The 280,087-nt window shown below is 53.1% G+C and overlaps 8 protein-coding genes, 1 long non-coding RNA gene, 1 other non-coding gene and 2 pseudogenes across 64 annotated transcripts; 9 read left to right on the forward strand and 3 right to left on the reverse strand.

Annotated features, from left to right (window-relative positions):
• Positions 1 to 334: 334 nt before the first annotated feature.
• Positions 335 to 48,208, forward strand: Sun1 (Sad1 and UNC84 domain containing 1). Of its 44 annotated transcripts, none has more exons than XM_076561376.1 (23): positions 458 to 596; positions 16,086 to 16,182; positions 22,778 to 22,969; positions 24,527 to 24,711; positions 25,931 to 25,957; positions 26,061 to 26,240; positions 29,002 to 29,199; positions 30,098 to 30,184; positions 30,478 to 30,588; positions 32,356 to 32,454; positions 32,818 to 32,911; positions 33,480 to 33,538; positions 33,658 to 33,803; positions 34,246 to 34,485; positions 35,516 to 35,602; positions 36,962 to 37,005; positions 37,882 to 37,993; positions 39,927 to 40,181; positions 40,641 to 40,725; positions 44,207 to 44,322; positions 45,620 to 45,787; positions 46,360 to 46,452; positions 46,738 to 48,208. In XM_076561376.1, the coding sequence occupies exons 2-23, from the start codon at positions 16,106 to 16,108 to the stop codon at positions 46,849 to 46,851; spliced, it is 2,769 nt and encodes a 922-aa protein (XP_076417491.1). In that variant the 5' UTR covers positions 458 to 596; positions 16,086 to 16,105; the 3' UTR covers positions 46,852 to 48,208. The 44 variants fall into 44 exon arrangements, with proteins under 44 accessions (XP_076417474.1, XP_076417491.1, XP_076417501.1 ...); XM_076561355.1 differs by having other exon boundaries at positions 477 to 596; positions 37,885 to 37,993; XM_006991113.4 differs by having other exon boundaries at positions 477 to 596; positions 30,119 to 30,184.
• LOC121825545 (U6 spliceosomal RNA) lies at positions 25,172 to 25,278 on the forward strand. The gene has a single exon (XR_006067872.1). It is a non-coding gene; the product is annotated as a U6 spliceosomal RNA (small nuclear RNA).
• Positions 48,209 to 50,282: 2,074 nt separating the features above from the next.
• Get4 (guided entry of tail-anchored proteins factor 4) lies at positions 50,283 to 71,735 on the forward strand. 3 transcript variants are annotated; one of them, XR_013047880.1, is made up of 10 exons: positions 50,283 to 50,665; positions 60,995 to 61,073; positions 61,392 to 61,473; positions 62,122 to 62,271; positions 64,353 to 64,491; positions 65,493 to 65,633; positions 65,711 to 65,786; positions 65,921 to 65,993; positions 67,894 to 68,553; positions 68,632 to 71,735. XR_013047880.1 is itself a non-coding variant. In XM_016009358.3 (9 exons), exons 1-9 carry the CDS (start codon positions 50,508 to 50,510, stop codon positions 67,980 to 67,982), a joined length of 987 nt encoding a protein of 328 aa, XP_015864844.1. In that variant the 5' UTR covers positions 50,283 to 50,507; the 3' UTR covers positions 67,983 to 71,735. The 3 variants fall into 3 exon arrangements, 2 of the variants coding, with proteins under 2 accessions (XP_015864844.1, XP_015864845.1); XM_016009358.3 differs by having other exon boundaries at positions 67,894 to 71,735; XM_016009359.3 differs by having other exon boundaries at positions 50,421 to 50,665; positions 61,395 to 61,473; positions 67,894 to 71,735.
• Positions 71,189 to 122,718, reverse strand: Adap1 (ArfGAP with dual PH domains 1). Its single transcript, XM_076561394.1, has 11 exons — positions 122,581 to 122,718; positions 106,486 to 106,616; positions 100,452 to 100,543; positions 90,711 to 90,793; positions 79,461 to 79,573; positions 78,180 to 78,326; positions 73,889 to 73,972; positions 73,568 to 73,630; positions 72,898 to 72,969; positions 72,513 to 72,741; positions 71,189 to 72,343 (listed from the first exon to the last, which is right to left on the reverse strand). The coding sequence occupies exons 1-11, from the start codon at positions 122,660 to 122,662 to the stop codon at positions 72,315 to 72,317; spliced, it is 1,125 nt and encodes a 374-aa protein (XP_076417509.1). The 5' UTR covers positions 122,663 to 122,718; the 3' UTR covers positions 71,189 to 72,314.
• A 10,383-nt stretch (positions 122,719 to 133,101) lies between these two features.
• Positions 133,102 to 133,200, forward strand: LOC121825559 (U6 spliceosomal RNA; annotated as a pseudogene).
• A 5,202-nt stretch (positions 133,201 to 138,402) lies between these two features.
• Cox19 (cytochrome c oxidase assembly factor COX19) lies at positions 138,403 to 147,067 on the reverse strand. 4 transcript variants are annotated; one of them, XR_013047863.1, is made up of 4 exons: positions 146,908 to 147,067; positions 144,092 to 144,203; positions 143,114 to 143,332; positions 138,403 to 138,935 (listed from the first exon to the last, which is right to left on the reverse strand). XR_013047863.1 is itself a non-coding variant. In XM_006991110.4 (3 exons), exons 1-3 carry the CDS (start codon positions 146,987 to 146,989, stop codon positions 138,851 to 138,853), a joined length of 279 nt encoding a protein of 92 aa, XP_006991172.1. In that variant the 5' UTR covers positions 146,990 to 147,060; the 3' UTR covers positions 138,403 to 138,850. The 4 variants fall into 4 exon arrangements, 2 of the variants coding, with proteins under 2 accessions (XP_006991172.1, XP_076417426.1); XR_013047864.1 differs by lacking the exon at positions 143,114 to 143,332 and having other exon boundaries at positions 146,898 to 147,026; XM_006991110.4 differs by lacking the exon at positions 143,114 to 143,332 and having other exon boundaries at positions 146,908 to 147,060.
• Positions 147,068 to 155,453: 8,386 nt separating this feature from the next.
• On the forward strand, positions 155,454 to 162,844 carry Cyp2w1 (cytochrome P450 family 2 subfamily W member 1). The gene is made up of 9 exons (XM_006991109.4): positions 155,454 to 155,636; positions 156,643 to 156,805; positions 157,040 to 157,189; positions 157,264 to 157,421; positions 159,073 to 159,246; positions 159,591 to 159,729; positions 159,819 to 160,003; positions 160,173 to 160,314; positions 160,427 to 162,844. Exons 1-9 carry the CDS (start codon positions 155,454 to 155,456, stop codon positions 160,612 to 160,614), a joined length of 1,482 nt encoding a protein of 493 aa, XP_006991171.3. The 3' UTR covers positions 160,615 to 162,844.
• Positions 162,845 to 163,212: 368 nt separating this feature from the next.
• On the reverse strand, positions 163,213 to 272,295 carry Chlsn (cholesin). 4 transcript variants are annotated; one of them, XM_016009368.3, is made up of 5 exons: positions 272,148 to 272,295; positions 266,964 to 267,096; positions 169,338 to 169,528; positions 165,743 to 165,824; positions 163,213 to 164,535 (listed from the first exon to the last, which is right to left on the reverse strand). In XM_016009368.3, the coding sequence occupies exons 2-5, from the start codon at positions 267,093 to 267,095 to the stop codon at positions 164,350 to 164,352; spliced, it is 591 nt and encodes a 196-aa protein (XP_015864854.2). In that variant the 5' UTR covers position 267,096; positions 272,148 to 272,295; the 3' UTR covers positions 163,213 to 164,349. The 4 variants fall into 4 exon arrangements, with proteins under 4 accessions (XP_015864854.2, XP_076416719.1, XP_042124256.1 ...); XM_076560604.1 differs by lacking the exons at positions 266,964 to 267,096; positions 272,148 to 272,295 and adding an exon at positions 216,409 to 216,815; XM_042268322.2 differs by lacking the exons at positions 266,964 to 267,096; positions 272,148 to 272,295 and adding an exon at positions 178,451 to 178,657.
• On the forward strand, positions 182,072 to 185,039 carry LOC143270484 (uncharacterized). Its single transcript, XR_013047659.1, has 3 exons — positions 182,072 to 182,211; positions 183,107 to 183,593; positions 184,890 to 185,039. It is a non-coding gene; the product is annotated as an uncharacterized LOC143270484 (long non-coding RNA).
• Positions 188,573 to 203,586, forward strand: Gpr146 (G protein-coupled receptor 146). 4 transcript variants are annotated; one of them, XM_076560601.1, is made up of 2 exons: positions 188,573 to 188,703; positions 199,754 to 203,586. In XM_076560601.1, the coding sequence occupies exon 2, from the start codon at positions 199,779 to 199,781 to the stop codon at positions 200,778 to 200,780; it is 1,002 nt and encodes a 333-aa protein (XP_076416716.1). In that variant the 5' UTR covers positions 188,573 to 188,703; positions 199,754 to 199,778; the 3' UTR covers positions 200,781 to 203,586. The 4 variants fall into 4 exon arrangements, with proteins under 4 accessions (XP_076416716.1, XP_076416717.1, XP_006991170.1 ...); XM_076560602.1 differs by having other exon boundaries at positions 188,587 to 188,703; positions 199,751 to 203,586; XM_006991108.4 differs by lacking the exon at positions 188,573 to 188,703 and adding an exon at positions 195,740 to 197,770 and having other exon boundaries at positions 199,751 to 203,586.
• LOC102904896 (uncharacterized) lies at positions 217,004 to 226,573 on the forward strand (annotated as a pseudogene).
• Positions 234,708 to 239,510, forward strand: Gper1 (G protein-coupled estrogen receptor 1). Its single transcript, XM_006991105.4, has 3 exons — positions 234,708 to 234,965; positions 235,281 to 235,486; positions 237,122 to 239,510. Exon 3 carries the CDS (start codon positions 237,366 to 237,368, stop codon positions 238,491 to 238,493), a length of 1,128 nt encoding a protein of 375 aa, XP_006991167.1. The 5' UTR covers positions 234,708 to 234,965; positions 235,281 to 235,486; positions 237,122 to 237,365; the 3' UTR covers positions 238,494 to 239,510.
• Positions 272,296 to 280,087: the final 7,792 nt, after the last annotated feature.

The raw sequence follows: 280,087 nt of genomic DNA on the forward strand, positions 1-280,087 counted from the left end.
GGCAGGCTGATCTACGTAGCGAGTTTCAGGCCAGGCAAGGTTACCGAGTGAAATCTTATCTATAAACAAAACAAATGCAATGAACACTATTTGCAAAACTGTGCAAGTGAGGACACGGCCCCGGCAGGCGGACTCCCCAAGGGCAGGGCGTCGGGGGCTTCCTCCAAACACTGCACCTAGGCAGCAGAGGGGAGGAGGTGCCCGGGAGTCCACCGCATCTTCATCAGGAGTCGGGTCTTCTGGGTCCACTGAAGCGCTGCCTGGAACTCAGCGCGGACGCCTCCGCGGAGAATCCGGATCCTAACGCTACTCAGGAGGCTTCTCCTCTCCCTAGGCGCGGCCCCTCCGGTCCCGGCGCGCCCGCCCCGCCCACTGACGCCATACGTCCCGCCCTTTCCCCGCCCCTTGCGGGCCGCGGCGGGGCAGTCGCCTTCCGATTGGTTTGGAACTTCAGCAGACGCGCCTGGGATTGACGGACGCTTGCGTCACTCTCCTCCCCGATCCCGGCGCGGCGCGCGATTGGCTGTGGCTGTGGAGAGTCTTCGGTGCCCGGCCTGGGCGGCGCGGACGAGGCCTGAGGCGGCGGCGCGAGGCAGGTGAGCTGCGGCGAGCGGGCTGGGCAAGAGCGGGAGTGGCGGGGGTACGGGGGGCCACCGTGGTAACGCTGCGGGCACTGGGGGACTGTCTTAGGGCCGGCGGGATGGAGGTGGCAGGGACGGCTCGAAGTGGGAACCGTCAACCGGCCACGACGCGCGCGACGCCTTGCGCGCTGCCAGGCCGCGCGCCCGGGCGCCCCAGAGTCTGATGTCCCGGGTGCCTTGGCACTCTGGTCCCACCTTGCCCCGGACCCCTGGCGTGTTGGGTTCCGGGGTCTTCTGCTACCCGTCGCGGCGCGCAGGCGCAAGCGCCATCCCGGGGGCGCGCCCTCTCGGGGCGCAGGTGCTGCAGGTGCGGGGAGGGGCGTGGGGCCGAGCAGCGAGTACCTGGCCTGGGCACCCTACACCTGCTGGTTACCCGGAGCCAGTTGCCTTTGCCCCCGGCCCGGCGCGCAGCCTTTCGGGGACCCGTGGGCATCAATCAGCTAGGGCAACTTTGCTGCTCCCCGCTCGGTGGTGTGAAGTGCAGTCCTTCGACGCGCGCTTCGCGCCTCCGGGACAGATTCCTAATTAGATAACTGTGTGGCATTTTAACTTGACTGACTGTTGCACGTTTTAGATCTCTCCAGAACTCTTCTCCCTTCTGAGCTCCAGCCTCGTGTTCTTTTTCTTTCTTTTCGTCTCTCTCCTTTTATTGATTTTTTTCTTTTTCTTTTCCTTTCTTTCTTTCTTTTTTTTTTTTACGAGACAGGTTCTCACTGTGTAGTTCTGTGAAAGATCCGCCTGCATCTGCTTCCTGGGTGCTGGGGTTAAAGGCGTGCGCCACTGAACTGGGCATTGTCTGTCTGTCTATCTATCAATCAGCCAGTCATTTATCTATCTATGGATCGGGCCTCAGGTAGCCCAGGCTGACCTAGAACTTGCTATATAGTAGAAAATGACCTTGAGCTCCTACCCCTGCCCACACCTCCCTAGTGCTAGCATTAGATGAGCACAACCGCACTGGTCAATGGTGCTAGGGATGGGGCTGGAACCCAGGGCTTCCATGAGCATAGTTACAGACCTTCTGGCTCATCTATGCCTCCTGTTTTTTCCTTGGTCAGGCGCGGAGCCTGGGTCACTTTTTTTTTTTTTAAATCGAGACAGGGTTTCTCTTTGTAACAGTTCTGGCTGTCCTGGAACTTGCTTTGTAGACCAGGCTGGCCTCGCAGAGATCCACCTGCCTCTGCCTCCCCAATGCTGGGATTACAGGCATGTGCCACAACTGCCTGGTTGGGTTACTTCTTACAGTGTGCAGGTTATGGTGCTCTGCCCAGGCTGTGGGTGACATGCTTGAACCCTTGCTCCAATCACGTGAGGGTCTGAGAGGACTCTTCTGTGTTACCTTTTAGTCTTGTTTGTTTGTTTGTTTTTGTTTGGGCCAGGTCTTTTGTAGCACAGGCAGACCCAGGGTTGAAATCCAGATCCTTGTGCTATGTGTGTGTTGTGAAAATTTCCATTTTAAACTGTATACAGTGTTATGCAACCATCACCATTATCTTCTAGTTCCAGCTTTTCATCACCCTAAGGGAAACCCAGTGCCCACCAAGCAGCCCCTCCCATCTTCCTCCTCCCTGTCCGTTAGCTGCAGCTCTGCTTGCAGCCTGTCGATTTGCCTGTTCTGGATGTCTTATTTAAGGCTCGTCCGTGCTGTGCCCCTATTCTATTACTGTCTGTGGCTGACTACTTTTCTTAACTGTATGGACCTATTAAGTCTTTAAAAAACATTTTATTTGCCTGTGTGTGTTTGCTGAGGTCAAGAGGACAACTTGCTGGAGTCAGTTGTCTTCTTCACCTGTGTAAGTCCTGAGGGACTGAATTTGAGTCAAGTGTGGTCGCAGACAGGTCTGCCCCCTGAGCCATCTCGAAGGCTCTGTTACATCTTGTTTATCCACATCATTGGACATTTGGATTGTTTCCACCTGTTGGGTTATTTAACCAGTGTTGCTGGGATCATGGGAACAAGTTTGTACTTGAACACGTTTCCAAATGTGTGCATGTATGCATCCCAAGGTTGATGCTGCTGGGTGACTATCTCAATCATATTCTACCTCTGTTTTTTGTTTGTTTTCTTCAAGACAGGGTCTCACTATGTAGCTCTGGCTGTCCTGCTTCTGTAGACTAGGCTGGCCTCAGATGCAAAGATTTGCCCGTCTCTGCCTCCCAAGTTCTGGGATTAAAGGCGTTGCAGCATCGTGCCCCACCCACTACCTTATTTTTTGAAACAGTGCTTCTCACTGGGACCCGAGGCTCACCAATTTGGAATAGACTGACTGGTCAACAAGCTCCAGAGATCCTCCTGTCTTTGCCTCCCCGATGCTAGGGTTACAGTTGCAGGCTGCTATGCCCAGTTTTGTTCTGTGGGTCCTGGGGTCAGACTCAGGTCTTCATGCTTGTGTTTCCAACTCTTTACTGGCTGGGCCATGACTCCAGCCCCTGAGCACCTGTTTTTAATTCTTAGAATATAGATCTCAGAGTAGAATTGTTGGATCACATGGTAATTCTATGTTTAACTTTGTGGGGAGCATCCAGACTGTTTTTCCGCAATGGCTGCATGTTTCACACTCCCACCCACAACGTGGGAGAGGCCCACTTTCTCCACATCTTTGCTAATACTTGTTTTCCTTCCGTCCCTCCGCCCACCCACTTACCCCTCATTCAGTGGCTGTGAAGTATATCTTTGGCTTTGGTCTGCATTTCCCAGATGACACAAGTGATGTGTGTGGATTGTTGCTTAAGGTCTTCACTGCCTCTATTTCTCTGTAGACCAGGCTGGCCTGGAATTCACGTCCACCAGCCTCTACTTCCCAAGTGCTGGGATTAAGATGTTGGTCCACCATGCCTAGCCTTTCTCTGTCTTTTAATTAGGTTGTCTTGTTGAGTTGTTGAAGTTGTTTATGCATTCTGGACATGTATGACTTGCAATAGCACCCACCTCTGTCTCTGTCTCTCTTGGAGACAGGATCTGATTATAAATCTCATTCTGGTTTCAAACTCATAGTCCTCCTGCCTCAGCCTCCTGTTTTGCTGGTGTTTGCTACCATGATTTGCTTCACCTTTTCCCCCTCCCCCAATTTTGTTTGTGTGTGATATGTATGAGCATGCGTGTGTATGTGGAAGTCAGAGAACTTTGTGGAGTGAGTTCTCTTCTTCCAACTTAGGTGGGTCTTGGGGATTGAACTCTGGGCTTCAGGCTCATGCTGTAAGTGCTTTAGCCACTGAATCCTCTTGCCAGCCATGGCCATCTTCTCCCCCGTTCCTCAAACAGAGTTTCTCTGTGTAGCATTGGCTGCTCTGGAACTAGCTCTGTAGACCAGGCCGTCCTCAAACTCACAGAGATCCATCTGTCTCTACCTCCTAAGTGCTAGGATTAAAGGTGTGGGCCACCACCAACTGGCCATGGCCATCGCCATCCTTTTGATAAAGTGTTTTTGTTGTTTGGAAATACGGTCTCACTGGCTGGCCTAGAACTCACTCATATGTAGACCGGGCTGCCTCAAACTTAAGAGATCCACCTGCCCCTGCCTCTTGAGTATTTTTAATGCTCAAATTGATAAAGTCCAGTTTATCTGCTTTTTTCTTAGAGGGGCATATTTCTTTAGGTCACAAAGACTTGTCTGTATGTGTTCTTTTGAAAGTTTTGATAGTTTTGTGGTTGTATTTAGGTCTTTGATTTCTTATGAGTTTATTGTGGGTTATGATGTTTGAGGGTCTGACTTCATTCTTCCCATGGAAGTTCAACTGTTCTAGCACCATTTGCTAAAGGGAATTGCTTCCCTTGTCAGTTGGCCTCAGATGTAAGGTTTACCTTTGACCCTGTATGCCATTCTGTTGGAGTACGTTTGCCCATACGCCAGTAACACATTGGCTTGCAGTGGATTTTGAAATTGTGATTCCTGAGCTCTGTTCCTTTTTCCAGACTTATTTGCTCTCTGGAAACTTCTGCAGTTCAGTGTAAATGAGGGATGGCGGGACTGGAGAGATGGCTCAGTGCTTGAAAGCAGTGGCTGCTCTTCCAAGGGACCAGGGTTCAATTCCCAGCACCCACATGGCAGTTCACAATTGTCGGTAACTCCAATTCTAGGGGATCTGATACCCTTACACAGACATCCATACAGGCAAAACACTAATCACTGCTCATAAAATAAAAATAAATTATTTTAAAAAATGAGGGATGTTTTCTCCAGGTTTGCAGAAAGGGCCTTTTGGGGTATTGACAAGGGCCACAGTGCATTTGTGCAGCATTGCTTTTCAGGATAGTGAGTCTTTCTGTTCTTCGTGGGCCTTTTTACATTTCCTTGTAGCTTTTAGTACCCAGGTTCTGCCCTTGGGTAGTTAAATTGATACCCAAGGCTTTGCTCGTTTTTTTTTTTTTTTTTTTTTTTTTTTTTTTTTTTTTTTTTTTTTTTTTTTCCCCCTCTGATGCTGTTGTGGAATTCTCAGTTCCGTTTGACCTTGCTCATTGCTAGCATGTGGAAGTACAGCTGGCCTTGTGTGGCTGTGTACCCTGCAGCTTTGCTGGATTCACCAGCCATCATTCTCGGTTGTGCTTTAGGATGTTCTGCATATGAAATCTAGTCGGCTGAGAGGAAAGGTTGCCTTACTGTTACTGCCTTTCCGGTCCGCACACCTTTCCCTCACTTTCCTTGAGTAATTGCTCTGGCTGGAACTTCAGGACAGTGTCAGATAACACTGCTGCCTGTCCTCTTCTCTCTTGATCTTAGGGAGCACTCTGTCTTTTCACCTGTGGGTGTGATGTTGACTGTGGGCTTTTCATGGATGCCTGTTTGGAGTGTTGAAAAACTGTTTGGACAGCCTTTAGTCCAGACTGACCTGGCTATGTGACTGAGGACAACCCTTAACTTCTGCTCTTCCTGTCTCTACCTCCCGAGTGCACCACCTCACCTTGTTTATGCAGTGCTGGGAATGGAACCCAGAGCTCTGGGCATGAGAAGTATGCATTGTACTAGCTAAGCCACACCCACACACTTTTAAATTTATTTACTTGTTTTTGTTTTGTTTTTTGAGACAGGGTTCCCCTGTGTAACAAACAGCCCTAGCTGTCCTAGAACTTGTTTGTAGACTAGGCTGACCTCGAACTCACAGGGATCCACCTGGTTCTGTCTCCCCAGTGCTGGGATTAAAAGTTGTGTGCCACCACCACCCTGCTATTTTTATTTTCTTAATTTTGCAAGGTGAGGTCTGCTTTGTAGCTCAGACTTGGAGTCCTACTTTCCAAGAGCTGGGAATACAGACGTGAGCCACCATACCTAGCTTATTGAGTGTTGTGTTCTGCATGCAGGGTGTGGGGATTCTCCAGTGCACTTCTGTACCCACTGCCATGGTCATGTGGTTTTGCTTGAGGGCATCTCCAACAGACTTCTAGCCTAGCTACCTCCAGGCTCTTCCTTTTCCTGACACCTTCACTTCCAGGTGTTAAATGGTTGCCATTCCTTCTTGAGTCTTTGGGGTTCTTCGATGAAATCTGGGTGCCTTCTGGCATTCTTCGTTGCAAAAGCTCTCCGGGCCTTTTCTGGCTCAAGTTGGCTCTCATTCATCTGGGTTCCAAAAGTTCCTTTCCGTTTGGCTCTTCCTCTCTGTTCCATGCATACTTGCCTTTCCATGGAATCTGACATCTGTGTTCAACACTATTTATTCTGTGTGTAGGTGTAGTGCCATAGCACCCATTTGGAGAGTAGAGGACAGCTCGCCCGAGTCCGTTCTCTCCTTGCACCCGGTTCCTGGGATCCAACTCAGGTCAGTAGGCTTTGTGGCAAGTGCCTTTGCCTACTGAACCATCTTGCTGGCCCTGTGCTCATCTGTCACAGGGACAAGCTGGCTGGAGCTTACTGAGTGACCTATTTTCAGAGAACCTGGGTATTTAATGGCGTGTGCTTCACCCTTCTGGGTTTGTGAGTCTCTAGTACTCTCCTAGATACTCTGCTCCTTTTGGGGTCACATCCCATAAACCAGGCCAGTCTGCATTTTCTCCCAGTAAACAACGGTGCATTTTTAGAAGTCAGCCTCAGGACTCTTGCCCTACCTTAAAGGTCTCAAGTGAGGCAAGATAGTCCCAGGGACTGGCAGGATGCCTCCCAGGGCATTTATCCCTCAGGCTGCTGCTCCTGAGTGCCTGGAGAAGGGAGTGCCCTGTTGCTCTGGTGAATGCTCAAGGGGCTGGTCCTGTTGTACACTAGCTGGAGGGTTGCCATGCACCTTCTTGATTGAAAACATGCTCTTGTTTTCTCCTCCCTACTCCCCAAATTTGGAACTCACTGCCATTCTGGACCGCCTCCTCCACTAGATTTTCCGATGACGAATCTGAGATGCTAGCTCTGCATCTGAAACTAGTCCCTTCATGGGTGACAGAGGAGCGGCTCTCACTGTAGTGCTCGGCTCTGATGGACGCTGCTCATCAAGCAACATGGTCTGTGCTGGTCAGGCAGGTGCTCCCCGTTCTTTTGGAGGTGTGGGTCATAGATTGGAGACAAGATCTCTGTGACAGATGCCTTTGACCTTTGCAGAATTAAGCTGCAGGTCACAGACAAGTGGTGTGAAAGGGCTGGACCAGTGGTTCCCCCAGCAGGGGAAGGGTTCCCTCAGGGCCGGTGAGGTTCAGAGTGCCTCTGCCTGCCTGCCTGCCCTGCTGCTGCTGCTTTCTGCTTTGTTGGTTTTTCAGGACTGGGTGTTGAACCCAGGTCCTTACACATGCGTGGTTAGTGCTGTCACTGAGCTCCGTGCCTGGTTGTAGTCCTTTTTTTTTTTTTTTTTAAAATACATTTTGAGATAGGGTCTTGCTAAGTTGCTCAGGCTGGCTGAGTTTCATGTAGTACAGGCAGGCTTTGAACTTGAGATCTTCCTGTCTCAGCCTTTCAAGTAGCTGGGATTACAGACCTGTCCCACCACACACTGTTATGTAGTACTGATGTTTTTTAATTAATTAATTTGTTTGTTTGTTTATTTATTTATTTATTTTTGAGACAGGGTCTCCCTTTATAATCCTGGCTGGGCTAGAACTCTCTGTGTAGACCAAACTGACCTGGAACTCAGAGATCCTCCTGCCTTCTGGGGGATGGGATTATAGGTGTGCACCACCATACCTGGCTCTCATTTTTTTTTTAAGTAGCGTCTGATTTTGTAGCCCAGGCAGGCCTCTAATTCTCTATGCTCCTACCTCAGCCATCCCAATGCTTAGTTACAAGCATGCCCTACCAAATCTGGTCTAAAATGCATGTGTGTGCGTGCGTGCGTGCGTGCGTGTGTGTGTGTGTGTGTGTGTGTGTGTGTGTGTGTGTGTGTGTGTTTTTATTAATTAATACTGATTTTTTTCAATAGGTATGGCAGAATTATTTGTTTTTGAGCCTAGAAGGATCTTGCTATGTAGTCTTGTGGGCTTGGAACTCACAATCCTCCTGAATCAGTCTCTGTAGTAGTAGGTTAGGCTTAGCAGAAATTTGATTTTACAGAAGTTACTCTGGGATATTCTCAGCTCTAGAGCCCTTCCCTAGCCTGTCAAATGCCCTGGGTTTCATCTTTTGCACTGCAAAAAAGAAACCAAGAAACACATTTTTCCAAGTGTTTTTCTTGACAGTGGACATAGTCATGGAACCTGCTGGGTAGCACCGGGCTGCTGTGCAGGGCCAAGTTCTGGGTGATGGCGAGTCAGTGAGGTGGAGATGGGACACGTGGGTATAGGAGGCGTGTGCTGGGTCCGTGGGGTTGTGCTTCCCTGGTTCTTCAGGAAGGTCTTGTAGGGGCGGATGGAGTGAAGTGGGGGAGCACCCACTATTAGTCAGGGTGTGATGGGGTTTCAGAGTACCGCTGAGGGATGAGGTCTATGACAGATGGTGCTTCCTGGGAAGCCGGAGGAGGGCCTGGCCTCCTGTACTCCCCACAGCCTTGGATTGTAGTGGGATGGACTCCCAGACCTGAGTCTCTGGGGTTTGACCTCAGATGGTGTGGAAAGGGATTTTAAGACATGCCGTGGTCCTTGTGATTTTTGGCCAAAGCTACAGTGTGGCTTGTATGGGTGTACTTTATTGACAGTGCCAGGAGGTGCCAACCTCAACTACAGCATCCTCCACCGTCCCAGATACGGAAAGAGGTACTGCCACCAGTTTTTCTTTCTTTTCTTTTTCTTTTTTTCTTATTGTTGTTGGTTTTTTTTGTTTTTGAGATAGGGTTTCTCTGTGTAGTTTTGGTGCCTGTCCTGGATCTTGCTCTGTAGTCCAGGCTAGCCTCGAACTCACAGAGATCTGCCTGCATCTGCCTCCCGAGTGCTGGGATTAAAGGCGTGCGCCACTACCGCCTGGCAAAATTTTATTTATTTTTATTTCATGTACATTGGTGTACATTTGCCTGCATGTAAGTCTGTGTGATCCTCCAGAACTGGAGTTACAGACAATTGTGAGCTGCCACATGGGTGCTGGGAATTGAACCAGGGTCCTCTGGAAGAGCAGTGCTCTTAACCACTGAGCCATCTCTCCAGCACTGCCATCAGTTTTTAAGTTTGCCTGTTAGAGTGTCTCTGAGACCAAGTGCTCTGTTATTTTTCACGTAGGGTTTCATCACTGTGGGTGCAAATCAAATCTCTTGTGTGGCCTCAGGCCCAACCCAGGCAGCTGTCCTCAGCTGTGACCCCCAGCAGGGACTAGAGGAAAGACTGTGCTTGTTTTATTTGAGAGCTGCAGTTCTGTTCTGTGTTTTAGGTTTGTGTTGTTTGCATGAAGCTACATTTAATTTTTTCCTGAGAATTTCCTGCTGTGTTTTCTGTTTTGTTGTAAAATAAGTATAGGCACTCTAGGTGGCAAAGATTCGGGTGATAGGATGGAAGGACTGAGACTCGCTTTGGACCAAAGCATTCAGACAAGAATTTTGTATTTTCATCCTCGGTGTATGTGGGTCTCGTAAGGGGAGTGGTGTGGAGCGAGAATCAGTGTGGCTGAAGGATCCTGCAGTGATATGCCTGCTTACGAAACCCCTTCCAGGGCTGGTGGCATGGCTCAGGGGTAGAGCATTTGCCTGGCATGTGAAGGCCCTGGGTTCTACCCTTGGCATTAGAAAAGAAACACAAACAGTAAGCACATCCTTAGACTGGCACCAGAACTTGCATTGGACCGTTTCCTTCTCTGGCCTGTGTTCTCCTGGGCATCTGAAGCACAGGACAAAGGCAGGCCTGGCCTGGATGGCTTGGAAGGCAGAGATTCTCCTGTGTCGGCTTTGTCTGGAGCCTGCACTCAGCACCAAGTTGACTTCCAGCAAATCCTTTTAGAGGCCAGGACACTTGTGAGGAGCGTGGTGCCATGTCCGTGGTGACACGGGTTCGGTTAGCCCAAAAGGCTGGAGGAGTGACGGGACCTCTGGTAGCCAACAGGCACTTTTCAGGGTTTTCTGGTGCTGTGGGAAACGGTTGCATTTCTTCACTTAGGGTTTTGCTGCCCTTCAGTCCAGAGGTGCAGGTCACGTCCCATCCGTCTGTCCCACAGACTGAGGCCCCGCAGAGCGGACTCTTCAGGGGTAGCCAGGAGGCAGACTGGTCAGCAATGAGGGGGCCTTGGTGATAGAGCAGTGTGGATGTGCTGAGCCTGTCCTCGGACACCAGGAGGAGCAGCAGATGACATTTGGCCTGTAGGTGGTGGCATGAGCTTGTGAGGGTCCAGGTGTGGCCGAGCCATCCATGCTGATCAGTGGACTTTTGTCTTTTGTTCAGGGCAGGGTTGAGTTAATCTTTCATCTCTGGGATTGCTGGCCTAGGAGGAAGCAAATCTTCTTTAAGAATTTATTTTTAAACTTTCCCATTCATTTGTTGTTTCTTTCTGTGTGTATGAGAGAGACAGACAGAAGGGAGCCCCTCATTTGGTGGTGTGATGTGTGGAGGTCAGAGGTGACTTGTGGAGGAGTCACTTCTCAGGTCTTTCCTTCTACCGTGTGGGGCCCAGGGTTTGAACTCAGCTTATTAGGCTTGGCTCCAAGTGCTTTGACCTGCTGAGCCATCTTACCAGCCCATTATCTCTCTCTCTCTCTCTCTCTCTCTCTCTCTCTCTCTCTCTCTCTCTCTCTCTCTCAATCACTCACAAGCTGTGAGCTTGAACCATTCTCTTTTTTAACTTAAACATAGCTTATATTCCAACAAAGTAATTGCAGCTAACATTGCAGTGTGTGTCTATCAGGCTCTGTCTTATGTGTGGAGTCCATTCTGTCCTCTCTGTTTTGGTTTTATGACATCATCCTACTCTATCTATATAGCCCAGGCTGGCCTTGAATTCACAATCTTCTGCCTCAGCGTCCTGCTGAAGAGCATTGAGTGTGCAGGTCTGTGCCAAAGAGTAAATTTAAAAAAAATTTTTTTTTGTGCGTGTGTGCATTAGTGTGTATGACTGTGTGAGGGTGTTGGGTCCCCGGAACCGGAGTTACAGACAGTTGTGAGCTGCCATGTGGGTACTGAGAATTGAACCCAGGTCCTCAGAAAGAGCAACCAATGCTCTTAACCACTGAGCCATCTCTCCAGCCCGAGTAAAATAAAATTTAATGGTAACTGTTGTCCTGTAATGTAGATCTGCAGTGAGCTTGAGAAGGAGTGGGCTGTTCTCCTGTCTGCAAATTTTGTGCAGCACCTCCAGAGCCTTTACGAATTTGGCCTCTTGTTCTTTGGAGAATATATGTGTGTGCATGCTCATGTATGTGAAGCTGGGTGTGCAGTCATGTTTTCTGGGGTGATTGCCTGGATCATCGATAGACGACATAACTGGGGAGTTTGGGCCCAGGGCAGGTGGTCAGTGTCCTCACTCAGCAGTATTGGTAAACAGGGAGAATGATGATTTGCACACAGCTTTGTTTGGTAGGCTTTCTCTGGGGAATGTGATCCCAGGGCTTTCTGGATTCAAGAGGCATCAGGTTTGCGGGGGAGCAGGAGGAGGGATGAGAGGGGGATCTGTGATCTGTGGTTGGTATGTAAAATGAATAAAAAAATTTCTTAAAAAAAGCATCAGGTTTAATGGGGGAGAGGAGGTGTCAGGGTCTGTCAAGCCTGATGTTACGGTTACTGCTTCCTCCTTGTCCTGCCCCAGACTTGGCTGCCTAGACTCAGCTTGTGTTCACACTAGTCTTCTGTGTGGCATCCATCACCTTTGCATCTCAGTTCATCAAACACCTTTTTCAGAGCCCGCCATCCCCAGTTGCGGTCTCCTGCTCCCTTCTGTGGACCTTCCAGCCTTGGATGGGAAGCTGCCATGTGGCCCCTGGTTGTCTTTGTTCTTGCAGATTTGTGCTGAGAGCAAGTTAGGTCTCCTTAGATGGTGGCATGGGGTGTTCCACTGGCTGGGAACTGAGATGAGCTGCGCAGTGGCCAGGGTGTGCAGTGGATGTGTGGGCTACTCCGTCCTGGAGCTTTCATCTGGCTTCATGGGTGAGAGCATGCTGAGGTATTTCTCCAGATGGAAATGCATATGTAGTCCCTTCCATGTCCCTGCTCCCCAGCTTTGGGAACCAAGTCTTGGCTGTGTGAGATTTTGTTGTCCCACATAAGTGGTGTGAGTGGAATGACAGGGTGAGTCTCCCTCTACTATTACCCCCAGTGATCCCTGTCTCCTATCCTCTTTAGAGCTTGCAAGCATTAGCCATTGGATTTTGACATTGCTTTGCATGTCCTGGGGGTTGAGCCAGGCCACAAATGCCTCATCCACCAGGGTGTTCAGACTGCCATTGTAGAGAACTTGGTGGCTTTGGGCTCAGGCTTGACCCTGCCAAATAATGCATTTGCCAGAAGACTGGACAGTGGAAAGTCCCTTTCGAGAATGAAGGTGGGAAGTTTGATTTGGATGTTAATAACGAGATGACAAGAAGTAGTTGAACACCTGTCCTGAAGAATGGAAATAGGAGTGGTTACTGATGCTGTCACTCGGCCCAGAATGTTCCGGTCACCTGGTCAGAATCCATTATTACATTCTACCAGGGTGGGGCCCTGTTGTTGGTGGGGGGCTGGGAGGCAGTGTGCTCAAGGCCCCGGAGCCAGCCAGGAGGTTGGAGCCATTGAAGCGTCGTCAAGTTCTGTGCCTTGACATTCTCCTTTGGGTCTGTTCAAGTGCTCTAAACTTACAGCGAGGGGGATGGAGCAGCTGAGCAGGTATCAGGCATTATTGGGTTCAGCAGTTAGTGTTGTCTGCAGAAGGTTGTTCACATGTCCCCTCCCCTGCCCGGACTGTGGCTGGCAGGCTCAGGTGTGCTGTGAGGTTCTTAGATCTGCTGGGTGTGGTAGCAAGTGCCTGCTGTCCTAGCTGCTCGGGAAGCTGAGACAGGAAGATTGCTTGAGCCATGAGTTGGAGGACAGCCTGGAAGACACCATGAGATTTCTTTTCTACAGAGAGGGAGAGAGGAAGGGAGGGAGGGAGGGAGGGAGGGAAAGAGAGAGAGAGAGAGAGAGAGATGGAGAGAGAGAGAGAGAGAGAATGAATATCAGTGTTGTAGTAGCACACAGTCTCAGTCTCATATTCCAGGCTGGCCTAGAACTCCTGATCCGCCTGCCTGTGTCTCCCAGATGTTGGGGTGATAGGCATGTGTCACCTTAGAGATACCATACAGATATGGTAGCCTTTATGAGTGTCTTATTTTTAAAGGAATATTTGGGCTATTTTAAGGAAAATAGTGTTAGGACTGGAGTGGTGGCTCAGTGGGTAAGAACACTTCCTGCTCTTGCAGAGGACCCAGGTTCACTTACCAGCACCACAGCCATCGGTGACCATAGTTCCAGGGGATACAACACCCTCTTCTGGCTTCTGTGAGGACCAATCATGCACAGGGTTCGAATACATATATGCAGGCAAAGCACTCATACTCATAAAAAAAGTAAATCTTTAAACAGGAAAGAAAGTGTGATGAAAGTGCTTTAACATGGCTTATAACTGTCATTCATATATAATTTTTTTGTTCAGGATATTACTATTTTCCATTTTATTTTCTTCTCTTTTATTTATTTGGTTTTAACTCTATTTTATGAGACAGAATTGTGCTTTGTAGCCCAGCAGGCTTCAAAATGGCAGTGTTCCTCTTGTCTCCACCTCCTGAGCTCTGGAGTTACAGACTTGAACCATCATACCTGGCTTTCTTAGTTCTGGTTGGTTGGTTGGTTTTGCTTGGTTTTGTGTCCCTCTTAAAAAAACAAACAGGCTGGAAAGATGGCTCAGGTTAAGAGCATTAGCTGTTCTTCCAGAGGACTAGAGTTCAATTCCCAGCACCCACACGGCAGCTCACAACTGTCTGTAACTCCAGTTCCAGGGGACACAACACCCATGGTAAAACACTAATGGAAAATTTAGAACATACTAAACAAACAAAAAAAAACACAACACTTTAGGTTTGTTTTGTTTTGTTTTTCTGAGATAGGGTTTCTCTGTGTAGCTCTGATTGTCCTGGACCTTGCTCTGTAGACCAGGCTGGCCTTGAACTCAGAGATCTGCCTGCCTCTGCTTCCTGAGTGCTGGGATTAAAGGTGAGCACCACCACTGCCTAGACAGGGTTTTACCTGTAGATCAGGCTGGCCTGGAATTCACAGCACTCCTCCTGCCTCAGAGGTCAGAGGGCCAGGGTTGCAGGTATCAGCCACTGCTGCGGTTCCCTAGATTTTTCTTTTCTTTCTCTCCCCCCCCCCCCCAGGGCTGAGGACTGAACCCAGGACCTTGCACTTGCTAGGCAAGGCTCTACTACTGAGCTAAATACCATTGAGCTGAATCCTCAGCCCCTCCCTAATAATCAATGGGTTACGATTCCCATTACTATGAGGAGTTGTTTCATTTTGTTTTATTTTTCTGGGTGGAGCCTGGGACCTTGCGAATGGTCGGTTTGCAGTCTCAAGCACAGTCCCACTGAGCTGCCTCCCACCTTTATGAGGACTTCGAGTACATTCCATTAAATGTGTATGTGCTTGCCCACATGTACCTTTTAGCCAGAGGAAGACTTGAGTCATTGTAAAGAAGAGAAGATGAGAACCTGAGAAACAATGAGCTCACCACAGTTTTATGTTTGCCTAAGGGAGGGAAGGTATAAAAGTCTCCAACTTCTGCTTATCCCTCCTGTTCTTCACGGCGGGGCTTTCTTGTTTGGTTCTGGGGTGCTCGTGCGAACCTCAGCTTTGCAGCAAAGGATGGCAGTGCTGCTCTCTGCCTGTGGGATCAAAAATTAGTCATTTTTTTCTCAATGCTAGTCCTTACTCCAGAAGACTGAGGGCATACCACACCTTCAAGAAATGGAAAGTCACAGGCCCCCATATGGTGGCACACACCTTTAACCCCAGCACTCAGGAAGCAGAGGCAGGGGTATCTTTGTGAGTCTGAGGGCAATCTGGTCTATACAGTGACTTCCAGAACTACATAAGAGAGATCTCAAAAATTAAAATAAAATAAAAAACGTTTTAGCCAGGTGTGGTGGCTTATACTATTAATCCTAGCACTTGGGAGGCAGAGGCAGCAGATCTTTGTGAGTTCAAGGCCAGCCTGGTCTACGAAGTGAGTTCCAGGACAGCCAGGGCTCTGTTACACAGAGAAACCTTGTCTCGGTGAACAAACAAAATAAAAAAAAAAAAAGAAGGAGGAAATGGAAAGCCGTATTTCAACATATCCCCCCCCCCCCCCCCCAGGCAGGGTTTCAGTGTATAACAATCCTGGCTGGCCTGGAACTTGCTTTGTAGCCCAGGCTGGCCTGAACTCCCAGAGATCCACCTGCCTCTGCCTCCCAAGTGCTGGGATTAAAGGCGTGTGCCACCACCGCCCAGCCGTATTTCAACATTTCAGAAAAGGGCTCTGGAGTCACTGTCAGGTTTTCTTGGAAAGTGCCTGGTTTATGTCACTATAAGCTGGCCCAAGATTTCTCTTGCTAGTTTTTATTCTAGTGACGTTCTCACTTGTAGACTATGCTGGCTTCAAACTCAAGGTAATTCTTCTGCTTCAGCCTCCTCCCTAGTGTTAGGATTATTACCATGCCTCGCCCGCTTGTTATCTTTTGGTTTTGGTTGTGTGTGCATATGTGTGTGTGTGTGGGGGGGGTGTTCTATAGTGTGTGCGCGCGTGTGCAGGTGCAGAAGTGTGGAGGTCAGAGGATAGCCACAAGTGTTGTTCCCTGTTTTCCACCTTGTTTGAGACAGTGGTTGTGTCCGCCAGGCTGGCTGCCTTGCACCCTTCTGGGAATTCTCCTATCTTCCCCCGTCTCACCATCAGAACACTGGGGTTACAGATGCACGTCTGTGTCTGGCGTTATGCGGGTTCTGGAATCCAACCCTGGTGGGTATGCTTGTGTGGCCAGAGTTTCGTTTTTATGTGCACATTTGGAGCTGACACGTGACAGAAGCTTTGCCTTGGGACTGAGAAAAACTGTCATGTGTTACAATCAGAGTGGCGCTGCCAGTCCTGTCTCTGGACTTCTGCTAACCCTTTAATACCTAGTCCTCTTCTGTTCCCTCTGCAGCATGGTCTGAGGTGGTGAACATGGACTTTTCTCGGCTACATACATACACTCCCCCCCAGTGTGTGCCGGAGAACACCGGCTACACCTACGCACTCAGGTGAGTGAGTGAGTGCCCGTCGGGGTGCAGCACCACAAGGCCTCAGAGCACACAGTGTGTGTTGATGTGACAGTCGCACAGCGGTGAGCCCTCCACAACCAAGTGGGCATGGGGGCTGTGAGTGGCTCCTAGAGCTGTGGGCTTCTGAGTCACCTCTTGCAGTGAGTGACTCAGGTGTTAGTCACTTAGAGTGACTCACCGTTTCAGGCTCCACCCTGTGGCCATGATTGAGAGCAAGCCTGTGAGTGTGACCAGCGGTTTGTCAATAGTTTGGGCATCCCCTGAGAGACCCTGGTCTAGGGGCTGCCTTTGGAAGGCCAGATTCCAGGAGCGTGCTCCAGACAGCGTGTTCTTGTTCTTTGGGTCCTTTGAGCCTCAGTAACCGCTTGCTGCTCTGTTCCTTCCCAGTTTGCCAAATGGAAAGGGTGATTGCAGAGGGCCTCACTAAGCTGTGGTGTGTGCCGAGGAGAGTCAGCTGTACTACTGGGTTAGGGCATGACTGGCAGGTAGGAGGCATATGGGAGGTATGTGTCGAGTCAGTGTCCAGTGGCTTCTTCACCTAGAAGGGTGACTCCACAAGAAAACCTAAAGGAAATCAGGAAATAGCTAAAGAAAATACTGTGTGTGTGTGTGTGTGTGTGTGTGTGTGTGTGTGTGTGTGTGTGTGTGTATACACATGTTTGCATATGTGTGGGCATAGTTGTGTGCAGGTGTGTGTGTGTGGAGGCCAGAGGTAAACAGTGGGTGTCTTCTTTGTCATAGTTGTGTGCAGTTATGTATGTGGAGGCCAGAGGTAGACAGTGGATATCTTCCTTGTCATAGTTGTGTGCAGGTGTATGTGTGGAGGCCAGAGGTAGACAGTGGGTATCTTCCTTGTCATAGTTGTGTGCAGGTGTGTGTGTGGAGGCCAGAGGTAGACAGTGGGTATCTTCCTTGTCATAGTTGTGTGCAGGTGTATGTGTGGAGGCCAGAGGTAGACAGTGGGTATCTTCCTTGTCATAGTTGTGTGCAGGTGTATGTGTGGAGGCCAGAGGTAGACAGTGGGTATCTTCCTTGTCATAGTTGTGTGCAGGTGTGTGTGTATGGAGGCCAGAGGTAGACAATGGGTATCTTCCTTGTCATAGTTGTGTGTAGGTGTGTGTGTGTGTGTGTGTGGAGGCCAGAGGTAGACAGTGGATATCTTCCTTGTCATAGTTGTGTGTAGGTGTGTGTGTGTGTGTGTGTGGAGGCCAGAGGTAGACAGTGGATATCTTCCTTGTCATAGTTGTGTGCAGGTGTGTGTGTGTGTGTGTGTGGAGGCCAGAGGTAGACAGTGGATATCTTCCTTGTCATAGTTGTGTGCAGGTGTGTGTGTGTGTGGAGGCCAGAGGTAGACAGTGGATATCTTCCTTGTCATAGTTGTGTGCAGGTGTGTGTGTGTGTGGAGGCCAGAGGTAGACAGTGGGTATCTTCCTTGTCATAGTTGTGTGCAGGTGTGTGTGTGTGTGGAGGCCAGAGGTAGACAATGGGTATCTTCCTTGTCATAGTTGTGTGCAGGTGTATGTGTGGAGGCCAGAGGTAGACAGTGGGTATCTTCCTTGTCATAGTTGTGTGCAGGTGTGTGTGTGTGTATGGAGGCCAGAGGTAGACAGTGGGTATCTTCCTTGTTTGCTCTTACCTTTTACATTGATGCAGGCAGTCCACCAGTTTGCTTAGTCTAGTAGCCTCTGTCCCTGGGATCTCCGCCTCCTGAGCACTGGGATTATAGACAAGTTTCCATGCCTTTCTCACGCTGCCTTGGCAAGCACTTTTCTTCGGAATCATCTCCCCGGCCTCAAGAAGATGCTTTTGGACAGCAGTGGTCAGCTGTGATGTGTGACGACTCTGCTTTCCATTTGCATCCTCAGTCCAGTTGCCACTGGCAAGGGATACTTGCTGGGCTCAGTTTGTTTTGAGACAGTTGTCCCCATGTAGCCCAGGCTAGCCTCAAACTCACTATGATGTTTTGGCCTGGAGCCTGTAGTATGTCAGAAGTAAATGAGTGGCCAGCTCAGGTGACTTCCCTGAGCCTGTCTGGGAACATAGAAACAGTTATTACAGTTATTCTTAGTGACTTATTTTTAGCCTTTATGACCTATTTTAAGTACAGTGTTACTCCACGTGTCCAGGGAAGCCTGTGCTTGGCTGCGGTGAAGTTTGCAGCCTTTGTTCAGTTAGGCTTGTGGGGCCTGTGGACAGGAGGCATGGAGGAATGGTGGCAAGGTGGTGTCGTGTTAGTGTGTAGACGGGGTCCAACAGGATTTTAATCCACGGAGCTGTGCTTAAAGTTTACAGGGCTGACTAGGCTAGACCTGTCCTGGAATACAGAGGTGGGTGAGTGGTCAGTGAGAGCTGTTAGTGGTATTCCTAGCTTTAGCTGGTTCATGGGTAGACAGGATTGACAAGTCATGAGAGTCATGTGACGGGGCCTGAGCCAGTTACCAATGGGTAAGTAACTGGACCCCAAAAGTAAGTGAGATTGCCATAGGCCATGGACAGCGGTGGCCCAGAGAGGAGAGCAGAGCGGGATTGGAACTGCAGAGCTGGATTGACGGAGATGAAGGGAAGACCCAGTGGGTGACAGCCTAGGCACAGCCGTGGCACAGGGAGCATTGGGTACAGTTCCAGGCTTCTGGTCCCAGCTTCTCTGAAAACTTGTCATGGTCCTCAGCCAGATGCTCAGTGTGGCAAGAGGCAGAGCAGCTGCACCCTGCTGTCCTCCGGTAGCACCTGCTAACCCATTCCAGTGACTGGCTGTGACTGACTGTCACAGTGACTGACTGTCTAGACACTCATGGGTTTAAGTAACATGTCTTTCTCCCTCTTGGAAAATGCATGCACTGTGAGAATTTGGAGGGAATGGAGAAGTTAGTGTGCTGCCACCAGCTCCGTCCTGCGGCGACACTGGCTCCCTCATGCCTAGTTTTGGTGGGATGTAGTGACACAGGCCTTTAGCCTCAGCACCCAAGAGGCAGAGACAGATAGACCTCTGTTTGAGGCCAGCCTGGTCTACATAGAGAATTAAAAAAAGAAAAAGTTTCCCAGATCCGTCTCCTTTTGTTGATAGTGAGCTTTCATGTCAACCCAAACAGGATCCTCACCCTGTGTTTCAATAGCTTCTCTCTTTCTTGAGTCTACCCATATTTCCTGTGATGTGGTGTTAGGTCTACACGTTTGAGCACTTATTGTTTGTATGTGTACATTACACATATCTAGGTTTCTGTATTTGTGTGCTCACATGTGTATGTGTGTGTTCAGGCCAGATATCAACCTCAGGTGTCTCTACCTTGTTTTTTGAGACAGGATCTGAACCTGGGGCTCACTGGTTCAGCGAGGCTGGCAGGGATCTGCCTATTGTCTCCTCAGTGCTGGGGTTACCATCACAGGTGACCCACACTTGTTTGTGTGTGGCAGGGCGTGCTAGGGATTGAACTCAAGTCCTTTCACTTGTATTTCAAGCACTTTACTGGTTTCTCTGGAGCTACTGTTTGTGTTTTCTCAGAGAGGATCTCACTAGCCTGGCACTGAAGTTGAGTTACGCATCACCATACTGGCTTTCTTCACTGGCATGGCTCCATGCCCAGTGCTGTGATGGAGTCTTGTGTCATAGTCTACAGAGACTTGAGGCTCCTCCTGGAGGTTTGAAATGGCTTGTGTTGTCCCTTGACCCACCTGTTGTGAGCCCAGTCAGCTGCTCACAAGGGTCATGGCAGCTGTTGATGGCCTTTGCCTCCCTCAGAGAGGAAGCCTCTCCCAGAAGTCCTGAGGCTTGGAGCTGTTTGCTCTGCAGGCTTCCTCCTCTGGCAGGAGGGAGGCTGCCTACAGGATGAGAGGTGGCTGGAGTGAACCAGCCTCAGTGTGCCTGGGAGCCAGGAGTCTGCAGCAGGCCAAGTGCAGTGGAAAGCCGAGCGAGCATGGTGAGACTAGACATTGTCAGTGAGTCACCTGCTTAAAGCCAGGGCCCTCGGGGGGTAGCTGGTCTGGTGGAGCAGCGTGATAGGGCCAAGTGTGCTTGTTGTTGTTCATCGGGCCTGCTGAGAGTCTGGATGCTGTGGTCAGACCTAGGAGAGAATCTAAGGTGTGGAGAGTGGAATAAGTGACTAAGAAGGAAAGGTCCCTGGAGGTTGGGAGGGACTCAGTACAGGGCAGAGGACATGGCTGCAGGATCCTCCAGGAAGGAAGGGTGTGTGTCAGGCTTCCTTCTTTGAGGAGCCGTGTATGTGTGTGTGTGTGTGTGTGTGTGTGTGTGTGTGTGTGTGTGTGTGTGTGTGTGTGTGTGCTCACGCGCACGCGCTTACACACAACTGCCATTCAGGAGAGCAGAGGCAGTGGGTTAGAGACTTACCTGGGCTACAAAGTGAATTCTAGGGTTTGTGGAGATGGCTTTAGTTGGTTAATTCATGTGTTATCACCAAGCCCAGTGAACGAACTACTATCCCTGAACCCAAATGGTAGGAAGAAAGAACTGTCCCTCATAAATTGTCCTCTGACCTGCACATGCAAACCATGTGTGCGTGAAATGTTCATCACATAACCTGAGGCGTCATTTCGTATCCAGACCATAGTAAGCAGTGTGAGTGGGGCAGTTTCTGTTTCTTTTAGCCTGCAGGGGTAGGCCTCACTTCTGACTAGGTAGTTTTGGCCCTTTGCAGACAGAGTGGCAGCAGACAGCCACAGGGTCAGATGCACCCTGAGCTGTGAGGATCCCTTACCCAGCAGCTAGAGTCTTGAGGGTGTTTGTGGGTGGAAGGATGGGAAGCAGAGATGGTACAGAGTTCTGTGGTATCTTAGTTCTGTTGCTATGAAGAGACACCATGACCAAAGCAACTCTTATAAGCAAAAGCATTTCATTGGGGCTTTTTAAAATTTCAGAGGTTACCGGGCAGTGGTGGCGCACACCTTTAATCAATCCCAGCACTCGGGAGGCAGAGGCAGGCAGATCTCTGTGAGTTCGAGGCCAGCTTGGTCTACAGAGTGAGATCCAGGACAGGCACAAAGCTACACAGAGAAATCCTGTCTCAAAAAACCAAAACCATTTCAGAGATTGAGTCCATTTTCATCGTGTCAGGAGTAAGGCAGCACACATGTAGACACGGCTCTGGAGAAGTAGCTGAGAGTTCTTCATCCTGATCTGAAGGCGGTGGGCAGAAGCACCCAGGCCTGGTGTGGGCTTTGAAACTGCAAAGCCCATCCCCAGTGACACACTTCCTCCAACAAGGCCACATCTACTCCAACAAAGCTACACCTCCTAATCCTTCTCAAATAGTTCCACTCCCTGGTGACTAACAATTCCAATATATGAGCCTATAGAGACCATTCTTTTTATTTTGTTTTGTTTTGTTGTTTTTTGAGACAGGGTTTCACTCTGTAGCCCTGGCTGTCCTTGAACTCACAGAGATCCTCTTGCCTCTGCCTCCTGAGTGCTGGGATTAAAGGCTGCCCTGCTTTGGAGCCCATTCTTATTCAAACCACCACAGTGCTGGGCCATATCTGTAAATCAATTCTGATGTGCAATGTAATCTTTGAAAACTAAAGCCATAATTGTATGCAGTACCCTGTCAGACGGAAGCTATCTAATTTTAGGGTTCACTGAAATTGGCCTGGCAGGTTTTCTCATTGAGCACCCTGCTGCCAGCTCTTATCTCATCATGACTTGGCCTTTTTGCTGCTGCACCCTATCTCAAGCATCTTTGATGTCCTAAAGGCCTTGCCTGCTGAAGCCACTTGTACTGCCTTCCGAGTGGTCTGACCAGTGCCACTCCGAGGCCGGCTTGGTGTCCGCCCTATGTGATCTTACTTCACCCATACCCTGGAGGCCACAGAGCCCTGTATTAGCAGGGCACGAAGCTGGAAAGCTACTAACTAGCTCCTCCTGGCCGCTGGGGTTGCCTTAGAGCATTCTCCCCAGGGTATCTGTCATTTGCCCTGTCTGCTTTGTGTCTCCTTTCACCAGCTGGCATCACTCTCTTTGCCTCTTCTCCCAGGGTGCCTCCTGCTCCCCTGTTGTCACCCTTACCATGTGCAGCTTCTTTTCCAGGGTGACTGGGTTACTTGTGTCTTGATGAAGAGGGGTGCTGCTAATGGGGTGAGCATAGCCTTATCCTCGGGGTACCTGAGAGGGGAACCAGCTAGCTTCTGGCCTGAACAAACTGGGTACCACACACAATATCCATTGCACTGATTGACAGTTGTGAAGGAGGCATTGGAAGTGACGGTCTTTGCCATGGTCAGAAAGGTTTTCTGTTCATCTAGCTTCAGTGTATGAAATGTGTGTTCTGGGGCTTTCCATTTTCTTCTCAAGAGCATATTGCTGATCTCACTTCCAGTCCCTGTGGTGTCACTGTCTTAGTGGCCCCATCAGGATTCCAGGAGTCGTGGCCTGCCCTCAACGACTGTTCTCGCACCAAGTTCCAGGCCTGCGCTCCTGGGGTCTGCAGGTGAAGGGGTTGGCAAAAGCCCGTGCACGGCTGCTTGATTGACTGACGCCTGCCCTTGCAGTGCAATGAAGTTATCACACAGGAGCGTTATGGCTCCTGGCCTGGCAACCATTGCTTCCTCCAGCCTTGTCTCTCTCCAGTTCTAGTTATTCTTCGGATGCTCTGGATTTTGAGACTGAGCACAGGTTGGAACCTGTATTTGATTCTCCAAGGATGTCCCGCCGCAGCTTGCGCCTGGTCACAACAGCAGCGTATAGCAGTGGGGACAGCCAGGCTGTTGACTTGCACGTCAGCACCAGCAGGGCCACCCCCTCCAAGGAGAAAGAAACCAGGTGAGCACTATGTGGCTTGTCTTCACAGCTGTCAGACCAAGCTCTTTCCCTGGAATTGTGTGTGCACCCATACGTTGACATGCAGATCTGCCCTGTGAGCTGACTGAAACTGTTCTGGAGTGCTCAAAGTATCTGTTGTCTACCTATAGAGTGGAGCTGGTATGCTAACGTGCATGAGATGGTAATGCGGATGAACTTCTCATGGTCACAGGCATAAGCTTTCTCCTCCTGGGATGAGCTGAGCTTCAGTGGCCTGCCAGATGTGGAGGGTCGGCAGCTGCAGTGCCGCTGATCAGTCACAGCTGACTCAGGCCTGTCTGGACTTGTGTGAGCTGTGTACCTGTGTGCATACACTTGGAATGCCTAGTAGGCTTTGTCTCTCTACCCTCTATGCTCTGTCTTCAGTGTAGCCAACAGCCAAAGTTCCCCCCATGTGTGCCTTTCTGAATAGACACTGAATAGAGAAAGTGATACCTCAAAGTCCTGGCTGTCCCGGAACTCGCTTTGTAGACCAGGATGGCCTCAAACTCATAGAGATCCACCTGCCCCTTGAGTGTTGGGATTAAAGGTGTATACCACCATGCCTGGCAGAAGTGATACTGTTTAGTTTATTTTGCTCATATAAAAATTGCACTACCCACAAGGAGGCACGAGATTGCTGGCACATTGTTCACACTCCATGGGGCCCAGTGGTAGGGTACCTTGCCCTGAGACCTGCAGGCTGTTGCATAAAATGTCAAAATGTCAGACTATTCAGTTGTGGCAGCTGACTCCCAAACACAGTTTTCTGTAGGGCCACCCAGAAGTGCTGAGGTGCCCAGAAGCTTTAGTCCCCCAGACAAGAGAGCAGACTGTGTGCCTTTCACCACACCAGCTTCCTAGGGGCGGCAGTTTGGTGCTTTTGCCTACGTGTACCCACTCACATCACTTTATGCAAGATGCTTACAGGACATTTGGATTTTTGTTGTGTTTGTTTAGAGACAAAGACTTGCTGTAACTGGGCCTGGCTGGAACTCACAGAGATCTGCCTGCCTCTGTCTCCTGATTGCTGAGATTAAAGGCGTGTGCCATCACATCCAGCTGTCATTTGGTTTCAGGCTCCTTGTGTTGTGTGCTAAGAGTACAGGCAGAAGTTCCTTCAAATTAACCAGTGCCTCTTGCTGTGCTTGGCACCTCTGTGCTAGATGGAGAAGCAGTAAGGCTGCTGGTGTGTGTGCTCTTACCTATTCAGAAAAGGGAGTGGCATGGTTAGATATATAAGCTGTAGCATTCGTTAGAGCTTTTAAGTAACTTTTATTTTCAAGTTATTTCAAGTGTGAGCCAATAGTCTGAAATTATTTTGTGTTTACAGTTTTAGAACAAGTTCTTGGACTCCAGCTAAAAAAATTCCTTTTTTTTTTAGATTAATGGGTGTTTAGATTATAGCAGACAAGGCATAGAAAATGACTTGTTTTAAAATGCTGTGTGTGCTCTCTGGCACAAATTTTGTGTTGGTAAAATCTAGTGATTGTATATTTTCTAAGGACAGTCTAAAAACCATTTCTTACTTCTTTGTAGGACAGTCAAACAGCGCAGAAGCGCAAGCAAGCCAGCTTTTAGTATCAACCACCTGTCAGGGAAGGGAGTGTCCTCCAGCGCCAGCCATGACAGCTCTTGCAGCCTGCGGAATGCCGCGGTGCTTCGGCATCCTGTGCTAGATGAGTCTCTGATTCGCGAGCAGACCAAAGTGGACCACTTCTGGGGTTAGTAACCACAGACTCAACATCCTCGTCCCCGGCATGGCAGTGTCTGCAGTTGGTCTGGGAGGGGGCAGAGGCTGGCCTACAAATGATTTGCCACCAGTGAGGTTAGGCTCTTTGCAGGCCCCTGGGGGTATGTGGATGCTGCCTTCATCTGCTTCCCCAGTGGCTTAGGTGAGGTGTGATTATTAATTGCTCACTGCAACAGGACTGATGAAATGAACAGGCAGTGACCCGTTAGCCACTTTGAACATGGGTGTCAGATTCCTGGTATGTTCTAGAAAACTCAGAAGCAACTAGACAGTAAAGATATTTCTGAGTCATTGGAAAATGCTTGTTACAAGCTGGGCATGGCTGTGTATTCCTATAATCCAAACACCCAGAATGTGGAGGCAGGAGAATCAGGAGCTGAAGCCAATCCTAAACTACATAAGGAAGACCCCTTCTAAAACAAAGGACTTGCGTGCTCGCTTCGGCAGCACATATACTAAAATTGGAACGATACAGAGAAGATTAGCATGGCCCCTGCGCAAGGATGACACACAAATTCGTGAAGCATTCCATATTTTTAAGAGAAGCTGAAGACCAAGAAGCAGCAGCGCAAGGAGAGATTGTACCCGCTGCGCAAGTACGCGGTCAAGGCCTGATGGAAAGCAATAAAGCGCAAGACGGCTAAAAAAAACACAAAGGACTTGCTGTGAAGCAGTCAGTGCTGGAAGGCAAGAGACCGTGCCCCGACTCAGAGACAGGGCCATCTGCACCCTTAAGGTGACCTGTGCCATGTCACCAAGGCTGAGCACACTGACACAGCTCCTGCTGAGAGCCACAGAGCTGCCTGCTGAGTTCAGCGTATGTTCTGGCTGCTCTGCTGAGGGAGTTAGAAGAGCCAGCTTAGTTCTAGACGTCCTGAGCTCTTGGCGTGGGATGCTTCTGCTTTGCTCAGCCATGCAGCAATCTCAGGCCCAGGGCCATAGATGCTGTAAGTTAAAAGCCTAGAAGTTCCACATAGCTGTCTAGTTCTTCCCTTTTGTCTGTCCTTGTGGGCCAGAATATTCTGGAATGCAGGGCTCTTCCCATGCCACCGCCTTTGGGTGACAAGAGGTTCGAGGAATCTTAGAAACAGACCCCAGCAATGCCACAGCGTAGCACTGGCCTGTCACCCGGCATAGTTGTGGTGGCATTGGTTGTATTTCATAGTGTAATTTGTGTGTATGTGTTTCAGGTCTTGACGATGATGGCGACCTTAAAGGTAATTACTTTGGTACTTTGTATATTTTTCAAACCAGAAACCATGGCTGGGTAATCTGCAGATAGTGATCAATAGTTTTTATTTGCCTTTTGAAAAACCTCAGGTGGAAATAAAGCTGCCACTCAGGGAAACGGTGAACTGGCAGCCGAGGTGACAGCCAGCAATGGATACACCTGCCGTGACTGCAGGATGCTCTCAGCGCGCACTGATGCACTCACGGCCCAGTCTGCTACCCATGGGACCACCTCGAGGGTTTACTCCAGAGACAGAACTCTAAAACAGCGTAAGTCTCCTGCCTCCTAAAAGGGTCTGCCCAGCTCTTTCTCTTCTTATAAATCTGACTCTGGGGCAGGGATGTGGCTCATGGTAGAGTGTTTGCCAGCACGCGCCTTGGGTTCCATCCCCAGCACAGGCCCTGGTGCCTTGCACTGTTTCCCTTACAGAGATGAACTCAGAATTATTCTTGCAGAGCTAAATAGACCTGAATTAGCTCTGTCCTACTTGTCCCTTCCCAGCCTGTGGTTCTGTGGTTAGTATTTTTATACCTGGAAGTAGTTCAGATTTGGTAAATTTGGACTTGACGTGAGCAAAAGAAAGTTCCTACTGCTGTGGCTTCCCGTTTGGGTGCTTCTCTGTGTCACTCCAGTGCAGCCCAGGTGCCTGGGTGGCTGGAGCATCAGTTGATGCTGCTGAGAGGGGGTCTCTGGTGTGATGGTGTAAGACAGGCGGCTCTGGGAGGGTAACTTGAGCCTGGCATCTTGGCGGTTGGCATCATTGGACATGACATAGATGGTGCCAGCATCCTGACCTTCTTACCTGATGTAGCGGTCATCACAAGTAGCTGAGCAGGCAGGCTGTTTTGGACTGCCCATACTTCCTCCTGGGCCACATTGAGAGTGACCACAGACCCTTCTGGCATGATGCTGGGCCTTCCCCACCATGAGTGCCAGGAAGGCCAGAGCAGCACTGAGAATTCAGTTCTTATGGCTTATGTCCAGTTTCTTCTGTTTGCACAGTCCTTTTCGTATGTCCAGGGCTTCGTCTGCTGTGGTATTGTCAGCACTTTAACTTGACTGTCACACAGTAAGAATCCTGGAGAGGGAAGGGAGAGGTGGCTGGATCAAGCGACACTGCCTTTCCTCCTCATGTCTGTGAGTGTGAGGGCCACAGTGGGCTTGGTGCCTCCCTCTGGCCTTCACTACAGAGCTCACTGAGCCAGGGCTCATCCCAGTGCTCCCAACCAACAGCTTCCTCTGCACAGCTGAGCTCCTGATACCTGCTGCAGGGCAGGGCTGGGGCCGTACAGCCCCCCCCCCCCCTTACCACACTGCCCCGGAGTTTTGCTGCACTGTGCCAGTCAGCACCGGGTGGTGCTGGAGTGAGCTTCTTAGTTCAGCCCTCCAGCAGCTTCTGCTTAACAAGCCAATACTTGTAACAGAAAGACGACTGCCAGCTGTCTGCAGGTGAAGTGTACCACCCAGCAGTTCAACAAGGCATGCAGCTGTGCCTGGGTGTCTGTGCTTAGCCATAGCCCAGGCTGTGCAGCTTTAGGAGCTTGTATGCTAACTGAGGCTATTTGATGCCTGTGCTGTGTGGTGTTTCAGTGTAAATATATCCTTCCAGCTGCCTTTGATGAAGGCTGCCCTGCCTTGCTATCCCCTGCAACAGATAGGAGTTCCTTGCCTTCTTTTACTCTGGTCCTGGGGATTGAGCCCAAGGCCTCACATGCCAAGCACATGCTCTGCCACCTGCCTCCAGCCTTGGAACCCTCCTACTCTTGCCAACTCAACGTTTTTCTTTTGCTCACATCTTGCCAGCATGATGAGTGTTTATCCAGGAACCTGACATGCATGCCTCTAGCTAACCCTCTACAGTTCTCTAGCCTGTGAAGGGCGTGTGCACAGGTGGTTGTGGAGCCCTTGACTTTGGGGCTGACTGCTCAGGTCTGTGATTTTGCAGTACAACATTCCACTGGAAAATAGCCCCTCACTATCCTCTTGGAAAAAAATTAAGATTAATAGTAAGATTTATTATTATTTTGTGTGTATGGGTGTATTATGTGTATGGATGTTTTGCCTGCATGTATGTGTGTGCACCCTGTGTTGTGCAGTGCCCTGCAGAGGTCAAAGGAGGTTGAATCCCCTGACACTGGAATTAAGGATGGCCGGCCGTGAGCTGCCGTATGGGTGCTGGGAACTGTTCTGGATCCTCAGGAAGGGCTCCTCCCGCCAACCTGTCTCTCCAGCCCTCTTCTGAAAATGTTAAAGCTCTAGTATTTTCTTTTTTTTTTTTTTTTTTTTGGTTTTTCGAGACAGGGTTTCTCTGTGTAGCTTTGCGCCTTTCCTGGAGCTCACTTGGTAGCCCAGGCTGGCCTCGAACTCACAGAGATCCGCCTGGCTCTGCCTCCCGAGTGCTGGGATTAAAGGCGTGCGCCACCAACGCCCGGCTAGTATTTTCTTTTGAAATCCTGCGACCCAGACTTCACTGATTCATGCTGGTCTCCTACTCAAGCTCTGAACATGTTAGGCATTTCTGGGCTTGGGAGTAAATGGAAGAAGTGCTTTGTGGGCTATGGGTCTACAGCACCCCACAGATGTCTGTGGAATGGACAACACCAATGTACCCACTTTACTCCATACTCCATAAAGAAATTTTTTCAAGAACACGAAAATATGGCTTATAGTTCTTCCCTCCACATGCTAGGCTCACAGAAAAGTTCTTTCGGAGCCCAGCCATGGTGGGAGCCAGGGAGCTTTTAGTGTGTGCCTCCATGGCTCTGCATCCTCACAGGGGGAGACCTGCAGTGCTCACCCACTGTGCCAGAGCCTGAGACCTCACTTATGGAGGGGCCCCACTGTGCATCTTCTACAGCTCTGACCAGCTCACTGGTGGATGCTCTTCTCAGGTGGTCTCTTCCCAGGTGTCCAGTTTAAAAATGCTTTGCAACTTGACTTTAAAAAAAAATAATAACAGGTTGGCCAATTGGTTCATTGGGTGAACAATCCTGTGGGAAGAAATGACGTGTGTTCATGGTTTTCCACTAGGCGGTGCATCCTTTTACCTGGATAGGACTCTGTGGCTGGCCAAGTACACCTCCTCATCCTTTGCATCATTCGTAGTTCAACTTTTTCAAGTGGTTTTAATGAAGCTCAGTTTTGAATCAGAAACTTACAAATTGAAAGGCTATGAATCCAGAGCTTATGAATCACAAAGCTATGAGACAAAGAGCCATGGGTCAGAAGGTATTTAAATATTTTTTCTTCTTTCTCCACCGAATCATGCTTTCAAGGTGGAGGAAGCCCTGCTTCTTCTGAGGCTCTTCACTGTGTCTCCTGCGGTCTCCATGCTGCTCTCTCATGGCTGCTTTCTGGGGTTTTCTTCCTGTGGGAGCTTGTCAAGTGTTGAAGTGTGCAGTTTGGCGCCCTGAAAATCGGTCAGGATTTAGGTTTTAGAAGTTTATTATTATTGTGTGTGTAGGTACTCATGGAGATCAGAGAATAACTTTGTGAAGTTGTTTTTCTCCTTCAGACTCAAGTGCCAAGTGCTTTACCTGCTGAGCCATCTCACTGGCCCAAATTCAGTATTTTCAAAGTCAAAATATTCTTAAAGTCAAAAGTTCAGTTTTTTGAAAAGTGGGAGTTGGGGCTGGAGGGCTGTCTCAGCAGTTAAGAGCGCTTGTCACTCCTCTGGAGAACCCGAGTTGGGTTCCCAGCACCACACTGGAGGCTTGTACCCTCTTGTAACTCCAGTACCAGAGGAGTTTGGTAAACTCTTTGGTTTCTGGGTGTACTTGCATGAGTGTATATATTACCACCACCACCACCCCACATACACACACATGTAGTTAAAAATCAATTCAAATAAAAAGTTTATGAACTCAACTATTGACTTTTGCTTAGTAAGCAAACCAGTTCATTTGCATGCTGTTTAGAATCACACTTCCGAAACTTTGTAGGCAAGCCAGCCTTCTCCTGTCATTACTGATGCACATTAACAGTCTGAAGCTTTCCGATCTTCCTGTTGCCCATGCAACCTATGTGGTGGGAGCCATCAGCATCTCTGACACTCGTGGGGCCTGGTCTCTGGTCACACTGACTTTATAGGGCATCTGGTACTCAAGCTGGCTGTGACCTTTCTCAGCCCCCTCTACATGTGTTGCAGCCCATCTCGGTCACTGTGGGAGGATGACTGCCGGAGAGCTTTCCAGAGTGGACGGGGAGTCCCTGTGTGAGTACGGCTTCCTCTTTCAAGGTGGTGCTGGTCTTGGAGGGCCCCAGCCCCACTGTGGTACTGGGGCTTCAGCCCTACAGAGCGAACAGCCCACCACAGCTTACTGCCTTACTGGCCAGCGTGGCTAGTCTGCCTGCCAGCAACCCTCAGTACTGGAAACGAGTCATCTCCAGACCATGCCTGCTGTGATTTGGGGCCATAGTTTCCTAGGTTCTTGAACATTCTGTGCAGTGTTCTAATTGAGGTTTGCGTATTAACCTGTCACTCCACTCCTTGTCACCACACCACAGGTGATGACTGTAAGGGGAAGAAGTACCTTGAGACACACACAGCCACCCACTTGCAACTGCCCCAGCCACACAGGGTGGCAGGGGCCATGGGGCGCCTCTGCACCTACACAGGTTATGCCTTGTACCTTGTTCTGTGTGTTTGTTCTTGTCGAAAGTGCTGCTGTGTTTGTTTGGTTGGTTTGTGATGCCAGTGTCACAAAGCACGATAGAAAGTGACAGGAGAACCAGCTGGGTGTGTTGGTGCACTCTAGGAGCTGAGGCAGGAGGACTGCACTTAAGGCCAGCCTGGGCTATACGGTGAGAGCCTGCTCAGTAGCAGTAGTGAACTCTTGGAATGCTTTGTTTGTGAATTTAGCCTTGGCTCGTTGGCACTTGTGTTGGCACGAGCTCTTGCAGCTACTGCCCAGGCCCAGGCAGCAGCACCTGTAGAGGGTGTGTGCTTTCCAGGCATGCCTCTAACTTTCCAGGTACCTTTTGGGGACACCTCTAGGTCCCCTGATTTTTGATTTTGTTTGTTTTTTAAGCTGAGCTTCAGAAATAGCTGTCTCAGCTGGAGACAGAGGCAAGAGAATCCTACCACAAGTTTGTGGTCAGCCTGCTATACATAGTGAGTTCCAAGCCAGCCAGAGCGATATAGTGAAATCCTATCTCAAAAGATCCTCCCCACAAACAATTGTCTCGTAGATAAAATAAGCACAAAGCAGTATGCCATTTAAAAAGATCTTTGGGCTAGAGAGATGGCTCCGTAGTTAAGACCCTGGCTGCTGCTCTTTCAGAGGACTGATTCCCAGCATCTATGTTGTGGCTCACAACTGTCTAGTTCAGGGGATCCAACACTATTGTGGTCTTCACAGGTACCAGGCACACATGTGCATAGTTAAACATGTAGGCAAAACTGTTATACGCATAAGAGAAACATGTATTTTTAATCGTCTTCAGCCACACTCTCTTGTTATATGCTGTGTTGAAATAACTTAATGGCTATGGGTTTAACGTGTAGATATTATGTTAATGTAAGGGTAAGAGCCAGCAATCACTCTTGAAAAAATGAAGCAAAGTTGATTTAAAAAAAAAAAAAGTGTGGTTGGTAACATGCTCAGGAGGCTGAGATAGGATGATCGCTTGAGGCCAGCCTGGCAACATGAAAAGACCTTGTCTCAAAAAATGGGAGCCAGCAAGAGGGAGGGGTAGGCTTTCTGCTCTATGTAAGGAAAGGTTGGGTGCCCGTTCATTTTGGTGCTTGTCCAGTGATGCTGTAGAACTTCAGTCACCTTAAAAGACTACCTTCCCACTGTGAATTCTGCAGGCACCACCCACCTACATTTATGAGAACCTTCTAGACCCTCTGATAGGGTGTGGTGAAAAGATACCTGCCTCTCTGTTAAGAATCTGCTGATGCGCTGAGTGTGGTGGCACACACTTTAATCCCAGCACTTGGGAAATTGTGATGTAGACGCAAGTAGATCCCTTGTGAATTTGAGGCTAGCCTGGTCTACATAATGAGTTCCCTGACAGCCAGGACTACATAATGAGACCCTATCTCAACACCAGCCCCAGTACCCCAACACCAAACCAAACCACGGTTAGCCAGATATGATGGCTCATGCACTTGGGAGGCTAGAAGTTTGTCATCTTTGCCTGTATGTTGAGTTCAAAGCCAGGCTGGGATACAGGTGACCTTGTTTCAAAACAAAGAATGTATGTAAGGGAGTCTAAGTGAGGACAGCAAGGTTTTCTCAAGAAAACTTGAGTATCCTCCTGGGACACAGGAGGGAGTTTGGGCAGAGTATACTGACAGCCTTGCTCTCTGTACTGTCAGTCTGTGCTGGCCCTGCAGTCTGTCTCACAGTGCCCTCTGCCCTGTCTTCTCTGCCACAGGTGACCTCTTGGTTCGAGCACTACACAGGACCAGAGCTGCTGGGTGGTCTGTGGCTGAGGCCATGTGGTCGATGCTCTGGCTGGCTGTCACTGCTCCAGGTGGTTATGTGACTCTGTGTTAGTGCTCTCATAAAGTTTGGGGCAGCCATAGGCAGTGTACCAGGTTGGAGCTTCGTGTTAGGTTCCCAGTGTGACATACTTGTCTCTGCTTCAGGTGCATGGCTTCTTAGTTTATCATGTGTTGGGTGTGTGGGCCTTACGTCTCGTGATCCACTGAGCTGCATGGACTGGGGCTTCCCTTCGTTTCATCCTGTGTGTTGCTCACTGTTCTCCTGCCCTGCTGACGAGCGTTACAGGGCCTTTGTCCCTCCAGCAAACATGTCTGTGTCTTCCCAGAAGCATCCATGTAGGAGCAACTTCGAAAGCATGTTTCCTCAGAACACTTGCTCTCTTCTCTCATAGGGAAGGCAGCCTCTGGAATCTTCTGGTGGCTAGGGAGTGGATGGTACCAATTTGTTACTTTGATTTCTTGGCTGAATGTGTTTCTTCTTACCAGGTAAGAAACTGTCAGTGTGAAGATCTCATGTCAGTATTGGGGCTCCTGTGTCAAGGTCAGCATGCCTTGTCAGCATGTCTGCATGGGGTGGTGAATAGCTGTTCTTTACCCGTTGTGGGCAGCTCTGTAAAGGCCCAGCTTACATTTGCACTGTCTGCATCAATACATTTTTACGTATTTTACAACGGACCTTCATATTTTTATTTTTCAAATTAACAGAGGTGGAGAAGGCTGCTACCATTGTTAAGCACACTGGATGTATGTAAAGTGTCCGGCTGGAGGGCCCAGTCGGATCCTATGCCTGTGCCCCAGTGCAGTTCTATGGGCACCAGCTCACCACAGTGGGTGCTAGCCCCAGAACAGGGCCTCAGGCCTCTGGGTCTTTCTTGTGGTACCAGATAGCACCTCTCAGATTGCTAGCAAGCTGTGTATGAAGGGCCTCCTGTGGGTGTGGCCAAGCCTTGTAGATAAAACTTTAGCAGGGTGTTTAGTGCGTACACAAGGAGGGGCAGAATGGCATATTCCACCTCTGTCTTTTCAAAGTTAACGGTTTCCTTTCTATTCTTAGGTGCCTTCGAAATATTTGCAAGGTTTTTGTCTTGCTCCTTCCACTCCTACTTTTACTAGGTAAGATGTGGCATGGTGACCCTCAGAGACCAGCACTTGCCCATGCTGAAAGTGTGGGAACAGTATCTGAATATGTTGGGGCACCTGTACATGTGCACACAGCTATCTTCTTTCCTCAGGTGCTGGTCTCTCCCTATGGGGTCAGGGCAACTTCCTCTCACTCCTACCAGTGCTGAACTGGACGGCCATGCAGCCAGCACAGAGGGTGGGCGAGCCCGAGAGTGTGCACAGACCTGACCCTCTTCCCCCCAGCCCACCTCTGAAGGTAACCAGCAAGAAAGGTCCTGGTGGTACCATAAGCATGTGCTCTTTAGAGCTTTTCATGCTACTTGTGAATAGGTAGTCTTGGACCCTGCCTTAGGGGGGGAAATATTTTTGAGACAGGCTTTTACTTTGTAGACTAGACTGGCCTAGAACTCACAGAGATCTACCTGTCTCTGCCTCCAAAGTATTGGGATTAAAGGCATGCACCATGCATGGTCCTAAAATTGTAAAAAACGCAAACAAAATAACACCACAAGTTTTATAGCTTTTCAGATGTTCTAACTAGTTCAAATAGTGCAGAATTATGTATTCCATTACTCAGTCAGGAGTAGGAATGAATAGCAGTTCTTACTTTGCACGACATGAGAGTAGAAAGAGAGACTTACAGCCCAGTGCTGGAATGTCCCTTCGGTTTTGACTTTAGTCTCCTGGTTTCATCTCAGGTTGATTATGAGGCTTCCCCGCGGCCTCAAGAGAGTGACATGGGACAGAAAGTAGCCTCTTTGAGTGTGCAGTGCCACAACCACGAAGGGAGACTGGCAGAGCTGACGATCCTGCTTCAGAAGCTCCAGATGCGGGTGGACCAGGTGGACGATGGCAGGGAAGGGCTGTCCCTGTGGGTCAAGGATGTAGTTGGACAGCACCTGCAGGAGATGGGCACCACAGAACCACTCGGTGCTAAGGTAAAGCCCAGAAACTCCTTCAGGAGCCAGTGTGCGCATTGCTCCCAGCCTGTGTGGCGACTCTTACCGGTGCACTTCTGGCCACTGGGATAAAACACCTCATGGCACAAATGAGGCAGAGAAGGGACCAGCACAAGATCTGCCCTTTGGGCACATCCCTGGTGCCATACTACCTCCAGCATAGCCCTTCAAACATTATTGCTACCACCGCCCAGTGGTATCAGCAGGTGACAAGTCTGTCTGTGGCCTGCTCTGTGGGTAGGCTGGAGCCCTCCTGATCCAGTGATCGGGTGATCTCAGTGATTGGGTCCACCAGGCTGAGGACCAAGCCTTCAACACAAGCCTTTTGAGGTGACACTTCCTATCTATAGTATAACAGAAATAAAAAGGTGTTTTTTTTTTTTAACTTTTGGTGTGGTGCTGGAGATGAAATTAATTAATCCTGGGCCTTGTGCATGCTAGGCAAGTGTTTACACTTAGCCCATGAAAAGAAGTCTCACTTGATGCTTTTGTTGAATGTGGCCTCACTAAGCCCAGAAAGGTTGGGCTAGGGCTCAAAATCTTCCTGCCTCAGCCTCCTGAAGACTGGGGTAACAGCCCTGCACCACCATGCTGGCCCTGGTCACCTTCTGAATAAGTAACCTAATCACATGATGAGACTTTATTGTGAATAGTGCTTCTGGATGGTGCCAGTGAGTATGGACATACCATGTATCTTGTGTGGGTGAGAAATGATGGAGGGGAATGAATGTGTCCTGGGTCTTTATCCATAGGGTTTTATTTTAGAACTGTGAAGATCACAGCGAATCTGTGAGTAGATATGAGTAGGTTTACTTCTTATGTAGAGCCCACAAAACAAAGCGTAAGATTGCGCTTGGGGTTGAGACCTCCAGCCTGAGCTAGATGGGGCTGACACCTGTAAAGATGCCACGCTACCCTGTACCTGCAGTGAGAACTGCTGGCTGTCCTAACGGCGTGTGTGTGTGCTACTAAACTCTCTTAGCTGTTCGTTCTGCACTTTGGTTCTCAGACTGACTTCATGACTTTTCACCGTGACCATGAAGTACGTCTCTCCAACTTGGAAGATATTCTTAGAAAACTGACAGAGAAATCTGAGGTATGTTTTCTTCGGTTGTGTGGTTGGTTCGCTGGTTTGCTGGGTGCACGGGTGTGGGAGGGAGTGCATGCACCGAGGTGAAGGAGGCATCAGGGATGCTGCCCTTACTCTGCCTTTTTCCTTTGAGACAGGCCTTTCACTGAGCCTTCTTTCTCTACCCCTCATAGCACATGGGTTACTGACTGTACAGCCACACTCAGCTTTTTACAGAATGCTGGGGTTTTGAATTCAGGTCCTTATGCTTGCACAGCAAATGCTTTTACTCATTGAACCCACTCCCCGGCCCTAAGATGTTTGTTCTTTATAACTGGAGTGCCTCTCCCCCCCACGCCCTCCAAAAAAGCAAACTCTGCATGTATGCATGCCTTGGGGTTGGGGTGGGTATGGTGCACTTGTGTCTGGCTGTGGGGATGGAACCCAAGGCCTTATACTTGCTAGGCAAGAGCAAATGCATGCCACAGTACATGTGGAAGTCAGAGGACACAGCTTATCGGAGTCATTTCTCACCTTTCACTCTGTGTGTCCTGGCATTGAACTCAGATCATCACACTTGGCACAAGTGCCTTCTCCCACTGAGCACTTTCACTGTCCCCCAGACCAGTTTTTAATAAAGGTCAAGTGGTAGTCAATGTTCTCCAAAGCTGTGGCCAGGGGCTACGTTGTTTCAAGGTATTGCTTTTGATCTATACAACTGGAAGAGCTGTGTCTTGTGGTTTTATTTTCTGGGCATTTCAGCTCTGTTGCTTAACTGCTTGACCAATGAGCCTGACAGAACAGAAGTGGCTGTGTGCTGGCTTCAAAATCCAGTCACATCCTGCTCATGAATCCCTATGAGCCCCTGGTATAACTCAGCCTCCACCAAAAAGCATGCACAGAGCATGCTTTGCACAAAATCACTGTGGGTGGGAGAGTCTCACTTGTGTGCTGGTAAACTGGGTCTTGATGTGGGTCTGCAGTGTAGACCATGTGACTCTTGGGGACAGGGCTTAGCATTCTTAGGGCACAGCATGGCAGTTGCTTGTGTGCTCACTGAACTGAACTAAAGCATTATTTTACTGAGTGGGGTGGGGTAAGCAGAATAGTCCTTGGGCTCTTGGGACCAGCTCCTACTTTCTGATTGTTGGTGTCAGGAGAGTTCAGCTGAGCAGGAAGAGGGGTCTCAACCTGTCAGGAGACCCAGAATGCACCTGACCTGAGTCAGGAGGAAGCCCAGCCATACTTACCTTGATGCCTTTGCCCAGGCATTCAGAAGCTGAGTTTTCTGAATTGACTCATCCTTCAGTATGTGAAGTTTTAAGTTACTGAGACATGATTTATAAACTCAAGGCATAACTGTTTACAAAGTCTCCTGTTTCCTAGGCTATCCAGAAGGAGCTGGAAGAAAGCAAGCTGAGAGCAGGCAGGTAGGTGACCTCAGGAGCTCTGAGTTTTTCTCGCATGGTTCTTTGTTAGTATGGAACATGGTGACCAACTATTTACTGACTGCTAAGATTCAAATTGTCACTTGCTACCTAAAATTACCAGCTTTTGGGTATCCTATCGGGACAATGCAAGGGACAGAAGGCCCTGAGGAACTTGGGACTGTCTTTCTCCAGGCAGTATATAGCTAGGCCCCTGCTTGGCCATGAGGAGCCACCCATGTCCTTGGGGGACTCCCTCTTTGGTGCCCAGCAGCCATGCATCTTGTGGCTGCCAAGCTTTCTGCACCTGAAGCTGCTGGTCCTTGTGTGTGCTCCCACTTCCTGCTAGCTTTCCCCTTGTCCCCAGCACTGCATCTTCTTTGCACACTCTGAGTTTGTCTGTACTAACCTTTGTCGTTCCTGCGCTGGGTATGGCTGGGTAGCAGCTTTTGCCGGCTAATGGGCCCTCTGCATGTGGGGTGGGGTGGGAGGGAGTGTGGTGCACATTGCTCTTCCCAGGCCTGGTTTCAGTGAATACTGACTTGGCATGTGAATGTATAGATCCAGAACGTATATCTGGAGATCCCTCTTTCAGCTGGGCCTATTAGCATTCCTTGCAAAGCTGTGGTCATGGGTAGCTCATAGCCAATCCCCAAGGCCAGTCACTAATCATACCCTGACTTATCTTCAGTTCCACTGTCTGTCCCATGAGCATGGAACTGCAGATTCAGCCTCAGGGCTGGGGATAGACGTCAGCTTCATTTCTGGTCTTATTTGTAATTTTGAGGACATAGACGTGCTGCTTTATTTAGGGTTGAGGCCTCCCCTGAGTGCATCTGGGCCCTGACCCCTGTCCCCTCCCTGGTTGATGGCTTCCAGCAGGGCTGAAGAGCAGCCCCTCCTAGACCGTGTGCAGCACCTAGAACTGGAACTGAACCTGCTGAAGTCACAGCTGTCGGACTGGCAGCATCTGAGGACCAGCTGTGAGCAGGTAAGTGCCTGTGTTAGGAGACTTCTACCCGAAGGAAGCTCTCACCCGACTCTGTCAAGATGTTTCTCTGTGGCTGCAAGTACAGACAGATACAGGGACATGAACAGAGACCAGAAGAAGCCATCAGGTGTCACTTTCCCATCATTTTAAGCCCATTCCCTCGGAGACAGGGTCTCAATTCTTGAGGCTGGATCTAGTGTCTTGGCGTAACTGGAAACCAGCCAGCTCTAGAAGTCCTATTCCGTCTGCTTCCCTCAGAGCTGAGATTACAGGCATTTGTGGGAATGTGGCTTGTCATGTGATGAGATCTGTGTTCCAGTCCTCATGAAGAGCTCTTCACCACTGAGCTGTCTCTCCAGCCCCACCTTTAAAAGAATTGCATTTTAAATATTTCACTTATTGTGCATGTGACTGTGCAGGCATATGTATGTCATAAGGATGTAAGAATGTGCTAGGCCATGGTGGCACATGCCTTTAATCCCAGCACGCAGGAAGCAGAGGCAGGTGGATCTCGGAGTTCGAGGAACCCTGTCTTGGGGGAAAACAAAAAAGCAAAAAAAAAATGTAAGGATGTGGAGATGAGAAGACAACTTGGAAAAGTCGGTTCTCCTTCTACCATGTGGGTCCTCAGGATCAGACTCAGGAGGTCAGGTCTAGAGGCAGGCATCTTTACCTACTGAGCTAGCGCTCTCGCGCGCTCTCTCTCTCTCTCTCTCTCTCTCTCTCTCTCTCTCTCTCTCTCTCTCTCTCTCTCTCTCTCTCATTATATTTTAAGAGTTTGTCTATTTTTGTGGTGCTGGGCATGAACCCAGAGTCCAACACAGGCTGTGCAAATGCTCTGACCAAGCTTCATCCCATCCATACTTGGAGGTTGTAAATATTTTCAAGTCAGTCCCATTCCCAACAGCATAGCACAGTCACACCCGAGCTCAGTGCATGACTCTTCCTGGTCACACAGTACAATTGACACCTTGGGAATTAGAGAGTGGTGTGCATGTGTGTGCGCGCATGCACACGTCTGTCTCCCAGTGTCCATAGTAGGCCCCAACTATGCTTGGCCACTTGCCCGTCTGTGTCACAATATGTCACAGATGTTGCATGGCCCACCTCCTTGGGTATTCTGAGAATGCAGACATCTTGTTGTCAGGAGTCCTCATGAGCCACATTCAGACCATAGATTAGAAAATTGAGTTGTGACATGTCTGATAAATTGAGTATAAAGAACTCCCAGAGCAGGTAGGAGGAGAGATGGGTGGAGACAGCAAAGTGCATGGGCAGGAAGCTCTCCTGTTTGCTGGTTAAAATGCACAACCCCTCACTGCATGACCTGGGCGCTGGCTAGTGGGCTGGCAGGCCTGCAGGCTTTGCTTAGTTACAGATGCACTCTGGGGTATTGTCTTGTGGAAATGAGCAGAGATGGGCAGGCATCAGGGAGTCCTGGGTGACTGAGGAAAGAAGAGTGCATGGTGGGGACGGAGAACAGGGTTACGTATGGAGCCTGCCAGCTTTGTGGTAGGTGGATGTCTTGCCTGTGCTTTGCCCCTTGATTGTTTCCATGGGAACCAAAAGAAGTGTGTATATAGTATGTCTATAGTATGACCCAGGCAGCCTCCTCTCTGGCTACACCTCAGGCTGTTTATAAGGAGCGGTGAGGACACGGGGAGGTGGGGGGGGATATGCCTCAGTTGTGGAGCTGTGTGGAGTAGACTCCCCGGGGGTCAGAAAACCCGCATCCCCTTTCTGTAGTTCACCGTGTAAATGGCCTTCAAGCAGCACTCGAGGCCCCTCCGGTGGCTTGGGAAGAGTCCTCACATTTAGTGTGAAGGGGCAGTTGTGCCGCAGTCGTTGCCTGTCCTGCAGAGATGTACTTCTGGGGGCTGTGTTGGAGCAGTGTGCTGTAGTGCTGCACACTTACCCATTCTTTCCTCTCCAGGCCGATGCCCGCATCCAGGAGACTGTGAAACTCATGTTCTCTGAGGATCAGCACGACAGCTCCCTCGAGTGGCTGTTGCAGAAGCTTTCTTCTCGGTTCGTGAGCAAGGATGAGGTGCAGCTGCTTTTGCAGGACCTTGAGCTGAAAGTGCTGCAGAATATCACACACCACATCACAGTGACGGGACAGCCGCCGACATCTGAGGTCATCATGTCTGCCATGAACGAGGCAGGGATTTCAGGAATCACGGAAGCGGTGAGTAAACAGGTTCAGCCTCCACCATAGACCCGTGGTTACGGGGGTGTCAGTGTTCTGAGATGATGCGCTGCTGATGTTGTAACTTGGAAGCACTCCTTAGCTTTGCACTCACTGAATCCTTTTGTCCCAAGGGCTCCCATATGCCAGTTTGTGGTTACACAGCTTCCAGCTGTACTCAGCTTCCCTTAGTTGCCACGCCCCAGCCCTGAAGTCCAACCTTCCCTCCCATCCCCACCCCCACCCCCCACTGATGGTGACAGTGCCCCGGACGCCCTGGCTCTAATACTTGCTATGAGCTGTCGTGCCCTAGTGATGAGGATCTGGCCCCATCCCACCCACTTACTGTCCATGGCTGAAGTGTAGCATGCTTGTGTTCACTAAGCATAGGCATATGAGGTCCCTGGCCTTTGCTTGCATCATTAACCCTCCTCATTCTTCCTTCTTCCGGGCTACCAGCAAGTGCACATCATTGTGAACAATGCTCTGAAGCTGTACTCCCAAGACAAGACTGGGATGGTGGACTTTGCTCTGGAGTCTGGAGGTGAGTAATCAACAGAAGAGTCTATTATGAGTATGAAAGATCAGGCCCGGAATTCGGGTGGGCCTACAGGACATTGTCACACTTTTTTTCTCCCAAGATAGAGTTTCTCAGTGTAGCCCTGGCTGTCCTGGAACTCGCCACCACCACAGGCTACTTGACACACTTTTTTATTTTGTTTATTTTTATTTTTTGACACAGGGTTTCTCCGTGTAGTTTTGGTGTCTGTCCTGGACCTTGCTTTGTAGACCAGGCTGGCCTTGAACTCACAGAGATCTGTCTAGCTCTGCCTTCTGAATGCTGGGATTAAAGGCGTGCTCCACCTCCACCCGGCCTTGACACAATTTTAATATGACAATAGAGTATTACTCTGGATGAGGCCCAAATGCTCATTCTTTCTGGGAAGTTGCCCATTGGGGTATGTGTAAGCTCCATGTTTATGGAGCAAGCCCAGGCCTAGCCCCAAGTGTTAGGACTAAGGATTGATTGCTGTGGCTGAATGCATAGCAGGACAGGAGCTGCCTTGCTTCCACAAAGCATGGTCTGTCGTGGTAGGGAAGTACCACCACAGGGCCCTCACATGTGCAGTGGGTTTGAGATTGTACACCTGGATGAGGCCTGTGAGCCCTTTCTGGAAAGGGGAGAGTGTGGACACCACTGGGAGATGTGGGGCAGCCCAGGAGGTTCCGCTACACCAGCCATGCAGAAGTGACTTTCTGAACTTGTAGAAATTAGGAATTGCAGGTGACATGCAGACTGACACACCTCCTAAAGAATGAGCAGTTTTTAAACTCCCAGAGGAGTGTGGTGGGCCTAGTCCAGTGGAGACACTGTGTCCCACCTTGAGCAGCCTGTGATATGGATGGTCATGAGCTTGGCTGCCATCACTGCTGGGCCATCACATCATCTGAATCTCAGTGTGGCGTGAGCCTACTATTTAGTATGGGAATAGCCAGTTTCTTAGGGCTGGATGGAGCTAGCAGGGTTGCCCATGCTTCTCAAGGAGCCCCTGGTCTAAATGACTTCCCCCCCCCCAAAAAAAAGAACCAAACAAAAACCTGATTTTAGTTTTATACTGTGAAATGAAGTGACATCAGAAATTACATTTAGAGCAGAGGCATTGAATGACATTTTAGCCATGCTGTTTGGGTTGGCAGCTGCCACTTGTTCTGGGATCGTGTTGGAGCTTGTGGATTTGTGTCACCAGCTTTGTTGCCCCAACAGCTGTTCTTAGACTAGAGGAGGATGTTTAAGAAGCTGGCCAGTGTCCAGGAGCTTAGGTCTTTATCTGCAGCATCAAAGCCATGTTATCTGCCTGTTTCAGTATCCCCTGCCCCCTCTGTGCATGTCAGAGACGGTCCTGAAGCTTGACTGTAAGAGATGGATTGCATCTGCTCTGAGGGCTGGGACCTGCTCTGTGTCTCTGTGAGACTTAATTCCCCCCCCCTCATTTTTATGTCTTATATATACTTTATGAGTGTTTTGCCTGTATATATGTCTGTGTGTAACACATTACCTAGTGACTGGAGAGCAGAAGAGGGCATCCAGAATTACAAATGAGCCACTTTGTGGGTGCTGGGAACAGAACCCGGGTCCTCTACGAGAGCAACAAGTATATTTTAACTACTGAGCCATTTCTCCAGCACTGACTGCCTTCTCAGTTCTTATTTCTTGTTAGCATTAACATCCTGTCTGCCTGCTCCCCTGAAGGGGCAGAATGTTCGTCCCCTAACTAGTCACTCCTGCTCCCACTGCTTTTTGGCTAGTGGGCATTTGTTACAGCATTTCCTCCTGTGGACCAGTTAGGTGGCCTCTGGAAGGTACCTGCCCCTGGCACCAGTGCTGTGGGACTCTGGACCCTTACTTAGGAAAAGATGAACAAAGCTTTGAGAGCCACCATCCCTAGTAGTCCACCCTCAGCCCTGTTGTGAAGGGATAAAGTGAACTGACGTCAGAGACACCTGCCGGATAAAAAGTTGAGTGCTCCGTGTAGTGGATAGCTCGGCTTAGCTGCCGAGCTAAGACAAAGGAAAGAGGATGCTGGGTGTTTGTGCTGTGACGTTGTGCTGAGCTGTGTGTTTTGGGTTTTGGAGACAGGGTTTCGCTGTGTAGTTTTGGTGCCTGTCCTGGATCATCTCGCTCCGTAGACCAGGCTGGCCTCGAACTCACAGAGATCTGCCTGGCTCTGCCTCCTGAGCACCACTGGTGCCTGTGTGCTGAGTTTTTGATGTATGTTCAGCCTGATCCTAAGTACATGTGCTAGCCCCAGAGGCATAGAGATGATGGTGATGGTGGTGATGATGATGATGATGATGGTGGTGTGTGTGTGTGTGTGTGTGTGTGTGTGTGTGTGTGTGTGTGTGTATTACTCTAGAATTTTACGGGTATGAGTAGTTTTCCCTGCATACATGTCTTTCTACAGTGTCTAGTGGTCCACGGAGGTCAGAAGAGAGCAGTTGGGTCCCCTGGAACTGGAGTTACAGATAGTTGTGAGGTGCTGGGAAGTGTACCCAAGTCAGCAAGTATTCTTAAGCACAAAGCCATCTACTCATTTTTGTGTTTTTATGTGTCAGCTAAAAAATAAATGCAGGGACTGGGAAGATGGCTTAGTGGTAAAGTGAGGACCAGGATTTGGATCTGAAAACCCACATAAATTCTGGATAAGCATAGCAGCCCTATAATTTCATTGGTTGGAAGGCAGAGACAGGTTGCCCAGAGCAAGTGAGACTAACCAAAATCTGTGAATTCTGGGTTCAATTGAAAGATTCTGCCCCGATGAATAAGGTGATAGATGACCGAAGACAGCCATTGTCAACCTTTGGCTTCTCACCCTTACCTGCACTCACAGATGAAAAGAGAGAAAAAAAAGAATCCAGTTTTTAACCAAAAGTACAGGGCTGACCTTAGAGTTCAAGGTTCTTTTTGCAAGTAAAGCAGATGCTGTTAAAAGTACTTTGGTGGGGGAGTGCTGGGGGCTGGAGGATGGCTCATGGGTAAAAGCATTGGCTGCTCTTCCAGAGGACCTGGGTTTGATTCCCAGCACCCATATGGTGGCTCACAACCATCTGTAACTCCAATTCCAGAGGATCCAAAGCCCTTTTTTTTTTTTTTTTTTTTTTTTTTTGCCTCTGTGGGCATCAGGCACGCATGTGGTGCACAGACATACATGCAAGCAAAACATCCATACACATAAAATAAATTTTAAAATAAAAGGCAAAAAAAAAAACTGTTGGGGGCTGGAAAGACGGCTCAGCAGTTAAGAGCACTAGCTGCTCTTCCAGAGGACCCAGGTTCAATTCCTAGCACCCACATGGCAGCTCACAACTGTCTGTAACTCCAGTTCCAAGGGATCTTGTACCCTCACACAGACATACATGCACATGGAAGTAAATAAATCTTAAAAAAAAAAAAAAGTGCTACTGGCCTCTAGTTCTGACTTCCCAGCTGTTGCCATAAGGTGTAACCCAGTGTCCCTGTGTTCTAGGTGGCAGCATCCTGAGCACTCGGTGCTCCGAGACCTATGAGACCAAGACGGCACTGCTGAGTCTGTTTGGGATCCCGCTGTGGTACTTCTCGCAGTCACCTCGTGTGGTGATCCAGGTGAGCTGCTGTCCCCAGGCCTGGGGCATCGCCCTGTCTACACTGCTGCTTCCCGGAGCTTGCCTCACAGGGAAAGGAAAAACCTGAGTGGTCTGCACTCACCCACTTCAGCGTGCTGCCTTGTGCTCACATTTTGAAGCAATTTTCAGTACTTCTCTGTGAAGCCCCCAATAAGTCTCTCTCTGACCTGTGTACACAGGCCCAGCCTTTGCAAATTCAGGAAGTGGAATGTTGTCAGCAGACCTGAGACAAAGGTCCCCCGGTGTAGGAGCCCACCCTGCTTTCAGAGAATCTTCTAGCTCAGCCTGGACTCCAGCTTCCTGTTAATTACAGATGACCTTGAATTCCTGATCCTAGGAATCTCCCTATCTGTAGCTTGGTGTCCACAGTCACCTGTGGCCCAAAAGTTAAATGGGAAATGCCGGAAAATCCCCAAATTCAGGGAAGTGTGTCATAATGTATGGCAATGGAAGAATATTATACCAAGGTTTGAAACTGGGGAAAACTAAGACATCTGTCACCTTGACATGAGTCTGGCAAGTAGTGTTGACAAGTGACTGTGTGTGGCCTGGTAATCATCATCACTGCAGGCTGGTCTGAAATGCTCCCTGCCCTAGGCTTTGAGGCTTGATGGCAGACACTGGGCTTTGTGTGTCCCATTCACCTGGACATAGGCAATGTTGTAATTTTTTAGTTTTTTCAAAAACTGGGAAGATAGGATTTTCATCTTTTCATTTGTGCCTGTGGAGAATTAGAAGGCATCATAGGTGTGCCTGGCAGACAGCATGGTCTAGAGAGGCCTCTGTACTATCCACTCCACTCTGCTGTCCTTTCAGCTTTTTTGGAAGACTGGTTGTATAGGCACAGGGGTACGCAGTTGGGCATCTCAGCCATCAACCCCCTCTGCTTTTCCTGGAACCTGTGCCCCAGTCCTGTGATCCAGACTTGATTCTGGTGACAAGCCCTGTCCTGAGCCACCTGGGGCTTAGGTGGTTCAATACCAAAGGCTGCCTTGGATAGACAATGCCCAGGTCTTAGCTGTTTGCCAAGATGCTGGACAGGGCCACCCGCTCTCAGGACCACCTGCATTTTTGGTGGCGGCCAAGGCTTCAGGGAGAGGAACAGCTCAAGGCTTCTGTCTGCACAGCTTTGGTTTCCTTGGCTGTGAGACCCAGGGTCAGACAGAGTGACCTGCACACACAGAGGCTTCTGGTTTGCTCATGGTGTTTGTGAAATCACTTCATTCTTATAGTGGTTAAACTTGTCCCAGCCTGACTTGTACTATTTTCTTTCCTAGCCCGACATCTACCCAGGGAATTGCTGGGCATTCAAAGGCTCTCAGGGGTATCTGGTGGTGCGGTTGTCCATGAGGATCTATCCAACCACGTTCACCATGGAGCACATTCCAAAGACGCTGTCACCCGCTGGTAACATCTCCAGTGCCCCCAGAGACTTCGCAGTCTATGTGAGTGACTACTGGCATCCTGGAGGCAGCCTTCTCCTCTCCACCCTTAGAGACGTTTCATTTATCCAGAGGCATAATTTTGTAGTTAACGTCTGCTCATTGCCTGTGAAGCCCTTTCCCATTACAAAGTCCTTTATATTTTCTCTGATATAGAACCCATCATTTTAAGCATATCTAAATGACTCTTGCCCACCCCACAACAACCATCCATCTCCACAACTTCCCACACTTCCAGCTTTGCTCTAGCTTCCCTGCTGCTCTCATCCTGCTTACATCCCTTACTTGGGGCACCCAGAATCTGCACAGTTCTCATGAGGGGATCTGTGCTTTTGGGGTTCTGAGCATGATCATGGCCATCTCAAGCTGGCCCTCTGTGTGGCTGTGTGCATGTTTCCCTAATGGGAGTAACCACAGCTGTCCTTGGATGGTTGTGGGTTATAGGAAGCCAGTGAGTGTACCCCTCCAGGAGGGCCTCAGCAGGCCTCTCAGGGGAGGAGGCCTGTCACTCAGGACAGCAGGGCTAGAGTAGTGTGACTCTTGTTATCTCTGCTATAACACATTGGTCATTTCAGGGACTGGAAACAGAGTATCAGGAAGAGGGGCAGCCTCTGGGACGGTTTACCTATGACCAGGAAGGAGACTCACTCCAGATGTTCCACACACTGGTAAGCACAAGGATCCTGCCTCCCTCGTTCATGTCTTTGTGGGGCCTGGCATATGGAGAGGGTGGTGAGGATTACCCATGGCCTAGCTCTGTGCCTCAGTAAAAGGTCAGACACAGCAGCCGGCCTGTGCTGTCAACACTTGTGCCCTGAATCCCACCTACTTGCTAGGCGTATCTGGGGTATGGTTGCATCTTATTACATATCCCACAGGGGCAAGGGATTGGTCGGGGGTGGTGGGTGGGGGTCTAAGTGCTGATACAAAGTAACTTATTCCCTCAACCTCAGGAAAGGCCTGACCAAGCCTTCCAGATAGTAGAGCTCCGGGTCCTATCCAACTGGGGCCACCCTGAGTACACCTGCCTCTACCGCTTCCGAGTCCATGGAGAACCTGTCCAGTAGAGCACTCCGGCCTTGTTTGTACATGTCTGTATATACCAAGACGCCATAACACTGGAACCCTTTGGGGAAGAGAGCACATGAGCATAGGAACCTGTCACCCTTCAATAAATATGTGATGGACGTGAGGACATGTTGAGTCCTGAGGCTGTGCGTGTGTGCTCAGGGCCCAAAAGCCTGGTGGGCTCTGTGGATTCATTTGAATGTATGATTCTTAGACACTCCCTTTAATTTGGGGAATTTGCTTCAGTGGATAAAGTCAGAAAGCAGAGAAACTGGCAGGTTCCAGGCTGCCGACATGTGGAGGCCGAAAGCTTTGCACTGGCTGTCCTCTGGATGTCAGGAAGGCAGAAGTCCCATCTGCTAGACCCACACATTTCTTTCAGGGAAAACTGTTACTCCATCGTCATCTGACCCCTTCCGGGTTCCCTGGTGGGGAGAGGCTAGGTATGTCCTGGGCTGTCTGCTCTTAGCTGGGACCTACCATTCCCCAGAGGAGTGGATCAGGCTTTTGCTGAGGGCGTGACCCAAAAGGGCAGTGGGGTACATGCACTATGAATGGCACTCTCGGGTCTCAGCTGGGCTACTCCTGGTGGGATTCATTCACAGTACGGACAAGAACCTCTTGAGATGTCAACCTCGGGTGCCCTCAAGCTGTGTTAGGCTCTGCTGAAGGGGGAACACTAAAATGCCACCCTATCAGGTGGTGCTGATGACTCACTCTTGGTCTTTCCCACAGCAGCACTTTCTGCTGCTCTGGGGTTTGCCTCTGCACCATTATTGGCCCTTCTCACCTGACTCAAGTTTGGTTATAATTAATATTTAATATTAGACTATTTTGTGAGCAGACTTTATAACTGATACTTCATCTGGACACTTGAAGTGTTCAGATGTTTTACATAAAGAATTGTTAAGTTTCATTGGTTAGGCAGCCTTGGCAGAACATAAGCTCACTTGCTGGGGCTCCAAGTTGGGATTTAGTGCACATTGCAGGCAATCCTTGAGAAAGTAGCCCAAAGCAGCATATCCCACTCCATAGGGTTAGAGCTACTGTGTGGACGGGTTGGGTGATGTGCACACATTTTGCATACTGCAGGTTACACGCAGAAGCAGAATTTCCTATATGAAACTAAATTTGGGGCTTGGGGTGGAAATATTTTGAATATTTATTTTTAAAGATGCAAGATAGGACTTTGTGCAATGTATTTTTGTAAATGCTTTTCAGAACACTTGTCTTTGGTAGTGCTTACACTACCACCAAATTAAGATGCTATCGAGATGTTTAAATAAAAGAGTTATAATTTTTAAAAGTGCATGTGCTATTTCAAGTGAGTAATAAAAGTGTGTATTTCTTTTCTCAGCTTGTCTTGTCTCTGCCCATGTGGGTGGGGAGGGATTGTGTGCTCTGGAGTTCCTGCTAAGTCCTGCAGGCACTCCCACTCTCTTCCAAAGCCTCCATTCCTCTTCCTGCTTAGAGACAGTCCAGCCTAAAAGGGCGTGGGCACAAGGCCCTGGGCCTCATCTTCCAGAGCACCATGCCACCACAGCCTGCCAAATACATTTTGGAGCATTCGTCATCTGGTTTCCACCACGTGTACAGAAGTGTCACACTGATTGAAGGATCTTCAGTTCATAGGCATTGCTGTTGTTAGTTTTGTCTTTTTTCTTTTCTTTTGTTTTTTAAGGTAGGGTTTCTCTGTGTAGTCCTGGAACTCACTCTATAGACCAGACTGGCCTCAAAGTCAGAGATCCACCTGCCTCTGCCTCCTGAGTGCTGAGATTAAAGATGTACACCACCACTAGCCTGGCTGGGTTTTTTCTCTTATAGAGGACTCCTTTTATTTACCAGGGCTTTGCTCTCCTGACTTGGGTACCTGCTGTCAATTGGGATCTAAAAATATTAGAGAATTTCAGCCAGGAGTGGTGGTGGACTCCCAGCACTCAGGAGGCAGAGGGATGTGGATCACTGTGAGTTCCAAGTCCAGCCTGGTCTACATAGCAAGTTCCAGGCCAGGCAGCCAGAGCAACATAATAGTTGTTATGTTGTTATATTGTCCCTGTCTGGGGAACAATTCCAGAAAGAATTTATGACAAATGGTACCACTCCATCCCGTCCAGACAAGTCATCCCCTGGTAGCACACTCATGCTGCATGCATCACTTGTCCCTTTGTCACCTAGAAGGTGGATCATCAGGTAGACTGACCTGGCATTGGACTGCTGTGCCCAAGTGGCCCGTATGTGGTAATGCCCACTAAGCATAAATCTGTTATCACAGAAGAGTGAGCATGGATAATCAGAGATCAGGTACTCGAACTTATAATCTTACCATGCTTCCAGCATGCACAAGGGTGTGTGCATAAAATGCCAGTCTAACTGGACTGGGGTGCAGGCATAGTTCCCATGAGAGTAGGGAAGTTGAGGCAGGAGTTCAAGGGCCAACTTAAGTAACTTAGACCATATCTCAAAGTAAAATGAAGGCTGAGTGTGTGGCTCAGTTACTAAGCAAGAATGGAGGCCCTGAATTTGATCCCCAGCACTCAAGACCATATTTTTAAGGTTCTGTGTAGAATTCTGTAAGCGGAGTCTTACAGGATGCTGCCAGATGGTAACTCTGATCTTGTCCTGCATCCCCGCCCCCAAATCATGGCCAGGCATCCTGCTTCAGCCACAGCTGGGTCTGGATCTCCATCACATGTTCTAGCCTGAGCATAATGCCCAGTCCCTGATGCCACTCAAGATGACTGCACTCCCGGGCAGGTGTAAGGCACGTCAAACGTCCTAAAATGTGTCCACGTGCTTAGGGCAATTTCAGGGGCACGCGAATAGCAGCCACCTCATTGGGGCGTCCTCTGGTCCACTTTACTTGCGCGGCCCACGTGGCTGGTAACATTGTGCAGTAACTGCAACCCCCCAACACCCACACACAACCAGCGTGTAGCCTCGCCCGCATGTACAACACACACAAACACACACACACACACCAGTGTGTAGCCCCGCCCGCATGTACAACACACACACACACACCCCAGCGTGTAACCTCGCCCGCATGTACAACACACACACACACACACACACACACACAACCAGCGTGTAGCGTCGCCCGCGTGTACAACACACACATCAGCGTGTAGCCCCGCCCGCATGTACAACACACACACACACCTCAGCGTATTGCCCCGCCCGCTCTCGCTGGTAACATTGTACAGTAACCATTGTACAGTAACCGCAACACCCCAACACACACACACACACCAGCGTGTAGCCCCGCCCTCTTGTACAACACACACACAACCAGCGTGTAGCACCGCCCGCATGTACAACACACACCCCGGCGTGTAGCCCCGCCCGCTCTCGCGTGACTACTAGCACGTTCCTTCCGGGACACATGGCAGCTCGCGGACCCCACCCCCTCCTCTTATTCCCCTCCCATGCTCGCAGGGTCCTTTGCACCCGCCGGGGGCGTAGCTCGCGAGGCTCCGGCGGATCCCGCCAGCCTCCGTGGCTCCGCCCGGATCACGTGCTGGCCCGCGGCGCGCCCGCCCTCGCGAGGCTCCTCTCGGCCACCGTAGAGGGCGTGCGGGTGGCCTCAGGGACGGAAGCCGGGAGGTGCCGCCGACCGCGCCTGCGACAGCGTCAGCTCTGCGCGGAGCGCCGGCCCATGGCGGCGGCGGCGGCGGCGATGGCAGAGCAGGAGGGCGCCCGCAACGGCGCCCGCAACCGCGGTGGCGTCCAGCGCGTGGAGGGCAAGCTGCGTGCCAGCGTCGAGAAGGGCGACTACTACGAGGCGCACCAGATGTACCGGACCCTCTTCTTCAGGTGGGCGCGGGCGGTGGCTTGGCGCCGAGGCCCCGCCTCCGCTGCTGCTCATTGGCCGTGCTGCGGCGCCCCGCATTCTCATTGGCTCGCACGGCTGCCCGTCGTGGGTCGGAGCGGGGGCGGCGGGCTTGGACTACTCGGCAGGGCCTCCTCTTCCCTGCCTGGCTTCCCCCTCCTCCTCCTCCTCCTCCTCTCTCGGCCTCACCTCTCTGGGTTCCTGCCTTCCTCGCTGCGCGGCCCTCTTCCGGTCTTTCCCCTTCCCAGGCATCCTGCCCCAGCCAACTTCTGCGGCCTCCCCTTCCCCGGGCCTCTCTGCTCTCTCCTAGGCCTCCTCCTTCCTTCCAGGCCTCGCTTCCCGCCATTCCTAGCCCACCCTCTTCCTCGTCTGGCCTCCCGTTCCCTGGAGCCTCCCGCTGGTCGTCAGCTCCTGTTCTCAGAGTAGTTTCTCCTGGTCCTCCTCTCAGTGGCCGGTGACCGGAGTGGCACCGCCGGCTTAAGTGTGTTCAGGGGCACACGATGGGCCTGCCCGTGGCCGTCGGCAGCCTTGGTTCCAGGTTCCTGCCTGTGAGCATCTGCCTGCCATCTGATAATCCCCTCTTCGGCCTTCATTCCTCACTGCAGGAGAGCGGCATTCCGGCTCCATGTCCGGGGTGTGGGGTTAGCCTCTGCGCCCCTCAGACCGACTTTTTGTTTTAGTCGCCTTTGTTTGCTTTAGGGCAGTTTTCGGTCTGCAGTAAAATGAGTGGAAAGTGGTTGTATTGTGTCTGCATAGAGGTACAATGCCGGTAACACCTTTTCAGCCATCCATCACTGTCAACGAAGGGTCCCTGTGCACTGTGGGACGCCTCCCACAATCACCCCCTCCAGCTTGCTCCTGGCGTGGTGCGTCCTACGGACTGGGTGAAGCTGCCGTGACAGTGGGTGACACCTTACACAGTGGCCTCACTGCCTTGAAGCCCTGTACATTAGTGCTCACCCTTGTTTACATTTGAGGACAATTTCCACTTCCTCCCCACGTGCCCAGAGTGAGCCTGACAAATAGCCAGGAGGACATAGTAGGAAAGGACATGTGGCCAAGGCCACATGTGGGAGCTGCCAAGCCATCAGAGACCAGCCCTGCAGGATTTTCCCTCCATGACACTGCTCTGTCCAGGGCCTTGGCAGGTGTGGGGTGAGCCCTGGCATCCTTGCTTCCAAAGACTTCCCATTTGCTTTATCTGTGGAGTGGCCTGGATTAGGAGCAGGGGGTTAGTCACTGACTAGCAGCTTAACGAAGACATTAGTCCTCACTACTCGAATTTCACGTTACCTAAAGGGCAGCCTTGTTGGGGAGTTTTCTGTGTACTAAACCAGACACGAGAAATGCAAACCAGTCTGGCTACATCTGGTTCCGGCACATTGTCCTGAGTGTCTTTAACAAAAAACAAACTAATTATATTGGGAAGGCACTTGCTTTATTTTTTAGTTAAAAATCTGTAACCGGTCATGGTGCCCATGCTTTTAGTCACAACACTGATAGGCAGAGGTAGATGAGTCTCTCTCGAGTTCTAGGCCAGCCTGGCCTGCAAAGTGAGTTCGAGAGCAGCCAAGGCCGTTATACAGAGAAACCCTGTCTCAAACAACAACAACGAAGTTATTAAGTTCTACATGTACAAGTGACAAGTGATTGATAAGTAACTGGTTTTAGTTTTTAATATTTTTGTGATACTGGGATGGAACCCAGGATACCTCACAAGCGAGGCAAGGACTCTACCTTTGAGATACACTACAGCCCTTTTTTAAACTTAGAATTTTGAGTGAGTATGCCTTCAACTCTGTAGCCCAGGCAGGCCTAGAATTCTTGATCCTCCATGCTCAGCTTCCTAAGTGTCTCGGACGACAGGCCTATGTCATCAAGCCAACTGAATGGTTAGTTTTTCCTATGTTGATGGTTCACGGGCAGGGGCAGCCATCTGGCCCAAGCAGTTGTTGAATGAACAAACAAAGGAAAAAACACAGCTTTGGATTGCAAGGGTTCCTCATGTAGCAGGCCAATCACTGTCTATACTTCTGCAACAATGGGGGGACACCCTGGTGTCTTACCTTTTTTTTTTTGTTTGGTTTTGGTTTTTGGTTTTTCAGGACAGGCTTTCTCTGTGTAGCCCTGGCTCTCCAGGAACTCGCACGTACATCAGGATTTCCTCGAACTCAGAACTCTGCTTCCAAAGTTCTAGGTGGGATTAAGGGCATGTACTATGAACCTAGAGAGATGGCTCAGTGGTTTAGAGTGCTGGCTGTTCTTCCAGAGGACCTGGGTTTGATTCTCAGCACCACGTGAGTGCTCACAAGTGTCTGTAACTCCAGTTACAGGGGATCCAACTCCCTCACACAGACATACATGTAGGCAAGACATCAATGTACATAAAATAAACAGGTAAATTTTTTAAGGGTGTATGCCACCACCACCAGTACCATTTTTTGATTCATCAACAAAAGTGGATCTCCCAGAATAAACATGTTCTTGTTTTGAACCAACCCTTCTGTGACTGAGGACATTCAATTAATTTAGTCTTATGTGACCAGAAGAGTTCCCTTGGTCAAGGTGAACTAGGGATGATGACGGACAAGTTCTGCCTCTTCATTGTTTGAGGTCACATGTTATCAGCATACAGGGAACCCGCCAACAGTGTGCTCCAGGGACACAGCATTCTACTGTGGCCCAGTACTTGTTACCGAGCTTAATGGACTTCAGCTTCCCTGAACTACTTGAGAATGAGGGAAACTGAGTCACCACTGCTGCCCTGGGGACTCGGGTTCCTGTGGAGTTCCACATAGGCTAAGGGTCATTCCGTGGGGTAGGACTACTAGAGATATCATAATGCTCAAAGGCACTGGTTTTTAAATCTGTGTGTCGTTGCATACACGTTAACATCAGGACAACTTTCAGGAGTCTATTCTCCCCTTGAGGGTCCTGGGGATTGAACTCAGCTAATCCTGCTGAGCTGAGTCATCTCACCTGGTTTTTCAGCTTCTTTGAATAAGTGGTGTTTACATATTTAAAGTGAGTATTTATACTACACAGAGAAACCCTGTCTCAAAAAAATAAAAACAAAGTGAGTATTTGCATAAATCTTTTACTTTGGAAGATGGTGATGCTGAAGATGTTCATGGTCATGACCCCCCCCCCCCCCATTCCCTCTCTTAAGCTAGTATTCCCAGGCAACTTGTCTGTTATTCAGCACAGTTCTTTTTACTTGGTTTTGGGTTCTGTACAGTGGTCAAGGGGCTCTCCATCTATGTGGCTTTCTAGTTCACTCAACAAAGTGTTCTGAGTCTGATCCACATTTATAGCATGTTATGTCCAATGAATGTGTCACAACCCATTATAACCTCACCACTCATATCCCGTGTGGGAGAGGAGGAGCTAGGTAGTCCACAGAGATTGGGCCTTGGTGACCTGAGAGCCCCCTGACATAACTAACCATGGTCCTGTTGTGGCAGACCACCTTGTCTTGTCTCTTGAGATGTCTCCCCGGAGGACGGATGAGTTTTGCAGGCCTGGTTGTTGGTATCTCAGCAAGTTAGGAGCTGTTTGGCTTTCCTGCGACAGCACCACCATGCTGTCCTCCAGGGCCCCGGTGTTGGTTGCTTTGTGTGGGTGAGGAGCCTTTCTAGTTTCAGCCTACCCAGTCCTCCACTACTTTTCACTTCTGTCCTACAAAGTGGTAGTGTGACACTGTTCCTGGGGAGACCTGAACGTCACAGACAGGAAATCACAGACAGTACAGATACCACCAAAGTCCAACTTGGGGAGCCAGCATTGGGTTACTTTCATGAATATGGGTGAGGGTTACTTACAGGAGCAGAAATGATTCAAAGACCGCTGCATCACCAAAGTCCACCCCAGCGTGGGTGACGGTTGACAAAAGGAGACCTGGAGTGCAGTGCACAGCCTGTAGCCAGCTCAACAGGTTGGAGAATTCCCTTTCCAGGTCAGTTGGTCTGAACCTGTTGCTTTCAAGCCGCTGGGCTTGTCCATGAGTTTCTGCACTCCTTGCAGCTTTAACGCTTGGGCCTAGTGAAGCTGGTGGAGCTCGGTCTTCCTGAAGCTATGGAGTTGTTTTGTTCCTGAGTTGGAAAAGCTCCCGGCAGGTTGGAAAGTTTCACCTCCCTTGGATCATCCCAGTGTGTCCCCTGCTTTTGACGTCCTGTGTGTTAAAAGAAACCCTACAGTGTGTGTTAAGCACACCATAGCCTTCTGAGGCCACTAAGTTATGGTTAAAGTGTCCATTGTCCTTGGATCCGTGTGCTGGATGAGCATGTTAGACCAGCGCCTCCCTCCCCCCTTGTGATGTATGCATGTGCATTTGTGTGCTTGTATATCTGGAGGCCAGAGGTTGACCTTGGGTTACCTCATCAGTTGCTTTCAACCGTTTTTTGGGTTTTTGGGTTTTTTGGAGGCAGATTCTGTCATAGAACCTAGCGCTCACTACTGCCGCTGGGCTGACAGGCCAGCAACCCCAGCACTGGGGTCAAGTACACAGAGCCACACCAGGTTTTTGTTTTGTTTTCCTTGTTTTGTCTTTTGCCTTTTTTTTTTTTTTTTAAATAAATGTATTTATTTTGTGGATGGGTATTTTGTCTGCATGAATGTCTGTGTGCCATGTGTGTGCTGGGTGCCTACAGAGACCAGAAGAGGGCACCAGACCTGGAGTTACAGGTGGCTGTAAGCTGACATTTGGTGCTGGTGATCGAACCCAGGTCCTCTGGAAGATCAACTTCCAAGCCATTTTTCCAGCCCCCATATACAGGTGTTATGTGGGGGCTGGAGATGTGAACTCAGGTCAGCACACTTGCTTAGCATGCAGTTAGCCACTGAACCATTTCCCTAGCCTGTGGACCATCTTCTGTCCAGCTCTGATTTTCTCTCTTTAGCCAACACTACATGAATCCTGTAGTCCAGGCTAGTCTCAAATTCTGTATGTAACCAAAGATGATCTTCTGCTCTTCCTGCCTCTGCCCCTCAGTGTCACGATACAGGTATGTACAGCCATACCCAGTTTTCGCAGTGCTGGAGATGGAACCTGGGCCTCCGTGTATGCCAAGCAAGTGTTCCACTGAGCTCTGCCCTCAGACCCCTGCCACCACCACCAAGTGCTGGGATGGCAGGTGTGACTCATGGGCCCCAGCCAGTGAGAGCAGAATCAGCTGGAGTCCTGGCGCAGCCCTTCCTTTGCGGGTTAGAGGAGACAGTGCTGCTGTGAGTCTCCTTGGAGCCTGTGGGATCCGGCCCCTGCCGTGCAAAGCTACCTCTGTGTAGACGGTGGTTTTCAGGGTGCATGGAGCTGAGTGCCAAGGAAGACTGACTACGCTCAGCTGTCCCATGGCCTTGGGACACCCAGCCTGCGTAGTCTCCCAGTGGGGAACACCCACCACCACCCCCCTGCTCCAGGAGTTTTGTGATGAGAATTTTTCTTTTTTCACTGTTGGAACTTTAATCTTTCAAACTTTCACTGACCTGGCAACAGGTGATTTCAGTAAGGCAGGACATGGTCAGTGGGAGGTTCAGATCTTAGGAATTTGGTGTGTCACTGACGGAATACTTTGGTTTCTATGAGTGTTTTTCTTGCTAAGCCTCAGATAGAAGGGCTTGGGAGTCTGGTGTCCTGCACAAGCCACCCAAACCAGTGACTGTCATTAAGAACTGTACCTGTGGTCTCTGTTCATGCAGATAGCAACATGAGGTTGCTTGCCTATGAGTACAGCATTTGCTTTTCTAGAATGCTCTTCTGCAGTACCAGAATTATGTGACCTTCCCTGGGAGGATGTGAATAAACATCTCTTCACCCAGTAGGGCATCAACAGACCAAAGTTAACAGTTTTATCAAGTCTAGCTTAGTGAATCAGTGAGTTTGTTGGGGTTACTTACAGGAGCGTCGTGAGACCCAATAGCACCCCAGTATGGGCGATGACTGTATCCCTGGATTTCCAGCATGGTCTGCAGGCAGCCTAGCTAGTGGAGGCATCTTCTTTATCTGGCAGTTGTTCCTGTTTCTTTCACCTTGTGGGGAGAGCCCATGTGCATCTTTTAAGTTATAGAAACTTCTTGGGACTTGTGATTTTTTTTTTTTTAACTTCTTTTTGTTTGTTTGTTTTTGTTTTTTTTTGTTGTTTGTTTCTTGATTTTCGAGACAGGGTTTCTCTGTGTAACTTTGCGCCTGTCCTGGATCTCATTCTGTAGTCCAGGCTGGCCTCAAACTCACAGAGATCCGCCTGCCTCTGCCTCCCGAGTGCTGCGATTAAAGGCGTGCGCCACCGCCACCGCCACCACCACCACCACCACCGTTTTTCTACTTCTTGAGGTTTGTTCATTCACTTCCTGAGTTTGAAGTGTGCATCTCCCTCCCCCAGGGAATGTTTCAGTTTAGGAAGTAGCTGTAGGGCATGCTACTCTCTACCTCTTTCGGAGTCCTTCTCATCCCTCTTCAGCAGTGCTTGCCGAGGTTCGGGTGACTGTCCTTCATTTGTGGTTGCACGCTGTGCCACAACATTCCATCTGAGTCTCAGCTTGAGCTGGTCTAAGGCTCTACACTACATCTCCCATTGGAAAAGAGAGACTTCCTTCCCTGACCAGTTGAGGGGCTGGCAGCAGTAATCTGTGAGGGAAATAGAAATGTCTCATTTAACAGGCACAATGTAGCCATTTAACAAAGCTGGTAGTCCTCCAGCAGGGTCTGTGACCTTGTTGGCTCTATGACCTTGTTGGCCGTGGACTTTTGCCCGGGCTTACAGTAGCAGGTACGAGTTGCTAAAGGCTGTGACCCAAGCGGAAAGAGGTTGGTGCTCCTGAACAGTTGTGTACTGTTGCACCCAGGGTACATCTTCCCTGCTGCTGGTACTGCAGCCCTCCCGCCCACCCCCACACAGTCCATAGCCTCTCAGGACAGTCGGGAACAGCTGCCCCCACCAGCCTCCGTGCCTGTGGCACTACAAAAGCCTGTGAGTGCGAGAGAACTTTGAGTTGAGTTCTAGCCTCATTCCTCCATGTCCTGCAGCCAAAGCATGTGGTGTCTTTAACAGTCGGGACTTACCATCTGGTTCTAGCGCGTAGCCTTTATGGTTTGTGGGACTCCCTGGCCACCAGCTTAACAGAGATAGATAGTTCACACCTGGCAGTGCAGTTCTCATAACCTTACTGCTTCTGAGAGTGCCTTTCCCGTTCGGGCAGGCTGGCTGTCTCTGTTTAATCTCCTAATTTCTCTATTTCCTGTTCTAGGTGTTTTTACACATCTGTAAGATACTTAAAGGGTCAACGTTCTGTAGTAAACCTTTTTAGAGAGAATGGGCAGATTCTCTGGAGGTGCACAATTACCCATTCCAAATAAGTGTCCATGGTCTTGAGCAGCTAAGAGGACCCTAAAAAAGAGTTGGTAGCAAGCCTGGACCAGCAGGAAAGACCTCGTGGCTTCTGTCAGTTGTTCTGGCACCAGAGAAATGTTGGAGACAATAGGCCAGTGCCATGGTTGGGGGACAGCACCCCATCTGGCCCTCCAGAAGCCACAGGCATTTTCCATGAACCACCTGACGTCGTCCTGGGCTGCTGCCGCCCCAGGACTGCTGTGCGTCTCTGTTCCTGGTGTTCTGTTGGGCAGGTTTACGCTGCTTGCCCTGGCTCAGGCCCAGGAGAGACAGGAACTCCTGGCTTACCTCTGGACCTCTGGTTCTGACAGGCACCCTAACCCTCACCCTACCAGACCACACTGCTGAAAGAGGCCCCAGTCTGAGCAGTCTTTATCCCAGTATGCTTCGCGCTGGAGCAGTAACTGCCCGCTCTGTTGTTACCTGCACTGTTGTAGCATTGATGTCTGCGGACTATGGCTCAGGTTTTAAAGCCTCAAAGGCTCACTACAAGCACTTGACTCTGCTAATATTTTTGTTTTTGTTGTATTTTCCCAGCGATACCGATTCAACACAGATCTTGCCACATTTGCCTTTGAGTGGCCTGGGCACACCCTTTGGTCTTCTTCACTCTTCTTTTTTTCCTTGTGATTGCTTTGCCATTTTCTGAACCTTGTTTACATGTCAGTCTTTCAGATCTGGAGAGCTTCTCCTACCTCATGAAGATCACGTCTCACCATTGGGCTAGAAAAGCCCACCCCAGTCCATGATGCCTGCTCCATCAGCCTCTCTCTTGACTCTTTGTCTGACTTAGTGAAGTGAGCACCAGACAGTAATTCTCTCATGTACAGTAATGCCTGTCTCTCCTCTGCTCTCTGCCAGTCCCTGAAAGTCACGGAGACCTCAGCCAGCAATAACCTAGTGTCCTTTGAGCTTTATGAGCCACTGTACCAGGGCTGATTCCCCTCCTGTCACCTAAGGTTGTGTCACCTAATTCTTGTCTCAAGGGGTGGTGGATGTCACATCCCTAGTTTCTTTGCTTGCACTACACTCAGATTGATCCCGTCAGTCGCTGTGTTCTACAGCCTCAGGGAGTGGTGGCTGTGACAGGCTCTTTGACTATGTTTAAGTCTTTCCTCATCAAGCTCAGTTCAGATGCTAAGTGCTCCGTTGTAGTTTCTTGGCCCGTTTGCTTGTTGAATCATGTACTTTTTCCTTTTGAAGGTTGGACCTATGGGGTCTCTTCTGTGATTTTGACCATGTTCTCTTCCTCCCCAATCTTAATTTCTTCCCGTGGATTTCCAAGTTTTTGGGTCTCACTCTCATCCTCACTTTTCTCTACTTTTCCTGCCAATTACTAGGGGATAATATAGTGGGAAGCATCCTGTGTCTTTTCCTACAACAAAGGCTATGCACCTGATACTGTAGCTTGTTTCCTTATGTGCTACATTCAAGGATTGTGGTAAATTCTCTAGTCCATCAGTGGTTTGGGTAACATCCCCATGATATCCCATATCAAGTACAAGAAGATGGCCACCTAATGATTCTGCCTAGGAATGCTCCACTTTCAGATAGCTTGGCCTTGGTTGCATGTCTTATCACCCATGGCCTGGAGTATGCACTCACCACTCCAACAAGGAGGTGCTCCATTCCATCCCACACGAGGAAAGGAAAACATAATGGGACTGCCTCATAGATATTCCATCCTCACACAGATCACCACCCATGCTGGGCCATGCAACCACTCTTCCTCAACTCATTGGTTCTTATTTGGGTACCAGTTGTATTGTGGGACTCTTCCTGCAGAGACATGAACAAATATCTATTCACTCCAGATAGGTCACTGCCAGCAGACCAAAGAAATGATTGAACCCACATCCCACTTACTGGGCCTTTGAGCTTAGAAGGCTAACAGGGCAATGGATGACTCAAAGGCAGCTGCATCATTGGAATTCCCTGCACAGCTTCTTGCTTGTGGGTGGGTCCATTCTCCCCACCAGTTGTTACTGTTTGTATAACCATGGTGAGAGGCTATGTGAGATTTGTAAGTTTCAGGGGCTGCCTAAGCCTTGTATGTTTACTTCTCCAGGGCTAAGGAGCTCCCTCCAGGGGGAATTATTACACTTTGGAAGAAATATCTACACAACAGTCAAGTTATCTGCTTGGCTGGTGATGGGACCCCAGAGTGCATGGTGGTGCTATGGGGCCACTGCCTTCTAATGGTGCTGACAAGGCTCAAGGGTGGTCAGTGACAGGAGACTTCCGTCTTGCAATGTTGGCTTTCATATGCTGCCTTTACTGTCAGTGCAGCCGCAAGGTGTTTGGGGACCTGTGCCCTACTGAGGATATCGGGGTGGCCCTGGTTGTGGAATACCCTGTAACTGGTTGGATACAGCCCTAAGAGGAGCCATCCGTTCTGGTGATGTCCCATCATACCCCCAGGCTTGATTTGAGTGTTGCCTGCATTAGTAATGCTTTTGTATAGTCATCTTAAACTCCAGCTTTGCCCATGGGACCTCGGCCGTGTTCTTGGGTGATGGTGGAGCACTCGTCACACCTGCTGAGTATAAGGGTTAAGGCATCCACTGTTGAGCAGGTGGTGTGGAGGGTGGTGATGGAAGTTGGGCCTAGGCAGAGTTGCTGCAGTTGCTGTTGTCGTCATCCCCAGGGATCTATCCCCAGTTGTCCCCACATGCAGACCAGTCCTTCTGTTTGGGGTAGACAGTGCCCATCTCCCCTGCCCCATCATGGAAGTTCCATCTTAGTCTGCTCTGGCTTCTCCTTGGGTTACTTGTTGGGCCTAAGTTTAATAAGTTACCTCGGCATTTGTAGCCACCCCAGGCATGGCTAGCCAGCACATAGAAAGCAAGCACCCCTTGTAGGCATCTGCATGGCGCATGGCTGGGCTTCCCACTCACTCATGGTTGGATTTCCCTTCTTCCCTATCTGCAGATACATGTCCCAAAGCAAGCATGCAGAGGCCCGGGAGCTCATGTACTCAGGAGCGTTGCTGTTCTTCAGTCATGGCCAGGTAAGCACTGCCGAGATGAGGAAAGGCCGGAGGGGCGGGGCGGGGTGGGGTGCATTGAACTATCCTGGGTCTGGCCACCAATGACAGAGGGTCTTAGTCTCCAAGGAGACTGGGGAGTCTTTGTGGTTGGAGCTCCGGCTGGCTTCTGTAAGGTTGCCACTTGCCAGCGACCCGGCTGCATTGCTCATTGGCAGTGTCCTAGCTATGTGTCCTCAGGCTGCCGTCTGCAGAGCCCACAGCCACCCGCTTTACCTCGGCCCTTCCGAAGGCCTGGGGGCCTGTTGTTAACCGCGCTTTTGTATGTTGGTTGTTCTACAGCAGAACAGTGCGGCTGACCTGTCCATGCTGGTCCTCGAATCCTTGGAGAAGGCAGAGGTGGACGTAGCTGATGAGTTGTTGGGTGAGGACTCCACATGCATGGTGTACTGTGCAGTAGCCTGTCAACATGGGCTTCTGGAACTGATCTCCTCCACAGTCCCTTCACCACCTCCAATCCCACTTGGTGGGGGACAGGGGTGGGTCTCTGACTCCAGGACTGATTTTTGTCATGGGATGGTCACACTTGCCATGCCCTGGGCACACACTACAGACCTCTTGGCAGCAACTAATCCCACCGAGCCAGCATGTGGCTGCTAGAGCCCTTTCTGCAAACTGCTCTGTGGCCTCCCCTGCTCTTACAGAGGAGGAAGCTGCTCTCATCTGGAGCCTTCCTGCTGGTCCTTGCTCCCACAAAACTGCCTCTCAGCATGGCCCACTCACATCAACATAGTCAGAAGGGCAGTGGGCAAGCCAGCCCGGGGAGGCCCCAGACCTGGGCAGTGCATGCGGGACACCCAGCAGCACTCGACTGACCGGCTTCTGGGCATTCTGTTGAAGTTGTATAATGGGAGGGTAGTTGGGGAGAGCTGAGACAGGGTCTGACTCTTACAGCCCAGGCTGGTCTGACACATACAGTACTTCTCCAGCCTCTTCACAGAGTGCTGGGCTTTTGTTGACCTGTGACACCTAATATGTGCCTTTGGTAAGGGTCTGATTGTGTCATTTGCAGAAAATCTGGCTAAAGTGTTCAGCTTGATGGATCCAAACTCTCCTGAGCGAGTAGCTTTTGTGTCCAGAGCCCTGAAGTGGTCCAGTGGAGGGTCTGGGAAACTGGGCCATCCTCGGCTCCACCAGTTGCTGGCCCTAACGCTGTGGAAAGGTAGGCATGGGATCTCTTCTAGCCAGCAGCCGAATCCTCTGTGTACCTGCGTGCTGAGAAGTTGGAGAGGCCATGGGGAAGAACATCAGCCTGTCTTTCAACTAGCTAAGTCCAGTGTTTCTGCTTTGGTAGTAGACTGACCCAGATGGAGCCTCCACAGCTCATAAGGGACCCCTGGGGAGTGGTGCTGTGTCCTTTCCAGTTTCTGTCCTGATTCTCCCACTGGTCGCATGCTCCTCTTCCAACAACCTCTCACTCTCCTCCTTCCTCAGTAAACCTCCACACTCCATCCCTTTGGCGGCTCCCTGCCCTGTAGTTCTCTTAATATTTATCTCAGTTTTGGGGTGAGCATCTCTTAGATATTTGGTCATGGGGTGGATTGCAGGTGTGCCTGGTCTTGGCTCTTGAGTTGGCTTGGGCACAAGACACATGCTTGTTGAATGTCTGCTGGGCCCTGAACAGTTCCTACCCCAGTGGCATTTCTGGGGAAGCTGGTGTGGAGCTGTACCCTGTGAGGGTGGCATTCTTGCTACAGCTCTCCTAATGGGTGGGCTGGGCCTAATGGAGCTTGGGTGAGACGAGGTGATGCCTAGAAGTGCACAGTGACCTGTGGCACACACCTTCCTTTGTGCTTTGAGAATTCTAAAGGTCTGAGCCAGAGGTAATGTCATTCAAAGTTGAGTATAGACTAGTTCTGTGAGCAAGACCTGCTACCACGCCCCCTGTAGCCATGACAATCACAGGATGAACTTGATCAAGTTCTTTGAGTCCAGCAGGTGTCCACCCAGAGGTGCACCTGCCCCCCATAGCAAATGTGCTGAGGCAGACTTCCATACATCCTGGGGGCTTATGGGGTTCCTCTTCCCTCCCTCCTGGGCACTCGGCACTCCACCTTCACTGCAGAGCTACAGGGAGAACTATCAGGAGCTTCACGGAAACTCAGAGGAAACCCCTAACCCCCAGAGCTCAGGAGTGTCGTTCCTCCGTATGCTACTGTGTGCCTCAGAGCTCTGCCTTCCTCTTGAGGGCTGTTCCATCCTCCAGCTGAGAGCAAGCTGCCTGTCACTGGAAATGTCCAGTCTGCATTTGTGATGGTGCTGCCAGCAGGGACTTTTAGATCCACTCAGCAGCAGTGTCTGAGACAGGTTATAGTGGCTGTGTCCTCGGGGACGGGTGAGGTACTGAGCCTAGGCCACATCCATTCTAGCTACCGTGACTACCTGGAGAAGGGGGTTTCCAAGTACTTGCTCCAAGATTAAGTAGCCCAGGGTTGGGTACCATTCACTTCCCAGAGTGCCCTGTCCCACTCGGTGAGACAGAAGCAGGCTGTGAATGAGGGTCTGTCCTAATTACTTTACATGTGCACGTGCGCTCGCTCTCGCTCTCGCTCTCTCTGTTTCTCTCTCTCTCTCTCTCTCTCTCTCTCTCTCTCTCTCTCTCTCTCTCTCTCTCTCTCTCTCTCTGACACCCCAAAGCCCTGGGCAGAAAAGCTCTTTGTGTGGGGGTCAGGGGCTGGGGACCTGAGTTGTTGGTATTGGGGGGCACCTTTCCTCCTCCTGCTGTCAGGGCTCCAGGAAGAGAAGGAATCCCAGGTTCCTACTTGATCTTACTCAGGATTCCCAGCATGCTCTCCTGTTAGGCTTTGGGCTAAAATGCTAGGCAGGTTTCTGCCTTTAAACATAACAGGCACTGATGATCTTCACTGTGTGCAAAGGAGCTTCCTCAGCCAGGACCTTCTGGGTGGTTAGAAGAGCAGAAGAAGTAACTTGCTGTGGACTCAACTCACACGCACACAAGGGTTGGGAAGACACAGCAGTTTCACACATGTAGAACAGGGAGAAGGGGGCTGGGTGACCGTGCCCACTGAGCTGTTTGGTGTTGGTTCTCTGGGCACAAGGAGGCTGGTGACAGGCAGGTGTGAGCAGCCGTGCAGACAGACAGCTCGCTCCAGGGTTCCTGTCCTAGCACAGGCAGCAGGTGTGCCCAGGTGTGCAAATGGGTTGGAGCAGGGGAGGAAGCGTGGGTGGCTCTGTGCCCTCCATGCTCACACATGCCCAGCTGCAGATTCTTTCCCTTCACAGAGCAAAACTACTGTGAGTCTCGGTATCATTTCCTGCACTCCACTGACGGCGAGGGCTGCGCCAACATGCTGGTTGAGTACTCCACTGCCCGAGGCTTCAGAAGTGAGGTGGACATGTTCGTGGCCCAGGCTGTGCTGCAGTAAGTGCTCCTGAGGACTTTGTGGGGCCTTTGTGCAGCTCCCAGCCTGGAGTGGAGACAGCCCTGAGCAGACCGCCTTGTCCTTAGACTGCTCCATGCTTGAGGGAGAGCCTCGGGCTCAAGGCTGTCTTTTCAGCTCACACGGTGTCTGCTGCTGCACTCTGCGGCCTGCCCTGCGGCTGTGTTTGCCCATCCTCGCTGGAGGAGCGAGGCGCAGCTCCGCTGGTGGACGGTTCGTCCTCACCTGCCTGAATCAGGAGGGCACCGCCCCTGGGTTTGTTTTGATTTTAAATGACATTTTTATTATTTACCTAGTATATGCAGAGAGCGGAGGTGCAGGGCACACGCGCTGTGGTGGGCGTGTGTAAAGATGAGAGTACAACTTGTTGGAGTCCTCTCCCTCCGCCATATTGGCCTTAAGGTTGAGTGCATCCTCGGGCTTGATGGCCAGCGCCTTACCTTTTGGCCCCCCTTCCTAGGGGACAGTGCTCTCCTGTGGTCATCCACGAAAATGCCTTGCTGTGTGGATGGTGGCAGGAGGGTCTTCTGTGGGGACTCAGCACTTTATCTCCCTTTGGGGCAAGTTCTCACTGTAAAGCCCAGGCTGACCTCAGACCTGGACCAGTTGTCCTGCTTCAGCCTTCCGGGTGCTGGGACTGCAGGCATATGCCACCACAGCCAGCTGTGATGTTTGCACGGGATTGTGTAACGTCTCCAGCCCGCCAGCCTGGCTCTGGGCGTGGACTGCAGCTGTTGTCCCCCACTGAAGTACTGCAGACTGCTAGGGTGACGTCCTGGGCAGAGGCCAAGCCTGCCTAAAGCGCAGCCCAGACGGCACCAGGGTCAGTTTCCTGCTCAGCCCCCTGCACCATGTGCTCCTATGACAGATGCAGGCAGGGGTGGAGAAAGCAGAGGCCATGGCTGAGGAGTGCGTGCCCGCCTCGCCCCCATCTCCTAGCTCTGCCTATGGGATTTCACTCATTGGATCTTCTCACGTGCAGGTTTCTCTGTTTGAAAAACAAGAACAGTGCCCTGGTGGTCTTTACAACGTACACACAGAAGCACCCGTCCATCGAGGATGGGCCACCCTTCGTTCAACCCCTGCTCAATTTCATCTGGTTTCTGCTGCTGGCTGTGGACGGGTGAGTGAGCTGGGTGCTGGGTGTGTGTCTGTGGGGTCACGGGTCTCACTGGGAGTCATCCTTGGTTCTTACTGCAGCGGCAAGCTGGCTGTGTTCACAGTGCTGTGCGAGCAGTATCAGCCGTCCCTGCGGAGGGACCCCATGTACAACGAGGTGAGGCTCTTGCCCTTGGCTGAGGCTCCCCACCTGGGCCGCAGCCTAGAGGAGGGAGCAGAGCGGGCAGCCCCAGCTGGGCCCTGTGGCTGGACACTGTTCACCTGCTGACCCCACTGCCCTGCTTCTTGCAGTACCTCGACAGGATTGGACAGCTCTTCTTCGGTGTGCCGCCAAAGCAGACATCCTCCTATGGAGGCTTGCTAGGTGAGCCATGTGGTCTGGTCCGGGACAGGTGGCTCCCCTCGGTCCTTTCTGCCATGAGTCCAGGCTGTCTGCATGGACACAGGTTTCTAACCTGCTGTCGAAGTCTGTGACTCTACAGCTCAGGTTGTCCACTGGGCACCACTTGATGGATCTGAACTCCAGATATGAGCAACCCCACCAAGGCAGGGCCAGTGCAGTGCAGTCCTCTGTGCATTTGAAGTGTCCGATTTTCTTTCCTTCTTCTGGTGCTAGAGACTCAGGGAGGTCCTTGAACACACTAGACAAGTTTTTACCACTGACCTGCATCCCCTCCCCAGCCCTTCTAAGTTCATGTTTTATTTTATTTTCTTAAAGATTTATTTATTTATTATGGATACAGTATTCTGTCTGCATATATGCTTGCAGGCCAGAAGAGGGCACCAGATCTCATTATAGAAGGTTGTGAGCCACCATATGGTTGCTGGGAACTGAACTCAGGACCTCTGGAAGAACAGTCGGTGCTCTTAACCTCTGAGCCATCTCTCTAGCCCCTAAGTACATGTTTTAAGTAGTAAATCCCCCTTCAGTGTTCAGAATTCTGTCTCCTGCTGGCAGGGACTCTGCAGGCACCGTGCATGGCGTGAGCTATACTGTGCCATTACCTGCTGGAGTGTGGCCTCCGTGCCTGTGCTGTGAAGACACACTCTGTGTTGTGGAAGGGGGTACAGCTGGGTTCACGAGGCTTTCTAGGCGCTGGCTATGCCTTAGTGACTTGGTGTAGACTATGACAGTGTTTCTCTAGTTTATTGTTGTTGATGGTTTGTTTTTTGAAACAGGGTCTCATTATATAGTTCTGGCTGGCCTGGAATTTGCTATGTAGATCAGGCTGGCCTTGAACTCAGAGATCTTATAGCCTTAGCCTCCTGGGTGCCTAGCTATTGTTGGTGTTGGTTTGTTTGTAACAAGGTCACTACTACCTGTAACTTGTGTTAGCTTCAAACTCAATTTGATCCTCCTGCCTCAGCCTCTTAAGTGCTAAGAGCATGGTCTGAGCCTACATACCTAGTTTCTCTTAAGATGTTTGTCTCTCGAGCCTGTGGCCTGTGGAGTGTATGAGCTGTCTCCAGCAGTCTCCAGCAGAGCACTGCTTTCTCCTGTCTGAGCAGCCAGCTCTCAGGGATTGGCACTGCGGAAGCTTGGGCACATATCCCAGTGTGGAGTAGTGGCAGTCCAGGGTCGTTAGGATGTATGCTTGCTTGTCCCACAGAGTTTTAGAGCCAGCAGTTTCCCTTTGCCCCAGAAATGCTACCAGGGTCCCCAAGGGGGCCACAGGGAAGTGCAGGCAGAGGAGCATCTGCTTCCTCACAGCCAGGCATCCTGGCAGAACACTCCCTGTCTCTGCCACTCTCAGGGACAGAGGACTCCTCAGGGTTGGCAGATACATGGTCAGTGTAAGTCCTGTGCGTTTGAGATGTGCACACAGGAAGTGGCTGTGAGTGGCTCAGATGTGACCTTGAGGCTCTGGTCCGCATGCTGTGCATATTTCTCTGGTAGCCGTGGGCCTTGGGCTGCTTCCTGAAGACTAGATTCCCCGGCTGGTGGAGGCTTGGGGTCTGTCCTGCCCTGTCACTAGTCATCAGGGACATTGCTAGTGTGGCTTCCAAGAGCTGTAGCCAGCCGGGCCTCTGGACTCTGTTTTTCCTGCAAAGCATGGCGACCTGGGCATCAAACTCCTCTAGGAAGGTGGGGCTTTCGGAGCAGCACTGTCTCTGGGCATTGACGACATGTGGCTGGGTGTGTCTTCGTCTAGGCAACCCACTTGAACATGGTGACCTGGGCAGTGGGCTCCCTGGGGAGGTCGGGCTTCCAGGGTAGCATTGCCTCTGTGCATTAACCATCCCTGGCCGGTATCTCCCTCTAGGGAACCTGCTGAGCAGCCTCATGGGCTCCTCAGAGCAGGAGGAGGGGGAAGAGAGCCAGGATGACAGCAGCCCCATCGAGCTGGACTGAAGCTGCCTGGCCAGCGTGGAGATGCCCATGGCCGGCACCGCTGGGACGGATTCAGTGCCAGGCTGGGCACAAGGCCCCTTACCAGTGGGCTCCTGCTCTGCGGCTGGTGGTGCCACATGTGCAGAGTCTGTCCCTATTTATGTATGGTGGCTGAGGGCTGTGTGGCCAGGACCAAGAGCAAGGCCCGGCTCCTGCTGGCCAACCGTGTTCCTTCAGATCACCCACAATAAAGCGCAGGCCTTGCTGCAGCACCCCGCTGCCGTCCTTGTCTCTGGTTCCTTGGGGAGGGCTGCAGGTTGACAGGCAGCCTGGCGGCAGCGACTGGTATCCCTTCTCCTGTGTCCAGTGCAGCCATGGCCTGCCAGAGGAGTGATGACCACTGCTGTAAGCCAGGCAGGATCCTGAGTCCTGCGGATAAGATTGGGTTCCTTGTTTGTTTGAATTTTGTTTGGACACAGAGTCTTTTTGCAATCATGGTGAGCTTCCCAGGGACAGAGCACATGTGCTGTGGTGGCCAGGTTCCTCGGAGGTCACAAGCAGCTGGCCAGAGCAATGTCCTGTGGTCTGTAGGGCTGTGGCCCTGCTGTAGTCTGTGGGCTTGTCCGTTCAGGCTGCGGCCCTGCTGTAGCCTGTGGGCTTGTCCGTTCAGGCTGTGGCCCTGCTGTAGCCTGTGGGCTTGTCCGTTCAGGCTGCAGCCCTGCTGGTCCCACGAGCCCCACACTGCTGCTCCGGAAATGTTTTTAAAGGGTGCCGTAGATTTTCATGTCCTTCATGTTGCAGTATTTATTTTTACTGGGTGAGGGATTTTTTCAACCTAATGTTTTAGGACTTAACCAAATAACCAGTCCAGAAATGAGCAACCCCATCCATTACTACAGATAATATCCACGCTACCAGTCTGATTATAAAGGGAGACACTTTATTTTTTCACAATTAAAATAGAGTTGTAGATTAATACACCTCTATCTTGCATGGGAAGGAGGGAAATATGCGTTATTTACTGTAAAAAAAAAATGGAATTTAAAGGAAGGCTTGTGTCACCTGTTGACTATAAATAAATCCTTTCTACTGGGCTTTGCAGTAGTCCTTTCTGGGTGAGCTCTGGGCCGGGCACGGGGCTGGCTTTGGACTGGGCATTCAGCCTCCACCTATGGGTGCAGAGGCCTTGGGCAGGGTGGGAGCGGCTGTGTCCAGGCCGGACCTGCAAAGTTCGGGAGGAAGCACATGCTGTGCTGTCTGTACCACTGCCCTGGGCATCCAGGCTGCTGTGGCCACCAGAGCGGCCAGGGTCAGGGTCAGCAGGGTCCAAATTCACTGGCTGGGATTTAGAAATGACACCACCTCCACCGTGATGTGTCTCTCGGCCTCAGGGAGCAAGAGGGGTAATTGGTGCATGGAGGGCTCAGTGCGGGGGTGACAGACATGGGGGGGGGGGCAGAAAGGTGGGATATAGTTGGGCATAGGCCCGGGAGGGAAGCCATAGCCTGCTGGGCACAGGCCAGAGCTGCTTCCGTTCAGCTGTGGCACTTGCTTCAGGATCATGAATTGGAGTCCATGTCATTGGTGAATTTTGGAACAGAACAGAATTCACATTTTGTGTGTGTGTAAGGTTGGCTAGGATTAACCCTAGCTGAGTACAGAGGAAAGCGGAACCGTGAGACATGCATGAGACCCTCCCCACACAGTGCCTCTCACACACGCACATGGTGCTCCTCTCACCCCCTTACACACAGTTCTCTTCACCTCTTACACACACAGTGCTCCCCATACACACACCCCAGTGCCCCTTACACAGTGCTCCTCCCCCACACACCAGTGCCCCTTATACACTCACGCCCCACGGTGCTCCTCCCACACACACCAGTGCCCCTTATACACTCACGCCCCACGGTGCTCCTCCCCCACACACCAGTGCCCCTTATACACTCACGCCCCACGGTGCTCCTCCCACACACACCAGTGCTCCTTACACACTCACGCCCCACGGTGCTCCTCCCACACAGACCAGTGCTCCTTACACACTCACGCCCCACTGTGCTCCTCCCACACACACCAGTGCCCCTTATACACTCACGCCCCATGGTGCTCCTCCCACACACACCAGTGCCCCTTATACACTCACGCCCCACGGTGCTCCTCCCACACACACCAGTGCCCCTTGCCCACACATACAGTGCTCCTCACACCCCAAAGTATCTGCAACACACAGTGTCCCTTCTCCGTGCACCCATTCCTCAGGATTTCATGGCACAGTTCACTGTGCCAGATGCACGCCCGTCGCTGTCAGCAGGTGAGGCCTCCTCCTCTTAGCCCTCCCTCGCACAGACCGGGTCCTGGCTCTGCTCTCACCCCTTGCTGAAGGTGCCCAAGGACACAGCCCTGCTCTTGAGTTGCCCGTCTCCCATCTAGTGAACTTGGACGAATGCCGAGGTGCTCAGTGTTGCCAGTGTACACTCGTGTCTACATGCAGAAGTCTCTGGAACAGGCCCACCAGTGAGGTGACACTGGCGAACCTGTTGGTTCTGGAGGGGGGAAGGGAGGGGACCCTGGAATGTCATCACTAGCCCAGCGGCTATGGGGACCCTGACTAGCTTCCTGCCTCCCCAGGGCCTTAGCCGTGGGAGAAGGGCTTGGGTCATAGCTGGGTGGCAGAGTGCCTGCCTAATAGGTTCAGGAGCCCCAGGCTCCTAGTCCGGTGCCACGTGCAAACACAGTTTCAGTGGGAGCACAGGCGAGGGCTGAGGACGGCCAGCTGGAAACGGGTACACACCTGGCCTAAGCACTCCAGACTTGACCAAGGCTGAGCAGGAGCTGGGTGTCCAGGCACTTGCCAGGGGTGTGCGCCCTAGGCTCTGTCACAGGCCATAAAGGCTAGGAGGTGTGGGCAGCAGTGGCCTAGGAGGGATCTCAGTGCATAGGCTGTGGTAGGGGAGCCCAAGGGCCCTGCTGGGGTTGGACCTTCCTGGGGTTGCAGCACACACGCGCACACACACACACACACACACACACACACACACACACACACACACACTCTGCATAGTGGCTGGGAAGTAACAGGACACAGATTGCAGTCAGGCCATCTCTGTCTCAGGCCTGCCAAGGAAGTGACATGGTTCTCTCATGTCCCTTACTGCCCAACGGGAGGCTGCCAGGGCCAGGGGGTTGCCAGCCCTCTCACCCCACTTTAGCCACCAATACACAGAAGGGACCACGCCAGAGCCACACTTTATTCCAGGGGACACGACACAGGGCAGCAGCAGCCCCACTAAGGACCCCTCCCCCAGCTCCCTGGGGCGCAGCTTTGACGAGGACCAGATCGCTCACAGATGTATCCCCCTCTAATGCTCCCCAGCTGTCCAGCGGCCAGGACCTGCCCTTTGGGGGCCCCATAGAAGGGAGCCCGGCTGATGGGGTGGCCAGAGGGCAGCGAGGGCAATAAATACAGGTGGTTTTAACTACTGGCCTGCCAGCAGCGATCAGGGCTGGGGGCAGCCGCTCCTGCCCGTGGCCACCTCTTGGGGTGGGTCGTCATTCGAGGGCCGGGGCACAGGTTACAGAGCGGGGACAGCACCGAACTGGGCACTGACGCCCAAAGCAGATGGGGACCTCCCTGGCTCCCAAGGAAGCCGCTGCTGGGCTCCATGCACAGCACCCTGCAGGCTCCCTCCGGGCTGCTCCAGCCAGCTGGCCAAGGGCACTGGGCGCTCCGAGCAGGTGGGCCCCGGGCCTGTGCACACAGTTCTCTTGGGGGGGGGGACTACTCCCAGGCAAAACACCCCCAGTGCCCTAGCTGGGTCAGTCGTAGGGGAAGGAGAGCTGACCCCTGACCTTTGATCCCTGACTGACACACAGCAGTGCTCAATAAATACTTGTTGAGGTGGGGGAGGGAAGGGGAGGCATGCGGCATGTCCCAGAGTGAGTCCCCAGCAGCCAGGCCAGCCCGCTGCCACAGCTGTCCACGGCTGTCCACAGCAGCCCAGCACCAAGTCCTGCCCTGAGGCCAAGATCCCCGCAGGCCAGGAGAGTTAGTAGGGGCCTGCTCAAGTAGGGAGGCGGGGCTTCCAGCAGCAGGAAGGGGGTGGGTCAGCTGGGCGTGGCTAGGAGCAGCATGGCAGGGCCAGGGGCAGGTGAGGCCCAGAGTCAAGTCTGCCTTCAACTTGACTGAGGTTCGGAAGAAATGCCTGTCCAACGGGCTTGCCTGAGCCCCACCTGGCCATGCCTGGGCTGCACCAAGGAGCAGGGTGTGGGCCAGGAGGCTGGGCTCCCCCACTGTCCAGTGCCGCCTGTCCAGCCGCGTGAATGCAGAATCCTGGGGCCTCCGGACTCTCTTCCTTAGGGTTTATGCTTGAAGTGGGCTTCCACTAGAAACAGGAATGGTCCAGCCTTGGGAGCTGCCCGTTCGTTCAGCCTCCCCCCACAGCCCGCAGCCTCCCCTCCACAGCCCGCCTGGGGCTCAGGGTGCAGACGCTGAGCCCCACTTCACCCATGACCCTCCCCGACACCCTCCTACCCCGCACCTACACCCCTCACCTGCGTACTCCTGAGGCAGCATGGGCCTGTCCACCACCTTCTGGAAGGCTGCGATCCACTCCCGCTGGTCTGCCTCCGTCTCACAGGTGAACAGGAATTTGCGGTCGGGGGTGACAATGGTGATGCCGTGGGGCCAGTGGTGGCCCTGGGTAGATGGTGGGAGCCCCTCCAGCACTGTGTAACCACTTTCCTTACTGCCAATGAAGACTTCCCCTCGGGCAAAGGCATCCTGCGGGTGAGGAGAGGCTGGGGCGTGACGAGGGAACCCCTCCTCCCAGGCTGTCCTCCCTGCTTCCTCTCCAGACCCAGCCAGGTGAGGCCCTAGAATCTAGAACCCTGAGGAACCCCAGTCCCATCGTCTCGCCAGTCACCAGACCCTCCTTACCAGGGGGTCTTTGAAGTACATGAGTCTCCGGTCATCCATGGTAAACCAGCGCTTCCTGAAGCCTTCTGTCTGCTGTGGGTGGGTAGGGGAGGGTGGGGAGCAGTCAGCAGGCCCAAGGTGTACCTCTACCCCAGCCGACCACCCCTCAACACCCAGAGGGCGGGGCCTCACGGGACACCACTGGCCAGCCAGTGCATGAGGGGCCCTGGTCATGCCCGAGACCCAGCTTGGGGTCCGGATCTTGAATGTACTCCACCTACATGTTTGCAGAGCAGATGTGACAGTCCTTACTGAGGCTGACCTAAGCCCGAATCCCTGCAACCAAGTCACTAGTCTGGATCCTGGGTCCTCATCCCAGCACCAGAACACAGACAAGGGGACCCAAGGACCACCCCGAAGCTCAAGGCCACAGGACAGCGTGGCCAGCCCCAGGATGCTTGGGACGTACCTGGAAAAGGACTAATAACTCTACCTGTGCCCAATGAGTCCAGTGACCCAACACACACACACACACACACACACACACACACACACACACACACACACACACACACAGTGACCCCCGAACCCCTCAGCCAGCCACCCAGCCTGACCCCAAGCAACCTCCAGACAGACAGAAGCAAGATGGCTGACCTTGAACAGGCCTAGTAGACTGCTGCCTGGCACTTACCTTAGGCCCTGTCTTCTCCATGTAGCCTTCCTTCAGGTAGTTCCTAGAGAGCTTGGGCACCAGCTGGGGCAGAAGAGATGGTGGTGAGGCCCACCCTGTGCCATCCCCTAGACTGTGCACCCGGCATGGCATGGCCCCCTGCAGCTGGGTGCCAACCCCAGAACGAAGAACTGCAGTCGACCCTGGTACCTCTCTAGGGGCCTCCCACCCCCAACCCCCCACCCCCCCACCCCCCCCAACCCCCCGTCAGTCCTGTGACCCAACCCAATGGCTACCTCCCCACTCCCTCACCCAGCAGGTGGCTCTGGGGCAGTCACTCACATCTGCATCGCTGGCTCCGGGAAAAGCCACCTGCAGGTAGTGGAAGCGGGCTGCTCGCAGGGCGTTGAACCAGTCCACGATCTCCTGAGGGCCGAAGCTGTGGTGAGTGGCGACTCCCGAGCCTCTGTCTCCTCCACAGACCCCTCAGCTGGGCTGGTACTCTGAGCAGCCTCACTGAAGGATGGGACGAACCCCCATTGCCTACCCCTCATTGCGCCAAGATGGGGCCGTCTGGTGGACCAGGATCAGGGAAGAGGCTGAGGCAGGGGACTGAGTGGGGTTGACATCTGAGCTCTACACGTCACAGGTCCCTCTCTGCACCCAGCTCTTACTGCCCCCTCCCGCATTCCTGCACACATCTGGGGTCTCCCAGGCCTGCCGGGGTCACAGTGGCCTGGAGCTGTGACCATGTCCCTATCTTGCTGCCGTACCACGGGGACCCCCAACCCCACCTGCCTTACTCAGAACCTGTCCATTTCTGTCTTCCCAGACAGCCTGACCCCAGCCTGTGTCCCCACACCTCTTCCTCGGCCCTTTGGGCTTCTCCTCGGCAGCTCAAGACACTCACAGCCAATTCTCACAGCCCTACCCACACGTCCCCACCCACAACTGGCCCTACCCACTTCCTCATTTGGTCCCACCCCCCGACCTGCGAAAGAGCTTGACTGACCTTCTCCTCCACACTAATCTCTTCCCCCCTATCTTGCCGTTCTGTGCTGCCCACCCCATGCTGAGGGAGAGACCCAAAGCCTCCTGTTGCTGATCACCCTCACCCTCCTCGGCCACTGCTCACACTTGATCCAGCATCGGCCCTTCCAAACCCTCAGCTCTCAGGAAGCAGCTTGCTCCCTCTACAGGTGACCGGGACACCACAAATTCAGCCTGTCCTTCGCTCCCACCAGGCCCCAGGCACCTTCTCCTTCCTGGTTCAAGCTGCGTTCAGGGCTGGGGAGGTGGTGGGGTCAGTAAAATGGGTGCTTGGCAAGCGTGAGAATCTGAGTTTCAGCTCCAGCACATCCATCCCGAAGCCTGGCGTGGGGACATGTGCCGGTAATGCCAGCACCGGGGCAGGGGAGGCAGGAGATCTCCTGGGGCTTGATGGCCAGCCAGCCTAGTTTAACCAGTTAAATCCAGGCCAATGGGAGACCTTGTGTCAACAAACAGGCAGGGCTAGGCCGATGGCTGAGCGGGTAAGGTGCATTTAGAACTGAATGTGAATGCCCAGAACCCACATAAAGCCAGACACAGTAGAACCCAGTGCCTGCAATTCCAGTGCGAAATGGGAGGAGAAGACAGGAGAATCCCTGGAAGTCCTCAGGCCAGCTAGTCCCACATGCGCAGTGATGGGCAATGAGACCCTGTCTCAAATGAGGTGCAAGATGAGGACTAATACCCAAGGGTGTCCTCTGACCTCCACGTGCACCAAGTGGCACACGTGTGCCTGCACTCACATACACTGTACACGTACATGTATACACACACACACACACACACACACACACACACACACACACACACGATTTTAAAAACTGAGACCTGACACTCCCCACAGCACCCTAGAACTTGCACCTAGGTGGGAGCTCACTCCCTCCTGCCCCGGGGCCTTTGTACTCTCTGTTCTTTGGAAGACTATCTTCCCCATCACGCGCTCCCCAGTTATCACAGTTGGGGTTCTAGCCACCCCCCCATGTCTGTACCCTGCCCTGATGCTCGCAGGCTCAGCCCAGCAGATGCCACGGCTGTCCCTGGAAAGCGGAAGGGATGCTGGGGTCCCCACTGTGGTGTCTCAGTGGCAGAAAGCCCCCGCATGTCCCCCCAAGAAGCATGAAGGTGGAGGCCTGGAGTAAAATAACTCGTCTCACACCGAGTCAGGTCTCAGGTCTTAATGGAACCAGCTAACACCACTTGACGGTTTGTTTTGTTTTTTTTTTTTTTTTCATTTCTTTTCTGAGACAGGGCCTCACTGTGTATCCCTGACAGGCTTGGAACTCACTATGTAGACTAGGCTAGCCTCAAACTCAAGAGATCCACTTGTCTCTACCTCCTGTGTGCCGGAGTCAAAGCCAAGTGCCACTATGTCTAGCCTACGCTTGAGAGATTTCTATTAAAGGCCTAAATCCACCAGACACAGAGAACAGCCATAGGCTGGAAGCTCGCCAGCAGATGAGCTGGCGTGAGTGGGCAGGCGCCCCAAGATAGCTACACCCCAGCTGCCCAGGGAGAGCTGAAATGGGCTGATGTATGGGGCCCACCGAGGAGCCCATCTAGGGCCTGCAGGTGGCTTCCCTATAATCCCAGAGACAGGGTCCCCAGAACAAGCTGGCTGTTAGACTAGTTGAATCAGTGAGTTCTGGGTTCAACTGAGAGAGCCTTCCTCAACGAATTAGGTGGAGAGTGATTGAGGAAGACTGCTAGCATGAAGCTTGTGCTGCCACATAAATGGATGCAGGTGCTCCTGCACACTTTGTTGTTACCTTCCAGACACGGTCTCTCTGTGTAGCCCTGGCTGTCCTCGAACTCGCTCTCTAGACCAGGCTGTCCTCGAACTCACAGAGATCCGCCTGGCTCTGCCTCCCGAGTGCTGGGACTAAAGGCGTGCGCCACCACCGCCCTGCTGTACCTGCACTCTTATGTACCCACACACATGAGAAAAACATACACATGCCACAAAGACATTTTAAAAAAGGAATAAAGAAAGGAACGTGAATGCAGATAAATGAGTGAGAGAAGTCTCAGCACCAAAAGCCAAAAGGCAGGGCTTCCAGAAAGAGAATGGGAAGAGAGAAAGGGAAGAAATCTTTAAAGAAAAACCCACCAGGCAAATGGATGGAACTAGAAAGTATCACCCTGAGTGAGGTAACCCAAACCCAGAAGGACAGACATGGTATGTACTCACTCATAGGTGGACACTAGATATAAAGCAAAGAACAATCAGACTGCAACCCACAGAACCAGGGAGACTACATAGCAGGGGGACCCTAGGGTGACTGTGGCTTATAGTAAGTTTTGGTTTTACTCAATCACTGGGCAAACTATAGTGAAACATTTCACTTTTAGGATAAGAATTTATACTGCATCAAGCTGATAATAGAAAAATAAATGAATGAATGAATGAATGAATGAATAAATAAATAAATAAATAAATAAATAAATAAATAAATAAATATGAAAAAAAAAAACCCACCAGCCTTGTGGACATGGACTGAACGAGAAAACAGAGGCTCAGTGCTGGGAACATCCTAACTGAATTCTCTTTCTAGCCAAAGTGCAGTGAGCAAAAGGTAAACTTCCAGAGAGAGGCTCTCAGACCACTCGCCTCCTAGACACAGCGTCTGAGAAAGCCACCGCAGTGTGCTCCAGCCAAAACGGTATAAAGCAGCCCAGACTGGACCAAGACAGGGAAGGAGGAGGTGAGGCCCCCAAGCAGTCCACCCATGTCCCTTGATGTCCAGACAGCCCTGGAGCTTGGGTGGACACAGGCCACTACAGGCAGACGTGGCTGTTTGTCACAGGTAAATGAGACGGTGATCTAGATGGAGGCGCTCGGACTACACCAGTGTGTTTAGGTAGTCACAGGACACAGACCTTGGACATGGCAGGAGTAAAAACCTCACAGGGATGACGGCACAAGGGAGCAAGAGTAGGGGAGACCGCTGGGGGGTGGTGGTGGTGGTGGTGGTGGTGGTGGTGGTGGTGGTGGTGGTGGTGGTGGTGGTGGTGGTGGTGGTGGTGCACACGCCTTTAATCCCAGCACTCGGGAGGCAGAGCCAGGCGGATCTCTGTGAGTTCGAGGCCAGCCTGGTCTGCAAAGTGAGTTCCAGGAAAGGCGCAAAGCTACACAGAGAAACCCTGTCTCGAAAAACCAAACCAAACAAACAAAACAAAACAAAAGAGTAGGGGAGACCTTTACTGTCCCAGAGGTCACCAAATCAGACAGCATGTTTAGAGACATGGTAACTTCCTGAGGGATTGGTGCAAACTCCAAACTTCAGCTTCTTAGTCTTGAGGAGACACTCAACTCTGCAGACACACACACACACACACACACACACACACACACACACACACACACGCTTTGATAAAGCACACATCAAGAGCTCTAGCCACAAGATGCAGGGCCCCTCTGCCTGGCAGTCCCGCCGTAGATAACGGTTTGCCTGTGGTATCCTTTTTTTTTTTTTTTTTTTTGGCTGCAGCATGGAGGGCAAGGCTGGATTAGTGCCCCACCCCCAGGGGGTGCACTGCCCCACCTCCCCCACCACCACCACCCCCGCCACCTAGTGGCGCCTACCTTGCCATCTTCATGGTAGATAAAGATGTTGCGAGTGCTGTTGTCCTTCAGGTAGGTGACCTGCAGGCCGTGGGGGTGGCCGATCTTGCCCGGCTGGAAGGTAGCGTTCAGGTGCTCAATCTTCATGACAGCCTTGGGCTCCTTGGCCTGTGAAGGAAGGCTGGTGGGAACCCCAGACAACAGCCACTGTCTAAACAAGAGAGACTGGCAGTACCCATGCTGTGCTGTGCAGCCTTAGGCAAGTTCCTTAGCCTTTCTGACCCCCCAGATTCCTAGCCTGTGAATGGGACATCCATGTCGACTTCCTTGGGAGATGGGGGACTAAATGACATCTGTGGGGGACACTTGGAATCTGGGTAACCCTCCCCCTAGTCTGTGACCCTTCTTGTTCTCCGTCCTACCCTGACCCAATTCTTGCTTGCCTGTGCATCTGGAGCTTGTGATCTGGGACTGTTCACCAAGACCCCAGGGTCCTGGTGCTTGTTTACTGTTCCCAGACTAGTTCGTCCAGGTCAGGTGCAGGCAAGGAGGCTCTTTCTGTGGTCCTGCCTGGCTCCATGGAGTTGTGTGACTAACCCCATCCCTCCCTAGCCCTCGGCCAGACCTTAAGTCGGGGCACTTTTCCAGGTATGTGTGCTGGTGTCCTCCACCCCCAAAGGTGGCCCCTTCTTGGTGCCAAGGGTCCCAGAGAAAGGGCCACTATGTACTTGACTGTGTGCCCCCAGGGAGGGTGCTAAATCTCTCTGAGCCAGTCAGTACCTGACAGACAAGGCAGGTGAGGAGGCTGCCATCTTGGATAACAGCACCACCTCTCAGGCTGCCACACCTCACCTTCCATCCCTCTATCTAGCCAGCCCCACGGCAAGGCTGCAGCCATCCACCTGGGCCCCTCCCTGCAACGGTGACCTAGAGCAAGAACTTCACCGCGGGGCAGGTACCCCTCGCAGCTGACCCAAGGCACTATCACTGACTGTTTCTGGAAGCATCCACTAGGGGGAGCCTCTGGCTTCCCAGAACCGTTCTCAGCAGGCCCACACCAGGCCTGGCTCCTGGAGGCTCCAGGAGGGGACAGGGGTCATTCCTGGACTGGGATTGGGGGGTTAGTGTGTGGGTGCATACACATATGGCATTTCCCCAGGGGGAGCCATCATGAGGGGTGTCCCCTGGGAAGACTGATGGAAGGCAGCCACGCCCCTGAAGAGCTAATATACGGCCCTGCAGACCCAGGGGAGGCCAGGACCCCACGTGGGAAGGTCACCCTTTGCTCCATGCCAGGCTCACGTCGTTTTTGTTGAAGTATTTCAGGGCACCCTCTCGTTCCGTCAGCACGAACTTCCGGCTTAAGAACTGTCCGTTGTCCCGGCCACGCTTCCAGAGAAGGCCCTCACGGTATCCTGGGGAAGAGAGGAAGAGTTAAGGAGCCTCCACCTAGACGACTCTGTCCCTGTCCTAGGGACCCTCCTCTGTGAGGTGGACACAGATGAGGCTGCCTGTCTGCCCTGCCAATGGCCTGAGACCCACTGCCCAGAGACACCCTGACGTTCCAGCTAGACCACAGGCTCTGGGGCCCAGGCCACCTTTGCCCACTCAGACCCTCCCATCTGGACAAGCCACCTAAGAAGCAGGTCTTAGGGACAAAGTTGGGAACATTGGGTTTGAGATGGCCCAGGGCTTCCAGGCGGGTCTAATGCCACAGAAAGAAAGAGGTACTGGGGCATGAGAAGGGACAGAAACGGACTGAGTCACCGGCCCCATGAAGCCAGGAGTCCGAAGGACCCTCCCCGAGCTCTAGTTTCACAAATGCTGGGGTTGGCTCGCTCTGGGGACCCTGGTACGGTTCTGCCCCAGGGCAATTAGAAGCTGCTTCACTGTTGGCAAAAACAGGCACCCTCAGAAGATCCGGCCTTCCTGGTGCCCTCAGTTCCCTCCATGCGGCCCAGCTTGTCTGTGCAGGCCGGTCCCATCCATCTACAAGGAGATGACATCATGGGCTCGCTGTCCTGCCTCTCCCCACCCCACCCCCCACTTCATGGGACCCTCCAGGTGCTGGGTTGGCATTCGCTGGTGAGCTGCTGGGGGATGCCGGCATTGCTTGAAACTTCTGGCTGTTGCGAGCCTCCCTGCAGGTGGACACGCAGCCGGTGGCCATGTCCCCCGGGTGGGCAGAGTCCAGGGCCATGAGCTGTGCTGTTCCCCTCTTTGCTGGGTGTCAGAGTGGCTTTCTCTGGCAAAGAAGGTCCCGGAAAACCTTGTCCGTCAGCAGTGTGCTTGAGGGTGGGTGTGCATGCAGCTCCTGTAACACCACCTCCAGCCAGCCAGACCCTGACTGCCAGCCTAGCTCCGTCTTGGCCATCCGACGCCCTCCCCCAGCGTCTCCTCCTCTGCCTGCAGCCGGCAGGGCAGCCCTGTCCCTGTCACCAAGCACAAGAGGCTATTTTCTGTGCTCCCAGAGACATGTGGCCATAAAAAGGCAGCAGCCTGGCGTCAGGGAAGGGGCAGCTGGCGCCCGGGGGACTGTCAGTCTCAGGGCGTGCCAGAAGGGGCCTGCTCCCTCCCCCAGCTTCTGGGGAGACGGGGCCTCTCTGAAGCCGTGGAGTGGCCGATGTGCCTTGCACCTCTTCCTTGTGTTAGCTTCAGCAGGCAGGAAGAGTACAGGGAAGAGTCTTTCTGTGCTTGGATACCGGGCCGCCAACACTTGCCATTAGGCCAGGCAGGACCCACTGAGAATGTTTGTTGACTGACTCCTTGAATACCTAGCCTAGATGGATAAGAAGTCAGCTTGGCCTTCCTTCATCTTTAGGGCCCAGATTCTCTAGGCTTGAATAGCTGAGCATGTACTTCAGAAGTGGGGTGTCGAGGGGTGATAAGACTGGATGCAGCAGCTCCCCACCCCCACTACCTCCAGAACCTTCCAGCCATGTTTTATAGCTAGTACCCAGGAGCCAGCAGGAACAAGCCTCTAGCCTGCTGTTCCCATCGTTGCCAGCAGGTGGCAGGAGCACATAGGGAGGCACCGTTTCCCGGTGCTGGGCTAGACTGATCCCGGCTGACCCTTTGAGGCTCCCACAGAGCATCAGGCTTAGTGCCCCGAAGCAGTGGGTCCTGCGGGCCAGGTCCATGTCCAAAGGATATCCTGTGGGCCCGGCCAGCTTTTCCAACAAGCTGCCACCATGCCTATATTTCAGGCCCCACGATGGCAATCAATACAAGGGATGTTTTCTGAATGATGCTAACAGCATCCCTGGCCTGGCCCTGCAAGAGTCCAGACCTTTCTCAGAGCTCTGCTTCCTTCTTGGTACCATGGGAATCTGACCAGCTAAGGGCTGAAAGGTGGTGAATCTTTGCCCAGCCCCACCGGCCTGGCTGGATGGCCCCTACCCACCCCACCCAGCGTCCTTGATCAGCAGCCCAGCCAGGCTACCCTTCTGGGCACACTTGAGACCGGGTAGGACCAAGAGTGACCACTCTCCCTGAAAGAACAAGCTGACCCTGAGGCCGAGGCTGGGAAGTTCAGTCAGCGTTGATTAGACACCTATGGTTTGCAGGGCTGGGACAAACTACAGAGTGGAGGGACGAGAGCCATATTCCACAGGGACTGTTTCTGAGGAAGGCGCAGGACACATACACACAGAGGGGCTCAGTATCACACTGAGGAAGTCACCATTACAGATTGACCTCCCTCGGGGCGACAACCCAAGACTGTGGGATCTTCTGCAGGGCCGTGGCCACACAGGGCATGGCCAGTCGGCAATCAGGCTGGAGGTTTCTTTGCATTTTTGAGTTGCGGAGAGTGGCGGGGGGGGGGGGGGGGGGGGAGTGGCGGGAGAGTGTCTTACTATGTAGCCCAAGCTAGCCTTGAACTCATAATCCTCCTGCCTCGGCCTCTGGAGTGCTGGGGTGACAAGTGTGTACCACGTGTACCACACCTTACCTGGGGACTTCACTCTTTTGTGGTTTTGTGTTTTGTTTTTCAAGACAGGGTTTCTCTATGTAACAGCCCTGGCTGTCCTGGACCTTGCCCTGTAGACCCAGCTGGCCTTGAACTAAGAGATCCGCCTGCCTCTGCCTCCCAAGTGCTGGGATTAAAGGCGTGCGCCACCGCTGTCCAGTTTGGGGGCTTCACTCTTGATCCTCACAAACCGGAAAGAACCCGGTGTCTCTCAGTCTTGTGGGACATTTAAACAACCGTGGTATCCTGCATGCCAAGTAGATGGCCTTGCCACCCACAGGATGGGCAGTGAGGCAGAGGGGAGAGAGGCCGGGCCCTGGGGCGCATGGCACCGCGCATCTCTGCTCAGTACTCGGGAGAGCTGCGCTGCGGGGGCGGGGGAGGGCACCGTGCATCTTCTGCACGCTCAGAGTTTCATAACCTGCAAGCTCCAAGAAGTGCGCGTCAAACAATATGCAAAGCGCATGTAAATTGTGTGGTATATATGTAAACTGTGCGTTTGTTTTTAATTCAGGGCAATGAGCACGTGGGCTTGCCGTGAGTGGGACAGGAAGCTGGCTAAGGTGTGAGCCCGGTGGATGTTCCATCCTCGGGACTGCTGTGGGGCCCTCCTGAGTGGGAGAGGCATCACATCATCTGGCCTCTCCCACTGGGGTATTACCAATGCAAGGTTGGGCACAGAGCTAGGTGCCTCAGAGGCTACCAGAGAAACTGAGGCTCCGTGCGTGACCTTACCCCAGACTGGGTCAACCCTACTCTGGCTCCTGTAAGAGAGGCCAAGGGTATGCAGGCTTCTGGGTAGGCAGGTTCGGATTCTGAACTGCCAGCCTGCTGCCCCTCACAGGGACACTCCAACTCCAAGGGGGACAGAGGGGCCCCGTGGATGGCAGGGGCTGAGATCACGGCTCGTGAGCCTCCTGAGCTTCATTCATGTACCTGCGGCGCCTCCTTGGCATGTTGGCCCCCCACTCTGCCTGCGCCCTGGGAGCCTTGTTTCCCATTTTAGGAACCTGGGGACCTGGCAGCAGGTGACCACCATCCCACTCACCCCTCAATGCTACTTCCTGTCTTGGCTCCCATTCTCCCCCGCTGTGTCTCCTGGGGAAGCCTTTCCTCACTGACTGGCCACACCAGGAAGGCTTCCACAGCCCTCTGCGCTGGTCCAGTTGGGCTTCCTGACCTGAGGTGGGGGTCAGGCAGGGTCCTCCTTCAGGACAAAGTGACACCTCTCAGGGACTGGCTTCTTTAGGGCTCCACGTCATGTGTCCCCAGGATGCAACGCTCTGGCTTGAAGATGCCCTTGGTGTTCCGGTCGCTCACAGGAACATTCAATGTGAGTGTCACATTCCTTCCTGGGGTTGCTTCTTTGTCCGCTCAAGAGCCAACAGAGCACAGCCTTGTGGGGAGGGGCGCTGTGCAGCCAGGTCCAGCCCGCGACTCTAGGCACTGGGGTTCTGAGCTATGCCCCATCTTGTACGTAAGTAATCGGTCCCCCGGAGATACCGTTCACAGAGTCGCACAACAGCCAACAGGAAGCCCCGAAACAGGACCTCACCAGCTGGTCGCATAGACAGGGTGGCAGGGGCCCCTCGCTGCCACCCATCTCTGGGCCTCAGTCCTCTCATCTTCCAAAGGGTCAGGACTGAGGTGAAGCTAAGGGAGACAAGATGGTCCCCGCGGTCCAGCAAGGCCACCAGACCGGCCCACTGAACTCGGAGTGGCTGAGACATGGGACCCTGGTACTTACTTGTGGGCAGGCTGGCTGACCTTGCCAGTGGCCCCTCCTGTGGAGCCCATCGCATGGACAGATCCAAACATTGAGGCCTACACATGGGACAAGCCTACACTCACACAGAAGACACACGCCGTGATTTAACGACTCCCCTGGATGCCACCGTGCTGAGCACACTGCCTTTACGGCACAAGGAGCAACTGAGGCCAGGTGGAGCTCCGCCACCAAGAGAGCCTCACCCCTCTCCCTCCCTGACGGCACAGTGACATTAGGACAAAGGTCAGGAAGGCAGCAGTATTGGGATGTCCCTGCCTGGCACAACCAGGCATCCCGTGGAGGGGAAGGGGTTAACTCCTGGAGGGACCCAGGCAGGAAGCCCTGTCTGTTGGAGGGAGGTGGTGGCCTGGCCCTGGACAACACAGGCCATTGTCTGTGCATGCCCTGTCGCCCACCCGGTCCTGTGAAAGGCGGCCATTGAGGTTTGGCAGGAGCCAGGGCGGCTGTCACCCAGCCACCTACAGGGCAGTGCTGGGGAGGGACAGGGTGGACTCAGGTGTGAGGGCACACCCACAACCCTGACATCTCCAAGTTTCAGAGCAAAGTTCAGGCACTCCAGACAACTGTGACCTTGGCTGAGGGATGTCCCACAGAGAAGAATGTGGCAGGGCCCTCTGGTCACATGACTCCTCCTGCCGAGGGACAAGCATACCTGTAACCCAGGTCCGGCCCTCAAAGCCTTCGACCCCAGATAGATCACAAGGTCCAGGCCACCCACACAGAGGCCTGCCTCCACCTGCTGCTTCCTGCCCCACACAGCTAGCCTGGGTATTGGAGAGGATGGCCAGGACATGGGGGTCTTGACCCAGCGGCCTCTGTCTCTGGCAGGACAGGAAATGCAATGGGGGCTGTAAGGGAGCCACTGGCCCCCGCCTGGTCTGCAGCTCCAGAGTTGCCCCCCCACTTCCTCTGGCCCTAGCTGACCCTGCCTGAGGACCCAGTTCTAGGGGAGCATGTACTCAAGCCCCCATGTCTGTCCTACTCAGCCTGCTGCCCCTGTTGGGAGAGGACAGCTAGTTATCCAGATGGCTCCACGGACCCAAGAATGTCACCCTGGAACAGATGTTTGGGCCCATTCTACAGGGCTCCTGTGTCAGGCCAGAATGAGAGCCAGGCGGTATCGGTGGACACCTCAGTGGCCGAGACTCTGCCGTCCAGCATCTCCCGGCCTCCACAACAGTGCTCTTCTGTGAAACTTCGTTGGACGTAATGAAATTTGTAAAAATAGTGTGGGCTCCGCTGTGGATGAGCACCGCACTCTGTGACAGAAGCCTGGCACAGAAGGTCACTCATGGAGTCCAAGCTGGTGAACAGCAGGGGAAGAGAGGAGCAGACGGCGGTGGCTGCGGGCATAAAGAGACTGCAGAGCGTGGTCGCTAAGCAGGGGCAGGGTCTCGGTCCTGGGGTGGAGCGTCTGGAACAGACCTGGTGTTGTGAAAGATGAGGGTGCTGGGTGGGGGCTGGTCTGTGACAAGGGTGTTTCCCCACACAGAGACATCACACAGATGACCCCCCGGCCTCCTGCTCCCATGTCCCTCAACCTGGAGGTGGGTGTATCAGATGTTCCTAACGATGTCCCTGTGGCCCCTTGGGCATTGTGGAGGAAACTGTGGTCAGTATCCTTGCTTGGTGTCAGTCTTGACACACAGCTCAGCAGAGTCCTTGGTCTCCAGTCTGAATGTCACCACTGTCCCCCATCTCTCTCAGCCCCAGCACACGAACTCTTGAGTTACCTCAGCTAGCTGGGCAGCCCTGAGGAAAAACAGACACCATCTCCTCCTCTACAGCTCTTGCTGAGCTATGGAGGCAGAGGCCCTGAGCAGGTGACATGGGACCCCTGTCCTTGGCTGGCTGCCTCGTCCTTTGGCCCTGATGCCTCTCAGTTCCCAGTGGCCATCCAGGCCTCCTGGTCCATGCATGCTCACAGGCATCTAGGAGGTAGCCTCTTGGAATCCACACTTCCGGTTCAGTCTGTGCAGGCTTGGGGCCACTCCTCTGAAGAGTCCCAGGCCTCACCTCTTTTGGGGCCCCACATTTCCCCTTTCTCCATCTGAGGGGACTTCTGCATTTCCCAAGGATGGGCAAGTAGGGAGTGTCCTCGCCCTGAGTGAGAAAGTGCTGTGTGGTAAGAGGAGGGGGCAGAAGTGCTGGGGCCTGGTATCAGAGGGGGGGATAACGCTTGCCTAGAATCCCCAGTGAGGAACTGGGAGTGTGACTCAGTGGTAGAGCCCCTGCCTAGAATCCCCTAGTGAGGGGCTGGGGTGTGGCTCAGTGGCAGAGCACCTGGAATCCCCCAGTGAGGGGCTGGGGTGTGGCTCAGTGGTAGAGCACCTGCCTAGAATCCCCCAGTGAAGGGCTGGGGCGTGGCTCAGTGGCAGAGCCCCTGCCTAGAATCCCCCAGTGAGGGGTGGGGTGTGGCTCAGTGGTAGAGCACCTGCCTAGAATCCCCCAGTGAGGAGCTGGGGTGTGGCTCAGTGGTAGAGCCCCTGCCTAGACTCCCCCAGTGAGGAGCTGGGGTGTGGCTCAGTGGTAGAGCCCCTGCCTAGAATCCCCCAGTGAGGGGCTGGGGTGTGGCTCAGTGGTAGAGCACCTGCCTAGAATCCCCCAGTGAGGGGCTGGGGTGTGGCTCAGTGGCAGAGCACCTTAATTTTTAACATGTATTTCGTGTGTGTACATGATGAGGGAAGTATGTGGAAGTTAGGGGACAGCTTGTGGGAGTGGGTTCTCCCCTTCCGTCATGTGGGCCCAGGAATCAAATGAGGGTCTCTAGGCTTGGTGGCATGTATCATTATCCACTGAGCCATTGTTCCAACCCTGCTACCTTATTTGTTCATTTATTTTGAGAAATGGTTTTACTGTTTACAGTTCTGTGTACTGTGTACTGTGCACAGTTCTGTCTGGCCCAGAACTCACTCTCTAGACCAGGCTGGCCTTGGACTCACAAAGATCCACCTGCCTCTGCCTCCTAAGTGTTGGGATTATGGGCGTGTGTCATTGACTCCAATTTACTTTTTGATGTGGCCTCTCATTAGCCTAAAGTAGTCTAAGCTGGCTGAACAGCAAGATCCAGAAATCCTCCTGTCTCTGCTATCCTAGTGCTGGGATTATAAAAGCTTGCTTTAGAATTGCATGTGTGTGTGTGTGTGTGTGTGTGTGTGTGTGTGTGTGTGTGTGTGTGTGTGTGTACACTACATGCATACAGGTGCCTGTAGAGTCCAGAAGACAGTGTTGGAGCCCCTGGAACTGGAGTTACAGGCAGTTGCCAGCCACTGAATACAGGTGCTGGGGACTGAACTCCAGTCCTCTGGAAGAGCAACAAGTGCTGTTAAACACTAAACGCAGCCTAATTTTGTTTTTTTTTGAGACAGGGTTTCTCTGTGTAGCCCTGGCTGTCCTGGAACTCGCTCTGTAGACCAGACTGGTCTCTAACTCAGAGATCCGCCCGGCCTCTGCCTCCTGAGTGCTGGGATTAAAGGCGTGCGCCACCACTGCCTGGCTGGGCCTACTTTTTTTTTAATGTGAGTTCTGGGGACCGGACATGTCCTCATGCTTGCAAGGAAAATGACGGCTGAGCCATCTCTCCCCACCCCATCCTTGCTTTTCTTATGAGACAGTCTCACCATAGCCCAGGCTAGCCTTGAACTTAGGATCCTCCTCCTCCTCTGTCCTTCCGAGTGCTTCTCTGCCACTCCCAGTGCTAACAGGACTCTGAGTGGACCTTGGTCCGGGAAAACCCTGGGTACCATGGTGTCACCATCTCCTGAGCCCTACGTATGACCTGGAGATTCCCAGGCCCTCACTGACCTAAGTACTTGGCACTGAGACCCAAACACTGGCAGGAAGCTGGCCAGTCCTCCAGCCTGCCTTGGTTCTGTGGCCTGCATGCACTCCATCTAGACTCCAGATCTCGATTCTGCCAGGACCAGCCCAGGTCCAGAGGCAGGCATGTGACTTAGACACCCCGCCCCCCAAATCATGACAGTCAAACGCATCATGAGATTAGGGATGGATGGCGCACACCTCTAATCCCAGCATTCAGGAGGCAGAAGCAGGCAGGAGACCTGAGTTTCAGGCCAGCCAAGGCTACATAGTGAGATGCTGTCTCAAAAAAAAAAAATAGCTAAGGTGTATGTGGTGAAGAGGACGCATGTGGGCCGGGGCTCTGAGTCTCCCTGGCCCTTGTTCCCTTTCACAGACGGTGCAGTGTTCCTAGGTGATGAAGGCTTTAGCATTTGGGGCAGACAGCCACTGAATCACAGCCATGTGGACCGAGCACTGAGTGGGTTGGGAGTGGGGCAGGAGAAGGGATCCAGGTCGGCACTCTGTGCTGAGGGTGGGGAAGCCTCCCTCTTGGACTCACTGCTAGGAGGCCAGGGTCCAGTCCTAGGGCAAGGGAAGGGCCTTTGGGTGGACCAGTATGGAGAGGGGAAGGGGAATGCTCCCACCTAGTCCTACTCACAACTGACTTGCTCCAGGGACACAAGAGGACAGAACCAAACAGAGCCTTGGAGAGGTGGCTGAGCAGCATTGTGACAGGTGTGAGGATGGTCTGAGCCAGTAGGCAATGGGGCCCACCTGTGAGGTGCAGGCAATGGGGCCCACCTGTGTGGTGCAAGCAATGGGACCCACCTGTGGGGACCACCTGTGCAATGCAGGTAATGGGACCACCTGTGCGGTGCAGACAATGGGGCCCATCTGTGGGATGCAGGCAATGGGGACCACCTGTGCAATGCAGGCAATGGGGCCCACCTGTGGGATGCAGGCAATGGGGCCCACCTGTGGGATGCAGGCAATGGGGCCCACCTGAGGGATGCAGGCAATGGGGCCACCTGTGTGATGCAGGCAATGGGGCCCACCTGTGGGATGCAGGCAATGGGGCCACCTGTGTGATGCAGGTAATGGGGCCACCTGTGCGGTACAGGCAATGGGGCCACCTGTGGATGCAGGCAATGGGACCACCTGTGGGGACCCACCTGTGCGGTGCAGACAATGGAGCCCAACTGTGCGATGCAGGCAATAAAGCCTCTCTGCCTTCCTTCCAACAGTGCTAGGCATCATTCCTTTCTACTGGGGTTCAATTCTCCAATACCATCATGATGTGGGTGCAGTATTGTGGGATCAACACCTTTATCTAGTTCTAGAACATTCTGCTCACCCCAAAGGGAAGCTTGTGTCACAGACTTGTCAAACCTCTCATGCTTGCAGCATGACAGTGTCCCACCACTCTCCATGACTGACACTGCTCTACCTGGATGGGGGCTCTAACAGTTCTCCCCTCATAGATGACAGCCATCAGGGCACCTCTGCCTCGTGGCTGCACAGGGGTTCCAATGTGGACATCCATGCTTGGGCATCTGCTTGCTGTCCCCAGTTCATTCCTCCGTGGTGGACACTGAGAGTGAGGGAACTGTTGACACACAGCAGGTTGTTGCTCAACTGTTTTGGGACACCTTTCCTGGACACTGGGTGGACACAGTTTCCACAAACATGCTTACATCATCCTTATATCCAATTTCCCTGTGATGGCTGTTCTTGGCTGTCAACTTGACTACACCTGGAATTAACCAAATCCCAAGATGCTTAGTATACCAGAGAGGGGCTTTTCTTGATTGGATCATTCAAGGTCAGACGATCCACCCTAAATCCAGATCTTTGAGGTGGGAAGACCCACCTTAAACCTGGGCCACACTTTCTGCTGGCAGCCCATCTAAAGGCCATGGAAGCAGCAGCTTGTTCTCTTGGCCTGCTTTCTGCCCTCGCTCTCTCATGCAAGTCCATCCTTCACTGGCATGAGAACCTACTTCTTTGGGATTCTGGTGTGCACTGAAGACCAGCTGAGACGTCCAACCTCATGGACTGAACAACTATTGGAATCTTGAACCTTCCATTGGTAGGCAGTCATTGTTGGACTAGCTGGACCACGCCAGCAAGCAACTCTAATAAATACCCTTTATACAGAAAGATTCATTCTATCAATTCTGCTTCTCTAGAGAACCCTGAATAATATAGTCCCCATAACAAGTTTGAGGCCCCACATGCCAACCAGGCTCCTCACCCACCGTGGGGCCATACCGGGGCACTGGAAGTTGCCAAATGAAGGGTTCTTCTCAGCCAGCCCCCCCACTGTGGTCCACAGAAAACAAAGTGGCTATGCTGGGCCTATGCCAGAGCAGAGCTGCAGGAGCAGCCCACCTCTGAAATTTAGGGCCCAGTCAGGCAGAAAAGTCCAGAAGAAGGACCTGGGAGGTAAGCTTCAGAAAGTCCTCCTGTGTAGAGGGATGGGGTCTACTTCAGACTTGTAGAGCTGTCAGGAGATCATGGCCCAGGCTGCAAGCCCAATGCCCGCCACATATCAAATATACAAGCATCAAGATGCCCAGCCAGCTCAGGCTGGGGGTCCCACGGAGGCATGCAAGAGCCCAAATGACGCATATTTAATAAAGAAGAGAGAGTACTGTTCAGTAGCCCATCAACCGAGTGATGGTCAGACTGAACTCCAGAACTCTCAGATGACCCTGGCCTTCATAACATGATCCCCTTAGTCCCTCTCCACAAAGCCCCAGAACCCATGGGAACCAACAGCACCAGGCAGGCCCAGGGCAAGGCAGTGGCCACTGATTTGGCGGTCTCCTCTGCCAGTGTGGGTGCTGGCCCACAACAGTCCTTTTCGGCTCCCCACATAAGACTGTACCCCTCCTGAGGCTCCCGAAGGGGAGAGGATGGTCTAAGGCCCGGGACCTCCACGGGTTGGAACACTGAGCCAGTTAGAGACATTGGGAAGAGCACATCTCACCTGCAGAATATGGTTCCTGCTTCTCCACATGAAGGAATTCTTGCCTCTCATACTTGGCACGGATCCACTGCTCACGTAGGAGTCTACAAAAAGAGAGGGGACTCAGATGACCTCCCGGACCCCAAGTGCTCTGCAGAGAGCCACCATGATCCTGGCTAACTCTGATAACCAGCTTTCAGGAGCCAGCTTTCAGAGGTCAGCATGGGTGGCTGCCCTTCTTAGATTTAACTATTCACATGGGAAGATCTCCATTCTACCCTCTCAGGGGTCCCTGCCATCCTTCTGGCCCCTCTGGTTCCCTAGATCCTGACTCATGACCATCCAGACAGTCAAGCTGGCAGGTTGGGAGCCTGCGCTCTGTCCACCTGAAACACCCCACAGCTCCTCACTTGGTTCTGCAGCTGACCCTGTATGATGGTTAGTTTTTAATCGCCACCACAACACACCTAGAACTACCTGAGAAAAGAGTCTTCCTTCAGGGATTGTCTAGATCGGGTTGGCCCGTGAGTGTGTTTGTGAGGGACTGTCTTAATGGTTAATTGATGCTCGAAGACCTAGCCTACTTTGGGTGACACCATTCCCTAGGTAGGTGGTTCTCCGCTGTGTAAGAGAGGAGCAATCAAGCTAGAGTAGGTAAGCATTCACTTCTATCACATGATGTGACGAGCTGCATCGAGCTCTCGAAATTGTGACTTCTGTGCATTGGTGTAACCTGGAACTGTAAGCCAGATGTCGTAGTTAGGGTTGCTCTTGCTGTAGTGAAACACCATGACCAGAAGCAACTTGGGGAGGAAAGGGTTGATTTGGCTTATGCTTCCACATTACTGTTCATCATCAGAAGCAGGTAGGGCAGGAACTCAAGCAGGGCAGGAACCTGGAGCCAGGAGCTGATGCAGAGGCCATGGAGAGGAGCTGCTTACTGGCTTGCTCCTCATGGCTCCCTCAGCCTGCTTTCTTATAGAACCCAGAACCATGACCTCAGGGGTGGCCTCATTTACAATGTGCTGGGCGGTCCCCCATCAACCGCTAAGATCAGACTTGCCAACAGCCCGCTCTGGTGGAGGTATTTTCTCAATTGAGGTTCCCTCCTCTGGGATGGCTCTAGCTTGCGTCAAGTTGACATAAAAAAAAAAACCTAGCTGGCAGACCAAACAAACCCCTTTCTCCCATACGCCGTTTTCTGTCCGGGTATTTTTATCACAGCAACAGAAATGAAACTGGGCTGCCATGTGACCTCGCTGTGGTCTGGGCCGCATCTCCGCCTTCCCAAACTTTAGCTCCTGTGTGAGACTTCCCACTGACGAGCTCCGCTGGACATTCCCTCCCTGAGGTCTCAAGTGCGGTGACACTGACATAATCCCTTCTTGCCCCGGTTCTCACAGTATCACTTCTATTATCTGGTTTTGTGAATGTGAGTTTCCAAGCTCGTGACAGCACCATCCTGGCCTTCCCGGGTGGATGGACGGCTTAGCCCCAGTGCCATTCACTAGCCTTGCTAGCCAGGCCTGGCGTCAACCAAGGGCGGGAGCTCTCAGAAACACAGAGGCGGGGCCGGGGCGATGGCTCAGAGGGTAGAGCACTTGCCCTTCAAGCATGCACTCTGGCCCCAGAACCCACATTCAAATTAAGCCAGGGGCATGCTTGTAACCCCAGCACACGGAGGTCGATGACGGGGATGCCTGTGGCTCCCTGCCCAGTCAACCTAGAGAAACTCTTGATTCCAGGCCAGCAAGAGACCCCGTATCAAGAAATGAATCAGACAGCGCCTGAGGAATGACAACCAGGGATGTCCTCTGGCTTCGATATGCCCGCGCGCGCGCGCACATACACACACACACACACACACACACACACACACACACACACACACACACGCTCGCTCGCTCGCTCGCATGCACGCGCACACACACACACTCACAAACTCTCAGATATACATCTCCTGACTAGTAGACGGCACTGAGGTCTTAGGGGAAGCTGAGCCAGAGACATGACTCCATCACCAGGGCCATGACGGCCCTTGTCTGCCCCTGAAGCACTGATGAACAGGACAGCCCCTTGGAAAAAAACTGCCATCACTGGTAACCCACAAGCTGGGTGTGGCCCAGGTGGAGAGTGGGCCTGTGGCTGGGGGTGCGGGCCGTTCTGTTGGGAGCTTCTGAGTTCACCAGGGCCAGGTGGTGAGCCTCGCGAGCACTAAGTGGGAGGCTCAGAGCTGAGGGGACCTGGGTCTTTCGGCTGTCACTGCACCTTGGACTGGGTTTCTGAGTGGGACAAAGGTCCTGTGGCCACTATAACAAAGTACCCCAAACCAAGGCGTTGACATCAGACATGGAGTTACAAGCTTTGGAGTTTGCTCTGCTGGGTTTTGGACTTGCTTTGGGCCATTATTTTCCCAGTATGTCTCTACCCCTCTCTTTTGGAGAAGTAATGTATATTCTGTGCCATCGGATGTTGGAAGTGTGTACTTTGCTTTGGATTTCATAGGGGGTTACAGTTAAGAGATTGCTTGGAGTCTCTGAGGAGATGTTGAACTTTGAACTTCAAATGTTGTTGAGACTGTGAAAGGCTATGGGGACTTTTGGAGCTGGACTAAATACGTTCTGCATTATGATGTGGCCACCTGGGGGTGAGGGAATGGAAGTGTGGCGGTTTGAACGAGAACGGCCCCCATGTGTTTGAATGGCTGATCCCCAGTGAGTGGAACTGCTTGGGGATCAAGATGTGAGTTCTGGGTTGCTGTTCAGGTATCTTCACTCCATCCCAAAACTCTAACCTCCTGGAGCTGCAGACCCAATTAAGGTCTTGTAAGTTGCCTTGGCCACGCTGTTCTGTCGCAGCAATAGCAAAATAACTAGCCGGTGGTGGTGGTGGTGGTGGTGGTGGTGGTGGCGGCGGCGGCGGCGGTGGCGCACACCTTTAATCCCAGCCCTAGACAGGCAGAGGCAGGTGGATTTCTGTGAGTTCCATGACAACAGCCTGGTCTACAAAGTGAGTTCCAGGACAGCTAGGGCTACACAGAGAAACTCTGTCTCAAAAAACAAAAACAAAAACAAAAACAAAAAAAAGAAGAAAGAAAGAAAGAAAGAAAGAAAGAAAGAAAGAAAGAAAGAAAGAAAGAAAGAAAGAAAGAAAGAAAGAAAGAAAGAAAGCCTGGCGGTGGTGGCGCACGCCTTTAATCCCAGCACTCGGGAGGCAGAGCCAGGCGGATCTCTGTGAGTTCGAGGCCAGCCTGGGCTACCAAGTGAGTCCCAGGAAAGGCGCAAAGCTACACAGAGAAACCCTGTCTCGAAAAAACCAAAAAAAAAAAAAAAAAAAAAAAAAAAAAAAAAAAAAAAAAGAAAGAAAGAGAGAAAGAAAGAAAGAGAGAGGGAAGGAGGGAGGGGGGAGAGAGGGAGGGAGGGAGGGAGGGAGGGAGGGAGGGAGGGAGGATGGAAGGAAGGAAAGAAGGAAGGAAGGAAGGAAGGAAGGAGGAAGGAAAAGCAACAAATCCAGCCTCCCTGGACGCAGCTCCATGAAGGAACAAGGCCCTAGTTCCCCCCAGGGCTGCTCTGCTCAGAGCCCTAGGGCATGTTTCCTCATGGCCCCTCCCAGAGGTTCCCAGCTGCTTTAGCAATGCTTGGAGACTCACATCCTAGGACAGATCCAGCCCAGGCCCTGAGCTTGCCCCATGAATGTGGTGACAATTATGACTTGGCATCTCTTTGAGCCTCTGTTACCCTATTGTTTGCCCCGCTCCAGACTCTAACCCTCCTTGAACGGGGTTGTATTGTCAAAACCACAACCAGGAAGCAGAGCACACACTAGGAACAGCACTTGTCTAGAAACTTCCTCCAGAGTACCTGCCTAGAATCTCTTAGGGAGGAGCTGGGGTGTGACTCAGTGGTAGAGCCCCTGCCTAGAATCCCCCAGTGAGGGGCTGGGGAGTGACTCAGTGGTAGAGCACCTGCCTAGAATCCCCCAGTGAGGGGCTGGGGTGTGGCTCAGTGGTAGAGCACCTGCCTAGAATCCCCCAGTGAGGGGCTGGGGTGTGGCTCAGTGGCAGAGCCCCTGCCTAGAATCCCCCAGTGAGGGGCTGGGGTGTGGCTCAGTGGCAGAGCCCCTGCCTAGAATCCCCCAGTGAGGGGCTGGGGTGTGGCTCAGGGGTAGAGCACCTGTCTAGAATCCCCAAGTGAGGAGCTGGGGTGTGGCTCAGTAATGAGTGCTTGCCTAAGATCTACCAGTAAGTAGCAGATGGTGCGGCTGGGTGTGTCTACGTAACATGTATGAGGCTCTGTGTTTCATTATTAATAACGCAGACAGACAGACAGACAGACACACACACACACACACACACACACACACACACACACACACACACATCTGCACAGTAACCTCATTACCCAGATGCTCTGCTTTTTGTTTTGTTTTGTTTTTCGAGACAGGGTTTCTCTGTGTAGTTTTGGTGCCTGTCCTGGATCTCGATCTGTAGCCCAGGCTGGCCTCGAACTCACAGAGATCCGCCTGCCTCTGCCTCCCGAGTGCTGGGATTAAAGGCGTGCACCACCGCCGCCCGGCCTTGCTTATTTTTTTTTTTAACAACCTGCCTAGGTAGCTCCCCATTTTCCTTCTTTCTTCTGGGAACACAGCAAGGGCATGCTAAGCTCATAGCCTCCTCTCTACCCATCCCAGGCTGGCCAATTTGCATGATTTCCGTGGCTGCTGTGGCTGAATTACCACCAAGCCCCAGGTCTCATGCTACAGTCCCGACCCCCCAGGACCACTGAAGCAACCTCACTTGGAGATAAATTTCCAAAAATCCATCAAGTCCAAGCGAGGCCACCCTATGGCCTTGGCCCCACTGCATCATGGCTCAGACACCCACAGAGGGGCCACTACGGGGGAGCTCAGAAGTACGAGCCGCACAGCGCCACCTACAGGAAGACCCGAACCTCACGTTTGTGGCTGAAGGAGCTGGGAGAGCAAATTCTTTTTAATTTTCGAAGTGCTCAGGATTGAACCCTGCTCCTCACATTTCCTAGGCAAGTGCTCAGCCACAGCAGCATCCCTGGGTTCCTGCTACTCCCGTTTCCATGGTTCCAGTTTGGATGCTTGAGGAAGCTGCACCAGAGCACTGTCTGGATGGTGGGGGGCACTACTGGGGAACCCTAGGATTTCACCACCGGGTTTCCCCAGCATGTGGCTCCACCTCAGCCCACACGGAAAGTGGGGTGTAGTTTCACACTAAAGTGGTAGAGGACGGGAATGCGCCTGCGGACACTGAGATCAGAACTCAAGAGCACGGGGAGAAGTCACAGCCAGCTTGTCTCCAGGGACAAGACGTCTTATGGGACCTTCTAACCAAGCTCCTGGCTCAGAGCCTCTGAAAAGAAGGCAGGAGGAATCGCCCTGGGCACACATGCACCTTGGACCTAGCTCATCAGGGACACAGTTGGGAAACACAGACTAGCCTCCCCAGGCCTTCCCCAGGCTAGCCCAGGCTAGCCCAGGCTAGCCCAGGAAAGGGTCCTTCCTTTGAAACTCCCATCCGCAGACCACACAGCCTGAGACCTGCACATCCCTAGCAATGCCAGATGCAGCTTTTGACTCCAAAGCCACCAAAGTCTACAGTGGACGGGGAGGAGGCAGACCAAGGCTGCGGCTGGGACGCTCTGACTGCACAGAGCTCCTCTGACAGGTTTACTGCTAAAGCTCAGTACTAAATTCTTGTGCCAGACCACGCCAGCACACAGCACTGCCTCAAACAATCACCCAGCACTCTGCAGTTTACCCGGGCATCTCCATTCCAGGTTTCCATCCCTCGGTGTCACATCCCAGTCACACACTGTCCTCAACAGCAATCTGTGGTCAAACGTCCCCAACTCGATCACTGCAGTTTACACAGTCTCCCCCAGCTCATGATGACCCTCAAATCCACAGACTTACACACAGCTGCCCATCACAGCGTACAGCTCACGCAATTACACATCTCACACTTCACAGAGGTTCGTGCATGGCCTCTTGTCACAGCACCCGCAATTTGTACATGGACTCGTGCATCACCTCGGGTAAGTAGTATCAAGGCCCAAGAGACCCAGTCAGCGGGAAGGGCCTGGTGACCAGCAGCATGTAAAACACTTGCTGGGGGTCCTTCTTATGCCAGTGGGGACCATTTCAGCGCGGGCCAGGAAGTGCCGGCAGCAGAAATGCAGATGAGCCTGACCACAGAGCAGTTGGTGACAAAAGCCATGGCCCAGACTAGCTGGCTACTGCGAATCTGGCAGGTCAGGGGCAGGGGCAGATCCCTACAGGTGAGGGCTGGGTCCCCCCCCAGCACCCCCCCACCGTGTAGGGGTGAATGCGTGGGGGAGTAGGGTAACAGGGCCTCAGACCCAGCAGGGCTCTGCCTTCCCTCCACAAGACCTGTGAGACACAAAACAGACCAGTGTGGGCCAAACTGCCGAGGACGGGTCCACTGATGGTGCATCCGGGGCGCAACCAGGGTCCCCTGCCACCGGACACCCCCAGCTTCCCTCCCCGTAATAGACCCAAACTGGACCCGGGGCATGCCGCCAAGTGGCCCTCCCTCCTCCCCTCCCTCCTCCTTTCTGCCTGCTCCTCTCCCTCCTCCCCTTCTCACCCTCTTCTTTCTCTTTCTTTTTCTCCCAGCACTCCAGCCTCTCCCTCTTCCCTCTCCTCCCTCTCCTCCTCACACTCCTGCCTCCTCCTCCTTCCTTCCTCCCTCCTCTCCCCTCCTGACTTACAGTCCTCCCTCCCCTCCTCCCCTTCTGCTCCCTCTCTTTCCCTTCCTCCCCGATTTCCCCCTCCTACACTTCTGCCTCTTCTGTCTCTCTCCTTCCCTTCCTCTCTCTACTTCTCTCCCCCTCCTCCCTCCCCTCCCTGCTTCTTCCTCTTCTCTCTCTTCCTCTCCGGCCTCTCTCTCCTCTCCCCCTCCTCACACCCCTGACGTTCCTGCTCTTCCTTTCTCCCTTTCCTTCCCCCTCCTCCCTCCCCTCCTCCTCACCTTCCTCCCTCACTTCTTCCTTCTAAGTCACCTGTTCCCCAGAACATCCTAGCCTCTCCTCTGCAATCAGGAGCCCAGGCCTGAGACCGCCCCCCCCCACTACTCCCATTCAGCTTCTCCCCTTCTCTCGCCCTCACCTCCTGTCCCCTGCAGATTCAGGGCGATCCCCTCCCCTCTCACCGTCCAGGGTCAGATCCTGCAAAACCTAACAGAAAGTCTGATGATGGGGTACAGCCATAGTCCCCACCAGGGGCTCCAGGGGCAGATGTGGGGGGGGGGGCAACAGGCTGCTGCACCCCTAAGTCAGGGCTGCAGAGGTGACCCTAGGAACCTCACTGGGGAGCAGCAACCTCTATCCCATGCCTGGTGTTTGGAGGCTTCTCTGCTGGCCTGGGCTGGGCAGGTCACACACACACACACACACACACACACACACACACACACACACACACCGGGACCTTGGGTTTACAAAGTGAGTCAATCCAAGAAAAAACGCTGAGCAAACACGAACCTGGGCGGGGCCCAGGTGCACCAGAACTTAACCACAGCAGGCCTGGGAGTGAGGGGAAGAGTCAGGGTGCAGGGGGGAGTGGGGAGGGGTCGCTGAGCAGGCCTGGGAGTGAGGGGAAGAGGCAGGGTGCAGGGGTAGAGTGGGGAGGGGTCGCTGAGCAGGCCTGGGAGTGAGGGGGAGAGGCAGGGTGCAGGGGGAGAGTGGGGAGGGGTCGCTGAGCAGGCCTGGGAGTGAGGGAGAGAGGCAGAGTGCAGGGGGGAGTGGGGAGGGGTCACTGAGCAGGCCTGGGAGTGAGAGGAAGAGGCAGGGTGCAGGGGTAGAGTTGGGAGGGGTCGCTGAGCAGGCCTGGGAGTGAGGGGAAGAGGCAGGGTGCAGGGGTAGAGTTGGGAGGGATCGCTGAGCAGGCCTGGGAGTGAGGGGAAGAGGCAGGGTGCAGGGGGAGTGGGGAGGGGTCGCTGAGCAGGCTTGGGAGTGAGGGGGAGAGGCAGGGTGCAGGGGTAGAGTGGAGAGGGGTCGCTGAGCAGGCCTGGGAGTGAGGGGGAGAGGCAGGGTGCAGGGGGAGCATGGTGAGGGGTCGCTGCACGCAGGAGCGGGCTCAGGTTTCCAAGAAAGGGAAAGTTCCTCCTGGAAAGTTCCAGAAGGGTGAGCAACTTGCACAGCCACGCAGCTGCCTGAGGCTGGCCTCTCTCTGACCCACGTCAGGGCGGCCTCTGCCTGCCCGCAAAGTGGGGATTTCCAGTGTGGATCCCGGCCCCTGTGTCCTCCGGGAGTTCTCTCAACCCCTCTGAGACCCAGAGCCTCTTGTCAGGGGCTACACGAGGTGGAGTGAAGGCCCCGAGTGCACAAGTTGGGTCTCCATGGCAGCACGCCTGTCGTCAGAGCAGGGGGCGTGACTGATCTGGTCCCACACTGCTTAGGGAAGAGAGTGAGCTGTGGTACCCTGCTGGGGAAAGGCAGACAGGGCGGGCCAGGCCCAGAGGCTGTCCAGGAGCTGAAAGGTGAGAGGTGGCCAGCGTGGAAGTCAGCACCCAGGCTGAATGGGCCAAGCTGCCCCTGTGGCTAGGCTAGGCTCCGCCACCCTGTCTGACTTCCTGAGTCCTTAGGAGAAGCTGTCTGTGCTGGGCACCCAAGAAGACAGACATTAGCCTGGCGGTGGTGGTGCATGCCTTTAATCCCAGCACTTGGGAGGCAGAGCCAGGCGGATCTCTGTGAGTTCGAGGCCAGCCTGGTCTATGGAGTGAGTTCCAGGAAAGGCGCAAAGCTACACAGAGAAACCCTGTCTCGAAAAACAAAAACAAAACCCAAGAAGACAGACATGGTGGGATGCCCTGCCCTGAAGGAACCCTGAGACTGCTAGGAAGATCGTGGAGAATCTAAGGACTGTGGAATTAAAGGGCCCCCAACTCAGGGGGACTGAGAGGTGCCACACAGGCCCTGGGAACTGGACAGTGCCAGGCAGGGCCGGAAGGGGGTTCCGTGGAGGTGCACCCCTGGCTAGGGCTGAGAGGGATCCAGCTCCTTCCTCATATGCCGGGAGGAGGAGGGGGCTTACACAGAGAGCTGGGATTGGGAACCCAGGGGACGGCAGTCACTACCTCATTATCCCTGCTAGCTTGGGAGATGGGGAAACCAGGGCTGAGAGAAGGTAGGTACCTAGCCCCTGTGTTCCTCTTCTGCAATTTCTGAACACCAAGGGGCTGGCCCCACTTGATGGCAGCTTCCAGGCCACTAGGAGCATCCAAGAGGCCCAAGACCCACTTAAGATCCCGGGGAGGGACCCCAACGGCCCCCATTGCACCCAGGTCCATTCAGATACTACAAGCAGTAAAACGAAAATGGGGGTTCATGCCTGTTCTTAGTACTCAGGAGGCTGAGGCAGGAGGATGAGGAGTTTTAGGTCAGCCTGGGCTACATACAGACCAAGACCCTTCCATAAAAACAAACAGAAAGATAGATAGATAGATGATAGATAGATAGATAGATAGATAGATAGATAGATAGATAGATAGATAGATAGATAGACAGACAGACATACATGGACACCTAAACGAATATATAGATGGATAGAGGCCAGATGGTGGAGACAGCCTGGGCCCTTCTTGCTGGGCTCCTGGGGACCCAAACTCAAAGCCGCAGCCCCTGCGCCTGCCCCCTAGGCCCGCCCAGTGCCACCCAGGGCCAGGCCCCGCGATGTTTACCAGCGTCCTGACAGAGTCCTTTGTGTACTCACGGGCAGTCGGAGAACGTGGGACGGTAGTAGAAGGGCGGGACTTTGGACTCGAATGTGGCTCTGGCGGCCTCGTTCCCGTGAGATGCCATGAACTGCAAGAGAGGGGGGCAGGGTCAGAGCCAGGGAGCCCTGGATCCAGGGACAAGGGGAGCTGCTGGGCGGCTGCTGTCCTTTAGGCCACCGCGGGGTCTTCTGAACCAGGATGCTGAGAACTTAGCCAGTCCTTGGGATGGGACTCCTGGAACCCTTCTGTCCCAGGGACGTGGGCTCCCGTATATAGAAGGAATGCCCTAAAGGAAGGTCCCTGAGGGGCCGGTGGCGCAGCAGGTTCAAACACCTTCCACACAAACCAGACAACCTGAGTCTGACTCCTGGGACCCACGGCGGAGAAACAAACTGAGTCCTGAAAGTTACCCTCCAGTTACCCTCCGATCGCCCCATGCACACCATGGCACATGTGTGCCCGCACTTATTCACATACCCTACACAGACTTACGCACACAATAACACAATAAACTGAATTTAGGGGACAGGAATGGGGCTCGATGTCACCAAGCCTAATAACCTGAGTTTGATCCTTGGGACCTACATTTAGAGAGAACTTACTCCTGGATGTGGTACTCTGACCTCCACACATGCCACAGCACATACACATATGGGCGGGCACACACACAAATACATGTAATAACAATTTTGAAAGCAACTCATGAGCCTACAAGATGGCTCATAGCTAAAGGTGCTAGCTGTTTATTAAATCAAAACTTAAAAAAAAAAACCTCTCAGTGACTGGAGATGGAGCTCAGCAGTAGAGCCTGTGCCTAGGATTCCCCAGTGACGGGCTGGGGTGTGGCCCAGTGGGAGAGCACCTGCCTAGAATCCCCCAGTGAGGGGCTGGGGTGTGGCTCAGTGTAGAGCCCCTGCCTAGAATTGCCCTGGTGATCCGAACTCAAGCCCTGGAACTCACACACAGGGGGAAGGAGAAAACTGACTCTACAAAGTTGTCTTCTGACCTCCATACTCATACTATTACACACGCACCCAATAATAGTAAACAAATGCTGCTTAAACTTCAAAATGAACTAAAGAAAGGGCCCTGAGTTGGGTGAGGAGTTACGGGTCTGTCATCCAAGTGCTGTGGAGGCTGAGACAGGAAGAATGAAAGCTCAGAGCCGGCCTGGAGTGCAGAGAAAGACTGTCTCAAGGAAGGAAGGAAGGAGCAGAAAAGGGGGAGGAAGAAGGTCAGTTAGCCCTGAAGATCGAACTCGGGCCACCATGCTTGATGACAAGTGCCCTTACCTGCTGAGCCATCTTGCCAGCCCCTGGTGATAAGTATGAAGTGTACTTTAAAATTAACCATCAGGCTAGGGGTGGTGGCACAGATCTGTGACCCCCGGCACTTGAAAAGCTGAGGCAAGAGGATAGTAGGGTTCAAAGCCTGACTGAGCTACATGACGAGATCTTATCTTCAAAAAATACGTATGAGTGGTGTACATATGAGTCATATTTATAAAGCTGTTACTAAAAAAAAATCTTCAGAGACTGTGAATGTACAGTTCAGTGGAAGAGGCTGGCCTAGAATCCTTTCTTGAGAGTCTGGGAAATCAGACCCTGGGTTCCGTCCTCAGTACCACAGCAACACAAAATTAAAAATTAAAAACATCCATCCAGGGCCAGAGATGGAGCTTACAGTAGAGCACCTGCCTAGAATCCCCCAGTGAGGGGATGGGGGTGTGGCTCAGTGGTAGAGCACCTGCCTAGAATCCCCAGTGAGGGGCTGGGGTGTGGCTCAGTGGTAGAGCACCTGCCTAGAATCCCCCAGTGAGGGGCTGGGGTGTGGCTCAGTGGTAGAGCACCTGCCTAAAATCCCCCAGTGAGGGGCTAGTGATATTAGACCCCAGGATCCATATCTGGTACTGAAATAAAATAATCCATTCTCAGGGCCTGAGATGATTCAGTTGGTAAAGTTCTTATCTTACAAATGTGATGCCCTGAGTTGGATGCCAGAACCCATGTGAAAAGCGGGTGTAGAGACATTCTATTATAATCCATCAATGGCAAGATGGAAGGTCCATAGCCAGCTAGGTCAACAAGAGACCCTATCACAAATAAAAAGTGGGCAGTGCCTGAGGAAGGTGTGACACCCCAGACTGTTCTCTGGCCGCCACACAAACTTGCACCCATACACGCATGTACACAAGACGACACACAGCCAGCTCTCAGGACTGTCTGAGTATGCTGTAAACCACAACAAAAAAAAAAGGGGGGGGGGTTGATCAGTTTGACTAAGCCAAGATTAAAAAAAAAAAAAATTTCCATGACAAAAACCACCATGAGTAAAACCAAGAAACTTTTGAAAATCTATTTTCAATGAGCCGGCTTCTTAGTGGGCGAGTTTCCTGAACATGTCAAGAAACCCCGAGAGGGTGAAAGCCGTGAAGACAGCCGGGCCATCGAGAGAGCAGAGGGCAGGCTGAGGTGAGAAAACTCTCTCTGGTCCTTCAGCTCAAGAGGAGGAAATGCCCACCCTCCCTGGGAAGAGCACCCACATGTCAGGTCAGGTCAGAACTGACCAAGTGTCAGCCGGGATGTGGTGGGGCCTCCTCCAGGCTGGAGCTCCTCCGTAAGGAGCTACGGGGGGGATCAGGCCTGACTCCCACAAACTGCAGAGCCCCTGACCTTATACCACCACCTCTAAGACTTTCGGCCACCAATGAGCTAGCAGAAGCACAAGTGCCACACTGGGAAGCAGCTTAGGGGACCCCAGGGTAACAGAGAGAGAGGACTGAGAGCAACCTGAGGCATGCCAGCCTAATACGCAGGAGGCTGAGGCAGGAGGATCCTGAGTGCGAAACTGCTCTGGGCTAGAGAGAGAGCCTGGCTCTTAAAAATGAAAGAGAAGAGGGGTGTGATGATGCAGATGTAATCTCAGCACTCAGAGGCAGAGGCAGGAAGACCTGGAGTTCAAGGTCAGCCTTGGCTACAAAGTGAGCTGGAGACCAGCCTGGGCTACATTAGATCCTATCTCTGAAAACAATAAAAGGAGAAAAAGAAGAAAGATAAAAAGAAATAGGCAGCCAGGCGGTGGTGGCGCTCGTCTTTGATCCCAGCACTCGGGAGGCAGAGGTGGGCGGATCTCTGTGAGTTCGAGGCCAGCCTGGTCTACAGAGTGAGTTCCAGGAAAGGCGCAAAGCTACACAGAGAAACCCTATCTCAAAAAAGCGAAAAAAGAAAGAAAGAAATAGGAAATAGAAGGAGAAAGAATAACCGAAGTGTCCATTCCCATGGGAGTGGGCAAGGCCATGGTGGTCCACATACACTAGAGACCATGGTGGAGCACAGAAGACGGCAGTCCCTGGGTGTGAGCTAAAGACGCATGCATGCTGAGCTGGCTTTTGGGAACCTATTCCCCATGTTGGGATGTCTCGCCCAGCCTTGACGCAGAGGGAGGAGCTCGGTCCTGCCTCAGTGTGGTACGCCATGCTTTGTTGACTCCCAGGGGAGACCTGCCCCTTTCTGAACAGAGAAGGAGTGGATGAGGGAGATGAGGGAGATAGATGGGAGGTGGGGGAGGGACTGAGAAGAGAGGAAGGAGGGGAAACTGGTTGGTATGTAAAATAAATGAAACAAATAAATAAAAACATCAAAAAGCCAAAAACCAAACCAAAACAAAAAGACACACGCATACTCATACTGGCCGACGTCTCCCCAAAAGAGGCACAAAACACTGGTCCCTGGTGGTCCCTGGCGTGAGGAGTGGGTGAGAGGCCGAAGTCAGCGGAGGGACGGACTCTCGGTCCATCAGCGCTCTGCTGGGCCTGGTGAATGTGCCCTGTGCACAGCAGCAGCACGTTATTAAAACACACCCAACAGCAGGCTCGGGGGCGCGCCCATCATCCCATCTACTCAGAAGGTTGGGATGAGGAAGACTGCAAGTACCAGGCCAGCCTGGGATACAGAGTGAAAATAAAATTTCAGCTATGTTTTTATTTTATTTCACTTCTTTTTTTTTTTTTCAAAGTCAGGGTCTCCCACCTGTAGCCCTGACAGGCCTGGAGCTTATTATGTACATCAGGCTGGCCTTGAACTTAGAGCTGCCTAGCCAAGTGCTGGGATTAAAGGTGTGCACCACCTTGCTCAGTGACACTTACTTATTTCCTGTGTGTGTGAGTGCCCATGTGCCACAGCTCATGTGTGGAAGTCAGAGGCCAACTGGCAGGAGTCAGTGCTCTCCTTGCACCATGTTCAGAGATTAAACTCACTGACTGAACTCAGGGTATCAGGTTTTACCCCAAGTGCCTTTATTTGCCTGCCAAACCATTGCACTGGTCACAGAAAATAATTAAAAAAAAAAATCTTATACAAAAATCTCGAGAAGAGCAAGTCAAGAGAGTAGTGATGTACGATTGAAATCTCATTACTGGGAGCCAGAGACAGTAGGACCAGGAATTCAAAGTCATCCTTGGATATATAGCCAGAGCTGGGCTAGCCTGAGCTACATGAGACCCTGTCTCTGAAAACCAACCAACTAAAGAACACTGAGAACAAGTATGCAAGCCTTGAGACCTGAAAGACTATGGATAGTACAGGATGGAGTACTCTGTAGTTCAAGTCCAGATTCCTCCAAGCGTGGGAACTGTTCTCTTCCCTAGGCTGATGGCTCCCTTTCCCAGTTAGAGTCAGGCATGGTCAGAGACAACAGTGCCTCACCCTCGGGTCTCTGCCAGTGTTGCCCCATGGAATCACTGGACCAAGGACAGCCTTGGTCCAGCATAATTGGCTGCCTCCTCTAGGATGGTGAGGAGGGTGACTTGGAAAATTGCCAAATCTAATCACCTAGAATCCCCCAGTAAGGGTCTGGGGGTGTGGCTCAGTGGTAGAGCACCTGCCTAGAATGCCCCAGTGAGGGGCTTGGGTGTGGCTCAGTGGTAGAGCACCTGCCTAGAATCCCCCAGTAAGGGTCTGGGAGTATGGCTCAGTGGTAGAGCACCTGCCTAGAATGCCCCAGTGAAGGGCTGGGCTGTGGCTCAGTGGTAGAGCACCTGCCTAGAATCCCCCAGTGAGGGGCTGGCATGTGGCTCAGCGGTGGAGCCCTTGACTACCATACGCTACTGGTGAAACATGAAAAGATGAGGATGGGCCGGGCTGTGGTGGCGCACGCCTTTAATCCCAGCACTCGGGAGGCAGAGGCAGGCGGATCCCTGTGAGTTCGAGGCCAGCCTGGGCTACCAAGTGAGTCCCAGGAAAGGCGCAAAGCTACACAGAGAAACCCTGTCTCGAAAAACCAAAAAAAAAAAAAAAAAAAAAAAAAGAAAAGATGAGGATGGATGGATAGGCAGGTGTGTGGATGGATGGATGGATGGTTGGTTGGTTGCATGCATGCATGCATGCATAGCTGCATGATTGCATGGATAGATACATAGATGGTGAATGCGTGGATGGGTGAGTAGGTGAATATGTAGGTGGATGAATGAATAGGTGGGTGGGTGGATAAATAGATGGATAGGTGGATACATGGATAAATGGATACATGAGTGAGTGGATGAGTAGATGCATGGGTGAGTGGATAAGTAGATGGATAGATAATGAGTGACTGGTTGGCTAGCTAGATGAATGGATGAGTGAATGGGTAAATGGATAGAGGGATAAGTAGGTGGATGGATGGATGCATGGATAGATGGATGCATGGATGGATGGATGGATAGATGGATGGATGGATGGATGAGGGGATGGATGGATGAGTGGATAGGTGGATGGATGGATGAGTGGATGGATGGATGAGTGGATGGACAGATGAATGTGGGTGGACAGATGGACAAGTGCTTTGATTTTTGTTATCACATGGCTCCAGGGAAGGATGGCTATGAAACTGTCAGTTTGAATTGGCCCAAGTCCCATTGGAGCAACAGAACCCCTCACAGGTTAGACCCTCAAGGTTCCCATTATCTAGAGATGAAGGAGCTAGGGTCACCCCATATATGGCCACAGGGTTACCCATGCCCCTCACTCCATCCAGCATCCCTCTCCTGACCCATACCTCAACTTGGGCCTCATCCCAGGCATCCAGACGGACTGACTTCACCTTGCTGACCTGGGGGATGTTCCGGTGGATCCCAGAGCAGCTCAGACAGATGAACACACCCAGGGTGTAGGACGCCCAGTCAGGATCTAGAAGGGAAGGGCAGAGGTCAGGGAAGCTCAGCCAGGACTCTAGGGCATGCCCATGAGGAAAGCTCAGTCTGAGACCAGAAGGGATAGACGCAGGGTCCCATGGAGGGCCATGGCAGGAGGTGGCGAGGATGGAACTGAGGACCTTGTGCACACCAGGCAAGAGCTCTACCACTGAGCCACACTCCCAAACCCTCACTAGGGGATTCTATGCAGGGGCCCTACCACTGAGCCACACTTCCAGCCCCTCACTGGGGGATTCTAGGCAGGTGCTCTACCACTGAGCCACACCCCCGGCCCCTCACTAGGTACTCTAGGCAGGTGCTCTACCACTGAGTCACATCCACAGCCCTCTTTATTTTTATTTTGAGACAAAGTCTCACTAATTTGCTGAGGCTGGACTTGAACTAACTCTGTATTGCAGAAAGACCTTGAATTTTTGATCTCCTACTTCAGCCTCCCAAGTTGCTGAGATTATAGGCCTACCCAGTTCTGGTCCAGCTAAGAAGCTCTAAATTTTTTTTAAATTATATTAATTTATTTTTTAATTTAAAAAATCTTATGTATATGGGTATTTTGTCTGCATGTATGTATACCACATGTGCCTGGTACCCAAGGAGGCCAGAAAAGTGTATCAGATGCTGGAACTAGAGTTATAGATGCCATGTGAGTCCTGGGACTCGAACCCGGGTTCTCTGGAAGAGCAGCCAGTGGCCTTGACTGCTGAGCCATCTCTCTAGACCCACCTTAATTGATTCTGTATAAATACATGAACGCATGTGAGTGGGTGTGTCATGATGTGCAGGTCAGAGGACAACTTGTGGGAGTCAATTCTCTCCTCCCACAACACGGGCTCCAGGGAATGAGACTCAAATCATCAGGCTTGGCAACAAGTGACACTACCCGCTGAGCCATCTTGCCAAGACAGGATGTCTAATTACTTAAAAGACTGACATTGGCGCCACACTCCCAGCACTCGGGAGGCAGAGGCAGGCGGATCTCTGTGAGTTCGGGGCCAGCCTGGGCTACAGAGTGAGTTCCAGGACAGCCAGGGCTACATAGAGAAACCCTGTCTAGAGAAAAAACAAAACAAAAATACAAAATAAAAAATAAAAAAATAATAATAAACCTGCCATTTCACTGCTAGTTACTCACCGAGGAGAGATAAAGAGGTGCCCATGAAGAGATGCTTATATCTGTGGCAGTTATGTTTTCAATTATCGGTATGTTTCATTTCCATATGTGTTATGTGTATGCATGTGCTTGTGCTCACCTGCATGTGTACATGCGGAGGCAGGGGGCTCACACCGGGCACCCTCCTTGCTTGACCTCCACCTTGTCTTTTGAGGCAGGGTGTTTTGCTGCACCTGGAGCAGGCCATTTCAGCTCGACTGCCTGGCCAGTGAGTTCTGGGGCTATGCTTGTCTCTGGGAGGCGTGAGCAGTGAATCCTGCTGATGGAGCCTGGCTCTAGAGGCCTTTGCCCTTCCAAGTGCTGATTCACAGCTGAGATCTGGCCCGATAGCTGAACCACGGCCCTGAGCGGGCAGCTCACGACTGGAGGGTGGAGTCCCGTCTCACTGATATACCAGGGTTTATTTACATGGTTCCTGGGGATTCAAACTCAGGTCCTCATGCCTGTGTAACTACAGTAGTTAATTCTGATTTTCAACCAGACTTTGATACTAGCAAAGTGCACTTTGGTGTGTGTGTTGGCGTTTTTAGGATCTTGAGGGCTCTGATCCAGGCAAGAGATTATTAATTCCTTGATTTATTCGTAACACAACAACATTATTGGGAGGTGTTGAAAAGCAGGAAATAGTGTCTGGTTAGAAGAAGCAGGTGACTCAGGGTTCAGCCTTAGGGACATATCTCACTCGGGCACCTCCTGGTATCCACCTCTTTCCTCTGTTTCCTGCCTGTCCAGATGTGAGCTGTCTGCCCCTCCACCCCCTCCCCAGCATGACACTTCTGAAACCTGGAGCCGAGAGACCTAAGATGTGTCTCTTGGGAATTTGGTCTCACAAAAGCCTAACTAACACAGTATTCAACAATACATAAACAGAGTGATACACCATAAACCATAGTGGCTTCTACCAGGAATTCAAAGCTGGTTTAACACTTGAAAACCAAGCAGGGAGGCCAGGCGGTGGTGGCACACACCTTTAATCCCAGCACTTGGGAGGCAGGGGCAGGTGAATTTCTCTGAGCTTGAAGCCAGCCCTGTATACATAGTAAGTTCCAAGCCAGCCAGGGCCATATAGTGAGACCCTATCTCAAAACAACAACAACAAACTATTTATATTACTATAAAAACATGAAAGACCTCAGGATAAATATGACAACAGATGAGAAAGACAGTATATAGAAAACTATGAAATATTGTGCATAGAAATTAATGATCTGGCCGGGAGGCGGTGGCGCACGCCTTTAATCCCAGCACTCGGGAGGCAGAGGCAGGCAGAACACTGTGAGTTTGAGCCCAGCCTGGTCTACAGAGTGAGATCCAGGACAGCCAAGACTACACAGAGAAACAGAGAAACCCTGTCTCAAAAAAACAAAAACAGAAAGAAAAAAAAAAAGAAATTAATGATCTGTAGCATGGAAAGACGCTGTTTCTGGGTTAGAAGAGGCAAGAGTGTCAACACATAAACTTTTGGCAAATTAATCTATGGACTTACTGTAATCTCCACAATATTTCCAATGGGAATCCTAATGAAGTAAATTTTCAAATGAGTCTAGAATTCATATGTGAGCTCAAAAGGCAGACTCGAGGCTGGAGCATGGCTCAGGTGTAAGAGTATTTGTAGTGAAAGAGTGAATACCTGAGTGTGGATCCCCAAGACACACACAAAAGCCATTTGCATAATGTGAGCATCTGTGACCCCTGTGCTGTTATGGGGAGATGGGACACAGAGCCAGGAGAACCCCTGGGAACAGATGGGCCAAGTGACTGATGGATGTACATGCACACAAATAGCAAAGCGACCTGCCACCAACAAGCTCAAAGTGAGGGAGACACCAGAGGTTGTCTCCTGACCTCCACATGTGCACTGTGGCATGTGCACACCCGAATTCACACACATAAATGCACCCCCATACATATGCACACACACCGTACACACAAGTAAATGAATGAATGAATGAATGATATCAAACCATCAAGACAGCCCAGAAAAGAGACCAAGATGGAGCCCAATGGCATTGCTTTCAGAACTTAGTACTAAATTATTGAACCCATGTGTGCACATAGATAGATAGACAGATAGATAGATAGATAGATAGATAGATAGATAGATAGATAGATAGATAAGTCAATTGATCGCACACCTTTAATCTCAGCACTCAGGAGGCAAAAGCAGGTGGATCTCTGTGAGTTTGAGGCCAGCCTAGTCTACAGAGTGAGTTCCAGGCCAGTCAGGGCCACATAGAGAGGCTCTGTCCATCTATCATTCACTCACTCACTCAATCATTCAATGTTAAATAAATATATTTTACATTTTATTTTATTTTATATGCATGGGTGTTTTTGCCCACAGATGTGTCAGTGTGAGAGTGTCAGACAGTTGTGAGCTGCCACGTGGGTGCTGGGCATTGAACCCAGGTCCTCTGGAAGAGCAGACAGTGCTCTTAACTGCAGAGCCATCTCTCCGGCCCAAATAAATATATTTTAAAATATACATTATTAGAGGGTCTAGACCGATAAGTGTAGTCCTCGCGCTTCATTAAGGTAACTTCTCTTTGCCATAGATGGAGGCCATTGTAGAAAACCCTGACCAATCAAAGCGCAGAGATGTGGAGCCCAGCCCCCATGGATACATCTACAGGACACTTGCTACCTAAGGCTGAGGGAACATAACAAAAGAGGGGACAAGATGATTGTAAGAGCCAGAGGATCGGGGAGCTTGCCGTGAGATTATGTTTCCTAAAGTGTCATCAACATGACTGCCCAACCATGAGCGGAACAAGGACGACACCAGTGACCACGCCAAACTGGACAGGCAAAGGCCCATGAGGCCTGAACCCTGCACAAAGAACGACAGGAAACGGAGGAAAGCTGGGAGAGAGAGGGGCCCCCCACCCCAGGAGGAGCACAGCAATTGGTTGTCCAGTGCCAAACAGCCCTGAAAACATGCATGCAAGTAACAGCACATGGACTCCACAGGTCATATTTAGGAATATGTATGTACATATAAACCTATATGCACGCAATAACAATTGATGGGGAAAGAGCCCATGTGTGTGAAGAGGGAGGGATTTATGGGAGGGTTTGAGGGAGGAGAGAGGGAGAAACGTCGTCATTAAATGACAGTCTCAAAATAAACAACAAGAGATGTGTTACTGAAAGCGGACTTAGGGGAAGAGGGCCATACATTATCTTGAGGAAATTAAAAAGATCTGCTTGCTCTTGGAAGGCTCCTGTCAGGAGTGGGAAAGGTGGAAGAGCAGCCACACCCGGAAGAGGCTGAGCTGAGGAGAGCGGGGTTGGAGCTCAGAGACACAACAAAGAACAGACGACAGAAACAGGCAAAACAGCAGCCGCTTGCCCAAGGGATTCTGCGGGTGGCAGGAAACCCCCTCAGTCACGGGGCTGCAAAGGAGCATGTCACTGTATTTTTATACGTGTGTGCGTGTGTGTGTGTGTGTGTGTGTGTGTGTGTGTGTGTGTCTGCATGTTCATATGTGTCCATGTGTGTGTGGAGGCCAGAGGACAACCTGAGGGAGTCATCATCCCTCGGGCCCCATCCACGTTGGTTTTGGCTTTTGAGCCAGGGTCTCACTCTGTGGTCTGGTCTCGAAGTCACGGCACACCTCTGCCTCCCCAAGTGCTGGCATTAAAGGTGTGTGCCACCACACCTGGATTCCCCCTTGCTTGTTTGTTTTTTAAGACAGAGTCTCTCACTTGACCTGAAATTGGCTAGGCTGGCCGGCCAGCAAGGCTGAGGGAATCCTCCTGTCTCCACCTCCCCAGTGATGGAATTACCAAGACATAACCACCACTCCCGGCTTTTTTATACGGGTTCTGGGGATGGGAGTGGGGTCCTCCTGCTTGCACAGCATGGGATTTACTAAGCCAGTCATCTCCTTAGCTCCTGAGGATGTGCTAAGATCACAAAAATGATCGGCAGCTGACAGGCACTTCCTCCAGCTGGACGCAAAGGATCCGCCGCGCAGCGTGACGTCTTGACAGGCGCCCCCAGTAGGACAGCAGGAATGCACAGCCTCCCCTTCTCTCCACCACCAACCAACCCAGGACAGCCAGCCTGTCCAGGTGCTGGCCCTGGGGTCAAGCCTTAGGTGGAGCTTTTGTGGAAGAAGTGTTGGTATGACCGGTCGGACATGTGCGTTGCGCCTGCAGACCCAGGCTGCTCCGATACAGGATCCACTGGTCTTTTGGATAAGCCCGCCCCTTCCGCCCCAGCCTGCCCCTCAGCCCCTCCCCCTCCACACATCATGGGTGCTCCCTGGAGCCCAACACTGAAGCAACCACATAGCCTCACTCCATCTCCACGTGACCTCCAGGCGTGCGTGTGTGCACGCACGTGTGTGTTTGTGAGCGCGTGTGTACTGTGTATGCCTGTGTACGTATTTGTGCCTGTGTGCGCATGTGTAGGTAGGGGCCAGAAGTTGATGCTAGACCTCTTCCTCAGTCACTCTACCTTATTGAGACAGGGTCACTCGCTGAACGTGGAGCTCGCCAGCCCAGCTAGCTGGCCGGCAAGTCTCAGAGACCCACACGTGGTATTTTACAGGGGTCCTGCTTGGATACCAAGTTCTTTACCAGCTCAGCCATCTCCCCAGCCCCGTCATAACCTTCAAAGGTGAAATCCTGCCATTACTTCAGTTTACGGAATAAAGCAAATTAACTCAGACAGGCTCAGACAGCTGCCTGGGGTCACACTGTAGTAGATCTGGGGCTTGAGTGCCAGCCAGTGTCTTTCAGGACCCACCACTGTCCTTGGGGCACCTCCCTGGTCCCTTGGGGGCTGGTACTGTTGGGACAGAGACCCTGGGGTAGAAGCACTTCTCGAGCTGAGCCCTTTGGCCTGGTTACCTGGAAGGACCGCCTCTCCCCTGTGATCTCACAGGGGCCTGGGAAGGCCACCTCGCCTGGTCAAGAGTCAGAGCTCTTGTTCCAGTTCCGACCAGGGAGCTGGTGACCTCAAGCCTCTGGCGCAGAGTGGAATCAGGAACTCCTGGTGTGTCCTCAACCCCAGGCTGGGGATGGAAGGTGACAGGGCCCGGGACGGGTTGCAGGCCAGGCCCAGCTGGGACTCCAGCCTCGCAGTGTCCACTCCCTGCCCTCCCCTCAGGCAAGCCCTAGGCCTCAGGCAGACAGGGCCCAGCCCAGTACAGGAACACAGGCATCCTCCCAGTCCCCAGAGGTGGCAATACTCCCCCACCCTGAACCCCTGGACTCTGGTGGGAAGTGGGGGGAAGAAGGCGGGGGAGGAGGCGCTCTGACCTATGCTGTATCTAAACTGTCACTCGGTGCCAGGACTTTAGAGTCGAACTCATGAACAAATGGGACCCTGCTGTGAAAGCCTGAGCCCAGACCGGCCCCAATCCCAGAAGACTACTTTTATTTACAGCAAGGAAAGGCCCCAGGAGGGCAGCTGTGTGTGGCCAGGAACCAGCAGTGGGAGGCAAGCATGGGCAGGAAGCCGGGAGGCCTTCCTGGAGGAAGAGCCCAAGCTCTAGCGGTGACGATGGGTGGCGCAGGCTAAGAGGTGTGGAGTGCAGTGGGAACGGCACAGGCAGAGCCTGGCAAAGGACAGAGCGTGGCCAAGCCCAGGGCAGCAGGTGTGGCCACCTGCCTTGCCCCAATCTGAAATCCCCTCGGCACTGACCTTGTACTCTGGGGCTTGCGAAGATTCCGCCCAAGGAAAGCCTTGTAGGCGAACAGGATGGCCTAGAGCCAGCCGGGTGGGTCAGGTGCGTTCCTGACTCCAGCATGCGCTTTGGCCTGCCCTGTGCTCTGTGCCAGTCACGTTTGCCCTGTCCCTGCTATGAAAGGCAGGAGGGCTCCTAGGCTGCCAGTCCCTGGCGCCCTCCAAGCCCTTCCAATCCGCCACAGGGCCTTGCCCCAGCCTTGGAAGCTTCCCAACTCTTAGTTTTGTGACCAGGTCTCATGATGTAGCCCAAGCTGCATTTGAACTCAGGATGCTCTTGCCTCCCTAATGGTGAGATTTCAGGGGTGAGCCACACCTGGCTTTGAGGCTGGTGTGTGTGTGTGTGTGTGTGTGTGTGTGTGTGTGTGTGTGTGTGTCTGTGTGTCTGTGCACAGTCCAGAGGAGGACATTGACTAACCTACTGCTCCCTTGAGACAGGGTCTCTCACTAAGCCTGCAGTTAGGCTGGCAGCCAGCAAACTCTAGCACTCCTGTTTCTGCCCACCCCCAATATACATACATACACACACACACACACACACACACACACACACACACACACACACCAAACTAGGGTTACAAGTATAGGAAGCCATGCTCAGCTTTGTACACCGGTGCTGGGATTTGAACCCAGGCCCTTAGGCTTGTACAACAAGCTCTGTTGCCCATCAAGCCATTGCCCCAGGCTGAGGCTATGTTTTAAAATGTCTTGACCATGGTAGGTGACCTTGGGTAACACAACCCTGGAAGCCACCAATATAGAAGTGGACTCTGGCCAGCCAGCACCTCACCCAGCTCTGAACTCACCAGAGGGGTGTCTCCGGGACAGCCGAGTGTGTATAGCAAGTCAACTCTCGATTAACCACGTCCCAGCTACCTGCACCTCAGTGCCTCGGTTACTCACTGTCTGCCACCTGCACACCCACCAGAACAAAAGGCTCACCAGAATTTGGGCCACTGAAGGCCACCATGGCCTGGATGGGTACCTTAGCCGTCCAGGGTGGGCTTGTGAGTAGAGCAAAGGTCAGGTTGAAACCTGTGCACAGGCCAAAACTGGCTAGGTTCCTCAGGAAAGCTGGCCAGGGCCCCCTCAGGCCCTCCAGGTGCTCCCTACATGGTCCTGGCTCCGTCCAGATGTACTTTCCCCACAGGAGATAACACCACCTCACTAAGTCTCATTGCTTCTGTCTGGAGCACTTCTTAGCCACTCAGGATCCCAGAATTCTCTGCCCAGTGGCATGGAGACTGTTAGAGGGCCTGTGTCATCGCAGAACAAGCCACAAAAGTGCCCTGGGACAAGAGTGGCCACAGATGTGGAACAGTGAGCCCAAGACCACCAGTGAGAGACTAAGTCCTCAGCACCCACCAACGCCCCAGCTGCTCAGTGCTCACTCCAGCTGGGGCCACCACTCTGGCTGCCCAAGGCCATCATCCTCCTACTCTGCTTTCCCCCTCCTGGCTCCCTAAGGCCACACCCCCTCCCCCTGCCCTTCCTCCTCTGGTCCCTTCAAGGTGACTCAGGCCCTGGGTGTGCTTCCGGGAGGAGCTCTCAGGTACCTGAGCAGGTCAGGCGTGTTCTGGGGCTGAGCCAGGTGGGACAGGTGTGCCCCTTGGCCAAGTCCTAGGCGGCGGGGGGGTGGGGGGGTGGGGGGGGTGGAGCAGTGGACCCTATCAGTGGAATGTGGCGCTGGCAGAGGCCCGTGGCTCAGCTTTAGAGACCTTTGCTCTTCCAAAGGCTGATGCGTAGCTGAGATCCTGGCCAGATAAGTCCGGCAGCTACCCGGGCCTGAGGCGGGTGGGCAGCTCAAAGCTAGAGGACAGGAACCTCTCCAGAGAGATAGAATCCAAGGTTCTCAGGAGGTGGGACATATGCACAGCTGCCCCCCAGCAATCCACCTGCCTGGAGGTCCTTTTCCCTGGACTTCCATTAGCTGGTTTGTTTGTTTGTTTTGTTTTTCCTACCCCGCTGGGATGGGAGGGAGCACCCAGAGAGAAATGGTTGCCTGTAAACGCTGCAGATTCCCAAAGCGAAGCTGTGCTTCTTAGATAGTTGGTGCTCAGTCAGCTTCGGGGCCCTGGACGCTGGAGGGGCTCAGGCTCTCCCCTAGGCAAGGCCCCTACCCCCACCCACGAGTGGAGCACCCCTGCCCTTGGACCGCCCCTCCCATTCAGATGAGGACAGTGCCCTGACACCTCTCCTTGGGGGTGGCTGTCAGCCTCTTCTGCCTTCGACATCTCCCTCTGTCCCCACTACCACGGCCGCTCAGGCTCCCTGGTCTGCACCTCGGCTGCTCTCCTGGATGCTAACCTATTTTAAGAGCTGGCTGGCAGCGATGACTCTGTAAGAGACGGGGTTTAAACACCACTGCATTCTCATGTAATCGGGTAATTTGGTCACATAGGGATTGCGCTGGGAGAGGTTTTAAAAAGGAGAAAGAAGTATTTACCTGGCAAGGCTGCCCCAGCTCTGCCTCTCCTCAGAGGCACACCCAACCCCACCTACGCATCCCAACACCCTCCCCACAACCTTAGTGGAAGCTCTACCCCCAACACCATCCAACTCAGTCACTCTCAGATTATTTATTGATTTCAGGGGGATTATTTGATTGATTGATTGATTGATTGACTGTGTGTGTGTGTGTATGTGTGTGTGTGTGAGAGAGAGAGAGAGAGAGAGGGGGGGGGGGTCTCACTCACTATGTAGCTCTAGCTGTCCTGGAACTCACTATGTAGACCAGGCTGGCCTTAAACTCACAGAGATCTGCCTGCCTCTGCCTCCCGAGTGCTGGGATGAAAGGCGTGCGCCACTATGCCCAGCTGCTTTTATTTTTGAGACAAGGTCTCACTTTGTAACTCACACTGGCCTCAAACTCATGGCAATCCAGCTGCCTCACACACCCTGAGGGTTGGGATACAGGCACACATCACTCCACCTAGGTTCTTGGATGCATCCCGTCTGCAACATCAGCTGGTGACCCTGCTACACAGTCAAAAGCTGGGACACATCTTGGTTGCTGGGCTTCGTGGCCCCCACTGCCCCAGGTAAAGCCAAGCCCACATACCCTGGCCTTCTGGCTTCTCCGACTCAGAATCCTGAATGCAGAGTAGAACTCACAGCTAAATCCTAGCCTTCTTTTTATTTATTGGGAGACAGTCTCACTACCTCACTACGTTGTTTAGGTTGGCCATGAACTTGTTCTGAAGCCTCGCTGCTTAGGATTGAATCTGTGATCCTCCTGTCTCAGCTTTTCAAGTACCTAGGATTATCGGCCTCTGGCACCAACTACATACCACATATCAGGTCAGTTTGTGCCCTACACACCTCTCTTGTAGGCTGTACCCTCCCTGTGAGCATGACTTCCTGACCCCAAATTCAAGCCCCTGGTGTCCTCTGTAACCATGGCAATGCTTGAGCCAAGCACCTCCTGGGAGCACCTCGATTCTCCCTATAGGTGGGATGCTCCCAGATCCATGAATCAGTGCGCAATGGGGGGTCCTTTCAAAGACCATCTTTAAGAGCTGAACATCATCATGCAGATCTGTCACCCCAGTGCTCAGAAGACTAAAGCAGAATCATGGCAAGCTCCAGGCCAGCCAGGGCTACATAGTGAGACCCTGTCTCCAAAACCAAAACAGGCCTGAGGCCATCGCTCAGTTGGTAGAGGGCTTGCCCACCATGCACAAGGCCCTAGGTTCCATCCCCAGCACCGCATTAAACAAGGATGGAGGGTGCATGCCTGCAATCCCAGCACTCAGGAGGGCGGTGGAGGCAGAGGATGAGAAGTTCAAGGTCACTCTGAGCTACACAATGAGTTCCAAGCCAGCCTGAGCTACGTGAGACCTTGTCTATAAATAAATAAATGCAAGGCCAGTGAGATGGCTCAGAGGTGTTGGCGCCTACGGACAAACTTGATCCCCACGACTCACATGGCAGGAAACAGAACCAACTCCTGCACGTTGTCCTCTGATCTCCACATGTGTGCTGTGACATGCAAACACACACACACACACACACACACACACACACACACACACACACACACACAATAAATAAGAGTAATAAAAAAGTGTAATGCAGGTGGTCATTAAACCTAGACAAGCGGGGAGGTGGTGGCGCAAGTCTTCAATCCCAGCACTCTGGAGGCAGAGGCAGGTGCATCTCCCTAAGTTCGAGGCCAGACTGGTCTACAAAGTGAGTTCTAGGACAGCTAGAGCTGATACACAGAGAAACCCTGTCTCGAAAAGCCAAAAACAAAAACAAACAAAAAGATCAAAAAACAAAACAAAACAAAAACAAAAACCCTAGATGATCTTACATCTCTGCACTGCTGTTCCAGATCCTTCTATACACCCAGCTTGCCTTTTTCTTGTTCCTCTACCTCTCCAAACCAGATCAGGCGCCTCCACCAGCTAACGCAGTGGTGTTCTCCCTAACTTCTTATATTGGATAATATCAGGGTGTTGGGTCCCCCTACTCCCTGCCAACTATGTGGCAGTGACAGTCCACCACCAGTGAGCTCCCGCTGCCAACTCCACCCACAGCACCCTGTGCCCGCCTGCCTACCTCGGTCTCCCCACCCTGGGTACCGCACATGTGCACAGAGCCAGGGAGAAACTGATCACAGCCTCCATCGCAGAAAGCCTCAGCTCCCGGCCTCTATGAACAGCACACGCCTCCCACACCCACAGTCACACTTCTCACGCCTTCTCGCCACGATGTACCAGGCCACCCTCTGCCACCCTCAGACAACCTTCCTGCCTGGTGCCAAGTAAGAGCTTAGAAAATGACCCTACATCTCAAGTTGTCGGTGGCCTAAGAGTCAGGGGCCTAGGTTTGAAAGGTGGTGTCATCCACATTTGAGATGCATGTGGGCCTGATATCACAGTGCCTGCATGCAGAGTGAAGCCTGAATGCTTTGTGGCTGGCCTAGCAACCCAAGGAGTCCACTCTGGGGAACCCCAACCAATAGGCACAACTGGGTATACTTCAGAGATGGAGGGCAGAGGGACACTGCTTAGGAGGGGAGGCTGGCCAGAGATGGAACAGAGAGACAGGCCTCTAGTCCTCCATCCCAAGTGTGGACCGGTTCCCAGCACTGTCCCACAGTGGGCAGGCCTGACAAGCCCACACCGGGAGACAGTGGTTCTTTAGCAGGTGGTTGGCTAAGCACGATATGGGTACCACAGTGTAGACTACTAGTCTGCTGTAAGAAAGATGATGTCCTGACACCTGCTCCAACACGGATGGACCTTGCGACCACACAACCAAGTGAATCAAACCAGACCCCAACCAGACAGATGGGGTGTGAGTCTGCTCAGAGAAGGGTCCTTGAGAAATCAAGAAATGGTGGATCTCAGAAACAGGGAGGTGGAGGGACAGTTAGTGTGTAATGTGTAAGAGAGTTTGGGAAGATGAGAATGTCTTGATAGGGGATGGTGGTGATAGGCGCACAGAACCGCGAGTGTGCTTACTGCCTCCAACTGAACGTTAACATAGTTAGAATGGTGGCACACACACACACACACACACACACACACACACACACACACACACACACACACACACACACACCAAGTAGGCCTGATAGCACATGCCTATAATCTCAGATACTTGGGAAAATGAGCCAGGACAACTGAAAATTTAAGGCAAGCAAATTTGTGGCCAGGCCAGGTAACTCAGTGAACTGTCTGAAAACAAAAAGTTTAAAGAAAAGGTTATGGGTGTAGTTTAGTGATCGGGCCCTTGCCTAGAGAGCCCCAGTCAGTGGCCAGGCTAGAGCACCTGCCTAGATTCCCCAGTGAGGGGCTGGGGTGTGGCTCAGCGGTAGAGCACCTGCCTAGAATCCCCCAGTGAGGGGCTGGGGTGTGACTCAGTGGTAGAGCACCTGCCTGGAATCCCCCAGTGAGGGGCTGGGGTGTGACTCAGTGGTAGAGCACCTGCCTAGAATCCCCCAGTGAGGGGCTGGGGTGTGGCTCAGTGGTAGAGCACCTGCCTAGAATGCCCCAGTGAGGGGCTGGGGAGTGGCTCAGTGGTAGAGCACCTGCCTAGAATCCCCAGTGAGGGGCTGGGGTGTGGCTCAGTGGTAGAGCCCCTGCCTAGCATCCCCAGGGCCCTGGATTCCATCTGCAATACTACATAGGAAAAAAAGAAAAAGAAAAGAGAAAACAAACCCTGCTGGGACACTACTCTAGACACAGCATGGTCTGCTAGACCCAGTTCTCAGCCCTGGACACCCCCCATGCTGTGAGTGTGCGCATACACACACACACACACACACACACACACACACACACACACACACAGGGACCCTCTCTTAACCTGAGCCATATTCTGAAACCTTCTGTACTGGGGGCTGGACCAAAAGCAGTTTCTGAATGCCCCCCAAAGCCTCCAGGTGTAACGGGGAGCCCATGCTCTAAGCCCAGCCCTTGCTTCAGGACTGGCCCTAAGTCATTCTCACCCAGCCTGTGTCTGGGACCTCCAGAAGCTTGGCTCTGCAGCCGCAGGGGCAGTGGCCAGCAGCAGCTCCTGACCTACCTAGTCAGTGTAAGCACTTCCTTCATCTCCCTCATCCCCCCAGAGTGGCCGCTGGGAGTCCAGGTTTGCCCGGCATCAAAGCAAGAGTGAGTGGTTCTAAAACCTTCCGAGCCGTCCAGTGGCCAGATGCTCGCAGAGAGAAACTGCCCCAATCATGGACGGCTTGGGGACACACGAAGCTCGTTCTCTCCCCCCCCCCCCACAGCCCTTGACAGGACGGAGATGCCAATAGAGTCCTGCAGGGAAAAGGGCCATGCCCCGCCAACAGCCCCTGTAGCCGGGGTGAGGAAGTGTCTGTGGTGGGGGTGGACGGACCCCAGGTTCAAGATACAGACTGGAGTGAGCTTCAGCGGGTGTTGCCACGTCCCTCAATTCTCCACCTGTCTCCCTCCCAGGCCTCCCACAGTCATGTGAGGACGGCTCAAGCCCCGCCCCCCCCCCCCCCCCCCGATCCCCCAGGCCTGGTGGTTAGAGGTGACCTGGGCCTGCTATGATGTTCTGTTGTCCAGGGAAGATGTCATTACTCCTCAGGCTCCCTTGGTCCCACCCGTGTGGTCAAGAAGAGCCACGAGCCAGTCCACATGACAACATGGGACATACATGTGTCCCCACCCCCAACACCCCCCCCTGCAACAAGGCCACCAGAAGACAGGAGACTCCAGAACCCCACAGCATCGAAGAACATAGGAAGATCAATCCCCAACTCCCCACTGAGCATCAGAGGCCCGTGTGTTTTGGGGGCATGCCATAGGGGTCATGGTGCAGGCAGTGGCTGGGCCCCGGGTCTAGGTAAAGTTGGGAGATTTGCATAGACCATGTGGGTGGGCCCAGACTGGGCATCAAGAAACCCGGTCAGCCTTGTGGACGGACACCTAAGACAGTTCAAGTTGTTGAGGCTTCGGTTTCCCTGGCTGTAAAATGGAAACAAGCCTCATACTTTGTCTGCCTCACAGGTAGGGGGCCGGGGGGAGCAAGCTGCTGCTATAGGCCAAGTCTGAAAATGGGTGGCTTGGCCTACAGCCAGCAAGAACTGTGCCCTTCGAGGGCAGCAGCTGCAGCAGTCTGGCCTGAGCCTAAAGGGATGCCAGGACGCTGCCTAGGTGAATGGCGTAGGGTAGTTCTCACGAGGGGTTCAGGAATCCCCTTCTTCCCGCTGTCAGGCCAGAAGGTCTAAGAGTGTCTAGAAAGTAGCTGTGTGTTCTGAGAAGCTGCTCCTGGGCTAGGTAGCCAAAAACTATGGGGGCAGGCCAGCTCCCCTCTCCTGGGGTTCACCCCAGTCCGGGTTGGAAGACAAGCAACCCATCAGCCTTCCTAACCAGGGACTCCAGCACAGCAGCCAGCTTTCCTGAACAAGTTGAAAGACAGGCCTGAGAGAGGAAGGCTCCACCCCGCGCCCGGCCAGCTGGCAACAGTACCACATAACACCAGGGAGCCACCACCCCACTGCACCATCGGCAGGACCCTGCGGTGCCTCGGGAGACCGGGAAAGGGCTACTTCATCTCGCCCAGCTTCCCGTTGAAGCTTGGTCCATGTCTTCTCTCAGGGACACCAGAGCCCCTGGGGTCGCAGGCAGGACTACGGACCAGCCCATTCTCAGGCTGGGGCTGGCACTCCTCGGCCCAGCGGCGGGGGCGGGGGAGTTGGGGGGGGGAGGTCCTATTTACAATCTGTGGACCTTTAGCCAGAATGATGTCTCCTAGGATACCCGGTAGGTATGTTCTGAGAGACTCAGGCTAGGGTCCCCTATATCCCTGAAATGTCTTGCAGGTCTCTCCCCCACCTGCATACTCAGAGAGGATGAGCCTGGGGATGCCAGCTCTAGGCGACTGCCCCCTAGTCAGAGAACTCAGCCCTTTCTCCATAGCCAGTCCTGAGCCCCTGTGTTCTGGCAGATACAAGTCCCTCCAAACCAGGGCGACCAAGGGACAAAGTCTGGAAGATGCCAGGCAGATGTGCCTGCGGCTCTCACCCGTCGTCCCCCACTGTCCTGGTCCCAGGGAAGCTAGGTGTAGAAAGCCATAGGCACATGGCCAGCCTGTCCTTAGAAGGGCCACCCAAGGCTCAGCTTCCTCCCTCAGCCTTGAGCCGGTACAAGACGGTGGCCCCAGGAAGGGATGCCATGACGTCACCTCCAGGTAGCTGGGAACCAGGTGGACCCCACACTCCTCGGAAGACACCCTGGGTTCACTGGCCGCTTTCCCTGAAAGCCAGCCGCCCCCAATGATTTCCTCTTTTTTTTTTTTTCCTGAGACGCCGAGGTTTCGCAAGGCTGGGGAGGGGAGGCGGCCGCGGGTGACAGCGTGACACGCAGCCCGGCGGGGGAGGGGAGGCGGCGGTACCGGTCGCGCGGAGCCCACGAGGTGCCCTCCGGATGCTGCGCCCCGCCACCGCCGGTCCCGGCCGCCGGCAGGTGCACCCGGGCCGCACCCCACCCCAGCCCGGACCCCAGCGTGTGGCTCGTCCCCGTCCCCCGCGCCCCCACGCAGTCCCGTCCACCCGGCCGCACCCCGCGCCTCCGCCCGTCCCGCACCTACCCGGGGCTCCGCAGTCAGCGCAGCGCGCGTTCCCCGGCCGCGTCAGCAGCTCCAGCAGCGCCCGGCGCCGCTCCCCGGCCATGGCTGCGCGGCCACCGCGCCGTCCCGAGCGCGCCCGCCCGACTAGGGCCCCGCGCCGCGCGCCCGCCGCCCGCCCTGCGCCATCGCCGCCGCTCAGCCCGCGCGCCGGCCCCGATCGTGTCTCCGCGCGGGGCCGCCCTGAGCGGAGCTGCGCGCGCGGGGACCGGGGCGCAACGCACGGCGCGCTCGGGACCGCACGGCCCGCGGGCGGCCCCCAGTGGCGCGGTCAGGGAGCGGCCGCTTCCGAGAGCCCGGCCTCACCCGGTCCACCTAGGGCGGGGTCGCGGGGAGCCGGCCGAACGCCGCCGAAGAATGGACCACCCCACGCGCAAGCCGTGCCCGTCGGGTTGAAGCCGAGGACGTGGGGAGCTCAGGCCAGCCCTGCCTAGGAATGGCAAACTCCAGTGCTCAAAGGATTGGAGGGCTCCACCCTCACACGTGTCCAACCAAGTCCCATACCCTCATCCCCAAGAGATAGGACAGGAGCTGGCCACACCCCTCCTGATCTCCAGCAGGCTCCCTTCCAGGGCTGTGTGTCTGCTTCTCCGCTGGCCCTGGCATTTCTTTTCAAATTCCATTTTCTCCCTCAATTATAAATGCAATAACAGTCGTTTAGAAGCCAGTTGCCACACCCAGCTGAAAAATGAAAGCCTTCCCCGCAAAGCCCCCTGAGAGTCTGAGGACCCCTCCGCACCTTCCAGCTGCCTTTGGACACCCCGCCCTCGGTCCCTAATCCTGTGGGCCTACCACAGCTGGGGTATGGGTTGCCCCGAGTGTCCCCCACTGTGGGAGCCCACAAAAGCTTCCTAGTGAGAGCTGAGCTTGCTTTACACAGCAGGGCCGCACGAGTGGATGGCTTGACCAGGTGCATGGTCACCAGGTGTCTGGGATGGTCTGCACTCGGCTGTGCTGCGGTGGGAGGTGGGGGGTCTTTTGCTCCACCCCTTGGCATTCCTTTAAAAGCCCTTTAGTAGCGACAGAAGGGGCCGGTGGGTTTGGATCCAGGCCCTCCCGAGCTATCCTGTGTTTCCAACTGTCTATAAATTTCTACCTAAATCTCTTTCTTATCCCTCACTCCTCAAGAGTCCCCGAGGTAAATAAATGTGGGAGCTGGTCCCCCACAACCCACCCCCAAAAGGATCCTGTGTTAAGGGCGCAGTCCCCAGGCTGGCGCTATAGCGTGGCTCTGGGACCTTTAAAGAGGTGAGGCCTAGCCGGGAGGTGGTCGTGCCTACCTTGGCCACAATCGAGGTCAGGGCTACAGCTCGAGTTCCAGGACAGCCAAGGCTACAGAGAGAAACTCTGTCTAGAAAAACAAAGCGAACAAACAAAAAGGGGTGAGGCCTACTAGGAGGGACTTAGGTCATCGGGACCCCAGCCTCTTCCTCTTGCTCTCCAGGGCTTGGGGGTGGGTGGGAGGGTGAGCAGTTTTGTCCCGCCCCACATGTGTCCGTCATGATGCACTACCGCACATTGTCTTTCTGAGTGTCTAGCTGCATGTCCTGGACGGTTGCAATGCTGACAGACCCCATCAGCCGGCCCTCTGCCGCGAGGCTGTGTTGTATAATCGGCCAGTGGCATCTGTCCCTCCCGCCCCGGCTGCCACCCCACCGCAGAACTTGCCTTGCGATCTGAGGACAGAACATGCAACCGGCCCCGGTGCCCATTTCGGAGGTCACGAGGCTCTACAGTCTCGCTCTTTACCAGATCTAATGTCTTTCTCTTGCAGCTCACTGGAGCCTGGGTAGGGACAGGTGGCATGTCCACCTCTGGGCCTTCTGCCAGGTTCCAGACCTGGCACACAGCAGGAGCTTGGAGAATGTGAACTACAAAGACAGACTGATGATGCCGGGCGGTGGTGGCGCACGCCTTTAATCCCATCACTCGGGAGGCAGAGCCAGGTGGATCTCTGTGAGTTCGAGGCCAGCCTGGGCTACCAAGTGAGTTCCAGGAAAGGCGCAAAGCTACACAGAGAAACCCTGTCTGGAAAAACCAAAAAAAAAAAAAAAAAAAAAAAGACAGACTGATGGGGACTGGGGGTGTGGCTCCGTGGATAGGGAGCTTACCACCATGCTCGAAGCCCTGGATCCAGGCCCCAGCACCACAGAAACCAGGCATGCTGACTGATGCCTCTGATCTCAGTGTGGGACCAGCAGTTCAAGGTCATCCGTCTCCACTACACATTGAGTTTGGAGCCAGCCTGGGCTAAGTGAAACCCATTCCTAAAAATAAATAAATAAATAAATAAATAAATAAATAAATAAATAAATAAATAAATAAATAAATAAATAAAAATGAAGACAAAAAAATAGACTGATGTTAACAGCTCTGCCCCAAGCCTTAGAGAAAACACCCAAACAGATGTGTTCTCATTCAGTTTCCACTGTTGTTTGTTTTTGAGAAAAAGATCTCTCTAGTAGTCCAATTGGCCTCACACTCACAGCAATCCTCCTGCCACTGCCTCTTGAGGGCTTAAATAACAAGCGGGGGTGGGGGCAGGGGGGCACTCTTAAGCCCTATGCTTTGTTATCCAATCCTCATTTTCTAGTCAGGGAAGCCTAGGCACACAACAGCCCGTGTATTCACGACAGGATTGGAATGAGGGTAACCCTAGGAAACAGAGGGACACAGACCCAACCCCCCTGGAGAGAATAAATTTGCCCTCTGGAGAGAGAAGCCACGGTGAGGCTTCGGAAGCCATGCAGGTAGCCAGCAAACGAGGTTCCGCACGGCGAGAAGCACCCACTGCCTGGTGGCAGCCCTCTGGGTGTGGCCCGACCGTCACCATCTTGACACACACGGAGCAGCTATGATAGCCTGCACCAGAATGACCAGCAGCAAGCACTCTTTGGTCTTGCCACGAGACTCTGGCCACTGCTCCCTCCTGCCCCAGCTGCACGGGGTCTTGGGGTGCCAGGCTGTATGAGGTGGAAGGTTGACTTGGGGTGGGGACTGTATCTACGCAGTTTTCTGAGAATTGTCACCCATGCTGGGGTATGGAGGTTTTTGGTGAAGCAAATGCCAGTGAAGGGCCTGTTGTCTTATAAATGACCCTGATAAACACACCGGTTCACCATGCCATACTCAGGCAGACTTTTCTTTGGTCTATCTCAGCTCCCTCTACCATCTGGGGCAGATATGCATGCACGCATGTGCGTGCGTGCGTGCGTGCGTGCGTGTGTGTGTGTTTCCCTGGGGAAAGTCATTCCATGCCCATGGATTAAGGAGGCAAGAGAGAGGATAAGAGAATAAGGCTTATGGAGTGGACAGACCCTGGATATCAGCTGCTAGGCCAAGACCTTCATTGGCTTCTTGGCCAGCAGGTTCAGAAGGGCACAGGCCTGCTGTGGATCCTCGCTAGCTGTGGTCAGCCAGGACAATGGAAGCAGCTCTCATAGAGAACCCTGAGGGAGCCAGGCTGACCTTGCTCCCTTGCTGGGGCCAGACCAAAGCCTGTCAAGGGCAGCAGGGCCCCAACCATCACCCCACAGTCTCATGTTCACACTGCCTGCCAGCAAAGATGATTTTGCTCATCTGAGCTCTCTTCCGTTCTGCCTTTCCCGTGCCCAGCTCTGCTGTCTAGGCCTACACTGGACTTCCCAGCCCCAATGCCCTAGCACTTCCCAGGCCTGAGGCCAGACATCTGCCTCTGTGGAACGAACATACAGCCATCCTGGGCAGGGACTGCCTCAGACAGGGCTTGCCTCCTGCAACACCCTGTGAGTACAGGAATTCGCGCACAGTAGGTCCGCAAGCAGCTGCCCACCAGGAGCTCAGCAGCTGGGAGCTGAGCCCAGAGCCCTTGGAGAAGCTCAGAGCGGCTGTTCCAGGGCCATAGCGGCCCTCCCCACCCGCCACCGGTGTCCTGCTGGAGAATATTAATTTTAGGTGTGTTACTTTTGCTTATGTTGCATTTGTTTAACTCTGTGAAGCTGTGTTACTGGGCCTGTCTGAAACATCTGATGGTCTAATCAAGAGCTGAACAGCCAATAGTGAAGCAGGAGAGAGAAATAGGCAGCACTGGCTGGCAGGCAGAGAATATATAGAAGGAGAGATCTGGGTAAGAGAGGAATCTAGGAGCCAGAGAAGGAGGAGGACTCCAGGGGCCAGCCACCCAGCTACACAGCCAGCCACGGAGTAAGAGTAAGATTTACAGAAGGAAGAGAACGGGAAAAGCCCCGAGGCAAAAGGTAGATGGGATAATTTAAGATAAGGAAAGCCGGCTAGAAACTAAACCAAGCTAAGACCGGGTATTCATAAATAAGACTAAGCCTCCGTGTGTGATATATTTGGGAGCTGGGTGGTGGGCCCCCCAAAAAAGAGTAAAAAACCAAGCAACAGTGTCCTGAAACTCCGACTGCCTAGGAGATGGCCCCCCAGGTGCAAAGACTTGGGCAGCCCAGCCTGCTGGTGGCTGTCCTTGCTCTGAGGAAAAGAGAGGCAAGCCCTGTGTCCTGTAGTTCCCTTTCTTATCACAAACGGACATTTCGCTAACAGGATTTCTGAGACCACAAAGCAAGAATTGATAGGGGCCACGTAGCAGCCGGGGGGTGGGGTGGTGGTAGAATGCCTGGTTCCTATTTGTCTGTGTGTGTGGTGTATGCATGTCTGTACATGTGTGTGTCTGTACATGTGTGTATGTGTGCATGCGTGTGCACGTATATGGAGGTCAGAGGTTGATCTTGGGTGACTTCCTCTATTACTCTCCACCTTATTTGGGGGGACAGGTCTCTCACAGAACCTGGAAATTACCAATTCAGACAGGTTGGCTGGCCAGCAAGCTCTAGGGATCCTCCTACCTCTACCTCCCCAGTGTTGGGGTTATAGACACGTGTTACTACCACCCAAATTTTGACATGAGTTTGGGGATCCATGCTCAGATCTTCATGCAGACACCTTACTGTAGCCACCTTCTCGGCTTGACTTTTTTTTTTTTTTTTTTTTTCGAGACAAGGTTTCTCTGTGTAGCTTTGTGCCTTTCCTGGAACTCACTTTGGAGTCCAGGCTGGCCTCGAACTCACAGAGATCTGCCTGCCTCTGCCTCCCGAGTGCTGGGATTAAAGGCGTGAGCCACTACCGCCTGGCCTTTTTTTTTTTTTTTTTTTTAAAGACTTGAAGCCGGGCCGTGGTGGCGCACACCTTTAATGCCAGCACTGGGGAGGCAGATGCAGGCGGATCTCTGAATTCAAGGCCAGCCTGGTCTACAGAGTGAGTTCCAGGACAGTCAGGGCTACACAGAGAAACTGCCTTAAGGAAAAAAAAGGGGGGAGGAGGCATGTGCGCACAGATGTGGAAGACCATTGGGCAAAGTTGAATAAAGATCGGGGAATGTGTCTGCCAACCAAGGATAGCCAGACTGCCAGCAGAAGGGCTGAAAAAGACTACATGGACTGAGCGGAACCGCCCTGATGGCTGCTTAGCTGTAGTCATGTAGCCTCCCCAGAGACTGGCACCTTGACCTTGACGTTCTTGCAGTTTCTCAAAAATCCAGCGACCCCTAGTCAGGGGGGGCAGGGGCAGTGGGTCTGTAGCTGCTGCCCTGCGTGGCCTGTCCTCTTCCCTCTCCTCACCCTGTACTGAGTCATTTGCCTGGACCTTCTGCCACAGGGATGGGCGTCCGCGGGCCAAGAGAGAGGAAGGCAAAAGAGGCGGGGCCACCCTGGGGGCAAGGCTATAGCCCAAGCCGGGCGATGCTCGCCCCTGGCCAGAGGAAGCTGGTCAGCTTGGGAGTTTCACCCAGGTGCCTCTCAGCTTGACCGGCCTTGCCCTGTCCCAGGACCCGTCCTCTGCCCCTCTGCCTCTGCTTTTCCCTTCTCTCTTTCCAGATCTGTAGGCTCATAGACACTCCAGTTATTAGCCGGGTACCTGCTGAGGGCCCAGCCTCTGCTGGAGACCTAATTGTGATACCTCCGCCCTCCAGGGCATGTCACATGCTAGCCAAGGGGCTGAAGCTGCCCCCTGAGTCCGTGGGGGACCCCCTGGGCCTAAAGCTACAGGGTCCTGGGGGAGGGGTGCTGAATGGGTCCTACTGTCCAATGCCTGGGTCCTGTGTGCCTGGGAACAGGACCCCACCTCTTGTAGTGAACTCCACCCCACCCCCAATGCACCCCTGCTTCCCTCAAGGGTGGCCTTGTCAGGGCACAGTCATCATGACAAATAGGATCTGATATATTCTTTAAAAAAATCTTTTTTAGTTAGTATACAGAGCGATGGGTTTCTTTTGTTTTAAAACTTGGTCTCATGTAGCCCAGGTTGGCCTAAAATGCATTTGGCTTTGTTTGTTTGTTTTGAGACACGGTCTCCTCTATCTCAGACGGGCCTTTAATTCTCTGGGTACCCAAGGGTGACCTTCAACTCCTGCCTTTCCTGCCTCCCCCTCTGCAATGCTGGGGTTACAGGTGCCTGCCACCACACCTGGTTTATGTGACAGTGGGGATTGTACCCAGGACTTCATGCAAGCTAAGACCCCAGACCAGCTGAGCCAGACCAGCCCCAATGGCTTTGGGAGTCCCACGCATGCCTAGCCTTGTACTTCTCAAATTCACCCATCAGCCACACCTCTCCTTGAGAACCAATTTATTCATTTAATAATTTATTTATTTTTATTTTATGTGCATTGGTGTTTTGCCTGCATGTCTGTCTGTCTGTCTGAGGATCCCCTGGAACTGGAGTTACAGACAGTTGTGAGCTGCCATGTAGGTGCTGGGAATTGAACCTGGGTCCTCTGGAAGAGCAGTCAGTGCTCTTAACCGCTGAGCCATCTCTCCAGTCCCGAGAACCAATTTATTTTAAAGTATCTGCTCCATCCCATCCCAGAGAGTGTGTGTGTGTGTGTGTGTGTGTGTGTGTGTGTGTGTGTACACCAGCTGATTTCCCAGGCGACCTTCATCGCGGTTTCTCAGGTGGGTCGGAGCCTGAGGGTTCTTCCGGGATCTCACTGTGTGCTCTCAGAAAGAAGCTGGGACCGGGGCGAGGGAAGCAGGGTGCGGCGTCCACTCTCACTCCTGACAGGCACCTCCCCCACAGGGTCGAGTGCAGGTGATGAAGGATACGAGGCTGGGATGTGGGAGCGAGGGCTACTCGGGGCTTCCAGGACAGCCCCTGTTTGAAGCCCCGGCTCCCCGAAGCAGCTCCCGGCTGCCACTGCCACATCAGCCAGCGCAGCCCTGCCCCACCCCCACAGACAGCATTCTGTTGTTCTCACAACGGAAACAGAAAAATCAAATGGAAAGATGATCCGCAGCAAGGAGTGTTTCCAAGGAGTCCTGCTCAGGGGAGCCTTAAAGGAGACAGCGAACGCGTTCCTGAGAACCAGGCACAGGGCCTGATTCCCCCACATCCCGGGGGCCAGGCCCAAGGACCTCTGATGCCGGACAGGAGTGGGAAGCACCCGCCGGGGATCAAGCTGGCTTGGGCACCATGTCCAGGAGAGGGAAGCCCTTTGGAGTCTCCGGGAGGATAACAGAAGGAACCTGGGGATGGGGATAGGGGGGCATGGCAGCAATGAATGCTAGGGTTCACTTAGTGCACTGGAGGGAATTTTAGAATTATTCTTTCAGGCTTAGAATGTAGCCTAGTTCAGAAGAGCACTCGCTTAGCATGCAGGAAGCTCAAGACATCGCCCCGGCACTGCATAAAGCCGGCATGGGGGGGTGGGGTGGGGTGGGGGAAGATCCTTGTAATCCCAGTACTGGAGAGATAGGAGGATCGGGAGTTCAAGGTCATCCTCAGATACACAGCAAGTTTGACCAGTCTGGGCTACATGAGACCCTGTCTCAAAAATCAACAATAAAAAGTATTCTTGCTTAGATGCCAGACGAGACATGTGGAGAGGATGCCTCATAGGGAGCAGCCACAAGATTGACAGGTAGACAAAGGCAATGAGGGCTGAGTATGTACCCCCTAAAATGTCCTTCCCGCCCTAGTCCAGCAGTGGGAGGGGACCTCTCGTAGCCCTCATAGAAACAATGAATGAAGGGTCTCAGGGGCTGGGGTACACCCCTGTCTGGGACAGGCTCCCGACAAGATGCCAGGCGACCCTCTCCTCCTCCTGGCCCTGGCAGTAACTGCCTCGGAGCAGCAGGTTTTAAGGTCTCTTGCAAACTGGCTCAGCCTCAAGGAAAAAGTTGAAGAACCAAAGGCGTTGTCCTCCAGGTGACCCTCTAGAGTGTGGCAATGCCACCATTGGCCAGCAGGGGGAGACAAAACACAGCGTTTCCTTTCTCCAGGTGCCCCCACCGCAGGCGGAGAGGACAGTTTTCCAAATGTGGCTTCCTCTGTGCCTGAGATATATATTGGGGGGGCAGAAGGGGTTGGAGAGAGGTGAGACAGTGTCTCTCTCTATGTAGCCCTGGCTAGTACTGCCCAGGTGTCCTGTGCCTCCCACAGCCTCAGCCTCAACCCTACAGCTGCCCAGGGTGGGGCATGAGGTTTCTCTTCCCGCCCTAGCCCTGGCCTCCAGGGGGTGATCGTGTGCCTGGCTGCTCCCCCTCCACTCTTATCTCAGCTGCTTGCTCCACACTGCCCTCCTGGCTAGACTGGGCCCCTGCTCCTTTGTCCTTTGGTACAAAAGAGGGTGGGTATAGGGCCCAGGGAGGGAGAGGTAGGGTAAACCCAGCCTGGCCAGGTCACCAGCCCCAGGCCTGGGGAGGGAAGATGTTCTAAAAGGGTCCAGTGGAAGCTGGAGGCTGCTTCAGTGGAAACGCTTAGGCCTGGTTCTTCAGACCCAGACGGGAGAGGAAACTTCAGCAAGACGTTGTTCCACCCAGAAAGGGCACAGTTGGGCCTCAGGCATGGGCAAGAACCTTCTTTTACTCCTCAGTCTGCACGGGGACATTGGCATCTGGCTAGAAAATTACACATCGCAGCTCAACACTGGCCTTGAGACCTACGAGCAGGGACACCGGTTCACACCATGGTGGCCAGCGGTCTGGAGCAGTAGGGGTGCATCTCTTCCCTGAGTGGAGTCATGTCCTCACAGCTGCATCCCCACCTCTTTCTCTGGCTAGGTTCGCAGGCTTGTATGTAGTGACTGTGGTTTTGTGTGGTCACATCTGTGATGGCTGCTGGCATGTTGTCCTGGGCTCCTCCGAAGACAGACAGACGTAGGACTCACCCGTGGCAGGCAAGGTGATGCTTGCCCTCATGGTGTTATTTGCTGCTGTAGACTCCATGGGCCACTGGCTGAGTCATCAGAGGACACCGGGGAGGCTGCCGGGAGGCTGACAAGCCGGGTGTGTGTGTGTGTGTGTGTAGCAGATCATCTGTGGCTGCCTGCTCCATGGTGGCTGGCTCTGGGTATGTGGGCCAGCCGAGGATGGTGGGAAGCAGGATCAGACCAGATTAGATTCTGGATCCCTGGAGCACATGCTACCCACAACTCCCCTCAGCCCATTGGACCCCATATCCTCCATCCTTCTGCAAAAACGGTGGCCACCGTGGGTTCCTAGTATCTCAGCCATCTCTCAGGGCTCTCTGGGTACAATTTCATGATGTTTGATGTTCGTCTTCCCTGAAGAAATTAAGCGGAGGGTGACATTTGCCCAGGCCACCAGCAGGGGGCGCTTGGCGGAGGTTCCTGCCCCAGGCACTCACTTGATAACATTGGGCGAGCACAGAGCTGTGAAATTTGATTTCACTCCTCCAGAACAGAACAGAGGTGTGCGATTTCATTCCCGGGATTATGACAAAGCCACTTGTTCGGTGGCTTAATAGAAACTTCTTTAATGTTTCTGGCAATAATAAAATCCCGAGCTCTCACCGGTGCCGGCGTTCATCTCACCAAGAGATTGCATTTGAGCACAAGGCCGGTGGGTTCACACCTAACCATAGATGGGGGCTTGTCTTCCAGAGCAGGAGGGAAGCCGGAGAGGACAAAGAGCAAGCCTTGTGGGCTGGTCCAGCCCTAGTCTTTGACCCCAGAAGAAGGTCATACACATTTATCCAAGGTGCCCCTTCAAATCCAAGGCCACTTCTGTGGGAGCCCACAAAGCTTCCCTAGTGAGATCAGAACTTGCTTTACACAGCAGGGCTGCATTAGGGGATGGCTTGACCAGGTGCATGGTCACCAGGTGTCTGGGATGGTCTGCACTCGGCTGTGCTGCAGTGGGAGGTGGGGGGTCTTTTGCTCCACCCCTTGGCATTCCTTTAAAAGGCCCTTTAGTAGAGGCAGAGGGGCTGGTGGGTTTGGACCCAGGCCCTCCTGAGGCTAGCCTGGGTTTTCTGTCTTTCCTCTCATCGTCTAGGATCTCCTTCTAGCTAATATTTCTCATCTCTCCCTGCTCAGGAGTACCCCAGTGGAGTAAGAGGGAGCTGGTCTCCCTCATACCTCTGGCTGGATGTGGTAGCACGGGCCTGTGATCCCTGGACTCTGGAGCCAGGAGTTCAAGGCTAGCGTCGGCTGTAAGATGCTGTCTCAATTTTTAAAACTGAAGAGCCTACTTGCTTCATCAGCATATACACTAAACTTGGAAAGACACTGAGATTAGCATGCGCCTGAACAAGGATGAAATGCAAATCTGTGAAGTGTTCTATATTTGTGTGTGTGGCATATGTGAGCTTGTGTATGGGTGGTTCACGATGTGGAGGCCGGAGGAGGACATCGGCTGTCCTGCCCCGTCACTCCTCCTCATTTTCTTGAGACAGGGTCTCTCTCTGAGTCTGGAGCAAGACTCGTGGCATGAAAGCCCCAGTGATGCACCTCACAGTGCTGGAGTTACAGGTGCAGGTGTGGCTACACCTGGCGCTTTACATTGGTGCTGCGGATTTGAACTCAGATCCTTGTTTACACAATAGGCATTCTCTACCCACTGAACCATCTTCCAGCACTAAACGCTCCTTTTAGAAGGAAAAGAGAAAGAGAAAAAAGGCAAGTAGCAGTGGTACATGCCTTTAATCCCAGCACTCAGGAGGCAGAGGCAGGGGCTCTCTATGAATTTAAGGCCACCCAGATCTACATAGTAAATTCTAGGCCAGCCAGAGCTACATAGTGAGGCCCTGTCTCAAAAAAAAAAAAAAAAATCCATCAAGCTGGGCAGTGGTGGCTCATGCCTTTAATCCCCAGCACTAGGGGGCTGAGGCAGGAGGATCCCTATGAGTTTGAAGCCAGCCTAGTCTACAAAGTGAGTTCCAGGACAGCCAGAACTGTTACACAGAGAAACCTGTCTCAAAAACAAACAAAACAGGAAACAATCATCCGATCAATAAATCAATAAAATAAAGAAGGGTTGGGGTGATACCTCAGTGGGCCAAGTGCTTGTCACACAGGCATGAGAATCTGAGTTCCATCCCCAGGCCCCGTAAAAAGTAGGTATGGTGGTACAGAGTTGTAATCCTAGTGCAGGGAGGCAGGAGCAGGCAGAACCCCAGGGCTTGCCAGCCATCTAGCTTATTAGTGAGTTCCAGGTCAGGAAGAGCCCCTGTCTAAAAACAACCAAGGTGGATGGCTGCTGAGGCATCACATCCAGTGCTGACCTCCGGCCTCTGCATACACATGCATGCATAAAGACATGCACATACCCATGCATAGAGAAGAAACCAGACAGTAATCCCCCACCCCACCCCCACCAAAGTACCTATGATGTCAGGAGACAAAGCTGCCCCCTCCAGGCAATAAACAGCTCTAAGGTAACTTCAGGCTAGCCCTCAATGTTCAGGGAGCCTTGTGGAGAACTGGCCGGCTCATACTGTATCCACCCACCACCACCACACACACACACACACACACACACACACACACACACACACACACACACACGGTGCAATGTACCACCAGGAGAAATGATCTGTTGGATGGTATCCACAGGGGATGAGAAATTACAACCGGCCTGTGATTTACAGAGGATATAAAAATACTACTCAACACAGTGAGTTCCTTTTGAGTCAGGATTTTATAGTTTCTATAAAAATGATGCACACTTGTTATAAAATATAATCATGAAAATTCCAGGAAGGAACCAAGTATCCTCCAGTTCCAGCCCTCAAAGCCTTCGATGTTGCTATGCCGGGTTCCCGATATCTCGGTGGAGATGGATGGACAGGGGAGCTGTCACGGATGGAGCCACCATGACATGTTTAATCGCAGCTGCCCTTGACTGTTAAGTACATGGCTGCTCATTTTGTCATTTGCCAGCAAAGGCTTGGGAAAAGGACAGAACTCTGAAGGCCGCAGGTATGGCAATTCATACCTGCAATTCCAGCACTTGGGAGACTGAAGCAGAGTTCAAGGCCAGCCTCGGCTACAAAGTGAGAGCCTCTCTCAAACAAAACAAAAAAGGCCGAGGACATGGCTCAACCATCAGAGTGCTTGCCATGCAGGCGTAAGGACCTGAGTTGGATCCCAGCACCCTTACTACAACAAAACAAAAACCTGGGCATGTTTGCACGTAACTCTAGACCTGTGGGGGCTGGAGACAGGGGGATCACTGGGACTTGCTGGCCACCAATTTAGTCTTTTAGTGAAAGACTGTCTCAAGAGAGGAAGGTGGAGACTAATAGAGCAAGAGACCTGATATCTTCCTCTGGCCTCTGCATACATGAATACACACACACACACACACACACACACACACACACACACACACACATGAGGATGTAAGGAGCAACACCTTTTGTCGTCCTCTGACTTTCACTTGAACCCGTGTGTACTTGGGCACACGCACAAACGTCGAAAAGACACTGTGTATGACCTCAGAACAGAATTAACACTGGTGACACATGGCGGCTAAGTCCCCAGCCTTCAAACCTCTCCCAGGGTCCTTTCTGGACAAGACCCACTGACCCAGCATCTCCATGTCCCTTCTGCTCAGCCCTGGAGAGTTGCTCAATTTCTTTCCCCTCGGCAGGATGGGCAAGGGAGTGGTCAGCTTGGATCTGGTGGATGCTTCCGTGAGGTCAGATTCTGGGGTTTCGGGGAGGGGAGCCAGTCCAAGAGAGATTCTACGTCTTCCATGTGTCTAGTTCCTGAGGATGACCAGGTGGCCAATGACGTCCCTTTTATTATTTACTTTGTTTTCCGAGACAGGGTTTCTCTGTGTAGCCCTGGCTATCCTAGAACATGCTCTGTAGACCAGGCTGGCCTCCACCCCAGAGATCCCGAGTGCAGTGTTGAGATTCAAGGCATGTGCTACCATGGCCTGGCGATGTCCCTTTTAAAGTCGCTGTACTGCCCTTTGTGATTGACACCTCTCTGGAGCTGAGATTTCTAGAAGACTTCATACATCACAGTTTGCTGCTAACTTTGGTGACCTCTGATGTCTCTTGTCTGTAGCCACCAACAATATGTTAGACCACTTTTTTTCTGTGCTAGTCAGAATGAAAAAGCAGGGGCTAATGTAACTGGTCCACCTTTCCCAGTGATCTGTCAGCTTGCACTGTGAGCTCAACTGACCGCTGCATGCTTTTCTGCTCGGTTTGCCTGAGGCAGCAGCCACTGGGGTGCCTCCTGCGTTCTTTCAACAAGCTCCTGATTCTCGCATTTCTCTGCTTTCTGCATACATACTCAGGCTCACCTTGTCCTTTCCCTGCCTTGGCCTTGGCCAGCAGCACCCCGGTTCTTTGGCTGAGACACTAGTATTAGGACGCAGCAGACCCAGGACATCCATCCATCATGGCTCCCAGGCCCAGGAAACATTGTGAATGTATCCGCAACAGCCTCCACTTGGAGACTGGGTCTCACATGACCTATGCCAGCCCTGAACTACGAGGATGACCTTGAATTTCTGACCTTCCTGCCTTTGCTTTCCTAGTGTTGGAATTACAGCCGTGTACCACGCCTGTTTATGCGATGCTGGGGTTGCAACCCAGGCCTTCGTGCATGCTAGGCCAGCGCACTACCAACTGAGCCACCTGCCCTCCCGTCCACGCCTATCAGCAGCATCTCCCACCCTGCCCAGCTCCGCTGGCTTACTGGTGTGGTCCTCCATACCCAGGCTCTTTTGAGTGTGGGTCACCATCAAGGCGTGACATGGTTCCCCGTGCGGGTGCTCAGGCACCCACTTTGCTGGTACACTTCCGTTTACTCTAATTTCTTATTCCTTTTGTTTGTTTGTTTACAGTGGATGGCTGTGTAACCTCCTGCACCCCTTCCTCTGAAACACGTGGCAGACTTTACTCATTTAGTAGGTGTATGGTCAGGGGCTGGGCCCCATCAGCTCAGAATTCTTTTTTTCTTTTTCCAGACAGGGTTTCTCTGTGTAACAGCCCTGGCTATCCTGGAACTCACTCTGTAGACCAGGCTGGCCTCACACTCACAGAGATCCACCTGCCTCTGCCTCCCGAGTGCTGGGATTAAAGGCGTGTGCCACCGCCGCCCTGCTAGCTGGAATTCCCTTTTGGGCTGCTCAGGGCTAAGGTACACGTGCATTCACAGCAGGCGACATCTCTGCAGCTTTCCTGCCCTGCAGCTCACCCGGGCATCTCGTACTCCAGTGAGTGAGCTTGGCAATCATGAGCAGTGCTGTGACGACACCACTGTGGAGGATAAAAGCAAGGCTCACGGGTGATGACGCGTCCAATGTGAAATGTTTTGCATGAGACATTGCTGCGGGCCTGTGCTGTGTGGCCAGGCTTGGTAAGAATGTGGAAACAAGCAGACCTTGGGGGTACTTGACTGTGGGTTTAACCAAGAAAGAGTCCTGTGCAACAGAAAACGGGGCTCCCAGCCGCTCACATCGACTGGAGCAAGGGCAGCCTGTGCCCAGAGGCCAGCATCAGCAGAGCCTGTGAAATACCAGGGTTGCTGCCTGAAACCAACAGGGTCTCTCTATGTGGCCCTGGCTGTCCTGGAATTCACTGTGTAGACCAGGCTGGCCTCGAACTTAGAGATTCACCTGCCTCTGGAGTGCTAGAGATGTGGGCCACCACACCTATACCCCACCCCCATCTCTTCCCATCTTCACCAGTCAGACAGGAGCCAGGCAAGCAGTCTGGGCTAGCTCTTCTCCGACAGCTCTGGGGAGGCACAGATCTGAGGGTGCTTGAGCCTGGTGGCGCCTGGCATTGGCATTTTGCTGCCATCTCTGGATTCCTGCACACAGCAAAAGCCCCCAGTCACCCGCGTCAGCACAAAGGCCCCCGGATGTTAAACAACCCGCAGCTCAGTACTGCTTACGGCTCACGCTCCAGGGTCACTGCTCTGCAGCATGGCACAGGAACTCCGTGTTTCCATATCTACCAGTGCTGGCTTGAGACCCCCGGGTGCTTGAGACCCCCCTGTGGAGGCGTACAAGCGGGTTACTGAAAGGAAAACCTAGTTTTAGAAACATCTCGGGACATCCAGAAAACAACCTTTAGGAGAAAGACATCTGCCGCTACCCTAGAAAAATGAAGTTGAGTGGGTGAGATCCACCAAGCCCGGGGACCAGGGTTCAATCCCTGGGACCCGCGTGTGCAAGGAGAGAGATGACCCCTGTAAGTTGTCCTCTGGCCCACACACTGGGACAGTGCTCCCCTAAATAAATAAATAAATGCCATTTAAGAAGCAGGAAAGTGTGCCGGGGACACAGTTCCGGGCAGTAGAGTGCTTGCCTAGCATGCAGGGAGCCCGGGTTCTACCCCCACACCACAGGAGCCTGGTGTAAGGGCGCACACCTGTAATCCCAGCACCGCAGGCCTGGAGGCGGAAGGATCAGAAGTTCAAGGTCATCCCTGGCTACATAGGGAGTTTGAGGCCAACCTGGGCTACAGGAGACCATGTCTCAAAACACACAAAACAAGAAGTCAGATATGTCAAAAGCCAAAGAGTTTCTCACTTCCTGCTTTGTATTCCAGTTTTGTTCAAAAAGAACACAGACAAAGGGAAGCACGCCGGTGTGCGTCTGTGAGCACGAAAGCAGACGTTCTGTGGTCGCACGGTTTCACCGACAGGTTCTGGTCGGAAGACTCAGTGTGGAGAGCTGTCCAGGGCTCTGTGGTGTGACGGCCACACAGGGCAGGACATCTTAGCACATCGCTGTTGGCCCCTGAGAGAATCCTGTGACATACACAACGGAAGAATAAAACCACTGTCTGGAGGGAAACCAAGGACAGCTGAGGAGACGTTTTGGGGTGTGCTGCAGGGCTGGGCCATGCTCTAAAGTCCACTTGGGGACGCCCTCCACTGGGCAGCAGAGGTGAGTCTCAGGTCCCCGGGCCCTGTGGACAGAAGGGCTCTGCTCCAGGCAGCTGGGGACGTGGGTCTGTAGCTCTCCTCTCAACATTTGTCCTTGGCCTCCGGCTTCTCATCCATCACATCTCTAAAGCCCAGCTTTTCCAGTGGTTCCGGCGCCATCAGCTGCCTGGAGGAGAAAGATGCTGTCACGGGACCACGCTCTTATGCTCATTTGCCTGCCCGGCCTCCCAGCACCCCCATTTTAAAACAGAAAACAGACCCAGAGATCAGTGTCCCTCCCACAGGGCGAGGAGCCAATAGGCTGTGTGAGCCCCAAGGTCCCTTCCAGCCACAAGGTCAGCCCAAGTTCACAAGGGCAGGGGCTGAGGATGTGGGCGGGGCCATCAGTGGCACAGGACCCCACAGGTGTGAGCAGAGCCTGGGAGAGCTGAGGCTAGGTAAGTGTCCCCATAGTTGAGGAGGACAGGGGTGGGGAGGGCAGGGCTGGTCAGTGAGCTCCCGGCCAGCGAGGCTCTGTCTCCAAAGTGGGATGGGCGGTCCTGACAAAACCCAAGGTTGACTTCCTTTTTATTTTATTTATTTTCTGTTTTTTTTTTTTTTTAGATTTATTTATTTATTATGTATACAGAGGAGGGCGCCAGATCTGATTACGGATGGTTGTGAGCCTCCATGTGGTTGCTGGGAATTGAACTCAGGACCTCTGGAAGAGCAGTCAGTGCTCTTAACATCTGAGCCATCTCTCCAGCCCCCTATTTTCTGTTTTTTTGAGACAGGGTTTCTCTGTGAAGCAGTCCTGACTGTCCTGGAACTCACTCTGTAGACCAGGCTGGCCTTGAATTCAGAGAGCCGCCTGCCTCTGCCCTCGTGTGCTAGGATTAAAAGCATACACCACTGGGGCTGGAGAGATGGCTCAGTGGTTAAGAGCACCGACTGCTCTTCCAGAGGTCCTGAGTTCAATTCCCAGCAACCACATGGAGGCTCACAACCACTTGTAATGAGATCTGGTGCCCTCTTCTGGCTTGCAGGGACACATGCAGGCAGAATATTGTGTACATAATAAATAAATAAATCTTTAAAAAAAAAAGCATATGCCACCACCCCCGGCTCCAAGGTTGACTTTCACATGCACAAAATGCACATGCGCGTGCACACACACACACACACACATACACACTCACACACACACAGCCAAAGGAATCTTTCAAGGTGCCTCTGCCTCCGAAGGGAACCCACCTAGAAAGAAGTCCTTCAGATATCTAAGGCAGGAGCAGGAGCACTCAGGCGAGCCCTAGCTCTGGCGCCTTCCCGAGGTCGCAGCCATGACTGACTGTCCCGGCAGCACTCACTCCAAGCACAGTGTGACAGGTTTTCACAGCCTCCTGTCATCTTTACCTCTCTGGAGTGGGGACAGGGGGGCTGCAAGGCCAGCCCCTGAGGTTACCCATGCCCATGAGGCCTAAGGAGGGATGCTGTGATTTATTATTTATTTTATTTTATCTTTGTTTTTCGAGACAGGGTTTCTCTGTGTAGCTCAGGCTGTCCTGAAACTTGCTCTGTAGACCAGGCTGGCCTTAAAGTCACAGAGATCTGCCTGCGCTTGCCTCCCTAGTGATGTGATTAAAGACCTGCGCCATCACTGCCCAGCATTTAATTTTATTTTTAATTGCATTTATTTATGCATTTGTGTGTGTATGCGCTACATCAACTTCAAGTATATGTGTGATGATTTCATTACCAACTAGCCTAACAAAATAATGGACCAGCCAGGCATGGTATCATACACTTGTCATCCTCCCACTCAGGAGGCTGAGGCAGGAGGACTGCCAGAAGTTCCAGGCCAGACCTTGCCTAGACAATTAAAAAAAAAAAAAAACCAAACCCACCAACTAAACAACAAAACCAAAAAACCAAACCAAACAAACAAAAAACCCCACCAACTAAACAATAAAATCTTCCCAATACCAGACAAAACCAGAAACATCTTTGCTTGCCTGCACTCACCTAGCTCAGGGCCCTGTAAGTCACAGAAGCGGGCGGGTCCTTCCTTCCAGGCTCTGAGGCACCTGTTCCACATGGTGCTGAGTGCGGCACAGACCCATGGGGACCAGAAGGCCTGGCAGCACTAACTCACTAACAAACAGGCAAGAAGTCCCTCTGCTGGTCCTGCCCAGAAGCCTTGCCCATAGACTAAGTCACTTCCCAGGGGACCGCAAACCAGCCACACCCTCCGAGCAATCACAGGAGCCACTGTGATCTGTGCTAGGCACTAGAGTCAAAACAAGTCCGCTCATTTTTGTTCTTTTTTGGCAGGGGGTGGGGGATACTGTGGGTAGAACCCAGGAACTCACACACTCTGAAATGCATCACCACTGAGCCACACCCCAGCCCCTCACTGGGGGATTCTAGGCAGGTGCTCTACCACTGAGCTACATCCCAGCCCCTTACTGGGGTATTCTAGGCAGGGGCTCTACCACTGAGCCACACCCCAGCCCCTCACTGGGGGATTCTAGGCAGGGGCTCTACCACTGAGCCACACCCCAGCCCCTCACTGGGGGATTCTAGGTAGTGATCTACCACTGAACTATATCCTCAGCCCTGTTTTTCTTATTTTGTTGATATAGGACATTAATAAATTGCCCACGAAACTCAAGTCCAAGTGGATCAAAGACCTCAACATAAATCCAGTTACACTGAACTTGATAGAAGAGAAAGTAGGAAGTACTCTTGAACGCATTGGTACAGGAGACCACTTCCTAAATATAACACCAGTAGCACAGACACTGAGAACAACAGTTAATAAATGGGACCTCTTGAAACTAAGAAGCTTTTGTAGGGCAAAAGACATGATCAATAAGAGAAAAAGACAGCCTACAGAATGGGAAAAGACCTTCACCAACCCCACATCTGACAGAGGACTGATCTCCAAAGTATATAAAGAACTCAAAAAACTAGACATCAAAATACTGAACAATCCAATAAAAAAATGGGCTAAAGAGCTAAACAGAATTCTCAACAGAAGAACCTCAAATGGCTGAAAGACATTTAAGGAAATGCAAATCAAAATGACTCTGAGATACCACCTTACACCTGTCAGAATGGCTAAGATCAAAAACACTGAAGAAAGCTTATGCTAGAGAGGATGTGGAGCAAGGGGAACACTCCTCCATCGTTGGTGGGAATGCAAACTTGTACAACCACTCTGGAAATCAGTATGGTGGTTTCTCAGAAAATTGAGAATTAATCAAGACCCAGCCATACCACTCTTGGGCATATACCTAAGGAATGCTCAATCATACCACAAAGATACATGCTCAACTGTGTTCACAGCAGCATTATTCGTAATAGCCAGAACCTGGAAACAACCTAGATTCCTGTCAACTGAAGAATGGGTTAAGAGAATGTGGTACATATACACAATGGAGTACTACTCAGCAGAGAAAAACATGAAATTTGCAGGTAAATGGATGGAACTAGAAAATGTCATCCTGAGTGAGGTAACCCAAACCCAGAAGGACAGACATGGTATGTGCTCACTCATAAGTGGATTCTAGATATAAAGCAAAGAACAATCAGACTGCAACCCATAGAACCAGGGAGGCTACATAGCAGGGGGGACCCTAGGACGACTGTGGCTTAGAATAAGTTTTGGTCTTACTCAATCACTGGGCAAACTATAGTGAAACATTTCACTATTAGGATAAGAATTTGTACTGTATCAAGCTGATAATAGAAAAAATTAAATTAAATTTAAAAAAATTTAAAAAATAAATAAATTGCCCAGATGGTTCTTGAACTAATTTTGTAGCCCAGGCTAGCCCCAAACTCTCCATCCTCTTGCCTCAGTCTCCCGAGCTGCCGGGATGACAGGCCTGTGTTACAGGTCCTCTTACTTGCTGAATTTGCCCAGCTTGTCTGTGGGGACCTCTCCTTTTGCAGACACCAAGACACAGGGACTGAGCCTAGGGAAGGCAGGACCTGCTCACATCCTTATCCCCAGACTGGCATCATGTTGTCCCTCTGCTAAAGCTCAGCAGAGCCAAGAGGAAACTCTTGGCCACCTTCTGTGGCTACAGGCAGTCACTGAGGCTCAGTGCCAGCCATGTGCCCCCTGGAAGCAGTGACAACAGGACAAGACCTTAGAGTTAGCCGTCCCCACACTGTACCTCAGGGACTTGTCTGGATCTGTCAAAGAAAGAAAGCAGGATTCAGGGGCCCATTGGCGTCTCCCATCTTGAGAGACTGAGGTGCCGGAATTTCAGCGCGTGCAACTACGACAGACACCCCGCCCCCAGCCTGTGTGATGACACACTACCCGAGTCTTCACTTCACGTTCACGGCTCTTACTCGCCACAGCTCGCTGGTTTTTGTTCTGCTTAAAAGTGAACTTGGGGGAGGGCAGGCACCATCATCCATCACTGCTTAAGTCTCCTATTGTCCCCATGACATTCCAGACAGCTTTCACTGGAAGGGACGGCACAGTGCGTGTTCTTACGGGCTGAGAATGTGAAGGGCATGGAAACCTGTCAGCTCAGCCAGCACTGCTGGGATGTGCGATTCTGAAAGCTGAAGGGCAGGCACAAAGCTCTGAGGAATGGGGCTGTGCACAGGACTGTCACTCACAAAGCGGTTCCCAGGGCAGGCCTGGCAGCCTCAGTGCCACCTCACCTGCCAAGCAACACTGTGATGTGGCCAGGATAGCCGGGTTGGTAAAACGGACCTGAGTTTCCCCTCCAGAACCCACATAAAGAATGCTGGGGGTGCTGGCGAGTTTGCAATCCCAGCACTGGCAGGCAGAAATGGGAGGACTCCTTGGCTGGCCTGTGGCCAGCCGAGCCTAATCAGTGACCTCCAGGCCATCCACAGACCTTGTCCCAAAAAATACGGTGGGAGCTGGAGAGAGAGCTCAGCAGTGAAGAGTGTCTGCTGCTCTTTCAGAGGACCAGGGCTCAGCTCCCAGCACCCATACGGTGGCTCACAACACACACACACACACACACACACACACACTCCAAGAAAAAAAATGGAAAAACCTAAGCAGAACACTAGGCCTGAACAAGGAGCATCTTTTTTTTTTTTTTTTTTTCGAGACAGGGTTTCTCTGTGTAGCTTTGCACCTGTCCTGGATCTCGCTCTGTAGACCAGGCTGGCCTAGAACTCACAGAGATCCACCTGCCTCTGCCTCCCGAGTGCTGGGATTAAAGGCGTGCGCCACCACCGCCCAGCCTACAAGGAGCATCTTGATAGGCATCTGGCAGAAGAGGCTGTGGGAGCTGCAGGAAGCTGGGATGGAAACTCCAGGCAGAATTGTGAAGGAGTACTCGCCTTTGCATCCTGCACATCAAATACTCTTTAGATTCATTTCTGCACAAAGCATTTTCAAAATTCTTGTCACGGAGACACTTCATGAATTTTTCTTTAAAGCTTTTACATTCACCTAAAAAGAAAAGGAAGACAGCGTCCTGTTTGTAAAGAGAAGGCCTGACCTGCTCACACAGCGGCCTGCAGGGCAGTGCTATGGTTTCCATCAAAATTTGTCTCCTTCCTGGGGCTGTGGATGTGGCTCTGGGGTAGAGTCCATGCTTGGCATACAATCACTTGGGGTCAATATCCATCACTTCAAAATAAAAATCAAAAACAAACAAGGAGGCTGAAGAGATGGCTCACTGGTTATCAACACCGGCTGCTCTTGTAGAGGAACTGAGTTTGGTTCCCACCACCCACATTGGACAGCTAAGAAATGCCTGTAACTCCAGCTCCAAGGGATCAAACACCCTCTTCTGGTCACCAAGGGTACTTGCACACATGTGGTGCATACACTCAGATGCACACACATGCACTCAGCTGTACACACATACACTCAGATGCACACACATACACACTCAAGATGTACACACATACACTAAGATGCGCACACACACACACAGATGCACACACATGCACTCAGATGCATACACATACAGTCAGATGCATACACATGCACTCAGATGCACACACATGCACTCAGATGCACACACACACAGATGCACACACATGCACTCAGATGCATACACATGCACTCAGATGCACACACACAGTCAGATGCACACACATGCATTCAGATGCACACACATACAGTCAGATGCATACATATGCACTCAGATGCATACACATGTACTCAGATGCACACACATACAGTCAGATGCATACACATGCACTCAGATGTACACATACAGTCAGTTATACACATATGCACTCAGATGCACACACATACAGTCAGATATACACACATACACTCAGATGCATACACATACATGCAAAAAATGCACACAGTGCACTCAGATGCACACATATACACGCAGATACACACATATAAAGTTAAACTCAGACACACATAAAGTTAAAATTTTTTAAAATAAATTTTAAAAATGGGAAACTTCCCAATGAAATGTTGGTGAAGAAAATAATAATCCAAGGAGATTAGAGCGCTCGGTGGGCAAAGGTACTTGTTACCCAGACTGTCAACCTGAGTGTGATTTCCAAGACCCATGTGGCAGAGAGACAGACACCCCCCCACTTCCCACAAGTTATCCTTTGACCCCATGTGTACCATGGCACACCCTCAAACACACTAAATACATAAATACTATTTAAAACGACAATCATCTCTAAAGCTGTCCCTCGAGATGGAGTCTCCATAGAAATTCACACAATGCTCAGTCTACACTAACAAGCCACCTAAACACCACATGTCAGCAGCATTTCTCAGGGTTGGTGGTTTTGTTCCTGGTAGGTTGGGGGTGGGGGTGTTTGTTTGTTTTCTTTTCTTTCTTCCTTTTTTTTATTTTATTATTATTATTTTTTTTTTTCGAGACAGGGTTTCTCTGTGTAGCTTTGCGCCTTTCCTGGGACTCACTTGGTAGTCCAGGCTGGCCTCGAACTCACAGAGATCCGCCTGCCTCTGCCTCCCGAGTGCTGGGATTAAAGGCGTGTGCCACCACCGCCCGACATTATTATTTTTTTATTTTATTTTTATTCTTATTTTTGTAGTGCTGAAGACTGAACTCAGGGCCTCCTGTTCCTGGGCATGCTAGGCCCCAGTTCATGAGACTGTCCAAAACCTTTTGCAAGTTTTTTTTTTTTTTCCTTCACAGGTTTCAGTTTTCCAAAAGGCACTTTAACTGTAGACGTCAGAACTGTGGATGGAAATCCTCTGGGCTGGAGGCACAGTTCAGAGGTGGAGCACTTGCCCAGCATGTGCCAAGTCCGGGTTCCAGCCCCAAATTGGATATCAAAAAGCTTTTTGAAAATATTTCTTTGCCTAATGTTCACTGAAGACCAGAGCCTCAAGCTGGGGAGGGATGGTGGCTCCCGGGCTAGCCACAGGGGAGCTTAACTGAGTTCTATTCCCGGAGCCCATCCCAGTCCTGGTCACATTAGACCCAAGTCTAAAGGAGCTCTCACTTGGAAGGACTGTGCCACGGCAGGTGGCTCTCTGAAATAGGGATCGTCGAGACTCAGTTTCCCTACCTGCACTCACACGGGCCTCTGAGAGGTGCCTGGAGCTCTAATTGCTCTGCACTCCCAGGTCCAGTACCTCAGACTCCACCCACCAGATCTAGCATCCCGGGTCCTGGTAACCAAATCCAACACCCCTGACCCTGCCACCCAGGTCTATCACCCCACACGCTGTCTCTCAGATCCAGTGCCTCACACCTGGGCTCTCAGCACCCCATTTCCTGTCATCCACATCTAACTCCTCAGACAGTGCACCTAAATCCAGCACCTCTGACCCTATCACCCAGATCTAGTACCCCAAGCCCTGCCACCCGGATCCAGTACCCCTGACCCTGCCATCTATCACAGAGAAACAGCACTCCAAACTGCCACCCAGACCGAGCACCCCAGACCCTAAACCCAGATCCAGTACCCCTAATCCGGTCACCCAGATCCTACACCCATAACCCTGTCACCCAATCCCAGCACCCCGACCCCGCTATCCAGAACTAGTACCCCAGACCTTGCCACCCACATCCAATACCCCTGACTCTGTCACCTGTCACCGAGAAACAGCATTCCAAACCCTATCACCCAGACTCAGCACCCCAGACGCTGCCACCCGATCCCGGGCCGCCGGCAGCCTGAGCCTTGCCTCGCCTCACCGAAGTGGTCCAGCGGGAAGCTTCCTTTGTCTGGTGGCCGCGGCTGGAAGCTTTTGGTCCCGAAGTTCATTGCGGTCGACATGACGGCCGGAGCAACAGCGGAGAGCAGCGGCAACGCAGGGCGGACGGTCGAGCACCGAGCAGGCCCAGGAAGCGCCGAGCTAGTCGAGCGGTGGGCCTGCCCCGCCCCGCCCACTCAGCCCCGCCCACCCGTCTAGGCCCCGCCCCGCGCTGTGCTCTGAAAGGGCGCAGTGGTGGTCGCAGTCAGGCGCTTTCCAGTCTTCTACTCAGCAGAAGCTCAGCCATCTTATGGTACCGATGGGCAAACAAGTCAGAGAGGTGCAGCCCCTTGCCCGAGGACACCAGTTTGTGCCCCGCGGTCTTCATCCCACCCAGCTGTCTGCCAGGGACTGAGTTTCCCATATGCTCAGAGGGTCTGATCAAGGCACAAAGCACAGTAAAGGAGCCGGTGGCTAGTTTCCTGTGGGCGGTGTTGTAGCACAGTGCACGTACAAGTGGTTGTTGTTTTTTCTAATTGTTTATTTTTATTTTATATGCATTGTTGTTTTGCCACGGGTGTTGGGTCCCCTGTGTATTGGGTCCCCTGAAACTGGAGTCACAGCTGTGAGCTGCCATGGGGTTGCTGAGAGTGGTACCCTGGTCCTCTGGAAGAGCAGCCAGTGCTCTTCCTCTTAATAACCGCTGAGCCATCTCTCCAGCACCACAAACAAGGGTTTACAGTCAGAAATTAAATCGGGGTGTAGTGCCTCGCACCTGTAGTCCCAGCTGGAGAGGCTGAGGCAGGAGAATTGCCTGAGTTTTAGGCAAACCTAGGCTACACAGCAAGACCCAGTTTCACAAAACAAAACCGCCGAAAAGGCACCTTCTGTGGTTCAAGAGACTAGAAGTCTGAGCCTAGGGTGTGGGCCATTAGCGCCGCCATTGTGGGCTGCTGTCCCTGCTCCCTGCTCTGGGAGCCCAGGGTCGTGTCCCCACCCCCCCGCCCCCCTGTCCCATGTCCCCCTCGCCCCCCGTCCCGTGTCCCGTCGTCCCCGTCCCCATCCCCCCGACACCACCCCCCACCCCCCCACCCCGCCTCTGGGGTGTTCTATCAATCTTAGGTAATTCTGGATTGCTAGAAACAATGTTCCCTCTGGGCCTCCACTTCTGGTGGCATTCTCCCCGTGTGTCTGTGTCCAAGAATTCCTTATATGAGGACACTGCCACATTGAGGTAAGGCCATCCCAACAATTTTTTTTTCTTTCTTTCTGTTTTGTTTTGTTTTGTTTTGAGGCAGGGTTTCTCTGCATAGCCCTGGCTGTCCTGGAATTTGCTCTGTAGACCAGGCTGGCCTCAAACTCAGAGACTGACCTGCCTCAGCCTCCCAAGTGCTGGAATTAAAGGTGTGAACCACCATGCTCAGCTCATCCAAACAATTTCAACCTCGGCTGCTCACATCTGCCATGATGCTGTTTCAGAAGGGGCCATCAGGTCCTGGGGTGGGGGTGGGTGGGACTGTGCCACATGGCTTTGGAAGGAATGTTCTGTGGTAATGGGATGCGGTCTACTGACTTGTTATGGCAGTACCGCCTGTCCCCAGAACCCCTGCTTTTCAGCTGGGGGATGGGGAAGACCACTTGCTCCTTGCCTCCCAACACTGGCTGTGATTGTGGGATGCTGTCCATCATTCCATCACAGCCACAAATGTCACACAACCATCCAGACCCTGGCAGTGAGCAGGAGGAGCATCCGTGGGCTCATAGCGGCTGGGGTGGGGGGCAGCTCTTTCCCTCTACAGTCCTCTGACAGACCCCAGCCTCACTAATACTTCCAGTGTTGGGTAGAAGAAGCAGTTCCCCGGGGCTGCAGAGAGGTGCTTGGCCAGCAGAGCCCAGCCCAGAGCCCACCCCAGAGCCCACCTCTTCCACCTTGCTGGGTCCCCCTCCAAAGCCATCCATTGGTCTCCTTGCTGGATTCCATGCTGGCTTCCTGTGGGGAAGGCTGGATTTAGCTTCCGCTGTCCAGACCGATGGACTGCCTTGCAGAGGGGTGCCATTTCCCTATCCAAACCTCCAGAAAGCCCATTCCACATCTAGTTCAGCTTACCTCTCAAGAAGGGGCCTGGGGGGGGGGGCTGGAGAGAGGGCTCAGAGGTTAAGAGCACCGACTGCTCTTCCAGAGGTCCTGAGTTCAATTCCCAGCACCCACATGGTGGCTCACTACCATCTGTAATGAGATCTGGCAACCCTCTTCTGTATACATAATAAATAAACAAATAAATAAATAGATAAATAAATAAGTAAATAAAAAGAAGGGGCCTGGGGAGGCAGCTCAGCAGGCAAGAGCACTTGCTGTACAAGCATGAGGACCCGAGTTCAAATCCCCAAAGCCTACAAAAAAATAAAATAAGAAATGCCAGACCGGGTGGCACGGGCCTAAAAGCCCAGCACTAAGGAGTTGGGGCTTGCTGGCTGCCAGCTTAGCTCCAGGGTCAGCAAACACCCTGTCACAAGGCGGTAAGTGGACAGTGCTAAAACAGGACACCTGGCAGCCTCTTCTGGTTTCCACACGGGCATGGGGTACACACATATACACGTATGTGCACATATACCACACACACACACACACACACACACACACACACACACACAGTGGGGGTGGGGGACTCCAGAAGGAAAACTGTACTTTGTCCTTGTCATAGAAACACCTCTTCTCCACCTTTTCCATGCCTGGGACCAGGGGCCACACACTGAGTTACTCATTAATTTTTTTTTTTTTTTTTTGAGCTGTGAACAATGGTGGCTTTTATGACTCAGCAAGCAGCCCTGTCTGTTTGAAATGAAAGGACATCTCTGTCCCTGAGGTGGCAGGACCTCTGTCAGGCAGCTCTGAAGAACCAAAAAAGCAGCAGAGGCTGGCGTCGGGGCCGTGACGGCAAGCTTTTCACCCGCCATTCCTGGGAAACGGCTACTGCCTTGTGGGAGCTTTGTTGTTGTTGTTTGTTTTGGGTTTTGTTTTGTTTTAAGACAGGGTCTCGCTATGCAGCTCTGGCTGGCCTCAAACTCATTGAGAGCTGCCTCCTGACTGCTGGGCTTCTAAGTGTTGCGATCGAAGGTGTGTACCACCACACCCAGCTGTTTAGCTGAGGGAGGTTTGTGTGTGTGTGTGTGTGTGTGTGTGTGTGTGTGTGTGTGTGTGTGTGTGTAGTGGGATACACCTGCATGTGCACATATGGAGGCCAGAGCAGGATGTCAAGCGTCTTCTTCCACATGGGTTTGAGGTGGGGTCTCTCTCGGAACTGGAAGCTCACCACCTTTGGCAAAGCTGGCTGGTCAACAGGCTCTCCAGATCTCACGTCTGTGTCCCCCCAGGGCTGGGGTTACTGACCTGCACAGCCATGCCTGGCTTTTTATGTGGATGCTGGCGATTTGAACTCCAGGCCTCACGATTGTGCAGCAAGCACCCTTACTTATGAAGCCATCTCCCTATCTTTTGAGACAGAGTCTCTTACTGGCCCTGGGGCACCCCAGTTCAGAAGACTGGCTAGCCAGTAAACCCTAGGGGTCTTCTAGTCTCTGACTGCTCATCACCAGGAATACTCATGTATCAACCATCCAGCTTTTGTATGGATGCTGGGGGATCTAAACCCAGGTCCTCAAGCTTGCACAAGTACTTTACCATTGAAGCCATCTGTCCAGCCCTGAGATTTATATGTGTGTGTGTGTATAAATTTATATATATATATATATATATATATATATATATATATATATATATATATATATATATATATATATATACTTTTCAGTTTATGTATCTGACAAGTGGTGAAAGAACTCCCAGCTTTGACCCGATGCCCTACTACAACCAACCCACTCAGGCTGATGACAGGCGCATGGGTATGTCCTGGGATTGTTGGTATTCTGCACCTAGGTTCTACCAGGCCACCTAGGCTTCCTCCCAGCATGGCACTAAGGCCTAAAAGCTGGGTGGGAACTATATCTCTTTATGACCTAGCCTGCGGAGTGCTATAGTATCCCCCACAGCGCCTCTAGATCCAAGGGTGGGAAATACAGACCCCTTCTGATAGAAAGAGAGCAACATTAGGCCGGGCGGTGGTGGTGCACGCCTTTAATCCCAGCACTCGGGAGGCAGAGGCAGGCGGATCTTTGTGAGTTCGAGGCCAGCCTGGTCTCCAAAGCGAGTTCCAGGAAAGGCGCAAAGCAACACAGAGAAACCTTGTCTCGAAAAACAAAAAAAAGAAAAAAGAAAGAGAGCAACATTGCATTACATGAAGGACATATGATCAAGAACATCTGTGTGGCCATCTTTGGTGGGCGCTCACCCACCTCCACATCAGGTCAAGGCCAGATGTAACCTGAACTGTCCAATCAAGCTCTGCATACAGGGATTGCTCGGGGCATCTGTCAGCCTGGCCCCAAGTAAGTCTGATGAGAACAGACCCTTGGAGGATTGAGTAACCATGCTGGAGACTGTTGGCGCCACACCTTTGCAGGGCGTGGGGGAAATTCCATAAAAATGTAAAAAGGGAACAGCCCGGGGCTGGGGATGGAGCTTAGTAAAAGTAAGATTTAATCCCCAGCACTGAAAAAAAAAGAACAGCTACCAGACATGATGGTGCACACCGACAAGGCCAGGCAGCACTCTGTGGGAGGAGTCGGGAGGAGGGGTCAATGGTCAACCCGGCTACGTGCTACACACATAGACTGTCTCAAAAAACGTAGAAGTGGGGATATAATTCAGTAGTAGAGCGTTAGGTCTCAAACCCCGGACAAACTGAGGTGCCTATTTAACATAACAAAACAGACCTGGCCACCAGGTTTCCCAGCATCTCTCAGTCCCTACTTGTTACAGGGAATATGGCTGGCATACCCCGCCCCCTACCCTAAACTCCTCCAACCCAGGGACTGGGCTGTCCTTCCCCCAGCTGCCCTTCCCTATATAATCCAGCCATTTTGGTTACCCGGCTCTTTTGTCTGCCCTTTACTCTCCTGGCTCTCCCCTGTCTTCTCAACCCCCCTCCTCACAAGGCCCAGCTCAGGGTCATGTCCTCTCTGGACTCTCCCAGACGTCCCTGCCTCCGGCTATGCTCTCTCATACCTACAGTGAACCTCCACTCTACCTGGGAGAAGTCATATCCTTCCTTTTTCTCCTTCCTTCCTTCCTTCCTTCCTTCCTTCCTTCCTTCCTTCCTTCCTTTCTTTCTTTCTTTTTTTTTATTCATAGAGCCCCTGCCTAGAATCCCCCAGTGAGGGGCTGGGGTGTGGCTCAGTGGTAGAGCCCCTGCCTAGAATCCCCCAGTGAGGGGCTGGGGTGTGGCTCAGTGGTAGAGCCCCTGCCTAGAATCCCCCAGTGAGGGGCTGGGGTGTGGCTCAGTGGTAGAGGCCTTGTCTAGCAAGGCCTTGGGTTTGATTCTCAGCACCACAAGAAATAATAACAACCCCCCACACCTTCACACAGGCATCCCTTTGCTCAGAATCTACTTGGCAACATCTCTTGCAGGTGTGCACAGAGCAAGTCTTACTGTATGGGAAGAGCCAGCCCAGAGCTCATGATCCTCCTGCCTTAGCCGCCCCTGTGCTGGGCACACAGGTATGCCCACCTCCCTCTGCTTTACCCTCATATCTTTAGCAGATTGGTTTGTGACTGCTTAAGGCTAGGAACAGCATGAACATTCACACCCACCACGCCCAAAACAGCAAAGGAGGCCCGTGTCTAATTCAGGGTACACAGTCGTGTTAAAAATAGCATTAAGCAATGAATGATGGATGTATGGTGAGGGACACACTGGGCTTGGGGAAACTGTAGGGTGACGGATACTTGCTAGTGTAATTGTGGCAATGGCCCAGACACATGCCAAAACTCATCAGAATCTGTTTAATATTTTTCTTTTGTTCTCAGCTCTGGTGGATGGAGCCCTGAGCCTGGCACATGCTCAGTGAGTGATCTGCTAAGCTGTACCTCTCTGCAGAGTAGACCGTGTGCACTATGCATGTGGTTTTGTAAATGTTGATAACATTGTAAGTGTTCTATCCCCATATCCACATAAAAAGCCGGGCAGAAAGCACGTCGTACACACTTGTGATCACAGCGCTGAGGAGGCAGAGAGGAAAGAACCCCTGAGGGCTCGCTGGGCAGCCAGCCTAGCAGAATTGGTGAACTCCAGGCCAGTGAGAGATCCTGTCTGCATAAACAAGGTGGGGCTGGGGAGATGGCTGAGAGAGTAAAATGCTTGATGTGCAAGTTTGAGGATTCCCAGATCCCAGGTAAAAGAGGATGTGGTATCGTCCATGTCTGTTGTCCCCGGCGCTCCTTACAGCAAGATGGGAGGTGAGGACAAGAGAAATCCCTGAAGCCCTTGGGCCAGCTAGTGTGTCCCAGGCAGCTGCAAACAAGAGACTGTCTCGAACAAGGCAGAAGGTGAGAACTGACACCAGAGGTCATCCTCTGATGTCTACACACATGCTGTGGCATATGTGTGCACTCACAATGAACATGCACATATGGACACACGAGACACACACACACACACACACACACACACACACACACAGAATCTTTTAACTGGTCATGGTGCACAATAGTAATCTAAGTCCTAGGGAAGAAGAGGCTGGAGGATTAGGAGTTCAAAGTCAGCCTCAGTTACATAGAATTTAAGGCCAGTTTGAGCTACATGAGATGTGAGACCCTTTATCAAATAAACAACAATAAAAACCCTTCCCCCAAATAGCCCTCAAGGTAACTGGGCAGTGTCGCCTGTAGTCCCATCCCTCAGGAGGAAGAAGCAGGAGGATTTGGGCTGTCACACCAGTCACAGCGCACGCATGGATGCTGCAGCCTTTCCCTAGGGCCCCAGGGAGGAGCTGTCCATCGATGCCTGGACATCAGACTACTTCACTCACCTGGCAACTTTGGGGTGAGCTCTGCTGCAGCCATAGGGACTCTTAAGTTGGCAGGTGAGCTCATGCCTGCTCCTGGAGGGGCTGCAGACTCCAGCCCTGATCACCCTGACACCTCTCCTGTCCCAGCCTGTCTGGGTTCTCGACACCTCCTTCCACATCACATTGCCCCCGACAGGCAGGCAAATCTCAGCTCACTAGCTGTGGTACAGACCCCACAGAACACCAACTGCCTTGACTTCACCCACCCACCCAATGCATATCCAATAGCAAACGGAATCCCACCAGTCCTGCCCTGGAATTGTGATGGCAGGATCCTTCTGGTCCCTCCGCCACTGATTTCCGCGGCTTTGACTCCTGGCCAAGGCTGGCACAGGGAGAGTGCTCCATAAGTGTTTCCTGCAGCAATGATGTAGATTTCCCTGGCTGGGAAGGATCCCTAGCTTGGATGCCCAGTAAGTGGCCTTGGTAGCAGTTGGTTGAAGCATGGCCCAGACATCCACGGTGATGACAAGGAGCTGTCCCAGCCCAGGCTCATTCTGTTCCAGGGAATCGAGGTGCTTGGTTCCCAGTGCAGGGGAGATACAGTCTAGGCTGGGCTTTGCTCTACAGGCAATCCAGGGGAGCAAGACCTGGGTGCGGGGAATGGGGGTGACTTCTGCCTCTGCTTCAGCTCGGCATTTGTGCAGGGCGTGGATGACACCCCAGGGGACAGCCCCACGGTGAGGGGCCCTGCTGGAGCGTGTGGAGGGGGGACAGGACTCCAGGGGCCTCATGTTGAGGCAGGCTGCGGGAAGCAGCCCAGCTACTTCTGGTGCCAACAGCCGCCCGCCCCGCACAGCCCTTTCTCACGGGGACACCTCCTCCCCAGTGAGGCCACCGGGGTTTAAGAGACAGGATTAGGGCCCAGACAGCTGGGGCTGTAAACCTGGCCACCTGCTGTGTCTGTACACAGTCTGCTAGATGGCCCCTCAGTGTCTGGGTGGCCCTGCCCCTTACTCCAGGTTGCTGGGGCGAGTGCCCTCGACTTCAGGAGACACTGGCTGCTTCTGAAGGCCGTGGGCTTTGAGGCCCTTGATGGCTACACAGGGCACTCATTGTTAGATAGAAGCCCTGCACCTGCTGGGCTCTAGGGTCCTGCTTCTGACGGATCTAATCTGAGGACACAGGGGACTCGTCCCTTCAGGATGAAGAACCACAAGTTCCGCTTTGATGGGAAGACCATGTAGAACTAACAGGTTCCCAGAGAATTGGGGACAGAAGAGACAATGGGCTCCAGCCATGTCACTGGAACCTGGGGGCACATGGAAGGGTGTGGATATCCTGGAAGCCTGACCCCAGAGGGTCCAGGCTTGGACAACCTGTGACCACAAAGCCTCGGCCCTGCACCTCCTACAGAGGTTCTTTCAGCCCCCAACCCAGGCTCCCTGCCACAGAGGCGACCCCACATTCCACAAAGCCTGTAGCTTTAAGCCTCCTGATGGGCTGTCCCCTGCAAACTGCTCGTTCCACATTCTCGGGGTGGTGGGGTGGGTGGGGTGGCGGCACGCCCTGGGGAGGATGGCTATAAGGCACCGGGATCACAGGGCCCCTGGAGAGCTGAGGGTTTGCTATCCAGCTGTTCACATGGCTCTGCTGCTCCTGGGTGTCTGGGGCATCTTGCTGCTCCTGGGGCTGTGGGGGCTGCTCCGGGGCTATGCCCGAGACCCCTCCCTGGCCCCTCGGTGGCCCCCTGGGCCTCGCCCTCTGCCATTCCTGGGGAACCTGCATTTGCTGGGTGTGACCCAACAGGACCGGGCACTGATGGAGGTAGGGTGGGCAGTCCTATGTCATTCCACAGCCTGGACGGTGTCCGAGTCCCAGCTCTGACAAGGGAAGCCAGTGGGGGGATACAGGAGGCCAGAGGCTCATCCCAAGGGAGCAGATGTAGGAAGGAAGAGGTGACCTAGGCTGGGGATGTAGCTCATTGTAGTGTGCATATTTAGCATGCATAAGGGCCTGGTTCTATCCCAGCACCGCAAATACAAATAAAGAAAATAGACACAGGCAGGAAGTGCAGCCCAGGGTTACGGCTCAGGAGTGGTGGGCAGGGTGGGCTCTGTGAGGCGCGCGCGCGTGCGTGTGCGTGTGCGTGTGTGTGTGTGCATGTGCGTGTGCGTGTGTGTGTGTGTGTGTGTGTGTGTGTGTGTGTGTGTGTGTAAGCCTGCGTGGGACAGTGAGGAAGAAGCTGGCAGACCTGTCTAGAAGTGACCGAAATGGGCATGGCTGCAGATCATGCAGCAGTGCTTGTCTGGGGAGGCAGAGAGGGGTGTTCCTGGGGTGTGACTTCTCCCAAGGACCCAGAGGTGAGGGTAAGCTGGTTGCACTGCCTCTAGCCAGGGCTGACTGACTCGGTGGGGTAGAGGTCCTTGAACTTTGTCCGGGGAACTCTTGTTTGCCAAGAAGTCCACACGGCCACAGACCTGACGTGAAGTGGCTCTGCCCTCGCCTTTCCTAGGATGGATCAGGCTAGACTCCATGTGGCTTCAGGAACTAGGTTCAGGGGCTCAGGCCCTCCTTCAGGCCTGATTCTGGGGATCAGATATCAGGCAGGCCCAGCCACGGCTCTTGGTGAGACCCACACAAATTCAACTCCTGCTTTCCCATTTTCAATTTCCTTTTGTCTTTGAAATGACGAGATGGCAGTCTGACCAGCGCCCCTCCTGGGGAGACCGGAGGGGCTCTTGGGGTGGTTTACCATACTGCTGTCCTGCTAACCCCAGCTCTGGGAGGGTGGGTGGGGGCTGCCTGTCTGATGCCCGTCTGTCCCTACCAGCTCTCAGAACGCTACGGGCCAGTGTTCACTGTCCACCTGGGATCTCAGAAGACGGTGGTGTTGTCAGGCTATGAGGTGGTGAAGGAGGCCCTGGTTGGGACCAGGCATGAGCTGGCCGACAGACCCCCAATCCCCATCTTCCAGCACATCCAGCGAGGTGGGGGTAGGTGGGCGCTGAGATTCCCCGATAGGTGGAATGGGGCTTGGCCTCTTGGGGCTGGTGCTGGGGAGGGACAGGATCAGTCCATTACGAGCCCAAAGAGGTATGACCAAGGGTAACCTCTGAATGGGAGGGGCCTGGAGTTGAGCCTGGGGCCCCTAGTTGGGCCCCCTGATCCCCACATACATCATCAGGATGGGGCGTGGCTGGCACTCATGGCTCATGTCTACCCAACAGGCATCTTCTTTTCTTCTGGAGCTCACTGGAGGGCGGCCCGCCAATTCACGGTGCGCACGCTGCACAGCCTGGGTGTGCGACAACCACCCATGGTGGGCAAGGTGCTGCAGGAGCTGGCCTGCCTTGAGAGGCAGCTGGACAGCTATGGAGGTGAGTGGGGGAGCGGAATGCCCTTCCCTGGCATCCCTGCCCACCTGAGGCCTGTCTTCCTCCCCGACCTCTAGGCCAGCCCTTCCCCTTGGCCCTGCTGGGCTGGGCACCCTGCAACATCACCTTCACACTCCTCTTCGGCCAGCGCTTTGACTACCAGGACCCTGTGTTCGTGTCCCTGCTGAGTCTCATCGACCAGGTCATGGTCCTGTTGGGCTCGCCTGGCATACAGGTGAGAGGCCGCCACTCCACAGGGAATTGAGCCCCTGCTGAACTTGGGTGTGGGGGCCAGCTCTGGACCCCGAGGTCGGGGCTGGCTGGCACCCTACACTCTTCTCATTTCCATTGCTGTCAGCCTTCACCCTTTGAACAGGAGCCCCGGGGCTGGGGACATGGCTTCATTGGTAGAGCATTTGCCTAGCATGCACGAAGCCCTGGGTTCCATCCCGAGCACCACACAAGCGGAGCACCTATAATCCCAGCACTCTGGAGCTGGAGTCAGGAGGATTGTAAATTCAAGGTCATCCTTGGCTACATAGTGAGTCCGGGGGCAGCCAAAGCAACACGAGCCCTGTTTCAAAAGAGAAAATAAACACAAAATGAACAAGGGATGTGTGACATTGGCCACTGGTTGGCATGTTTTGCATGGGAACCAAGCCCAATGCTCTTTGGCAGACGGGGCACCCTCATACCCCTACAGCAATAGATATTGCTGATAAAGGTGAGGGGGGGCTTTCACAGTATTGTGGGACCCACGTCCTACAGGTCCCTCACACCCAAGCACCTTTTATTCATTTATTTAAATTTTATTTTATGTGCATTGGTGTGAGGGTGTCAGGTCCCCTGGAACTGGAGTTATAGTCAATTGTCTGTTGCCAAGTGGGTGCTGGGAATTGAACCTGGGTCCTCTAGAACAGCAGTCAGTGCTCTTAACCATTAAACCATCTCTCTAGCCCCTTTTGTTTATTTTTTGAGAGAGGATCTCTCTATATAGTTCTGGTTGTCCTGGAACTCTCTATAGATCAGGCTGGCTTTGAACTCACATAGATCTACCTGTCTCTGCCTCCTGAGTGCTGGGATTAAAGGTGTTCTTGACCACATGCTCCTCATCACAGAAATCACAAAAATCAGCCCTTCCTATGTCCAGTGCCCTAAAGTTTAGAGTCCTGGTTTAGGGCCACCGTGCTCCTAACTGAAGCCTGGGCACTCGGCTCCCAGCACATAGCCCTTACAGTTGGGCTCTGGCTCAGGATGAGGCCCCATGGGGCTGAGGAGGAGCAGCCACTGTGGTGAGCAAGCTTGGGATTCCCACCCATGTGGTCAGAGCAAGCGGTGAGCTCAACCTCAGAGCACTCCCTGGGGGATGGAGGAGGTGGGGTCCCCCCCATAGCTCGGGCAGTAGGAATGGTCCTCATCACTTTAGAGCAATAGGCGGCATTTCCCACCAGCAATTGCCGAGGTAGGAGCAGCTGGAATTATGAATACCTACTGGCACCAGATCCACTCTACTGTAAGCCGAATGTTGTCCCTCCCCAAGACCCGTGAGCCCCATAGCTGTGACTCCCTCTTCATGGTAGCCATCCCTCCTCTGCCCTTCCCGCCCAGCGATGATAGAAAGGACTAGGTCCCTAGGCAGCCATTACTCTTGCTCTTGACAGAGCCATCCAAGTACATCAGGTCAGCTGGCTCCTTCCTGAATACCCCGAGATTCCCTCCTGGCCCCTGGATCTCCCGGAGGGTGGCAAGCCTCCAGTACTGCCGGTCTGGTGCCCTCTTGTGGCCAGAGGCGGCATTGCCCGATGCACCTGCCGATGGATCAGCTTGCTCACAGGAACTGCACGTCATCTCACCTCTACCCCACCCCCTGTCCCGCCCACTCTCAGCTATTCAACACCTTCCCCCGCCTCGGGGCTCTGCTGCGGTTGCACCGGCCTGTCTTGAGCAAGATCGAGGAGGTGCGCGCCATCCTGAGAACCCTCCTGGAGGCGCATAGACCACCCTCGCCAAGTGGCGGCCCCGTGCGGAGTTACCTGGAGGCTCTGCTTCAGCGGGGCCAGGTGTGCACAGGGACAGGGCTTCCCCGAGGCCCGTCAGGGGTTTAGCGGCCCCAGCTCGGGGGAGGGGAACTGCCGAGGGCTCTTTCCCATCTGCTGGGGACCTCTGGGAGTCTCAATCTCCTTCTCTGTGAGATTGGCCCCTCAAATTACCTGGAATGGGCACAGGGGTTGGGTGGACCCTCAGTAAACGCCATTTTACTCCCCTCCCATCCCTCCACCCCTCCACCCCCACCCTCACCAAGCCTGACTTCTACCCATTCTCCTCTGGGGTCTAGGACTGGGTGGGTCCACAGGTTGGGGTTGGATCAGAGCTTCAAGGCTAGTTCTAATCATCTGCCCTGCAGGAAGATGACCCCGAGGACATGTTTGACGAGGCCAATGTCCTGGCCTGCACACTGGACATGGTCATGGCTGGGACAGAGACCACGGCGGCCACGCTGCAGTGGGCAGTCTTCCTAATGGTTAAGCACCCACACGTGCAGGGTGAGAGTCACCCCCCGGTAGGTAGGGGGTTGGAACCCTGAGGGGTCAGGGATGGGGCTTCACCCATGCAGTGCCACCCTCTGGCCCAGGCCGCGTGCAGGAGGAGCTGGACCGAGTGCTGGGCCCCAGGCAGCTACCTCGGCCGGAGGACCAGCGGGCACTGCCCTACACCAATGCAGTGCTGCATGAGACGCAGCGGTACATCACACTCCTGCCCCACGTGCCCCGCTGCACAGCTGCTGACATCCGGCTGAGTGGCTACCTGCTTCCCAAGGTGGGGTCCTACTTACCCCTTCCCTCTGACGGGGTGGACAGGGGACTTCCTGGGTCTCATATTCGCCTGTGGTATAGGTGCGAGGCAGGAACTCCCCCCCAGGTGGCGCTCTACCCCTTCCCCTCCCTCTAAGACGAACAGCCTACCCTGGGACCCCTCTACCCCGCAGGGCACCCCTGTGATACCTCTGCTGACCTCAGTGCTCCTGGACAAGACGCAATGGGCGACCCCAAGCCAGTTCAACCCACAGCACTTCCTGGATGCTGACGGGCGCTTCGTGAAGCGGGGCGCCTTCCTGCCTTTCTCCATCGGTAACTTGCTGGCCCTCAGCCTTCAGGGAGTGCCTTCACCGGCTCTTGCTTTCTCCTCTCCTCTCCAGAAGCAGGCCCGGCATCCTACATGGTGCCTTGGTTTCTCTTACAGGCCGCCGGGTCTGCGTTGGAAAGAGCCTGGCCAAGACAGAGCTCTTCCTGCTGTTTGCCGGCCTCCTCCAGCGGTACCATCTGCTGCCCCCGCCCGGCCTCAGCCCCACAGACCTGGATCTGCGGCCTGCCCCAGCCTTCACCATGCGGCCACCTGCCCAGACCTTGTGTGCGGTGCCTAGATCCTAGGGTGCTCACACACTGGAAAACTACCAGAGCCTAGCCTACCTCTCCCTCGGGGCACATTGCGGGCAATGGTGCAGTTGGAACATCCCTAGCCATGAATGATGGGCAGACAGTGCCTACTGTCCCTCTGAGTATCACAGCTTTTATGTCACAGTGTACAGTGGAGCCAGACTGCCCACCTCTGTCCACTGAAGGCTGGAAGCTGGCCTTTCTTCTGGGCATCACGAGGGGGGTGCAGATATGCCCCCTGCCCAGCCTAGCAGCTCTACCTTGACCTGATATGGTGCTTCCAGGAACCCCAACCCACCTTCCTGGCTCCTATACCCCGAACACTACAGACTGTTCTCCACTCCGGTCCCCAAGGCAGTCAAATCCCCGGAGCACGGACTCGGTCCCAGGCACTTCATGGACCTTTCCCACCAGACTCTACCACTGGCTACACTGGCTCCGCACCAGGCCATGGGGTCCCCATACCCAGATGCCTGGCCTATAGCTCTTTCACAGGCCCCAGCGTACCCTTCTAGCTCTCTGCCTGGACAGAGTCTGCCTAATTTGGGGTGCTTCACCTCTGACTGGAACCAAGGGAACCCCAGGGGATGCCTGAGCTTGACCATAGGTGACATTTCGTCCCCTTCTGCCTCTTCTGCTGTGAAGACTGACACTCCGTGGTCACCTGGGTCAAGAATCCTTGGTGAAAAAGAGCCTCTCCCAGCTGATCTCCTGGGAACCTCCCTCCTGGGTTCCTGAAGCCAGTTCGCACTGACAGTGAGGAACCCGCCACATTTCCCTTTTTGACTTGGCCACCAGGGGGCCCAGAGCCATGGTTCTTGATCCTCCCAGCTGCTCTCTCCCTCCCTTCTCTGTGTTGTTTATATTCCTTGTTTCCAGTGTGCTCACTCAAGGCTTTGGGAATCTGAGCCTGACAAGCCTGCTGCGCATGTCTATTACGACAACACGCCAACTCCAGCAGGGTCTTCCTCAGCAGCATCCCTGTGGCCCTTGGTACGGCCGCAGACAGCACAAGACTTCCCCAGGTGGGGAGGGAGGGCAGGGCTAGATGCCACCAGGAGTGGCAAGAGCCAGCTGGACTGCATGTAAGACCCCGATCATGTGACACTCGGGTCCCTTCTGGCACCAAGAGTCTGGTGGTGGTGGTGGGACACGAATGAGCCCCCTTGGGCTCCGGTGTCACACTGCTTTGGTGCTAGCCCCAGCCAGGGCTTCACAGTAAGTAAATCAGAAGTGACAGAAGTGTCTCAGGGATGCAGGGCAAGGCTGGGGACAGGGCTCTGTAGGTGAGGTCAGGTCTGGCTACAAACAGCCAGACTGCCCGAGACCCATGACCCAGGAAGGGGCCCACGATTTCTGTCTGCCTCTCTCCCCACAGGAAAGCAGTATTCTGCCACTGTGCCCGAGTGCTAGGGACCTGAGACAAGCCTATGACTTTTGTTTCCTTTTTTCAGAGGGTTTCTCCATGTAGCCCTGGCTGTCCTGGAACTCACTGTGCAGCCCAGGCTGACCTCAAACTCACAGATCTGCCTGCCTCTGCCTCCCGAGGGCTGGAACGAAAGGCGTTTTTCATCACCGCCCAGCTCCATCTTAACACTTTTACAAGCCCCAGGGACAGCTCAGCTCTGCTCCACTCAAGTGAGCTGGTAGTTCGAAGCCCAGGGGCTGCCCCAGTGTGCATCCTCTCTTCTGCCTTGTGGCATCTTGTTCCAGGCGGGAGGGCAGTGAGAGGATGTGCCTTAGGCTTGTGGATGCAGGGACTACTGCCCTCTAGCGGCAGTTGGATCTGAAAGCACTGCTCACGTAGGAACCGTGGCTGCTCTCACGGGCTCAGGATGCTGTTGAACACTTGGGCCTCTGGGCAGCTGAGGGACGCCTGGCTTCAGCCCAGCTGGCTCTGGCTGGCCATGTCCTCACTGTGACGCATGTCCTGTCCACTTGGAGCTGGGAGTGGGTGGTGGAACTCTGTCCTCTTGGATCAGGGAAGCTGTCACCACCCAAAGGAGACCCTTGAGGGACTGGGCCTGTTAACATTCCATGTAGGGACGGAAACGGAGGGTGGGAGGGTCACCTGATGCAGCTGAGATCCCAGCCCCCATTCCCCTCTGCCTTTTCAACTGCGGGCTGCAACCCTATCTCAACAATACTTGGCAAGTCAGACAACACTGTGCAACGCTCAAAAATTACAAGGAAAATGTGTAGTCTGTGGCGGTGGTGGTGGTGGCGGCGGCGGCGGCGGCGGCGGCGGCGGCGGCGAACACTTTTAATCCTAGCACTTGGGAGGCAGACGGATCTCTGAGTTCGAGGACAGCCTGGTCTACAGAGCCAGTTCCAGGACAGCCAGGGCTACACAGAGAGAAAACAAAGATAAATAAATTGATAGATGGATAATAAAACATGTAACAAATCCTAGTTGTGTCCTGGTGTCACACAGTGCAACTCTCTTGCAGCCTTGGTTCTGAACACACACGCATGCTCAGAACCACTGTGCATGCCCTCCCGCCACATTATATGCAACCTGAATCACCCTGGCTCAGGGCCAGATGTTACCTGGCTTGCCAGATGTTTATTTTTTTTTGTTTTTCCAAGACAGGGTTTCTGTGTGGTCCTGGCTGTCCTGGACCTTACTCTGTAGACCAGGCTGGCCTCCAGTTCAGAGATCCCCCTGCCCCTGCCTCCTGAGAGGTGGGGTTAAAGAGTCTCAGGGCTCGAGACAGTTTACGGAAACAGGCTTTCAGCGTTTTCTGTTCTGTCCCCCTCAGCAACAAGGCCGCACACCTGTGGACTGGGCTGCATTAGACGGTCATGAATATGCAAATTTGTCTTAATCTTTAATAAATGACAAAGTTTTATGTATTCAGAATTGCTTTAAAATAAATTTCTTATGATATAATATTTGATCTGTAAACCTCTTTTATATACCTCTATACCCAGGGGTGTGTAAAAGTTACTCTGAGGCAAAGGGGTTGTGAGTGAGGAGTTCTGGAAGCTGTGGGCTGGACAGCCCAGGAGGCAGAAGGCGGACACCCATGGCACCCACGCAGACCCCAGTGAACTCACTGCTCACTGAGCTGGATTTGCACCAAATCCTCTGGCCGGTCAGTGCCTTCCCTACGTGGCATCTATGGCTGTTTCTTTATGGTCCCCAGGAAAAGTCACCCAGTGGGAGTCCGGGTATGTGTTCTGATGGTGACATGGGTCCAGACACAAATGCTTAGTCATTCTGTTTCCAACGCTGGCTGAGACAATTCAACAAGAAGGAAGTGGACCTAGTTCCTGACACCGAGGGACAGCATGTGGTTGCCAGCAGGGGTCAAGGAGCAGCAGCAGCCTCACGGGCCCCAGGTCTCCACTACAAGCCTGCAGCGGGGTCTCCCTGCAGGCAGGTGAGCTGCATTCAGGGTGCACTGCAGTGGCCGCCAGGGAACCCCAGCTGATGGAGAAAGCCAGCAGGGGCCAGTCTCTGAGATATCATTGGTAGAAAAATAGAATCTGTTTACAGCCACTTTAGGGCCACACGTGTGGGCGTGGCACCTTGGAGCTGTTTTAGGGAGACCATGTTCACCTCTCCAGGCACAGGGGTTGCTTACAGGTGGGGGATGGGGGATCCTTCCCAGGACTTTGGAGGGAAGTCCTCAAGGCAGATGACCTTCTGGTGACCTGCTTGCTCCCACAGGCGTGCGAGGAGGTAGCCAGTGTGTCCTCAGGACCCAAGGCCGCCGCCTCCCATTAGGAGAGTAGCTGCAGCACCTGCCGGAGGCGCTCCATCTTCCGCAGCCCAGCATCTCGGGGCTCGGGGTCGGCCTCATCGAGCTCCTGCATCAGCGCCTCGGCCTTCTGGACCGTCAGCTCACGGGCACTGCCCTTCAGTCCCTCCAGGTAGTCCAGCAGGGTAGAGAAGTGCTCATCAGGAACCTAGGGGAGAAGAGGGCGGTGTTGAGGGACAGGGCGTGGGGACGCTGAGCAGCGGCAGGCAAGGCCTTCACACGGGGACCAGCAGCAACGGGGGACAACCTGCGCCGTCCTCACACGGGCCTCCCAGCAGAGCTGTGGGTAAGGGACCCCAGACCACCCTGCTGCTAAGAGGCCAGTGTGCTGGCATGACCGTCCTGTGCCTCAGACACTCCCTAATAAACGTTAAAAACTTTTTTTGAGGCATCATCTCCAGCTCAGGCTGGCCTTGAACTCACTAAGCAGCCAAGGATGACCCCAAACGCCTCATCCTTCTCCCTCTCCCACAGCAGCGCTGGGACTGCAGGTGTACACCGCCCCCCCCCCCAGGTTATGGGGTCCCAGGGATGGAAGCAGCCAAGGCCTTGTGCCCACCAGGCAAGCACTGTGCCCACTGAGCCCTCGCCCAGCTGTTGACTTCGTTTCCATTTCAAGATCGTCTATTTTCAGTGCGCCCACTCGAAGCCCTTACGCGAGGGGAGACCCACACAGCAGGTGCAGGCCTGTGCCTGAAGGTGGGTGGAACTGCCGGGAGGTGGGTGGAGTTGATGGGCAGGGCCCTCACTGGGGGCCTCCAGACATGGGCGCCCAGCACCCTCAAAGGCACACATGGAGCATCCTACGCCCCGACAGGGCAGCTCCAGCCCCCTAACTTAGCCGTGGGGTTCTGCTTGCAAATTCCATCTCATCCCAAGGAAGAGCCCGGCACGCCCACACTCTTGCACACAGTGCAGGTGGCACTGAGGACAAGGAAGGGGTCGAGGGTCCCGCAAACATGGGGGAGGGGTGAGAGAGGACACCACACCGCACGGGACTTCAAGGACAGCCCTCCCAGGCTGCACCTCTATCCTCAGGGGCCCGCATGACCTCCATGTGCACAGTCCCTCTCCTGGCTCCTGCCTGCTGGATCACTTAGGTGGGCTACCCTCTGTGCCAGGTCCCCATCTGTGTGCCTGTCTGCCATGCATAGTCCTTGGAAGACCCAGCCTGTACGCAGGTATCCTGGTTAGGTGCTCATCTGCCATGCAGGAACCTTGCTTAGATGTCCACCTGTGCACGGACCCTGTCACCCAAGTGTCCCATTGTCCATTCAGGGCCCCGTGGACCCTGCCACTTGAATGTCCTACTACCCATGAAGGGCCCCACCTTGGCCCGTCTACTGTGCACAGACCTTGTCCTCATCATACATGTTCAGCAAGAGCCACGTCTGCCTCGTCTTCTGGAATCTCCAGCTCTTCTGCTTCTGGGCCCACCTGGGAACCAAGACAGACACCTCAGGAAATGGAGGACAGTCCAAGGGGCTCTGGGAGACCAGATCCCCTGTGTGCATGTGGTGGCTTAGGGGATGTGCACCCTCAGCACATATACTGTAGAGGTACCTCAGTCCATCTGGGATACCTACATTTGTAACATCAGGGATACAGAGTCAACTTCCAATTCTACAATTCTGTTATTTTACGACTTTAAAGGGAGCATTCTAAATTTCATGAATTCATTAATTCTTTTTTGAGACAGCCATAAATAGTCAAGCTGGCCTCCAACTCAGTATGTAGCCAGGCTCATCCCCCTGCCTCAGCCTCTTAAATGTTGGGATTACAGAAAGTGCCACAGCCACCACCTCTTACCTCACCAACTCCTCAGCCTGCAAGAGCCAGAGTCCCGGTCTCCTCCTGCCTTATATTCCCTTCTCTGCCCAGCCATATCACTTCCTGTCTCAACCTTCCCAGTGCTGGGATTAAAGGTGTGTGATCCCAAGTGCTGGAATTAAAGGTGTGTACCACTACTGCCTGATCTCTATGGCTAACTCTGAAGCTAGCTCTGTCCTCTGATCTTCAGACAAACTTTATTTCTTAGATTACAAATACCACATGGAGGCTTAAGGTTGGAAATCACTGAATCACTCTTGCACTGTACTGGCCGAGGCAGGGTCCGTCCCGCTCCCCCACCCACCCCCCCCACCCCCCCCCGCTCTGGTTTTTTGAGACAGGGTTTCTCTGTGTAGCCCTGGCTGTCCTGGAACTCGCTCTGTAGACCAGGCTGGCTTCAAACTCAGATATTTGCCCGCCTCTGCCTCCTGAGTGCTGGGATTAAAGGTGTGTGCCACCACTGCCTGGCAAGACAGTGTCTCTTAATTAAACCCAGAGTTTGCCAATATGTTAAGTCTCTCTAGCCAGTTTGGTCTGGGGATTCCCTCTCTGTCTTCTGAAGATGGAATTCCAGGCAGACCTCCACACCTTTTCTTGAGTTCTTGGGATCCACACTCTGACCCTCCAGCTTCCATGTAAACGCTTTAGGACCGAGTCAGCTCCTCAGCCTTGGTTATTAATTCTTCACTGATGTTTCTGCCTAGGTCTGTGAGGGTCTGGAGTATGCCATCATTAGCCGGAATTTCCTTGCAGTCCCCTGAATGACTGTGCATGAGCCCCAGCCTACCTCTACACCCTCCTGGGCAGAGGTACCAGCAGGGAAGGCCTAAGCCGGAGCCGGGGCTTCCACCTCAGGTCTCGACTCGGGCTCAAAGGCTGCTCACTGGAGCCACAGTTCCATCTCAGGGCTGAGCTGGCCTCACCACCTACTTGAGTGTTCAATCAAGTCCGAGGAGGGACTCAGGTTGTGTGAGGACCCCGGGACAGTCAAGGGATGCGTTTTCTGATTGTGTTGTCCTGTTTCAAGGTCCTTCCATCACCCTCACATCCTAAGTCCCTGAGGGTGGCTTCTCGAGAGCAGGAGGACACAGAGCCACCATCAAAGTGGAGGCAGGACACCAGCCTGGGAAAGCCAGCTAGACGTTACATACAGACCAGAATCACTCAGGCTGCACCCCAAATGCCTGATGTGGCATGGCCGGGCTAGTTCTGAGCCCGGCGGACTTCAGGGTGGGAAAGAAGTGGCCATCTGTCAGAACAAAGATATCCCCAGGTCTGCCCTGGTCCCCAGCTGCTCAGTGGTAATTGAAAGTGAGGCTGTACCATCCCCTCTCTGGATACAAAGAATCCAGGGGGACCCAGCCCAAGCACACACACAGGGCTTGGGATGAAGTACAGGGACCTGTCAACATTCCAGAGGCTGCAAAGCCACCTGGGCCTGGCCTACAGTTCTGCCCGAGACATGGTAAGGCCTACTACAATGAAGGCAGACTTGGCCACACTGTACTTGGTCTGATTCCCAGAGGGGTTGTGCCAAGGCCCACTGCCCTCTGGGATCTTGGAGAGGGCTCTGGGACCGAGGCTTCCTCTGGCATATGAGCTATGGGTGGGAATCTTCTACCCCATGTAGAAGGTCCCCTCCTGTACCCTTGCCTGCTGTGTGAGCCAGGGGCACCAGACAGCAGGGCCAGGAGGAACTCTGGACAACACAATGGAAGGCCACTCTCTAGTTCATGGCTTCCATCACTCCTTCATCCCTGGAAACCTTGGCTGACCAATCACAAGGACTCCTGCTAGAGCCCCAGCTCAGGAGTGCAAGATGGCCAGCCTCCTGCCTCTGCAGCTCCTGCAAAGCCACCTCTCCACAAGGCTCTGTCCGGTCCGTCTGATCTGCCTAAAAGCTGGCCTGACTCAGAGGCAGGCCGCCCTCCTCTGGCCACTGTGGCTGCTGCTAGGCCCATCTCTGTGTGGCCGCCTGGGTGGAAGCTGCTGAGCCTGAACACTCAGCCCTGGGAAGAGTAGTTCTCTGGGGACGCACAGTTCCTGTGAGGCTCCAGCTGCCCGTCACCACAAGCCAAACTTCCCTCAGCACCTGCCCAGTGTGACGGTTAACACTGTCAACTTGACGGGATCGACGACGATGGCATGGGAGACGAACCTCTGGGCACACCCGTGAGGGAGCATCTAGACCGGGTTAATGGAGGTGGGAAGGCCCACCCTGAATGTGAGTGGCGCTTTCCTATGGGCTGCGGTTCTGGACTGGATAGGAAGGAGAAAGCACCAGCACTCATTTCTCTGTTTTCTGCCACACGTGGATGCAATGTGACTGGCTGTTTCCCCTTCTCCACCACCATGAAGTGTGGCCCCAAGTAAACCCTTGGTCCGGTGAGCTGCCTTGTCAGACATCATGTCTTAACAAGACCACCCAGGGGGCTGGAGAGATGGCTCAGGGGTTAAGAGCACTGACTCTTCTTCCAGAGGACCTGGGTTCAATTCCCAGCACCCACATGGCAGCTTACACCTGTCTGTAACTCCAGTTTCAGGGGACCCTGACACCCATGGCAAAAACACAAAATGCACATAAAAATAAAATAAAATATATTAAAAAAAAAAAACAAAAACAAGACCACCCGGGAAGGAGCTGGAACATGCCCAGGGGACAAGGACACGTATGCTCTTCTGCCTGGAACTCCAGTTCCCGGGAGTCTGACGCTGTCTTCTGGCCTCCATGAGCATATGTATTCACATACACACGCACACCGAATTCAAAATAGAATTAATCTTAAAAACAAAACACCTGGGAAGGTTCCTAGCCAGGGCTGTCACAGTCTGCAAGGCACTGTGGCTCAGGGATGTGTTCTCCCTGCCTTCCAGAGTACCTGTTTTCAGTGTCTAGCCAAGATCGGGGTGTGCCTGCAGGCTGGGCGTACAGTGGCCACAGGACACCTCCCCAGGGTAAAAAGAAGAGAGGAAGTGCCTGAGGGCGGTTCTGAGGACCCAGAACAGGCAGGGCAGGGGCCTCCCAACACCAGTCGAGGGTGGCTGGGCCGGACCATCCACTCCTTCCCCAGAACCATGCAGTGGCAGAAGGTTGTGGATTCAGCCCCCCGCAGTACTTACCCTTGGAGGTATTCCAGGGCCAGAACGGCCGCCGAGGGCTTGGCTGCCAGGGTCTGGCCCTTGGCCGTCGGAGCCGCAGCGATGCCCGCCTCCCGTAGCCGCTTTTTCTCTTCCTTTTTCCGTTCCTTCTTCAGTTTCCTTTCCAAGACCCTCCTCTCCTCTGGGGACAGCTCAGGGCTGGCCTCCTGCACCTGAAAGTCAATGACAGGCTGTCGAGGGAGGCGTGGGTGCGGCCCCAGGACAGTATGCTTCCACCCTTCTCTATTCACAGTCCGCAAGAGGCTTCAAAGACCGCCAGACGTGGGAGGCATGTGTGCCGGAGAGTTCAGCTCAGGTGCGGATCCACCCAGCAAGTGTCAAGTTGCACCCAGTCCCACTCCTTCAGTTTCCTGAGCCCTGGGCAGTGACCACAGCAGCCACCAGAGGGCAGCAGTCCCACGGACACCTTGCCTGTTCTTTTCTGGCAAGTCCCCGGCGGCGGCGGCTGGTCTGTTCTGAAGACCCAGGTGGGGGCTGCCATGATCTCCATTGCTAGGGACCCCTCTCAGTGAAGACCCTCACGGTGGGAGCTCAGCTGTGGTGGGCCACTGGCCTCCTGAAGCACCTCTTCTGCTGGCATCCTGCCAAGGAAGCCCAAGCCTGCCCCAGGCCGCGCCCCCTCCTCCCAGGAGCAAACCAGAGGATGGCACGTGCCAGCGCGGTCAGCCCACTTTGTCTTCCCTGGAAAAAGCATAACCAGTACTGACTCTGATGTAGCTGGCAGCCCGGAAGGGGCGTGGGGGCATGGGGAGGAACCCAAGTACACTACCCTGGCCTTTCCAGGAAGGGTGAGCTCCCCCACGATCCCAGGTTCCCGTTGGTCCCATCCCCCAGGGCGGAGTAACATGATACAGCAAACAGAAGCGCTCCCCCCCCCCCCCCGTGAACCCCACACCCACAGTCCAGTCACAGGAGACCCACGTGTGCTCGAATAAGGGCAGTCCCTCCTCAGTCCACAGAGAAGGGACGGCAGGGCCTCAGGAGGCTACAGCAGAGCATCCTCCCCCACGCAGTAGCCTTTGCCTGGGGCCCAAGGCTTCCCTCCTCGTCACCCTAGCTCCCTCAGCTGGAGAGGTCTTGATCTAAGGAGGCATTGTGGGGAGGGTGCCCGAGGGCCCTCTGGGGACAATATAAAGAGCCTTGGGGGTTAACTTGGGCCCTGGAAATAGAAGGGAAGCCTGGTTGCCCTGGCTACCAGCTCCGACAGGCTCTGGTCAGCTCCCTGCTTACTGCCTAAGTCCCAGAGGCTGTGTGTGTGTGTGTGTGTGTGTGTGTGTGTGTGTGTGTGTGTGTGTGTCTGAGTGTTGTATAAACAGCAGCATTGAGAACTGCCCTGGGGCAGGCCTGCCTCTGACCCCACAGCCACGTGGGCGGGCGGCACCGCACCACCAGGGCCAAGGTCCAGCCAGGGAACAGGCAGGGCAGTGGAGCAGTTAGTGATGAGCTGGGGAAGGTGGGGAGCATCAGCCTCCCACTGGACATGACCTCAGCACTGCCCAGGCCCAGGAGCCTGGTCTTGGCTTGGGGATGCTGCCTGCTGACTCTGGGGTGGAGGCCATGTCACACATGTCACACATGTCACACAAACTAGAAGTCTCCTGGGGTTCTGCAGCCCGTGTGCCCTCCAGGAGGGAGAGCCATGGTCCCTGGACTTAGTTGGTGCAGGAGAGACAAAGTGTCTCTGAGAACGTAATGGTAGAATCCGGTCTGCTCCGGCCACTCTCTGCAGCAGACCCCTTTCACAGACGCTCAGGAACCTGCCTGAGACAGGTCTGCCTGAGGCCCTAGCCAATGGGTCAGGACTGCTCACCAGGGAAAGGAACCGAGTTCACCTCGAAGCTACACTTGGGTTCCCACCCCTGTCCCCTGCCTGGGAATCAGAGAGCCATACTGCAGTCTCTTATTACGCAACTTCCCCATCTTCAGGAAGTACAAGAATAGATTCCCACTTGTGCTGCACGGGCTCTGACTCCTCTCTTTAGAGACCCCGCCATGCTGTCGTCCGTCTGTCCGTGATTTTTACAACTCTTCCAACCCGGTCCTTCCTCCAGAGTCATCCATCTCAGGATCCCCCTCGACTCTAAGGTCTCAGTGTCATCCCCTCCCCAGACCTGACACTGCCCCCTCCACTGGCTCTCTGAGGGAGATCATGCTGGCCCCTGTGAAGTCTGGAGGGGGAGGGAGGTCCATCTGCCGCCACTGGAGTCACTGCTGTCACTGTCTGTAGCTTGGGATTTGAGGAAGGACAAGAGATACATCAAAATTAAGGCAACGGGAGCTGGGGCTGGAGCTCAGTTGGCATAGTGTTTGCCTGGCACACAGGACCCTGGGTTCTAATCCCAGCACTGTATAAAACCAGGCAAGATGCAGCACACCTGTTACCCTGGTACTCGGGAAGATCAGGAGTTCCCGTAAGTCTGTCCCCACCACATCAGGGCTGGGATTACAAACAGGCGCCACCACGGTTGGCTTTCACGTGCACTCACGGGCTCCAACGCAGGTCCTCACGCTTGCTGGACAAGCATCTGACTGACAGCCATCTCTCCACCTCCCGTTTCTGGCTTTTGTTTGTTTAAATTATTTTTTAGATTTATTTAGGTGTGTAAGTGTTTTGCCTGCATATATGTACGCACACCACGTATGTGCCTGGGTGCCCCCTGAGGTCAAGTGGGTGACAGAGCCCTTGGGACTGGAGTTATGGATGGCTGTGATCATGTGGGTACCGGGGGTTGAACCTGGGTCCTCCGAAGATCACAGGTGCTCTAAACTGCTAAGCCACCTCTCCAGCTCTCTGGTTTGCAAGAGGGACTTGCCATGTGGCTCGGGCTGGCAATTACGCCTGTCTGGGTAGCCCCTGGAGAGCTGGGATTAGGGAAACCACACTCAGCCCCCTCCCCCCTTTTAAAGACAGGGGTTCATGTAGCTCATACTTGCCTTAAACTCACTGTAGAGTGTTGCACGCACATGTAGTAAAAAGGCACCCACAGGGCTGTGGAAATGGCTCCGTGGCTTTCGAGCGCTGGTTGCCCTTACAGAGGACCTGGGTTTGGTTCCCAGCACCCACACAGTGGCTGGCAACTATCTGTAACTGCAGGTCCAGGGGGTCCAATGCCCTCTTCTGAACTCTGTGGGCACTTATGTAGTGCACATACAAAACATGAACATATATAAAATAAAAAGTCTAAACAATAACTTAAAAATAACCCACACAGTGCTGTTGCATCAAGAACAGGGACCACCCTAGACTTCTCATGCAGCATCTGAGCATTTTCTTATGAAATGCTTTCCTATCCTGTAATAAGTCATGCATCCTCTCAGTGCCATTTCCCTTTAGAAATGGCACTGATTTCACTTTCAAAAAACCAAGGGCCCTGTGCACTTGGTTCAAGCTGAAAACATAAAAAAAACCAAGGTTCCCAGAAAGCTGATTTGACGAAAACTGATTCCTGACTTGGGGAACTTGGAGGTGCTCTGTCTGTCCCATGGCACACTGGGGACACTTGACTAGGCATCTTGTCATCCCTACCAAAGCCAAGAGGCAGGGAGCAGTTGTCCTTGGTAGGCTGACACTTTGGGGCCACAGCAGAATCAGCAGCCCCACCCCCCGCAACAGCACACATTTGGGGTTCCTCCATCCACATCTGCATGGTTTACACTCATGGTGACCTGGGACTGGGGGAGCAGGCAGCCTTAGTCCCGTGCTGACAGGCAAGGCTGGCTGGGCCACTCTGGGGACTGAGAAGGACCCTGGACCGGCCCTCAGCAGCCTCAGCAGCTAAGCTCAAGACTGCCTGGTCTCACACCAGGTGTGTCTGCTTAGGGAAGTGGCTGCTGTCACCCTCCTGGTTCCCACTGGACCCTGGAAGGCCTGGAAAGGTAAGGGGAGAACAGGAGGGCCCATGACAGGCACTGGCCCTAGCCTGGGTTGTGAGAGAAGGTCCTCATTATCCCCAAGACTCAGGGACTCAAGAGCTCTTGGATGTGAGGACAGGTTCCATGTACATGACTTTCCACAGCTGGACTACTCGGGTCCATCTGTCTGCTGAACAGCATGATGGGGGGTGGGGGTGTTAGCTGGCAGGATCAGCTGCAAGCCGACCTGGAATTATAAAGCCCAGGCTAGCCATCACCTGGAGGCAATCAACCCTACCTCAGTCTCCCCAAGTTCTGGGAGTACATATATACGCTCTACCCAAAGGTGTTCAAGAATCACGACCAGCCACTCTGGGCCACACAGGTCACAGGAACCTGGGCTGTTAGTGCCTGTTGCAAAGCGAGGCGGTGTCACTCCATCCACTGCCTGTGAGCAGGGGCATCCAGGTGACCTGGTGTTTTCTGCCAGCTGAAAGACTCTAGGTAGCACATACCCCCCCCCCCAGTCCCGCCCCCACCATTACCAGATGGTATGTAAACTCAGGATCAGTCTCGAACCCAGGGCAGCTGCATGGGTTTCACTCTAGTTGCTCACAGGAAGCCCTGACTGAAACCTGACTGCTTTGAAGCCTCAGGGCGTGAGGAGACACACAAGAGTGGGTGCTGCAGCACACCCCAATCTTCAGGGACCCAGCCATTGCCTCAAGCCCCTCCCCTGGGTTCCAGGCCAACAGAGGCCCTCTGTGTGGGAGGCAGGGAAAGGGCCCATTGCTCTTCCCCAAACTCACAGGTCAAAGAGATGTTCTCCCCTTTCCAGAGCTGGAGGGATGGAGCTGCTGGCCCTGGCCAGGGTGTCACGTGTGCGGGTGAAGGAGCAGGACCACCAACCCCCATCAGAGATGTGTGCACCGGCCAGTGTGACTGGGGTACATTCTCCTAAGAGGGATCTGTGCTGTCCTGGGCCCCCCCGGCAGTGAGCACCGAGGTTTTTTGAGCATCCTTTGGGTTGGATGTCTGGATCAAACATTCTTGGAATTGTGGAGGTGGTTGGTGAAGGCCCTGAGGGGATTCAGCAGCTGCCAAAAACTGGGCCAGGCCACTTAACTGTTAGCCCATACTTCTCTCAGGAAAAAGTCTACCCAAGGCAGCGTCTCTACAACAGGACACCTTCAGCCCAGTTGATGTGCTCAGCAGGGGCTAAAGCAGGGCTTGCTCTCTCTCCGTGCCCACAGCCCAGCAGCAGCGCTCTAGATCCACCGTTCCAGGCTCAAGAGCCACAGAGTCCCAGGGACCTTCCGTCACTCGGTACGCTAAGTGCACACTCCCTGCCCGCGACACTTTCAGTTTCCAAAACTCAGCGGAACTAAGACTGAGAACTAGGACTGATCCAAAGATTGGCTGGGGTCTGCAGCAAGTCTGTCTCAAAATAAACACCCCAAAGATGAGTTGCATGGCTCCAGGTCCAGTGCCACATTGCTCTGTGGGGTCCTCTTCCAGGTGAAGGTGAAATGACCCTCTCTTGTCCCCACCCCCTCTACGTGAACAGAGCAGCTGCACTGGGCACACAACTGAGTGGCAGGGACTCCAGCCATTCACACACAGGACAGAGTGTCAAGAGTACATACAGTGGTTGGACAGTGACGGACAGAGCCCGGCACCAGGTCAGACCTCTACCATCTACCCAGGTAGTGTCCCTGTGGTTGGAGGGTGGTCCCAGCACCTCTGTACCTGTTCACCGGCCACTGGGAAGGCTGCAGGTGTAGCCTACAAGTGACAGTGACGTTTGAGGGAAGGTGTACTTGGCGTCACTGCTGCACCGAGGAAGCACGGAATGACCTGCAGATCCCACTCGGGAACGTACTGCACCACAGCGGTAAGGACCTGGTGGTCTGCGGACACATGTCTGTGGGCAGCGCAGGGGTGGACACGGGCTCTGTCATCGAAGCGCTCACAGGCAGGCACACGTGAGCTCCTGGAGGACAGGGACAGTGGCTCCGTCCAGCTCTGCACAGCTGGGCTCTTGCCCCCTTGGTGCCAAGGCAAGGGTGACATCTGCCCAGGGATTCCCTTCTAGAAACGACTTTTTAAATATGCAAAGTAGCATGTGCAGACATATACAAAAAAAAACTACTTAAACTCCATGTCAGAGACTACAAAGATGTGCCCAGGCACCCCTGCTTCGTCAATGAACTGAATGGTGGAGCTGAGCAGCAGATCTGAGGCTCCACCTGGGAAGTACAGATGAAGGAGACTGAGCTATGACCAGCTGCCATGGGACACAAGAACCCGCAGCGGTGACGCTGTCACTGCCACCTGCCAGTGACTGTCGAGGCCACACCCCTTCTGCAGTCACGGCAGAAACACCATACGCCACTCGGAAGTTAAACACAGACAGAGTAAATAAAACCTGACCTTAACCTCAGGCGGAAGAGGTCGGAGAATCTGGACCCCAGAGACCCACTTCTCTCCCCACCTGAACAAGCCACCTGACTCAGGCTGACTGGCCCCAGTGACGAGGTGACAAAGGTCCCATCAGATTCCTAGGCACCAACCTCCCCCACCGCTCTCTCACAGCCTGCCACTCACACATCCATCACCACTACACGTCCATCACCACTACACGTCCATCACCACTCACACGTCCATCACCACTGCTCGTCCATCGCCACTCACACGTCCATCGCCACTCACACGTCCATCACCACTGCTCGTCCATCGCCACTCACACGTCCATCACCACTCACACGTCCATCGCCACTACACGTCCATCGCCACTACACGTCCATCACCACTACACGTCCATCACCACTCACACGTCCATCACCACTCACACGTCCATCACCACTGCTCGTCCATCGCCACTCACACGTCCATCGCCACTCACACGTCCATCACCACTGCTCGTCCATCGCCACTCACACGTCCATCACCACTCACACGTCCATCGCCACTACACGTCCATCGCCACTACACGTCCATCACCACTACACGTCCATCACCACTCACACGTCCATCACCACTCACACGTCCATCACCACTGCTCGTCCATCGCCACTCACACGTCCATCGCCACTCACACGTCCATCACCACTCACACGTCCATCACCACTGCTCGTCCATCGCCACTCACACATCCATCGCCACTCACACGTCCATCACCACTCACACGTCCATCACCACTGCTCGTCCATCGCCACTCACACGTCCATCGCCACTCACACGTCCATCGCCACTACACGTCCATCGCCACTACACGTCCATCGCCACTACACGTCCATCGCCACTACACGTCCATCGCCACTCACACGTCCATCACCACTCACACGTCCATCACCACTCACACGTCCATCACCACTCACACGTCCATCGCCACTACACGTCCATCGCCACTACACGTCCATCGCCACTACACGTCCATCACCACTCACACGTCCATCACCACTACACGTCCATCACCACTCACACGTCCATCACCACCGCTCGCCCAGTCCCATCCCGGGAGCAGACAGGCCTCAGGAGCTCAAGTAAGCGGGCAGGAGGGGAGGTTTGGTTAACTGGGATGAGGGGCTGGCCCCCAAAGATAAAAGCCACCACCTCTGTCCCTCTGCCTGGAGGTCCCAGGAACTGGTCCCAGGAGCTCAGCTCTGGCTCAAGTTCAAATGTGAAGCCCGATGCCATCCATGAGGGCAGCTCCTGGTCCAAGAGCAAGTACAGAAGCAGTCCCTGCCACCTGAATTACACACGTGGTATGTGTGTGTGTGTGTGTGTGTGTGTGTGCGCGCGCGCAGTGACAGACACACACATACACACAGGGTGCTAGCTAGGCTCCTACCCAGATCTACCCAGAAGCAGCAGAAAGCAGCCAACAGGCAGGGCAGGGGGCCCTGCAGGGCAGGCCAGGGAGACCAGGAGTTCTCTGATTGGACACCCGCAGTAGGGGACCCTGCAGTGAACGAGTGTGGTTCTGAGACGGCAAGGAAGCGGCCCACAGCTTTCTATATACGCCAGCATGACAGAACTCTGCAGAGGAGGGAGGCAGGCGGAGGGGGTCAACCTCCCACTGCAGAACTGAGCGTGCCCAGCGCAGGAAGAGCCTGCTGGCACAGATCCTCTGCACCGTGCGGAGGCCACACTACAACCTCGGAGTCGAGGCTCAGTTTCATTTGCTCAATCTCAGCGGCAGCCTGCTCCCCTCCCGCTGGTTGAGGGCCCTTTTTAGGAGATGTCTGAAGAGGCCGCTCAGGCCCTCTCGTTTTGTATCCCGCTGGCCAGTGGGCTTCTTTCTAGCCAGGGCCAGGTACCTGCTCCCCCTCTTCTCTAGAGCTTCACGGCTGGCTCACCACCAGAGACGGTTGCTCCCACATGCTGGCCTGGAGCTCCTGGTCCCACAGGCCCCACCCCCAAAGCATCCTCCGATTCTAGTTGAGCCTGTTGGCTTTCTCTGGTACAGCGACTGTGTCCACACACAAAGCCACCTGGTGGACTCCCAAAGGACACTAGGCTCATAGAGGCTTTCTTGCTGTGCCCAAGGAAGGCCATTTCTCCCGCTACAGCGGGCCCAGCAACACTCTGAAGGTCAGACGGCTCTGTTCACCCGCGGAAGGTGACCCTCTAGGAATCCAAAACTGCACTGTTTTTACAGCAGAAATGTGACTGCAGTGCTGGGCCAGCCAGGGCAGAGATGACCAGAACACAGAGGCACCAGCCCTACACACACCAGCGCAGTGCATGTGCACAAACACAGACACACACACAAACACGCACACACGATCCTCGACCGTTACTACTAGTTTGTCCCGATCTTGCTATTTTAATGGAAACCGGACTCCCAAAGCCTGAAGAGCCCATTAGGCAAAGTGCGCGGTCACCCCAGGCTACTGGCGCAGGCAACAGCGGAATGGACATCACACAGGGACGTCACTAGGTTTGTCATTATACCTGTCCCACTCTTCACACGCGGTTTTTATTTGAGTCGCTATTTCTGGGTTAGGGCTCTGCACACCCCGCCAACAGCCCCAAGTGCCCACACCGTGGGTCGGTTAACAGTGAGTGGGTCAGTACCACGGCGGCGAGCAGGTCCCTGGCTGCGGGCAGGGAGCAGAGCTGTGGGGACACCCGGGCGACCTGGCATGGCTGCAGGGTGAGCCGCCACCTGAGCCTCAACGCCACCTGGCACCGCCCGCACCCAGCCAAGCACTGACCTCGCTGGTGCGGGAGGCGGAGACCCAGGACGCTCCACAGCAGAGCCCCAGAGACTTGACAGGAACCAGATCCAGCTGGCTGGACAGTGACGCAGGCGCGTCTGCGCCCCCAGCTCGTGGGCGTGGCCTTTGCCAGCGCACATGCCGCACCGTGGAGCTTGCACTTACAGTCGGGGATGTGGATGGCCGCATCCAAGGGCAGGCGGGGCTGTGGCAGTGCCTCCGTCCCGTTCCAGGACGCTGGGGATCAGCGTTCCATAGCCCCAGACACGATTTGCAAATTAAAACACAGGCGGGGTAGAGATGCTCTCAGCGGTTGGGAGCACTTGCCGAGATCTTTTTGCTGAGAGGACTGGTTTGGTTTCCAGAACTCACAACCACCCGCACGCACTTCCAGCTCTTGGGGATACTTGTGTACACACAAGCAAGCGCGCATGCCCCCCCCACATTAAATGAATGAATGACTTAATGAACAAAGCAAAAAAGAAAGCTCAGCAATCCTGCCTCAGTCTCCAAGTGCTGTCATCACTGGACTAAGACACCTTGCCGGGTGCTCACACAAGGACAGTAGGAAACGCCTTACAGTTGGTGGTTAAGTACACGCTGCACTTCCATACTGACGACTCTAGACAGTATTGAAGACAATATGGAGATGCACCAAGGCTGACCTCAGGGCATGCGATGGAAGAAGAAAGCCTGCCCCCAAGGCCACGAGGCTGGGCTCTATTCCCAAAGCACCGAGAAATCCTCCTACTGCAAGGCTGCCAGGAAGCAGGGCTGGCTTATCTGGAGAGATGTGGGAGCAATCTGTGGCATCGGAGCTGGCCACAGACACGGCATCCTGCTACAGTGGGGACTAGGTGGTCGTTACCAGGACCCTCTGTGCTATTTCCCCACCCAGGAAACCCCTAACTATTTCAAAACACAAAGTTGAAAATAGCTAAGGTAAAGGAGAGGACTCATCTTTTGTGCTCTGGCTAGCCTGACTTAGTTTTTGTCAACTTGACACAAGTCAGAGTCATCTAGGAAGAGGAACAACAACTGAGAAAATGCTTCTATCAGATTGACCTACGGGCGAGTCTGTGGGCACCTTCTTTCTGTTATTTGTTAGTGATGGATATGTGAGGGCACCACCCACTGTGGGTGGTGCCATCCCTGGGCACCGGTGGTCCTGACTGCTGTAAGAAAGCAAACTTGGTAGGCAATGGAGGGCAAGCCAGTAAGCAGCACTCTTCTGTGGTCTCCCCTTCAGTTCCTACCCTGACTTCCCTGTGACCATGTATGACCTGAGAGAGTTATATGAAGAAATAAACCCTTCCCTCTCCAAGTTGCTTTTGGTCATTGTGGTTTTTTGTTTGTAGACAGGGTTTCTCTGTGTGGCCTTGGCTTTCCTGGCACTCGCTCTGTAGATCAGGCTAGCCTCGAACTCACAGAGATCCGCATGCCTTGGCCTATAGAGGCGTGTGCCACTACGCCCAGCATGGTCCTTGTGTTTTATCATAGCAATAGAAACCCTAACTAAGACATCCGGGATTGGCTGGGGAGCCCAGGAGAGCTAACCCCACCTGAGCCACAAACTGATGGTGACGACCTTGGGGAATGAAGCCAGTGGTGGGAAGACCCCTCAAGCCAGGACCTTCTTCCCTCACACCAGCACGGGCGTCTTCCTGCCTTCATCAGGTTGAATCAAGCTAAAACATGCAATTTCAGGGCTTGCATGTAGCCTAGTAATGAAGTGCCTGTCTAGCTCACATGAGACCCACCCCAACATATAACAACCCAGTCTGTCTCCTCAAGTGGGGGTGGACACCAGCATCTCTGTGTGAAGCTCACTGTGGATCTGTCTTCAGTACCTGCTCATATAGACCTGGGTGGCCAGATCTGAAGACCTGGGCCCATCACGTACACTTCCTGGGAGAAAGACAGCTGCTATCACCTGGCTGGCGGGTGGGACATGCAGTGTGAACAGCAGCGGCACGCGGTGTGGCCAGAGGGCACACTGTGAGGGAAGTGTCTCATCTACGTGGTTTCCAACATGGACTAAAGGTGCGGGAAGAGAAAAGACATCCCACAATGCACTACAGTTTGCAGCCATACAGAAAGCAGGGATTGCATTCTTCCTGGGGCATCAGGGCCGGGGGGATGAGCACTGCCTGAGACAGGGTCTCACTCTTTTCCGTAATTATTTATGGAGCTTGAGGGACGGCTCAGGGATTAAGATCACTTCCTGCTCTCCCGGAGAACCTAGTTTGGATTCCTAGCACTCACACCAGGCAGCTCACAACTGCCTGTAACTCCAGTTCCAGGGACCCAGGAGCGCACTGCAGGAACAGACAAGCAGGCATGCACTCACAGAAATAACAAGTGAGCAGTGCCAGGGTTACAGCTGCCTGCCGCCACATCTGGCTTTCCTTTTTCTTTTTACATTTTCAATTTTCTTCTTAGATTATTTCATGTGTGTGGGTGCACTGCCTGAATGCATGCATGCGCACACCTGGTGCCTATGGAGGTCAGAAGAGGGCACTGGATTTTCTGGGGCTCGAGTTACAGGTGGTTGTGAGCCACCATGTGGGTGCTGCGAACTGAACCCGGGTCCCCTGGAAGAGCAGCCGGGGCTCTCAGCAGCTGAGCCGTCTCTCCAGCCCCTTGTGGTTTTGTTTGAGACAGGCTTCTTCTGTAAAACCCTGGCTGTCCTGGGACTCAGACTAGGTTGGTCTCGAACTCACAAGGATCCACCTGCCTCCGCCTCCCAAGCTGTGTGCCACCGTGCCTGGCTTCCGTTTGGCTTTTATTTCCATGTGGGTTCCAGGGACTGAACTCAGGTCATCAGGTTTGCATGACAAGTCTTACTGGTCCAGGGTCTCACCATTTCCTAAAACATTTATTTACTTACTTCGGCGGGGGTGGGTGGCGAGCACATGCGACGGCCGAAGAGCACGCGCCATGGGGAGTGAGTTTCCGAGGGCAGAGGGTAACTTAAGGGAATTGGTTCTTTCCTTCTACCATGTGGGTTCCTGGGATCGAATCCAGACCTGGTGCCAAGGGCCTTCACCAGACTTCTTTGCTGACCCTGGTCTCTCTGGCTTAGGACAGCCCCAAACTCAAAGCAACCCTCTGGCCTGCACGCCCAGCACGAGCTGAGCACAGTGAAGCTCTCTGCATGCGACCAGTGCTGCTGAAGGGCATTAGAATCAAGCTGGGCTGCGCTTCGGTAAGCCCTGTCCCGACCCTCTCAGAGCTTCCCGGAGCAGTAAAACTGTTAGGAGGGGCTGGGGATGACTCACGGACAGGCAGGGGCTGGCCTGGTAGACCTGAGGACCCAGGTTTGAACCCTCAGGGTCTTAGTGTCTTTTCCTGCTGTGATAAAATACCCCAACAAAAGCAAGAGGGTTTATTCAAGGTCAAGTCCATCACATCAGGGAAGTCAAGACAAGAACTTGAAGTAGCTGATAACACTGCATCAGGAAACGGCGAGAGATGAATGTTCAACTCCCTCTCTCCATTTACACAGCCTGGTTCCCAGCCATGGAATGTTCCTGACCATCTTCTCACAATGAACATACTCAAGATAATCCAGAACAGGAATGTCCAGAGGCCTGTTTCCCAGGTGACTCTAGAGCTCGTCAAGTTGACAATTAACACTAACCATCACACCTGGCATCCAAGTAAAGCGCAGGGCATGGTTTACTCGTTAACCCAGTACTGGGGGCGGGGACAGGAAGGTCCCTGGAGTTCTCTGGCCAGCCAGCCTAGCCTAATTGGTAAGCTCCAGGATCAGGGAGTGTACTGACTAGTTTTACGTCAACTTGACACAAGCTGGAGTCATCAGGGGAGGGAGCCTCAATTCAGAAAATGTCTCCATAAGATTTGAATGTAGCCAAGCCTGTAGGACATATTCTTAATTAGTGATTGATGGGTGGGGCCGCTCATGGGCTGGTGGTCCTGGGTTGTGTAAGAAAGCATGCTGAGCAAGCCACGGGAGCAAGCCAGTAAGCAGCACCCTCCATGCCTGTGCATCAGCTCCTGCCTCCAGGTTCCTGCCCTGCTTGAGTTCCTGTCCTGACTTCCTTCACTGTGGAAGTGTAAACCAAATAAACCCTTCCCTCCCCAAGTTGCTTTGGTCATGGTGTTTCATCACAGCAACAGTAACCCTAAATAGGGCAGGGAGAGACTTTGTACCAAAAAATAAGGTGCAGAGAGATTGAGAAAGACACCAGATATTGACCTCTAGCCTGCACACACATGTGAGTGCACACACACATGCTGGCTGAGGCTGGACCACCTTCATGGCAGCCCACCTGCCTTGGACACTCCACAGGCCCTCTGAGGGTGCCACCTCGAAGGACATCATAGCCATGACTGTTTAATTCTAGATTACTCGGCAGTCATTTTCTTTTTTTTTTTTTTTTTTTTTTTTGTTTTTTTCGAGACAGGGTTTCTCTGTGTAGCTTTGCGCCTTTCCTGGAGCTCACTTGGTAGCCCAGGATGGCCTCGAACTCACAAAGATCCGCCTGCCTCTGCCTCCCAAGTGCTGGGATTAAAGGCGTGCACCACCACGCCCGGCTTACGGCAGTCATTTTCACCAGCTCGGAGCGGTGCTGGCAGCCCAGAGGAGGGCCACGGTCAGTGCAAACAGAGTCTTGTCTTTGTGTGCAGAACTGTCGTGAACGGTGCCAGCACACTTTACTGACTCAGCAGCTGACGTGCAGCAAGGGCTCCGGCCGCGGCGCCTCTAGCGGGCTCTTCGCGCCTGTTTTCGATCATTCACGGAGTGGGCAGCGCTGCTACCATGAAGAGAAGACAGGATGAGAGATGGCAAGGCACAAATGACAAGAAGCAGAGGTGGCGGAGACGAGGAGAGACCTCAGAAGAACAGAGGCGCAACTAAAGAAAGATGGCTTTGAAGAGCAAGGGACAAGAGACGGCAGGCTGACGGTGCTAAGAGTGCCGGGGAACGGCCAGCCTTATGGGCACACGAGCTGCGGCCACTGCTTTGGGGACGGTGGCTGTCTGTCTTCTGGCTCTACATTGCTGTTGAACAACCACTGCAAACGGCTCCTTGACTTCTGGAGCTCAGCGGCCTGGCTGCCCTGCTGCCCACTGGCGCCTTTTGTTCTTCTCTCAGCCTGTGGCTGTATGGGCGGTGGGTTTGTGTGTGTTGTTGTGTAGGCCTGAGATGGACAGTGGGAGGGAGTCTCAGATTGCTCTCCATCTTGTGATTTGAGTCAAGATCTCTCACTTGGGCCTAGAGCTCATCAACATGACTAGTCTAGCTAGCCAGCTTGCTCTGGAGATCCCATCTCCTCCTTCCTTCCTTCCTTCCTTCCTTCCTTCCTTCCTTCCTTCCTTCCTTCCTTCCTTCCTTCCTTCCTTCCTTCCTTCCTTCCTTCCTCCCTCCCTCCCTCCCTCCCTCCCTCCCTCCCTCCCTCCCTCCCTCCCTCCCTCCCTTCCTCCCTTTCTTCCATCTGTGTAGCTTTGCTCCTCACTCTATAGCCCAGGCTGGCCTTGAACTCACAGATTCGCCTGCCTCTGCCTGCCTCCCGAGTGCTGGTATTAAAGGCGTGCACCACCACCGCCTCCACCTTCTTAATATAGGGATTACAGGTCACGCCCACCAGGCACTTAGTGGGTGATGGGGATCTGAACTCGGGTCCTCACACTTGTACAACAAGCACTAAATCCATTGAGCTGTCTCCCCAGTCCCTCACTGGGCCCAGTGCCACAGCACCAGGAGGGCAGTGAGCCTGTCTCCCACCTGAATGACTAACTGCTTATATAGCTAGAGAAGGACACTGGCCCTAATCACAGCAAATCTGACTTGCAAATGAGGCTTCTATTTGCACCAATCACAGGCATGTATGTCTCTTTCTAGGTAGATCCAGCGATCCATTTGCTGAGGGCCAGGAGATGTGCCCTCCCTCTGCTTAAGGGCAAATGGTTACGGAGTCATCTTGAGTTCACTTAGCCTTAAGATAGCAAACCATCTGGTACAAGCTGTCCACAACAGTGTTGCCTTCAGGAGCCTGGAACAATCAGCTTCCACCTCTTGTTATTGTTTGGTTTTTCTAGGCATGGTTTCCCTGTGTAGCCCTGGCTGTCCTGGAACTTGCTCTGTAGACCAGGCTGGCACTGATCTCAGAGACCCGCCTGCCTCTGCCTCCCAAGAGCTGGGATTAAAGGTGTGCGCCACCGCCGCCCGGCAGCTTCTTTCGTTTGAGAGTTAAACTTTAAGCAGTCGGTGCTGCCTTAAGGGTCTCACCGGGTCCATTTGACTGGCAGCCACTTTGCTCAAGGCAGCGTGGCAAACAAGGGCAAGCCCAGCAGCGGCCAGTTAGGGAGTCACATTGCCTGTGCCCAGCCTTTGTTAGTTTACAGGGAAATGAACATCTTACGGGACTTAAAGAGCTTATCATTAACACTTAGTGTTACGCTTTTGCAGTGTTAAGACCTCACTTACCTACCCAGCAAGAGCTCCAGCTTCACTGGAGCCAACCCAGAAAATCAACTAGACCATCCCTGTTAGGCACGAAGGCCCCTCCAGCCACTGACCACAGGAGTGAGGTTTCCAATAAAGACACTTTGATGGGCACTCGATGGCCTCTGAAGGTTCCACTTTCCTCCAGGACAGCGTTGGAGGTGGGTTAACCTGCAGCCCCGTGTGTTTTTCATCAACCACCGTCCTTCCTCTGCTCTGCTGAACTCTCAGCTGGAACGTTCGCTGTCACTCAGTGCAGTAGAATGGATGGGAATGGCAGCAAAGGTGACCCTTTGTGGATCTGTGCATCAGACAGAGGCACACAATGGCAATTGGGACCTGGAGGTATCCCACCCTCCAGATGAGGAGACTGTCTGTGCAATGGTGGGGCCACTCCTCTTTGTCCCTACCTAGCAGCAGTGAGTGGCCTGAGTGGCCCTGGCTGCTGGGGAACAGTATCTCTAGCACACAGGCCAAGAAAGGACAGACTGGGGGCGAAGACAGACACATACATCTCTATTTTTAGCACCTGCCAGCCGGAAAACCACCTCCTTCTGCTTCTCCTCTCTCTAGCTGCTACTGCTTATGCCTGCAGCAATCTGTGGGGGGCCAGAATTCCTGGTCCCTAAGCAGCAAGGCTAGGGCAGGCCTGTCCTGGGCAGAGCTCTGGAAACCTCAGGCTAGGGAAGGGCAAGGGGAGGCTATGGGAAGCCGGGCTCCCAGAGCTACAGGAGAAAGGCTTGGTGTAATCTGGCAGGACCCCATGGCTGGTTGCTGCCACCATACATGCAGGCAAACGTCTGCTGTTCCTGGAGTTTCCCCCACAGCTTACATGCCTGTGACTAGGGCTCCTAGAGGGCACTTGGTCAGGGTAGACACTCCGTTAGCCACAAGTCCCGGATATTCCAGCCTGTGCCCAACAGAAGAGCACAGCGGGGTCTTCTGAGTGTCTGTGAACTGACTGGGTGAACTGTGAGCATGCCAGGCTCTCCTCTGCCAAGAGCATCTCAAGATGACAAGGGGATCATCTTGAGTCCAGAAGGCCTAGATACAGTTGGAGATGCATCCTGGCCTTCTCAAGTTGCTAGTGGGAAGATCTGCTTCCATGGAGAACAGAAAGGCCGGTGGGTAGCCAAGGAAGGGAATCTGATGAGAAGGAATAGGAAGGGCACCAGGAAAGGGCACGGGCACCAGTGCTGATGAGGGTGAAACCTGACCATGCAGGAACCACAGCGTCAGGAGAACTCAGACCACCTGCCCTGCCCCGCTCAACTCCTCCAACCTTGCTATTTCGGTGGATCACAGTCAGATGTGATGGCTCTTGTCGATCATCCTAACACTTGGGAGGCTCAGGCAGGAGGATCACAAATTCAAGGCTAGCCTGGGCTATATAGCAAGACCGTCTCAAAAAAATAAAAAGAGTCCATAATACACTAGGCCCTCAGTGGCATTAGGTTATATTAATATAACCATACAAACAAAATATTATATTTATTTGTTGAGAGAATGTAGCTCAGGCTAGGTTTAAAATTGCTCTATAGGCAAAGCTGGCCTTGAGCTCTTGATTCTCCTGCCTCCTAAGTACTGGAGTTGAAAGCTAGGCTTTATGGATGTTAGGTAAGCATTCTACCTAGTTACATCCCCTAACCCCCATCGAAAATGAATAAATTCACTTAGAAACATTCCCTCCCCTGGCCAATGTGCTCCCTAGAATCTAATATCCAACAACGCGCAAATGCACAGGAGAAAGCTGAGAAAGGGGGGACCAACTGCTGGCCGGCGAGGGCAGATTAGCCCCAGCACTACCCCAAACCCCAGAAAGACCAAATGGAAAGTCTTGGGAAACAGGGCCACTCTCAGGTTCCTGCCCAGCGGTCCCAAGTGCCCTCGTGGAATGCAGCTGATCTTATCGACTGCCACTCCAGAACAGCCAGGAAGACCTGCCAAGTCCCAAGAATGTGGCCTGGGAAGGGAAGTGCCGGCGTTTCCATGGTGCTTGGCCTTAGCGCGGCACTGGGCTGCAGCATGCGATGAGACTCGTGACCACAGTGTCCATGGCACGAAGGAGGCCTGAGCAGGGGCCCTCCCGGCAGCAACTCCATGGGATGCCAAACACGGACCCCAGGGCAGGAGGTCAGCTCAGCTCCACACACCCCAAGATGTCCAGCTTGCCCCCCCCTCCACACAGTGGGAGGGCAGCCTGCAGCAGAGTCAGAGGCTGTGGCCCTCTGCAATGGTTTCCTTGCCCTCACTTTGAACATCTGTACTGTACTTCCTGTCCTGCAGAGTAGGCAACCAGTGGGCTCTCGGTGCCAGGAGGCTCAGGTAACCTGCGGCACTCCTTAGTGGTGAGTGAGAGCCTTACGGATCCCTCTGCTAGGCCCCTGGAGCTGGCTGACACTTCAGAGATGGGTAAGACAATCCAGGCTCTGACCGGGAATCGAGGGTTTAGGCTATTTATTTATTGTTTGGTTTTTGTATGTGCACCCATGGGGGTCAGAGGTCAATCTCAGCTGTCATTCCTCAGGTGCTGTCCGTTGTCCACCTTGCTTTTATAAGACAGGTTTTGTTTTATTTTTTGGTGGTGGTGGTGGCCTGAAATAGCAAGTTAGGCTGGCGAGCTGGACAAGGGGCCCCAGGGATCTGCCTGTCACCTCCCCAGTACTGGGATTACATGCTACCATACTCAGCCTTTTTGACGTGGGTTCCCAGGAATCAAACACGGCCCTGCAATGGGCTATTAGTCCGGGGCCCTCCCTCCCTTTCTGACAATCTTGCTTTATCATCCCAGTTAGCTTAGAATTTGCTATGTAAGCCAGACCAGCCTTGGATTTATGGCAGCCCAGGTGGGCTATCTCTTGTGTGTGTGTGTGTGTGTGTGTGTGTGTGTGTGTGTATTTTTTTTTGGTTTTTTGAGACAGGGTTTCTCTGCGTAGCTTTGCGCCTTTCCTGGAGCTCACTTGGTAGCCCAGGCTGGCCTCGAACTCACAGAGATCCGCCTGGCTCTGCCTCCTGAGTGCTGGGATTAAAGGCGTGCGGCACCACTGCGGCACCACCGCCCGGCTGTTGTTTGTTTTTTTAAGACAAGATCTCATGTATCCCAGAATGTCCTTCAAGTCACCATGTAGCCAGGGACGGCCTTGAACTTCTGATCTTCCATGCTCTACCTCCTAGTTCTGAGGTTCCACGTGTGCACCACTACCTCTGGCTCATGTGGTGCTGAGGATGACACGCTGAGCTCCCTGAACGTTAGGCAAATACTCTAAAAAAAAAAAAAAAAAAAAATGCCTGACGCAGAGCATTTGAGGCCAAACTACGGCAACCTTCCACTTTGGCAACCTTCCCCTTTCTCGTTGGACAGCGGCTACACAGTGGGTCAGGTTTTCTCGGGACAGTTCCGCTTAGATCGCAAGGGCTCGGGAGCCACGGGTGGTGGAAGCTACAAACTTGGAAGGGGGCAGGCAGGTGCGCGGCCCGCCTGCGCTACGGCCACCATGGCTGGCCACGGAGACTGTCCACTCGGGCTGGGGGCGGAGACTGCGGGAACGAAGCGGCCGCGCCAGGAAAAGGGCGGGGCCGCAGGAGCTGTCGGTCGGGAGAGGGGGCGGGGCCTGACGGCGCTGCTCTGCGGGCGGGACCACGCGAGCGGCCCCCGGGGGCGGGACGGGGGTCACGTGTGTACACAGCCCCCGCGGCGTGCGCGCCGTGAGCTCCGCTGCCTTCTGCGAGCCCAGCTGCCCGCCCGCGGCCGGTGCGCGGGGCCGCCGCCCAGCGAGCGGTGAGTGGGGCCTGGGGCGGGGAGCCCCGAGAACTCCGATCTGGGCGGGAGGGGACCGCGCCGGGCTGCGCTGGGCGGGCGCCAGGGGCCGGCCGCACAGACCTGCAACCCGCGGCGAGCGGCGGGGCTGCCGCCCGCGACGGGCTCTCCTGGGACGCTACGGTTACCGCTTTCGCCCCTTCTGATGGTTAAGAGCTAACCGTAGAGATAGCGGAACTGGCGCCGTCTGCCCTGGACAGTCACCGGACACGGGAGGCAACGGCAGCAACTAGAAACCCCAGGTGAAGGGATACGGCTCCTGTCTGCAGGCATGCTGACTAGGGCTAACTTAGTACCCGCTGCCCAGAACAGCACCTGCCACTTTAGCGCGCCCGTCTGTGATTACATGCTTGAGAGCTGCAATCCTGCTGCTGTCCTGACCCAGCAGCCAGACATCTATCTGTGCCCACCCATACCCCCACGCATGTATCAGAGGCACTGATGACCCGCGGACAAGCTAGCTTTAAAGAACTGGAAATTAATACCATTGAAATGGCTCTGACCATGTCCCGAAGCCACTCATGCATAGGGGACCAGACACTACCGTGGAGAGCGCAAAGAGACACTATTAATAATTACACCAAGGGTACGAAGAACTACCACAAGGTTCAGATCTCCAATCCAGAACCTCTGGTGTCTTCCAGGTGTGTCACAGTAGACTTGGTGCGGCTGTGACTCCTGAATGGGTTCGTGAAGAAAGAGGAGACACATCCACCCAAACTGAATGTGAGGGCATATAGGGATTTAGGTCAGCATGTGTAGGCTGGGCAGATCTGCACGGTCACAGATAAATGATATGTGCCAAGTTGGGGGGAAATGCCTGTGTGGCTCACAAGCTGGAAGAAGGGCTAGGTGCTCCCTGGGCTTTCTCTCCTCACCCCATGATGTCCTTTGAAATTCTGAAGTGGTAATAATACCCTCCTTTAATGACCCAAACACACTGAGACAAGGCCATGCCCCTGGGGAGTAGGAGACCACAGGTCTACAGAGTAAGTGCTCACTGGAGTTTTCCCTAAATCTGCTCTAGCTACTTCCTCCTGCCTGCAGGCTCTTAGGTTCCCTACAGCCAAAGCTGGGCTCTCACTAACCTACAAGCCTGGCTGGCAGTGCTGGGTCACAATTGTCCCTAAGGCCCACAACTCCAAATACCCCTGAGGCTTCAAAGAGCAGAGGGGACTCAGTTTGTAGAGAGAAGCTATGAGTTTTCTGTCTAGTTTAAGATCTTGTTGACAGAGCCCCTGTATCCTAAGACAAAGCAGAGTGGGCAGAGTGACATGGAGCTGGCAACCCGTGCACCCCAGTGCCCACCCTGGGGCCCCTTCCATACACCCCACCAGGAGGAGTGGCTAGGAGTTTCCCCGGCTGACTTAGGACCAAAGCAAGCCCAACAAGCAACTGTTGTGATCAGACCAAATGTGACATGAAGAGTTAAAAATAGCCAGCAGAGCCATGATAATATCTGTGGCTTTAACTACTTCCCTGCAGGTGAAGCCACACCCAGATAAAAGCTCCCGAGGTTATCGGGAGCCCAGATGGGGTGCACGCCTACCCCGTGACTGAAATGGGAAATTTATCTGTTCTGAATTTGCTCCTTGCAGTTCTCAGGATGCCTTATTTATATTTTTGTTGTTTCTTTCCCCCATCTTGTGTCTGAGAAGGCCTCAAACCCTGCTAGCCAGGGAAAGAAGTCCAAGTTACCAAGTAAACTGTGAGCAAAAGCCTGGGTTCCATCTTCCTCCAGGAAAGACAAAGCCATGCAGGCTCCCTGCTGGCAGGGGTGGTTTAGTCTGAGCTTATCTCCCCCCCCCCCCAGCTTTCCTGCAGCTGGCAGGAGGCGGGCTCCTCTGCACAGAGACAGGGTACTGTATTTATGCATCTCAGGCAGGCTGCCTGGTCCAAGCCCAATCATCTCCTCTCCTCTGCACAGAGAGATAGATAGGGTGCTGTGCCTAATGCATCTGAGGCAGGCTGCTTGGCCCATGCTCCCACCTCTGCATTGTGAACTGTGAAAAGCAAAACGCTAGGAGAATCAAAACCACTCATGTACGTCACTTGGCTTTCTTATCACATGCCAGGAAGATGCAGGGGTGGCTACAGGAATCATCCTGCGCAATGTGCACAGAGAGCCAGCCACAGCCCCTGCCTTCCTGAGCCGTGAGCTCCTACAGCTGAGTATTGTTTGCCAAGGCTTCTGATCATCACTACAAAGGGAAATAAACATCTAGAAGTCATTTTGGAAGCGCCCTGTTTTCAAACACATGCAACTAAAGTTGAGAGTTTCCTGGTGCACGGCAGGTCACTGTATAACAAAACAACCCACTGAGGCTCACAGCAGCCCAAGGCCCGCTGTGGCCATTCATATAGAAACAGAATGTCAAAGGAGTTAGGGCATGACCACAGTCCAGATCTGCTGTCCTTCTGTCTACACATCTCCAGCCGGAGAAGCCTCCCCACCATCGGCAAAGGCTCCACACAGTGGGCTGGGGGGATGGTATCATCCAGTGCCTGGCAGAAAGTCTTAGGAGAGGCAGGTCAGAGAGGTGTCCCCAAAGGTGCACTCAAAGATACACCAGATGAAGAGGGAGCAAGGCCCTAGGTAGGCCAGGCCTGTGATGAAAAACAGTATTGGGGGTGGAATCCTGGACCTCAGGCATGGTGGGCAAGTGGCTACTGCTGAGTCACGCTCAGCCCCTCACTGGAGGAGCCTAGGCAGATGACCTCCTGCGAAGCCACACCTTCCAGCCCCCTTTTTATGTCAAGGCAGGGTCTCTCTAAGTTGCCTAGGCTGGTCTTACATTACTCTGTAGCCCAGGCTGACTTTGAACTTGAGATCTTTCTGCCCCAGCCTCCTGAATAGGTAGGACATCAAACTTGTGCCACCACACCTAGCAGACAAACGGTGCCAACCTGAACTGTGGGGCAGCAGGCTACAGAGATGCCCCTAAACAACAGAGGATGGAATTTCCTGATTAACAGGCAAGAAATGAACTGTGGAATGTGAGTGAGTCTGCTCCAGCCACACAGGAACAGGAAGACCCTCTGGATCTCAGTCTGCCAGAATTGCCAGGCTCTTCTGGGGGTTGTCTCTGGGCTACTTCTGGCCACCGACTGTCACAGGAGATCACTGTTTTCCAGTCTGGTCATTTTGTTGCTATAGAAATTCACTAGTAACAAGCTAATTTAGATCCTGTGGAGTCTGTCGAAATAAGGCATATGAAAAAGATGTCCGTGTCTCCCCTTAAAATGCTTTCACAGCCAGCCTGAGAATGTACTCTTGTCCTTACCACTTGTGACTATGAGCAGGGTCACTGCTGTGCCTGTGCTGAGCAGGGAGCCCCATTAGGGGTCCACTGCGAGGCACAGAGCTTCAAGAATCTTAAGTCACGAGCAGAACACTCCCCTACCCCCAACTACTTCCCTTCCCAATAACACATTCCTTGGAAAGCGGTGAATACGAGCCGGAGAAGCCAGCGAAACCAATTATTGACCCTGTAGTTTAATACTAGAGTAACACCAGGCAGCTCCCTGTGCCATCAACCAAGCCCAAGCCCGAGCAGACTACACTGTAAAGCCCCTGCCACACCATGGCCATGTGGGAGTAACCCAGGTCCCCAGAGTGAATTCTGGAAGGCTGCACACACATACACACACACACACATACACACACACACCCCGCACGGAGGCTCGCATGCAGTGCGTCTCTTGGGCCCACATGCTTTCCTGCCCACCCTCCCTCCGCTTTCCTCTTCCCGGGTCAGTTGACACAGTCTGAGCCAAAGGTCACCCAGCAGCTTCTGTTGCTCTGAGGGCAGCCAGGGGAAAGGCTAGCGCTCTGCGCCTAGTGCTTCCTGGGCTTAGCAAGCACAGGGCACATCTCCCCGATTCCCCGACCGCCACATACACTGGCATGCTTGGGAGGAGTTTCCTGATCTCAATCTAGGGAAACTGAGGGACCAGATGGCAATGACCTGCCTAACCAGGGCAGCACAGTCTAGGCAGAAGGGTTGGCAAGAAAGCCTCAGCCCCTGTGCCTGTCCGTCACGGGAAGAGGGGCTGGGTGTCCCAGGAGCTCTGTGCAGAGGCTCACAGCACAGGCTCACGGCCTCACTACCCCCATATCCATCAGGCCACAGCAAACATTATGGAGTCTCCATTTTCACACTCCTTCCTACAGCGTGGCATACATCAGGCCAGGGATCTAATCAGTCTGTAAGTAAGGATGCTACTTAGTGCTTGGCACAGTGGATCATGCCTGTAATCCCAGCATGCAGGAGGCTGAGGCAGGAGGATCATGAGTTCAAGGCAAGCCTGGCCTTTAGGGTGAAACCCTATTTAAGCAAACAACAACCCAATGCTTTATTAGGACGAGCACAACTGTGCCTGAAGCACCCTGATGTAGCATGTAAGGGACGCAGAAGCCCTGGGTTCCCTGTCGGGACAGTACACTGTGTGCCGGTTCCTACCCCGTTCTATCACGCAGGCCTAGTGGCCACTCCCAACTTAGCCCTTGCCATAGCTAAGGAGGAGAGCACCCACACTGTTGGTTCCCTGATGCTCAGGACCCCAGATCCTCTGGTCTGTAGCATGTGAGCCTGCTGTTCAGCACAGGTGCTACAAACGGACTGTGCCGGGGCAAACATCAGAGGGTGTCGCTCCACTCAGACCTGTCTGCACCCAGCTCTGAGCAGGCACCTGGTGATTGGCTGTAGTGCCAGAGTGCCCTGGTCTGTTGCCTTGAGACTGAACAAGAGTGAGCAGGCACACCGGAACACTTGGAATCCCAGTACTTGGGCAGCTGAAGCAGGAGGGTCACAGTTTGGGGTCCTTGTCTTAACAAAACCCAAGACCCCAAAGTTATGTGCTCAGGGCTCAGCAGGAGGTGGGAACTCCTGACCTGGATAGCACTTCTTAGGAACTCGAGTCATTGGAGGAGAGCTGTGTTCTTGCTAAAGATCCCATCTTGCAGGTCTCCATGGGCTGGGATCCCGATGAGTCTTACGTTCTTCAGTGCTCTGGGATGGCCCAGAATGGGGGAGGAAAGGGGAAGCCCCCGGCAGAGTGTAGATGGATTGAATCTCCCCTTCTGCTAACTGAGCTGCAGGAAGGCACCTTATGACTGGTAAGGTGTTCAGCAGGAGGCCTACAGCCAAGTCCTCAGAACCTCAAGGGTGGTGTCTGAGGAAAGAGCACCACCCATGTGCCCACCAGCCTGCTCAGCTCCAAGTACTAATTAGGCCTCACCTCACCCGGATGGAGGCGGTGCTCATTATCCGGCCTTTCTGTCAGACTTGAAGGGTGATGAACAGGTTGGCTGAGGTCAGGCCGGAGTCAGCAAGGCAGCTTGGGCAGGAAACAGGAATGCAGAGCCCCAAGTTCCTCCCTGGTGGCTATTCTGAGCTGCCACCCTGGCTGGTGTGAGGAACTGTCTACACCCACTGTCATTCTCTCCAGTCTCACGGCGACACCTTGCTCAGGCCCCAAGGCAGATGTCAGTGCCATCTAGACTTGTCACACATAAAAAGAGAGCTTCCTGCCACCTCGGTCCTTGCTCTGATCTCAGCCCTTTGTGACACCTGTGCCTTGCTCCTCCCTTTGCTGCTCTGTGGGACAGGAGGAGAGACAGGGAAGCCAGCAGGCTGAGGGGTTCAGCTGACTGAGGACTATCTCTGCTCCCACACACAGCCAGATGTTCCCTATGCTTCAGTGGGGCTCCTCCTGGCCCTCCCCTTCGTCCTCTGCTGACGTCACACGCTGGAACCTTAAGAGCCTTCACCTGAGGTTGAGCTACTGTTGCTAGTCTCAGGCGTGCGCGCGCGCGCGCGTGTGTGTGTGTGTGTGTGTGTGTGTGTGTGTGTGTGATGTGCGTGTGTATAAACCGGGACGTGGAAGCCAGAGATCAATATCCAATGTCCTCCTCCACCGTCCTCCATTGTATTTTTGAAGACAGTCTCACTGAAGCTGGTTCAGAACTAGACTAAGTTCTAGACTGGCTGCCAGCACGCTCTGGGGATCTGCCTGTCTCTTCCTCCCCAGTGCTAGGGTTACAGACATACGCAGTCACCCCAGCCTTCTACACAGATCTTAGAGATCAGGTCCTCATGTCTACACAGCAAGTGCTTTACCAACTGATTCACTCCACCCCCTGACTCTTTTATGAATATAATTAAGGAAACAAAAGCAAGTCTGAAAGAGGGCAAGTGAGTCACTATATCATTAATGAGTTCGTTAGCGAACTAACTGCAGTCCTCTTGGGTAGCCTAAGGCCAGTGTGGCCCTAGCTCCTCTGTCCTCTTAGCCGAGGTTCCCCACGCTGGGGAAGGGGATGGCCAGAATGAGGGGCATTCTGACGGACTATGTAAGGGCTCCCAGCAAAGACGGGAGTCAGGGCCTGGTGTTGGCCGGATCCCGAGGATTAGTGGGCAGCACCTCCCATGACCGTGTGGAGAGGGAGAGAGAGGGCATGAGCTGCCACAGTATCCTCTGGGGTGCTTCTAGAGGGAGACACAGCTGGAGTCAGTGGAGCCTGAAGCTAGCAGGCCAGCTGTGGGGACGCTGAGCCTTCTGAGACGGAGGGAGGTCAGAAGATGGTGGGGGGCCACTCAGCTGGTGGTAGGACTGTGCAGGTTGGGCTATGAGTACAAGGAGCCTGTGGCTGTCAAGAGTGGCAACCAGCAGGAGGAACGACATACTGAACCGGAGGCAGGGTCGGGGCCGGCCGGGCCTGGCCTGAGAGGTGTGACTGGTACTTTGTCCGAGGGGTGTGGGAGCCAAAGGAAACCTGGGTAGAAATGGCAGGAATTGGGGGAGGGTTTCGGGGATGGGAACAGCCAGAAGCAAGAACGGAAGGAAGGCATGATGAGGGCAGGGTCTGGGGGGATCAGGAGGGACAAGGGGGGGAGGGCAGTGCTGGGAAAGACGGCGGAAAGGTGAGGGGCGGGTGGGGAGTTCCCGGCAACACAGCACCCTCGTGCGCGATGGGCCAGTGGGCAGTGCTTTGTGACTGGAGGGCATGTTTTCTCCCTGGTTGCTGAAGAGGGCCTGGCAGCAGTGGCAAGGCTCCAGAAGCTGGGTCATGAATGAACACTGCGCTCTCAGGCGGCTTGCAGAGGGAAAGGGCAGAATGCGACAGACCTGTGCTGGGAGCCCGCCACATGCCGGGTTTCCATCTCTGCTGTCGCTGTGTTACAGCCTGGGCTGGTACCCCACCCCCTGTCACTGGACACACTCGGACATCACCTGTCAGGCAGGGTACACCTCTGTGGAGACCACCAGATCTCTCCCCAGCCTCCCATTGGTTTGTGATGCAGTTCCTCAGGAAGGAAAGACAGCCTCGCCCAGGTCAGAGGGTAGACACCAAATCATTGTTCACTGGCTACAGGAAGTCCATCTTCTCCAACAGCAAGGGAACAGGAAGGGAGTGAAGAGGTACGCAGATAAGATCCTGAGAGGCCTGTGAACACATCCACACCCACACACCATGGAGGCCAGCCTCCCCGACGCCCTTCTGAGGCCCTGGGACACTAGTGTAGAGTGCCCCAAGGGGAACTGACTGGACTTAAGGTCCCCATGGCCAGAACCGCGCACAGGCCGTGGTTCTGGGGCCTTGCCTGCTGCTCCCGGCTGTCATTAGGCCACAGCCAGCTGCTCCTCCCCAAGCCACAGCCTACACCTTAAGGTGGGAGGGGACACTCTCAGGGTGGCCACAGGGACATTCCTAGGGCAGGGAAGATGGGACGCGGGCTCCAGTGACAGTCAGACCCACGCCCCTGATGTGAAAGCCGCAGCCCACACAGCCTCTCTGCTCTTGGGACCTCCCGGTTACACCTGCTGAGGAGGCACCTGGGAGCAGCAGCAGAGCACACAGAAAGAGCACTCTCAGAGAAGATAAGTGAAAGCCAGTATTATTCTGGCTTTTTTTCCCATCTGAAACACAAGTTCTGACGAGTAAGAACATTTCCAACAGCAGGTACCCCGAGCTTCTGGATGAAGCTTATCAGCTGTTCGGCACCCACAAGCTGGCCAGAAACACCCCTCTACGATGCACCCAGGCTGGACAGATAGTACTGTGCAGCTCTCAGACCTAGGGGCCAGGCCATGGCAGGTAGCATGTGAACACAGAGTGAATTCTAACCAGACATGGCTCCGCATGATGCTTTTCCGGGAGCCCAGATGCTCGCCCAGCATAGCCCCGAGCCCTACCTCCTGCTCCACTTCTCTTAGCGGGCTATTAGCAGTCTGGGCAGCTGCTGTGCCCACCAGGCTGCTTGGGGGCACAGTGGGACAAGCAGCCCTGCCAGGAACAGCACTCTGTAGCCAAGTAGTAGCTCCCATCTGCTCCTGTGGCCCCCAACAGGTCACATGCGCACACATCTGGAAGTGCACGTGCGGGAGGCTTCGGACCCCCTACCCCAGCTCTAATGTTTTCAATTCTAAGCCTGCCCTGTGCCACTGCTGTGCCTTCAAAGAGCCTTGTGTGTCCCCGGGCCTGCAGTGAAAGCGGCCAGCATCTCTATGGCACAGTCTCAGTGAGGTCCAACTATTCTGTCCTTAGTTCTGCAGACAAACGTCTGTTCAGTTCATTTCCTCAGGGGAAAAGGGAACTCAGGACTGAACTAAGCCGCTCTGGGTCTCAGGACCTGAGCTGCCTGGACCCAACCTGCAGGCCCTGCCCGGGGGCTGGATGCTCTCCGGGACAGACGCAGGCAGAGGCCCCAAGCACAGAGCAGAGAGGATGCGAGCACACTCGATCTGGAGGGCAGACAGACTGTCCAAGTGCCGCCTCCCCTCTCGAAACCAGCTGTAAACACAGATAGGGAGGGGCCTCCATGCCTGCCAAGGGAGGCAGCGACTTTGTGAGTAATTGACGCAAGGAAAACAAGCGCGGCAGGAGAGTGTGCGGGGCTCACGCGCAGCGCTGGCTGCCGCAGAGTGGCCGCGAGTCCCGAGACACGAGCCCTGGCTCTGCCATGCTGCCCGCCGCTGGCCTCTGGAGCCCACAGTACAAAGGAAGGAGGTGCTTGTGATAAAGGTAGGAGCCTGGCGGCTGTCACTGCTGCTGGCTGAGTGGGGCTGAGCCTGAGGAGGCCAGGGAGGGCAGCCCCATGGGAGGAGAGAACTCATGACCTGCCGCCAATGAGAGTCTCACAGACATGGAAGGGGGACAGAACAGAACCCGAGTTCCCGGACAGGTCTCTATATAAGAGTGCTGTGGATGCAGGGTCTGAGTGAGCTGGAGGGCACAGTCCTTGTCATCAGTGTTGGGGAACGTGTTCTCATCAGAGGACCTGGTAGGCTCTCACAGCCCCCGTCCCAGGCTGAGGAAGGGCTGAAAGGGGACTAGGTGGAGAATATCCATAAAGCCTGGGTCCATGAGCTACATAAGACCAGCGCCGCAGGAACACGGCTGTGGGCTGGTGACCAGGAGAGGGCAGAACACTCACTACGATCCACCCACAGTGACCACAGAACACCCACTGTTCCTTGAGGACCGTGGAGCTGTGGTCTGGTGGATGAGGTTCCAATAATGTGTGCTCTTGTTCAGCTACCACTGGCCACCAAAGCCAGGCAGCCTGGGAGATCCAGTGTGCCTGGAGACTGGGCCTTCTGTGCTGAGTGCTCGGGGGAGGCGCCACAGAACAGAAGCAAAAGTGACCAGAAATAACAGACACCATGAAGAGAGGGTCAGGAGGGTGGGGCTGGTGTATGCCAGCCCTCCAGTGGGCAGTTTCTCGCCCCCTTGCCCTCCTCCTGCCCCATGAAGAGGCAGGCAAGGGGTCACCAAGTGAAACCCATGTCTGGTGGCGGGTGCAGCAAGCATTTGTCCTTGAAGGGGGGCAGGGCCACTTGGCACTTGTCAGGGCCCCACTCCATGGCCTTCCCTTTTGTCCACCCACTGTCTCAGCTGCTGGGGGCACAGGCTAGGACTGCAGTACCTTTACTCAGTGGTCTCCCATGTGGATCTGAATGAATGTCAGCATTACCTGCTGAGCTGAGCCCTGCGTGCCTGACCGGGGGAGGGCGAGGGCACAAGCCAATGTGCACAAGTGCACGGGCCCGTCCGACCTGGACCCTGCCGCCAGCCTGTGCACCTGTAGTGTCCTGCATGGTGGCAGGACCCCCACTCACGGCCGGGACCCGCAGCACAATCAGTGCACTCCTGCAGGCTGTGTAGAGCAAGTGGGGAACAGCCCTTGGGTTGCACAGCTTCCTCCCCGTGGGGGCCCAAGGCAGGCGGGCCCAGTGCCAACACCAGCAGCCCGGCTTCCTAGCTTTGTCCCCTGCACTCTGGGAAACAGGAATGTTCGCTTCCAGTGTGTCCGCCCGGGATGCTTTCTCTTTTTGGATTGTGTGGGCAGGTCTGGTTGGGCCAAAGTACAGTGTGAATGTAAAGTTCCCCCTAAAGAACTGGGTGTCCCTGAAGACCAAGTGAGGAGGAATGCTCTCTATAGATCCACTTGCCAAACTCCTGTCCAGTTACATCAAGATTAACTGGACAGACTGCAACACAGCCTCTGTGCTGCCCCATAGGTCAGTGACCCTGGGGGAGGAAGGAATGCCTGGGCTCACCCAGGCTGCCCACATCTCCCAGCATCGGTGGATTTGGGTGCCCACAAACCCAGCAAGCTTCAGGAACTACAAAGGGCCAGCCCGTCGGAGGGAAATTATGTGGGCACAATGGAGCGTCCGTGCTCACCCCCAGGCTTCATCAGCCTCAGAGGCGCCTGGGCCTCCTGTTGCTACACACCTCCAGGGCAGTAGCTTTTCCAGCCCTGCTCATAGAGTCTGGTGGGTCACCTGGGACTTTGATTTCCTTCAGAAACTGCATCCAGGAGTCTCACCATGTCCCTGAACTCCCAGGGGCCTAGAGCCTCCTGCTTGCAGACACACACATGAGCTTGCAGGCGCACACGCGCACACACACACACACACACACACACACACACACACACACACACGCAGGCGAGTCCTTTTTGGAGCCCAGTGACTAACTCTGTCCCTCCTCTCTCAGCAGAGCTGCGAAGCTGGGGTGAGCTGCCATGTGGAGCTGTGGACCACTCAACAGCACCGCGTGGGGTGAGGAGCCGCTGTGCCGGAACCTGCGCCTGGGGCTGTGGGTCCTCTCACTGCTCTACCTGGGGGCAGGGGTCCCCGTGGGCTTGGGCTACAATGCCCTGCTGGTGCTGGCCAACCTGACCAGTAAGCACAGCATGACCATGCCAGACGTGTACTTCGTGAACATGGCCGTGGCGGGGCTGGTGCTCACGGCGCTGGCCCCTGCCTACCTGCTGGGCCCCGCCCACTCCAGGTGGGCCCTGTGGAGCCTCAGCAGCGAGGCCCACGTGACGCTGCTCATCCTGTTCAACGTGGCCTCCCTGGTGACCATGTACTCCACAGCACTGCTGAGCCTTGACTACTACATCGAGCGCGCCCTGCCACGCACCTACATGGCCAGCGTGTACAACACCCGGCACGTGTGCGGCTTCGTCTGGGGAGGGGCAGTGCTCACCAGCTTCTCCTCCCTGCTCTTCTACATCTGCAGCCACGTGTCTTCTCGCATTGCCGAGTGTGCCCGGATGCAGAACACAGAGGCTGCCGACGCTATCCTGGTGCTCATCGGCTATGTGGTGCCAGGTCTGGCCGTGTTGTACGCGCTGGCGCTCATCTCAAGGATCGGGAAGGAAGACACGCCCCTGGACCAGGACACCAGCAGGCTGGACCCCTCGGTGCACAGGCTGCTGGTGGCCACCGTGTGCACACAGTTTGGGCTCTGGACACCTTACTACCTGAGCCTGGGGCACACAGTGTTGGCCTCACGGGGGAGGACCGTAGAGGGGCATTATCTGGGCATCCTGCAGGTTGCTAAGGACTTGGCCAAGTTCTTGGCCTTCTCAAGCAGCTCCGTGACACCACTGCTCTACCGCTACATCAACAAAGCCTTCCCCAGCAAGCTGCGCCGGCTGGTGAAGAAGATGCACTGTGGGCGCAGACACTGCTCCCCCGACCCTGCGGGGGTACAGCAGGTGATGGCGCAGGCGTAGCTAACCCCGCCCTGGCCTGAGGTCCCGGGAGAGGACCCGGCCATGAGGAACACTAAAATTCAACTGGACGCATAGCACTTTGTCCCCCTAGCACATGGCGCTCCCACCCCGGGAGACACGCTGAATCCGGAACACACAGGGGCGTTTCTCTGGACATTTTCCGTGTTTTCCCCTAAAAGGCCAATCTTGGTCTGAAGCCGCACTGTGGAAAGCGACGGTGCCTTGTGCGAACGGGCTGCTTCTAACTAACCTCCCCACCTTCCCCTCAAGGTGTGTGCCTTTCTCCCAGGGACATCTTCAAGGTCCGTGTCCTCAGAAGCAGGCTGACCTTCGACCTCCCTGGTATTTGGGCTTTCTAAATGAAGTGATGAAATCTAAAGCCAGTATTTATACTTCGTATTGACACAATACTTGATTCTCCTCTCTCTTTTTTTAAATAAAAAGAAGTGTTAGAAAAATACCTAGTATCGAGGTGAAGACAAGGGGACATGGTTGTCACTGAGACCACCGTTCCAGCCTGAGGACAGGGACAGCGACAGCACTGGCCCTCTCCCCAGCCACTGACACCTGGCTACCTCTCCTCCTGAGAAACGATCTTAGTATAGGGCTGTCTTTCCTGTGCCTCACCACCATAAATGGAAGAAATTCCTCTCTTAGTGCACAAACTGGAAGACCCCAGGGGAGAGATCTGGAAGGGGTAAAGTGTTAGCCAGGCACGGAAGGGAGAGGCAGGATGGTACGAGGCCCGGTTGACCAGGGCCTGGCATCCGGGGTAAGGACCCTGCCTGGCCGGTTTCACACAGCTGTGGGGTGGTACAGGATGAGGCTCGCCTTCCGCAGGTGTCTGGGTCCAGGCCTCACCCACGTGCCTCTGGGGCCGTGTTTGGTAATTAACTAACATGTGGGCATGAAAAGAATTCCTACCACCCCCATCATCACTGTCACCACCCCATTCTCTAGGGTTACACTGCAAGCCCACAACTCCCTGCTCCCCATTTCTAAAGATCTCTCCCAAATGATCATCTAATCTGCCTGTCTCTGCAGAAGGCTGGGATGATCCATATTCAGTGCCCTTCCTACATGGCCCTAAGGCTGTCCTGGCTGCTAGGGAACTTCAGCTATGAATAACTTTAGTTTTATCTAGTCTATGCAAACTACATCTCCTCCGATGGTGACTGCCCGAGTTATCTGCCTTAAGGAGAATTAGGGAGGCGCATGAGGTCCTCAGCCCGAGCTGTGATCCACTGGGCACGCTCTGTGGGGCCCAGTTCCTCATGAATAAACCAGGGGCTGGATTAGACAACAGCCTTCAGAATGGCTTCTGGCTGCAGAGTTTTGTTTTGAGGTTTTGAAAATGGCAAGCCTAACTTGCCCCGTCCTTCCTCCCAGATGCACAGCTGAATGGAGGCTCCGAGGCTCTAGGGCTGCCAGGCTTCCCATCCCAGTGACCACAGTGACCACCTTAATGCTTACTGAGGAAACCAGAACTCTCACCATGAAGTCTCCTATGGGTGAGAGCAAGCCCAGCGGCCAAGGTCAGGGCCGCCTAAGCTTTGTGGGTCATAGGGGAAACAGGATCCAGATGGGCGGGGCTGTTTGCAATGTCCTGTCCCAGTTGAGAGTAGTCATTGCCCTTGCTGACCATTTTATACCCTTTGCTCCAGGCAGAGGTCTTGGGAGGGGCAGACCTCAGGTCTAGGAAGGGCTCTGTGTCCTGGAATCCTCCACCCCAGCCATCCCCAAGCAAGGTGGGCAGAGGCCCAAATGTTCCTTTGTTGCATTTTCTCAGTGACCTTAGGTACAAACTGGCCAGGTTCTAGGGGACCCTTGAGGGACTGGAAGCCAGGACCCTGTGGCTGGCATCAACTTTATAGCTACTTGTCCTTCAGGGATAGCCCAGTGGACACCCAGCTGTCTGCTTGGGTCTTCCTGGTGGAGCCACACATGGCCAGAGCAGTGGCCATCTGCAGTGCAGACCCCTTCCCTGTAGAGACCCCCTGGAATGATGCACCCTCCCACCCAGGACCCGGTTCTCACCACCTGCCTCCTCCTCGCCCCAGCCTTCCGCCACAACTGCCCAAGCACCGCAGTCACGGGTGCTCTGACATCTGCTGCCTGTGATTCTGTGCTAAGTTCCTCCTGGGAGTCCCCGGTGCCTGCTTCCCAAAGCTGCCATGCACCTCCCAACGCGGGAAAGAACCTTAACCACACAGAGGAGAGGTTACTGCAGCGATGGGTGTGCATGTGCGTGCGTGCGTGCGTGCGTGCGTGCGTGCGTGCGTGCGTGTGTGTGTGTGTGTGTGTGTGTGAGTGTGCTTGTGTGGTGCTTTCTTGCATGAGTCTAAGATGCCAGGCAGGACACACAGTTCCCCAAGGATTGTTCATTTGGCTGTCAACACTTCCTGATGGTTAGAATTTACGATGAATGCTCTTATTTTCATTAACTCACAAGAAAGCTTGCTGTGTTGTTACTTGGGATTCCAGAAAGTGACCTTTTTCTTGGGTTTCCTTCACAATGTCACATGACACGATGGAGGAAACCAGAGCCAGCGCTCTCTGGGGCAGATGTACCCAGGGACCAACAGACACCTGTTCTGTTAGGGAAAGCGTTCGGCAAAGCCCGGACCAGGGAGAAGGTGTGGCGCTAAACTGCGTGTCTGGTTCTTAGGAAGACGGGGCGTTCTCATTCCTGACCTACGGGATCCACCCCAGTGGCTGGATCCATTTGCCGAAATTCTGTGAATGTGAAAAAGACACTACTGATGAGATCCACACGCCTGAATACTATTAAATTATTTAACACTCATCACCCTGTTTCCTTTTTTTTTTTTTAAATGGTGTGGGGAAAAAAACCGCACACCAGGGCTTTGCACCAGCTAGGCAAGCACCTGATACTGAGCCACAGCCAGACCGAATGTCTCGATTCCTAAAATGTGTATTTCTAAGGGTATGTGATGTGAAACCAGGAACCAGAAAGCAAAGTTCCTTAACGTTGGTTGTTTCTGGGCTGGAGATGCAGTTTAGTCCTAGAGTGCTTACCTAGCACTCACAAAGCCCCGGGTTTGGTCTTCAGCACCTGCATGACCCTAGTGCGGTGATGCACACTTATAATCCCATAATTTGGGAGGTCACGAGTTCAAGGTCATCCTTGGCTACAAAATGAGTTTGAGCCCAGCTACAGGAGACCCTGTCTCAAGATAAAAGAAGGTTGCTTCAGGGCAGGAAAGATGGCTCATGGTTATAAGAACACTGGCTGTAAGCCAGCTATGATGGCGCACACCTTTGATCTCAGCGCTTGGGAGGCAAAGGCAGGTGTATCTCTTAGTTCAAGGCCAGCCCAGTCTACAGTGAGTTCTGGGATAGCGCTGGCTGTCAGGGCTACTGCCAGGGTTACACCGAGAAATCTTGTTTCGGAAAAACAACAACACTGGCTGTTCTTCCTGAGGACCCGGGTTCAATTCCCTGGACTAACAAGGTGGCTCACAACCACCTATATCTCTAGTTCCAGGGGATCTGATACCTTCTTCTGGCCTTCATAGGCACACATACACATAAATAAATAACACAAATCTCTCTCTAAAAGCTTGTTTCCACTCATACTATGAATCTCAACGTTTTTAGTTTACTCTGTAGTTTGTTTACAGAATTACATTAAGCTGATAAACCAACCGTTGCTCAGAAGTCACGTGACCTGTGGTTGCTGCAGATCAGCAAGGCTTATGGGTGACAAAGGGAACTTGAACCTGTCACTCAGCCAGCCAAAGATTAGCAAGGGAAAAGCTACACCCATGCACTGTCCTACCTCTTCCCAAAATGTCACCCATCTTTAGGGACAGGCTGAGGGTATCCTCATGGCGTAGCAGCTCCCCTGAGGCTCCAGGCACACGTGAGAGGGTCTGTCCCAGCAGCTGCTGACGCTACTCTGCACACAGTGCTAGGCGATAAGGGCACAAGTGACAACCTGGGAAGGACACTTATGAAACAGAGCCGGTGCCATCAGGGACGAGCGCACCGCCCGGAGTATGCTGTGAGCTTGCCTGATTTTGCTGACGGCATCTGTGAATGAACGTGCATCGGGGTGTGCTTTTCCTGGTGAGCTTAAGCTGCAGTCGGCATCAGCCAAACCAAGGGCTGAGGTCAGGGGAGTCCAACCCAGTGGATCCAACGTCACTTGAGGCAAGGTCACTGGAGGATCTCCATGGTCCTGCTGGTGTTTGGGCACACCAGGGCAGTGCAAGGATGGACTCCTCCAATGGTGACTCTCCTGGGCCTCCTACACTGTTAGATGTATGGCTCAAGGACCCTGAGAGATCCCCCACTGAGTCCCTCAGGTAATGGGGAAGATTCTTCAACTGCCTTCAGCGAGTGAGACATTCCTGCGGCCACAAGCCCAGGGCACACAGCTTCCAACGCCACCTAGCATGCCCCACCATCTGCAGTAGGGACAGGACCATGGGAGCACAGGGAACTTCCTAAGGCGGGCGGCCACCAGCAGAGGCTACACTATGCCCTCACATGCATTTCAGACCTCAAGAGGGAAGGCAGCATTAACCACATGCCCAGATCTAGTCACTGGCTCCTTCTGGGGCACACGTCAGGCCCCCAGTCCCCCTCCCCATCCTAATCTGAGAAACACCAGGGCCAAGTCTTGGGGCTCCCTTTCAAAGGAGGGCTGGGTGAGCAGGGCTCCTGCCACTCGGCTCCCCTAGCCACCCCGAAGCGACGGAGCCAGGGTGCTCCTGGCTGATGTGTCAGGCCACCATTCAGGAAAAGGGAAGGACTTAAAACCTTCCACGGCTGGAAAGTTACACTCACCATGTGTTCTGACCACGCCACTGCCCACTTTCCCCACTTCCAATTCTCCCTCCATTTGAGTGTGTGTGTGTGCGCGCGCACGTGCACAATACGCATACATGTCTGTTCTACTTTGGGTGCATGTCTGATCTTGCATGTGGAGGTCTGAGGTTGAGGTTGGTAATATCCTTGATTGCCCTACCCCCTTATTTTCGGAGGCAGGGTCTATCTTTTAATCAAACCCAGAGCAAGCTGATATGGCTGGTCTTGCCAGCCGGCTTGCTCTGAGGACCCATCTCTGTGTTTGGGGGCTGGGATCCTGGGTGGGCTGCCATGCCCACCTGGAACTTCCATGGGTTCCGGGGATTCAAACTCAAGCAGTGAAACGTACTTTAACACACACCAAATCATGTCCCCACCCCCCACTCTGAGATCATTGGCTGGGAAATAAGGACAGTTAACCATACACCCATATTTTCACAGCCTGGGTGTTCACTATAGCTAGTGTGAGACAGCTTGTCACTGTTCACGGTGAAAGGATGTCCACCCACCCAAACAGCTCCTCAGATCTCAGCGGACAATCTGAACACCCAATAGCCTGCCTCCCTGGGGCCCCAAGGAACTTTCTTGAATGACAGAAACAGTCTCTCAATGGGCCACTGGATTTGTGGCTGCTTGTACCTCTCAGAACCCATCAGGCAGGAACCCGGAAATCTGTCAACTGGGTCATGTATGGACTGATCCTCAGTGTCTCCTGAGGAGCGACAAGGATGGCCAGCCCCATGCCGTCACCATCATGGATGACATGAACCTGGGAGACGCATACTGAATGCTGTAAAATGAAAAGTACTTTGCTTTCAAGCTATGAGTAGAATAGCCTGTCTTAAACTGTGCAGGGTTCACGGTTCCTGAGACAGGCTTGCTTCCAGAGCTCCACCCAGTGGCCGTGGATGGACTTGCTGTCGGTAGACTTCAAACCTCAGGCTGCACAAGTCAGGGGAGGAGCCCAGGAGCCAGGAGGGGGCATGCCAGGCAATTGCTTTCAACTTGCCAAGCCCAAGGCTCTCCCACAATGGCCTCAACCTCAGACAGTGTGGGCACCGGCTAAATATCCCGGAGCAATCCCACTGATGTCCGCCAGCTCCACTACAGAGTGGATTTACATGGAGAAACGCTGCTTTCTAAGCATGAAGTTGGGCTCCTACACACAACACTTATCCCATGATCCTTAGCAGATGTGGGTCTGGGGATGACAGTCGGTCTTTGCCACACCACGGCTAAGCTGAAGGAAATGGTTCTGGGATGTAGCATGGCTCCCAGAGGGATGGGGGTCCTGTCACCGTTTTCCCTCTGCTGTGGAGGATACCTGCAGCCAGGGCTGTTCTCTGGCAGCAGCCAGGGCTGTTCTCTGGCAGCAGCCAGGGCTGTTCTCTGGCAGCCTTCTTGCCCCAAAGGTCCCAAACTACAGTCTTCTGGAGCTCTGGAGGCAGGTCCTTGGCATTCTAGCCAGCAGGGGCTAAGACCCCACATGCTCCAGTGGTAAGGTATGGCTGTTCTGTGTGCAGGCTGTTCTGTGGGTGGGGCTTCCAGGTCACACCTGCTGTGGCAGACGCTGCAGTGGCTTCTTAGCAGGAGTCTTGTCTCAGGAACCTGGCACTCTGTCAGGTGTCCCCAGATTCCCCTTCACTGTGCCTTCAGGGAAGCCCAAGGAGCCTGGTCCTGCTAAGTGAACCTAGGTTATTCAGCTGTGGGTTCCCAAGTCCTGTGTATGAGATGCAGGCAGCCAGGATCTCCTCAGGACAAGGATCTCCTCAGTTCTTGGGCATCCCTGACACCCCCTTGGTCAGCCACATATACAGGTTCAGGTCTGAAACTATGTAAACAGGACACAGGCTCTCGGCGGACACAGGAAACTGCCTTGACTAGTCCCAAGACCAATGTGATGGTTTATATCAACCTGATAGGACCTGGACTCACCTATGAGACAAACCTCACATGTCGGTCAGAGACTTTCTAGACTGGGTTAACTGAAGCGGGACCCTCCCTAAATGCAGGCAGCTCCACTCCACAGGCTGGCATCCCAGGTAACAAAAAGGAGAAAGAGAACAAAGAGTATCAATATCCATCGCCCTCTGCTTCCTGACCACAGACACAGCGTGACCAGCAGCACCTTCTACATGCCTCTGCCTTTTCCACCATGATGGACGGTACCCTCTCAAACCAGGAGCCCCAGATCCACCTTCCCCTGAAGGTGCTTCCTGTCAGGCATTAGGACACAGCAATGAGAAAGTAGTTGATATAGTCAACGCAGCACAGGAGGGCCAGGCTGCTGCTGCGGGCCGCAGGAATCTATCATAAGAACTCAGCTGGTTATGGCAAAGCCACTACCTGAAGGGATCAAGGAATTCCTTCAGAGGAAGCCAAGTTCCAAGGAGCTTTTAGTGTTACTTGGCTTGTGTAATATATCAGCTATCTTCTCTTACGAAAATCATGTGTTGCTGCGGGCCACAGAAATATATCATAAGAACTCAGCTGGTTATGGCAAAGTCACTACCTGGAGGGATCAGGGAATTCCTCCAGAGGAAGCCAAATCCCAAGGAGTTTTTGGTGTTACTTGGCTTGTTATATATCAGCTGTCTTCTGTTATGAAAATCATGTGTGCCTTCATAGTTTTCCCAATTGACTTTCCCCTAAGAAGGACTAACAGTGTAGACTGATCACTCTCTGGACATACACATTCCAGGTATTTGGAGAACAGCCTCAGGAAAGGCTTTCTCTGGAACCAGTTATCTCCCTTAGCCACTTTTAAGGACTACAGGAAACACCACCCAGGTGGACGCCCAACTGCCAAAGACTAACAATGATAACAGCCCACCTGAAAGTCTCCTGACTTAAATTCCACAAGGAGACACCGCCCAGGGGGCGCCCAACTTTCAAGGACTAACAAGTGATAGCAGCCTACGTACAAGTCTCCTGACTTACAGTAAATTCACAAGAGGACGCCGCCTAGGCCAGGTGGACACTAAGTAATAGTTTTACACAATTTAGCTCAGACCCCTCCTTTCTTACAGCCTTACTAACTTTATAGACCTCTAACTACTTACCTAACCACTTCTAGGAATATTTAGATAAACTTCTGTGCTAACAGCTATGCTCAGCCAGAACTCCCAGTTCAAGCCTCCCTGTAATTATCATTATTGGTAGCATCTGGCCAGGTCCATCACCGGATGGAGGAAAGTACCTTATCAGAGATACCTCTGTACTCTCTAAGAACAGACTTAAGCATCCAGGCTACCTGTTTGAGAAGGCCTGGCGGATGTGCAAATTAAGCCTTACTTCCTCTTTTCCCAAACCTTACCTCCAGTTCCAGATCTCCCTTTAGCTATCACCAGAGGCATCTAGCTGTACACAGGTTGCCTAGAGATTGAGCACACTTTTCCCCACCCTGCAGTAACGGCAGACAGCTTGAACAGATAGGAGCCACAGGAAAAAAGAAGACAGTTTTATTTTCTCCCATTGACCTAGCAACTTATAGATTTTTAACATCCTTTACCAAACACATTTAAGGTTATAGTTGTGCACGTAAGATCCCTCTTCTTAGATGTTACCCATATTTAGCCTTTAGTTAATTCACTAGTCACTTCCCCTTTGGGTCACAAATGGTAATTAACAACTAGTGCCCCTCTTTGTAATTCTTATCAACCCTCCATTTGATCCTAATAGCGGACAATCACTGCCTGAGGAAGTTCAGGCTGAGTGTCCTGGGTGGAGGGGAGGATTGTGATTTTGGGGAGATATATAACTGTAAAGCAGAGGACAGGACGGGGAAGAGAGAAGAAAATGGAAGAACGAGATGGGTAAGAACTTGAGAGGAACAAGCTGAGATGGGGAAGAACTAGATTGAAGAGCTAAAAGAGAGGACTAGAGGAACGAGATGGAAGATGAGGAAGAGACAGATGGGGAAGAACAAGATGAGAAAGAGCCAGATGAGAGAGAAGGAGACGGGAGAGAAGCTGATGGGGGAAAGAACTAGATAGATGAGAACCTAGAAGGGACAGAACTAGATGAAGGAATTAAGATAGAACCTAGAGGGGACAGTAGATAAATATAGAGAGAAATCAGGCAAGAAAGGAGCTAGACATGAGAACAGAACTGAAGCTGAGTATAAAGGATGTTATGCCCGAGGAATTAAAGCGAATGGACCAAAGAACTCTGTGTGCGTAGACTGATTTACCGAACCTTAAAGATTCTCTGCTGGTTGATAGAGCCTTCCGCGGACCCTGGGAGGGGACTATCGAGGGGCTGGACCCCCATAGTCCTCGTTAATGTGTGCCTTTACAGTTTTCCCAATTGACTTTTCCCTAAGAAGGGCTAACAGTGTGGACTGATCACTCCCTGGACATACACATTCCAGGTATCTGGAGAACAGCCTCAGGAAAGGCTTTCTCTGGAATCAGCTATCTCCCTTAGCCACTTTCAAGGACTAGCAGTAATAACAGTCCACATGCTAGTTCCTGACTTAAGATAATTCCACAAGGAGACACCGCCTAGGTCAGGTGGACGTTAAGTGATAGCTTTACACAATTCAGCTCGGACCCTCCTTTCTTACAGCCTTACCAACTTTATAGACCGCTAACTCCTTACCTAACCACTTCTAGGAATATTTAGATAACCTTCTGCTCTGACAGCTATGCTCAGCCAGAACCCCAGTTTAAGCCTCCCTGTAATTATCATCATTGGCAACATCTGGCCAGGTCCATCTCCAGATGGAGGAAAGTACCTTATCAGAGATACCTTTGTATTCTCTAAGAACAGACTACACATTTGAGAAGGCCTGGCGGATGTGCCAATTAAGCTTAACTTCCTCCTTTCCCAAATCTTACCTCTAGTTCCAGATCTCCCTTTAACTAACACCAGAGGCATCTAGCTGTACACAGGTTGCCTAGCGACCGAGCACACTTTCCCCCACCCTGCAGAAAAAACGGCAGATAGCTTGGACAGATAGGAGCCACAGGAAAAAAGAAGACAGTTTTATTTTCTCCGACTGACCTAGCAACTTATAGATTCTTAACATTTTATACCAATCACGTTTAAGACTATAGTTGAGCACATAAGATCCCTCTTCTTAGATATTACCCAAATTTAGCCTTTAGTTAATTCATTTCCCCATTGGTCACTTCCCTTTGGGGTTGCAAATGGTAATTAACGGTTACTTGCCCCTCTATGTGATTCTTATCACCCCTCCGTTTGACCCTGGAAGCCTGGCTTTGCACTGCCAAGGGATGACTGCTTGTAAGTGTATATATCCCGGGACTCCCAGAGCACGGGAAGACAGAGAAGAAGATTTGGAAGAATAAATGACTAGACCAAGAGCTCTGTGTGCTGAGATTCTATTTCCCGAAAATAGTCCTCGCCATTCATAGTTTCTCTCCTGAACCCCTGGGACGTATGGTATTAAGGCTGGTCCTTCTAGAACTATACAAGAGGCTGTGACTACGCACACTCACACGATGCAGGCACAAATGCACACAAACATGCAGCCCCAAGGCAGCTCTCTCCGCACAGCAAGCTGAGGGTGGTGGGAAAGAGCCACAGGTGCAGGCACAACTCAGGACTGTGCTTGCCAAGGGCTCCGCATGCTTGGGCTCACACCATGGCTTCACTCTGAGACTGCTTGTACCTGACTCAGGCTACATGTCTGGGGCGGCCATGTGTTAGAGCCTCCCAGCCCACAGCTAGGGAGGTGTTAGAGCTTCTCAGCCCACAGCTAGGGAGGTGTTAGAGCTTCTCAGTCCACACCTAGGGAGGTGTTAGAGCCTCCCAGCCCACAGCTAAGGAGGTGTTAGAGCCTCCCAGCCCACAGCTAGGGAGGTGGACAGCAGAAAAATGATAGAGTAACCCCAAGTCCTTTCATTTAAGGAGGCAATGGTGAAGGGTGGTGTCCTAGTTAGGGTTACTATTATTGTGATGAAATGCCATAACCAAAAGCAATTTGGGAAGGAAAGGGTTTATTTGGCTTACACTTCTCCCACATCATAGGTCATTACTGAAGTTAGTCAAGACAGGAACTCAAGCAGGGAAGGAAGCTGGGGGTAGGAGCTGATGCAGAAGCCATGGAGGGAGCTGCTTACTGGCTTGTTCCCCATGGCCTACTCAGCCTGCTTTCTTATAGAACCTAGGACCACCTCCCACAATGGTCTGGGCCCTCCCCCTTCAATCATGAATTAAGGTAATGCTCTACAGGCTTGCTCACTGTCCAGTGTTATGGAGGCGTTTTCTCAACTGGGGTTTCCTTCTCTCAGATGATTCCAGCCTGTGTCAAGTAGACATAAAATTAGGCAGCACAGTGCCGGGCGGTGGTGGCGCACGCCTTTAATCCCAGCACTCAGGAGGCAGAGGCAGGCGGATCTCTGTGAGTTCGAGGCCAGTCTGGACTTCACAGAGAAACCCTATCTCAAAAAACAAAAACAAACAAACAAATCCCAAATTCAAAGCCAAATAAACAACAACAACAACAATTACTGGAGGCGTGGCTCAGTTGATAGAGGGCCTGCCTCGAATGCACAAAGCCAGGAGTTCCAACCCCAGCATAGCATGAACTAAGTGTGGTGGTACATACCTGTAACCCAGGACTTGTGAGCAGAGGCAGGGGGATCAGGAACTGAAGGTTACAGAGCCAGATGCCAGACTCAGATCTGTCTCAGTTCCTAGGAAGGGCCTGCAGCTGTCACTACAGAGCCGGTCAGAGGGTCACTTGGTAGTGTACTGGGGACACAACACCATGTGGACAGCACTCCCTTGGGTGGGACAGTCCACAGCACCTGTGAGAGAGCCACAGTGGCCCAGGATGGAGCCCAGGCCCAGTCTGCACGGCCTCACTAGCCCTAGATAGATAAGACACAGAATAACTGGAGCCCGTTAAGTGTGGGCGCTTGGACCAATGAGCCTGTTAAACAGCGTGTCCACGTCACTAAGTGAGGAAAGATGCCAGACAGTGAGCTGAGACACCAGAGACAGCTGGGGAGGAGGTGGGAAGCAGAGGTCAGGAGGAGTCAAGCCCAGCACAATGAGGACTGAGAGTCCACAACGGAGAATCACGTGGCACGAACCAAGACTGGACTCCCACCAACCTTTCAATCCTTGGTCTCAATTCTAGACGCCGTGTTCCTCTCCTGCTTTCCTATAGCCCTCACATGGAACAGGTTTCATACAGGTCACTCTGTGAACCTATTCCTCAGGACCCCTGGGCCGCCACATCCTGAAGACGACAGTCACAGGAGGCACTGGGCCCTCGCCTTAGTCAGCATGCCATAATATGGCAAGATGACCCTCCACCCCTCATCCGGCCTCTGGGCCACATACTGAGTCGCTACCATAGCCCCTCGATGCCAACACCCGATAACCATCAACTTTCCAAACTGCAGGGTCACCGCGTAAGGAAGGCACTGGAGAAGGGTCAAACGGGGTCTGTTCGCTACCGCCACTCTGCAGTCTTTCAGGGAGAAGCGCTGGCCGTGCGTCCTGGAGATGCTACAGAGCAGCTCAGTTGTGTGCTACCCCTGTCCATCCCCGTACAAGACAAACATTGTAGCAGCCTCAGGGCTCGAAGGAGGTGGAGTGAGCTACCAACTAGCTAGGAGATTTGACAATGTCCCTACCTGAGCCTGGTAATGGCACCCGCCTTGTGCATGCGCCCCAATAACCAAACTACCTGTTTTTGTTGTTGTTTTTTCATGTGTGCAGTGGTATTTTGCCTGCAGGTATGTCTGTGTAAGGGTGCCACATTCCCTGGAACTGGAGTTACAGACAGTCGTGAGCCACCATGTGGGTGCTGGGAATTGAACCCAGGTCCTCTGGAGGAACCTGCTGTCAGTGCTCTTAACGATTGAGCCATCTCTCCAGCCCCGAACTACATGTTTGAAACAGCAGAATTATAACACAAACCTCAAAAAAAGATGGGCTTGAAATGTAAAGACCTGGCAAAGTTGAGAGGATCAGAAAAGTCACCACTGTTGACACAGTATGAATGACACTGAGCAGCTGTCTGCTCTGTCCCTGGGCTTCGTCTCTTTTGAAGGGGAAGCATAAGGTGCATGGCCTTTTGTGTCCCGCTTGTCCTGAGTGTGATGTCTCAAAGGGCCTCCGACTGCAGTGTGTCAGAACTTCATTTCTCTTCATTTGACATGATGTCTGACTGTAGACAGATGTGTGTGCTGTTTTGGTTGCTTCCACCACCTGATGGTGTGAATGGTCTTTGTGAGAAGGAGGGCCGTCCTGTGACATGCTCCCCGGCCCCAGCTCCCAGCACAGTACAGAGGACCCACAGCTGTGCAAACGGAGAAGCCTGGGGACACCTTGCTGCCCAGACTATTGCGGCCTATGGCCAGGTGATCACAGCAGGAGTGACATCCAAGCGTATCCCTGCCAGGCATGCTGACACACACCTTCAGTCCCAGCTCTCAGTAGCAGAGACAGGTGTGTCTGTGAGTCTGAAGCCAACCCGGTCTATATGGTGAGTTCCAGGTCAGCCAGCGCTACACAGTGAGAAGCTATCTCAAAAACAAGATCAACCAATTAAACAAAAACTAAGGGGTATCCTCAGAGAGGTGACAGGGAGGAAGGAAGCCACTATGCTCATCACAGGCTCAGTCATCATTAACAAATGATGGGAGTGGGGAGGGGAAAGCCAGGGTGGAGGCAGCCAAAGCCTCCCAGCTAATGGGAAACCACAGATGGCAGGGAACACAGAGGAAGGAAGCCACATCTGCCCACTGCCCTTCCCTCCTTACGCAAGCCTTCAGTTTCCTTCCCCCTTCCTACACAGCAGAGACGCTGCCCGGGGTGTTGGGGCCCCCAGTGGGCCAGGGCTGCAGGCTGTAAGGGTTCCAAGCAAAGCAGCATGAAGGCACAATCTGGGGCCACGTCTTCCTGGATTCCCAGGGCAGTGTGAACATGCAATCCGGGGCCACATCTTCCTGAATTCTGAGTTCCCACGGTGGCATGTGCACGCAATCCAGGGGCCACATCTCCTTGAACGCTTACGGCAGCATGAACATGCAATCTGGGGCCACATCGCCCTGACTTCTACAGCCAGGTCAGAGCAAAAGTTCAGACCAGCACTTTGGGGGCTGACAGCCCACATCCAGGAAATTGAAAGCTTAGGCAGGGGTCACAAGCTGAAGAAGTCCTTGTGATACCTGGTCCTGAGCTGGGACGGATGTTTGACTGGGAGGTGGTTTGTGGTCGGGGGCGGGGAGGGGGGCTGTAACAGCCATGGGAACCAGTTTAGCCAGCACTGCCAGGGGAGCCACAACTACTGGCTTTCCTGTCACACTTCTGGGGATGTCAGCTCACCCAAAAGGCAACCCGAGCATGGGCGCTATCATCACTCATCTCACAGGAGGAAACTGAGGCCTGGGGCCGGGGTGCCTGCCTCCAAAGATCACACACCAGTGAATGCAGAAAGAGAGAGAGAGAGAGCAGCCACCACAGTTCCGTTGCCCCACACCTGTGCCCTCAGCCTGAGGACCCAGCACGGCTCAGGAAGGAAGCACAGGATTGGAGGACACGCAGGGCCCTCCCATGGTGCAGAGGCTTGGTGGGAGGCGTCTGCGCCCTGCAGCCTGCTCTCCAGTCCCACCGGTGAGACTCCAGTGCCTAAGCTGCTGACACTGAGGCAGGCCGCTCACTACCTCACTTCCCACTACCTCACTTCCGCTCAGGCTGAGCTGCAGGGCCTCCAGTCCACTGCCTGTCCCCAGAGGCTCCTCCCACTGGGCCCCGAGGTGCCCAGTGACAAGCAGAAGATGCCTCCAGAAGAAGACTGACAACACAGGGCTGTCCCTTCACCAGGGGACAGGGTATGTGACAGGCAGAGGGCACAGCGGCAGGCTTCAGAGCAGAGTGTGTGCTCCCCTTACCAGCAGGTAAGAGTCCCCACCCGACCTCCACGCCCTGCCCAGGCCCTCCCTATGCCCTGCCCAGTCCCCAGGGGAGGGCCCAGGCATTAGGACTTTGGGACAAGGCCCAAGTGAGAGGCTGGAGAGTGAGCCACGTGCCTCTCGAGGCCGCATCCTCTCATCGAAGCCTGACAGGCAAGGGGCACCGGGAAGGGCCAGAGGTCACTTAGGGACCATTCTTGGGAGGGATACAATAGAGTTTTGCAGAATTGTCAAAACACAACCAGTGGCCACACAGAGAATTGGGGTCAAATACGGAAGTACCAGAGGCAACCCCAAGACAAAGCAGTGGAGAGTGGCCCTTTGTAGCCCCACCAGCCTTAGAGTCCATGAGCTGAATCTGCCATTCTGAACTCACGGCCAGGAGGCTGACACGGCAATGTGGGTTGAGAGATGCCTTCCTTCACCACACATCAGGCAGAAAGGGGGCAAGAGAGGGTGCAGTGAGTGTCCTGGAGGAGGGAGGCCACTGGGAAGAAGCCTCCTCAGCCATTAGGGTCTCCTCAGACTTCTCTCCCGCTAGAGTCAGATTCCTCCTTCCTGGGGCAGTATCCTGGCAGCATCCAGGGCTGAAAATGCACTCCGGAGGAATCCGGGTCCCCAGTTAGTGGCTTTCTAACCCCCCTCGAGTCAGATAGCAGTGGGCCCCAGGAACTACCCAGAGGCCCAGGCTGACAGTGCTGGGATGGCTCTCCCACAGCACTCAGGAGGCTGAAGGAAGTGTCGGAGACCAGCGCCACAGGGCAGCCTGGGGCTGACGCCACGTCACCAGCCTGCAACATGAAGTAAGCTGCAGACGTGTGCATGCACAGGGGTGGGGTGCAGGTGAAGACCACTGCATTTCAAGACTTTAAAGTGTGCCCAAGAATGTTTACCTCCATCCGGCTGAGGCTCTCCCTCCAGAACTCGGTGCCTCCGCTTTGTGCTCCTCCCAGCCAGCGTCATGGCATCCCGGGCAAGGCCTGGCGGAAAGGATGCTGGACACCAGCAAGCTGACGTGCTTTCTGGCATCATGTCCAGGCAGAGCCCCACTCCATGCAGCCCCAAGATGCAGCTCTGGCCATCGGTGTGCAGGGTACCAAGGGGTACCCGTGTCACCTGCCATCCAGGCTGGAGTATTTACTGTCCTGAGTCACTCTGTGTAAGGGACAGAGGGGCCAGACCCTCATCCATATGGCAAGGTTCCAGGAGCTGGTCTGCTCTGGTTGGGAGAACTTTTCCTGGCTGGGTGGGGCTCCAGCTCTTATTTTAGGTTGCAAATGTCTTTGCCTTCTGGGAGGGACCTTCTGTGAGTGGCCAGCACACTTCTGCAAGAAAGCTCTGGAAACCCTCAGACTCACACACACGTCACTCCTCCACCTCAGAGATAGGTCCATTTGGATTCTTCTAGGTCACATGGTCCAACCATAGCCCGCTTAAACACAGTGTGTGGTTTGGATGACTCCAGGCCAAATCCTGTTTTTCCTTAGGAACCGTGGGTGTCTGTGCCAGTCTGTCTTTGGCAAGTGTTGAGCAATGGAAGGAAGGCTGGATGAACAGAGAACATGCCCCAGCCTCACAGCAGCCCCCGACAGCTGAGGGAGCCTTGTGTGGACCCTAGGGCCTGGCACAGGTGAGCACTTTTTATTTTTATGTCCTGGGGAGATAGCAGCCCTGCCCATCCAGTTTGTCCTCCTGCCTCGGACTTACCAGTGAATGTGCCCAGGAGCCATTTCTGGCTGTGGGAAGTTTCTGAAAACCAATTTCTTTAGGGTACAGGTCAGTTCCGTTAAGTAAAAGAAAATTCTAGACTTTGGTATGGCGATCCAGCGTCTTCCTGAAGGAAGGGTTCAGGGCGGCTCTGGTCAGCTCCCACATGAAATGGGAAGGCCGAGGATGGTGAGAAAGCACAGCCAACGTAGGCAGGGCTGTCAGGCTAATCACTACGGGAGGACTTTCATGGGGGGGGGGAGTGGCAGAACATAAAGACTGTTCTGTAGGAGGCACATCTGGAATGCTTGACATAAAGACTGTTCTGTAGTGGGCACATCTGGAATGTGTGCTTGCATGGGGCAGGAAACCTGAAAACAGAGAAGTCTTTTGGGTTGACTGCAGCAGGGTGAGGTGGAAACGCAGACAGCGGGAACGGGCAGGGCTGGGAGGGAGCCACTGGAAACCGGGCGATCAGGCCTACCACCTCTGCACAAGGCGGGCTTTGTACTCAGACGGGTTAGCACTATGCTCCGGACACGTGTCCCTGTGAGCCACTTCCTAAGACCTCCATGAAGGTTCTCCCAGGGGTGCTCTGCAGTGCCTCCTTGGGGCCGGTTAGTGGACCCAAGACCACAGCCTTGAAGGAGAACTTGCCTCATCACCTCCCAGCAGACACATGGGGACACAGGCTCACTGGGCCCCAGAGACAAATACCCACTCCTTCGGAAGCGGCAGGAGGCGTAGAGTCTTTGCTCTTTCTGGAGAAATTAGCTGACGCAAGCCAAGCACCCCACTACCCTCCTAGCTCCTCTTTTGGGGCTCACCTGCTTGTCTCTGGCTGGCCAGAGTTTCCTCCTGCTCACACCCAGCTCAGGCCATCAAGACCGAGAATAAACAGCTGGTCAAAAGAGCCGGAAGACCTGTAGTTGGAGGAAGGATCGACGGGGAGGTGCCACGGAGGGCAGGCTGCAGAGAGAAGCCATCATTTTTACTCAGAAGCCCTTGCCTGACTCCTTTGCCGTCACTGCTGGGGTACCAGATACTGCAGAGCGAGGGCAGGAAAGGATCTGAGCTTTGCCCCCCTCCCCCCGGAGCCCGCCACTGTAGTATGAAGACACCCTCCTCAGTGGCTGTGTACATCCTCACAGAACGCCAAACACCTCCTGGCGACCCCTGAACTGCTTCAGCTCCGGCCTCCCTCCAGGCAGTCCAACACAGGAAGGCTCAATCTCTTGGCTGGTATCTGGGGCAAATCCTGCTTTCGGGGAAACTCGGGATCACCCACTCTAGCCACAGGCATCGTAGCCACAGGCATCGTGCGGGTTTCTACTCAGCGGCCGAGTAGCTGTTTGAGCTACTGGATCTCAGGACAGCAGAGGGCCGGCCTCAGGTGGCACCTGGTGACAGGGACGGTTGGCTCTAGTGCTGAGGGCCAGTACCACCAGTCCTGAACAGGAATTTAAAGGCCAGCTTGCTCCTCAGCTCTCCCCAAGCTCAGCTGAGTGGGAAAGGTCACACACAGCCATGTGTAAGGCAGAAGAAGGGTGGCAGACAACCAGCAAATGCAGAAACCTCCCAAGATCCTGGTCTCACCCTCTCTGGTCCATCCCTCCGCTCCCATCTCTGCTGTTCACGGAGGGGAAGCTGAGAAAACGCAGGCCTTCAATAACCAGAGTGCGCTCTCTGAATACGCTGCCAGGGAAGGAGCGTGCTAGGGTTCCTGAAAAGAGGGGGAGGCGTCTGCACAGGAAGGGTCCGCCTTCTTACCCACAGGCCCATGGAGCTTCCATTCTGCAGGAAGCAGGAAGCCTGTGTGCGGCCAGGCAGGTCTGCCCAGCTGGGCCACTGGTCACTGGACTGGAGTGCCCGTCTGGCTCACAGCATATGGGGACCAGGAGGAGGACTGAAGCTCCTAGAGGCCAGGGTCTGTGTGTACGTGTGCATGTGTACACACAGTTTACATTGGTGTGCCCAAGTGTATTCATGTGTGCTTGTTTGTAAAGATGTGCCTGTGTGTGCACACACATCTACATGTCAGGGTGTGTCTGGTATAGGCATGTTTGTGTTTTGGTGTATCCAGATGCCAATCTACCTATGTGTGTGCACATGCATACTTGTGTGTTGGTGTGTGCCTGGCTATACACACATGTGCATGCATGTTTGCATGTTCGTGTGCCTCTCGTATACACACATGCACACACATCTACCTGAGACAAAAGGCACATGTACCTTATCTGCAAGATTTGAAAAAGAAAACAGGAAACTGCTTTTATCTTTATCTTAATGAAGGCAATTTTCTCAATTCCTTAAAAGAAAAAATATAGAAACAGATAGCCTTGGGATCGAAAGGACAATAATCAAGGACAGACAGACAGGCCTGCGCTGTCCATTGTGACAGCCATTAAGTCCCTCACTGCCCTTCCAGAACCCATGGGCTGGGGGGGTCAGAGGCTGGTGGTCCCTATCTGGCCCTACACACCACCATGATGTCAGTCCAAGCTCCCCCAGGGTCACACCTCTGTGCAGAGGGTGGCCTGGGGGCTGGAGTCCTCGAGCCATGTATTTGAAGCAGACACAGTGACTCACCAGCAGGTCCGCCCCAGTCTGCAGGGCAGGAGACGGGGATGGAAACATTTACAGAGCCAAGGCCAGAGGTGCTAGAGTGGCTAAGTCCTGCCAGAAGGAGGAGACAGCTGAGGGACGGGGGGGGAGGTGGGGCCTGCAGGGCGGAGCAGTGGATCACGCACAGGAACCCATCTCCCAGGGCAGCTCCGGCTTTCCATGCACCAGCTCTGGACTCAGCTCCCCAACCCACTGTCCACCCTGTTCTGAAGTCTCACACACCGTGTTCCCAGGCCTCCCGTGGCCTTGGCTGGCAGTCTGTGGGGCATCACAGCAAACCTATGATCCCTCAAAGACTCACTCTTGAGACTGATGCCACTGTGGGGGTAGAGGGGGAGCCAGCAAATCCTTACGTGGCCTGTGCCTCCACCTAGGATGCCGAGGCCACCTCACCCGAGGTACCACACACATATAAGGCCAGCCATGCTACCTGTGGGTCACACAATAGAATCTCACACATTTACGCTACATACGTGCAGAACTTGTGAGCCCTGCTGGAAAGATCTGCAAGTGTGGCTTGGAAGGGTCTGTAAGAGCATCGCTCCCGTGCGGGAAGGGCTTGGGAAGCGTTCTCATGGCCTTTGGAAAATGCCCTGTACTGTACCCACCCCCCGTCTCCCCACCTAAGCAGCGCTGCGTAAGCGAGGGGGCCACACTTACAGGAACCATTCTGAAGGGCTATTTACAGAGTGGCGGCCAAGAACCACAGTAGGAACACAGCATTCTCAGACGCTAGCCTTGGGGAGCTCCCAAGAGACACACAGCTGACCCTGGCAGCCCTTCTGCAGGGCTCTGGAGGCCCGGGGTTCTCAGCCTGAAATGCATCCGTGGAGTGTCTGTCCCTCTTCGGTGGCATTCTAGAGCCTCTAAGAAGCTAGACTGGGTTGTGCTAAGAGAGTGGGACGGTGCAGCTACCCTGGAAGATCGGCAGCCTCGTCTGACCTGGTTAGTCACATCACTCTCAGATCTGTGCCCCAGAAAAAAAGAAAGTGTTGGCACTGGAGGGCTGAGAGCAGCTGTGTAAGAGTGACTGCCTGACACTGTCCGGACCTCTAAGTGACAGGGAGAAACTACTAGTGGGCCAGGCAGTGACAACCAGGACACAGGGGGCAGGCGCCTCGTGTGCACAAGAAGCAAGACCCGAAGGCTCCACACAGAGCCCTACCGCGTGCTAATCTGGAAATGTCCAAGTTGCACGACATAAAGCAGGCAAATGGCTGCTGGGGCTGGGTGCCAAGGGCGATCAGTGAGGGAGCTGTGTCGGGCGAGGGCCGTGACCAGATCCAAGGTGGTGCCTGCCAAGAAGTGTGTCACTTCTACGAGTTCTTTAAAATTATCTCAGCCAAACTAGGCTCAGATCTCGTGGTATTAACCCCCAGGCCGACCCAGGCAAATTAAAGCAGGCATAGCTGCCCTGCTGCACATATGAACTAAGGTTCAAGTGCATCATCGGAGACAAGCACTCCAGAGCACCAGTGTGCAGCGTTATCCAGTGAAAGGATGCTGGGAGCCAAGCTCAGGCTGGCTCCCCTGTGTAGCCCTGCTGCCTCTCTCACACTCTTCCCGTCCAGCTTGGGGTGGACTGGAGGAAGGGGAGTTGAGGAACGGCCAAGGCTACAGAGTGCCCGGAGAGGGGCAGACGGCTGGGTAGAGAAGAGTGGTTTGTGGGAGATTTGGCAGCAGAGGGCTCCAGTGGCCATGTCACAGAGAATATGTTGGTCAAGGGGCCAGGTGGTCCCGTGGACAGACGAGGTGCTGGCGAGGTCTGGAAGCATGTGACCCTGGGCTCCCAAGAAGGAAGGGCTAGACCCTCCTGACCTTAACAAAGACAGGGCTGCAGAGGTAGCGGGGCATTAAGGTCTACAGGGGGCGCTGTGCACAGGGAAGTCACACTGCACGAAGTAGACGGCTCTTGGCCACTCCTTCCCTAGCTGGCCTCTGCAGGACAGGACCGGGGAGCTCTTAGGGCCAGGGAAAGAGACCAGTTCACCCAGTCTGCATGAGTGCCCACTCTCAAGGGACCAAAGCACATGACGACGGCACTTCTGTGAACCCCTCAACTTGAGCAGGCCAGGTACAGGAAGCAGAGCCCCCCGGTGTGGCTGCGTGACACCAGTGTCCACCTCTCAGGAATCCATCCTTTCCTCTCCCATTCCCGGCTGGGAAAGGATACTGGTGCCCAGTACATACTGGTACAACAGTTCCTAGTTGGAATGCTGAGACCAACTGAGGTGATGAAGAACTGAGGTGATGAAGCCCACTCTGTGTGGGCCCAGATGATGCTAGAACATTCGGGACCTGAGTGAGGCCCCTCCACCCTGGGTGACAGCCTGCAGGCTCCTTCCTCTGGACTAAAGCACAGGGTCTCACAGGACCAAGTGCAGGCTGGACCATACTGGTCCACCGGCTGAGAACCAGAGGCAGGCCATAGCTAGACAGAGGCAGAGCTTACTGTTGCCAGCCAGAAGGGCCTAGGTGATGGATGGCTGCAGACAGTACCCAGGAGCACACCGCACACCCGAGGCATGGAGTGGCTGCAGGGATACATCAGATGTCTGCCCCCCAGCTCTGCTTCCTGACCGTGGTCAGAGATCACAAGACAACTTCCCATTCCACCTGACAAGACAGACTTCAAATTGCTTCCTCCCGAGCCGGCCATGACTCTTCATTTCCACACCGCTGGCTCTGTAAGCACTGGCAGCTGGAAGCCATCACAGCCACTGCTGTGTCTTTTCAGACTGAAAGAGATAGATACGATGAGGGGCCCGCGGGCCCATGGGGAGTAGCAGTGGCTGGTCAGCGGCGGCACCGCAAACATCCGAACACACCTCAGACTCATCAAAGTCAAGTCCAGGATGGCATCACAGGGCTAAGCATGGTCACCTTCCTGCTGCTCAGGACACCCAGAGAGAACTGTCCTCCAGGTCTGAGGGATGACGGGGTGAACAGGACAGCAACATACAGTGGTGAGCTGATGACCAGGGCAGGATCCTTAAGTCCAGAACCCAAGAGGCTTGTGGACAGACAGAGGCTGGCCCGGACTCCTGAGTCTATAATAGCATGCATTGTGAAATGCTCAAAATTAGTTTAAAAACAAAACAAACAAACAAACAAAAAACATTTGTAGGGGCTGGAGAGATGGCCTGGTGGTTTAAGAGCACTGGTTGTTCTTCCAGAAGACCTTGGTTCAATTCCCAGCACCTACATGGTGGCTCAACATTGTCTGTAACTTCAGTCCCAGAGGATCCGACATCCTCTTCTGACCTCAGTGGGCACCAAGTATGCATATAGTACCCAGACATACATACAGGCAAAACAACCATGCACATAAAATGAAAATAACAATCATTCAAAAACTTAAATGATAACAAATTATAAAAACAAAGAACTTGGGGCTGGCTCAGTGGTGGAGAGTTCTTGCTACTTTTCAGAGGCCCCAAATAACCCCAGTTCCACGAGATCAACACCATCCCCTCATTCTGGTCTCCTCAGGCACCTGCAAACACACACACACACACGCACACGCACACGCACGCGTAAAGCATTCCCAGGTGTGTGCACTCCTGCCTTTAAGTGCATGCCGGGAGAAGACCCACTTGCCCTTCTCCATCCCCTCTACCCTGCCCATGCCCCTTTCCTGTCTCATGTCCCTGGTCAGTGTGCAAGTGTACACTGTGTGCAAGTGAAGCAGTCTCTCCCTCCATGTTTCCTATGTACAACCACTGCTGTAGCCTTTGGTTTTGTTATTGTAGAAACACAGGTTCTTTATATATCATGTGGCGGCAAGCAGCAGGCATCTTGGACCATAAGCGTGAAACAGGAAGAAAGAGCAGGCGAACTGGAAGTGTGGCTGGGCTCTGTACCCTCGCGAGTGCTCTCAGCCGAGCCCTAACTCCTAAACCTCCTCAAACAGCGCCACCAACTGGGGGCCAAGGATTCAGATACCTGAGCCTCCACCTCATTCAAAACACCAGGGAGACACAAAACCTCAGTCTGGGTGCAGAGCAGGCACATCACCAAGTGCGCGGCAAGCTCCGGGGAGCTCAGAAAACAGGCAGGTTGTTACTACTGGGGGGAAGCTGGCTGGTTATAGCCATCCTCTATTTCAGTCGCACATCAGTAAACTGTAGTCACACTGTGTGCATGAACCAGCCCAGGCCAACACATACACACACACACACACACACACGCACACGCACACGCACACGCACACGCACACCCACACACCCAGACATGTGGCCCATCTTCAGAGCAAACAAAAGCTGGCTCTGGAGCTAGGCCAGCCTTCAGGAGTCCCATTAAAATTATGGCTGCAGTTTTATCACCCTCAATTTCCTTTGAATAAACAGCAATACTATTTCCTAGCCTCCACTACTATTCAGTTACATTTTAGAGGGAGGAAGGGAAACAGAGGGTATGGAAACAAAATTATTTTATTTACCAAAGATGGGCTGGCAGGGCACTGGGGCTGCCAGTGTCCATATTTAAAGCCCTGCCCAGGAATTTACCGCAACTAAGTGATTTCTGGCCAATGGGGCAGGAGGCCTGGCTACCCCAGGGAGCTCCCACCATATCCCAGCCTCTGCAACATGGCACCCCAGTTCCTAGAATATCTCAGTCTCAGGTGCAAAGGCATGCCTGTCCCAGCAATGGCAACCAGCGCTGGTGACTCAGTGCCCTAAAACCCTGTTCCCGGGAAGCTGCCAGCTGAACCCTTCATGGGAAGCAAGCCACTGCCAAGAGCCACGCTCAGAGGCCACTGTTCGCTGCGGAGCAACAGTGGGAGTCCTTGTGGGTCAGCAGTGAGGGTGCCTGGGGCTTCTCTTGACTCATCCTGGACCTCTTAGCACCAGGCTTGCTGGAGACTCTGAGCCCTTGCTCTTGACACCAGCCTGGGCCCTGACATCCTTCCTCCAGTCACAGAGGCTGGCCCTAGGCTCCCTCGGGAAAGCCCGGCCCTTGTGTAGCGCAGGCGTCCTTCACTGGGCCAGCCATGTGGCCACACAGCATGTGCTTCTGTTTCAGGTCCGACAGCTCTCCTGAAGATGGACCGTCACAACATGTCCTGGATCCGCTACCCTAGCCATGTGTCCCCAGCTGTGGAGGACGTCATTGCAGCACAGACCGTCATTTCTAGGTTCGTGCAGGTGTATGTAGCAGTGTTTGTCCCGCTGGGCCTGGTGTCGGGGCTCTTCAGTCTCATCGTGTTCATCCAGGACCGCACTAGGCTGGGGGTTCTGGACAGGCTCCTTGCAGGCCTCACAGTCACTGGCATCTTTGCGACTCTACTGTCCCTCAATGCTGCTGGCCGGCCTGATTACGTGTCCACGACCAACCTGGGCTGTGGGGCGCTCTCATTCTTCTCCAACGTCTGCTACTTTACAGCTCAGTACCTGCAGGGGGCCATGCTCGTCCTATCTCTTCTGCCGGGATCTTCAGGCTACCAGCTCTTGGCGAGGCCTGTGGCAAGCCTAGCTGCCATCGGGGCCTGTGCTGTGTGTAGCTCGCTCATCGTGGTGTCCCTGCTGGGCACATCTGGGGAGCTGCACACAACCACCCTGTGCCAGGTGGATCCACTGACTGCATGGCCGGAATACGAGATTGTCAAGTTCAGCCTAGGCTTCGTATTTGCCTCAAGCTTCCAGATGGTTCTCTTCCTCCTGTATGCTACACAGCCAGCCTGGCGGGTGGCTCCTGCTCCGAAGGACACAGCCTCTGGGCGCTGGGTGGTACTGGCTGTGGCTCTCAACATGTTTGCCTGTAGACTCTTCTATAATGCCATCCTCCTGCATCGGGCCCAGCTGAAGCTTTGGAAGGATGTGGGCTCCCCCAGAGATGAGCTGTTCATGAACCTCGCAGAGCTGGCCCTGTCTGTAGAGAGCTGCATCAACTTGGTGGCCACCCTCCTCCTCCACCCACGGTGCAGGCTCAGGTTGCTGGGCCTCCACGAACGCCTCACACAGAGATGTAGGCGGGGAGCGGACAACAGCATGCCCTTGAACAGAATAGGGGGCTAGACAGGGCCTGCCTGCTGGCACAAGCCACACTCCTTCCTGGTGTTCAGGGAAGAGTGCCTTTCTAGGGAGCCTGGGCAGGGTTCACATGGTCTGGATAGTGTTTAACAAACACGAGCTTGCCTTCGGTCACCTCGGCCTATGCAAAACAAGACAGTTTCTCTTTTCAAATCAACAGACGCACCTTGAGGAACACTGAGTCAAGGACACAAAGGCATGGGTACAGAGGCTGACCAGAGACCATGGGTCTGCTGGAGGGTGTCCTGACTATAATGGCCATGTGTGCCTGCTGGCTGCCATCCTCCATTCCATAGCCCAGGCCGATGATACAGGAAGGGCACTGTGGAAATAAACAGTGCATAACTTGTTTCTTTCTTTTTTAAATAATGTGTGCACTGGTGTTTGCTTGCATCTATGTCTGTGTGAGGGTGTCAGATTCCTTGGAACTGGAGTTACAGACAGTTGTGAGCTGCCATGTGAGTGCTGGGAATTGAACCTGGGTCCTCTGGAAGAACAGCCGGTGCTCTTAACCACTGAGCCATCTCTCCAGTCCCACAGGCTCTCGTTTTAAGTCAGGCTGTAAATCAGAAAAGCCCGCTTTAGCTGGAGTTGTGCTCACTTGGTGGCATGCTGCCTGGCATTGAAGAAGCCCTGGGTTCCATCCCCAGCACTGCGTGCACCTGGCGTGGTGTTGTATACACACACACACACACACACAACTTCGGGCAGGGTGTGATGGCACACCTCTATAATCCTAGCCTTCAGGTGGTTGAATCAGGAGGCTCAGATGTTCAAAGTCAGCTAGGTATACATGAATGAGACCCACACAAAACAAAGGGCTCCACTTTTTTGTTTCTTGAGACAGGATCTCACTACATACAGCCTAGGCTGGTCTTGACTCCTGATCCTCCTGCCTCGGCCTCCTGCATGCTGGGACTCCACGCCTGCATCACCGCACCTGGCTACTTACGTACTCGATAGCTACGTGACATTCTGCTCCTAGGTAGCTGTTGCCATAGCTTTCAACTGCCAGAGAATTCCTGACATCTGCCTCACTGGGGCTAGAGAGATGGCTCAGCAGTCAAAAGTGCACCGTGTTCTTGCAGAGGCCCTGAGTCAGTTCCCAGGAGCCACAGCAGGAGCCTCACGGGTGCCTGTCCTCCATCTCCAGGGGGATCCAATGCTGTCGTCCACGGGCACCTGTACTCACATGCACGTAAACTCCCCCAACACATACATAATCTAAAGAATGCAAATAAGTCTTTAAAAAAAATCTGTCATCACAGCTGGAGCATTGAGATTATCGCCATAAGTGGAGGGTCACTGAAACAGCTGGTTTCCATCCAGCGACAACGGTGTCACACAGGGCTGTGCTGCCACACCGAGATCTGGCAGGTACCCAGCACCGTAGCTGCTGAGAGCTCCAGCATATCCAATGTTGGAAGCCTGGTCACCAGTGTGGTTCCCTCGGGGATCTTTAAGAGGGGAGCCCAGTGGCTTCTTTCTGGCTTCCTGTCTCAACATGTGATCTCTATGTCCAGAGTGCTCTCACCACCAGCTCCTCCCACCATGATCCCATCAGCTCCTCCCACGATCCCATCCATCCCATCACGATCCCATCAGCTCCCCCCAACCCCAATTTATCTGCTCCCGCCAGGATTCCTTCAGCTCCCACCACGCCAGCCATAGTTCCATCTGCCCCTGCTAGGATTCCATCCACTACGATCAAGAACAGGAAGGGCTTCGCAGAGACTAAATTGGCAGGGCTCCCTCATCTTGGATTTCTAACCTCTGAAAATGAGCTACAAAGAATCCCCTTCTTCATGAAGTACTCAGCCTCAGCTGTGCTATCACAGCAATGAAAAACTGACTAAACACCCGAATTCCAAGACATGTCTGTCCTCGGGCCGGGGAAGGTACTAACTAGCCCTCTGGCAGCTCTGGGATTGGCTCAGCACACAGCCAGCCATCGGCTGCCCCGGGCCAGCCTTGTACACCCTCACTCCACTCCCGTTCAATGTAGCCAGAGCTGAGCTGACTACCAAGCAGGTTCTGGGGTGCTCTCTCCATTGTGGTTCCCTATTCTCTAAGTACCATATCCCAACAACAACGACTCGCTCACCCTTCCGGGAATCCAGTCTCTGTCCCTCCACTGATTCCCCCTGTCCTGCTAGGCTCAGAGCTCCTTCCTGTGCTGTGGACCAGAGGATGTCTCAGGAAAGAGGCTGGTGAGTGCAGGCCATCCCCCCAGCAGGACCAAATTCTGCACAGCGGGTCCTTCTGGTATCAAGATAGTCATTCCCTGCATTTGGCCGTTTTTAGTGGTTCATGGTCAGTTCCCTCACGTTCACACTCACGGCAGATGTGGAAGTTGCTAAGTTAATTTATAAATGCCTGCCACGATGGATGCCCACAGCACGTGGCTCAGAAGAGAGGTGGCAAAAAAAACCTCCGTGTGCTCAGGCTACTGGGAGCAGTGGGTCCCAGGGCAGGAGCAGGGAGCAGGACAAGCTGAGGCTCTCAACTCTCTGAGCTCCTCAGCATTCCGGGCAAGGTGTATATTTAGAAATCTGACCACAAAGCCTGAGCCTGCATCGATCGGTAGCTCTCAAATGGGATCCTGGTCTTTCAGCTGTAGTGTGCAGACCAGAAGACAACCTCGTGTCATTTCTCAGGAAGCAGCCACCTTCCTTTCTTTCTTTATTTTCTGCATAAGGGTGTTTTGCCTGCATGTGTGGCCGTGCAACACATGTGTGCAGTACTTAAGGAGGCCAGAAGAGGGCACTGGCTCCGCAGAACAGCAGATGGCTGTGTGAGGCCACGTGGGTGCTGGGAGTTGAACCTGGGTTCCCTGAAAGAGCAGCCAGTGCTCTTAACCGCTGATCCATTGCTCCAGCCCACTCCCCCTTTCCCCTTTGGCCCCTGGAATTAGCCTATTAGACTAGACTGGTTGCCCAGGGAGTCCCAGGGATCCACTGTCTGTGCCGCCTCAGCACTACAACTATAAGCCTTGACTTTAAAAAGTTCCAGGGGAAGCAACGCCTTCTTCTGGCTGCCTCAGGTACTGCACACATGTGATGCACAGTAGCCATGCATGAAGCAAAACACCCAGCCACACCTGATTTTTGTGCATGGGTTCTGGGGTTTTCCTTGCAAGTACTGACTGCGCTCTCTCCCTGGACCTGGACCTTTGTACTTCAAAAGGGCAGTAAGCTGGGTGTGGTGGTGCATGTCTATGATCCCAGCACTCAGTAGGCTCAGCAAAAAGGATCGTGATTCCAAGACCAGACCAGCCTGGGCTACATATGGAGACCTTGTCTTAAGTACAAATCAAATAACAGCAGCAAGAACAACAAAAATGGAGCAGAAGGGGGCAAAAATGAAAACCACTGAGATCTGATGATTAGGGGAGGGGCTCCGGGGACTAGGGGAGGGGCTCCGGGGACTAGGGGAGGGGCTCCGGGGACTAGGGGAGGGGCTCCGGGGACTAGGGGAGGGGCTCCGGGGATTAGGGGAGGGCTCCGGGGACTAGGGGAGGGGCTCTGGGGATTAGGGGAGGGGCTCCGGAGACTAGGGGAGGGGCTCCAGGGACTAGGGGAGGGGCTCTGGGGATTAGGGGAGGGGCTTCAGTGCTGGAGCAGCAAGAGGCCAGAGGCTTTGCACCAGAATCCTGTGGGAAAGATCCCAAGCCAAAGTCCCCCCCCCAGCAGGTCCTAGACGGGGTTAGGCCCACTGGATCTGTGTCTCTCTCTCTTGACCTGGCCACATACCCATTATGTCATAACCTCCTGATAATTCCTAAGAGCAAGGAAGGGTCTTTGTACATGAGAAGCCAAGAGGAAGACCTGGAGCAAAGGGGACGCCTCAGAATGCAATTCTGGATGCTCTGATCCAGGGCAAGGGTGCAGGAAATCTCAGTGTTGCCAAGGTAACTTGGAACTAATCGTGGGTGGGGAGAGATCCCCGTGGAGGCCCAGCCCCCCTTGGCTAAGAAAGGGCTTGTGAGTTGTAAACAAGGACCCGTCTCTTCCACTCCTCCAGAGCCTCACTCACCTGTCACTCCCCGGTGTCAGGGGCCACCCTGATAGCACTCAGGGCCCCTCCACCCCCATCTGCACTCGGAGCTGCGCACACTCACTTCTGGTTGCCAACACTCTCCAGGAATCAAAGGAAGCAACCAGAATGCTCCCAGCAACCATGGAAGGAAGGGGCCCAGCTGTCAACACTGCGAAGCTAAGCCGCTCCCTACAGGCACATGGCTGTGTGTTCTGAGTGCTGGGGGGGGGGGGGGCAGGTAGCAGCTGCAGGACAGGGATATGACACTCTCCTGGGGCTGCAAATTCCTTCCCACATTGGAAGATAAGGCTACTGAACTCTGTGTGTGTGTGTGTGTGTGTGTGTGTGTGTGTGTGTGTGTGTGTGTGTTTCTGGGAAACAGCCCCAGATCGATCTAGACGGCACCTGCAGTATGCACATAGGATGCCTGTCTGCAGGAGGTCTCCCGAATCTCACAGGACCAGGACCACAGCACCAGGATGCTCCTAGGGACCAGATGCCCTGTTCCCCAGGAACTTAAGTGAGGGTGCCTCCCTTGAGGTGTAAGTTTCCCAGCCACCATCTCACAAGAAAAGTGAAGGCTAGGGAGTTGGGGAGGCTGGGTCACAGCTCTGCACTGACCCTGATAAAACAGCCTTCGCGGGCCAGAGTGGGCAGATGGAGTGCTGCAAGACCGGCAGCATCAGTCTCCTGTGCTCAGCCAATGGCCCAGGAGAGCTGAGCCCGGACTGGCCCCTCACTGCTTGGGACCTAGACAAGTGCTTGGCTTCTACAGCTCTGGTTCTTCCTTTATAAGGAAGATGCCAGCCTCTCAACCTGCTTAAGTCGAGTATTAACTGTCCTGAAGCACTTGTGCTGCAGAGTTAGAAGTCAGTGACATCTCCAGGCAGGGGCCGGAAGTCCCTGCCTCCCAAGTCTGGACCACCAAGAGAAAATGCACAAATTGGGTCTGGGGAGATGTTGGTAAAGATGCATAAGAACCTGACTTTAGACTCCTAACATCTACATAGGGAGGTGGTGGTGTGCAGCTTTAATCAGGAGGCAGAGGCAGGGGGATCTCTGAGTTCAACCAAGACCAGCTTGGTCTACAGAAAGTTCCAGGACAGCCAGGGCTACACAGAGAAACCCTGTCTTGAAACAACAATCACAACAAAAAGCTGTGTGCAGCATCACACACCTATAGTCCCAGTGATGGGAGTGGAGACTGGAGGATGCCTAGAGCTCACCGGCTGGCCAGCCTAGCTGAAGCAGCAAGTTCTCAGGTTCACTGAGAGATCCCATCTCAAAAAAGAAGGTGGACAATGACTGAAGGAGACAGTGGACATAGTCCACTGAGACACACACACACACACACACACACACACACACACACACACGCATGCACGCACGCACACGCATAAACAAACACCTACACATGTACACAAAATGTATAAACGCTGCAGAATGGAAACACATGGGCATTTTCTCCAGGCTTTGTGCTATGTTTCCCGACACACATGGCTTGACACTTCAGGGGCAAACCAAATCATGCAAGCAATCCTACAAATGCTTTTGATTGGCAGGCCATCTCCCTAGTTGGGACGCAAGGAAGACCAGAAGAGCCGAGAGCACTAATGGTTGACTCAAATAAATGGCTATCACACTTAGTCCTAACAAGACTAAGAAGTAAGGTGGCCTCGGTGATGAAGGGAAGCTTCCTGCTTCACCCTGAAGAAAGCAGAAAGGCTTTCTTCATGGGTCATATGTGTCCTAGGATAGCTATAAATAGGCCAACACACTTGTAGAGAATTACAATGTCAAAGGGCCTTTGCAGAACTGTCTTATCTCATGCCCATGCTCCAGGTGACCACTGAGGAGTGAATGGGAAGGGAGCTGGGCAATGTGGCACACTGGCCATGCTCAGACTATAGGACCATGTCCCCTGAGGTATCTGACTGTCAGGTAAGAGGTGACCCTGGATCTATGAGGTGCTGGGGCTGTTCTGTGCTGTGTAAGAGGGCAGGAAGACCAAGAGAGAGAAATTTGGGGGGAGACGTGGCCAGCACTGCTGGGACTAGGGATCCCTAGAGGCACTCTGGACCCTGACCCGGAACTTCAAACGATGAAGGGTTGTGTGCTGGGTAGCAGGGAAGCTCCTGTGAGGGGTTTCATTCTCCTGATGCCTGCTCCCCATATATGGTCCAGTACTGTCTGTACATTCAACAGGTGTGGGCCCTTCACACTGGACTTCCTCAAGTCCCTCCTTTCCGCCTCGAGTCACACGTAAGGTGTGAATTCAGCAGCCCGAACCCTTCCTTGCCATGGTACACCGGCCAGAGTAGGTTCCTCAGACACAAAGCCACTATAAACAACTGTAGACGTCTGCGCAAAGCATAGCAAAACCAGACCCCCACAGACGAGCAACTCATGTGGGAACAAGCATGGCTGGTGTGGGGGCAAAGACCCTGGCCCAGACTCGGCCACCAGCCCTGCCTTCTGCTGCTCACACTACAGACTCTGTCAAGAAACCAAGGCTAGCGGCAGTCCGCTCTGAAGGAGGCCTCCTGGAGACTCTGTCACAGATCACTATGGGGAGAGCGCGGAGGAAGCCCTCACCAGACAGACTTACCACTGTACTGCCAGAATCTTCTCCAAGGTCTCTCTCATCCCTTATCCACACTAAAATCTACAGAGGTCAGGAGGCAGAGATTCCTTCTGCCCGGGTCCTGCCGTGATGACACAGGTCCTGAGTGCTAGACGTAGGTGTGACTACCTGGTCTGTGGAAGGGGAGGCTGGGCTCTGAGTAGGATGCCTCCCCACCATTTCAGCTGCCATCCTGCACCTGTGCCAGGGCCAGGGCACCCAGGGGACTCCCCAGGCACCCAGAAGGCGAGGAAGGCCCTCTAGCTGCTCCAGCACCATGGAACCTTGAGCAAGGGCTTGCAGAAGTGGGGAATTTTTAAGGGAGCGGCTATTTTTAAGTGGCACGCCTTGGCTATTTCAAGGCTTGGGTTTCTGTTTTATTTATTTAATTCAAAGGGAAGCTGTGTTTTCTCATGATCTGTTCCTTTCAAGATGGTGTCGCAGGCGTTTTTTAATGTTGACGTCATCTTGACTTGGTGAGCTGGTCAAAAGACACTGGAGGGCCAATGGGCTCTTACCACGCTGCTCAAACGAGAAAAGAGCCAACACAGTAGTCAGGACTTCTGCAGCTCACAAGGGCCCTGACTTAGTATTTTTCCATTAAAAAAAAACTTAACACTGAACTCTGCTTAAAGGTCTGTACATTTTTCAAAATACATGTCCCAAAGATGCTAAGGCAGGATCCTACAGAAAACCACCAAGCATGTTCGCAGCAGGATGCTATGCAGACAGACACAGGGCAGCAGCAGGCCAGCGTTCCCGGGAGACGCCCGTGCAGCTGTCTGCGTGCAGGTACTGCTTTTTTTTTTTTTTTTTTAATATTTTATGTGTAGGACTGTTTCACCTGCATGTGTATCTATGTACCACCTGTGTGCCTGCTTCCCAGAGTTCAAAAGAGGGAGCTGGATCCCCTAGAACTGGAGTTAGAGATGATGGTGAGCCACCGTATGGGTGCTAGGAATTGGACCCGTGTCCTCTTCAAGAGCAGCCAATGTTAACTGCTGAGCCATCTCCCTAGACCAGTAGCTGCTTCTTCCTGTTACTCAGTCTCCCTTTTGGGGGGCAGCGTGTGCTGGTTTCATCTGTCCCCAGCCAGCAGAAACATGCTAAAAACACACATGCCCATTCTATGTGCTCAACCTCACAGCTTCCCAACAATCAAGAAGATACCAGGACAAAAACATGGGGGCTGCACTGAGGAGGGAGAGGCGGAACCCTGGGTCTCTGGCGAGCTAACCTAGCTGACTGGTGAGTCCCAGGCCAATGAGAGACCCTGCCTCAAAAGCCAAGGCGGACAGAACCTGAGGAATCCTAACTGAGGTTCTCCAGCCTCCACATGCACACACATGCATATGAACATACGTGAACATGCACACACACTCAGATACAAAGAAAGTACAAGTGAGATCAATTCACTCTAAATTCTTATGAATACCAGATAACTTGACTGAACAGCTCAGGTCAGGGCCACCTAATAAGGTCTGATCATGAAGTGAAGCTCTCTCTTCCATGCTTGTCTCCACCTCAGGGCTACAATGCCAATACTATACTATATATACACCCCTATACTCTGGCTGAAACCCCAACAACCAGAAGGAGGGATGCTTCTGGAATGGCAATGAGTCACAGGCCCACTCGGCCCCCAGGGCCTGGGTCCCCTCAACTTGGGCTGTACAAGGCCTAAAACTGGAAACAGAGAAGAGAGGTGGTCCACTGACCCCTGGGCAGAGGGACATTAGACCCAGCTAACATTAGAGCAGAAATCCCACCTGGATTCCTAATTTCTGATCAGAATACTTGCTACCTGTGGGCTGCATTTCCTGCTGCAAGCATCCCCAAGAAAATCATACCTTACATTTGCTGCGTTCCTGGCGACCTACTAAAGGTGACTGAGAAAACCCAGGGATCAGTCTTAGAAGCCAGCACCACTCCAAGTAAGCAAGGGTATCATCACTTGCTTCTACAAACGAGTAGAGGTTTCATACCTAAAAGGTAAACAATATTATAATCCCTCCACACTTCAAATGAATGTGTCCGTGGGTGAACAGCAGCAGTCACCCTGGAAACTTCCATAAAATGTGTGTCCAGCAGGACTGTTTACACTGCCTACATACGGGAGAAAAAAAAAAAACCAAAAAACAGCCAGCAAAAAAATGGTTAATGCTGGCCTTAAAAAGGAGGCTGGCCAGAGCCCAGTGAGTGTGCTTGGGAAGTCTATAAAGGAGGCGCTGTGCCAAGGGGGCCAGACGCTGCGGGACAGCCACAGGCATCGTGAGCCCGCTCCCTTCCAGACAGGTCTTTCTTTTCCTCTCCTGCTGTATCCCTGCTGAGTGCCATCCCCGAGGTGCTGCAAGTGCAGGGCAATCCCCTGTGGGCAAGCTCCGGGCACTCCTCCAGCTGACAGTCCGGTGACACGGTGGCACAGGTAAGATTTGGGCTCGTGCCCCAGGTTCCAGGTCTGCGTCTGGCTGGGCACTTCTGGCCGTGCTGTGCTGGGAATGGTGGGGCAGGCATGCACCCCTCAGCCTCCAGGGACAGCATGCTAGGTGTGTCCGAGGCAGGGGCTCTGCCCAAGTGCAGGCTACAGCGTGTCCATCTAGAGCGCCACATTCGTGTCCCGGCTACGCCCTGTAATACCACGTTGCTGCCGCGCTTTGCCTGCCAAGGGAACCCCGGGGGCTTGGCAGTTCAGGGACGGGGGTCTTGTAAGCCTGGAAAAAACCTGGCCTTGTTTCCCCAGATCTGGACACACAAGAGAAAAATCAAAAGGACACCAGTGCTGATCTTTAGGCCAACAGAGCAGCAGTTTGGATCAAGGACAGAACCGAGGGTGTTGTCTCTCCCACACTCCACCAGAATGGTTGATCCGCTCTAGGGCTCTGCTCTCCTTAAGCTGCTGGAGTTGTGGCCGAACTTGAGTTTCCACATTCACAGGTTGCAGTCTAGGTGAGTACTTTCAAATTTTGAACTTTCGTTCATTTGTTTTGAGGCAGCGTCTCACTATGCAGCCCTAACTGGCCTGAAACTCACTACATAGACCAGGCTGGCCTCAAACTTACAGAGATCCACCTGCCTCTGATTCCTTTGTGCTGGATTTAAGTATGCACTACCAGGCCCAGCTGTCTTGTTAAATCTGAGAAGAAATAAAGGGAATCCTTCCATACTGTAGTTGAACTCAGAAAAGTGGCTTCCGTGGCTCAGATGGCCACTACCTGGGAAAGACGGTTGCCACCCACACCCACATTTCCAGGACAGAATGTGGCCATGGCAGTGAGCTGCCCCTCCTTTTTTCTCTTATTTTACTGAAGCGTATTTTGGGAGAGAAAAGCCAATAAACCTCTGGCTTGCCCTTGCTTCACCTCAAAACCAAATGCAACCCCCTCAAGAAAGGCAACGGAGATGCGTTTTCAGGAGCCAACCCGTTCACTCTGTCATCCTACCCGGTGTGCCACTGACTGAGTGAGGAAGCCAGGACAGCAGCCGCCCGGGGCGGTGTGGCCACTGAGTAACATCTCCGGCTTCTACCCACTGGGCACCCAGGGTCTCCAGACACTGCCAGTGCTGCTGAGAACTGCCTGGGTCACACCATAGAAAACCCTGGGGCACAGAGTCATACAAGCTAGGAAACATTCCCAGCCACATCCCCACAAATGGACTCAGCTTCCAGGATACGGCATCTAAAATGTTATATTTCACAGTAATTGGTGAAAAGGACAAAATGTTCTCCTTCCTTCGCTTCTTTCTTCTGTATGCCTTGAGAGGGCGTCTCGGGTTATACTGTCCAGAATAGTCTCAAACTCCTGGGCTCAAGGGAACCTTCTACCTCAACCTCTGGAGCAGCTGGGAAGATGAGGAGTCATTCTCAACCATTTAGTGAACATGAGAACAGCCTGGACTACATGAGACCCTGCCTCCAAAACAAGCAGTGTGTGTGTGTGTGTGTGTGTGTGTGTGTGATGCTGAAGATGGACCCTAATGTGTGCCAGGTAAATGCTTTACGACTGAGCTACCCCCCCAGCCCTCAAATGACAGTTTTTCTTCTTGACTCTCTCTCATTCTGTATTGGGGGCAGGTGTTTGTTCCTGGTACCCACACTCATTACTGCCACTAGGAAAAGAGCGAAGCGTTCTTACCACTTTACTAAGAGAAAAGTCAGCTCCCGTTGTGCCGGCTTCTTGGACTACCTTTGAGAAAGACTGGTTTTTTCCCTTCCCATGTCACATTTCTTTCCAACAGCTGCTGAAGTTAATGAGACTTCCTGTCTCGACAAACAGTAGTTTTCCTCAAATTCCCACACGACACATTCACGTTATTTCATGAGCCAGCAATCTGACGGGTCCCACTGCATCTCCCATGACTCACAGACTGTCGCCAGCTCAACCCACCAACTGTGGACACCCTTAGGGGACAGAAAGGGACACTTCCACATCCATCTCTTCTGTTCCAGCTCAAGGGCACCCATCTCTCCAAGATGGCGAAAGCCAGAGTCCAGGCAGGCTCTTAACGCTCATGCACTACCCCTGGCTCCCTCAGGATCCCCAGGATTCCAGATGCTTAATCTTGGCCTGTCTGCCTCCACAGGTGCCCAGAGAGTGAGCAGGCGGCAGGCAGCAGGTGTGGCTGCCCAGCACCCGCCCAGACATCAGACACCCTGTCCGCCCTTCTGGTTTGCTGAGACTAACAGGCTCCCGGGACGATTTTTCCTGCTTTACAAATGCCTGGCTCACTTCCAAGAGAACCACCTTTCTTTGTGAAGATGGAGCAGTCGCTTAAAACAGACTTCTGTGACCCTTTCAGCAAGTCCTGAAAGCTGCCGAGGGAAGCCATGGATGCGACTACTCCAGCCCACACTGTTGGCATGGAGATCTACCTAGGCCCCATGTGGCCGGCCCCTTCCAACAGCACCTCCCTGACCCTCAACTTGTCCCTCCCGCTGCAGGAAGACACCCCGGGGAACCTCACTGGGGACCTCTCCGAGCACCAGCAGTACGTGATCGCCCTCTTTCTCTCCTGCCTCTACACCATCTTCCTCTTTCCCATCGGCTTCGTGGGCAACATCCTGATCCTGGTGGTGAACATCAGCTTCCGGGAGAAGATGACCATCCCGGACCTGTACTTCATCAACCTGGCGGCTGCCGACCTCATCCTGGTGGCCGACTCGCTCATCGAGGTGTTCAACCTGGACGAGCAGTACTACGACATCGCGGTGCTCTGCACCTTCATGTCCCTCTTCCTGCAGATCAACATGTACAGCAGCGTCTTCTTCCTCACCTGGATGAGCTTCGACAGGTACCTGGCGCTGGCCAAGGCCATGCGCTGCAGTCTCTTCCGCACCAAGCACCACGCTCGGCTCAGCTGCGGCCTCATCTGGATGGCCTCGGTGTCTGCCACGCTGGTGCCCTTCACGGCCGTGCACCTGCGGCACACTGAAGAGGCCTGCTTCTGCTTTGCCGACGTCAGAGAGGTGCAGTGGCTGGAGGTCACGCTGGGCTTCATTGTGCCCTTCGCCATCATTGGCCTCTGCTACTCCCTCATCGTGCGGGCCCTCGTCCGGGCCCACAGGCACCGTGGCCTGCGCCCACGCCGGCAGAAAGCCCTGAGGATGATCTTCGCCGTGGTCCTCGTCTTCTTCATCTGCTGGCTGCCGGAGAACGTGTTCATCAGCGTCCACCTCCTGCAATGGACACAAGCAGGGGACACGCCCTGCAAGCAGTCTTTCCGCCATGCTTACCCCTTGACGGGCCACATCGTCAACCTTGCAGCCTTCTCCAACAGCTGCCTGAACCCCCTCATCTACAGCTTCCTTGGAGAGACCTTCAGGGACAAGCTCAGGCTGTACGTGGAGCAGAAGACCAGCCTGCCCGCTCTGAACCGCTTCTGCCATGCCACGCTCAAGGCAGTCATCCCCGACAGCACAGAGCAGTCCGATGTCAAGTTCAGCAGTGCTGTGTGAGAGGGACCTCCCAGAGGGAGGAGGACAGGGGTAGGGGGCAGGCTGGTGTTCAGGGCAGCACACACCCAGCACAGGTGGTGGGTGAACTGAGCCAGGCCAGATTCTCAAAGCCCAGTGGCTTGGGGAACACCACACTGCTGGGTCATCTCTGGGGCTGCTGGGATCTTTGCTGACTATCCAGCTCACGGATGCGGCAATCCAGATTCAAGGGTCCAGGGCAGCAGGGCAGGTGACATTGACCGCTCTACTCAAAGGGCACCATACAACCTGCAGCTTGGTTTTCTCTCCATACCCTATGTCCCCAGAAGATGATTCTGCTGTTGACAAGTGACCGTCAAAAGGATAGGCCACCCTATGGAGCATCATAGTTACATTTCTGCTACATGAATGCTACCTGGGTGGAGGAGTCTAGAGACAGAATGTATGTACCAGACCCAAACGGGCTACGTTTCCTCTGCTTGTGATGTCTAACTGACCATGCACACACCGTCCATGGCAGCAAAAGCTAAGGACACTGGAGCCTTCTTCCTGCCTTCCAGAGGCTGCAGGGTCACCCCAGCTGCCACTCATAACTCCTGAGTGACCACCGTGTCTGAGCTGAGAAAGGCCCTTTAACCAAATGCCTGCCTGCTCCGAGATGCTCACCTCTCACAATGCTTGTTTACAAAGGTGTGTGCTCTTATGTGAAGGTAAAGGAGGCTGTGGGTGCTAGCTACTGTGCAGGTCAGTGGGATGCCACCACGAGACCCCCCGTGGCTCAAGGCCTTGCTTCTACGAAACAACACTGGGAACAGTGAGGTGTGAACGGCTCTCATTAAAATGTAAAAGGCAAGAAGAGAACCAAGGGTTGGTGTGTTCATTCAGTGTCTGAATAAAGTGTAGGCATATGGCGATTCTTCTTTGCTTTGTGGTTCTTGGAATGGAGGGGGAGGGCACAGGTGAGGACGGGACGATGAGAAACTCCCCAGTACACCGCTTCCTTGCCAAGGTAACTATGCCCACAGCTCCACACACCTGTGTGCCACTCTGAGGACCCCCCACCCCCGCCGTGCCCCAAAGGCAGTCTGGCACGGTATGGACCACGTGCTGTGTGGCAGCAAGTAGGTCTTTCTTGTTACTTAGGTTGACAGCCACACTTTGCCCCATTTAGGGTCTGCACAGGACGGCCATCTATCCCCTAGGAGACTCTGGACGGGGAGACGTGCAGGGCTGGGAGTCACGGAGCATGCCTACGGCCAGTAGGGAGGAGCCCTGGTCATGTATCACAGGACAGGCTGCTTCATGCTCAATCTCCGCCCCCTGACCACCCACCTGGGCAGTTACCCACGTTAAGAGACCCACTGCTCGGACTGAGGGCCCTGGGGTCTCTGGACACATGGAGGAGCTGGGGCAAGGCCCTAGGGGCACATACAAGGTAACATGTAGACAACAGAAATGATCCATTTTGTCTCTAAAGAATATACTATTTTCCATTCAAACCTATGACCCTGCTCTTTTATTCTGATGATAACAAAGTGTATTTATAGATAAGCTTAAGTGAAAAGTACATGATATCTAAGTTATTAAGTTAAATATTAAAGATATTTAAATCTTTATCTTTCCAGATATTTAAGAACAAGATCTAGCTGGGCGGCGTTAGCGCACGCCTTTAATCCCAATACTCAGGAGGCAGAGGCAGGTGGATCTCCAAGTTCGAGGCCAGCCTGGTCTACAGAGCGAGTTCCAGGACAGCCAGACTGTTACACAGAGAAACCCTGTCTCAAATCAAAAAACAACCCACACAGGACACAGATGCCCTCTGCCTCGGTGTTCTGTCAGACACAGCCTGTGCGGGCTGGCAGGGCTGCCAGCCTGGAGCACCTGCATCCCCTGCTTACAAGTCTTCAAGAACAAGAGCATCTGTCCCCAAATGTCACCTGAGTCCCACGCAGGGCGGGCTTTCCACCTGGGCAGGACATGGGACACCTCCTCCAGATTGCTGTCCATAAACCAACAGGTGAAGAACCACCATGGAGGTGGGTAGGTGTGTGGTTCTGTCTTCTACAACTCAGATAGAAGCCCTTCCCTCTACCCCGGCCAAGCCTACAAAGGGGTGCAAAGCTCATGCAGCCCTTGCATAATTAAGAGGGGTAAATCCTAAGACACTTTTGTCAGCAACCTCTGAGCCCCAGGCGAAGTGACCAGCCCTCATGGTGCTCCTCCTGACAGACAGTGGAGGCCGAGGAGTGTGACCACAAACCCTGCAGGGTAGCAAGCATCACTCACTGTAAATGCCTGATTCCAGGTGCTCCTTTTGACCTCAGTGATGGTGACAGGAGAAGACCCTCCATTCCAAGTCACAGAAAAGTCAGGGCTGGCCCTCAACTCTTCAAATTTGCCTACGTGGGAGGCATCTGATGGCTGTCCTCGGGCCAGTGTGGTCCACAGAAACCCCAAATATGCCAAGACTTTCCACTCTGGCTAGGGAGGCAGCCAAGGCATCAGAAAGAGAACAGCCCTGAGGACCACACCCCCATCCATATTACAGAGAGAAAACACTAGATGCTTATAGTTTGTGAACACTCAAAGCCACGGACAATAAAGGATGGGGCCAGGAACAGACCTCAGCCTCCAACACCCACACTGCCTTTTCCACAGCACATGGCAGCTCTGCAGCCTGGATAGGGGAGAACATGGGCAGCCAGAGCCAGGGTACCCATAGGGCAGCCAGGGTCACCCTTTCCTGGGCTACACTCCCAGGGCCAATAGTCGGAACTGCCCAAAGTCCCAGAACACTTCTCAAGAGACAGTACTCCTTCCTCCTAGCAAGCCACCCTCAGGTCAGCGGCACCTCTTCAGTCCTTGGACAGTAGCAAAGCGGTCCACTGGGACCACTGTAGCCCCGAGGCCACACAGGACAGGTCCATTCCTTGCTACAGACAACTGTAGCCCCTTGAGGCGATGCCACCTCCTAGCTGGGCTCCTGACCCCGGTCTTCCACAAGCTGAGCTGTGGCAGGCTGGAGCCAGACAGGGTGGGAACACAGCTCCTGCCTCCTCTCTGCCTCAAAGCACACTTCTCCATCCGCAAACACAAGGCAGACCACTCTGGGGATGGGTGCGGTGGTGGATGACAGATGTATATCCCCAAGTCCCGGGGCAGGGTGAGTCGAGACAGAAGGCTGGACTTAGGGGGACAGGCCAGGCCAGAAGTGGCTGGCCCTGCAGGGACCCTGTACAGCCCATCTGACCCCCCTCAAGAGTGTGTCCGGGAGCTGAGCTGAGGCTAACACAATTATTCTTGGCAGAAACACCACAAGATAAAATCAAGGCGTTTTAATTGCACTGCTGTTTCCTGGTAGCCTGGCTCACTCCTGCGTACAAATGTAGTTCAGACCCTAGGAAGAGCAGAGGCAGCCACCATGGGCATGGAAAACCTGGTTAGCCCTGGAAACCATTCCATCACCTCAGAGCTTAATAACGAGCCCTCTCCCGCACTCCAGCTCAGCCGCCCTTCCGGGCCCCGGCGAACAAGACCTCAGGTACAATTAATTATCTTCTCCCTGCTTCGGTGGGACAGAGAGGCCAGCCACCTGGCTGCCCAGGAGAGGCAAGCAGTTTCAAACACACAAAGGATAATCAGCAAGCCTGACGGCATTGCCTTTTGGGGGTTCTTTCCCCAAAGGGCTTAGGCAGTGGCTCCGGGTGGAGGCTCTTGTGCCGCTGAAGTCCTGAACGTGTACCACAAGCAACCCTGGGAGCAGCCTCTCCTGTCTCCTTCATAAACATGTGTACAATTCAGTTCTCGGTGTCTCTGATTCACTGATGCTTTTTAAAAGTGTGTGGGGGGTGTATTTAGAGGGATGGGGGCAGGGAGTGGAGAGTTGCACTTGCCTGTGTGTGTGCACACATGTGGAGGTCAGAGGTCAACCTAGGATGTCTTCCCCTTTAGCACTCAGTAATAAAAATCCTTCCGTTTTGAGACAAGGTCTCTCACTGAGTCTGAAACTTACTGTCTGGCCAGTGACCCCAGGGATCTGCCCGAACACACATGTGTACACACACACACACACACACACACACACACACACACACAGCCAGCCAGCGCAGGAGTTACAGGAACATACCACCATGCCTGGGTTGTGGAGATCCAAACTCAGATCCTCTCCAGCCTCACTAACTTTTTTTTTCCGGGGGTGGGGGGGGTGGGGGGGGGTGTTTCGAGACAGGGTTTCTCTGTGTAGCCTTGGAGCCTAAGGGCGTGTGCCACTACTGCCCAGCGACTAATACTTTTTTTTGTTTTAACGTATTGTGTGTGTAGATGAGAGAGTAACTTCTCAGAGTCGGTTCTCTCGGGGTCCTGAGGATCAAGCTCAGGCCGCTGACTTGGTGCTGAGCTCCTGGACCCACAGAGCCATCTTGCTTTTAATGTGAGAATGATCTAATACGGTCAGAATGGTTCTGCCTCTGAACAGCTTCCTGGGTCCTCAAACTGAAGTGTCCAGTGCTGGGGCTAGAGAGATGGCTGGCTGTGCAGAATGCATGCTGCTCTTGCAGGACCCAGGTTCGGTTCCCAGCACCCACAGGTAGCTCACAAACATCCGTAACTCCAGGTCCGGGGGAGCTGATGCCCTCGTCTGACCTCTGTGGGCACCAGCGGCATGCAGGCAAACCACTCATACACATACAGTACAATAAATCGAAAACTAAGTGTCTCCAGCTCAGTTGGCTGAGTGCTGTCTAGCACTCATGAGGCCCTGGGTTAGATCCCCAGCCAAGCATAAGCTGGGCACTGTGGTATTGCGTTAATCCCAGCACTTGGAAAGTGAAGGCAGGAAGATCACAGGTTTGAGACTTGCCTGGGCTACACAGTGAGAGTGTCTGTCAAAAACAAACCCAAACCCAACTGGTTCAGTATTTTCACTGCAAATTCTAATTATTACAGAGCCACATACAGTACTTGAACTTTGAGTTCTGAGAAGTATTCGGGATCAAATCATCTTCCGGAGACTACAGGTGAACTGCCTTAGGGCTCCTTACCTATCACAGTGGAAAACAGCTGCCCTTGCCCCTCCCCATCATCCTCCGAGAGGCCGCCACAGAGCTCTCTCGAAAAATTCAGCACTAACACTGCTATACTTTGCACTGGATTTAGCTGAGAGATAAAAAATGATTTCTGTGTATAGGGCAGAATTTTAAATTCAAGGATTTTTCTTTTAAAAACAAATCTCTTCAGTTGGAGAGACGGTTCCGTGGGTAAAGGTACTTACCCTCTAAGCCTGACAACCTGAGTTCGATTCCCCAAAACACACATGGTGGAAAAAGAGCCACCCCCTGGAAAGCTGTTCCTCTGGCCTCCATATTTGCACTGTGACATGTGTGCACATACACACACACACACAATAAATGGTAAGTATTAAAACCTCACTAACATAAATGCCTTTAGCCCTAGTGGGAGGGTGGGGAACAGACCCCAAGCATACCCAAGGAGGCTGTCTTCTACAGTAGCAGGATAAACCCTGGAACCACTCTGCTGTGCTGTGTCCAGCTGAGCACACTGGGCTCCACCTGCTCAGAGTCTGGGACCAAAGGAGGACGGCAGCCTGGCAGGGTCGGGTGGGAGCGTCTGGAACGTGTGGTCCTCGGTGAGAAGGGCCCTGAGAGGACAGGGTCACATCCAGGACAGAGGAGATGGCCTAAGGAACATCCCATGGGCAAAACTGGGATGCTCTGAGCATCAGCGTAATTAAGAGGAGTCAACAGTTACAGGCAGTTATAGACTGTTAAAGGCAACCAGGACTCCACTCCAGCAATAACTAGATAAATATAACTTACATAATAAGTACAATGTAATAAGATGCCGAGTTATGAGCCAGAGCATGGGGTTGTAGCCTATGCGAAGAGCTGGCCAGCGGAGGAGCGGACCTGGAGTAAGACCAGTCCCTCAGCAGCCTTCCCCAAGGGTTCATTCATGTGGCCACAAGCACCCAGCTATGAACCGTGAGTATCCTGGCTGGTTTTGTGTGTAAACTGTGTAAGCCAAATAAACCCTTTCCTCCCCAACTTGCCTTTTGGTCAAGGTGTTTCGTTGCAGCAAAAGTGAGGCACCTGCAAAGCCCAGCTTATCGGAGCAGGACCTCCCACAGGGCAGACGGGACAAGTACCTCCCGTGGGGTTACACCGGCCTCACCAAGAGGAGGGAGTCTAGACACTCAGGGGGGCAGGAATACAACCCCCGCGCTAATCAGGAGCAAACATCAGAAAACCCGAAGTGACAAGGAGCCAGTGCACGCCACACATGTCAAGGTAAAGAGACAAGGGCTGAGCGACTGCTCCAGGCTCAAGGGAAAGGGGTATGGAATGCAATTTAAGAGTCCCTAGCCGCTCGGTGGTCGTGCATACCCTTCATCCCAGTACTTGGGAGGCACAGGCAGATCTCTGAGTTCAAGGCCAGCCTGGTCTACAGAGTGAGTTCCAGGACAGCCAAGACTACACAGAGAAACCCTGTCTCAAAAAACCTAAAAAAAAGAAAGAAGGAAGGAAGGAAGGAAGGAAGGAAGGAAGGAAGGAAGGAAGGAAGGAAGGAAGGAAGGAAGGAAGGAAGGAAGGAAGGAAGGAGAAGAAAAAAAGAAAAGAAAAGATCCCTAGCAAAAACAACAAGATAAAAGAGCGAGCCGTGGAGACCCAGGCGGGATGGACTGCAACCCGGAATCTGCAAAGGCTGTTACTGGGGGAGGTTTAAGGTTGTGCACCAATGCCCACGTTCCTGAGGCTGCCAAGTGTGCCGTATGACGTGCCTACTGTCTGCACCCTCAGCACCCATGGAGACAGTCAAAGGTAAAGAGCAGTCTAGGGCTGGGGAGAAAGCTCAGTGGGTAAAAAGGCTGCTGCCTAAGACCTGAGTTCAAATCCCCGCACTCATGTAAAAAGCCAAGCATTAGTCATGTCTTACCCAGGGCCGGTGGGGGAAGGGGCAGAGGGGCAGGGGCAGGACAGGACCAGAAGGGGAGGGGACGCCTTGGCCAGTGAGTGGCTCTAGGCTGGACTCTGCTTTGTGGATTCGTCCTTCTCTGAAGAGCCATCCCACCCTCTGCTCGGCTCCACTACTCCTTCCCCAGCGAGGGGAGACAGAACCCCCCCCCCCCCCCCCCCGGCATGCTCACACTTGCCATTAGCAGCTGCAAAGTGTGTTCTGAAAGAGGGCAGGTTTAAGCCATCTGGAATCCTCGACGCGTCCTCCCGCATTTACTGGGAAGCTCCTAATTAAAGTTTTCTCTTCTCACTTACTGCCTGGTAATTCCAGCTTTATTTTCTCTTTCACAGTGGGAAACTAATTATCCAGGGTGCCTTTCCATAGGCTTTTCAATTAAAAACGGGGGAAAAGCCTCCGTAAAATTAAAGTGGAACATGGGCAGTCATTCTCTGTATTCACTCACAGAGGTGAAGGCCAGTTCTCTGTCCTGGGGGAAGGGGGGGGCTGGGTCTATAGGGAGCCGGGACACCTGAGCACACTGGCCCAGCAGCCCAGCAGCCCAAGGCTGCCTGACAGTCGCAGCGGCAAGGAAACACCGGCCGGTCACACCACTCAGCAAGGCTGACACTTCCACGGGGACGGTATACTCGGAACACCGAGGGGGAAAGACGCATCGATCAACCACTGAGAGCATGGTCAGCAGCCCTGGGAATGGCCAAGAACAAGAGGAGATGGACAACTCACCCTGGGGTGCGGTCACACTTGGGAATACCAGCTTTTTGTCTCAGACCAGAGAAGGGCAGACCTTTGTGCTCTCTGGCTTCACCCTTCATCCAAGCAGGCCAGGAGGGGGCCGCACGGGAGGCTGAGGCAGGAGGACTGCACGTCTGAGGCCAACCTGGGCTACATTGCAAGACCTATCTCAAAAACACCAAGGATGTGGGGGCCGGGGAGATGGCTCAGTTGATGAAGTTTTTGCTTCGCAAGCACAAGGTCCCGAGTTCAAGCCCCAGGACCCACTTAAAAAGCCAGGAATGGTGGCCTACATCTGTAATCCCAGCACTGGAAAAGCGGAAGACAAAAATGATGAGGAAAATGCAGGGGGTCATCTGGAAACTCCATCACACCCCAAGTCCCCCTCACTCTGGGAAGACATTTCTAAGGCCTCTTGCTCACAGGCACAGACTGATAGCCTAGAGGAGAGAGCTGGGGGTTGGCATGCCCTCTGGGAATGAGTCCTGGGCAGAAGGTTCAGGAGCGCTGAGAAGTGACAGCTAACGGCTGGGCAGAGCTGGAAGCCCCCTCCCCCCCCCCCCCCTGCCCCAGGAAGCCAGGGCAACTTGCTTGGAGCAGAGGCCCAAAGGCTCCCTCTCCCAGTTTCCAGGGCTGCTCAAGCTGCACATACACGGAGGTGGGGTGCGGGTGCTCATTCACACACTGCAGCTCAGTATTCCCACACGTCCGACCTGGTGGTATCAGGAAGACGTCATCTGCTGGGGCTAATCTGCCCGCTGCCATTGTGCAGTGGGTGGGGGCCCCTTTGAAAGCCACAGGAACACAGAACAAAAAAGGCACCCAAACCTATCTGTGTCCTACCCTGGGGTGGGATCAACCTGAAACTTATCACAACAAATCAGCTGTGGGTTCTGGAGCAGTCCCAGCAGTATGCCCGGGGAGCTGGCTCCACTGAGAACTAATGTGTCTCAAGAGAGAAGGCATAATAAAGTGGCAGTGAAAGCCAGCTCCTCCTCCTCTCTCCCCTGCAGCCTGGGCCTCCTCCCCGACCTCCCACACGGGACCCGTCTTCCCCTCGCAGCCTTGGCATCTTGACAGTGTGGAGGAAACATGTGCTAGGACGATCCCAGCCCAGAGCCTGCACGGAGCCACTTCAGGGAGCACCATCCAAGGATGCACAGGCCACTTGTCCTCCAGGCTCCAGCTGCTCCTCCCAGCAGCAACAGGAACTGAAGTTATGGCCGTGGTCCCCATGGGTATGTCCGGCTACCCCAGGGAAGTGACGGCAAAGGAAAGCAGTGGACGCCGCGTGCACAGGATGTTCAGGCTTTAGGAACCCAGAATCCCTCGCTACCACAGAAACAGCACCCTTCAGAAATGGAGAGAGGGACAGAGGCTGCGTCCCTCCCATGCCAAGCAATGGCTGAAGCTGGCTGAATCCACAACCACCAGCCTGAGACTCTGTCTCGTGGAAACACCTCTCCAGGAGGTGACAAGCCAGGAAGTACCCTTGGTTCAAGCATGGCAGCCTCTGACCAGTAGGTGGGCAGCACACACACAAACTCCTTACAGGCACAGAACCCATCCAGGCTGATTTCCAAAAGCAAGCTGGAAGCAGTGAAGGTGGGGTGCAGGTGTCCACACCACATTCCTGGCGCTGCCGACCCAAGTACAGGTGTAAGTAGGGCCCCACCACCTCTCTCCAGCCTCCTAACAACATGTGTGCATGACTATGCACACACATGCAGTGCACATGTATAGCCAGACACTTAACGGAACACAGAGACCTTTGTTTGGCATGGACACACAGGCACAAACCTATACACATGCACTCAGGCGCACACACACAAAAACATACAGGCAGACATGCAAGGCCCATGATGAAGTGCTATTCACACACAGGAGATGGTTAAGGAGCCTGGCCAACCTCGGCGTTGTCAAGGCAACGGCACATCCTGCACTCCGCTGCTGCAGCAACATGAACTCACACAACCCCAGTTTTGGGAACAGTAGAGGGGGTGTGAGATCCTCCCAACAGCTCCTGCCAGCCCCAGCCTGAGAGTACACTCTTCGAGATCCCTGCTCCCATATGGGCTGCACCCGGCCACCTGGAGTTTCTAACAGAATGCAACCAAAGGGACAGAACCTCTTCTCTACGAGCGACTTGTGGCTTGTCCCGGACCCTTCCTGCTCCCTCTTTGGCATTTCCTTCTGGAAAGGCCGAAGGTGGCAAGGAGGGGGCCTAATGCCCTTGAGGACCAGGACCCTTTGAAGGCCACTTTGATGGCCCGCAGTGACTTGGTACTACGCCGTAGTGCTAGCCCCCTCCACAGGCTTACCTAGCAGACATAGAGGGCCCCACGAGGAAACATCCCTGTGTGCCGTGTGGCAGGACACACACACAACAAGAGTGTGCACGCGGCACTGCTGGAAACCGCCCGACTCAAAAGGAACAGAATGGCAGGCGGGATGAACGACCCAGAGCTGCACACAGCAGCAAGACTAAGCTTTGGAAAGCGTAATAGACGTTCACATACAACCGCAGCCAGGCTGTGCTGTTTACACGCCCTCCCAGAGGCAATGCAAGGGATGGCCCTGGTCAGACGGTAGCTCTGTCCTGGCTGGGCTGGCTTCACGAAAGGGGTACTTCTTTCTTCCTGTGTATTTTGTAGTGGGCGTGGGGGTCCACCCTAAGGTGATACTGTCACCACAGGAGCACAGAACCGAAGCCTCCAGCCAAGCGCCCAGCAGCTTGTCCCCAAACACCAACAAACACGGGGCTCCCCGCTTCCCCCCCACAATGGGCAGACAACTCCCCTTTCTTACAGAACACCTAAGAACACGAGGGTTTACGCCTCGCCTTATTGCATCTTGTGATGCCATGTTTGGTTGGTATCACTGGAAGTTCTGCTCTTTTCTGAAAGGAAGCAGAGGAGCAATAGATCTGGGGAAGGGGGAGGTGGGGGAGGGGCTGTGGGGAGGGGAGAGAGGGGACACTATAGTTGGGATGTACTATATGAGAGATAAATTTAAAAATAAAATAAGCACTAAAAAGTTCAAAACCAAAGACATGCAACAGAGAACTGGGGGGTGGCACAGACAGCAAAGCCACTGCCAGGGAAACACGAAGCCTGAGCGGGGACGCCCAGCACCCATGTCAAGAGCCAGTGTGTTGGCACGCACCTGTGATCCCAGCGCTGGGAAGGCGGAGACAGGGGGATTTCTTAGCTCGCTGGCCAGCCAGTCTAGCTGGATCAGTGAAGCGCAGGTTTAGTGAGAAGACCCTGCCTCATAAATAAAGAAATAAACACATACGATGGAGTCTGGTGAAAAGCAAGCGTGTGCGTCTGAGTGTGGCTGCCCAGCACCCACAGAAAGAGTCAGACATGGCGTCATGTTCACGTTATCCTAGCCGTGGGGAGTGCAGACAGGAAGATCCCTGGAGCCTGCTGACCATCGAGTCTAACCAAATCCACGAGCGGCAGGTTCAGGGAGAGACCCCGTCTCAGATTAATTCATTAATTAATTACTAGAGAGGGGCCGGTGAGACGACTCTCAAGACGAGTGCACTTACTGCTGTTGTGAGGACCCGAGTTTGGTTCACAGCAGCATTCACAGTGCGTAACTCACAACCACCTGGAAATCAGGCTCCAGGGATCAGATGCCCTCTTCTAGACTCCACAGACACCACACCCACACAGACACACACGTACATGCACCCCCCAAACTAAAGATTAAAATAAAATCTTTTTTTCTTTTTTTTTTTTTTTTTTTTAGTTTTTCAAGCCAGGGTTTCTCTGTGTAGCCCTGGCTGTCCTGGAACTTACTTTGTAAACCAGGCTGGCCTCGAACTCACAGAGATCCACCTGCCTCTGCCTCCCCAAGTGCTGGGATATAAAATCTTAATAGTAAGGTGGAGAACAATTGAGAAAGACACCCAAGGTCCCCTCTGGCCTCTACACACAAGCTCACCCTCCAGGATGAAATGTTTCAACTTGCAGGAAATTGCTACACAATTCCAGCTGACCCCGGACTGGAACCCTGAGCCGAAACAAAACCTTTCCCCCTTTTAAACTGTTTCTCGGCACTTTGTCACTGTGAGGACAAGCTGAGGAACACGTGTGCAACTGGAAAAGAAAATCAACAGGGAATTCCCTAGCCTAGGTGATGACCTTGGAACTCCACCAGGTGGAGAAGGGCATGGGCCGGGTGAGAGGGGCATCCTGTGCCCTGTGCTCCCTCGCCATGCTCGGCAGCTCGGCTCCTGGCAGGCGCCGCCGGGTCTCCAGCAGAGCTGTGCTGGGGCGGGGTGGGGCACCGACACGGGACAGGACACCTCCTCCTCCAGTTTGCTGTCTTGAAGTTCTATTTCCTTGTCTCTGTTTTGAGGTAGAGTTAATCTCGTTTTGATACATGGGATCCGTGGTGGGTGTTCCTTTCTCTCTCTCTTTTCTTTTGAAGACCATGTTAACCTCAAGCTCACCAAGGATGACCATGAACTCCTTCCTGATGCTCCTGCCTCTCCCTCCCCAGGGCTGGGATAACAGGCATGCAAAGCTGGTTTGTGCAGAGCAGGGGAGGGAACCCGGGGCAAGGGCACTACCAGCTGAGTCACACCTCCAGTCCCGCCCGGTTCTATTACATTACAGATCAACAAGTAAATACAAAGTTCCACGCAGCAACCTCATGGCTGAACAAAGTGACAGCACATACTGTGTCCACGGCTGTTTGTCCGAGGAAGGACAGAAAACACCACAGATTAGATTTCTCACAAAACACGAACGGAAAGGAAGACTCAATTTATATGTATGAAACATTGCCAGCTTCTGTCCCTCATTACAAACCCGTGTTCTCTTTCAGACATGCTGGCGACGGGCACTGGAGGGGACCCGGACTGGAGCAGCCATGCAGGGACCCAAGGGGCAACCAGGACGCAGAGCTGCCTCGTGAGGCCAGTACTAGACGTCAGTGGGCAGGAGCCTGGCGCAGCAGGACGCAGCTGGCCTTGGGCCAGGAGGGATGCACGCGCACAAACACACACACACACACACACACACACACACCACATGCGTACACACCACATGCGCGCACCCCACGTGGCACCCACAGATCCAGCCTGGCTGACTTGGGCCCTCCTCTCCCAGAGGTGGGTGAGTCCTCTTTCCATAGGAAAGGATGCAGAGAGCAGGGAGATGGCTCCGTTGGGTCAGGGGTTTGTTCAGTCCCTGGGGTCATAGAATTACGAAACCGACTGGACACAACAGCATATCCGTGTTAGCCAAGCACTGGGGAGGCGGAGACAGGCAGAGCCACTGACAGACCCCAACTTAAAACACAGGGTGCACAGCACTGAGGAGCGACAGCTAACGCTGACCTCTGGCCCCACCCCAGTCAGCAGTTCACCCTCACATGGCGATCATCTGTGCACGGACGACCTGGGGTGGCAAAACCCAAGTCTGACTGCCGGTACAGGAAGGGCTGCCCCAGATGGGGTGGAGCCTCGCCTCCTGGTGGATTTCTGTCAGGGGCGATATAAAAGGAAAACTTCATCAAGTAAACACACACACAGAGGCACAGACACACAACACGACACAGAGAAACACACAGGCACACGCACAACACAAACACACAACACAGACACACAGGTGTGTGCATGTGCACACCACACATGGACACGGGCACACACACACACCCTACACACACACACACACACACACACACACACACACACACACACACACCAGCAATGCGACCACAGGAAACAGCTCTCAGCAGCATCAATGCCACGGTGGTGGAACCGCTACCACCCAACAATGCATTGGGGACCACCAAGACGGGTCGGCAGGTCAAGGTGCTCGCCACACGAGCCCCACAATCTGAGTTCATCTCTAGGCCAATGTGACAGTGGAAGAACTAACTCAACATGCTTGTCCTCTGATCATGTATACTACGGCATGTACACATGCATGTGCATACACATGTAAATAATATTAAATAAATCCAAAAAAACAAAGAGCATAGTCTTGGAGCATCTGATCTGCGATGGCTGTCATCACAAGCCACCCTTCAGTCACACTTCAAGTTCCAAGTCTACGTACCACTCAACACAGGAGAGGGGAGCAGGAGCTGATGTCGATAAATGGTGTTTGGGGTGTGTGTGTGTGTGTGTGTGTGTGTGTGTGTGTGTGTGTGTGTGTGTGTGTGTGTAAGTCAGAAACTGATTGTGCATCTCCTCTCAATCACCCTCCACCTTATTTTTTTTGAGAGTCTCTCCCTGGATCTGGAGCTCACCAATTCAGCATAACTAGCCGGCCAGTGAGCTGCGGGGATTCTCCTGCCCAGTCTCCCCAGCCCAGTTCCAGGTTCCAGGCATACTCCACCACACCTGGCATGTTATGTGGTGCTGGGGACCGAACCTAGGTCCTCATACTTGCACAGCAAGTACCTTCCAGAATGAGCCACCTCCGGGCTGAACTTTTCCTTTAAAGTCAGTTAGGGTGGTTACTTCACAACTGCTGCCCCTTCCCTGGGATCCTGATTGCCTTGAGAGGACTGCCAGTCACAGGGCTGAACAGCCACCGCCCCGACGCCACCACCCCGCCACCACAGCTGCAAACAGCCTGTGCCGGCTTGCGGTGACCTCTCAGTGACCTGGCAGCCTTTCCTACCCTGGCAGAAGGGGAGTGCCTGCCAGGTAGCTCAGTGGAAGCCTGGGCCTGGGGGAAACAGGGTACCATGCACGAAGGTTTGCAGTGACTGCTGCAGAGCCCTTCTCTGGGCTCACTCTGGGGCACACCCTAAGACACCGCCACCACCACCCCCAGCAGCCTCTGGGGGTGCCGCCCCAGTCCGGGGAAGGCTTCTCTCCAGCAGTGTGTTCTCCATCCTTAGGAGAACGGGCTGGGCTGGTACCTCAGGACATGGTAGTGATGCGGATCTCGAGGCTAAAGAGCTTCAGAGAGTGCAGCAACAGTGAAGAAGACACCGACCGCTGGGCAGAGCTGAGGACCAGCTACCTCAGGCCCCGTGACTCAGAGTCCCAGAGAGCTGCCAAGCCTTAGTGCTGACAGTCCCGACACCAAAGCACCAAGGCTCTGTAAGCCCGGTCACCAAGGCCCGTATGAAAGCTGAAACCGCAGAGAGTGCCACCTCCGCTGCTGACCAATGCCACCACCACCCAGCACCGCCCAGCACCGCCAGGAGCCCTGGAGAAGAAGCGCCACCTCGGCACCCAGGCAGAGCGGTTAAGGCTAGAATGAAAAGCTCCAGGCAGAAGGCAATCTCTGGCTTCTAGGAATTTCGAATCAACGAGCCTCCGTTATCTCTGCGACCAGCTCCCGGCCTTGGACATCTGAAGGCCCCGCCATCCCTATGTGTGGAGCTGCAGGACCTGGCTGGCTGTCCAACAGCACACACGGAACTCGGCCTTCTATGCACGATGCCTCACGGGACCTGCCTGACACCCAAGTTGGGCCCCTCATGGCTTCACTTCAGAGGTGGGACATGGAAACCCAGAGGCTCATCCACAATACAGAGTAAGTGCGGGTGGGCTCTCGCGGACCAGGACAGCACCGGGGGTGGGGGGTGGGTGGGGGGGGTAGCAGAGCCGTAAGGTAGAAGGAGCAGGTCCTGGTACAGCCTGTGAAGCAAGCGCGGCAATCCCACACCGTGAGAACAGACCCTCTGGGGTGCCGGCCTCGGGGGTCTCAGAGTCACCTGTGCCTCTCTTGGATGCCATCTCTCGCGTTCTCTCTCAGAGTCCAGCAGTCAGCGGGATGGCCTGAACCTATTGCAAGGCCACAGGGCCTGCCACAAGGGTGCCCAGCTATCCTGAGCATGGGCAGGGCTCTTGCCCAGGGCCCACGGGATGAGGATGAGACACTTAGGACAAGGCCTAGTCAGCCTTGACTTTAACGAGGATGACCTAAGAGATGAACCTCTGAGCATGTCTATGAGGAAGCTTCTAGAATGGGTTGAGGTGGGAGATTTACACTAATTGTGAGTGGCACCATCTCATGGGCTGGGCCCTGGATAGAATAAAAAGTAGAAAAAGCATTCATCTCTCTGCCTCCTGACTATGGATGCAACGTGAGCAGCTGCGTCACGTTCCTACCTCCATGCCTTCCCACCACGATGGACTACACTCAGACCATGAGCCAAAAATATACCCTCCCCCTGACGTGGCTTTTGTGGGGTACTTCATCACAGCAAGGAGACAAGTTACTAATACAACACCTGTCACCAGGAACACGGAAAGAAAGCTCATCCACCATGATGAGGTCGGTGGCCTCAAGAAGCCTTCTCCACTACTCAGGTATCTGTCACGTGATCCTGATGCCCAGTCACACTCAGACTAGCACCTGTTACTCTGATGGCAACTAGGCATTGAAAAGCAGCCCTCACCAGGCTGCTAAGAGCTCCCGACAGGACACCCATGGAGCTTGCTTGCCATTTGCCATTCCTGGAGCTAAGCAGGCAGAGCCAGACGCAGTCAGTTGGTCCGTGCTCTGAACAGCGGGAGATGCGCGCTCAGTTCCTGGGAAAATGTCTTCAAAGCCACAACTGTTTTCCCAGCTGTGGACGCTCCACCCTGGGAAATCTTTCCATGCCGTTACAAGAATAATTCTGAAATGACTGTACAAACATGCAAGCCTGCGCCCCTCATCCTGGTATTTGAGTCTCCAAACATGAGAGCTTCCTGGAGCACCCTGTGTGAAGAATGGTAATGCCCAGCACTGCCTCTGAGCTTCAGGGCTTCCCCACAGACCTGAGTTCGGCTACCCCTGGCTTTGGCCCTGACCTGGGAGGCCTTGGAGCCATCAAGAAGCTGAAACCAGCCAGCAGGACCACCCTACACAGGAGACTTTCTAGTCTATTAACATGTGCGATCTATGGAAGAAAAGCACTAGCCAGCTGTGGCACAGGAAGCCCGTCACAGCACGGAGCAGAACTGGGAAAGGAATATGACTTATCATGAATGGAGTCAGGGCACCCTGCAAACTGAACTGTAGGGACGGGGTGTGACACCACAGAAAAGCAGAAACAAACAAAGCGTCCAACAGGCCTCTAAGACAGTAATTCCATGGCACAGCTACCCAGAGCCAAGAGGAAAAGCAGGCCTCTGAAATCCAGACTGCCATCAAGCTATGGACAGGTTCCCCTACATGAAAGCCAAAGCCACTGGCCAAGGCCACCGGGGCTGCCTCAGAACCGGATATGATGCCCAGGGACAGGGCTGCTGGCTCAAGTGTCGTGATGTCACCTCAGCCCTCTATTCTGTGACAGTTAACCTTGTCAACTTGACAGCATGCAGAATCACCTAGGACACGGCCTCTGGCTATGACTGAAGAGAAGTTTCTAGAGAAGGTTACTCGAGGAAGGTAGACACAGTGTGGACAGTGCCGTCCCATGGGCTGTGGTCCTGGACTGAATAAAAAAATGTGGGGCTGGAGAGCACTGGCTGCTCTTCCAGAGGACCTGGGTTCAATTTCCCAGCACCCACATGGCAGCTCACAACTGTCTGTAACTCCAGTTCCAGGGGACCTGACACCCTCACACCAATGCACATAAAATAAAATTAAATTATTAAAAAAAAAAAAGAAAGAAAGAAAGAAAGAAAAAGGAAATGGGAACTGGGCACCAGCCCCCATCTCTCTGCTTCCCGTGTATCTGATGTAACGGGCAGTCTCACACTCCTGCCGCCATGCCTCACCCGGCATGATGGACTGCACCCTTGAACTCCAACACACCCTTACTCCTTGAAGTTGCTTGTGTCAGGAATTCTGTGAGCAAACTGAGGTCAGTTACTAATACACACACTCAAGTCTCAAAAATGACAGCAGAGTTCAAGGGCTGGAGGGATGGCTCAGCGGTCAAGAGCACTGGTTACAGAGGACCCAGGTTCAAGTACCAGCACCCACAGGGCACCCACCCCAGTTCCAGGGGATCCAATGCCTTCTTCTGGTGTCTGCAGGCACCGTGAATACTTGGTGCACACCTGCAGGCAAACTCCAACACATTAAAAAAAAAAAACCTTCAAAAAATTAAAAACAACAACAAAAACCCAGTTCTAAAAGCGTGACCGGCTGAGCTCTGATCACAGACGGTCACTGTGGCAAAGCTCAGTGTGAAGCCCACGGCCAGCCACGCCTTGAAAACGCTGAGGAGAAAATGACAGAACATGCAAACATTTTTCTTGCCAAACTTTTCCATGTTTTTGGTATTTTCACAATGGGTTCGTCTTATTTTTAAAAGAGGGGGAGGAGAGGAAGCTTTGTTTTGAAATATTCAGACTGTTGCCGGGCTGGAACTGGGCTCAGGTGGCAGGGCGCTTGATGAGCATCACCAGGCCCGGGTTCTGTGCCCGGCCCAGCGGAAACTGGATGAGGAAAACCTGACAGTCCACAGGAAAGAGTCCCAGAGGCCCCCTAACCAACCCAACAAAACCCAGGCATTCAGCAGGGGTTCTGGGAAGAGGAGGGAGAAGAAGGGTCAGGAGTTCAAGGTCAGCCTTGGCTACTGAGACTGTCTCAAACACAAAATGGAAAACAGGCTCAGCAGGTAAAGCACTTGCTGTTAAGGACCCGAGACTGGATCCTCAGAGCACACGTAAGAAAGCAGACACAGCAGCACACATCTGTAACCCCTGCAATCCGCAGTGAGACAGGAAGCGGAGACGGTAGATTCCCCCAGAAGCTTACAGGCCAGCTAGTCTGGTTTGTTCATAATAGTGAACAACAAAACCTGTCTCAAGAAAAGTGAAGTTAGGCCCAACGACCAAGGTTGTCCTCTGACCTCTACATGTGCACCATGGCATCAGCACACACACACTCACACATTCAAGTGCAGTGCACACGCACACTACACAGAAAAGAACGAGTAATCTCTCCCCCAAATGCCCAGACAAGGTAAGTCAGCTGGGCTTTCTTCCCCAGACCTCATCCTGAACAGGGGAGGATCCAATCCTCTCAAGAGCGAACTGCAGCAGCCCAGGAATCAGCCCAGGGCAGGCCACTGCCCAGTAGAGGAGCAAGCTCCATTCCGTGCCAAGGCCTCTGACATCATTCTCTTTCCACCACAGAATCATCTGTGGAATTCCTGGGTGGAAAGACACAACGATTTTGTTTTTCTTCTCTTTTTTGTCTGGCTTCGGGACATGGAAAGAACGCTTCATTAATCCCCAACTCCTGGAGACCCAAAACTTCTAGGAACCATCCTCACCGCCGGATTGGTCCCTTTCCCCAATGCACACAGCCTGTCCAATCAGAACCACAACCTTACCTTGCACACTTTCCCTCTATCTGCTGAGACTCCATGAGCACCCCCACACCTGCCCTGTAGGCAGAGTGCAGCCTTTTCTCACCAGCTGGACCCTCCCCCACCCACCCACACACACTTTTCTCCTAGAGGCCAGGGGTCCGGCACCAGAGCAGGACAGTGACGGGACCAGGGGCCCACAGGACGCCCTCGGATGAGCCACAGGCAGTGTGCCTCCGCCCTCTCTCACCTTCCTGGCTGGCCAGGCTCCCTCCCCTGCCTGGAGCTTCCAGGATAAACTCTCTTATTTTATGTGTGTGGGAGGGAGGTGTGTACGCCACAGCGAGTGTATGGCCATCAGAAGCCCCTTCCGGCTTTACCTGAGATCTGAGATCAAACTCGGGTTGCCAGACCGGCAGGCCAAGGGCCTGTACCTGCTGATCCCTCTCACCTGCCCCACATGCCCAGCTCTGTACCTCTGTTCTGGGGGTCGGGGCTCAACCCCTCATGGTTTGTGCAGCAAGCACGGCACTGGCCACGCCATCTCTCCCGCCCCACTCACCCTTCCGACATCCTGCTGCTTCATTCGGTGTGCGGGTGTGGACGCACTCCATTAGTCTGGATATCTGACACTGTCTCTCTCTCACAAATTTCTCCAACCTCACATATTTGCCTTGAAGCCACTGCACCCCTCCCACCCTGCCCTGCCCTGCCCTGCCGGGTAGGTTACCCTCTTATTCCACCTTTCCCCTCCGCTGCTCCCCACGCCTCTCCTCTGCACTCCACAGTCCCACGCTCTCTGCAGCTGTGTCTTCCTTTGATTCTCGCTCTGCTCGTTTCTGACTCCATGACTGTATTTCACTTCCAGATTCCTATTTGATTCTTCGTCAGCCCTACCTCTTCCTCTCCGGGGTGGTGGGCTGGATGTCCTGTGACCGGGCTACTGTAGACTGTCATCTGTCTCATCTGCTGGCCTTCAGGGTGGTTCCCCTCCTGCTGTGGATGTTTCTCTGCTGTGGGCTTCCGTGAATTCCACCGGCCCACACAAAACTTCTCAACTGGGCCAGCCTTCCCTCATAGTGGAGGTGGGACAGATGTGGGCCCCGTACCAAAACCTGATAGAGCCCTGGGATCCCAATTCTATGTGAGTGACCTTCTACTCCCAGTGTTGAATATCTCTGGGCCAGAAAGAAGCTAGGATTCTGTAATTCATATATTCATTTTGTTGTTGTTGTTGTTGTTGTTGTTTTGGTTTTTTGAGACAGGTTTTCCTCTGTGTAGCTTTTGAGTCTTTCCTAGAACTCACTCTGTAGCCCAGGCTGGCCTTGAACTCACAGAGATCCACCTGCCTCTGCCTCCCGAGTGCTGGGATTAAAGACGTGCGCCACCACCGCCCCGTTATTCATATTTTTAATAAATAATAGTTTATTGAGTGCCCTACAAGGGAGCAGGGGGCTGGGCTGTAGCCAGAGCATACCTGGATCCTGTAGTTCACCCCAAAGACAAGACTGGCAGTAGAGGTATACATACCCGTCATCCCTTCACTCAGGCGATGGAGACAGGAGGATCATAAATTCTAGGCCAGCCGGAGCTACAGAATAAAACCCCATCTGCAAACCGGAGAGGAAGGGGCAGCTCCACTGGCAAACTGCCTGTGGTACAAGAATGAGGACCGGAGTTTGGATCCCAAGCTCTTATGTTAAAAAACAAAAGCCATGTGCGGCTGTGCATGGATCTATAGCCCAGCACTGGAGAGGTGGGGGGGGGGGGACTGGAGGAGCCCTAGGACTTGCCGCCCAGCCAGTTTAGTGAGCTCCAGTTCAGTGAGGGATCCTGCCTCAAAAACCCAAGATGAAGTGTGATTGAGGAAGACAGCGATATCGACCTCTGGACTTCAAACGCACATGCATCTGTGTGCACAGACACGAGTGTGTATTCACAGAGGACTAAAAGAGAAAATAAAGCCGGGTGTGGTGGAGTACGCACGCCTCTGATCCCAGCACTCAGGAGGCAAAGCCAGGTGGATCTCCACGTGGAGATCCAACCCAGCCAGAGCTACATAGTGAGAACCCGTCTCAAAAACCAACCAAACGAAATAGTAATAATAATAATAATAACAATAAAGTAGAAAGAAGGCTGGAGGGCAGGGGGAAGGAAGGTGAAGTAGAAATGGAATCCCCGTCACTAGAAAGCAGGAATATATGCATGCGTACAGTGCCCAGCTGGTGTGTGGTTCGAGATCTCCTGCACCGTGGTGAGGGCGCCAAAGCAATGTACACTCCAGAACTTCAGCACAGGGAGACACCCTGAGGACCTCCAAAACTTCAGCACCCTTGGGAGACGGAACTGCTCGTGTTTTTTCCTGTGCATTTTTCTGTATTTGCTAATGTTTTTTACATCGATCGTGTGCAAATCAGGAGAAACAACAAACATTTTCCAATTATGTCCGCTGAGTTATTCTCTGTCAGGCATGAGGAAGCCCAGCACACAAACATCACCCTGGCTGACCGGGCAGACACTGGAGCGGCGGACACTTTGGGAACACAGCTGGCCTGCGGATGGGGAGTGGGTCCTGTTTTCTCTGGAGCGGGAGTGAGAAATGTCAGGTTTCCATGGCAGTGAGGACAGCTGGCTGGCCAGCAGCTCCTCCGCAGACCTGACCCCGGGCTGGGGAAAAAGACAGAGAGGTACTTAAGCTTGGGCAGAGGCCAGTGACGTGCCTGCCTACTCGCTCTGAGTGGGACTAGTGGGGTGACCACCTCAAAAAGCTCCAGGAGAAGGGGGCTGGAGAGATGGCTCAATGGTTAAGAAAACCGACTGCTCTTCCAGAGGTCCTGAGTTCAATTCCCAGCAACCACATGGTGGCTCACAACCATCTGTAATGAGATCTGGCACCCTCTCCTATATACATAATAAATAAATAAATCTTAAAAAAAAAAAAAAAAGCTCCGGGAGAAAGAGAGAAAGGTGACACACAGGCAGATGAGACCTGTCTCATCAAACATTAACGCTCACAGGGCTGGGGATGTGGCCTGGTTGGTGAGATGGACGCCTACCTAGTATGCTCAAGGTCCCAGGTGCCCTTGCCTGCACTGCATAAACCAGGCCTGGTGGTACACGCCTTAGACCCCAACACTCCAGAGGCAGGGAGGGGAGAATTGTGAGTACTAGGCCATCAAGTCCCCATCTTTTTTAAAAAAAATGAACTCCATGATCCAAATAGTTAAAATAGAAAAGGGTGATGTTGCAGGCACAGAGAAATCCATCTTACTTGTTCATGGGTTTGCGGGGGATCGATCACACAGCCATTGGGAAGAATAGTGTGCTCCTAAAAACTAAATACACTTGCGCTGTACTACCTAGCAACGACACCCTGGCACTAACCCATAGAAACAAAGGCCTGTGATCACAGACACTTATGTCAGTTTTAGTCATTAAGCAAGGCTCCCAGAAGCCCTTGGCTCTGCAGGCGGGTGAGGGCTGTGGGGATTAGCTGTATCTTGACTAGCGGTTATGGGTGTCAGCATGTGCACTAAGATCACACGGGAACACGCTCACAGAGACACGTGAGGCACACCAAACTCCTGAAACCCAAGCAAGCTCTGCAGGTTGCCCAGTCAGCTGCTCAGGCTTCATCACTGTGGACCGCGACAAAGGCACCAGCTGTCTCTGCAGGAAACTGGGTGAAGGGTCCTTGGGACTATGCAGTTTTGCAACATCCTAAGAATCTGCCAGTATCTTGGGGGAAGGGGAGAATCTCTTTTTTGGGAAAAGGAGGGCAAGACCCTGATGGCACCACCCTCCCTGCTCCCATGCCATGTCACTGCCAGAATGGCATGCTAGGTCCCAACACAGGAATTACACAGTTTTTCAACAGCCACTTCTGCCCATGGGCAATGACCCAAGTCATCCTGGGTTGGGCCAGCTCCACGGTGTGAAGGCAATGGTAGACAGGTTGCACAGACACTAGCTTCCTGTGGCCAGATCTTCCCTTGCATGTCCCAGACATCGTCAGCCTATGACATGCCAGCACACGTCCCTGTCCTTGGCCTCCACCAGAACTCAAACAGTGTGCCAAGCTCCTCTGGGTTTCCAAACAAGATTCCTTTATCTTGGTTTGTACTCACTTAACCCAGGAGCTGCCACTGGGAGATCAGTCGGCAGCCTCCCCGGGAGACACTAGAGGGAGGCCAGGGGACTGATGATACACAGGCCCTGGATGGCAGCCTGTCTCCTGTGGGCTAGGGAGGTGTGTCTGATCGCAGGAGTACACAGACTCTAAACAAACCACCCTCTTGGTGTTCAGTCCCACCCAAGTGGCTGTGACACTGTTCGAAGCCCCACTCAGACCCTCCAGGGAGCCCTCTGCAGAGCAGTGTCCATGGCAACCTTCCCCACAGCAGTGACACACAGCCCTCATTCCTTCCAATCCAAGCCAGCAGTCAGTCCTGTCAAGCTGGGAGAGATGTAGCCACATTTCTACTTGGCCACACACACAGGCTGGGCCACCCTTTCCTCCAAGTGCAAACACTGGGCTGTCCACAATTAAGGATCCAAGGATCCTATAGGGCCAGGACTAGCGAGTACTCTGTCATAGCAGAGCTGGGTACAGGCATGGGCAAAGATACCTGGCTTTAGAGGGCTCCACACCTGGGATGTGTGTGTGTGTACTCGTGCAAACCTATATTCTTTTGTTTGTTTTGTTTTGTTTTGTTTTGTTTTGTTTTTTCTAGACAGGGTTTCTCTGTGTAGTTTTGGTGCCTTTCCTGGAACTCACTCTGTAGCCCAGGCTGGCCTTGAACTCACAGAGATCTGCCTGCCTCTGCCTCCTGAGTGCTGGGATTAAAGGCGTGCGCACCACCGCCCCGGCCTCAAACCTATGTTCTTGTAGCTTGGTTTTTATTTGCTTCTATTTTTAACATTTGTTATTATTTTTTCAAAATTATACTTACATCCACTCAATGCATTCCTGACTCCACTCCTCCCCCCCACCCTCCCTCCCAACCTCATGACCTTTTTCTTCATGACTGCCACACAGATACACATATATGCATACATAAATACATCCCGATGAGTTAGTCCACTTAGTGTTGCGCGCATGTGTTTAGGGACAATCACTTGGACTATAACTCTAACTGGATTATCAGGGGGCTCACTGTGGAGACCGATTCTCCCTTGAGACGGGGTCTCATGTAATCCAGGGTGGCCTCCAGCTTGCTATGTAGCCAAGGATAGCCTTGATTTTCTGATCCCCCTGCCTCTTCCTCCTGAGTGCTGCTAGGATTACAGGCTTGCACCACCCTTGGTTTATGCCATGATGGGGATGGAACCCAGGGCTTTGTGTACACTAAGCAAGTATTCTGTAACCCAAGCCAAACCGTGTCCTTTAAATAGACCTGTGCTTTTCAACTGAGCATCAGTAACCATGTGCGTAGCCAACCAAGATGGCTCGAGCCTGTAATCCCAGCAACTGGGAGGCTAACACAGGAGACTGCCGGAATCAACAACAAAATAAACAGTCAGGTAGCAAGATAAGGGCACACCCACAGGAGGGCCTATCACTGAAAACACTCCCAGCAGGGGCTGCCACTCAGAGCCCCACTCCTCCTGCTGGGCACACTGTGGCACTGTTTCTCTCTCATGGGTTCCCACAACATGATGCCACAAGCCTAGTGCTGGGGTCTCCTGGAGAGATGAAGTGCAGGGAGACTCACGGTGACGCCCACAGCCTGTTCCCCAGACAAACGTGCGGACCGACCCTGCAGAGCAGGCACCTGAAGCCACTGAGGACAGAACACTTAACAGAGGACGGTGCGGCCAGGGAGCGGAGCAGGGAGACAAGACCTCCCACAGCAAATGGCCGAGGAACCCATGCAGTCTGGTGTGGAGAGGGAGGATGACTCAGACCCTAAGTCACATTAGTCCAAAGGCTCGCAATGCGATTGGGCTCCTGGCCACTGTCTAGTCACTCCCCTAAGACAAGTGGTGAGGCTCCCAGGCACTGCTATGAAGGCCAGCACCACTCACCCCACAGCTGAGTGTCCAGCCACAGAACCCAGACCGGACAGTCCCTGTCTTACCATGGCCATGAAGGGTTTGGGTAGTTTCCAGGCCATAAAGTTCCCAAGTCCTTCTGGATGGCTTCCTAAGCAACCACAGGCTGCATGCCCACATGATGCATGTGACTTTCTAAAGGGCCACAGCCCAGCGACAAAGCCAGCTGCGCTGGTGGCTTCCACACAGCCTGAGCCCTACCTGGCAGGGCCACCATGGATAACGAGACAGGTGGCCCGGGGACCCGGCTGCCACTGGCTGGTCAGCCGTACACATATTCTGTGTGGTGCGTGTGCGCGTGAGTTCCATCTCCATCAACTGTAATAAAGTTCACTCCCTGCTGCGCCTAAGGCTTTTCCTGACTTTTAAGTCTTTGATGGGCAGGGGAAGCAGACTCAGTCAAGACTCCCCAGACGGTAAACTCGCGTTCCTGCACAGCAAACATTTTACCATCTCCCTCGCCCTCGCTGCAGCATACTCTCAAAAATAAATAAAGAGACAGATAAACAAACAAATAAGTAAATAAATGGTAAAGTAGGCTCTGTTCTTTTCTCCAGTGACTGGTCACTATGCCTCGAGCCTGACCAGTCCTGGTGGGGGACAGGCTGGTCTCCACATCTGAGCTGCCGCCACGAGCCTTCGCCGGCGTTCACAGTGGGATGGCAGGGAGGGAAGGTGACATCTTCCGAGACACAGCCACCTCCTGGCTTGTCCCGGCTCAAATGGCTGCCCGGCAAGTCAGTGTGGCCCAACCTGGGATCCAGCCAACCCCTCGAGTACAAGCGCTACTACCTACAGCTCCATCTGCAGCTCTCCGCTCTAAGAAGTCTGTCCTGTCGGGAAGGACTAAGGCAGAGACTGGGGTTTAGGCTCCAGGGAGCACTTCCTACAGCAGACAAGGACAAGAGGCCTGGGGTCCAGGGCATCGTTAAGTGTAGGGAATTGCTGTGAACTCCAGCTCCCACCAAGGCCCACAAGTCTGCTACCTGTGGGAATCCAGGAAGAGGGAGGCAACAGGGCCGGAGCCCTCCTCAACCCAGCATTCAGGAAGCAGTAGGAACTCATCCTGAGAGGCCCAGTAGGGTGTTTGAACTCTCTCCCTAGGCAGGGGCATCACACCCCCCAGCCACTTCTCCAGGGCCTCAGGGTCAGGGCAGGTCACAAGCAGGGGCTGGGGCAAGGTGCCCACACACTCCAGGCCTCGGCACCAGGACCCAGTGGGCCATGGCCCAAGCAGGCAGCAGCTCCACAGGGCCCAGAGCCCCGAGTGGAACTGGAGCTCCATGGAAACCGCTCCCCAAGGGGCAATGAAGTTCCCAGCACTTGGGGACACTTGGGCGGTTCTGGCTCAGGCACAGAGCGCTGAGCTGTGGGAAGTGGCTGTGCAGGCCCTGGGAGCTCCCCACATGGACGCCTCTGGGAGGAGAATGCAGCGGCCCAAGCAGGGACAGGGGCTTCTTCCTCAAGAGTCCAGAGGTTCACTGGAGCCCTGGGGGACAGGACCGGACCAGCACAGTACTTTTCCATGACTTCCTAGGTGATGGGGCTGCCGAGCTGCAGGCCTTGCGGCCCATCCTTCTTCAAGGTTTAGCTTCAGCTCTCCCTATTTTATCTTTAAAAAAATATGCCCGACACATCCTTCTGACAATTTCCCAGGAGAGCTGAAGAAATGTTTTTATCCACAAAGACCAGCATTCGTAGGCAGAGAAAGGCCTCGTTCTGTATGCTAGACTGGCTTCCAGAACACGAGGAGGCGATCTAAGGACCCAGTCCCCAAGCTGCAGTCCTAAGTCACAGTGGCCACAGTGCCTGCCAGCTGACGACCACACCCTACACTCTCATTTCCTTTCAGCAGCAGCGTGGCTGACAACCTGTTGGCCAGTCCCCCTGCTGGCCAGGCCACCGGAACGTCCCTGCCACAGGCAGGCCAGTGCACCTGGGCCTCCTCCAAAGACCCACGGAACGGCCCAGAGCTCCACCTCCCGACACCTGCAGCCACCAGGAAAGCAAACACCAGCCTACGGCTCTCCTGGGAATTCGCGGCTCTGAATCAGACCAAGACGTAGCGTAAGAAAGACTAGAAAACAGGCCAAAATGGCTTCCTGCTTTCTTGAGAGAGAGAGAGAGAGAGAGAGAGAGAGAGAGAGAGAGAGAGAGAGAATCAAAGCACAATGCTGAGGCAGCCAGTCCTCTCAATCAGGTTCCCTGCAAGTGTGTGGGCTACGGGAGGAGGGGGGGTTGGGAGCCTGAGGTGGGGCTGTGCGGCTGAGCTGCTGCTTTAGCATGGGAAAGGCCCTGGGTTCCACCCCCAGCACGGTGGAATAGAAAACTTCTTGTCAGGACACCTAGAATCCCAGCACTCAGGAGGCAGAGGCAATGGGATCGCAAATTTGAGGCCTTCCCGAGCTACACAGCGAGAGAACAAAGTCCCGCGAAGCCCAGCCACGCCATGCCTTGTGCGTCTGACCAGCGTTTATTTCGTGTTAACTGACAAACTGTCTGGAGGGCAGTTAAGCACCTATTTTAAAGGTGAATTACTGTCAATGACAGAGTTTAACACCCAGAACTTGCAGGTAAGAAAAAGATTGGAAATGTTAAAATTTAAATGTATCTGTGGCCAGCAATATAGCCTAGTAGGTGAAGGAGCTTGCTGCCAAGCCTGACGACCTGGGTTCAACCCCATGTTGGCGGAAGGAGACAGCTGAATTCCACAAGCTGTCCTCTGATCTTAACACAAGCACCGTGAGGGTGCAACACATGAATACATAAATAAATGTAAAAAATTACAATTCAGTGTATCTGCATGCACATGGCAGATACATGTCACAGGGTGAAAAACAAACCCACACAACAGTTAGCATGGCTCGTACCCTCTCTCGGGGAGTATTAAAATCAACCGCTCGGGCCAGTAAGACCGCTCAGTGGTAAAGGTGATTGATCACCACCAAGGCTGCTAAGCTGAGTTCGACTCTTGGAACCCACACTGTGGAAGGAGAGAACTGACTCCTCAAAGTTGTCTTTCGACCTCCAGACAGGCACCCTGAGGTGCAAGAGTCCACACATGAATAAACAGACATGATTAATTTTTTTCTTCATAAAACATGAAGGATTCTGTTTGTTTTCTGGTGCTGGGGTAAAAGGTAGGGTCTCCCACATGCTAGGCAAGTGCTCTACCACTGAGCCATGGCCTGGCCCCTAGACTTGAGTTTTTAGACGTAAGTACCTGGACCACACCCTACGCACACATCAAGGAGAGGCATTCCGGGAGTACAACCAGGAGGCCCCATTCTCCCGGGAGGTCCCGCTCTCCCGGGAGGCCCCGCTTCCCCAGGAGGCCTTTCGCCTGGCCAGGCTGGTCCCTCACAGTCCACAGCAAACACGGGCACCCACGCAGCAGCCAAGTTCCCGTCTCATAACTGCTCCAGTGAGCACCAAGCACGCCCCTGTGTGGCTGCTCCGCCCAGAGTCATTTACCTTGGGGCTGGCCGCCGCCTCCTGGCCAGGCCTGGCCTCTGATGCCCGCAGCGTCTCTTCTGCTGGTCTTATCTTTTGCTTTTTAGCCTTCTTCTCTGTCCCTTCGGGGCCTTTTCTCTTATGTTTCACCATCCTGGAAGAGACGGCACAGGCCGGTCAACGGCAGGAAGGAAGAGCCTCGTGCTACAAAGTGCTGTGCCGCTAAACGGAGTGGAGGGGACACTTGGGACACTTCCCGATTATAACATAAAGGGAGGCTTAAATAAAACACGCTAACCAGGGCCACGGCTGCTGATAAAGTACTTCCTGGACAGTCGTGAGGACTTAAGCTTGAGCCCCAGAATACACAAGGAGAAAAAAAAGTCAGGCATAGCGGCGTTCATCTGCAAAGCCCACACCGGGGAGGACCCCTTAGGCTTGCTGGCTAGCCAGCCTAACGGAACTGGTGAGCTCCAGGCTTAGTGAGAGACTGTGTCTCAAAACATAAGACGGAGAACGATAAGATGCCTCATGGTCCTATCGCCTGCAAACACATGTGTTCACATGTGCACACACACATGAACACACAACATGTGTGCACACATGTGCATACACACATGAACATGCACACGCATATAAAATAAGAAACACATAAAAGTTAAAAGAAGGTCAAAGCACATGCTTGCCACTGTGGCTCATCATGGCCACTGTCTCCCAGGAGTTCCCCTTTAACCGGATGTTACTCCACAGATTACACCACCTGGATAGCTAACTTTTTTTTTTTTTTCCTTTGATTTTGAAACAGGGTTTTACTAGAGGACTCAGGCTGGCCTCTTGAGCTCACTCTCCAGCCCAGGCAGGGCTTGAACGTATGACCCTACAGCCTCCACCCTGATGGCAGGCCTGGACCACAAAGCCTGAGGTGGTATTTCTAACTCAACACTGGCTCTTGAGATTAAGAGTAACAGCTGGGCACAATTGGAAGGCAGAGGCAGGGGGATCTCGGGGAGTTCTAGGCTAGCCTGGTTTACATAGGGAGTTCAGAACAGCCAGTACTATGTAGATAGACCCCTATCTCACAGAAAGAAAAAAAGGAAGGGAGGGAGGGAGGGAGGGAGAGAGAGAGAGAGAGAGAGAGAGAGAGAGAGAGAGAGAGAGAGAGAAGGAAAAAGGTTAAGAACACCACTGTCTTCACTGACCGTCATCAGGTTCAGACATCTGCCTATTGCTTAACCAGTACATATTAGGGGACAGTTTCCTTTTCTCCAAATCTAGGCTAAGACACACCCCTACACAAGCTGTGGCCAGTATTGTGCCCCATCCATGGGTGGAGAGGCTGAAAGACCCTGAGGGGCCTGGAGTGTTCTCCTCCAAGCTGGTGCGGAGCCCCGAGCCATTCGGAAGGACTGAATGAAGCTAGATTTGAGACACTGAGACAAATCTAATCATAAGGTCTATCTCGTCACACAGCAGGGAAAAACACGAACATAAAACCAACTTGCGCCGGGCGGTGGTGGCGCATGCCTTTAATCCCAGCACTCGGGAGACAGAGCCAGGCGGATTTCTGTGAGTTCGAGGCCAGCCTGGGCTACCAAGTGAGTCCCAGGAAAGGCGCAAAGCTACACAGAGAAACCCTGTCTCGAAAAAAACCAAAAAAAAAAAAAAAAAAACCAACTTGCCAGGCGGGGATGGTGGCGTGGGTCTGTTATTGCAGCTGGGGGCTGAGACAGGAGGAAGGTCACAAGTTTCAGGACAGCCTAAACTACACAGAAAGAACCTGCCTCTCTGGACACGTCTGTAATCCCAGCACTCAGGAGGCAGAAATAGGAAGAGCATAAGACACTCAAGGTTGGCCTGGAACACACGAGAACAGTAACAACAACAAAAAAGATGACTATAGCGCTGGAGATCAACTCAGTGGCTAATACGAAAGGTCCCGGGTTCAATCCCTAGCACAAAATAGAAAAGGAAAGAAAGAGAAGAAGAAAAAAAGGAAGAGGATAGGCATAGAAGGAAAAATGGGAGCGATCTAGAAGGCATGAACACCCCCCAGAGAACAAATCTGCAGTCATATAACTGTGAGGCAGGGCCTCGAGCATGTGTGTGAACCTGCAGCCCAGGTGGGCGGGCATCGGGGCATCCCCATCCCGACTGGTGCTGTCACTGACTATGGCTCATGGAAAGAATATTACTATTCTAGAATCAGGAAACTCCAAGCTCTATATTTTCTTTTTAATTAAGCCTCCTCATTTAAAAAAAAAAAAAAAAAAAGAATATTTGAAGCCAGAGGCTACAGATTTCAATTAACAGTATAATAAGAAATCGTAAAAGGAGAGACTGTTGACACAGGGACACTGAAAATAGGGGTGGTGACACCAGCCAATTACCTCGTTAGAGAAATAAGAAAAGTTCAGCAAATATTTACACACCGCTTAGGAGAGAAGCGAGGTCTGCGGTCACCCTGCAAGTTAGCATTAAAAAGTTAATCACGAAGTCTATTTGTGAAAAAGAAGAAGAAAAAGATGGTTCTCCACCACAAGGTTCTAAGAGAGAGCAACTCGCAACTGAGGCACTGACTGTTTGTCCTAGAAAACATCTGCTTTGGTTCGGGGGTCAAGCGACTTTCAACAAGGGTGCTTAGACAATTCAAAGAGCAATCTACTCAGCAGAGCGAGAGGATAGCTGGAGAGGCACGGGAAAGGTGTGTATGAGCCTCACCCCACACACAGAGCTAACTCAGGATGGACCGAACCCCACAGGCAAAGAACCCAAGCCTCATACACTTTCCTTCCTTCCTTCCTTCCTTTTTTTAAAACAGGGTCTCACAATGTAGACCAGGCTGACCCTGAACTCACAGAGATCCAACTGCTTGTGCTTCTCCTTCTGCCTATGCCTCCTGAGAGTTGGAATTAAAGGCATACACCACTTTAACGGCCCAGACCTAAGATTGTTAGAATTTCCAGGGATGACCCTGGAGAAGACTGCAGTTTCTCAGATCAAATACCAATAACTAGACAGCCAAAGGAAAAACAAGCTGGACTACATCCTAACTACAAAGTTCTGTCCTTGGGCTGGAGAGAGAGCTCAGTGGTTAAGAGCTCTTGCAGAAAATCCAAGTTCAGTTCCCAGAACCAATATCAGACAGCTCACAATTGCCTGTAACTCTAGCTAGATCCAGATCCAAGACCTCTGGACACACACACAATTAAAAATAAAATATAGGGGCCAGGCAGTGGTGGCGCACACCTTTAATCCCAGCACTCGGGAGGCAGAGCCAGGGGGATCTCTGTGAGTTTGAGGCCAGCCTGGTCTACAAAGCGAGATCCAGGAAAGGCACCAAAACACAGAGAAACCCTGTCTCGAAAAAACAAACAAACAAACAAATAGAATATAGGGGCTGGGCAGCGGCGGCAGTGGTAGCTCATGCCTTTGATCCCAGCACTAGAGAGGCAGAGGTAGGTGGATCTTTGTGAGTTCGAAGCCAGCCTAGTCTACAGAGCAAGATCCAGGACAGGCTCCAAATCTACAGAGAAACCCTGTCTCAAAAAACCAATAAATAAATGAATAAGTAGATAGACAGACAGACAGATAGATAAGTAAAAACAGAATATAAAGGGGCTGGGAGATGATTCGGTAGTTAAGAGGACCTGGGTTCAATTCCAAGCACCCACGTGGTGGCTCACAACCTTAGTTCCAGGAGATCTGATGCCTCCTCTGAGCTCCATGGGATCCTTCACACACGGTACACATACATATATTCAGACACACACAATAAATAAATAAATAAATAAATAAATAAATAAATAAATAAATAAATAAATAAGCAAATTTTTTAAAAAAAATAAATAATAAAACAAATTTTAAAATTTTCTAACAAGTGAACAGTGCTAGCAATAGTAAAGACAACTGAAAGCATGGAGGGCATGTCTGCCAATCACATGCCCATCGAGAAATCTGTGCAGAGCCTAAGAACTCTTGAAACTCCCCAATCAAAGAAATTTGATGGGTGGGGTGGCAATATGGCTCAGTAGGTAGAAACACTTGCCACTGAGGCTGACAACCTGAGTTCCACCCCAGCCTAGCCTAACTGGTGAATTCCAAGCCAGTGAGAGACCCTATCATGAAAATACAAGGCTTCTGGGAATACCATCTAAAATTGACCTTTGCCCCCCTCCCCCCCACACACGTACAAACGCACATATAAGCATATGCAGGCATGCACACACATGCATATACAGTCATACACATACAGGCATGCACACACACATGCATGCATGCATACACATATACAAACACCACACGAATTTTAGAATGGGCAAAGGTCTTGAACAGACACTAAAAAACATGAGAAGATGCCAAACTTCACCAGTCATTTAGGAAATGGAAACCAGAGATGCTGCTTCATGCAGCAACTAACACACAAAGCCAGGAGAAGACACAGTGGGTAAAAACCCTTGCTGCATAAGCCTGACGACCTGAGTTCGATTCCTAGGCCCTACATAAAAATCTGGGTGCCGTGGTGTGCATCTGTCCATCTCACCTGGCTACGGTGAGATGGGAGGTAGAGACGGGCACACACTGGGCAGCAGAAACCAGAAAGACTGCCTCAGCAAGGTCAAGGAAGGGAACAGACTCCCTGAAGTTGCCTCCATGGTACCCAAGACCACTAATACGTGATCTTCTCCGGTCTAGAACCCGGCCTCATAAATCTAGGATTCCTACTCTGTCCTCTGCTTGTCCCAAATCCTTGAGTGACGCCAACACATAAAAGGAACCCAAAGAATCTTTTTGCTTTTTTGAAACAGAGTCTCATTTGGTAGACAAGGTTGGACTGGAGCTGGTAGCAATTCTCCTGTCTCAGCCTCCTGCAGGTTGAGATTACAGCTGTATACCACCACACCCAACTTGTAAGGATGGATGAATGTAAGAACTGCTGGGTGCATGGATACATGGTGGGTGGGAGGATGAAGGATGTGGGTGAATGTGTGGGTAGTAGATGATGTAAGTGGGTAGAGGGGTGGATGGATGGATAAGCAGGTGGAGGAGTAGGCGAACGGGTGCATCCACAGGGGTAAAGGGGTAGGTGGGTGACTGGACGGATCTATGGGGACCCACGTGGAGGGCCGGGCATATATGCACGGCCGGGTCCAGGACGACGTCTCCCCAGAGGCTCCGACCACCCCCTGGCACCCGCCGACCACGCACCTGCAGCGCCCACTCTCGCACGGCTCGGCCACGCGCCTCCACCACCAGCTCTGCAGGTTCCGCGCCGTCCCGCCCTCAGAAGAGCGGCGCTGTCCATTGGACGGAACCCGCGTCCGTCTTCCAGCCAGCCAATGGCCGCTGCACGGGAGGGAGCAAGCCCGGCGCAGGATACTGGCGTCATCTTTCGGAGCTGAGGGAGCGGGCAGTTGCCGAGGCAACTCCTGGTGGCGTGGGCACGTGCGGCGGGATTCAGGCCTCCGATGCTGGGCGGGGCAGGTGGAATGCCGCTCTGAGAATTCCAGCATGGTAAAGCTTGTAAATCTGAGGACAACCGAGCTTGGAGGCTCGCGCCTGTTGTCTCAGCCCTAGGGAAGTTGAAGCAAGCAGGAGGATTAGAAGTTCAAGGCCACCCTCCACTACGTAGGGAGTTCGAAGCCAGACTAAATTATATGAGACCCTGCTGTTGGGGAGCACCGAAGAGATAGAGGCAGGAGGATCAGAAACTCAGGGTCATCCTGGGCTGTGTAATGAATTATGGATCTGGGATACATGGTCTCCAAAAACCAAAATAGGGCCAGTGAGATGGTTCAGATAGTAAAAGCGCTTGTTGTAAAGCTTGATAACCATAGTCTGATGCCCAGGAAAGAAAGCCTTCTGTCCTCCAGAGAGAGAGAGAGGAGAGAGAGAGAGAGAGAGAGAGAGAGAGAGAGAGAGAGAGTAATCTAAAGTGCCAGGGATAGCTGGCCATGGTGTCACTGGCCTTTAATCCCAGCATTCAGGAGGCAGAGGCAAGTGGATCTCTATTACTATGATGCCAGCCTGGTCTACATAATGAGTTCCTGGCCAACCAAGGCTACATAGTGGGACGCTTGTCTCAAAAGTAAAAGAGGGTGGTGGTAATATAATCAAAGCTGAAGCCCTTGCCAATGCCCTCAATTCCCTTCTCGGCACCACAAATAATAACAGTAGTAGTTTTTACACTTTATGGGGGCCTGGTAGCATAGGGATACATGATGTCTCAGAAAATCAAAAAGGAAAAGAGAGGTGTTGGGGGGGGGGGGGCTAGAGATACAGTTCAGTTGTTAAAGTGAAACTCACTGGGTTTCATCTCCAAAACCCACATTAAAAAATAATAATAATAAAGCTGAGCATGTTATCAATGCTGTAATCACAGCACTGGGGAGGAGGAGGATTCTGGAGGCTCAGTGCCCAGAATGGAAGGAAGAGAGGGGGCAAGATTGGTCCCATTCTTCAGAAACACAATGGTGATGTAGCGCTAAGTGTGATGAGGTCAGTGAGCAGAGGGGAAATAACAAATCTTGCACGCTCAGCCTGCTCTTCAAGCCATTTTCCCTGAGGGGTTATTTGATTCTATAAGAGTCAGCCCAAAAGCTGGAAACCCAAAAGAGATTTTGACAGATTTGGAAGACCAGATTCCAACACTGGGTCTTTGAGTGGGAGCAGAGAAGCAGGAGACAACCTGAACCAGAGTCAAGCCGCCTTGGCAGGGGCTGTGTGAAAAACACCTAGGATTCATAGCAGTTTCTGAAACTGCATTGGAGGATTTATGCTAATACTGCTGGCCAAGTGAGAGGAGAAAGCTGATTCTTTGTGAGGCAGACTAGAAAGAGGGGAAATTATCAGGACATGAGAAAAGAAGGGAGCTCCCTCACCCGAGCATGGATGTTGCCTCTCCCCAGCTGAGAAGCAAGAACAGCAGCACAGCTGGCATTTGCTGTGAAGGTGACCAACACAGAGATAATTCTCCTTCTACGTAAAGACATGATGCTGGGCAGTGGTGGCGGCATGAGCCTTTAATCCCAGCACTCAGGAGGCAGAGGCAGGCAGATCTCTGTGAGTTCAAGGCCAGCCTGGTCTACAGAGTGAGTTCCAGGACAGATTCCAAAGCTACACAGAAAAACCTTGCCTTGAAAAAACAAACAAAATAAAAAGACGTGTTATCTTATTATCTTAAAATAGCCAGGAACCAGGCGTAGGGCTGCAGTTGTATGGCCATGAGTGGAATCTCATTCTCCTATAGATCTTCTGGGAATCTCAGACAAGAACGTTAACTTCCTCTGCAGTAAAGATGCCCCAACATCCTGCATGCCTCAGAGCTGGAGTTTTACCATGTTCAATAGTAACCCTGCCAGATGCCACTCAGGACCCACCCTGTGGATTTCCTTTAGGTTAACCCTTAGAGCAGTGGTTTTCAACCTGTGGGTCTCGACCCCCTTGGCAGTCAAACCTTTCACAAGGGTTGCCTAAGACCATCAGAAAACACAGATGCTTACATTATGATTCATAACAGTTGCAAAATTACAGTTGTGAAGTAGAAACAAAAATAATTTTGTGGTTGGGGGTCACCACAACAGAGGAACTGTAATAAAAGGGTCCTAGCATCAGGAAGGTTGAGAATGTCTGCCTTAGGGGGAAATAGCTTCAAACCCCACCAGGATGGTGTGTATGACTTATAAAGAAAAAGGAGAGACTCTTCCTTGAGAAGCCCACACCCGTGCTCTGTGGTCTCACTTTCTGCCTGACTACCTCATTCTCTTAAGATGCATGCTGCTGGGCAGTGGTGGAGAACACCTTTAATCCCAGCACTTGGGAGGCAGAGCCAGGCGGATCTCTGTGAGTTCCGGGCCAGCCTGGTCTACCGAGCGAGTTCCAGGAAAGGCACAAAGCTACACAGAGAAACCCTGTCTTGAAAAGCAAAAAAAAAAAAAAAGGAATGCCCAAACCGGGAGGTGGTGGCGAACGCCTGTAATCCCAGCACTCAGGAGGCAGAGGCGGGTGGATCTCTGTGAGTTCGAGACCAGCCTGGTCTACAGAGCTAGTCCAGGACTGGCTCCAAAGCTACAAAGAAACCCTGTCTTGAACCGCCCCCAAAAAAAATACATGCTAAGAATGTCATTTTGGAAGCCAGGCATGGTGGCACACACCTTTAATCCCTTGCACAGGGGAGACAGTGGCAGGAGAACCTTGGTGAGTTCCAGAGACCAGCCTGCTATATATACATAGCAAGTTCCAGGAAGCTGGGACAAGATAAAGACACCCTGTATTAAAAAAACAAAAACTGGCCGGGCGGTGGTGGCGCACGCCTTTAATCCCAGCATTTGGGAGGCAGAGGCAGGCTGATCTCTGTGAGTTCGAGGCCAGCCTGGGCTACCAAGTGAGTCCCAGGAAAGGCGCAAAGCTACACAGAGAAACCCTGTCTCGAAAAACAAAAAAAACAAACAAAAAAAAACTGGGTGGGGGTGGCACACGCCTTTAATCCCAGCACTCAGGAGGCAGAGGCAGGCGAATCTCTGTGAGTTCGAAGCCAGCCTGGTCTACAGAGTGAGATTTAGGACAGGAAGCAAAACTATACAGAGAAACCCTGTCTCAGGGGAATAAATAAAAACAAAACAAAACAAAACAAAAAAGAAACCAACAACAACAGATGTCATTGAGGGGAGCTGGAGAGATGGATCAGCAGGTAAGAGCACTTGCTGTTCTCACAGAGGACTGAAGTTTGATTCCCAGCACCCACATGGTGGCTCACAACCATTCATAACTCCACTTCCAGGGATCTGTGTGGTTGATATATTGTGCACCCCAATAAACTTATATGGGGGTCAGAGAACAGAAGAGCCATAATATTAAACATAGAGGTTAGGCAGTGGTAGCACACACCTTTAATCCTGTCACTTGGGAGGCAGAGATCCATCCGGATCTCTGTGAGTTTAAAGCCACACTGGAAACAGCCAGGCATGGTGACTCACGCCTTTAATCCCAGGAAGTGATGGCAGAAAGCAGAAAGGTATATAAGGTGTGAGGACCAGGAACTAAGGCTGGTTAAGCTTTTAGGCTTTTGAGCAGCACAGTTCAGCTGAGACCCATTTGGATGAGGACACAGAGGCTTCCAGTCTGAGGAAACAGGATCAGCTGAGGAACTGGTGAGGTGAGGTCTCTGCGGCTTGTTCTGGTTCTCTGATCTTCCAGCATTCACCCCAATACCTGGCTCCAGGTTTGTTTTTATTAATAAGACCTTCTAAGATTCATGCTACAGATCTGGACCTTGTGACCTCCTTGGACAGCAGGCACGCATGTGATACACATGCACACATGTAGGCAAAATATTCACAGACATAAATAAATCTAAACAAAAATATTTTCAAGAATGCCTCCCTCTTTTTTTTTTCTTTTGGTTTTTCAAGGGCTTCTCTGTGTATCCCTGGCTGTCCTGGAACTCACTCTGTATTTCATGCCTGCCTCTGCCTCCCCAGTGCTGAGGTTAAAGGTGTGCACCATACTGCCTGGCCCATCTCTGTCTTGATCTGTCAGCTGTGCTGATCTGTGTATGCGGACACCTCCATTTCATCAGGTGTGATTAGGGCCTGCCACTCAGTCGGTGACAGCACACACAGTCAATCATATAAGCCATCAGGAAGCCACACACACTTCAGGAGGGCGGTAGCCTTCAGGGTCCCAACTTTATCTTTAAATTTTTTTACATTTACATTTTAATGGTTTTATTAGCATATATTAATTTTAATAATGGGTCTCATGCCATTTTCAAACATGTATGTGAGGTATTTTGGTTCTATCCACCCCCTCTACTTTTTGTCTTCTTTCCATTCCTTTTGACTCTCTCTCTCTCTCTTCCCCTTCCAACTTTCATGTATATATACTGGAGAAGGGCTCATGCCATGCAGGCTTCTCCAAACTGGCTGTGTAGTGGAGGATGGCCTTGGACTCCTGACCCTTCTGCCTCCACTTCCTATGTGCTGGGGTTACACCGTGAACCCCCATACCCTATTCCTGGGGTGCCGGGAGTTGAACTCAGGGCTTCGTGCATGCGAGGTGAGCACTCTACCAAGCTTCGTCCCCAGCCCAGCCAGGTGGCCCAACATCAATCACTTTACAGACCATTCTTTTCCCACCTCCTACTTCTATACACATCCAGGGCCTTCTGAACTTTCTGTTCTGCTCTACCTGGCTATCTTTCACAAGTGTGTGTGTGTGTGTGTGTGTGTGTGTGTGTGTGTGTGTGTTCATGTACGTGTGTGTGCACATGTGTATGAGGCCAGAGGTCTTCACGGGGTGTCCTCCTCTGTCACACTGCCATGTTATTTTTGAGACGGGGGCTCTCACTGAACCCGGAGCTTACAGATTCACCAAGGCTAGCTCACCATTGAGCTCCAGTGATCCTCCTGTCTGTCTCTCCAATGCTCGAACTACAAAGGGAAACCATCATGCCTGGCATTAAAACACAACAGCAACAAACAAACAACAAAAAGCAAATAAACAACAACAACAACAACAAAAACCACCTCAGGTCCTTGTTCCCATTCAGCAAGCACTTTACCAACAGAGGCAGCCTCTGGGCCACGTTTACTTGTTATCTGAACATAAACACCGACTTCCCTCCATCAGGAAGCAAGTTTGCTGTAGATATTTCTTTTTTTTAATTAATTAATTAATTATTTTTTGAATGCAGAATGCCATTTATTGAAGGAGGGAGGAGGTCTTAAATACAGGCTTACAGCACAATGGGAGAACCCCGAAGGGCAGAATCACTACCGGTGTTTTACAATCTGCTGCAGATATTTCTAACCAGGATCAGCCTCACTGGGTAAACTAAATTAGGAAAAGCAATGGATACTGTCAGGATGTTGGCTCATCCAAATATGCTTTCCATCGATCTGCATCTGCTTCTTTTCCCCTCCAGACACTAAGTATCCCAGGCTAGCCTCAAACCGCAATCCTCCTGTCTCAGCCTCCTGGGCGCTGTGACCACAGGCGTATGCTGCCACACACTGCCTCTTGATCTCAGTCTGTGGAGCAGAATCTGGGCGTGTCTCAGTTCCACGCCATAGAGGTCTTCTCTGGGCTTCACTAGGTTTAATTCTAAGTGTTCTTCTGTTTTTATTGGCTCTATAAATGGTGTTTTCTCTCCTGGCTGCCATTCATGAGCATAAAAGCTATTGATGGCTGGGCTGTTTTCTGTCCTACTCACTACCTTCTCTAATTGTTTTAAAGAGGGAACTGACGTTTATGATCTCAAGGAAATTCCACTTGTTCCTGCTCCACTGAGCATGTGTTTCTTCGTGTGAGTTTTTTGTTTGTTTGTTTGTTTGTTTTTTGTTTTTTTGAGACAGAGTCTGTCACTGAGCCTGGGTCTCACTGATTCAGCTAGACTGGCTGACCATCAGGTCCGGGGATCTTTCCGTCTCTGCCTCCCCAGCCCTGGGCTTACAGATGTGTGCTGCCATATGGGTTTGGGGATCCAAATCAAGTCCTTATGCTTACACAGCCCAGACTTCACCAACTAAACCACGTCTTCAGGCCCACATACTATCATCATTTGTCCGAGACTAAACTACTGTTTCCCCCTTCCTCTGAGGCCGTATTCTCTGGGCTCCATGTTGGCCCAATACCACCCCTCTGTCCTCTGTCCCCTCCTTTCTCCCCTGTCTCTGATTTACTGTTCCATAGATTTATCTATCTAAGGCTTGGTGTGGTGACTCGGGCTCATCATCCCAGCACTGGGGAGGCTGAAGCAGGAGGATGGAGAATTCCTGGTCAGCCTGGACCATGTCGTAAGTAAGATCCTATCTCAAAACCACAAAAGCCGACCAGAACCACCATCATTCTTTCTGCTATATAAGAAGCAGTTTGGGCCGGGCGGTGATGGCTCACGCCTTTAATCCCAGCACTCAGGAGGTAGAGGCAGGCCTGGTCTACTCAGAGTTCTAGGACAGCTAGAGCTACACAGTGAGATCCTGCCTAAAGAAAAAAATTCCGGTTTTGTTTATTTGGTTTGTTTTACATTTGCTAATTTGTGTGTGATTGGCAAGTGTCACAGCATGTGTGTGGAGGTCAGAGGATAACTTACAAGATTTGGCTTTCTCCTCCCACCATGGGGGTCCTGGGGCTCAAACACAGAGTCTCGGGCTTGGTGGGAAGCGCCTCTGCCCAGTGACCCATCTAGTCAGCCCGGTATAAACACACGTTTCAACTGACTTCATTACTCTTCTGAAAACTCTAAAAATAAAAATCACTAATGAAGCTCCTCCAGGCTTGTAGCTTAACTAAATAAAGATCAGGAAATGTGATTCAGCTGTGGCCTTAGCCGCTGCGATGGCAACACGCAGGACTGCTGATCCAGCCCGACGACGGATACACCCTCCAGGCCACTCTCTAAGGCTGTCTGGCCCAAACGCAAACTGAATAAAACTGGCTTTTCTTTCTTTGTTCCCTCTACTTATTTGTTTGTTTGTTTATTGTGTGTATGCATGTGTACATTGTGTGGATGTGGACTCCAGAAGACAGCTTTCAGGAGTCAGTTCTCTCTCTCCATCACATGGGGGGCCCAGGGATTGAACTCAGGTTGTCAGGCTTAGCGGCAAACGTCCTTACCCACTGAACCATTTCATCTGCCCCCCTGCCCCCCCCCACACTTGTTTTGTCCAGAAAGGACCTCATGTAGCCCAGGCTGGCCTCATCATCTCTGTATCTTAAACTTCTTGATCTTAAACTTCTTGCTGACCCTCCTGCTTCCTCGTGTGCTGGGATTACAGGTGTGCAACACACGCCCAGTGCATGCAGTGCTTGGGATGGAACCCAGGGCTTCTTCAACGCTACTCAACATGCCACCAAGTGAGCACAACTCCAGCTAAAGCGGGCTTTTCTAATTTACAGCCTGACTTAAAATGAGAGCCTGTGGGGCTGGAGAGATGACTCAGTGGTTAGAGCACCGGCTGTTCTTCCAGAGGACCCGGGTTCCATCCCCAGCACCCACATGGTAGCTCATGACTTTCTGTAGCTCCAGCTCCAGGGGATCTGACACATTTATACAGGCATACTTGCAGGCAAAACACCAATGCACATGAAATAAAAATAAACAAATCATTAAAGTGGGAGTCTGTGAGCTTAGCACTCATCCCACAAGC

Source organism: Peromyscus maniculatus, chromosome 23 (genome assembly GCF_049852395.1).
Source record: "Peromyscus maniculatus bairdii isolate BWxNUB_F1_BW_parent chromosome 23, HU_Pman_BW_mat_3.1, whole genome shotgun sequence".
NCBI lineage: Eukaryota > Metazoa > Chordata > Mammalia > Rodentia > Cricetidae > Peromyscus > Peromyscus maniculatus.

Bases quoted from the DNA above. Each gene is read 5' to 3' on its own strand.
- Sun1 (XM_076561376.1), top strand. From the start codon at position 16,106: ATGGACTTTTCTCGGCTACATACATACACTCCCCCCCAGTGTGTGCCG. The intron at 37,006-37,881 runs GTAGGTGACCTC...GATGGCTTCCAG, and splicing joins AGCAAGCTGAGAGCAGGCAG to CAGGGCTGAAGAGCAGCCCC. The intron at 45,788-46,359 runs GTGAGTGACTAC...TGGTCATTTCAG, and splicing joins CCAGAGACTTCGCAGTCTAT to GGACTGGAAACAGAGTATCA.
- Get4 (XM_016009358.3), top strand. From the start codon at position 50,508: ATGGCGGCGGCGGCGGCGGCGATGGCAGAGCAGGAGGGCGCCCGCAAC. The intron at 62,272-64,352 runs GTAGGCATGGGA...TTCCCTTCACAG, and splicing joins GGCCCTAACGCTGTGGAAAG to AGCAAAACTACTGTGAGTCT. The intron at 65,787-65,920 runs GTGAGGCTCTTG...TGCTTCTTGCAG, and splicing joins GGGACCCCATGTACAACGAG to TACCTCGACAGGATTGGACA.
- Adap1 (XM_076561394.1), bottom strand. From the start codon at position 122,662: ATGGCCGGGGAGCGGCGCCGGGCGCTGCTGGAGCTGCTGACGCGGCCG. The intron at 90,794-100,451 runs GTGAGTACACAA...CTCTTTTTGTAG, and splicing joins CCCACGTTCTCCGACTGCCC to ACTCCTACGTGAGCAGTGGA. The intron at 78,327-79,460 runs GTGAGCCTGGCA...CTTCCTTCACAG, and splicing joins AATACTTCAACAAAAACGAC to GCCAAGGAGCCCAAGGCTGT.
- Cox19 (XM_006991110.4), bottom strand. From the start codon at position 146,989: ATGTCGACCGCAATGAACTTCGGGACCAAAAGCTTCCAGCCGCGGCCA. The intron at 144,204-146,907 runs GTGAGGCGAGGC...TTTTCTTTTTAG, and splicing joins CTTCCCGCTGGACCACTTCG to GTGAATGTAAAAGCTTTAAA. The intron at 138,936-144,091 runs GCGAGTACTCCT...TTTCTCCTCCAG, and splicing joins TTGATGTGCAGGATGCAAAG to GCAGCTGATGGCGCCGGAAC.
- Cyp2w1 (XM_006991109.4), top strand. From the start codon at position 155,454: ATGGCTCTGCTGCTCCTGGGTGTCTGGGGCATCTTGCTGCTCCTGGGG. The intron at 155,637-156,642 runs GTAGGGTGGGCA...TGTCCCTACCAG, and splicing joins AGGACCGGGCACTGATGGAG to CTCTCAGAACGCTACGGGCC. The intron at 160,315-160,426 runs GTAACTTGCTGG...TTTCTCTTACAG, and splicing joins CTTCCTGCCTTTCTCCATCG to GCCGCCGGGTCTGCGTTGGA.
- Chlsn (XM_042268322.2), bottom strand. From the start codon at position 178,642: ATGCGGCCATCCACATCCCCGACTGTAAGTGCAAGCTCCACGGTGCGG. The intron at 165,825-169,337 runs GTAAGTACTGCG...CTTGGTTCCCAG, and splicing joins GCCCTGGAATACCTCCAAGG to GTGGGCCCAGAAGCAGAAGA. The intron at 164,536-165,742 runs GTCTGTGCACAG...CTTCTCCCCTAG, and splicing joins ACATGTATGATGAGGACAAG to GTTCCTGATGAGCACTTCTC.
- Gpr146 (XM_076560601.1), top strand. From the start codon at position 199,779: ATGTGGAGCTGTGGACCACTCAACAGCACCGCGTGGGGTGAGGAGCCG.
- Gper1 (XM_006991105.4), top strand. From the start codon at position 237,366: ATGGATGCGACTACTCCAGCCCACACTGTTGGCATGGAGATCTACCTA.